At 30.0% G+C, this 288,358-nt stretch overlaps 14 protein-coding genes and 1 long non-coding RNA gene across 21 annotated transcripts in view; 6 read left to right on the forward strand and 9 right to left on the reverse strand.

The window, feature by feature from the left end:
• Positions 1 to 33,882: 33,882 nt before the first annotated feature.
• On the reverse strand, positions 33,883 to 43,517 carry LOC113377678. The gene is made up of 3 exons (XM_026618073.1): positions 42,270 to 43,517; positions 36,864 to 36,945; positions 33,883 to 34,393 (listed from the first exon to the last, which is right to left on the reverse strand). The coding sequence occupies exons 1-3, from the start codon at positions 43,481 to 43,483 to the stop codon at positions 34,247 to 34,249; spliced, it is 1,443 nt and encodes a 480-aa protein (XP_026473858.1). The 5' UTR covers positions 43,484 to 43,517; the 3' UTR covers positions 33,883 to 34,246.
• Positions 43,518 to 64,008: 20,491 nt separating this feature from the next.
• On the reverse strand, positions 64,009 to 68,675 carry LOC113376848 (protein lin-54 homolog). 4 transcript variants are annotated; one of them, XM_026616921.1, is made up of 11 exons: positions 68,477 to 68,675; positions 67,817 to 67,984; positions 67,444 to 67,608; positions 66,774 to 67,375; positions 66,132 to 66,536; positions 65,999 to 66,056; positions 65,643 to 65,852; positions 65,396 to 65,582; positions 64,781 to 64,994; positions 64,419 to 64,489; positions 64,009 to 64,351 (listed from the first exon to the last, which is right to left on the reverse strand). In XM_026616921.1, the coding sequence occupies exons 1-11, from the start codon at positions 68,490 to 68,492 to the stop codon at positions 64,153 to 64,155; spliced, it is 2,295 nt and encodes a 764-aa protein (XP_026472706.1). In that variant the 5' UTR covers positions 68,493 to 68,675; the 3' UTR covers positions 64,009 to 64,152. The 4 variants fall into 4 exon arrangements, with proteins under 4 accessions (XP_026472706.1, XP_026472704.1, XP_026472703.1 ...); XM_026616919.1 differs by having other exon boundaries at positions 64,010 to 64,351; positions 66,132 to 66,587; positions 67,835 to 67,984; XM_026616918.1 differs by having other exon boundaries at positions 64,010 to 64,351; positions 66,132 to 66,587.
• Positions 68,676 to 69,188: 513 nt separating this feature from the next.
• LOC113376912 (COP9 signalosome complex subunit 4) lies at positions 69,189 to 71,294 on the forward strand. Of its 2 annotated transcripts, XM_026617003.1 has the most exons (10): positions 69,197 to 69,208; positions 69,285 to 69,379; positions 69,436 to 69,515; positions 69,576 to 69,727; positions 69,806 to 69,909; positions 70,151 to 70,336; positions 70,393 to 70,549; positions 70,647 to 70,763; positions 70,822 to 71,038; positions 71,131 to 71,294. In XM_026617003.1, exons 2-10 carry the CDS (start codon positions 69,297 to 69,299, stop codon positions 71,262 to 71,264), a joined length of 1,230 nt encoding a protein of 409 aa, XP_026472788.1. In that variant the 5' UTR covers positions 69,197 to 69,208; positions 69,285 to 69,296; the 3' UTR covers positions 71,265 to 71,294. The 2 variants fall into 2 exon arrangements, with proteins under 2 accessions (XP_026472790.1, XP_026472788.1); XM_026617005.1 differs by lacking the exon at positions 69,285 to 69,379 and having other exon boundaries at positions 69,189 to 69,208; positions 71,131 to 71,293.
• Positions 71,295 to 71,533: 239 nt separating this feature from the next.
• On the reverse strand, positions 71,534 to 73,963 carry LOC113376913 (voltage-dependent anion-selective channel-like). Its single transcript, XM_026617006.1, has 6 exons — positions 73,812 to 73,963; positions 73,242 to 73,400; positions 72,614 to 72,777; positions 72,314 to 72,541; positions 71,974 to 72,182; positions 71,534 to 71,695 (listed from the first exon to the last, which is right to left on the reverse strand). Exons 2-6 carry the CDS (start codon positions 73,395 to 73,397, stop codon positions 71,604 to 71,606), a joined length of 849 nt encoding a protein of 282 aa, XP_026472791.1. The 5' UTR covers positions 73,398 to 73,400; positions 73,812 to 73,963; the 3' UTR covers positions 71,534 to 71,603.
• Positions 73,964 to 77,092: 3,129 nt separating this feature from the next.
• LOC113377620 (SET domain-containing protein SmydA-8) lies at positions 77,093 to 88,053 on the forward strand. The gene is made up of 9 exons (XM_026617993.1): positions 77,093 to 77,311; positions 77,773 to 77,992; positions 78,068 to 78,266; positions 78,751 to 78,878; positions 86,417 to 86,643; positions 86,900 to 87,048; positions 87,271 to 87,396; positions 87,476 to 87,542; positions 87,777 to 88,053. The coding sequence occupies exons 1-9, from the start codon at positions 77,188 to 77,190 to the stop codon at positions 88,013 to 88,015; spliced, it is 1,479 nt and encodes a 492-aa protein (XP_026473778.1). The 5' UTR covers positions 77,093 to 77,187; the 3' UTR covers positions 88,016 to 88,053.
• A 189-nt stretch (positions 88,054 to 88,242) lies between these two features.
• LOC113377572 (zinc finger CCHC domain-containing protein 9-like) lies at positions 88,243 to 90,186 on the reverse strand. The gene is made up of 6 exons (XM_026617936.1): positions 90,082 to 90,186; positions 89,823 to 89,986; positions 89,157 to 89,745; positions 88,906 to 89,005; positions 88,657 to 88,834; positions 88,243 to 88,515 (listed from the first exon to the last, which is right to left on the reverse strand). The coding sequence occupies exons 2-6, from the start codon at positions 89,955 to 89,957 to the stop codon at positions 88,279 to 88,281; spliced, it is 1,239 nt and encodes a 412-aa protein (XP_026473721.1). The 5' UTR covers positions 89,958 to 89,986; positions 90,082 to 90,186; the 3' UTR covers positions 88,243 to 88,278.
• A 1,697-nt stretch (positions 90,187 to 91,883) lies between these two features.
• Positions 91,884 to 101,741, reverse strand: LOC113377434 (DNA-directed RNA polymerase, mitochondrial). The gene is made up of 23 exons (XM_026617752.1): positions 101,506 to 101,741; positions 101,280 to 101,408; positions 100,614 to 100,986; positions 100,080 to 100,461; positions 99,840 to 100,004; positions 99,357 to 99,713; positions 99,123 to 99,269; positions 98,938 to 99,056; positions 98,366 to 98,579; positions 98,078 to 98,199; positions 97,923 to 98,009; positions 97,681 to 97,809; positions 97,478 to 97,598; positions 94,130 to 94,351; positions 93,885 to 94,068; positions 93,687 to 93,778; positions 93,449 to 93,542; positions 93,016 to 93,327; positions 92,818 to 92,947; positions 92,607 to 92,750; positions 92,353 to 92,524; positions 92,187 to 92,278; positions 91,884 to 92,117 (listed from the first exon to the last, which is right to left on the reverse strand). The coding sequence occupies exons 1-23, from the start codon at positions 101,651 to 101,653 to the stop codon at positions 91,988 to 91,990; spliced, it is 4,065 nt and encodes a 1,354-aa protein (XP_026473537.1). The 5' UTR covers positions 101,654 to 101,741; the 3' UTR covers positions 91,884 to 91,987.
• Positions 101,742 to 103,648: 1,907 nt separating this feature from the next.
• Positions 103,649 to 114,402, forward strand: LOC113378133 (SET domain-containing protein SmydA-8-like). Its single transcript, XM_026618659.1, has 12 exons — positions 103,649 to 103,782; positions 104,033 to 104,187; positions 104,353 to 104,464; positions 108,434 to 108,715; positions 108,870 to 109,020; positions 109,209 to 109,487; positions 110,385 to 110,513; positions 110,758 to 110,896; positions 111,467 to 111,558; positions 112,901 to 113,039; positions 113,862 to 113,950; positions 114,081 to 114,402. The coding sequence occupies exons 3-12, from the start codon at positions 104,403 to 104,405 to the stop codon at positions 114,279 to 114,281; spliced, it is 1,563 nt and encodes a 520-aa protein (XP_026474444.1). The 5' UTR covers positions 103,649 to 103,782; positions 104,033 to 104,187; positions 104,353 to 104,402; the 3' UTR covers positions 114,282 to 114,402.
• A 2,865-nt stretch (positions 114,403 to 117,267) lies between these two features.
• Positions 117,268 to 207,197, reverse strand: LOC113378748 (putative phosphatidate phosphatase). Of its 2 annotated transcripts, none has more exons than XM_026619327.1 (6): positions 207,071 to 207,197; positions 137,904 to 138,104; positions 131,631 to 131,792; positions 126,835 to 127,011; positions 125,209 to 125,304; positions 117,268 to 117,346 (listed from the first exon to the last, which is right to left on the reverse strand). In XM_026619327.1, exons 1-5 carry the CDS (start codon positions 207,107 to 207,109, stop codon positions 125,209 to 125,211), a joined length of 675 nt encoding a protein of 224 aa, XP_026475112.1. In that variant the 5' UTR covers positions 207,110 to 207,197; the 3' UTR covers positions 117,268 to 117,346. The 2 variants fall into 2 exon arrangements, with proteins under 2 accessions (XP_026475112.1, XP_026475113.1); XM_026619328.1 differs by lacking the exon at positions 117,268 to 117,346 and adding an exon at positions 123,097 to 123,256.
• A 40,071-nt stretch (positions 207,198 to 247,268) lies between these two features.
• LOC113378193 (ragulator complex protein LAMTOR3 homolog) lies at positions 247,269 to 247,894 on the reverse strand. The gene is made up of 3 exons (XM_026618724.1): positions 247,743 to 247,894; positions 247,481 to 247,673; positions 247,269 to 247,406 (listed from the first exon to the last, which is right to left on the reverse strand). Exons 1-3 carry the CDS (start codon positions 247,784 to 247,786, stop codon positions 247,269 to 247,271), a joined length of 375 nt encoding a protein of 124 aa, XP_026474509.1. The 5' UTR covers positions 247,787 to 247,894.
• An 863-nt stretch (positions 247,895 to 248,757) lies between these two features.
• Positions 248,758 to 253,029, forward strand: LOC113377320 (nucleolar complex protein 3 homolog; the record flags this gene model as incomplete). Its single annotated transcript, XM_026617593.1, has 11 exons — positions 248,758 to 248,886; positions 248,968 to 249,239; positions 249,766 to 249,920; positions 250,060 to 250,397; positions 250,533 to 250,955; positions 251,084 to 251,454; positions 251,652 to 251,884; positions 252,177 to 252,361; positions 252,447 to 252,602; positions 252,693 to 252,763; positions 252,831 to 253,029. Coding segments are annotated over exons 1-11 (2,412 nt in total), but the record flags the coding sequence as incomplete, so codon positions are not given.
• A 2,737-nt stretch (positions 253,030 to 255,766) lies between these two features.
• LOC113378473 lies at positions 255,767 to 256,482 on the forward strand. Its single transcript, XR_003367189.1, has 3 exons — positions 255,767 to 255,842; positions 255,934 to 256,169; positions 256,260 to 256,482. It is a non-coding gene; the product is annotated as an uncharacterized LOC113378473 (long non-coding RNA).
• Positions 256,483 to 271,417: 14,935 nt separating this feature from the next.
• On the forward strand, positions 271,418 to 278,549 carry LOC113375853 (LARGE xylosyl- and glucuronyltransferase 2-like). Its single transcript, XM_026615803.1, has 12 exons — positions 271,418 to 271,613; positions 272,079 to 272,293; positions 272,404 to 272,489; positions 272,575 to 272,675; positions 272,744 to 272,892; positions 273,056 to 273,208; positions 273,296 to 273,473; positions 276,733 to 276,857; positions 276,972 to 277,127; positions 277,902 to 278,081; positions 278,143 to 278,366; positions 278,459 to 278,549. The coding sequence occupies exons 1-12, from the start codon at positions 271,418 to 271,420 to the stop codon at positions 278,547 to 278,549; spliced, it is 1,854 nt and encodes a 617-aa protein (XP_026471588.1).
• A 102-nt stretch (positions 278,550 to 278,651) lies between these two features.
• LOC113375854 (DNA-directed RNA polymerase I subunit RPA2-like) lies at positions 278,652 to 287,183 on the reverse strand. Its single transcript, XM_026615805.1, has 16 exons — positions 286,957 to 287,183; positions 286,518 to 286,850; positions 286,148 to 286,387; positions 285,733 to 285,905; positions 285,404 to 285,653; positions 284,809 to 285,134; positions 284,417 to 284,625; positions 282,659 to 282,849; positions 282,160 to 282,404; positions 281,785 to 281,980; positions 281,505 to 281,719; positions 281,288 to 281,426; positions 280,982 to 281,188; positions 280,554 to 280,757; positions 278,988 to 279,152; positions 278,652 to 278,864 (listed from the first exon to the last, which is right to left on the reverse strand). The coding sequence occupies exons 1-16, from the start codon at positions 287,035 to 287,037 to the stop codon at positions 278,652 to 278,654; spliced, it is 3,387 nt and encodes a 1,128-aa protein (XP_026471590.1). The 5' UTR covers positions 287,038 to 287,183.
• A 513-nt stretch (positions 287,184 to 287,696) lies between these two features.
• The window catches only part of LOC113375632 (60S ribosomal protein L19), a 2,060-nt gene continuing 1,398 nt past the window's right edge, over positions 287,697 to 288,358 (reverse strand). For both annotated transcript variants that reach the window (XM_026615564.1, XM_026615563.1), the window contains exons 3-4: positions 288,237 to 288,358; positions 287,697 to 288,067 (exon numbers count right to left, since the gene is read on the reverse strand). The exon at positions 288,237 to 288,358 is cut by the window's right edge and continues 42 nt beyond it. In XM_026615564.1, the coding sequence (XP_026471349.1) occupies positions 287,744 to 288,067; positions 288,237 to 288,358 (446 nt within the window). In that variant the 3' untranslated portion in view covers positions 287,697 to 287,743. The remainder of the gene's footprint in view (positions 288,068 to 288,236) is intronic.

The raw sequence follows: 288,358 nt of genomic DNA on the forward strand, positions 1-288,358 counted from the left end.
TAAAATCAATGCATAAAAATTAGAATAAAATATTGGGCTTAGTAAATAAAGTCATTATTATTTAATTTAACATGTAGTAAACTTACAATTAAAAGTGTGAACAAAATAAAAAGTTAAATAATATTCTTACTATCTAATCATATCAAACTTAAGACAATCTGTTCAAGTCTTTGCAACGATATTACAACTAGTTTGCAACAAAATACAGAATATTTAAATATATTTTACAAATGACTATTATCTAATTAAAACATTCTAGAATAAGGAAAATATTTCAGGTTTATATTATTAGTCTAATGAATCATACCAGGATTTTTTTCAATTTGACTAGCAGTTATTAAATATATTGAAGAACACACACACACACACACACACACACATATATATATATATATATACATACATATATATATATACATATATATATATATATATATATATAATATATATATATATATATATATATAATTATATAAATATATAATATATATATATTTAAAGATACAAACATATATATATATATATATATATATATATATATCAGTGCTAGATTTACAGTAGGGGCAATCGGGGCTACTGCCCAGGGCGGCAAATTTTTGGGGGCGGCAAAATTTGGATAGTGAGAAAAAAATTCTATACAATATAATCAACCTTTTTTAACGACATTTTTTATTTCAAGAAATATAATTAACACAACATAATACGATTGCAATGCAAAATTTGGGTTGAAATAACCGGTTATTAAAATTTATTATATTGCCTTGCCTCTCTCTCCGAACGTAAATTATCAAATTGGTTAATAAGTCATTATCAAATTTGTCAATTTGGCTAATATAAAGATCCGTAAACAAGCTGAAAGTTTAAGAAAAATATTTTCTTCAGTTCTCGAGCCTTCTTAAAATGACGAATTTCTGCACTTCCAAGCTTATAGCGTTGAAAAAATTTTTAAACTAGTGACGCATGGCATTGTGCCTTAAGACAAATTATTGAAACATCCCGTACTGAAAATTACATTTAATAAAGATCTTTAAAATTGAAAAAAATTGAAAATGAAAAAAATTGACTTTTAAAACACATTTTTTGTATCTTGAAATTTTTGCTTTGCTTTGCTTTGAACTTTTTGCAAAGCAATTGCGCTGCGTAGCTGTTTCAGAGAAAAAATATCAAAACTCAATTACCATTTTTCGTGAACACGGATCAACCGATTTAAATGATTCAATTCCTATTGTTAAGGAGACGTGCTGATTAGTTATTGGCCAAAGCAGGTCCAACTGTTTTCAAGATACGGCCCAAAATGCCAAAAATGATAATTTAGTTGTTGAGAAAATAAGCGTCCAATATCATTCAAAAAAATTTATAGAATAAATAACTGCTTAAATTTGTAGGAGGCAAGTTTAGCGGTTTTGATGATGCAATAAAAAAATTTGAAAAAGAAACATTTGGTGGACAAAAGTGATCATAAGACATATTCACATCAAATTATCAGAAATTTTAAAAATATTTTAATAACAAGTATAAATTTTGTTTGCATTTATATAGGTTACGTAACATTGTTTATTTGTTAGACTGTGACGCGGCGCTTACGCGCTTCTATATTTTGTCCCTACACAGCTGAAGCAGCGCGATTGCTTTAAAAAAAGTTTGTAAAATTTCAGGGATGGGGCGGCATTTTTGTCAGTGCCCCGGGGCGCCAAATTTCTAAATCCGGCCCTGTATATATATATATATATATATATATATACACACTCTTCCACACACACACACATATATATATATATATATATATATATATATATATATATACACCTAAAACGCAACGATATTTTACTCTCTATCTTACTAATATGTATTTTATTTTTTGGATTGTGTCTTGAAGCTTATGAAGTAATATAAATATGTGTCATGATACTATTATATATTTTGGCATATGTTGTTGAAAATATGCCTTTTACTAATAAAATACTTTATTCATTATATCTTCAGTTAGTCTACAGATCGTGCACATATTCTTTTGTAAAATGTAGCTGTTATATTCAAATACTAAATTTTGTAAAATGTATGCTTTATTCAAATGGCAAAAAATATTTAAATAAATATAACAGTGTTAATGTTCTTATTATATACTCTAGTACTGTACTATAATAGACTAATGCCACGAATTATTGTTTTGTCTTTTTAACTTTCCGTAGGGTAAGTTATAGTGATCGCAAAAAAATCAAAAATTAAAATTTTTGCATATCTTTACGTTTCAGAGCTTTTCGAACATTTTGCATACTTAAAAATGCATACTTTAGAAAAAATGGACGTATGTGTGTGTATGTATGCTTGGATACAACTTTTGTTCACGATTTCGTGAACACAAAACAACCAATTTGAATGATTCAAAAAACATTAGATTTGTATTGACGGGGAAACGAGCTGATTAGTTTTGGGCAAATGCAAGTCCAGCGGTTTTGAAGATAAGGGTCAAAATGTGCCAAAAATGGTAAGTCAATAATTGAGATAACGGAGCGACCAATTTGAATGATTCAAAAAACATTTTTTTTAAATTGACAAAATAAAGAACAGAACAATTTTTGGGGAGGCAGGTCTAGCGATTTGGGAGATCCAATAATCATTAGACATATGCAAATTATCAGATATTTTATAGAGATTTTAATAATAAGTACAATTTTTGTTTACATTTCTATGGCTTCCGTACCCATGTTTATCCGCTTACGCGCTTAAATATTTCGTCTCTATGCAGCTAACGCAGCGCGATAGCTTCGAAAAAAGTTCCAAATTTTCGAAATATTTCAAAATATAAAAAAAATCAATTTTTTAAAAAAGTCATTTGTTAAAAAAAATTCAACATTTCAAAAATCTAATTTTATCAATGTTTAAAAAAAAGAACCTATTTCAAAAATTTAAATTTTAGGTACGGAAAGTTCCAGCAATTTGTCTTAAGGCACGAAGCCATGCACCATTAGTTTTCTTTTAGTGTCTAAACGTATAGATTTTATTATAATTTTATAATAAATAATAAAGTTTTAAGAAATTATTTTTGTCAAAGGTATACTCGATTAGTGAGCTTTGTTAATAAATATGTCAACATCAAATTCAAAATTATATAGAATATATTTATACATATATTCTTTATGTTTGTTTCGGCGTTGATATATATGAGACATTTTATCGGCCAATATACATAACCAATGCATTTGATATGCGATTATTTCAACAACATGAGCTCATAAGCGAATTGGTAAACATCCGAAAAATTCAAAACAGTTCTTAAACATAACATTTGTTATGATTTCAATGTGTCGTATGTGTCTTATGTGTCGTATGTGTCGTGTGTGTCGTGTGTGTCGTGTGTGTCGCACGCCCACGACACGTCCATGGTCGTCCAGAACACGTCCGCATATCAGTCAATTTTCACTTATAAAGAGCCAGTAGCGGCGGTGATTTCGTATATTGTGGTAATACCTGAAAGTGAGAATAACGATTGAATAATATCTAACTATAATATCATTTTAGACAGACAGAACTACTTCTGTCATTTATCTTTTATCAATTATATATATATATATATATATATATATATATATATATATATATACCAGGTGTATAAATTTCAAACCGCCCGCCATTTACTGATGGCCATATTAATTCATATAGAGATGGCTGTAGTAGTCTGTCAGTTTTTTCTTATTCTTTTGACATCTGTCCATAATAAAAAATACCCACTGTTTCAATATTCGTACCAGAACATAGCATTTCATCATTTTGAAAATGTCGAATTCAGCGCCAGAAAATGTGGTTTTGCGGGGATCTTTAAGAATCTTCTTTCATTTGAAAAAAAGTGCTGCTGAAAGTCATCGTTTGTTGGTGGAAGCAAACAGGTAAACAGATAAACAGTTAGACAGATAGATTTGTAGGCAAATCAACTGGTAGACAAGTAAATTGGTAGACAAGTAAACTAGTAGACAGGTAAATGAGAGGATATGTAGAATAGTAGACGAAACAACTAGACATATATGTAGGCAGATAACCTGGTTAACAGATAAATTTGTAGACTGATAAACAGGTTGACAGGTATACTGGTGACTAGGTAAATTGATGGATAGATAAATTGGTGGACTGCTAAATTGATTGACTGACAAACAGGTTGACAGCTAAACTGAGACAGCTAGATAGTCATAGAGGTAGATAGTCATATAGACAGGTAGACTGGAGGACAAGAAAACTGTTAGACTAGATGTAACAAATATGCATTTTTGTTCAAATTTTTCATTGAAAGTAAAACACGAATCATTAGTAATATTTTATAATTTTTGTTGAATTTTTTTTGTATATATCACACAAATAAATCCAATTAACTTCTAATTATTTATACTAAACGTATATTTGCTCTAAAGATTTTATCATATAACGCAAACTTGTAAGAGAACATTACGGAAATTAAGATGCGTCATTACATGTAATCATGCATCAACAATGAGTAATTCATTTTCCAAGTTATTTGTATATTGTTACAACTTTTTAGAAATTTTTTTAGCTCAAATTTTGATTTGTTTCCGAACTTTTCAAATAATTTGAATATAATTTGATTTTGTATAAGAATTTCATCAACTCAAAAAATCTTTTTTTTGTAAATGCTTTTGGGCATCTCAGACTGGTCTTTTGTGTGGGTATGTCGGACTCAATACCGCCTGGGTATAATACCGACTAAACCTACGCTTTGCTCTTGCCTCTTGTGCCCACGGAAACCGCCGTTAGGCATTACTTCGTGGGGGAAGGATCTAGAACGTTATCATTTTTACTTTGTATTTATACTCATCTTTTAAATGGGCGTAGTCCGATTCGCCCTTTTTCTTTCCATAGAACGCAGGTCAATTAGCACTATTCTTGCAAATCTGTCTATAGCGTTCTAAGCAGCTTTAGTTGTCAGCATTCTCTACAACAGTATCTGGAGTAATTCTTTGGCTCAATATCTCTGTAATAATTAACTTCTCCATGCTTGCGATTTAGCCCGACTTTGATATTTGGAATGAGACGATGCGTCCATCTGCCCTTTACTGCGACATCCCATAGTTGCTGCCATCGATCAATGCTGTTCTACCGTTCTTTTATTCTCAACTTTTCAGGACTCAAATTGTCCGTCTTTCTTCTGCTAAGACTAAGAGAGGCAAAGTTCCTGAAATGACGCACACTGTTTCCTTTGATATTGTGCGATTAGCAACTCTTAAAGCACTCAGACGATATATAGGCCCTGCCATTCTCCGCAAATTTGGAGTTTTGAGAGCATCAGACCATATGGAGATACCATATGTAAACACCGAAGTAACTACTGATGATAGTAATATTCTTCTGGTTTGTTTTGGGCCTCCAACATTAGGCATCAGCCAAGCAAGACTCGTCCTAACTACTGACGCCTTAGCACTAATGTGTTTTACCTGTTGATTGAAATTCAATCGAGCATCAAGCATTACGCCAAGGTAACAAATGTAAGCTTTTGACGTGATCTCTAGATTTTCTATCCTCAGCTTGATGGTCTCTACCGTTTTTCTACTCGTGATAAGAACAGCTTCACTTTTTTGTTGTGATAATTGGAGGTTCATTGTTCCCATTTAGCGATTAACTTTTCTCAAGGTTATGTCAAATAGACTTACGATCTCATCAATTTGTTTGGAAACAACTACTATGGCTGCATCGTCTGCATATGTTACTAGTTTGACACAGGCCGGAATCTCCAGTCTCAAAAGGCCATCATACATAATATTCCACAGCAAAGGGTTTAGAACAGAGCCCTGCGGTACTCCTTCTGTTATATTATATTCTTCTGTATCATCGCGCGAATCGTACATTCGAATTCTGTCAGTGAAGTAGCTTGCGACTATATTGCATAGATTCTATTGACTTTTAGATAGTGCGCAATTCAATCAAAGCTTCGTATTGGTTTAATTGTAATATTAAATTTTTAAATAACTGGGACTATGCGTCATTTAGCCCTAGGGCAAGTTGCACTTCTTGATATTGTAATAATTGACTTAACCAAAAACCAAAAACCTTAACACCCGAAATTGAGATTTAGCTATCAGGATTAAATATTTAAAAGTTTAATTCAAAACCTAAGTATTTGCTTTCACTAAAAAATAATCAATCAAAAACATCGACGAAATTCAAATTTTCACTCATCATATATTTTCAAACTGATAAAATTAGATCACCAGGTGTAGGGCCTTAATATTTTAGTATTTTTTGAATGACCAAGATCTCTCTCGTCATAAAAAATTAATCAAAATTGTTCTATTTTTCTTTACAACATTTAATTACGAAGAAACGCGATTTTTAAAATCGATTCAAGATTGCGAGCTAAAACATGAATGACAAAGTTTTTACTTTTCTGATAATTCCACAGAAACTGCTTGGCCGATCATTATGAAAAACTTATCAATGCTAGTCCTTTTCGAGTTACATCGAATGTCTTTCTTCATGAGAAGACGCGGACAGAACATCGAAAATTGGCTGTCACACGCACATACTTTTTTCAAATTTGGTCCGATTCGATTCGGAATTACTTGAAACGTCAAGTAAATATCACGGATATTGTATCGAAAACAAACTTCTCCTCCGAAAAGTTAATAATATTGTATTTGCTGAACAAAATCAATTTCGTTACGCAAAATATATTCAATATTTTATAATTGAAATCTTCACATTCTACGTAGTACGTTTAAAAGTTTAATGCAAAAGATCGAATTACTAATAAATATCTAAAACTGAATGATAAAAGAATTATTATAATATCTGTAATAGTGATGACTTATTATTAATACAGCAATTTCGGGTGATGGCTATTTTCACTTGGAAACATATTGCTATTTATATTTTCAAGTGAAAGCCGATATCACTACTGCTTGACATCAGGCTGTTCGAAGGGGAATCGAACCCGAAATCCGTGACTCAAGTCCAGTCGTTCAACCTACTTACCTAAGAGCGAGCCATATACAAAAATTAAATTAAATAGAATTATATCATTGCAGTTAAGAGTAAATTAATCGAACGTTATCTGTATTATTGATAAGACGTGCGTTTGTCAATTATGTTTATCATATAGAATTTGTTCTGTCATACCTGTGGATTCGGTATAGGTTTAGAACCAGCGTAAAATGGTCGTTGAGGCTTATATTCCAAACTGATAACTTGTCCTCTGTTGACTGATTGATAAGTGTCTGCAAATTCAGCACTCTGACTTTTTTTCAATATCATTGACAGCAAACAAATTGCAAACGCTAATCGCAGCATCTATAAATAGAAAAAACATTCGTATTGCTTATTATTAGATAGATAATAAACATGTATCAACATACACCGGTACACAAGTAAGGATTTTTTTACTAAATGAGCAATTATTTATTGGCACCATTTTCAACTTTTGATTGATCAGATGCTTAGGGTAGAAAAGGTTTTTAAGGTTTGGTCTATAAGTTTACGAGTTATATGGGTTTAAAGATTTGGCATGACAAAAAAAAATTCACTATTTTTGAAGTTTGCCATTTAGACAGGGTATATAGGACATTGGGACAAAAACTTAAATGAATATTAAACAGCCCAGAAAGTTAAATTTTAATACTCCTATGTTCCGATGAAAGTTCTAATTTTGACAAATTCCAAAAAGACCATACTAATTTTTGCAAACTTTGACGAATTTTTTAATCGTAATATTTTAGTATGATCTAGAAGACTATGGTATCTACCGTCAAAAAAATAATCATAAAAATCGTCGAAATTTTTTCAAAAGTTTTATTACAAGAAAACGGCCCGGCCGATCTTTACTAAAAACTAATCAGCATGATTCCCAACCAATATCTTTCGAACGGTTTTTGAATTTTCATAATCGATTCAGAATTGCGGGCTAAAACATAGACGAAATTTTTTTCATTTTTCTGCAATTTATAAAGAAACGGCTCTGCCGATCGTCGCACAAAACTGACAAACAATAGTTCTCATCGAGGACACACACACGCACACACGATCTCATTCGATTCAGAATGGCTTGAAACGTCGAGAAAACATAAAATTAGCGAATCGGATTTTTTGATGAAAACATAAACTTCTCCTTCGGGAAGTTAAAAACATACTTAAACAATTTCATAGTTTTGCATCAGGGATGACATAAGCTTCGCAGCGGTTAAATTTAATCGTCGACTTTGAAAGCATGTGTTTAATGAACCTCATATTCAACATGTTTATATATAAGGTATTATGGTATTGAATTGCATAACATTTATACTAATATAAGAGCAACACGAGATAAAATTTAAGAACCGCCAGCTGAAGATTAATAAAAATTAACATTAATAAGTATGTGAAAAAGATTAGCATGATTTTAATGAATGCAAATATGAGTCATGTAAAAGAATGTTGCAGTTTCTAGTATGTACAAATATCTATCTAGTTTGTCATTTTTTCAGTAATGAATCAATTGACTTAATTAAGAAAATGACCAAAGTCAATCAACCTAATGAAGAAAAATAAAACATGTCAAAAAAATGCTATTGTTCTTTCCAAGGCTTGATAATTTTTTAAAATTAAACTAAAACTAAAAAATTAAAATTAAAATTTTTTTATTTATTTTTTTCAAAAAAATTTTTTTTTTGCATATCGAAAATAATTCAGATATTATTTGTAATTTTGAATGAAGTTAAAGTATATTACTTTAAAAAAAAATTCAACTTTGGAATTCAGCTTATATAATTCTTATAAATATTAGACAATGTTATAGTATTTATATAATATTATTGAAAACATTCAATATTCCTTGAACATTTCGTTCCGGTACGAGAAATTTTAGCAATTTGCCTTAAGGCACGATGCCATACACCCCACTAGTTATTATTTTCAATAGCAATCATAATACAGTGCAATTCTATGAGCTATTTGGCTTATATCATACACTCACAAACATACACACACACTTTCGAACACACATATAAATTTATGTGATAAATATTATATTGATAGTTAGAAAATCACTTCAATAAGTGATTCTACTATTCTGTTCATATAAAGTTGTGGTAATTCTAAGAGTTCTCCATATTATCTTTGGGCAGCTTCTTCTTCAGTCTTCTTGAAATTGTTGTTTCAAGAAGCTGAGTAACTATAGAGTTTGTATGATGTTCTAGTTAATGAAAATGTTTGACACTGTTGATTTGTATAACTTGTTTGTAACTAGAAGATTGTCGTGTAAGCTCCTATTGCTTACGAACCATGAAACATCAATAATCTGTCTTAATATTTTCGATTAGGCACGTTGGATTTTTTATTTTTTTATAGGAAGGAATTTTCTACACTTTTCTGCTAATGATAAAGAAACGGCTTAGACGATTGTCGTAGATATAATCTTTTCTCTCGGAAAGTTAGAAATGATAATATTATATACAATCGCTTTTCACACAGGTACAAATATAAAATTTTAGTTAAGAAACTTGAATCAAATATGTCAAAATTTATTTTTGGTAATTATCACCGTTATCATTAGTTACATTTAGAAAGTTTGTGAAGATAATTCTGCGGTTAAAAGTCGAAGGGAACGGTACAACGAAAAATAGTATTGTAATATATTTCGACAAAAAAACGTTAGTGTAAATTTATTCGAAATATTTGTCAGTCTTTTCTTAACTCAATATTTTTTTATTTTTAATGAAGAAAATGACCAAAGTCATCAACCTTATGAAAAAATAAACATTTACTTTTTTCAATTCTTTCCTTTTATAAGAAAATGGACAAAATAATAGTTTTGAAAAATTATTATATAAAGTGGTTAAATCTCTATTCCCAGCATAACATTTTTGCGAGAGTCTATGTTTTTGTATACTATATTGTATTTTATATCGCTGTCGATGACTCCAACTTTAACTTATACTAAATTATGAAGTTTGTATGTTTATGTATATTAATGTCTTATTATGATTAATTCTGACCCAATTGTGATGATGTAAGTAATAACTGCGTTAACCTTACTTAAAGCAGCATCAATTTTAGATGTGTGAGTATCAATAACACTTAGACATAGATCTAGTAAACTTTTTGCAAAATGCTGGAACTTTTGCAAAATGCTGGAACTTTTCGTACCAAAAATTTGAATTTTTAAAAAACCTGTCACATCTCCCTATTTTGAAAATTTTGAAAAAAAGGAGATTTTTAAGAATTTTGAAATATTTGAAAAGACTTGACTTTTTGAAAATTTTTAATGTTTTTATATTTCGCCACTCGATGTATTACGACATTGGATTAATTTTGCGCAACGATTGACCTAGCCATTTGTTTGTCTAATTAGCAAAAAAGTGTAAAATTTTTCGTCTACGTTCTAGCCCAGAATATTGGATTAATTTTAAAAATCTAAAAACTGTTCGAAAGATTGGTTGGGAATCGCGTTGATTAGTTTTCGTAATTAAATGTTAAATTTTTTTGACGTTTTGCACAACGATAGATTTCATAGTTTGAAACAGCATACAAAAATATTATAGGCTTACGATAAGCGGTTGAGTTATAAAAAATCATCAAAATTTAGGATTTCGTCGCGCTCTTAAGCGATTCCAATAAGAATCTATGCCGAAGCATATACATTGTTGGTAGCTACTGATTACAGTTTACGTCTACGCTCAAATAAATACATTTTCAAAACACAAAACGGATGAAATAAAATTTGTTAAAAAAATTGATTTAATTTATACAATTACAGATAGAATATGTATTCTTTAAAGAAAATCAATTGAAAATTGTTCATATTTTTTTAATTAGATGACACTCTATAAAAATATAATATTTAAAAAAAATGTTTTTTTCACTTTACGTATTTTCTAAACATAATTTTAGAAATTATGTTTAACGTTGGATCAACGTCTATTATGCTAAAGAGAACATATAATATTATTTGCCTTCATTGTTCAATTGTGTAATTAATAAATGACTAATGAACTTCCTCGTATGATTATGAAAGATAAATTGATGCCATATATTGCATGCATTCATACCGACAAAGCAGTTAAGCAAAATATTTCAACTTAATTTATATTGACCGGTTGTTTAATATTCTATATTTATTGAAAGTACTTATAATAATTTGGAAAGCGCATGTTGCATTATAAGCGCTTTCGAATATTCTTTAAATGCTTTGCATCGTTTTGAATTGAACAATGTAGTGCAATATTAATATTTGTATATGTTGAATTAAGAATTTAAGACCAGAATTTATTCAACAATTATTTTAACTATTTGGATATAATTTTCAACTGTTTATTCCAAAAATAAAATTTTAGTCTCTAAAAATTTAGTATGTTCATTTCTAAGATCATGAACTCTATCGCAAAATTTTATCGTCAGTTATATTAAAATCACTAAAAAATATCAATATTTAATTACGAACAAACGAATCACCTAATTTTTATCAAAAACTAATCAGCATGATTGCCAAATAATATCTTTCGAATAGTTGAAAATTGGTTCAGATTTTTTTACGAAAACGTGAACATAAATTTTTGTACTTTTATGCTAATTCTAAAGAAATGGATTGGCCGAAAATCTCATCAACACCAAGTGCTTATCGATTATCATCTAATGGATATAACATTTTTGTAATCGGTTTAGTCGTTTTTGAGAAAACGTCGACAAAACGTAAACTTTTGTCTAAATTCGATATTCATTTTTTCACACTTTGATATCCATTTAATATAAACGACTTGTCGTATAATAGTAATATTTTAGTATGTTCTCGAGGACCGAAATCTCCATCGTCGGAACAATTCCAGAAAAATTATTATTTTAACAATTAAACATGAATAAACGGATTACCATGAATCCCTACGTTATCCTTCAAAGTGTTTTAGGAGTTTTAAAATCAATTTAGGATTTTTGGCTAAAACGTGGACATTTTTTTTTACTTTCTGTTAATTACAAGAAACGGCTTAGCCGATTGTTGCAAATATAATCTTTTCCTTCAGGAAGTAAAAAATGAAATTATATACAACCATATCTTACATGGATATAAATATAGAATTTTAGTATAAAAACTTTGACTAAATAATTGAAATCAAACTTTGTATTGTTAAATTAAGAATCACAGAATTCGAATAGTCGAGTTGAATTAGGAGGAAGAAGAAAAATATTAAAACACGCGAAGGTAAAAAGAAGAATAAAGAAATAAAGGAAGATAGGCGTTTAATAGAATTAGAAGATACAAGATTAGTGGTGTATGGCATCGTGCCTTAAGGCCAATTGCTGGAATTTCCGGACCAAAAATTAAACTTAATAAACAAGATTAAAGGTGTTTTAAACTTTGAAAAAAAATAGATTTTTGAGATATTTTAAATTTTTGAAAAAAAATTATTTTTTTTGGAAAAAAAAAATTTTTTAGTTTGAAATATTTTGGAAATATTAAACTTTTTTTCAAAGTAATCGCACTGCTTAAGCTTTATAGAGACACAATATCGAAACGCGTAAGCGCCGCGTCGCCGTCTAACGGACAAACAATGTTACGAAATTCATAAAAATGTAAACAAAATTGATATACATTATTAAAATCTTCATGAAATATCTGATAATTTAATGTGCATATGTCTAATGATCACTTTTGACCTCAAAATATCATTTTTTTTTACTTGTATTACTAGATCTCCAAAACCTGCATTAAACTTTATTCAGTTCTTCATCCTTTCATTACAATTAAAATGTTTTTGCATTATTAAAATCGGACGCTCCGTTTTCTTAAAAGCTGAGTTACTGTTTTTGGCACTTTTTGCAACGTATCTTTGAAACGGCTAGATCTGCCTTTGCCAAAAAATAATCAGCACGTCTCCTTAGTGATAGTTTTATGATGAATAATTGAAATCGGTTGAACCGTGTTTCCGAAATGGTCGACGAAAATTTGTATCCGCACACACACACACATATATCCATTTTTTCTAAGGTATGCCAAAATGTTCAGAAACCTCTGAAACGTAAAGATATATAAAAAATTTCATTTTCGATTTTTTTGCGAATACTATAATTTACCCTACGGGAAGTTAATAAATAGGAAGGTTAGAAGAGAGAGAATGAACATAGTCAGTTGAAAAGAAAAATTCTATAATATATATATATATATATATATATATATATATATATATATATGATTTAAAAAGGATAGTACAGAAAGTAAATGAAATGTATGTGGCTAAATGTTTTTATTCAAAACATATTCAAAATATTCGTCAGTCTCTTTTTACCATATATTTCTATCACATGCGTATTCTTTTTTATAATATTTATTCATAACAATAATGCACTTTCACTATATTAATATTACGTTCGCTACCTTTGCGTTATTTTCGGCCCTTTTTCTTATCACTTCGGTAAACAATAATAGAGATTTCGATGGTCGTACACGTACCGACACTGTTTTACCTATTGTTTATAAGTATGAAATTGTTATGCGTGTTATTTGCGATGGCCCAGACGCAGAAAACAATATATAATAAGAAAGAGTCGCCCCACCGTTCTTCGGCCATAAACACGAGATACGTTTCGCGAATGCAAATTAAAAATCAGGGCTGCGGTTTTGAATTTTTGACTTAAGTTATCTTGTTCAATTTTTGGTATAATTTAAATATAGATACCGAGTTGGACATGTATTATTGTTGCGTTTGTTTTGCCTAATAATATATTATCTATGTTGAACAAAAACCGATTTTTTATTAAAATTTCAACAAATTAATGTATAATAATATTAACTATATAATATATAACCGTACCAAAAATTATTATTTTTAAAAACGATTAACATTTTTGAAAAAAATTTACTTCGAAAAAATTAGATTTTTGAGAAACTATAAATTTGACAAAAAATTACTTTTTTTTTGAAAATAAAAAATTTTTTTGAAAAAAAAATGTTTTCTTCATTTTGACATATTTTGGAAATTATGAACTTTTTTTCAAAGCAATCGCTTTCAACTGCTTGAACTGCATAGAGACAAAATGTCAAAGCGCGTAAGTGCCGCGCCGCCGTCTAACGGATAAGCATTGGTACGGAACCCATAGAAATGAAAAATTATACTTATTGTTAAAATCTCTATAAAATATCTGATAATTTGATGTGCATATGTCTAATGATCATTTTTGACCGCCAAATGGCATTTTTTTTTACTTTTTTCATTAGATCTCCGAAATCGCTAGACCTGCCTTCATAAAAATTTGATCAATTATTCATCTTGTCAATACAAGTAGAATAGTTTTTGAATTATCAAAATTGGACGCTCCGTTCTTTTAAAAACTAAGTTACCATTTTTGGAACTTTTCGCCCCGTATGTTTGCGCCAGAATCTGTTAGATGTCGCCAGAGAATATTTTTAGTATTCAGACAACACTTTTTCTCTGGCAATCCTCAAAGGTTGGGACGTAATAGCTGATCTGACGGGTGAAGAGTTTTCTCTCGCGTTGGCTGGTCACGTACACCGTTTTACTTGTACTTTCCATATGTGTTTTTTGTGATATATTTCGATCATTAGTTATTACTTAATGAAATAAATACCTTTTAATCAGTGCAAGTGTTACTTATTTGTGTTTTGAAGTTCATTTCTTCCTCAGAATCCGAATTTAAAGCGAACTGAGATATCCGAACTCGAAGCCGCCATCCGACTGGACCGCCGAGCACGTAGAGAACGTCGAATATTTTACTTAATATATTCAATAATATCAATTCCTCGGAATAGTTATTGAGTCCAATTCAATTAGCTATTCCGAAAGGGTCTAACCAACCCCCATCCGTAACATTGGTCCTTCGAGCCGGATCCTAATTTTGATTAGGATTTATTGAATATATTAAGCAAATAAAATCCAAGATGGCACCTGAACTGGACGTTGGTGCAGAGATCGATCGACTAAAAGCTAAGAGGGAAATGTATTTTTCAAGCATCCAAGAAACTTACGACATTTCTCAGCAGATTAGCTCTTCTTCAAGTAAGATCCAATTTCGTAAAAAATTATGCCTTCTTGAGAATGCGCGTGAGCAATGCATGCACCTTTCCGATGAAATTAATATATTGAGACAGTCAGAAAATCCTAGCTATATTCCGGAATATACCCTCGCGAGAGCGTCAGAAATGCTTTATGCAAAAATAAAACATGCCGAAACAATTTTTGAAAACGATTTATCTCAAATGTCCAGCACTTTGATTATTTCATGCATTGCTTCAAACGCAGATCTGTATGAAGAAAAAGATAAGATGTCACAACTAGAAGACATCCCACAATCTTCACGTTCTTATGACAATGATATGGCCACAAGTATTGATTCTTTGGCAAATACAAAAACCATTTTCCGAGATTTGCAAACTTCAGTTTCGTTTGGAAGTTGTGAACTGAAGAAAAAGGAATCTAAGCATCCTAGTATACTTGAGCTTAATTCAAATCCTGATATTCTATATAAACATGTCCTTAGCGATTTCAAAACCGACAAGTTATCAAAGAATTTAAGATTAAAATGGAATCCGTTATCGGATAATTATCCTTTTGGTATAAATCATATGTGGAGAAAGTGGACCAAACGTCATCTCCTCTCAGCAATTGCCCGTCTTTGGAATTCTTCAAGATTTGTTACTTCTATTGTTGTTAAGATAAAAATCTTAATGAAGAAAATTTCGAAATTAAAGATAGATCGGGATGAAGCGCTACCATCATTTATTATGACTTCTTGGTTAGCCATATATTACGAATCCAAGTTAAGTAACTATAACGTACCACATTATCCCGGAACTTCGGAACACAGAAAATTTTTAGTACTTGGATTCACGATTAGCTCCGAACAAGCATGCGGAGCTGAAATTTACAATGATGTTAATGATTCAATGGTAGTCCGCCAATGGTTGGTAGAACTAATCACTTGTTGGAAAACGTTTGTAGCCAACATGAAATCAAAAATTCACGACCTCTTTCATAATGCACAATGGTTCCATATTCCTACTGATCGAAAGGCAGCCATTGGTGTTTCCCAAGATCTACTTCCTAAACTATATGTAAGATACAAGAATTGGTTGTTTGTGTTGGAGTTTTGGAACAAGTCTATATCTACTTGGTCCTTTCTAAGGATTAATATTTAAGAAACAAAAAAAAAAAAAAAAAAAACTCTTCATTCCTTTTTTTTTTCTTTCAGAAGAGTTTGAAAGACATTTTAATGAATTATTTGTTTCTCGTAATATTATATGGAGCTCAATGATTGTGATCCGATGGAGCTCCAGACTTATATCTTCGCCGAGTGGTAATCCAGGATCCTCAACTTCCTACACCTTTATTGACTTTGTCGGATTTGCCTACTCCATTGGGTGTTCGGGAGAGTAGAAGTATTTCTAGATGCCGACAGAATGGTTGGAGTGGCCAATATCAAAAGAATGCAAGGTTATAAAAGGTATCCCTTTTAGACTGGGGAATATGTTTGCGCCAGAATCTGTTAGATGTCGCCAGAGAATATTTTTAATATTCAGACAACACTTTTTCTCTGGCAATCCTCAAAGGTTGGGACGTAATAGCTGATCTGACGGGTGAAGAGTTTTCTCTCGCGTTGGCTGGTCACGTACACCGTTTTACTTGTACTTTCCATATGTGTTTTTTGTGATATATTTCGATCATTAGTTATTACTTAATGAAATAAATACCTTTTAATCAGTGCAAGTGTTACTTATTTGTGTTTTGAAGTTCATTTCTTTCTCAGAATCCGAATTTAAAGCGAACTGAGATATCCGAACTCGAAGCCGCCATCCGACTGGACCGCCGAGCACGTAGAGAACGTCGAATATTTTACTTAATATATTCAATAATATTAATTCCTCGGAATAGTTATTGAGTCCAATTCAATTAGCTATTCCGAAAGGGTCTAACCAACCCCCATCCGTAACACCGTATCTTCGGAACGGCTAGACCTGCCTTCTCCAAAAACTAATCAGCACGTCTCCTTATCAATACGAATCGAATGTTTTTTGAATTATTCAAATCGGTTGATCGGTGTTCTCGAAATCGTCGACGAAAATTTGTATCCGCACACATATACACACACGCACACACACACATACATCCATTTTTCTGAGGTATGCCAAAATATTCAGAAACCTTTGAAACGTAAAGATATATACAAATTTTCATTTTCGATTTTTTTGCGATTACTATAACTTGCCCTACAGAAATTAAAAATAAGACATTGGACCTGGTGCCTCCTGGCCATCTCATTTTACCCAGACTATGGGGTAAAAAAGATCAGGTGACAAATTTTTGAGAAACATGTACTTACAATGATGAATTAGATGGAAGTTTCACTGAACATAGTAAGATAGATGTTTGCTTGATATATGTGGTAATTGTTGTGATATAGTTGGTTTTGTTTTTACATTTTTTTAATGATACTTTCTCATATTACATAAGTGTATAATAAACTTAATAAAATTTTAATAATTGCTAAAATTAATGTACCGGATTCTGCAAGAATCAATCTTTTTGTTATCGGCTATTTGTTGATCAACGTTTTCATTTTCTTTATTTTTGTCTCTTATCCACACTTCTACCATTTTTTTATAACTTCTCTCATTTTTCTAAATAAAGTTTTTATCAAAAATTATAAAAGATTTTGAAGTATTTTTTTTAAATATTTAAATAATAAAAACCTTCAAAGCCAAATCTATGCAAAAGTAGTAATAATCATAAAATGTATTTTAAAAACGATTCAATAAGCAACTAGAAAAATCATCTTGTATAAAGTCTTTAAGTTTTATTAAAATAAATCTAATGACAATAATCCATTTTTGAAATATCCTATCAGCATATCATATACCATTTTACACACGTCTGGGTCGATCAACAAACTTGCTTGATTTTACAACATTTTATATGAGTCAAGAATAATGAGATTATTAATAAATATGTCACATACCGTTCATTGTCTTTCAAATAAGCGTAAAAAACAAAATGCCATGAAAATGTATTTTTTAATTACGGTACCATCGTAAACGTTATATACATAAAAAATCATGTGCCATTGTTCATTATCTGCTATTAGTCAGTAAGGGGATAATGGTCATTTATTTATATGTATAATTATCAAACGATATCTTATCTTGTTAACTCATTTTTAGAAGCTCATAGAGTTATATTCGAATGCAAATGTTTGATGAAAACGAAAGGTACATATCACTGTAAATTATTTGTCAGACGTTTTCACGACAAAAGACAATACTTCCAATACAAAAGTGTTTTTTATATTTTGGAGTTCAATGATGGAATAGAAAACTCAATACTAAAAGTCAAAATTATAATTCTTACGACAGATTTATAAACAATAGAAAGTGTATAGGTATGAATCAACTGAAAAAAAGTTTTGAATCACGAAAAGTAATAGTCCTGATAAAATATTTGGGTGAAATACTGACATGAAATATTCTAAATGACAGAAACCGTAATGATTCAAAAGCCAAGAAAACTTAATCACAATGTTAATGCTTACATATTCATAAATTCACAGTTTGTGTTATAAAAACTTTCAAAAAAATTCTTTTTAGTACTACTAATCATTATTTATAATCTATGTGACAGAATAACGATGTCTATCCAATAAGGCTTATTGGATAAGCGTTTGATTACAATGAGTAGTTTTCAACTATGTTTATTGTAAAGCATTTAATAAAGTAACTAAAACCTCATTTAACAGAGTAATGCTTTAGAACAAAAGTAGCTAACTCTTTTTCGTTTTACCCAACAATATCTGGAGTGCCGCAGGGAAGCGTGATGGGACAATTGGTGTGCCTATTCTATCTAACGCTAATTCATGGGTATATTTATATCGATAGAGCATGCAATTTCTATCTTTTTAATCTTACAAAATCATCAATTTAATCTGGAGAACAGTCCGATGGAATAAAAATTTAACACAAAATTACCCTAATGTGTCTATGAATGATATCAAAATCCCGATTTATAACAGTGTAACAATCATAAAGAAATGCACTTGCATAGCCTCACGTGCCAACTTCACATGAAGAACAATAAAAGCAAATAATTTAAGTTACAATTAAAGAAAAACTAGTAGATGATTGGGAGATAATCCAAAATGTCGCTTTCAAACAAATTATTAAAATATAAATCAGTTATTATACCGATATACGATGTTTAATTGAGGATGGGGATGTACTATTGTTTTAAACATAAAATCAAGACAAAAAAAATCAAAAACAAAATATTGATATTAATGTTACGTTACACAATTATTTATGAATAAGCATAAACGTTATATCCTACCAGATTAGAAAATCACTCTGCAGCAATGGTTCTTTGCATTCTAAAGAAAAAATACTTTCAAGGCATTAGGATCAACTCAATGATAGCCTTATTTATGAAAAAGATCTTCATCAAACCTTGATAGAATATATAAATGTATTTTCTAATTGACTAAATAAATAAAATATTTTGATTGGTGCATGTACCGGTTATGTAATACGATTATTTAACTTTCCGCAGTAATCACAAATAAATCAAATATATAAATTTTTGCATACCTTTACGTTTCAAGTTAGAATATAGCAATTAACTTTTTGAGGGTAGGGAGTATCCTGCTTGAATGATTTGAAAAACATTTTACTTGTATTGATGTAATGAAGAATTTATTAAATGTTTTCGAAAAAAATCCAACGGTTTCAGAGATCCAGCAAAAACAAAAATGTCATTTGGCGAGCAAAAAAAATCATCAGGCATATGATAAAAATATCAGATATTTTAATAATAAGTACCAATTTTGTTTGCTCAGACAGTTATAATTATAAGATATAAGATGATATCCAACTTTCCTACTTGCTTAAGATAAGATAACACTAATATCCTGAAATAAATGGATCAAGCGACATGGCCTAAATGTAGAGTAGAGCGCGACACAAAGGTCCAAATTGCTCTAAGTTAAGATATTGTGAAAACCAAGCCAATTATATTACAACAAATAACACATATCACACAAACAACCAACTTACTATGTTCAGTAAAACTCCCAGCTACAGTTTATCATCAAATAAATGTGTTTTTCTACTGTATTTAAAAAAATTGTCTCCTGGATCTCTTTACAACATAGACGGGATAAAATGAGACGGCTATGAGGCAAACAGGTTAAATATTTATTTTAGTTTTGAAGAGATTTTCCAAAATAATAGCTACATTTTTCAACCAATGCAAAAATTTCAAAGGTATATTTTTTAGAGATAATACTGTATACAACTTTGATCTGTTATTATTGAATTTCATAAAAAAAATTATCAATAGAGTTAGAATAAATATTTATTTAACATATCTTTTGTAAAATTGCTATTTTAACTTAAATCATTTTTTTATTCAATATTTTTCATTGTTTACAACATATTTCCAGGGTAAAGGTTCAGTCGGTTCAAATACTTTTGTTATGGATTTTCAAAGAATGCTCTTTTTCTCGCGATAGCAACGTCGTAAAAATCAAGGTGATGAGTGGTTATACCTTTTAGTCTCTACTTTCAAATATTATTGCTGAAAAATTCTTAACATTACTTGTTTTTGAGATATTAGTAGTGCACCTTTTTACCCGCGAACTTTTAAGCCCCGCTCTACACTATTCAGTATTGGTATCCAGCTTAGTTCTCATTTTTTACCAAATCTTTTTTTCAATATTGAAAATAGACTGATTTCCTTAAATGCTTATTTAACGGCATTTATTTCTAAATACCTACTTTTTATCATAAATTATATAAAACAAACAAACGTTTTTGTGAACACCTTCAACCAGTTAACGTCATATTTCTTATAACCCTGGTATTTACCGGATTCTCTTCGTATGCATAAAAATTTCTCCTTCAACAATAAGTGCGAAGTATTTTCACTAAAGTTATATTTTATTTTTTAACCACTTTCTTTTGCAATATTAATAAAAAGTAAGTATTTGATTTGAATTCAATGTCCATTATTTGGAAATACGACAATAGGAACTATACATATCCAATAAATAAGAGTTTCTTAAAAATGATTTAAATCGAAATACTTTGAAAGGTATAAATGTTAATCAAGTATTATGCCGAAAGGTATATATTTCTATTTAATTACGTTGTTTCTTAAGATGCAAATTAAGAAATGTATATAGAAAAAAACATTATTTGTGAAATATATATGTAATAATTGTTGTTTTGAAATTCGTTATCAAACATCAATAATTTATTATTATAGTTTTGATTTGGTATTACAGAAATCGTGCGTGACATAGCGGCCTCAGGAATATAAAAACATGTTATTCATAATAAATGTTGTAGGTGAAAAATTTGTTTATTGATCAACATACTTATCACCAATAATATTAAAAACGTATTTTTTTTAAAACAAATTGTATGTTATACCAATTGCCACGTAATTATTACGATATTTAACTGTTTTATAAGATGTATTGTTATTTTTAAGTTAGATTCAACAAAATTTTTTAGATAACCTTTATAAAAGCTGACGCCTGGGTGAGGTAAAAAGGATTAACTAAACCTATACCCTGTCAAAGGTGTAAACTAGTGGGGCGCATGGCATCGTGCCTTAAGGCAAATTGCTAGAACTTCCAGTACCGTGATTAAAAATTAGAGGAATGAAAATAATCAATAATTGTTTTAAATAATTTCAAATAGAATATTATTATAAATATATACTGTAAATTTATATGTGCTTATTGGGCGACGAGCGTATTTTACGAACAACTTATGTGTAATGAATGGTAAATTTGATTTTTTTGATAATTTTGAAATTTAAAAAAAAATCGATTTTTTAAATTTTTTGAGAATTTGGAAATTTTTGAAAATACCCGATTTCGTTTTTTTTAATTTAGATGTTTTTCAAACTTCTCGAAATTTAGATATTTTTTTCAAAATGATGAAAAAGTTTTGAATTTTTTTTAAAAATTTTCAAAACAACGAAATATTTTGTAAAACTATTTGTAAAGCAAAAGGTTTTTTGAATTAATCTAATCGCATGCGTTCTCTCAAAAACTGCATGACTATTTTTACACCCTTTGCGCTCCATACCTGCGGAACCGCGGAATGTGCTTTTTGCAAAAACGCTTCACGATCGAAAACTGAATGTTTTGTTCAATAATACAAATCGATTATTCCATACTGTCGAAAATGCCGAGATCATTTGTTTGAACCATATACATAAACTTCAAAATTAAAAATCTTGGTACGGAACCCAAAAAAATTGACACAAAATGTGTACACATCATTATAATCTCTATAAAATATCTTATAATTTGATGTGCATATGTCTAGTGAACATTTTTACCGCCAAATTACAATTAAAAAAAAAAATAATGAGAGTCCATAACCGCTAGACCTGCCTTCCCCAAAATTTTACCAGTTGTTCATTTCGTCAATACAAGTAAAATGTTTTTGAATTATTAATATCGGACGCTCCGTTCTCCTAAAAACTGAGTTATCGTTCTTGGCACTTTTTGCCCCGTATCTTCGGAACGGCTAGACCTATGTGTATGTGTGTATGTGTGTGTGTGCGTATATGTGTGTGTGTGCGGATACAAATTTTCGTCGACGTTTACGGGAACACGGATTAAGCGATTTGCATAATTCAAAAAACATTCGATTCGTATTGATAAGAAGACGTGCTGATTAGCTTTTTGGCGAAGGCAGATCTAGCTGTTCCGAAGATGAAGAACTGATCAAATTTTCATGAGGGCAGGTCTAGCGGTTTCGGAGATCTAGTAAAAAAAGTAAAAAAAACGCCATTTGGCGGTCAAAAATGATCATTAGACATATGCACATCAAATTATCAGATATTTTATAGAGATTTTAACAATAAGTATAATTTTTGTTTACATTCCTATGGGTTCCGTACCAATGTTCATCCGTTAGACGGCGACGCGTGCGCTTACGCGCTTTGATATTTCATCTCTATGCAGTTAAAGCAGTACAATTGCTTTGAAAAAAAGTTTAGAATTTCCAAAATATTTAAAAATAATTTTTTCTTCAAAAAATCTTTTTTTTTCAAAAAAAGTAAATTTTTGTCAAAAATTTATAGTTTCTCAAAAGTCTAATTTTTTCAGAGTAAATTTTTTTCATAAATGTTAATCTTTTTTATAAAAAATAATTTTTGGTACGGGAAGTTCCAGCGATTTGTCTTAAGACACGATGACATGCGCCCCACTAGTTTCCAAATTGAATGGGATAATATTTTTCTGATTTTTTCATGATATTTACAATCAGTGCCCATTTCGTCGTTAGGATCTGGGTCACCGTATATATATTAGATCGTAAAAGATCCAAAACCTGAAGAAGAAAATTACTAAATGTTGATTATGATTGTTGATCTGGGCTCGCCCGTAGGTGAGCGGTTAAGAGCCACGGGACCTGAATCAGAGGTCCCGGGTTCGATACACACTTCGAGCAGCCTGTTGTCAGGCAGCGATTTTCACTTGGAAATATAGATAGCAATATGTTTCCAAGTGAAAATAGCCCTTGCCGGCATTGCTGCACCAATAAAAAGTCAGCCCTATTAGATTAATTCTAATAACAAAAATCATCAAATATGGATGGATTAACCATTGGGTTACCATCTAAAAAATACGAAGTAAGGAGAAGTTTCAGCCCAACAGCTCATAGGACGTAAGGTTTTGATTGCTGTTAAAAAATATAAAAAAAAAGATTGTTGATCTATGTTCATAATTTGAGTCGCAAAACGAATCTTGAAACGCATTCCAGTTTAATCAAAATAGTAGTAAATATCTTTGGAATAATTATATTCATTAAATGCATTTTAGATTCCAATTAGTTTATATTTGTAATTATGTATTTCTATTTTCCGATAAATAATCTTATAATCTTACTTGAATCTAGTATGAATCAGTTTTGCTATTGTAGTCCGCGCAAATGACTTTGAAACGCGACCAGCATTTCAATCTGCATTTCACTATGAGAACGTCATTTTTTTAACAGTAAGGTGAATCAATAAATTTATAATTTTCAAAAAAAAAATCAAAACTATCAAAATAGTTTTTTCAAGAAATTTTTAAAAAAATTAAAAAACAGTTACAGCCTTAAGGCACGATGCCATGCTCTTCTAGTTTTTTTCAATGCTAAGTGGTAGTCGAACAACTGTGGCACAATTCGAAATATTAATAAAATAGTCATATGCGCATACCTTTTTTGGCCTCGTTTATCTACATTCTATCCAATTTTCTTTTATTGCTCGTCACCAATGATATCTTCATTCTCCTTTTTCCTTCTAAATACTTTCTTCTCCAATTTTTATTTTGCTTCTAATTTTATTCAAATTCAACACAACCATTCAAATTTTATTAGGCGTCCACCTATCACGTGAGGTTTTTAGGGTAAGGGGGAGGAGGGTTTGGCAAAAAATCACAAAATATCGCGTGGGGTAGAGAGGGATATAGTAAGATCTTACGTGTATTTATTCTTTACCTGAACTTTATAAAAAATCTAAACATTTTCAAAAAAAATTCCATAGTTTTACAACTTTTTCTCGTAACCATAAATACACGTGATGTTTGCTGCGAGAGGGTAAGTAATTTTAAATATCACCAAGTAGGAGGGGAGATCCAAAAATCCTTAAAAAATCGATCACGTGATTAATGGACGCCCCCTTACTTCTATTTATATGTCATTGACAAAGATCGATCCGAAGATGGCTGGCGTGTAAGTCGGGCATGCAACTTACTGAGCTATAATATATAAAATATATTATAGCTTATGATATATAAAATTTAATATTAATTGATAATAATAACGAAGACCAAATTTTATTTTACATGTCAAAAATAACTGATCTGCACAGTTTTGTATATTACGTCGACCTGCAAGATAATATTATGCAGGACGGTAAACCTAATGTCTAAACGAGAAAAAAATATATCGTTCAAGATTCTACTCAAAATCGCCTGTTACGAATTTCCTCTATACACTCTGTACTCCATACTGGTCAGGCTTATTCTAGAATATAATTTTATAGTTTGGACACCTTATATGGAACTATCAAGTGCAAAAAAAAATGAAAATACTTAAAATATGTTGCGTAATCAAAAGGAATTAGTGAACATGAAAGCGAAAATTTTTTTACAGAAATGCGAGCAAATAATTTAAGCAAGCGACGGAAAATTACTGATCTTATCTTTTTTCATAAGACAGTAAATGGCTTAATTGATTCTCCTGTAATTCTTTACATAATACATTTATCAATATTGTTAAAAACAATACAACTTATGTGAGCGTTACTAGTGTGTTTGAGTCTACATATAGGTGTATGCATGGGTGTGCGTACGTGTGTATAGCTGCCCGTATGTGTGTTTGTATAAAAACATAGGGTTACATTATTATGTTATATTATATTACTATATGATCAACTGTATATAGCCGATTAGTGTCTAATAAATGATTAAATAAATAAATAAACCCCTAGAATCAGTGATGATGTACTAAATTTTTTTTACCGATATTCGAGTTCCAGTCCGGTAAAAAAAATTTGTTCGGTTCAATTCAAATCCTTGTTTATAATGATACATATAAAAATTCTTCAAATATTTTAAAAATGAATCAGCATTCCTTTTTAATTTATTTTTTAATACGTGAGCCAATGTTCGTTATTAGATATCATCTTCAGTTCCGGAACGCGTTCCTGTCCAGAAAGAAAAATCAAGTATCGAATATTCGGCAATGAACAATAAACATATAACAATAACATACTATTTGATGAATATTCAAGTTCTGTCCGTATTCATTTATAATATAATGTTAAAAAAGTTAAAGTTTAAATTATTATATATACAATTACAAATTTTACCCTTTATACTACTAGTTTAGATATCAGGAAGTCCAGATTTATGAACGCTAAATTATTATTGTTTCTTTGTTTTCTGAAAATGAGTTTTTTTCGGGCTGAACTATAAACTATTTATTTTTAAATAAGTTTGCTTAAAATAAAGGAGTCTATAAAAATGTGTAAAGCTAAATATAATCTAAAATATGCAGCAATATCACGCCAAACAAAATATTGAAGCAAATCGTCCGAAATTCGGGCATGTATAATTTAAGAAATGCACTAATTGATTGAATGCAATTGTTCTCTATACAATAGGCTTAACAAATGCAATATGTGTAAACAATATGCAATAAATGAGTCAAGAAGGTATATTTTACGTTTTATTACAATGGACGCTTGTTGAAAATATTATTATTCGTTTGTTCGGCATTGTCATATTATTTATGGTATCAGCATTGTTATCTTTTCGTGCCTGTACAAACATATTCAATTCTAAAGATTATAACATATATATATATATATATATATATATATATATATATATATATATATATATATATATATATATATATATATATGTAATGGGATATGAATGGTTAATCCTCCTAAACTATTATTCGGATTTTCATGAATCTTCGTTAAGGGAATTTTTTAGGACTATTTGATTCATAAAAATATATAGTTAGATTGTACAAATAAATTGAAAAAATTACAAAAAATCCCTTATCATTGTTTGATCTTGAAAATATTTAAGGCAAAGTTTGACATTAAAAACAAATGTAGACTGTCATTTGCCAAACAATACCATTCACTCATCGGCTAAGACAATATTAAAATATAATAAATTCATGATTATAAATAAGGAAAATGTAAAGCCTACATTATCATTGCCAAAAAGCAGCTGAGATGTGCCAAAAATTAAAATAAAATAATAAAATATAGTCAACATGCGTCTGACAGGTGATGCAGTCTGCGCATGCGGCTCACGGTTGTGAAATGTCAGTTCAATGTAATTACATACCCTATATTAAAATTGAATTAGACAGATTATTATTTTTTATTAATTTTTATTAAAAGAAGAATTAAAAGCGTTGTTTGCTAATATCTTCAGAAATATACATTTTAACGAAAATAATGAAATGTACAAAATTATATAAATTAAAATTTTAATAAATCGCTGTTTTATAGAGTTCTAGGAACAATATTAAGCTAGATATGAAAATGGGGTTTTATAGTCCTCAAAATAAGCTTTAAAATGAGTATTTCTGCGTGTAAAATGAGTGAGCTATCATGCAAATAAACAACGCATACAATGTTTTTTCATTTAAATCAAATAGTTTATGAGTGTAATTTCCACCAAAATTAAAAATAATTATATTTTATCTAGAATTAACTTGGTTTAAGAGATCTTGATGGATTCTTGAAAATACCATAACGATTTTCAAAAAACTCATAATTTCATGAAAAAAATTCATTAAAAAAACAACCAATTTCTCATTATTATATCTCTGAAATTCAAGGTCTTTTTCTGAATAATTATTGCTTTTAATTATTTTTTGTTACACAAATATTGATAGAGTTATAACTGTTTAAAAAGCGCGCGGCTGTAAACCTGAGTGTCTTTTGAGCCCTTTAACCTTTTGCTGTTTCAAAATAAGAGAAGTTACGGTAAAATTTACGATAGAGAAAGTAGTAGGTCATTTAATTACCTTTAAAAAAGTATATTACAAGTTCTGATAAAACCAGAATTAAAAGAGTTAAAATCCAATTAATGCCGGAGGTGGTAAAGGAGTGCAAATTGTTTTCACTTCTGAACCTAAGATTAAGATTAGCCTATTTCCAAAATATCAAGCAAATTGGAGCATAGTAAAAAAATTTGCAAGCCACACGCTTTTTTCCTCTCTATTTACTGCAATAATTTTGTTGATCGTAGGTTGAATAGAGCACATGTAGATTTGACAAATTAATTCATTTCAAATATGAACTTAAATAAAATGTATATTGAATTATTAGCGAGAAAAATGTAATTTAGATATTAAAATTACTAAAAGCCAGTTAAAATATGGTTCAAAATTATAAAAATTATACGCAACATTATTGAAGCAATTATTTTGGGTAGAAAAATTCAAGGTGATATTGTACCTATACCGCGAATGCTATATGTTAATTCTTTCTAAATATGTTATACCTTTCAAAAGACTTCAATTTTCAATACGTAAAAATTATACTATAAATCACAAAAGCAGACGATGATTTTTTGTGTGATACATTTGGAAAATCAATGTTTTAGTCGTGAATCAATTCATTCAAACAAAAAATCATTCATTTATGCATCCACATCTACTGGTATGACTAAAAATATTGGATAACCCTTGGCATTAAAATAAATTGAACTATTAGAAATAAATTTGTTCTATTGCAGGGTATAATTTTTAATATACAATTTTATTAAACATATTTTAATATTTGTTAAAAGAATAATTAAAGTGTTCACTGTGGGAATTGAGAATCATAATTTTATTTCAAGCAGTTCTACATTAAACATCACTCATATTTGTGTAAATAGTAATTCGAAAAACAATAATAATTATTTTTAACTGAACGGTAAATATTAATATAGGATGTGAAAAAAATGTAGATGTGGGTACAGGACAACGTCTGTCGTGTCATCTAGTATATATATATATATATATATATATATATATATATATATATATATATATATATATATATATATATATATATGATAGGGCGGAGCACGAAGGTTCAATTTGACAGTGAGCAGTTATATTGTGAAAACCATACCAATTACATCACAGCAAATACCACATATTTAACAAAGAACTAATTTATAATTGTAGAAATATGTTTATTATTCTTTTTTTTAAATTGGTCATTTGTTCCTTTTTACCAGATATAATATCTCATTTTTAATTTTGAAGGAATTTTACTAAATAATAGTTGCAATGTTCAACCAATGCAAAAGATAAATGTTGTTGATATAATTTTTACAAAGATAACACTGCATGTAATACAAATCTGATATTTCGTCAAAATTATTCATCAGTAGAGTCGGAATAACTATTATAATAATTTTTTTCTTACAAAATGGTTTTTTAACTTCCCGTTGGAGAAGTTTATGTTTTCATGGAAAAATTCGATTCGCTAATTTTATGTTTTCTCGACGTTTCAAGCTATTCTGAATCGAATGAAACCAAATTTGGAAAAAGTATGTATGTGTATGTGTGTGTGTATGTGTATGTGAACAGATTTTTTGCCGTAAATCGACGTTTTCTCAATAACGGCTAGACCGAATTCAAAAATTTAAAAGCCATTCGATATACCTCGTTGAGGATTAGGGTTTATCAATTTTGCGCGTCGATCAGCCAAGCCGTTTCTTTGTAAATCGCAGAAAAGTGAAAAAAATTTCGTCCACGTTTTAAATCGCAATTCTCAATCGATTTTGAATTCAAAAACCGTTCGAAAGATATTGGTTGGGCAGAACGGCCGTGCCGTTTTCTTGTAATAAAGTGTTAAAAAAAAAATTTTCGACGATTTTCCTTATTATTTTTTTGTCAGTAGATACCTTAGTCTTCTAGATCATACTAAAATATTACCGCTTTACGACAACTTGTTTAGCTTTAAAAATTCGCCAAAGTTTGCAAAAATTGGTATCGGTTTTTTGGCATTTGTCAAAATTAGACCTTTCATCGACGTTTGCTCAGAAACGCCAGAACTTATTTCAGAAATTTAAAAGACATTTGATGTATCTTCATGAGGACTATAATTTGTCAGTTTTGTGAGACGATTTGCCGAGCCGTTGCTTTGTAATTTGAAAAAAAGTGTTAAACTTTTCGTCCACATTTAAGCTCAAACTACCGAATCGATTTTAAAAAATTAAAAACTATTCAAAAGATATTAGTTGGTAATGATACTGATTAGTTTTAGGTGAAAATCTACCGAGCCATTTTCTTGTAAATAACTGTTGAAAAAAAAAAATTAAGCCGATTTTTATGGATTTTTTTTATCGATATATATCATGGTCTTATAGAACTTACTGTGATATTACGGCCTTACGACAAGTAGTTGAATTTTAAAAATTCATCAAAGTTTGAGAAAATGAGTAGTTTTTTTGACGTTAGCCAACATTAAAATTAGACGATTTACTTGGTATAACGATAGAGTACTTGATCTTAATGAACATACTAAACCATTAAAGTCCTATGGAAACTGGATCAATTGTAAAAATTGTTGATTTTTGAAAATTTGCTTTTAGAAAATACTACGTGTTAACGTGTTCGTTCGTTTTCAATTGTGTATAATAAATCCACTCGGAATACTTTTAATTATTCATAAATTAATTTATATTTTATTGATTAAGTCGATTATTTACACATATCGGGAAGTTCATGTAACTTGCTTCAAGGCTAAATACCAATACCAACTAGTTTAAACTGAATTTACATCTTTATTAACTTCCCGTAGGGTAAATTATTGTAATCATCCAAAAATCGAAATTGAAAATTTTTACATTTATTCACGTTTTGAAGGTTTCTGAACATTTTGGCATACCTTTGAAAAAATTGATATGTGTGTGTATGTATGGACATAATTTTTCGTCCACGTTTTGGAGCGCACGGATCAACCGATTTGAATAGTTTAAAAAACATTCGACTCCTATTGATAGGGAGATGTGCTGATTAGATTTTGGCAAAGGCAGGTCTAGCCGTTACGGAGATACGAAGCAAAGAGTGCTGCAAATACAATGTTTGCAATACGAAATTGCATCGTAAACTTCTCCTAATTGATATTTTAAGGGACGAATTGTATGTATTTATCTTTCCCATTTGTTGTTTTAAAGTGAAATTTTTAATGAAATTTTAAAAATATTATTTATAGATTAGTAAAAGATGCAAGGAAAGAATATATTTCTTGAATGATATTGAAAGAACTATATTATAAATTTTATATCCAAATCTCGTTTTGGCGCCCCCTAAGACGTGCGCCAGTATTTTTTGCATGCATTCAATCAAGGTAGAACCGGCCCTGCAAAAAATAGTGAAACGCGCTGGTTAGTTTTTGGCAAAAACAGGTTTACCCGTTTGGAAGAAACGGAGCAAAAAGTGCTAAAAATTACAGTTTTAATGAAAACGGAATACTTGGTTCAAATAATTTGCTTTTGTTGACAGCCTGAAGAAACGATTACTTTTTGTTGAAGGCAAATATTTTTTATTATATCGACTGGACTTGAATCAGAGATACCGGCTTAAAGCCTGCTGTCAAGCAATAGTGACAATTTTTTTACTTGGAAATACAGAGAGCAATATGTCCAAGTGAAAATAGCCCTTGTCCGGCATTGCTGAAATATCCCAATTAGAATGGCGACTGTGAAGTTGTCTTCTAATAGCGTTCAGTTTAAAAATAAACTATATCTCAAATAGAGTAAGAACAATCACTGGATTGCCTACTAACACTGTCGTTCTTAGTAATAAGCAGTGCTTAATACAGCTTATAGAACATGTAATAGTTTGATTGCTGTAAATTATAAACATAAAAAGTTTTTTATTTCAATTTTTTAAATTCAAAAAGCACAGATCAAATAATATCAGCAGATATTTAAGAAAAACATTTTGTAAAGATTGTCATAAAGTCCAATATAACTTACTGCAACTAAATCCGAGACGTCAACGCTAACCAACTATTTCAAATCCAAAAATATCACAAATATTATTACACTGCGCTCTAGTTTTACTTAACAAATTTATGGTTCCTAACAAAGAAAGTTTATATTGAATCAAACATTCATTATTATATATACAACATATTTATAATTATCACAATATATACATTGGCATATAATAATTATAATTCATCATATATTAATTATATATAATAACATAAAAAAGATGTTTTTTATTTTTCTAGCGGTACAAAAATTATCAAGACAAGTTACAAGATTCTATATACATGTTATGCTCAATACAACAAAATGAAAAAAGTAAGTTCAATATTTGATTGAACTAATTTGCACATAAATATTCTTGTGAATAATGAAAGTCACAGTCTACTAAAAATAATTAGTTCTCATACATATTGTTATATTTTTTTATCAGTTCGTAACATCAACTTTATTAAATAAATAAAGTATATTAAAAATCAAAGGCCGCCCCAAAAATTTATCAAAAAATTTATCCAGACTGAATAAAAATGAAATTTACCCATTTCAATAAAATCACTTAAAATTTCTAAATTGTGTTTTTAGCATGTATTTGAATTTATTTGAACATTTATTTGAATTAACATGTATTTGAAAAAAAAAAGATAAGAATAAAATACTATATCATAAATATTAGAAGATTTTTTTTATAAAAGTAGCGACAATTTTTCCAATACATATTCAACTTCTGATTGTTACTTTTTTCGAAATTAATGTAAACATTATCCAAAAAAATGACAACAAATTACCAATAAATAAGAAGGAACAGTATTTACTGATAGTTAAAAAACTGATGTGGGACTATTAAATATAGTACAAACTCGTTTAAAACATATTTATTTTATTTAAATTAATGCAAATCTGATAAACGACCTAATAATTACGTGACAGTAAAACATTTATAATAGTTTTTTAGTAAATTGAAGACGCTGATTCCAAAAATGTAACAAAACTTTGCTAACAGCTTTAGTTTTTGGGATATACCAATGTGCTAGTTTTACCTCAAATTAAAATGAAAAATAACACATATTTTATTTTATGTCTTCAAAGGTCTTTTTATGTAATTTTCGAGTGTGGACAAGGTCTGACTGATTTCGTCGCAGACTTCAACATTTGTTAGCCATCATGTGGAAGTCCACCTCTCTTGATATTCCTTTCTCAAAGTCCTGATGGTAGATTCTCTCGCCTGACTCTCTGTTTATTTCTCGACTTTATTCATTGAATTTACGAAAGTTGATCATCTTTATCATCATGTATAGAGGTCGTGTAGCTGATTGTCGTAGACCCCAAAACCATTGGGGTCATGGGGTATGACCATTTGCTTCTATTGCCTGAATTTATTCCATTGATATTTATCACGCAAAAGAAACAGTCGTCGTGGCGATTCTGAGTGTTGTCCAAATTATAGGGGAATTAAAATTATGGCATATATTTTTCTTTCTAGACATTAAAGTAAACACATTACGCAATTTTGGCACATAGTATGCAAAACCCATGCATATCCCATGTGTTAAGTTGCGCAATTCAATTTAAAGTAGTTGAAATACGCTGCCTTTACGCAGTTTGATATAGGTTCTCGGTATTTGTCAAAAACATTTTGACCACAGATTATCAAAAACTATCTGGATCATGGATACAAAATCTTAAGGGGGTATTCTACTGTAGAATTTTGAAAAAATCGAAAAAATTTTTTTTTCATATTTTCAAAGTTTAGTTATTCAAAAATATGTCATTGAAAGGATTTTTCAAAATTATTATTATTTCCTGAGTTATAGCCGTTCTAGTGACGTGGCCTCGGTTCGGGTCCGACTTGTCTCAAAACTTTGAACGCGTTTTTCTCGGAACTACTTTTTTCGAGCTGGCGGTAAGGATATCTCGAGTTCTAATGAACCGATTTACTTCAAATTTGGAGAGGATCTTCTCTAGACATCGCTTTATCGTATGGACCTTGCCCAAAACTATAACTTTTCATTTAGTATTTTTAAAAAATTTGGAATTGTTAAAAAAACATGAAAAAAACTAATTTTTTTTTCAAACTGCCGCCATTCGAACAAAAATTTTTTTTTCAGCTTATCCAAGGTTCATACGATAGCGACATCTATTATAATTAAGAATCCATCTATTTTTTATGTTTCAAATCACCAGGAGGGTTGGAATCATGTACGCCAGGACACCCTCTTTTTTTGGGAACCCCCACTTTGACGGCTCATAACTTTGTGAATTTTAATTATTTTTTTTTAATAATTTTTTTATATAATAATAAAATATCAATAAACAAATGAAAAAAAATCGATAATAAAAATATTATTTGTTTCCTTTATACAGCGCTTCAAAAACCGGGCGAAATTCATGACTCTACAGTAGAATACCCCCTTAAAGGCGGAGCCATACTAAAAACAGCGACAGGAAAAACGAAAGTACATTTGAAATCAGCGTTCTCAGTAGATTTAGTATAGTTTCAGTAAAAAAACAAAAGTGCTATTTTTGTCACACAGTATAATTAACAAATATATAAAACCTTAAACAAGCGCGCCTGTGGATTCAATTGTTGGCTAAATGGCTAAATTTTCTAACAAGTATTTATATATATATATATATATATATATATATATATATATATGTGTGTGTGTGTGTGTGTGTGTGTGTGTGTTCTAATTGTGAAGTAATACAAGTCTGTAATAATTATACAATCTAAATTTGGATGGAATCACGGAAGTATACCAGTGGGTAGCAGTGCCAATTTCGTGTTGGCGCTACTTATCATTGTCCTCATGAGCTCCAAGTCTTCATAGGTGACATTCCATCCGCTCAGTTGACCGAGCACGGTAAGGACGGGGCATCTGTCCATCATTATCTGAACAAATTTAAAATAACAACATCAATACATATTTATCAATTATAATAATATTAAACTACATTTACAAGTTTAGAGGTTTAACACTTTGGGGACAGCTGTCCACCTCAGTGGACAAACATACTCTGTGAGGCACAGGCTATTTTATAAACAATGACTCAGTTTGCATCGAAAAGTTGAATAAATTACATATAGCAGTGATAAACAGTATTGTATCTTGAAAATAATTTTATTTTTTTTAGTAGTATTTTTAGCCCTTTTCTTTGCTATATGTTCTTTTTTTTAATATTTAAAACGACCGAGCGCTTTTAAAAATGGCAAAACGACTTTTAAATATGGCAAAACGACTAGTAAATTTTGTGAATTAAGCAGTAGTGAAGATAGTTTCAAATAGACATTCATACAGACCAATTTTACGAAATTACTATTCGCACCGATGATATTGATGAATGTGATGATGATATTATCCAACCAACAAAAAGAAGAAGTTCGACAAAATAAATGAATAGCGGCAAGACATTAGCGAATGTGCCGATTTTCCTTCAATAATCGAGTTTGACATACATCAACAAACACCCCGACTACAAATACCAAGCAATATAAGACATCCAATAGATTATTTTACATTATATTTTATAAATGAATTATTAGACAATATAATAAAAAAAATAAACCATTATGGCAGCAAAAAAATGACCAAATATACTGACTAATCAGTGGCATATTCTAAATTCTAAAAGAAAAAGGGATTGTATTGTCTGTTCTGACAGAAAAGCACCAGAAGGAAGGCGGCGAACAATATTTTACTGTAAAACATGTCAAAATCAACCAGCTATGCATTTTGGAAATTGTTTTGAACGTCACCATTCTTTATAAAATGATCAAAAATAAATTGATATTAAAAAGGTATGTCCTTTAATGACCACAAATTTTTATCAAACAAATTGCATAACATACACAATGAAATCAAGTTTACAGCCGGTAGATTGTTTTGAAATCGGTGCCGTCCCGAAAGTGTTAAACATCAAATATTTATAGGAGATATTCGCGTGTAATTTCATATACAATATCATTTGATTTTTTCTTCAAAAAATGATTCAATACAAAATCAAATAGTATCTAGAAAAATGAACACAAAAAACAAACATACATAAAATTCTGAGTTCACAGAAATTAATTAATAATTATCTAAATAGAATCTTTATACTTGTGTCACCGAACTAACGAGCAGACTAAAAATTTCTTTAGTTGTAATAAAAATGTTACCTGCCATTGATACGAATCGAATGTTTCTAGAATTATTCAAATCGGTTGACAAAAATTTGTATCCGCACACACACATCCATTTTTTCTTAAGTATGCCAAAATGTTTAGAAATCTTCGGATCCGAAATTAATACAAAAAATTAAATTAGATTTTTTTGCGATTGCTTTAACTTACCCAACGGTAAGCTTATACCCCACGAGAAGTTAATAAAATCATAAACTCCGTACATGATATCGGTAATCGTGCCAGTATTTTCCTATATCAGATACTTAATATTTCACGAAATAATTTTATATCTTAAAAACAATATTTCGACGTCTTTAATGAAATGGCGATAAATAATAAATGTTCATGCACTAAAGAGTCCTATGAAAATTGGTTGAATTATACGAATATTAAAATTTGGAATAATAGGCGCTTTCAGGGCATACAATCTCATATGTGCGCCTTGTAATTATAACTTATATAATTACAGATATTATAAATGTATTTGTGATATATCAATTGGAATTGGTAATTAGTGAAAGCAAAAATTTTATTTTCGAAATAAATTTATTCAAATTGCTAAATCTTAATTTTGCTTGATTAAGTCAATGTGTAAATAACGCATATCGGAAAGTTCATGCAACTTAAGGCAAAATGCCACTTACACCTAATGATAATTTCTCACAGATTTGGAATCATTTAGAAAAAAATCTTTTATTCAAATACATCACTTCTGTACATGTGATCAACAAAAATAGTTAATGTTTGGATCCAAACGAATTTGGATCAGAGCCCAACTGCAAAAGAAGTACTCGACAAAAACGAATAGTGCTTGGAAACATTAAACGGAAAAAAACTTACATTTTATTTCAAAATTAAAAGTTAATTAACATATTGCTATTTCACAATTCAATATTATCATCTTTCGATAATTGATTCATAACTTTTGGTTAAAACATAACTTATTCAGCTTTAGAAAGTATTTAGCTATTGGAAAAGGTAGTTTCTACTAGTTGCGTCTATTTTATTAATATCAATCTATTTTGATAGGATTTATCATAACATATATTTTTATGACAATTACTATCAAATAATTAAAAATATTTTAAGCGATTTAATTTTAATTTTATAACTATACTATGTAAATCAGAAGTCAAAATAAATAAAAAAAACTATACTTCTTTAATTATAAACAAAATAAAATTTTCATAGAACTCACCTCGGCACTGGCTGTTGATAGATATGATGCATTCAGAAACCACAAATCTTCTAAGTAAGGAAATTCGTTGTTATTGAATATCCTAAAATTAGTAAGCATAGATATTAAAATATACATAAATATAAAATCATAAATCATAATTTTATTAAACATATTTTAATTTTAAAAGTTTTATTGTAGTTATACTTATAATTTGACTTGCAAAGGAATGCGTTAAATGTCTAACACTTAAAACGCATTTAGTGAGCAAGTGGACATTTCTTATTGGTAATGGGTTATATTCACCGTTTGACGAATCAGTTAATTCTAATTTTTAGAACACGTAGTAAGAGTAATTTATTTGATGATTTAATGTCGCAAAACCAATAACATCGAAAAAAGAATATCAGGCGCTAGGCGCTAGGCGCTGAATAACAACTAAAAACTGCTGGACCTTCTACTAATTTACAATAAATGACTGCTGAAGCTTCTTTAAAAGTATCAACCGAGAATATATAATGTATAACAGAACTAGAAACAAAGCTCAACAAGATTTTACGAGAGCTGCAAAAACCTACAACGGTTCAATGAAAATTGCTGGTGAAAATACCAGCAATATTGCTGACGCAAATGCAAATAGCTCATAATAACATTTGAAGATTCACCGAAAACAATTTTGGTTTCGCATGCTCAATGGTTTAAACAATATTTGAGAGAACGCTCTACGGAAGTTCTGGGCAGAATTATACCAAATATATTGGCAATGAGAGAAAGTATTAAATTGTGTACAACGTATTTCGAATCAGTGCAACGTAACAATATACTAGCTTATGCAGTTTATAACTGCTTCTTCAGTTATTTTTCTCTCTGTATAATTGTCAATTAGTATAAGCAATGTTTTAAATTCATTATTACCAGTATGTTTTTCTTGATATGAACTCATGGTGAATGATAAAATGGATGTATGTGTGTGTGTGCGCGTGCATGTGTGTGGGTTCGGATACAAATTTTCGTCGACGATTTCTGGAACACGGATGAAGCAATTTGAATAATTCAAAAAACATTCGATTCGTATTGGTAAGAAGACGTGCTGATTAGTTTTTGGCGAAGGCAGGTCTAGCCGTTCCGAAGATATGGGGCAAAAAGTGCTAAAAACGGAAACTCAGTTTTAAGAGGACGGAGCGTCCGATGTGAATAATTTAAAAATCATTTTACTTGTATTAACACGATGAAGAACTGATCAAATTTTCATGAAGGTAATTCTAGCGGTTTCGGAGATCTAGTAAAAAAAAGTAAAAAAAATGCCATTTGGCGGTCAAAAATGATTATTAGACATATGCACATCAAATTATCAGATATTTTATAGAGATTTTAACAATAAGCATAAATTTTGTTTACATTTCCGTACCAATATTTATCCGTTAGACGGCGACGCGGCGCTTACGCGCTTCGATATCTATGCTAAAACAGTACGATTGCTTAGAAAAAATGTTCTGAATTTCCAAAATATATCAAAATAAATTTTTCTTCAAAAATTCTTTTTTTTTTCAAAAAAAAGTAAATTTTTGTTAAAAATTATAGTTTCCAAAAATCTAATTTTTTCACAGTATTTTTTTTTTCAAAATGTTAATCTTTTAAACAATTTGCCTTAAGGCACGATGCCATGCGTCCCACTAGTTGTTAATATATATTTAATTGTCTAATTTAACGAAATGGCTGCTTTCTTAGGGTAGAGCGTAGCGCACTATTATCTCAAAATCAAGGAAATGTGTTATTTTTCAGCAATACCGTGTTAAAGTATAGGGCATAAGACAGTAGTTTCCAACCTTTCCTTTCTTGCGTCCCCCTTTCGAAAGAAAAAAATATTGCGCCTCCCCTAATTTTTCTAACAATTTATTTTAAATATACTTGAAATATACTGAAATTATGCCAAATGATACGCAGTATTATAAAAAATATACGTACAAACGTAACTGTTTATTATAAGAAAAAATAATTTCAAATTTAATGAAAATTTAAATTAGCACAAATTTTCTTAAACCGCGGCACCATTGCAAAAATCGCTGTTCTCAGTCGCTTTTCTATCACTAAGCGAGATCGGCACTTTGTTTTTAATACTGCCTCTCCAGAAAAACCTGTTACACATAAGTAAGATGTCACAAATGGTAATAAAATTTGTAAAGCATTATTTGTCGAAGTAGAAAAATCGTCCTTTACTCGTAACCAATAATCTGTTTGTTTGTTAAGGACTCATAACTACTTATGTATTTCATGAGAAGCAATCCATCAATTAACTATTCTCTTAAGTGTGGGATATTTTTGATATTAGCTCTTACGTCTAATAGTTAACATATGATTGAATGTTGCAGCTACGTCCACGAAGGACGATTTCCTCTTGGAATTATATTGTGATCTATAACCCCAAGTGGAAATTTGACATCAAAGCTACCTGATGTGCTATCACTAGATAAATCAATTATCATTTACTGCTCTGCTGTTGAATGACCAAAATCATCATGTTTCTCAATGACAAATGGATTTCTAATTCTTTCGTATTTGGACATATCTAGATGTTTAAAGTAATGCGAAAATTGCTTCCGTAGACTAGTCATGTGATTGATAATAAGATCTTTACTTACTTCTATTTCATCAGAAACACAAGTAATTTGAAAAGTGGGAAACAAGTTAAAGTTATCAGTTTTGATAGTAGCTTCCACAATTCTAACTTTTTCATATAAAAGCCGTAATCATGTCTTTCTGAACAAAAGCATGAATTTGAGATCCTTGCATTGGTTTATTTAAATCGCTTAGTCGTTGAAAAATACCAACTAAATACGCAAATTTTGCATCGTGTTCTAAAACAAGGCCGCTTCATCTCTTTTGTTATCAGCAAGAAATATATCATTTTTTTGAGCTCAAACACTCTTTGAAGTACTTTATTACGTGAAAGCCAACGTGCTTCACAATAATAAAGTAGTAGATTTGTCCTGACAAAATTGCAGCAAAAATTGTGGATTACTTGCACGTATCTTGCTGATTTGTTTTTGACACTTACCTAGCATTTAAATATAATATTTTTGAAACAGCTTCGGGCCCCCTCTTGGGCGCCAAAGGTTGGAAATCGTTGGCATATAAGATGTGCAACTAGCCATCGTCTCAAATCGGGCGATGTTGATATCATAAAATAAACAAAGGCAAATTGCTAGAACTTTCCGTACGGAAAATTAAATTTTTTAAAACAACCTTTAAAATTTTTTGAAAACTTAAAAAAAAATAGATTTTTGAGAATTTTAAAATTTTTGGAAAAATTTGAAAATTTATTTTTGTATTTCGAATTTTTTAACTTCCCGTAGGGTAAGTTATTGTAATCGTCCAAAAATCGAAATTGAAAATTTTTACATTTCCAGTCACGTTTTCGGGCGCACGGATCAACCGATTTGAATAGTTCAAAAAACATTCGATTCCTATTGAAAGGGAGATGAGCTAGAATAGAGGTAGAAATCGAGTTTTTAAGAGAACGGAGTATTCGATTTGAATGATCTAAAAAACATTCAATTAGTAATGATTGGGCAAAGTGGTTATTAGATTTTGGCAAAGGTAGGCCCAGCCATTTCAAAGATACAAAGCTAAATGTTAAAAAAATGGCAGTTTTTGAGAGAACTAAGCGTCCGATTTAAATAATTCAAAGAACTTTCTGCTTGTTCTAACAAAATAATTGACTTTGGAAAAAAAAATTGTTTCAAAATATTTTTTTTTATCAATTTTTTTTGTATATCGAAAATAAATCAGATTTTATTTTTAATTTTGACTAAAGTTCTAATATACTTTAAACAAATAATTTCAACTTTGCTATTCAATTTATATAATTTTTATAAATATTAGACCAGCAATTTGCCTTAAGGCAGGATGCCACACACCCCACTAGTTTTATACTTTTTTTTTGAAGCAATTGTGCTGCGTGACTGTTTTAGAGAATAATGGGTAAACATTGGTACGGAGCTCATAGAAATGTAAACAAAATTTATGCCTACCTATTATTAAAATTTCTATAAAATATCTGATAATTTGATATGCATATGTCTAATGATCATTTTTGGCTGCATTTTTTTCACTTTTTATAATCAAACTCTGAAATCTCTATACTTGCCTTTGCATTTTTTGTTTGAAAATTCAAAAAAAAATGTAATAAAAAAAATTGTTTCTCCAAAAGCAATCGTCAACGTTATCAACAAAAGCAGAAAGTTTTTTGAATCAATCAAATCGAATGCTTAGTTCTCGCAAAAACTGCAATTTTTTGCACTTTTAGCTTTGTATCTCCGAAACGCCTGGACCTGCCTATGACAAAAATTGTCGACGAAAAATTGTATCCACACACGCAGACATCTTTTTTTTCTAAGGTATTCAAAATGTTCAGAAACGTAAAGATATGCAAAAACTTTTAATTTCGTTTTTTGGAGGATTACAATAACTTACCCTACGAGAAGTTAAAAAATAGAACTTTATGCTAATGGCTTTACCATTTTGCACCGCTTATAAATTAAAAATGAGCCAGGTGTCATATTTTACAAAAATAGCAAAAAAGATATATTTCTACAATAATAAATCAGCTGAAAAATTTTATTAAGCCTAGCTCGTTAGTTTGTTTGATATGTTTTATTTGTTGTTATGTAGTTGGTTTGGTTTATATAAAATTATAAAATTTACAAATATTCAAAATAAGACATTTGTCCACTATCCTGCCCTATATCAAATAGGTATAGTTAAAATATTTTAATAATTTTGATGTTGAAATATGTGAGATTAAATCTTCAGGGCAATATATCAATTAAAAATTGTAAAAATATATAAAATTTTCATTATTTCCATACGTTTCGATATATAATCTTATGTCATATTCAGTTCAATGTAAATTGGAAAGTTTCTAGTTAACTGAAAATAATAATAATAATCACAATAACACTGCGATACTATTTCTTGTCAACACAAACAAAAATATTATTTTCAGATTGAAATTTTTTGTGTTGGGTAAAACTAAGCAAGATTCAAAAACAAGCCGAAATATGTACACCACATATGGGGTTTTTTTAGATAGAGAGAAAAATGTACAACCTACGGTATGGTATATATATCAAGTTTTATTAGACTTATGCAAATGCTACAATTAGTTCGAATAATATTTTTGATACTAAGCATATAACAAATTATAATAGTGCCAAGACGAGATTTGTCAAACTTTTTCAATGCTTAATATGTTTCACAATGGACGTGAAATATCCACAAAAAACTTTCGTGAACGCACGCGAATTGTTCACAATTTTTTAACAATTATTATAATCTAATATAGGTTGAAGAATATAGTTTGTGATATATATAAAAGAACTGTCACAATGACATCTCTAATTATGTTTTCAAAGTTTAAATAATCACCTGAAAATATCATCATCTGTGAAATTGACATCTCCAACTGATAATCGCTTAAGCTTTGGCGCGTGTGTCATCAGATAAGAGAGAATTGAATTTGAAACTTTACTATGCAAAATTTCTAAATTTTGCAAATTAAGAAATTTGATTTCTTCTGATTTCACCAAACTGTCCATCATATATACTTCTAAACCAGTCAAGCTAGGGCAATGGTCAGCCAATTTACTAAAATCTATTGTTCCTCGACCTTGAATCACAGATAAATGTACCAATGTTTCCCCGCAACTTTGAAGTAATAAATGAAGATCCATGCAACGAAAATTGTGAAGCTTCAGTTTTGTTAATTTCAGTTGATCAATTTTTGACACAACTCCCTGCCCTGGGTTGTCCAGGTAGAGGCAATCGATATCTGGGCAGATTTCCAAAATCGCATTCATTGTACGAAGATCTGTTTCTGTGTCATGTATATAGTTCAATTTTGATCGAAAATGTTTCGATTTTCGTGTGTAAATGTGGTAGATCGCTTTACCGACGAAAGAATATGTGACTAAATTAATCAGATTAGGCAGATTATATATCAATTCAGCTATGTCAGTGTGGCAAATGTTCTCTTCTCCTAGAATGCCAATGTCGACCACAGTCAATGTTTCTCTCGTTATTCCCGTATAAAGCGATTGTATACCGATTTCTGTGATATCAGTTTCTCCTGATATATCTAAAAATTTCAAGTTTGCGCAACTTTCCCCTATATGATGAAGTAATTCATCATTTGCTATATAGGGTATGGTTAAGCGATTTAAGTTCTTCAGTTTTCTCACAATATCGAATAAATAGTACATATTTTCTTCTTTAACCCATACACCCTTCATGTTGAGTGTTTTAAGACCGGCACCTTGAACAGAAATTACTTGAAGAATGCGTTCGTAATACGAGACGGGAAACATTCCTGTTGCCAAAAAGGTGACAGTTTCTTTTAGCAGCAATTGCATCGACAAAAAACGACAGGAGGGATTTAAGTAATCGGTACATAGTATTGCTTGTAAAAGGTCCTGATACACATCCGTGGTGGCATTGCATTTCTCGAAATATGAACACAAATCGATCAAACACAATGTAGCTTCTAATTCGTCATTGGCGGAAGCCAACGCGCGCATTAGACCTTCCGCGAGCTCTGTTATCGCACATTCGCCCAAAGTGGCAACCGGACATTTGGGTGACATTTTTTCACTTTAAAAAAAAAAATCACAAGCCCACTGACCGAGAGCCGCGCGCGTGCGAAACTAACCACTAAGATCCTAATAATACTACAATTGTGTATACAAACTACATGCAGCAGAATTGGGCAAATCGCCATGGTATTATACAACGTATCAATATGACGCGGTATTCTATTTTAAGCTTTTACAAATTCTTAAAGACCTGCGCAGAGCTAGAAGTACATTTTTATAAATTCTTAGAATTTGTAAATTCAAAGTTCAGCATGATTGGAATTTCCTGCCTGTTACAAATCATTTTGCGCCACATGTTCGTTTTCAAAACTTTAATTTATAATGTTTATTACTCGTTTTTACGAACATAATTTTTTCCCTTGAGACACTTCAGAATTTATTTCTGTAATATTTGAATCCGTATCGGCGATGTTGACGAAAAAATTTCTATTTTGTAAATATGATTTTATTAATGGAAATATAGTATCTGGTAAACATCTCTTAACTTTATACATTATGCCAGACCTTTTCAAATGCCTGCTTGAGATCAAAAAAAGCCGCAGAACAGTACTTTTTTATGTAGTGCAATATTATTTATGTTTACCTATTATTCAATGAATTTGCTCAATTGTTGAATCTCGAAACCCAAATTGATAATTCGGAATATAATTTTGTTCTTGTAGGGTTATTTTAATCCGTTGAAGGATTAGCTTTTCAAATATTTTGGATATGCAAGACAATAAACTAATAAGCCTGTAAGAAGATAATAGATGAGGAGCCTCTGGTTTGACTATAAGGATTATTTTTGCTCTTTCCCAAGACTGTGGAAAAGTTTTCATTCTCAGTATAGAATTGTAGGGGGAAGTCCCCGAGTGCCGGACACCTAAGGTTATTTATTAATAAATCAAAAAATATTTTACGAAATGTTTATTAAATTATGACTTATGTCATGTAACAAAGTTAGAAATCAAACTAAATTAACAAAAACGCAATATTTGCTAAACCATAATTAATACTCAAACTTTGGTAACAAAAAATGTGATTTTACGAAGTGGCACCTAGTACCGGACCTTTCAAAATAACCCATATGTAGGCACCTCTACACCCTGGAATATCTGCACATTTGTGTTTGACGAATATTCCTAAATATTCCAAAAAAATCACTAATTATCCACCCTTTTGGCTGGGTCACACCGATGCTCTCAGCTGGAGCATTCATCATAAGATTTTCATTATTTGATTAGAAAATACGAAAAATGGGGGTATGTAGTGACCGTTAGCACTCATACAGAAAAAAATTAAATAATTCGAATAAATTACGTCCATTCTCACAAGAAATATCAATATGTTTACTTCCGGCGCTAAGGGACGACTTAGTGTCCGGTGCTAAGGGACAGACAATTTTGTTCATTTGATGGTACCTGCTAAAATTGTTTAAAATATCTAATAATATTCTACCATTTTACGGTATTTTAATTAACAATTAAGTACTACTTTTATTTTTGAATGCCACTAAAAGATAAATGCATAAACACACTAGAATTACTTCCATTGATATTTAGGTGACGCCGTGTTTTTGCGCCTAAAACAACAAAAGGGTTGCTCCCGCCGTGGCCGTGTGCGTCACAGGTGAGTCTTGGCGCGTGATTCTGCACCTGTGTGCCCCCCGCGCTATTTTCACTTGTATTTTTGAATAAAAAGATTTATACTCGCCTAAATAATATAAGGGTTAAATAGAGTGTCCGGCTTTAAAAGCCGTCCGGCGTTACGGGACTTTCCCCTATATTATTGTGAGCATTCTAATAGCTTTTCTTGGAAGTTCTTTTAACATTTTCTAGACTTTTGCAATTTCTTGACTTACTTCAACCACAGCAAAAAGATTAATATTATGAGTTACTAGCGACGGCGGGTCCCGAAGAAAATCATAAATGAATTGTTCATCATTGTAGTTACATTTACCTGAAAATGGCTGAAATGTGAAGCGCAGGTGTTCGGCGAAGGCATCAATTTTTTCTTCTGGACTTCTTGCCCATGATCCGTCTGTTTTTTTAATGGAGGAATTGGTACAATTGTTTTTTTTTTAATTTTTTTATTGCTTTCCAAAGAGAATAATTTGTTTCACTACTTGCAGAAAGATTATGTAAGTAAATTTCAAAAGAATAATTTTTTTAATTAATTATTAAATTTTTCAGGACTCTGCAAGCACTGTTAAATTTTCTTTTATCTACCGGCGATCTAGTTATTTGCCAAATTTTTCTTAATTTTTTCATAAGTAGATATTTTACCTGTTGTAATTAGTGTAAATTGAAACTTTTGTCGATTGTATATAGTCAGTATAAAAAAGTTCTGTCTCGTAATGTTTGATGTTAGACTTGATGATAATAGCAGTGCCACCGTGAGGTCTGTCGTCCGGGTGATTTGTGGTATATGTGTGATAATTTGAAAAACGAATGTTGTGATTTGTCTCGGTAAAATGCGTCTCGGAAATTAGCATAATGTCTACGTCGTTGATAGTTAAAAAATGCTTGAGTTCATGAACATGATTGCTCAAGCCGTTCGAGTTCCATATGCAAATTTTGTTAGTTTAGTTGCATAGACATAATTATTTTTTGTTAGTTAAAATTATTGTTATTAAATTACTAAATTATGCTAAATGTTACTAAATTATGCTCATTTGTTCTGTCAATGTTTTAATCATATTTTTAAGTTCTGTTAAGTCCTAAAGACTTAATTTGTTGTTAGTATTGTTTTCAAAGTTACTATTGTTTATTGAGTTCGTTGTGTCAGTAGGTAAGGTTGTGTTGTTTCTAGTAATATTCGAGTAAGTTACATCTGGTCTTAAAGTAGCATTTGGATTCAAATTTTGAATATTAGTTGTTTTCTGACGTAATGAGTTTTTTTTTTTCAATGTTTTCTTTATAGATGTGACAGCCTTTATAGTTAGCAGGGTGATTTTCATCACAAAGAACACATTTCACTTGGTCGACCTTATTTGCCCACTTGCATTTTTCTATCAAGTGATTTTGAGTGCATTTAACGCATCTGGGGCGCACCCCCAGACTGGGAGTGCGGTGGCAATAATTTTTCGTATGACCATACCATTGGCAGCGAGTGCATTGAACAATTACTCTAGAGAACCTATTTGCCTTTATTTCCAATTTAGTTTCATATAAAAAATCAATTTTATAAAATTGTTTATTATTAGGTTGTTGTTCAAGCTCAATTAAAAACATCACAGGGAACTTTGAGATTCTGCTTTTTATGTTGTCAATACGAGCAACTCCGTGACCTAACTGTTGGGTTTCATCTTTGAGCATAACTGTGTCCGTGCTGAAATGTAGGTTTTTAACCACTATTTTGAACGTTCTTTGACATTTCTCCTGGAAAGAATGCATTTGAATACCTCTTTCTTTAAAATTTTAAGAATTTCATTGTAAAGTTTAGCATTATCAAGATAAACTCTAACTTTAGTTCCGTCTATAACTTTTATATGATAAAGATTTTTTGCTTTGCATTCTAAAAGTTGAGCTAACGGTTTGATATTACGTACCTTCTGTATAAAAATTGGCGGCGGACTGTTAACTGGACTGCATTTATCACTTGAGTCTGCGGTGTTATGATTAGCTAAAACTTCATATATATTGCTGGTGGGAGTTGGGTTCAGCCAGTAATTTGAATTTAAAGATTATCTTGCATGTTACTTCTTCATTTACCTTTTTTTTTGAATTTTTTGTTTCTAACTTCAATCCATTCTGAATCCTTGCTTTATCTTGATTAAAATCGTTTTGAGAAATTGGTCATTATTCTGCTGTAAAGAATCTTGCTCAACAATATCTGTATTAGACCTCTTACACTTGTTAGACCGTTTTCGTTTTGATTGAGGAGCATTCAAAATCCATCTGATCGATATCCGTATTTGACATCTTTAAAAAAGGATTATTAATTTTCCTGTAGAGAAATATTTCACTAGTACGTACTTACACAGGAATGTTTCTAATAAAATTTACAGACCAAAATCATAAAATTCCTAGTTTATTGTCCACCAAGATTCAAAATTTCTTGTGCTCAGTTTTCTTCATTTTTCTCTCAATTAGGTAATAAATTTATCATTGGTGGTGACTTTAATTGTAAACATATTGCCTGGGGTTCTAGACTGACTACAGCCAAAGGTAAGATATTTCATGCAGCCATCGGGCAAAATAACCTCTCCTTTATTTCAACTTGCAGTCCAACATTTTGGCCTTCTGACCCTACTAAAGTTCCAGACCTTTTAGATTTTTTTATTGTAAAAGGTATCGATCATTCAAATCTTAATAATGAATCTAGTTACGATCTCTCTTCAGATCATTCTCCAATACTTGTGACGTTTAGCACATTTCCTACTCCAGTTATCAATAATCATATTCTACACAACAAACTTTCTAACTGGACTCAATTTAAATCCATACTTGATTCAAAATTATTTCCAAAATCTAGGCCTACAAGCGCAATTGATATAGAGAATAAAATAGAATATTTTTCTGAGATTGTACGTGAAACAACCAAGCAGATAACCCCGAATATTATTCCAAGAAATGATAATCTAATAATTCCACAAGAGATTAAGAAGCTAATTGCACAGAAACGAAGAGCAAGACGTACCTGGCAACATTCTCATCTACCTACGGATAAGACATCCCTTAATCATCTCAATAACACGCTGAGGAAAAAAATGAAAGAATGGAAGAATTGTACATTCAGGTCGTATTTATTGCAACTAAATAGGTACGATAATTCCATATGGAAACCAATCAAGAACAAAAGTAAACCCCTACTACAAAACCCTCCTCTGAAAATAACTAACCAAAACGGTTTCATTTGGGCAAAAAGCAACGAAGAAAAAGCGGAGGCATTTGCTGATCATCTAAGTAGCATTTTTAGCGCTCGAAATATTTCCCAAAATAATTTAATTAACAATTTCGTAAAACAACCCATTCATTCTATACCGTTAGGACATTTTTCACCAAATGATGTCTTATGTAAAATTAAAAGGATGAAAAATAGATCTTCGCCGGGTATGGACAAGATTACTCCAAAAATGTTAAAAGAATTGCCTACAAAAGGTATTTTATATATAACGAATATTTTCAACGCCATTCTTCAATATAATTATTGGCCCACAGCGTGGAAGACTGCATAAATTATTATGATCGCTAAACCAAACAAAAACCATCACACTGCTAGTTCATACCGTCCTATCAGTCTTTTATCGATATTATCGAAAATTTTAGAGAGACTTTTGTTGCAGAAATTATCAGAAGATCATCCGAATGATATTTGGATTCCTCACCACCAGTTTGGCTTCAGAAAAAATCACTCTACAATTCAACAATGCAACAGAACGGTGTCTCGTATTCTTGAAGCTATGAATAGAAAGGAACACAGCGTAGCCGTATTCTTAGATGTCAGCCAGGTTTTCGATAAGGTTTCGCACTCAGGACTCCTATATAAAATCAAAACAACTTTTCCAAACTACTTCAATATCTTAAGCCCATATTTGCTTAATAGAAAACTTAGAATCAAAATTAAAGATGTGACTTCGAGCATCAGAAATATAGAATGCGAGGTACCACAGGGCAGTGTGCTAAGCCCTGTACTTTATCTTCTTTTCACAAACGATATGCCCACAGATGATCTTCTAACCATATGCACTTACGCCGATGACATAGCAATTATTTCATGCAATTCCGATTTTAGAACAGCAACTTGTCAGTTACAAAATTATTTATCTAGTCTCGAAAAATGGTTTTTAGATTGGAATATCAAAATCAATATCAAAAAATCTCAGCACATAATTGTTTCTCTAAAACATCACAACAGTCCACCTATCATCATGAACAATTCAATAATTCCACTATGCAATTCTGTTAAATATTTAGGCATGCACATTGATTCGAAATTGACATGGAGAACGCACATTGTATATAAAAAGACACAAATCCAACTGAAAATAAAAGATTTTTACTGGCTTTTTGGAAGAAAATCTGAAATCTCTCTCGATAACAAGGTACTTTTGTACAAAACTATCATAGTGCCCATTTGGACTTATGGAATCGAACTATGGGGTTGCTCATGCAAATCTAACATAAACATCATTCAAAGGTGCCAGAATAAAATTCTGCGTATCCTTACTAATGCGCCTTGGTATATTTCGAATTTTTGCCTACATAAGGATTTGAAAATCTCAACAGTCAACGAAATGATCAAGATTAGAAGTTCATCTTTCAACAATAAATTAATCCAGCATACAAATCCTACAATTCAAGCGATTCACAGACCGATAAGAAGATTGAGCAAGAAATGGCCTTCCGATCTACCAAACACCTAGCCCAATGTCTGCACGCGTCCTGACGTAGTACGCAACATACATCATCACGTCATCGTTCATTTATGTTATTATTTTTGTATTACTGTTTTAATTTAATTTTTATTTTAACATTTTTCATTTTATATTCAATGTATTGCATTTTTTGTTTTTTTTTTGTATTTTTTTTGCTCATATCAATTTTGTAAATAAGACATTAAAGTCTTGATTAACAAAATTAAATAGTAACAAAAAAAAAATAAATAAATAAGTTATTTGAAAATTGAATAAATATAATAATTTTCCAAATTATGAATGTCACAATATTTTGTTTTTTTATGATGCCAAATGCCATGCCAAATTCACTCTAAAAAAAGAACAACGCATTTTTGGCAATATTTTTTATTACTGTTTGTGAATATTTTTTAATGTTTAAAGATTTTAATATTTTAAGTCTCTAAGTTCTATCATAAAATTATATTAAACCGTTTAAATCAGTGGTCGGGGAACCGGGGTAAATTACCCCAAATGGGGTAAAAGTGGAATTTTTGGGGGTAAAAGGTATATATTTCCAAAGCACTAAATCAGCTTCAGTAAAACCTACTACCGAAAAGAAAATCTGCATTAGCAAAAAATGTAAAGTTTTTGCATTAAAACAAACTAAATATTTTGCGTGGTGAAGCTGAGACTTACCTTCTTTATTATACAGAAGTAAGGTAGCTCTCACGCGGAAATATTTTAAATTGAGTATGGACTCTTAAAAATGAAGCTGAAATCTCTATGGTTTCTCAAAAAAATATTCTTGCTGAAAATTTTAAAAACGCTTCCAGGGTTGCATATCTCGCATATTTAGCAGACTTGAAATTTTGAAGAAATTGTGTCAAAGATGAAGCAACACCATTTCTCCAAATCGTAATGTTCTTATATTACATGTATGCGTAGGGTAAGTTATGGGAATGGGCCGAAAATGAAAATTTTTGCATTTCTTCACGTTTCAGAGGTTTTTGAACATTTTGCCATAAGAAGAAATGGATGTGTGTTTGTGTGTGTTTTGTGTCCGCATTTTTTCGTTCACGTTTTCGAGCGCACGGATAAACCGATTTGAATGGTTCATTCAACATTCAGTTCCTATTGATAAGGAGATATTCTGATTAGTATTTGGCAAAGGCAGGTCCAGCCGTAACGGAGATACGGAGTAAAGAGTGCCAAAAATAGAAATCGAGTTTTTAAGAGAACGGGGTATCCCATATGAATGATCCAAAAAACATTCAATTTGTAATGATTGGGAGAAATAGTGATTAGGTTTTGGCAAAGGCATGTCCATCCATTTCGAAGATGCAGAGCTAAATGTACAAAGATGGCAGTTTTTGAGAGAACTAAGCATCCGATTGGAATGATTAAAAAAACTTGCTGTTTATGTTGACAAAACAATTACTTTTGGGAAAGAAAAGTATTTCAAAAAATGTTTCTTTGTATATCGAAAATAATTCAGATTTTTTTTTTTTTTTTTTTTTTTTTTTTTAATTAAATTTATTTATATATATATACATTATTTTCATATCTCAGTCAGGCAGAGTTGCCTGGTATGAGAGATTATGAAAACAGTTTTCATATAATATATACATTTCATTTGACTATAATAATCTATTTCATTAATATAATATCTATATATAACTAAAAATATCTTTATATATCACTCTTCAGTCTTCTTGGTCTTCAATTTCCTTATAGTGTTTTTTTATTTTTCTTTTAAATTTATCGTCATCTTTGGTCATCTTAATATTGTTTGGCAATTCGTTATATGTTTTGCTGGCACTCCATATGACATTTTCTCTGAAATTCTTCTTTCTATTGTGTTCAATGTGAAAATTGTTGTGTTGTCTAGTATAGTGTTCATGTATATCTTGATTTATGTCTATTGTTGTGCTTGTTTTAATTCGGTTAAATTTCATTTTGTGTATTAGTTTGCATTTCTCTATTTTAATTATGTTATTTAGTGAAAGATTATTTGTTTCTCTCTGTAAGTATTTGGTGGGTGTCAGATGTGGAAAATTGTATGCTATTTTGGTGGCTTTATTCATTATTGTCTGTATGTCATTTAAGTTAGCTTTAGTTGTTTGGCTCCATGTTGTTATTCCATATAAAATTATAGGTAGTATTTGTGTTTTAAGAATTAGTATTTTATTTTTTTTGCCGAAAGAGTGGATCCTTTTCAATGCCCCTGTTAATGTTCCAATTTTTCTTTTTATTTTGTTTATATGTTCTGTCCATGTCAGTTTTTCATTTATTATCAGTCCTAAGTATTTTATGCTTTCCACTTCTTCTATTTCTCTATTATTTACTTTAATATTTAGATTAGTGTTCTCAGTATTTTTTTTATGTTTGAAATAAATGTATTTTGTTTTATTGATGTTAATTCTTAGTTTATTTTTAGTTAGCCAGTCAGTGTATGTTTTCATGTCCGTGTTTATTGTATCTTCAAGCCTTTTTTTGTCCTTATCTGCATATACTATGGCAGTATCGTCTGCATATAGTATGTATCTGCCCTTTAATTTTACATCTTTTAGGTTGTTGGTATATAGCAGATATAATAAAGGACCTAAAACAGAACCTTGTGGGACTCCACAAGTTATGCTACGACCCCCACTTGTAAAATTTCCCACCTTCGTCCTTACCACCCTTTCCACGAGAAAATCTTTAATTATGCTGTAATACAAACCTACTACACCCAAATCTATTAATTTATTGAGCAATATGCCATGATCCACAGTGTCAAAAGCTTTTTGTAAGTCAATAAAAATTGCAGCTGTATGCATATTTTCCTCAAGGTGCTGACTGATGGCATTGGTCAAATCTATTAGGGCACCTTGAGTATTTGATGAAGGGAGGAAACCATATTGATGTTTATCTATTTTTTGAATGAGTAAATTTAGTAGTCTTTCTTTAATTATTTTTTCATATATTTTGGAGAATGTATTAGTTATTGTAATTGGTCTGTAATTATTTGGATCTGTTTTGTTTCCTGTTTTAAAAATTGGTTTTATTGTGGCTGTTTTGAGGCACGAAGGAAAAATACCCCTTTTTATGCAGTTATTGATTAAAAAAGTGAGTAGAGGAGCTATTTGATAAATTATTTTTTTTATAATTCTTGCTGTTATTTTATCTTCTCCAGGTGCAGCGTTGTTTTTCAGGTTTTCCACAATTTTTAACTTCCCGTAGGGTAAGTTATAGTAATTGCAAAAAAATCGAAAATGAAAATTTTTATATATCTTTACGTTTCAGAGGTTTCTGAATATTTTGGCATACCTTAGAAAAAATGGATGTATGTGTGTGTGTGTGTGTGTGTGTGTGTATGTATGTATGTATGTATGTATGTATGTATGTACGTGTGTGTATGTATGTGCGGATACAAATTTTCGTCGACGATTTCGGGAACACGGATCAACCGATTTGAATAATTCAAAAAACATTCGATTCGTATTGATAAGGAGACGTGCTGATTAGTTTTTGGCGAAGTCAGGTCTAGCCGTTCCAAAGATACGGGGCAAAAAGTGCCGAAAACGGTAACTCAGTTTTTAAGAGAACGGAGCGTCCGATTTTAATAATTCAAAAAACATTTTACTTGTATTGATAAGGTGAAGAACCGATCAAATTTTCATAAAGGCAGGTCCAGCGGTCTCGGAGATCTAATGAAAAAAGAAAAAAAAAATGCCATTTGGCGGTCAAAAATGATCATTAGACATATGCACATCAAATTATGAGATATTTTATAGAGATTTTAACAATAAGTATAATTTTGGCTTACATTCCTATGGGTTCCGTACCAATGTTTACGCGTTAGACGTCGACGCGGCGCTTACGCGGTTTGATATTTCGTCTTTATGCAGTTAAAGCAGTACGATTGCTTTGAAAAAAAGTTTAGATCTTTCAAAATATGTCAAAATAAAGAAAACATTTTTTTCCAAAAAAAAAAATTAAAAAAAAAAAATTAAAAAAAATTTTTTCTTTTTCAAAAAAAAGTAATTTTTGTCTAATTGTTTGTCAAAAATCTTATTTTTTCGAAGTAAATTTTTTTCAAAAATGTTAATCGTTTTTAAAAAAATAATAATTTTTGGTACGGGAAGTTCCAGCAATTTGCCTTGAGGCACGATGCCTTAATTGCCTTAAGACAGAATTCCACTTACAGCTAGTTATTATTTCTTTTTCATTTGTTAGTTCAAAATTTTGTTTTTTGTTTTCAGGTCTAGATATTGATGATATGTAGTTGCATTGATCTAGTTTTTCTTGTAGTTTTGTTCCTATTTCAGCAAAATGCTTATTGAGATACTCCGCAATGTTTTCCTTTTCCGTAAGAAATATGTTTTTATCTTGATGTTTAATTTTTTTAATACTGTCTTTATATTCATTTTTATTATTTCCCCCCCTTAATGATTTGTTTATTAGCTCCCAGATTTTCCGAGGATCATTTTCACATTTTTGTGTTTCTTCTAGATAGTACTGTCTTTTTGCTTTGTAGATCATATTTTTTATATCTTTTTTTATATTATTATATTTTATTTTTATTATATTATACTTGTTTACTTCATTCGGATTGCATTTCTTCATATCAATGTAAAATTTGTTTCTATATTTCATTAGTTTTGTAATTTCTTCTGTTATCCAAGTATTTTCTCTTGCTCTCAGTGTTTCTTTGATTTTATTTTCGTTTGCTGCTTCTTGTATAATTGAAATTAAGTCCTCTAGTGTGTTAACTGTTTTAGAGTTTAATTTACAAGCTATTGTGTTTTCTAGTCCTTCTAGTCTTATGCTGTATCTGGTTATTCTGTGCATTTTGGGTTTTATTTTTGGTGTATTTTGTACATATATTGATAGCATTTTGTGGTCGGATAGTTCTGTGTCTTTTAATTCTATGTTTATATTTTTTTTGTAGTTGGATATAACATGATCAATTATGGAATGTGTGTTCTGAGTCTCTCGTGTAGCGTGTTGTTTATCTATATTGTTTATTATTCTGTATCCTGATGATTCTATGGTATTTTTATAATTATTTGCTATATTGTTATTGGGTATTAAATCTAAATTCATGTCACCTATTATTATTGTATTTTTATTATTTTCTTCCATCTTTTTCTCTATTAAGTTTACTAGGTCTTGTTTGTTATTATTTGGCGGGTTGTATATAACTATAATTTTTATAACTGGATTCATATTAGTTATTTCTATTTCCAATATGTTGATGTTATTTATATTACTACTTTCTTTGACTGTGCTATTCAAACCGTTTCTTACAAATATAGCTATCCCTCCTCCCCTTTTTTTTTCTCTGCAGTTGTGGATTCCCGTAAAATTTTTTAGTTTATAATATTCTGATTCATCTTTATATAACCATGTTTCTGTTAGTATGAGTATGTGGCAATTCTTATTTTCTGTTGTTAATATTTCTAATTCCTCTATTTTTTTTCTAAGACTTCTAATATTTATATATGTAATTTCTATATCTTTATCATTCTTATTTCTATAGTTATTTGTCTTTTTCAGATTGTCTGATGTATTTGGTTCTTCTAGTTTATTGTTAGTGTTATTTGGGCTTCTAGTATTTATATAATTGGCTTCTATCGATTTGTTTATTTTTTCTTGTAAAGTCATGTTTTTATAATTTATTTTTGTTTTTATTGATTAACTTCTAGTTTTCCATCATAATTAATTGTTTGCCTAATTTGACTTACTTTAAATTTGTAGCACGGGCAGTTATAACTGCTCGTACTATGCTGCGTGTTGTAATTTGTTTTGTAATTTGTTTTGTAATTTTAATTCTGATTCTGGCTAAAGTCCTAAAGGTCACTTATATTCTTCGTATAAATATTTTTTTTTTAATTTTGTGATTCAGCTTATATATATCTTATAAATATTATACAATGTTACAGTATTTATAATAATCTAATTGGAAACATTTAAAATTCCTCGAAAATTTCGTCACGGTGCGTAAAGTTCCAGCAATTTGCCTTAACGCATGATACCATACACCACTAGTTAACTTCCCGAAGGAGAAGTTTATGTTTTCATCAAAAAATCCGATTCGCTAATTTTATGTTTTCTCGACGTTTCAAGCCATTCTGAATCAAATGAGACCAAATTTGGAAAAAGTATGTGTGTGTGTGTGTGTGTAAAATTTAAAAGCCATTCGATGTATCTCGACGAGGGCTATTGTTTGTCAGTTTTGTGCGACGATCGGCCAAGCCGTTTCTTTATAAATCGCACAAACGTGAAAATTTTTTCGTCTACGTTTTAGCCCGCAATTCTGAACCGATTTTGAGAATTCAAAAACCATTCTAAAGATATTGGTTAGAAATCGTGCTGATTAGTTTTTGGTAGAGATCGGCCCGGCCGTTCTCTTGTAATAAAGTTTCAAAAAAAAAAATTCGACGATTTTTATGATTATTTTTTTGACGGTAGATACCATAGTCTTCTAGATCATACTAAAATATTACGGCCCTATGACTAATTGTTTAGCTTTAAAAATTCGTCAAAATTTGCAAAAATTGGTATCGTTTTTTTGACATTTGTCAAAATTAGACCTTTGATCGACGTTTTCTCAAAAACGCCTGAACCGATTTCAGAAATTTAAAAGCCATTTGTTGTATTTCGGCGAGGACTATCGTTTGTCAGTTTTGGGCGACGATCTGCCAAGCCGTTTCTTTGTAATTTGAAAAAAAGTGTTAAACTTTTCGTCCACATTTAAGCTCATCGAACCGATTTAAGCTACCAAACCGATTTTAAAAAATCAAAAACAGTTCGAAAGATATTAGTTGGGAATTATACTGATTAGTTTTAGGTGAAAATCTACCGAGCCGTTTTCTTGTAATTAACTGTTGAAAAAAAAATTTAAGCCGATTTTTATGGATTTTTTTTTTGCGATATATACTATGGTCTTATAGAATTTACTGAAATATTACGGCCTTACGACTAATAGTTTGATTTTAAAAAATCATCAAAGTTTGAGAAAATGAGTAGTTCTTTTGACATTTGTTAAAATTAAAATTAGGCTATTTACTTGGTATAATGATAGAGTACTTGGTCTTGAACATAATAAACCATTAAAGTCCTGGAAACTGGTTCAATTATAAAAATTATTGATTTCTGAAAATTTACTTTTAGAAAATACTCCGAGTTAATCTGTTTGTTTGTTTTCAATTATGTGTAATAAATTCACTCGGAATACTTTTAATCACTCATAAATTAATTTAGTTTTTATTGATTAAGTCGATTATTTACTCATATAGGGAAGTTCATGTAACTTGCCTCAAGGCTAAATAACAAACCAACTAGTTTATTCATGTATTAGTAGGATATTCATGAATAATATATTTATTCATAATGAATATAATTTTTACTTATTGTTTCCTTCAAACCCTTTGTTTCAGCCTTTTTAAAAGTTTAGAAGTAACGACCAATGTAGCAAACCGTTAATCTGCGGGTTATGGCAGGTTATACAAAAATATGTTGCAAACAGATTCCAATTATAGGCTCTTTTAGTTAATTTTTCTTTGTGGGGTAATGAGAGGTTGCACAAAAACATTTTGGGGTAACGGTTCCAAAAGTTCCCCGACCACTGGTTTAAATCGTACCAAACTATTTATCCAGTTATACCAAATTACTATGAATGCACATACGCGTCTTGTGCTTTTTTGTGCCATAATGAGTGCCATACCCATTGGACATTTATATCGGTTCAATACGATAGAGCGTACGTTTGAAATCGAAAGATGTTACTCAAGCCTAGGATGTGTTAGTTGCGGCCCTGAGTGGTATCACAAAATATATCATCCTGTAAACCAGTCTTTCTCAAAGTGGGCGATATCGCCCCCTGGTGGGCGATATTGATCTCCAGGGGGGCGATGAAAGGCCTCGCGAAAAATGTTGGTTGTTGACGTTGAGTTAGGGGGCATTTGTAATTTCATTTACTTTACATTTTAAAGTTCACCAGAATTTGTATCCCAACGATTAATTGGTACTTTATAAGTGTGGTCGTGTTTCCATGGTGTTTAAATGATTTTGATACCATTTTATAGCTTTTTACCAAAAAATTGGCTATCAAAAGGAAATTGCCTGACCCGTTTTTACAATCTGTTTGACTCTGTTGTAGAGTTTTTAGAAAATAAGGACACACAGTTGTGTAAAAACCTGATATTATCAAAAAATTATATAGCAAATCTCACAGACTTTCAGAGATTGTATAAAAAATTTGGTAGGGGGGCGATACAAAAATTTGGATCTTCAAAGGGGGCGATGGAGGAAATAAGTTTGAGAAACGCTGCTGTAAACGAACATCCGCTAGCGAGGCACACGGTCAACACCAAGTTCTTGCTATATAGCCAACTAGAGGGCCCACATGAGGGCTCTAAGGAGAAGCAGCCCATGTTGATCGAAGTGGTGTCGACAGTCGCTTCTACTGTTAACATTTCTGCCTATGTCACCGACATGCCAGTCAGAATGATAATACACGGAAGAGGGTGCTAAACCACCGTATACTCAAGCCATAGGTAATGCTAGACTGGTAGCATTGGAAATTATACATTTTGTGGAAATGCTACACAATCACCATGGACTCAAATAGCCGGTTATGTTGGCGAAGGTTAGGCCAAATATTTTTTCTATAGCACAGAGCGGTACACAAAAGATAGCGGGTAAAAAGGTTTGTTTTAGAATCTAAATTTAGATGAATAACCAGCCATCACCTTAATTCTTAGGAAAGTATTTTCTTTCGTAGTTAGTTTTCTTGATCGTGAGCACTCTTGTTAAGTTAGCGAGACCTTAATATAATTTAAAGTCTACATTATTTAAAAGATTTATAAAATGTATTGTTATTTTTGAGTTATATTCAACCGCTTTTTGTTTAAATAAACTCGCATGTGGGTTGAGTAAAAAGGATCATAAAAAATAGTAAACAAAAAAGTAAATTAAGTTAAAAAACAATTTACAAGAGATAGGTTATATATATCGTTATTCAAACTTTGCTAATAATTATTAAAATTGAAAATAAATTGCTCAAAAACGTATTGGACCTTTGAGCCTTGCCCTCATCCTATATTTATATGATAAATACTTTTCAACTTTTACCTTTTGGGGAAAATTGAAAACTATTATTAGCATATAATTATATGGGCTCAATTTTCACATATTGTGTATGCGTCAACATTAATACTTGGCGAAAACTATGAAATAAAAAATAATATTTAATCTTGAAGTTTATACGAATATAGTATGATAAATAAAAAATAAGGTAGGGCGGGTCACAAAAGTTCAATTTGAATTTGAGAAATCATATTGTGAAGAAAAAAACAATTATATCACAACAAATAAAACATGTTAAACATACAACTACCTGACTATGTTCAGTCAAACTTCCAGCTAATTGATCATTGTAGAAACATGCCCCATAAGCGGCGTAAAATGGGACAGCCAGGAGGCAAACGATTCAATGTCCTATTCTTAATTTTAAAGGGATTTTACGAAATAATAGCTACATTATTCAACCAATGCAACATATAAATTTCATGGGTACATCTTACAGAAATAACACTGTAAATAACTTTGATCTGATATTTCATCAGAAATAGTCATAGTTGGAATAACTATTTAGTTAATTTATCTTAAATTGCATTTTTAACTTGACTTACAATTAGTTTTATATTTACTATCTTTTATTGTTTGACAGAGTAAAGGTTTAATTGGTTCTTTCTACCTCATTCATACATATGTAAGCTCTTATAGAGGTTAAATAAAAAACTGTTAAATCTAACTTGAAAATAACGATGCATCTTATAAAACAATTAAATAACGTTTACCTAAAAGTTATATCAAGGTAACGGAACCACAGTGCTCACAATAAAAAAAAATAACAACGAAATAAAATACTTTTGTTATAGATTTTAAAACATTGCCGTTTATCTCCCGATAGTGACGTTGTAAAAATAAAAGTAACGGCTGGTCATGCATCTTTTTCCCTCTTCTTTCAAATATCGTTGCTAAAAAATTCTCAACTTGACTTGTTTTTTAGATATTGCTGATGGTCCCGCGGATATTCAAGCCCCGCACTTCTCTACAGCATCCAAAATCATAAATTGCGCATATAAAATTGTGGATATATAAAAAATAACAAAAAGTAATATGATTGGCAATTTCAACATGTATACAATTTAAATTTTGGCTTGATAATAAATTAATGCTTAAGTTCTTGAATATATTTTATAATATTCAATTACGTGAATTCAATACGTCATTTAATAATATAATATTAATTTTTACAGCTATTAAATAAAATGAATATAAAGCTATAGAAAAAATCACTGGTTTTGATCCCAGCGGTCCTTATTTCGAAAGAATACCCAAAAAAATAAGATTGGATATAGGTGACGCTACTTATGTAGAAGTTATTCATACAGATGCGGAACCCTATGGCCAAGGTATTATGGAAGCCATCGGCAAAATTTCCACATATCTTGAAACTAACCATTATTATATTGTCTAGGAAACTGACGAGGAATTCTCTAAAAGAAGGACATATATATCCGGGATGTTCTCACAAACGATCAATTAAATATTATATTGAATCTATAGCAAATTCAAATTGTACTTATATAGGATTTTACTGCAAAAACTACACAATGTTTTTAAAAGGTATATGCACGTCTTGTGATATTTACACGTCTCCCTCATGCGCTGAACTTGGATTAAACACTTCTTTTAACGAATCTTTATTTCATTTACCCTGTTCTACAAAGTACTACTTCAGGACGGGCTCATCGGGAACATATTGTTTAGATTCGTATAAATTAAATTTTTTTCTGAAGCCAGAAACCCTACTCAAATTATGGGATATTTTAATGTTAATTTGACGAGTGGCGACCTTGTAATCAATATTATTCTGAATGAATTCAGATTTTATACAGAGATTGATTTATGCGTAGAAAATTATACGTTCGTTGCATGGTCTCAACTACCTCCGTCTATGGATTACATAAATTCTTCTAGATTTAAATGGAACTATGAAGGAAGCTCACTAAGTATTACCAAAAATAGCCAAGTTTATATTAAAAGCGTAACAATTTCACGCATTACAACTGATAAATCAACACTTAATAGATTATGTCCGGAGGAAATACATGGCTATCAACTGAGACCAGGACAAGTGGCACCACGATACCACACGTCCGGGAAACTTTTTCCGCAAGAATAAACACTTCACTTTTTCAATTCGTATTCACTTCAATCAAGAATTCAAAGATGGCCCTTTTCTATTTTCCTATTTTTTTTTTAATTTTTAATTTATAATTCTAAAACCGCACGAATTGCATTATTACACAATATTATCTATGGCTAAACCCGTCTTTGCCAAAAACGAATCAGCACGTCTCTCCCAATCAATAGGAGTCGAATGTTTCTTGAATCGTACAAATCGATTGATACGTGCTCTCGAAATCATGAACAAAACTTTGTATCCATACAAAAACATACCACTTTTTATTAAGGTATGCCAAAATGTGCAGCAGATCTTGAAACGTAAAGATATATGCAAAAATTTCAATTTCGATTTTTTATGATTACTATAACCCACCCTACGGAAAGTTAAAGGCAATAATATACTACAAATGCATGAACATATAATTATTAAATTTGATTCTTTTTAATTCGCGGAAAAGAAGTTCGCGTTTTTTTTTCAGAAAATTCGACGTGTAATTTTATGTCTTGTTCACGTTTCATATCGTTGTGAATCGTTTAAGACCAAAATTGAAAAAGGCATTTGTTTTGTGTGTCTAATTATCGACGTTTTTCTAAAACCCGTGAATCGATTTCAAAACCATTTCACCACATTTAAAAACCATTCAATGATTAGTTTTACGAGACGATCAGCGAAGCCGATTCATTAGAAAAGGTTAATTATGAAAAATTCTTAAAACTTGAAATAATGGACCTCGCTTTCATTACATAAAGACGTGTGTATAGACATTATGTCGATTATTTTTATATAAACACATATTGAGATGTTCATGCAGCTTGCATAGACTTAAGGCATAGTGCCACTTACGCCTAATTTAAATGTGTGAGAATACATTTGACTGAAATTTTTTTTTGCTGCGTGGTAACAGATGAAATGCTAAAGGGTACTCTAAGAGTACTCTAATCTCGTTGCCGCTACCTCTTGCTCGTATACAACATTTAAGCAAATTGTTGGAACTTTTCATTAAAACAAGAAAACTAGCTGTAAGTGGAATTCTGTTAAGGCAATTAGGGCATCGTGCCTTAAGGCAAATTGCTGGAACTTTCCGTACCAAATATTATTATTTTTAACTTCCCGTAGGGCAAGTTATAGTAATCGCAAAAAAATCGAAAATGAAAATTTTTGCATTTCTCGACGTTTCAAAGGTTTCTGAATATTTTGGCATACCTTAGAAAAAATGGATGTATGTGTGTGTGTGTGTGTGTATGTATGTATGTGCGGATACAAATTTTCGTCGACTATTTCGGGAACACCGATCAACCGATTTGAATAATTCAAAGAACATTTGATTCGTATTGATAATGAGACGTGCTGATTAGTTTTTGGCGAAGGCACGTCTAGCCGTTCCAAAGATACGGGGCAAAAAGTGCCAAAAACGGTAACTCAGTTTTCAAGAGAACGGAGCGTCCGATTTTAATAATTCAAAAAACATTTTACTTGTATTGACAAGGTGAAGAACCGAACAAATTTTCATAAAGGCAGGTTGAGCGGTTTCGGAGATCTAATGAAAAAAGTAAAAAATAATGTCATTTGGCGGTCAAAAATGATCATTAGACATATGCATATAAAATTATCAGATATTGTATAGAGATTTTAACAATAAGTATAAATTTGGTTTACATTCCTATGGGTTCCGTACGAATGTTTACGCGTTAGACGGCGACGCGGCGCTTACGCGCTTTGATATTTTATCTTTATGCAGTTAAAGCAGTACGATTGCTTTGAAAAAAAGTTTAGATCTTCCAAAATGTCAAAATAAAGAAAAATTTTTTTTTCAAAAAAAAATTAAAAAAAAAAAAAAAATTTTATTTTTTTTTTTCAAAAGAAAGTAATTGTTGTCCAATATAGTTTTTCAAACATCTTATTTTTTTGAAGTAAAATTTTTTCAAAAATGTTAATTGTTTTTGAACAAATAATAATTTTTGGTACGGGAAGTTCCAGCAATTTGCCTCAAGGCACGATGCCTTAATTGCCTTAAGACAGAATTCCACTTACAGCTAGTTTCAAAAACGATTAACATTTTTGAAAAAAATTTACTTCGAAAATTAGGATTTTTGACAAACTAGGACTTTGACAAAAAATTACTTTTTTGAAAAAAAATAATTTTTTTGACATATTTTGGAAATTCTGAAGTTTTTTTCAAAGCAATCGTACTACTTTAACTGCATAGAGTCAAAATATCGAAGCGCGTAAGCGCCGCGTCGCAGTCTAATGGATAAGCATTGGTACGGGAACCCATAGGAATGCAAACAAAATTTATACTTATTGTTAAAATCTCTATAAAATATCTGATAATTTGATGTGCATATGTCTAATGATCATTTTTGACCGTCAAATGGCTCATTTTTTACTTTTTCCTCCATATCTCCAAAGTCGTTGGACCTGCCTTTCCAAAATTTTGAACAGTTCTTCATTTAGTCAATACAAATAAAATGTTTTTTGAATTATTCAAATCGGACGCTCCGTTCTCTTAAAAACTGAGTTACCGTTTTCGGCATTTTTTGCCCCGTTTCTTCGGAACGGCTAGACCTACCTTTGCCAAAAACTAATCAGAACGTCTCCTCTTTATAAATTCGAATCGAATGTTTTCTGAATTATTCAAATCAGTTGATCCGTGTTACCAAAATCTTATATCGGCACAGATAGTTTATCAATTTACTTTAAAGTGATCATTAATTAACATGAGTGTAACTTTACTGTTGCATATAGTTGTTGTTTGTAAAAATATATCATATTAAATTAAAAAATCAAGCATAAATAATTTACACAATAAATCATTTTATTTAAATTCATGGTACATAAGTGTCAATTAGAATATATAACTTTAAATATATTCACATAATTTCTGTATTTAAATTTTAAACATGATCAATGATAAAATAAATATAATTGTAATACACGGACTACAATGTCTACAAATCATACACTCTGTAATTATTATAAATAATTATTCATCTCTATGTACATGTTCATCATTTATGCACAAAGTAAAAAATTAAATTGAAATTAATTATTCATAAGAAATTTCAAGCAATATTTGATCCACATACTGCAAAATTTTTACGTGGTATCCTCTCGTGTTGCAGTTGTCTTGTTGAAGCATTCAATTATCTGAACAAGACATCGTCCAAATTCTTCTAAAATCTCATCGATGACTTTTTCCTCCTTGGAGTCATTTTTAACTGCTTCATCTGCTTGTGCTAACAAGCATTGGCAGGTGGCTTCAATTACATCAGGAGTTATATAGTTAACTGGCCATCTGCAACAAAATGATTAAAAGAAGTATTTCAGATATAGTTTTCAAACATTAAAACCATTTGTCATACTTATAGTTCTTTGACAAATCTCTTCCTAATACACCCCATCCATCTTCCTCATTAGATGCAAACTTCTTATGCTGTAATAAATTAACAGTTGAGTGTTTTCAAAATATAATTTGAATAATATCATTCCCTTAAACAACATAGCAATAAGAGGGTATCATAAGACCGTAAACAAATATATCAAAAACAAACAATAATAAAATAAATATTTAGAGATGGGTAGGCTTACACCAGTTAAAATTTCATTATTCATCAATCACAGATTTGTTTTTACATTACATAAAATATTCCTTTATTAATATTTAATTACAAATTTAGTACATCCAAACGTATGAAACCAGTGTTTTACTCTCGAAAGTGCTTACCGGTCCATCTAGTTCTTCAGCCCAACTGCGTTTCCTTTCCAAACAGTCTTCAATATTTCTGCATCCAACACATTTGCAGTTATTTGAGCAAGCAATTTTTGCCTCAAAGCATTCACAGTAATTTTTAAGACATCCAGATCTCTTGCAATTACAACCCTTATTATGTCTTCTAATAGTTTCTAAACCTGGGTCCTTAGCTTTCCCAATTTTTGGCCTATTTGATAAAGACATAATTAAAAAAATTTAAGAATTCACATTAATAAACAAATATTAAATTCTATCCAACTCTGTGTCAAAACAATTGTATTTTGTTTGTTTTAAACTTAACCAAAAACAAATGCAAAGTGGTACCTAAAGAATTTTATTTTATTTGTCAAAGTAGGCTTTCAAGGAATAAAATTCAGATATATAACATTAATTACAACAAAATAAATATTGTTCAGTTTCTTATGAAAAAACTAAGAAAACTTGCTTTATATGTAAAATATTAGAATAATGTTAAACAATTCACATATTATAAACAAATTTTGTATCAAATCAGCAAAGACACTAGTACACAAACTATCAAATTCTTATAAAATAAACAAATATATAAATTCATTGTTAATATACTACCTAAATGCACTTGGATTTCTATCCAAACAACTTCTAATAGCTTTCTGCCTTTCGTCTTCATTTTCAATATTATTCATACAATCTTTACAATTGCACATATTACAAAATTCTCCATTGGCAAAACAATCACAGTAAAGTTTCAAGCATTGAGATCTCGTGCAATTACAGGGCTTACGTGGTCTAATGCCTGGGATTAAAGAGATGCAATAAACATATAGAATAATACAAAATTTAAATTTTTCATTACCATTAACTTCAATAATATCCTTTCCTCTTTTATCAATAAGAGTTAAATTCTCTAAACTAAGTTCTCTTTTCACTTCTTGTTTTAAATATTTGAAAATTGGTCGTCCATAGATAGGTAATCGCTCTTCTATCAGATCTTCAGGATCAATTTCCATTGGTGTTTGATATTTGTTATCATCTTCAGAACTTCTCCTTTTTGGTATGAATTGTGCTATTATGGAACAGAATATAACAACATAAATATTTAATATAGTTTTCTACCATAAACTAAAAATACTAGAAATGACAGCTTTTCACTTTTATAAAATGTTAGTAAAAATAAGTTTCAGACATATATAAATAAAAATGTAAACTTACATGTTGCTTTAATTTCTTTACTTGGATTTTCTTTAATCTGTTTCATAATATTTGTTGCCTGAAGTTGATCAAATTTTAATTTAATATTATTATTGATTTATTATTAAAGTGAATTAAAATACAAACTACTCACTGCTGAAGTACTAGTGGAAGTGGCACTACTCATTGTACTTGGTTTCGAAGTCATAATAGTATCATTATATTTGTTAACACTTTTAACCATTGTAGGTTTGGAAGTCACTAAAGTTTTAGTACCAGATAATGCAGGTCTAATACTAACCACAGTACTCTTCATTGATTTTATACCTGGCAGCGCTTGTTTTAGTACAGGTCTTGTAGTAAAAGTAGTAGTTTTTTGTTGCACTTGTGGTTGAACAGAAGTCGATGTAGGAGTTGTATTGCTCACAAGGCGAACATATTGAATTCCACGGCCAGGAACATTTATCTGATGAATTTGACCACTTGAAGTATTTTGCCCAGATTGAATTTTTATTACTTGTGGGACTTGCGATGAAGTAGAAGTTTTAACAGTAGGAACCTGTGTAGTCGTTTTTATTGCTTTTATCAATGATGTTGACATAGTAATAGGCTAAAATCAATTATTATTATTAATTATACTAAAATAAAAACAAATGATATGTTGAACAGTTATTAACACATAGATGTTACAATATAAAATAAGCTGATGAGATATGCAGGAAAATTCTGTATAAAAAATACAGAATCATAGCCAGCTATGTGAATAATATCATAAAAACTATATGAAAATGCTTACCTGTACTGTTGCACCAACAGATTTTGTAGCTAAAATTGTTTGCTTAGCTACTGGTCTAATATTAGTCTGTTTAATTATAATATTTTGTGGATTGATGCCCGTTTTTATTGGAGTTATACCATGTGATGGAGCAGGAAGTATTTTCATAGGTGCCTTAATTCCAACTTTTGCAGTAGAAGATACAACTTGTAATTTATTAGCATTACTGCGTATCAAGCCCATATTTTGTGCTTGTGCTAAAGTAATAGTCTTAGTTGGACTAGTCAGTTTTATACCACCCGCAACAGATGTATTCAGAGGTAATAACTTAATAGCATTTGATTCTGATGCTTGTGATGATCCTAGTAGAACATGATTATTACCCTTCACTATTACTTTTGTCAATAGATTTTTACTTATTGGGGCCGGTGCAATCTTTTTGATAGCCGTTGTAACAACTTTTGGAGGGGCTTGTCTCAACTGCATAACACCATCTGATCTCTTCACAAGCTGAAAGCTCCCTGTTGGAGCTGATGCAGAATTACTACTAACTAATCTCATGGTTGGTCCAGTTTGAGAATTAGGTCCTTGTATAAAAACAATTTGCTGTCCTGATGCTCCACCTGAAATATTGTAATTATAAAATTCATCTTTAATAACTATAACATAATATCAGATAATAATACAATACCAATTAATTTTGAGACTGCAGGTTTGGGAGCTATTGTTCTAGCAGTAGGAGCAGTTTGAACAATAATTGGTTTTTCCTCTATTTCTGGCACTATAACTTCTTCAACTTCAGGTTCCTGCTGTTGCAACTGTTCTTCACTTTGATTTTCTTCACTTTCCATTGTTTCTAAATCAGAAAAAATAATTCAATAATTTAATACTATATCAAGATAATGTTTACTCTGCCTGCTACATTATAATATAATAAAAAACGATATAGCTATTTTGAATGCATTTAATACAAAATATGTAAAAGCGATAAATTTGATTGTTATTCGAAAAATCACTGAAGTAAATTAAACATAAAAATAATCAAAGAATTTTGCAGTACTGACCTCTTTGTACTTCCTCACCTTGATATTGTTCAAGACCTTGTTCCATTGGTTGCAATTCATCTAAGGCAATGTAATCATATTGTTCGATCGGCTGCAAATCATCTTCTAGCATATCAGTGACTTCATTTAGCATAACATGAGCCATGTTTTTATTGTCCTTTTTAGCATCTGTAATATTTATATAATACATTAATTTTAGTACATATTGTTTACTATAAATTAAAGAAAAGTTTCCTCAATAAATAAAATAATATTTCAAATTTAGCTAATATTTTTTGTCCACTATATTATGCAAATTTCACTGTTCATATTTCAAACCTGTTTAACAAAATATAAACAACAATTATAAACATATTTCAAAATATAAACAAATCACAATGTATTCATATCCAAATAATAAGTTTCTTTAACATGAAGTAAATCATCATTTATTATAAATCTTTTAGGTATATTCAGATATTTATTTGAAATTATGCTTAACACAATGGCGCTTATAACCTACAAAATTCAAAAGTGAAATTCATATAAAATCTACCAGGGGGTGCATAGTATGGAATTCAAATTCAAAAAAAAGTTGATATAAATAAAGCTAATTGTAATTCAATATTTGTTTCCAGTACATACATTTCTCTTACATCAGAAACGACTTATTGGCATTACCTGTTTCCATTTCCATCTTGTCAAGAATATTTACAAGAAATTTAGAGTTATTTGTGCAGTATACGTCACTATCAAAAGTTATTTTTCATAGGCTAATAATCTGCAAAGGCCCAAGAATTTTAATTTAATTGATCAAACACATCATTAATTGTAAATTAGTTATACGCATTTTAATCTTTGAATAAACGTCTGTTATTAAGTTTATTCTAAATATTTTGGCGGCTGCAACCAGCCATGTAAACACTATTGTTACCTGTAAATACCAACCTGAGAAGGAAAATTTCAAATATGGTTTTTCAATTAGCAAGGGTCAAAGAATTAGTGAATATCACAATCGGAAAGTGTTTAATTTATATTGTTTGTAATAAATTTATATAACGAATACTTATTAATGACAGAATTATAGCTTTTGAAATTATGTAACTTCTATAGAACTAGCAAATATTTTTAGTAGATAAAGGTAGAAATATATAATTATTTTCTGCTATACAAAGAGCAAATTAAATAATCTTTAACGTGTTTGATTATGATTGAATATGATAATAATGTAATTAATTTTTATATCATAAAAAAACCATATCATAAAAATAAATTGCCGTTTCAGACACATAACCATCAATTTTGCTTTAGACTCTGTTTATTTTTATATTGTTGGTACTATCGAATGATATTGACATATTTGACAGTATTTCCATAAAATAAATAACGTGAAATGAATAATCCAACCTTAAAGTTAATTAAACATAATTTATTTTTGTAAAACTTTCAATAAGTGTTTTAAATTAAAAAAAATAGTTATTTTTTAAAGGGAAGCTTTGTCATGGCTATGTCAGCAAATGTTGTCAGAAATCAACTTAATAGTTTAAGTGGATTTAATGGAACTCATAAAGAACAAGCTGAAAAGTAAATTATAAAAATATTGTTGAATTATTAATTTTTTTTATATTATTGTACTTTAGATATAGGTCCTTGCTGGAAGCTGTGGTTACTAATTCTGGAAATGAAATTGTTGACTGTTTAAAAGTCTTTATTGAAGCGAGTAAGTTGTGAATTTAAACTATATAATTTAACAATCGACATTGATTATTATCCATTTTAGTTGTAAATGAACATGTTAGTTTAGTAATATCTCGACAAATATTAACTGATGTTAGTGTTAGATTAACCCAATTACCCGATGATGTTTCAAAATCTGTTTCACATTATGCCCTGGATAGAGTGCAACCTCGAGTAATATCCTTTGAGGAGCAGGTATAGTGACATTAATGTTCTGAAACAGATAGTGTTCTAATGAATAATGAACATTTAATTAGATAATTTTACTTTAAGGTATCTAGTATTCGCCAACATCTAGCTGATATTTATGAAAGAAACCAAAATTGGAAATGTGCTGCAAATGTTCTTGTGGGAATTCCATTGGAAACTGGTCAAAAGTATTTCCATAGTTTATACATAGTGTGGAACTTGCATTAACTTGCTAAAGAGATAACTGTTTTATTTTTCTATTTATATTTATGAAGTAAAATAAATGTAGAATAAAATAAAAGTTCAAACTTCTGAATTACATGGTTCTAGCTGAAAGATATATTTAATAAATGAGACAAAATCATCTGTGCAGGTTCTACATATGTCTTTATAATTAATTATTTTCTATAAAACCATTTATTTTATTAGGCAATATTCTATCGATTATAAATTAGAAACATATCTGAAAATTGCTCGACTATATTTAGAAGATGACGATTCAGTACAAGCTGAGGCATATGTGAATCGAGCATCTTTATTGCAAGCAGAAACAAAAAATGAGCAACTTCAAATTTATTATAAAGTTTGCTATGCGAGAGTTTTGGATTATAGAAGGTAATGAAAAGATAATTGATTATTGTTTTTATATTTCATACATACCTATCTCTTAGAAAATTCATTGAAGCTGCACAACGTTATAATGAGCTTTCGTACCGTGGAATTATCCATGAAGATGAGCGTATGACTGCTTTAAGAAATGCCCTGATTTGTACAGTATTAGCATCAGCCGGACAACAACGCAGTAGGATGTTAGCAACATTATTCAAGGTAAGTTGTTTTCAAAGGTCTTAGCCAACTTTGTGTTTTATTTTTATTTTGCTATCTACTACTTATTGAACTTAAATGTAATTGACATTGACACTAGGATGAAAGGTGTCAACATCTACCAGCATATTCAATTTTGGAGAAAATGTATTTAGATCAAATAATTCGCAGATCTGACTTGCAGGAGTTTGAAGCGCTTTTACAGCCTCATCAAAAGGTAAATTATTTGCTAATTTAATTTATGTGTTATTTTATTTTTGTGTTTGTTTCATTAGGCATCTACTCTGGATGGTTCATCAATTCTGGATCGTGCTGTGTTTGAACATAATTTGCTTTCTGCCAGCAAATTGTATAATAATATAACTTTTGAAGAGTTAGGATCTTTACTTGAAATATCAGCTGCAAAAGCAGAGAAAATAGCCAGCCAAATGATATCAGAAGGGCGAATGAATGGTGACATAGATCAGATAGATCACATAGTACACTTTGAAAGTAAGTATATGTATGAAGTTAATAAGTAGCAGGTTTTTTTTACTATGAAAAAAAATTTCTTTCTGTAACCAATCACCATTCATATTTTACAGCCAGAGATGTTTTGCCACAATGGGACAAGCAGATACAATCACTTTGTTATCAAGTTAATAGTATTATTGAAAAAATTACAGCAGCTGAACCGGATTGGATAGCCAGAGCATTTGATGAACAAATGGTACATTGATTAATGAAAATTAGTGTTTGAAGTTGAAAATAATCTTGTGGCAGTTTATTGAAGTCTTAATGTATAACATTATTTTCATTTTTCATAATTTTGTGCTGAAATAAATAATATTTCAAAATTACATATTAGGATTTGTTTATTTGTAGTTATGTAACCAGGAACAAGTTCAAATAATTCAACATGATATCTTCACGATTTAATCAATATAAATTATTCTGTTCTAACAAAGTTAAAAGTGTAATGATTAATACTTAAATGAAACAAAGAAGTTGTCTTGTTTTATCTTACTCTTATTTCACATCTAAACGGCTACAAACAGTTGTCCAAAAGAATTATAATTTAAGCCTCTAGTTCCAATGCAGCGCCTACTTTGTGGCCACCGCTGTTGAAGTTTTTACCATCGATTTGAGCAGATAATGTTAAAGTGATACCTATAATAAATTAATACTTATAAAATGACTAAAATACAGTTGAATTAAACACACTTTTTCGATGATGATTTTCAAAATGAATTTGTAAATGCTTTTTCACGATACGTGACATTTTGTTGATTCCATAAGAAACTCAAATTATCAAAATGCATTGAACATAAATTTAAGTTTTAATTTTACTAGATGAGAACAAATTATGTAGTATTTATGCATATAACTAAGATTAAATGTTAAAAAAAATGCTAGATGAGATAAGGTTTTGGTTAAAATAATATTACCTTCTCTAAGCTTTTGTTGATAACCAAGCCCTATTTGTGACACATTGTTTACTTTTGCACGAACACAGGCATCATTGTCCAGATTATATTTACAACCAATACCAAAACGTGTGTTGTTCGCACCAGCAGACCAATTCAATTGAATTCCAGTATCCAACTTTGATGAAACTTTTTGATAAATTGAGCCACCAAATTCCTGGCCATCATCACTAAAATTAACAACAAGAATTAGGACTTATTTGTACTCTTTAGATTAACGAATGTTCAATTGGATTAGCTAATCTGGATCAAATTTAATTAAAGTTACAAAATTTATACTATAAATTAAAACAAAGCTTACACATTGGTGTGCAAAATAAAGTCTCCTGTGGAGAATCCAAGGGCAAAGTTGTTCTTTGTGACCTTGGAATTTTCAGAGTCAAATCCAGTTTGATAACCGGCCAACCATCCTTGATAACCAACTACTGCGCTGGCATTGATCAAAGGTCCTGATAAATTCAAATTTACATCAGCATTTACTGCAACACTATCATGTAAGAAGGCAGTTTTCAAAACACCAGTTTTGCTTCTGTAAATTGAAGAAGAATGAGTACTTTGTGATCTATCATTTTATAGATCTATTAATATTCTACTATCTTACCCCGTTTGTGGTGCGAAAGAGCAGTCGAATGATACTTTCAAACCTTTAGCTATTTGATCTTGTATGGAAACTTCTGTAGCTAAAGTATTGTCTGTGTTCCATTTTTCAGAAAAAGTGAGACCGTAATCACTTACTTTGTATTTTGTCTCCAAAGATCCAAATACCTAAAATTTAAACACAAAATATTTTGAACATTTGATTACTGCAACTATATATTGATTTGAGAGTACATTGAGTACATTATGTGATGTATAATTAAAATATTATTTCTGAACTAAAATTTAATTATGAAAGTAGTATCTCAGTTATATAATAACTGAGACATCAAATGAAAAATTGCAGTTATTGATTAATTAACCAATTAAGTCTAGCCACATTTAAGTTTTCTAAATGTTAAAAAAATGTAACATTTAATAAAGCATTTGAACTAATTTATTCAACATGAGATAAATTGAAATCTTATAAAAAAAATTAAATAACATTTGACTGAAATAGTTACACATTTCTAACTTTGAAGAAAAAATGACATTTAAGACAATACAGTTTGAAATGACAGATATCACTTTTGGGTTATAAATGTATAAAAATCTTGTATTATTTGATTTGTGATAGTTTGTATATATTTCACCTTGCCAGTTTCATGTTCAGAAGTTCCTCCTGAAGTGAATTCAACCCCAGAGGCAGTTTTAGTTTTCAAATTCAATTTGAAAAGACCAAAATGATAGCCACTGTTAAATACCTCCCTAGCTTGTTTTCCCAAGTCTGCGTATGGTGGAGGAGCCATTATCTAAATGGAATAAATTTCCATGCAAATAAATTATGCTAAATTAACACCTTTGATAATTTTGTTGCTAAGCTGGGACTATGATGTGACATGACTGGATGACGTAAGGTTAATCAAAATTTGAATTTAAAAGGTCAAATACCACAAAAATTTAAATGACTTGTCTCGGTTTTTTAACAATTAAAAACATATTTGTCAAAAAATTACGCAATATTCAATCATTAATTGATTGTATCCAAGTCGTTACATTTTTTCCACTATAAAAACCCAATATCCTCACAAGTCATTCACACTAGTTATGTAATTTATTTTTAAAAAGGAAACTCGAAGAAACTAAATTTATTCGACACATTTTTAATGCACTATTTGTGAATTAATACTTCGGGGTAACTTTTCTTTTAAACCGATACTTACATTAAATTGGTTACTACGACCCGGCAAAACGAATTCACGTTTAATATTGTAAGACGGGCAAATTCGCTACTCAATGGAAAAGACGTACAATACGTATAACGAAGGACCTGCGAACTGACTATGGTTCGAGGCTATGGAAAATTTATAAGAGATAATTCAATCGAATAAAAAATAATTTCATTTACATTTAGTTCATTTATGATAGCATCATATGTATATTAATAATTTACGCTTTTATTTATTGTGAAAATGCGTCGATACTCTCGAACCGTATTCCAAAATCAATAATGACGTAGCCGCGTGTCATCAGAAAATTGATCAAAAAAATAACACGTGCATTAATTTGTACCGCTGTAAAGAATAAACCAACCCAAATTATATCCAGCTTTTCATTATCAATATTTTCGTTTATTCTTAAATTGTATTTTTTGTATAATACTGTTCCATCATACAACTTTATAGTTGCCATACTTGTCAGTCTAACGCGGAATTTTTAAATGTCACGAAAAATTTTTTTTTCGAGTTTTTACTTACAAGCCGTTCCTCATCAGGATCAAATGAGAATGGCGAGCTTTTCTTTTTTTTGCCAACACAGGGCCCAATCTCTTCTCGATTGCAGATGTCACATTCCTTATTATAATTCACAAATTGTATTACAGGTTTCTTCAAAAGCCCATTTTCCATGATATGTGAAATTAACAGTGCGTGGGCCATCATAAAATATATTTTTTTTAATCTTAATTTAAAAAAACACTAGAATTTACTTATTACATTTTAAAAGATATATAAATTGAAAAATATTCATAAGCACTTGACGATTTTGATTTGTTTTTTGGAAGAAATTTTGTTTTTATTTGATTAAACTACCTTGTCGAAAAATTTCACTTACAGTTAGACAGATTTTTTTTATTTTATTCGAAATTAATATAAAATTACATAATATTAACATTAAAGCTTTAAAAGTAGTATTTCGAATTTATACGAGTAAAAGTTTATATTTACATTAAAATTTGCCGTACGTCATTATAAAAGTATAATATTTTGTTAACACATCTCTGTTATATAAAAAAATTAAATTCTAAAGATAAAAAAATTAAGGTCTAAAGATTTTCTAATACAATAATTTTTTCTTAAATATTTCAAATTCAAAAAATTGTATTTAGTATAATTTATTTTGGTTCAAATTTATAACTTAATAGTAAAGTCAATATCTCTATATGTTTTATTAACTACCCGAAGAAGTTTGTGCCAGAAAATACGATAAGCTAACACGATGTTTCAAGTCATTCTGATTCGTTTGAGACCAAATTTGAAAAAAAGTATTTGTGTGCACGTGAGCCAAGATTTGACCATTTGTCCACATTTTTTCAAAAACTGATGCACCGATTTAAAAGATTTAGAGGCATTTGATGTTGACTAGTTTTTCGCTACAATCGGCCGAGCCATTTCTTTAGAATTAGCACAATAATGCAAAATGTTTTGTATATATTTTAGCTAAAAAATCTTGATTTTGAACCGATTTTAAACATTCATAAACTATTCGAAAGATCAATTGGGAATATTGATAATTAGTGTTTGGTACATATTGGCTGGGTTACCTTGCCTTAAATGTTAAAAAAATCTGTTTTGACAATTTTGGTGGAACTTTACGATAATGGAGGTTAACAAACCTCCTTAAACATGTTTGGCATAATGTTGCGTGACAAAATTTTTCAATTGTATCATGACAATTTTAAATGTCGTTAATTTGAATTCTTATTAACTTCCCGTAGGGTAAGTTATTGTAATCGTCCAAAAATCGAAATTGAAATTTTTACATTTTCTCACGTTTTGAAGGTTTCTAAACATTTACCTCAGAAAAAATTGATATGTGTGTGTGTATATATATGTATGGATACAATTTTTCGTCCAGGTTTTTGGGCGCCAGTAAGACTTAATGACGAAATTATAGATCAAACAGATACAGTAAAATATCTAGGTTTACACCTGGATAAGAGACTAACCTGGAAAGAACACATTAAGAAAAAGAGAAAGCAGCTAGAAGAAACCAGAAGAAGATATCATTGGCTCCTTGGACGAAAATCAAAACTCGACACTCATAATAAAATTTACCTCTATAAAGCCATCATTAAACCAATTTGGACATACGGCATACAGCTATGGGGATCAACTTCCAACTCAAACGCTTTAATAATTCAAAGATTTCAAAACAAGTTATTAAAAGAAATTTTGAAAGCACCAAAGTATGTTCCAAATTGGTTAATACACAAAGACACAGGCACTAGTACAGTTAAGGATGAAATAATCGCTTACTCAACAAATATAGAAATCGCCTAGCTGAACACCCGAACTTGCTCGCGAGAAAACTTCAGAACAACTCTACCAGGGCCCGATTAAAAAGAAAATTTCTTCTGCATTAATCAACAATAGATAAGACCTTCAACAATTCACTGTCAATGGTCAGATGATTTGTATTTTGCCAACGCCTTCAGTTTCATGTCAAATATTTTACTTGTTGTCCATTTCAGGACAGTTGTAAAAATTATTAAAATAATAATAAAAAAAAAGGTTTTAGGGCGCACGGATCAACCGATTAGAATGGTTCAAAAAACATTCGATTCCTATTGATAGGGAAATGTGCTGATTAGTTTTTGGCGAAGGCTGGTCCATCCATCGGAGATACAGAGCAAAGAGTGCAGAAAATGGAAATCGACTTTTTGAGAGATCGGAGCATCCGATTTGATGAGAAATGGTGATTAGTTTTTGGCAAAGGTAGGTCCAGCAGTTTTGGAGATATAGAGCAAAATGTGCAAAAAATGGGAGTTTTTGAGGGAACTAAGCGTTCGATTAGAATGATTCAAATAATTATAATATAAATTTTAATAAACTGGTGCATAGTAAGTATATGTGTTATGCAATTTATGTTCATTTAACATTCTATTTATATGGCAAATCTTATACATTTGTATTCCTGAAATATAGATTTCATAGTTTAGATGAAATAATAAATTAAAATAAATAATAAATATTTAGTTAAAATTGAATAATAAAAAATAAGAAAAGGCAAAAATGTGATACTATTTAATTATATAAATCTCAACATTTTTATATGCATTTTTCATTCAATGGCCATCATCATATTGGCGCTTAGTCTGAGTTTGGCGTCATTCTAAATTTATACGTTCTATATAAATAAAACAATCTGTGTTTATTTTACAGTGTACGCGAACGCATTCAGAATAGAGTTAGCTTTAATATTGTGACTATGTCCAACATCGCACGTGCTATTTTTTGGATTGAAAAGTGATCAAGTTTACAATGATAAACGGGCCAAACTTGGATTAAAAACATTACAGATTTCGAATTTTGTGCTATAATGTTCGGGCCTTACAAAGTTTTGCATAACAACGAGGTAGGCAGATTTGTCGTAGCCTCGCGAAGTTTAGAAGCCGGAGAGATCGTATTCAGCGAATTACCATTTGTGGTTGGGCCAAAAATAGGTGATGTTTACATTGTTATTTAGTTAATATTCTGCAACGAGCAATTTTGACAAAATTGTTGATAGATATATCTCATAAAATTGTTCAGCATCAATAATTAGCATGCAGTCAAAATTAATTATATAATATGAAATATTCTTTTCATAATCAACATATTTTTAAATAAATTTTGAAAATATTTTATAAAATTTAATTTGCATAAATTGAATTGATGAAATTGCTTAAAATAATAGTATATTATTCTGCTTGCAAAAATTGCTCTTGTTTATTGTCATTCATAATTATTTCATAATCAACGACAACGGTATTGATTTCATATGAGATTAATAAAGTTTTGCCAATAAAAGATGGCCAAGTGTACAATTTGAATTTTTGTATAATAACTTAATATTAATAAACTACCCAATAATAATAATTATTATTAAAATAGTAAAATTGAACTCGATTGTTCCTCTTTGAAGATTGTCCGCCTGTATGCTTGGGGTGTTACGCACCGGTTGACGGCTGTAGTGGAGGACCACGCTGTGCAGCATGTCAGTGGCCGCTATGTGCGACTTGTTCCAAAGTGGAAACGGGGCATCAGGCAGAATGCTCTGTGTTCTCGTCATCGAAAGTGCGATTCCTGGATGTTCAAGATAATACGGCGACTTGTCCGCAATACGACTGCATAACACCACTCAGGTAATTGAAATTGTTAAACAACCTCCAGTTGCATACACTATCATTATTTCTAATATAATATATAATTTTACACAGGACTCTGCTGGGTTCAGAAACTCAAAGCGATCGTTGGGCAAACGAAGTGGCTGAAATGGAAGCACATGCCGAGGAAAGAAAACAGTCGCCAAGCTGGCACGTGGACAAAGTTAATGTGGCAGGATTTTTAAGAGGCCCTTGTAAACTAACTAATAGATTTAGTGAAGATCTTATTATGCACGTATGCGGAATATTGGAGGTAATATTTTTTTAAATTTTTATATCTTTATGTGATATTTTAGACTTCATATAATGAAGAAGATAAGACATGAAGGATATTAGGTTAACTTTAAAAGGCCCATACAAATAGGACCAGACATGATCACTTTTCAGTATCTGATACGATAGAAAACATTCATACTAAATTATTAGATATTCAAATCAGTCTTTATGGAAAACTTACTTAACATTATAATGTCAAGTAAGTTTTCCATAAAGACTGATCTGATGAATATCTGATAATTTAGTATAAATATTTTCTATCTATTCTATATATCAGTATCAGTGTGGAATAGCTTTTATATGTTAATTATAATTGAGCTGGAGAATAATGTATGCAATTTGAATATTTGATATTATTTTCACATGCTTTATTCATAATAATTGACCAGATATTTATGTTTTTTTGTACTTTTGTAGGATTGATTTAATTTAAAATATTTGTGACTTTGTTTTAATTATAGGTGAATGCTTTCGAAGCCCGGACCGTAATGGGATACAGCGTTAGATGTCTTTATCCAAAATTGGCAATTCTATCTCACAGTTGTACACCAAATACTACACATGCTATACTTCCCAGTCAAGACTATCGGTAAGACAAATTCAATATTAATAAATCAGTCAATCAATTATGAGTTTTTATGTGTAACCTAGAGCTTTATTGAAATTATGGCCATTTTTTGGTTATTGTGCTTAATTTTTATTAATTTTATTCATTTATTAAACTTTGGAACTATATATACATCTATATATATATATATACACACACCCACACACATATATATATATATATATACTCCCAGACCCCCGGTCCTGGGGTCTTCAGCGCCCGCATGCAAGATTTGTTCTAGCGCTCCCCCCAATAATTTTAACTGTTTTAACATTTATCATTAAAATTATATAAATATTTATGTAAATTTGTCAAATTGATTTTTAATTATTCTGGATTTAGTATACAAAAAAATAGATATTGGCTAAAAGCGTATAAAATACATTGATTTTAATTTTATTTAGAAAATCGAAGCGATTTGCGGGTTGACCATAATTAAATATTTTACATTTTCTGTAATAGGTACTAACGTTTGGGTATTGAAACATTTTACTTATTTCATTTTTAAACATAACACTCGTCTTTCATGTTGGATTTTTAAAATTTTATTAACTTCCCGTAGGGTGTTATTGTAATGGGCCAAAAATCGGAATTGAAAATTTTTACATTTCTCGACGTTTTGAAGGTTTCTGAACGTTTTGGCATACCTCAGAAAAAATGGATGTGTGTGTGTGTGTGTGTATGTATGTATGTATGGATACAAATTTCCAGTCACGTTTTAGGGCTTAAGAGTGCAGAAAATAGAAATCGAATTTTTGAGAGAACGGAGTATCCGATTTGAATGATCTAAAAAACATTCAATTAGTAATGATTGGGAGAAGTGTTTATTAGTTTTTGGCAAAGGCAGGCCCAGCCATTTTGAAGATACGGAGCTAAATATGTAAAAAATGGCAGTTTTTGAGAGAACTAAGCGTCCGATTTGAATGAATCAAAGAATTTTCTGCTTGTCTTAACAAAATAATTGATTTTGGAAAAAAAATTTGTTCCAAAATTTATTTTCTATCAGATTGTTGTTTTAAAATTAAATTTTTAACGTATTTTAAATGATGCAAAGAAATTGCATATTTCGTGAACTATAATATTAAAAACAAAACAGATTTATATTTGTATATCTGTATTATTTCTGCTTAGTTAATAATTAAATTTAGTATAGACACCATTAGGTATAAAATAAGCTCACGATTTTTTTCTAAGTTCATTTTTCTTCCATTTTTCATATTTGCTTCATTTCCATAAATCTAACCACGCATGTCTTTAACATTCAAAGTTCATCAGATGCGAAACATTTTCAACAAAAACAAAAGTTATAATTCAGTTTCTTTGTCTTAATAAGCCATTTTTAAGCACTTACCATTTTCTATTTTTCTCTATTATAATTTGTATCTATTTTTTTAACAAGTTTCGTTTCAACTAAATCAGTTCCCAATTTTTCGTCAATAATGCCCAATAATTTAAACTTTTTTAGGTTTGCTATTACGGGATTGAACACTACATAATTTCTTTTTTGATTCCACATCAACTTCAAACAAAGTAAAATTTAATAAGTACATTAAACAATAAGCAGAATAATAATTTATTAATTTGCAGAGTTATTAATGAGTTAACTCAGTCTCCGTATCCATACTTAAGTAAGATTGTTTCTCATAATCTATTAAGTATTCTAGATTTTATAATAAAAAAATATAAATAATTTATTAAAAATTTCATTTCCGAATCTCGTTTTGGCGCCCCCTAAAGCGTACGCCTGCATCGCATGCAAGGCAAGACCGGCCCTGTATATATCTATATATAACCGGACTAATTGTTGTCGATGGGCATTCGGATAATCGAACGTATGAAAAATAATGTTGTGTATTTATTAAAAATAACAATACATACATAGATATCAACGAAAATCAATGTTTATTAAGAAATTAATACTTGCTTGTGCATGTACGTACATATTTTCTTCGATTACATTACATACATGTACTAAATTGCAGCGTTAATCGTCCAAAAATTCGAATTGTAGGTATGTACATACATATATGTAGACCGGTCCTACCTTGAATGCAACGCATGCGAAAAATGCGGGCGCACGCCTTAGGGGGCGCCAAAACGAGATTCGGAAATTAAATTTTTAATAAATTATTTATATTTTTTTAATATAAAATCTAGAATACTTAATAGATTATAATAGACTATAATAGACTATCATTATATAATAGATTATATTAGACTATTATTATATTGTCTAGGATAATAGACAATCAAACTTAGCTATGGATACAGAGACACAAAAAAAAAATCAGTTTGAAATGTGATATCAGTAGAAACAATTAACCGATTAATAACTCTGAAATTAGTAATTTATTATTTGGCTTATTGCTTAATCTACTTATTCAATTTCTTTTTCGTTTGATGTTAAGGTGGAATATAAAAAGAAATTATCTCGTGTTCAATCTCGTAAGCGCAAACGTGCGATTGTTATTGGGCATTTTTGACGAAAAAGTACGACCTGATTTAGTTGAAACGGAAAATGGGGAGTCAGTACTTAGAAAATGACTTATTTATCCTGAAAAATTTTTGTTTCTGATTTATTCAGATGAACTCTGATTTGTTTGTTGGTGACATACGTGGTTCTTTAGGTTATGGAAATGAAGCAAATATGAAAAATTGAATCAAAATTTACTTTGGAACAAAAATTGTTGAACTTTTTTTTTACCTAGTGGTGGCCATACTCCAAATTTAATTATGCAGAAATAATGCAGATATAAATGTAATTAGTTTTTTTTTCAATATATTTCAGAAAATATATGATTTCTTTGGATGTTTTACTAATCTTTCGACAATACTTTTAAATTACTACGAAAATTTAACTTTAAAACAACAATCTGATACTCTGTATCTGATGGGAAAGCAAAGATGAATACAATCGGCCCTTACGATGTCAATGAATTTGTAAATAATGAAAAAATAAATTAAAATAAAATTTAAAAAATCTGACATGAAATACAAGTGTTCTGTTAAAAAAATGAAAGGCTAGTTTTTTTGCTCTTTTGGAATAATTTGCTAAATTGATTTAATCGCATAAGATATAAGTAAAATGCAAAACGCCTCGATTTCCAAATAAATTTAAAATCAATACGCTTTTGGATTCTATTTTTTGTGTACTAAATCCAGAATGATTAAAAATTAATTAAAATAATTTACGTAAATATTTATATAATTTTAATGATAAACTGTTAAAACAGTTGAAATTATTGGGGGGGGGGGAGAGGCTCGCTAGAAAAAATCTTGCTTTCGGGCCCCAGGACCCCAGGATTGGCCCTGCATATATGTATAAATTGTTATATATAAATTGGTCGCGGCTGGTGGTCCGGATAATTGCAAATTCGTATAACGGAGGTCCGGATTATCAAGGTTCTACTGGATATATATATATATATATATATATATATGTTTATATATGTGTGTGTGTATATATATATATACATAACTAGTGGTGTATGGCATCGTGCCTTAAAGCAAATTGCTGCAACTTATCGCACTGTAATAAAATATACGAAGAATATTAAATGTTTTCAAATCTTATTATTAATACTGTAACTTTCATTATTCGTATTTTATAGACAAAATATAAAAGCTTTTTAATATATAAATTGGACTATAATTTTCATATACGTTTACATGAAAAGTAAATAAACAAAACTTAATGATCCCCTTCAAAGGGGAGTTAGAATGAAAAATCATGTCTCATAATTCTAAGAATTATATAAACTGAATTGCAAAGTGAAAATTATTTATTTCAAGTATTATTACTTTCGATATTAAAAAAAATAGTTTTTGTAAATATTTTTTTTTTAAATAAAAAAAATTGTTTATTTGCTTTTTCCCAAAACAATCGTTAACACTAGCACAAATTTTTTTGAATCAATCAAATTGGATGCTTTTTTCTCTCAAAAACTGACATTTTTTACACATTTAGCTCCGTATCTTCAAAACGACTAGACTAATCACCACTTCTCCCCATCATTACGAATTGAATGTTTTTTGAATTATTCTAATCGGAGGCCCGATTCTCGCAAAAACCGAGATTCCCATTGTCTACACTTTTTGCTTTGTATCTTGGAAATAGCTGGACCGACGTTTCCCAAAAAGCTAATCAGCACTAATCATTAGTATGAATCAATTGCTTTTTCAATCATTCAAATCGGTCGGTTGAGTGGTACTCCGAAAACGTCGACGAAAAATTTTATCCACACATACACACACACATCCATTTTTTCTAAGGTATGCCAAAATATTTGAAATAAATAACTAGTTGGTTTGGTATTTAGCCTTGAGGCAAGTTACATGAACTTCCCGATATGTTTAAATAATCGACTTAATCAATAAAAAATAAATTAATTTATGAGTGATTAAAAGTATTCCGAGTGGATTTATTACACATAATTGAAAACGAACGAACACTTTGAATCGGAGTATTTTCTAAAAGCAAATGTTCAAAAATCAATAATTTTTATAATTGAACCAGTTTCCAGGACTTTAATGGTTTATTATGTTCAAGACCAAGTACTCTATCATTATACCAAGTAAATAGTCTAATTTTAATTCTAACAAATGTCAAAAGAACTACTCATTTTCTCAAACTCTGATGAATTTTTAAAATCAAACTATTTGTCGTAAGGCCGTAATATTTCAGTAAGTTCTATAAGACCATGGTATATATCACTAAAAAAAATCCATAAAAATCGGCTTAAATTTTTTTTCAACAGTTAATTAGGGCCGTAATATTTTAGTATGATCTAGAAGACTATAGTATCTACCGTCAAAAAAATAATCATAAAAATCGTCGAAATTTTTTTTAAAAACTTTATTACAAGAAAACGGCCCGGCCGATCTCTACCAAACACTAATCAGCATGATTCCCAACCAATATCTTTCGAACGGTATTTGAATTTTCAAAATCGATTCAGAATTGCGGGCTAAAACGTAGACGAAAAAATTTTCACTTTTCTGCGATTTATAAAGAAACGGCTTGGCCGATCGTCGCACAAAACTGACAAACGATAGTCCTCGTCGAGATTCATCGAATGGCTTTTAAATTTTTGAAATCGGCTCAGCCGTTTTCGAGAAAACGTCGATTTACGGCAAAAAATCTGTTTACACACACACACACACATACTTTTTCCAAATTTGGTCCCATTCGATTCAGAATGGCTTGAAATGTCGAGAAAACATAAAATTAGCGAATCGGATTTTTTGATGAAAACATAAACTTCTCCTTCGGGAAGTTAAAAAAGAGTGCGCGTAAGGTTCACACGCGATTGAAGGGAAACTTATTTGCTACTGTACAAGATGGCATTTAAGTAAAAATAAATACATGATGTTAGCAATTTCGAATATGTTTATTAGTAATATGGTAAAACTCGTGATATATATTTATTAGTGTCAACCATTTCACACATTTATATAATTATAATTAAATAAATTATATATTTATAATAGCATTAAAAATATGTATAATATTTAAAAAAAAACTAGTAGGGCGCATGGCATCGTGCCTTAAGGCAAATTGCTAGAACTTCCCGTACCAAATATTATTTTTTTTAAAAAGATTAACATTTTTGAAAAAAATTTACTTTGAAAAAATTAGATTCTTGAGAAACTATAAATTTTTGAAAAAAAAATTTTTTTGGAAAAAAGACTTTTTGAAAAAAAAATGTTTTCTTTATTCAGATTTGTTTTTCATCTTGTCAATACAAGTAACATGTTTTTTGAATTATTAAAATCGGACACTCCGTTCTCTCAAAAACTGAGTTACCGTTTGTGGCACTTTTTGCCTCGTATCTCCAAAACGGCTAGACCTGTCTATGCCAAAAACTAATCAGCACGTCTCCTTATCAACAAGCTTATTAACAGCAATCGAATGTTTTTTGAATAATTGAAATCGGTTGAACCGTGTTCCCGAAATCGTCGACGAAAATTTGTATCTGCACACACACACACATACATCCATTTTTTCTAAGGTATGCCAGAATGTTCAGAAACCTCTGAAACGTAAAGATATATAAAAATTTTTATTTTCGATTTTTTGCGATTACTATAACTTACCCTGCGGGAAGTTAATAATGTAATTAAAGTCATACTTCAAATATGACATGATCGGTTTGTCATCGTAATTATCATTTAGAAATGAACCTTCATTATAGAGATATGAAGTAATTGCTGATTAATAAATTCTATAATATTCGTTCACACAGTGGATTATAACAATAAACAACGCCTGAACAAATATTGTTTTCACAACTTCACTCTCATGTAATTGTGTTTGAAGAATTTTATGTAATTAAAAGTAACATACATTCATTTACTGCTTGTATTTTTTTTACTTTTTCGCTGGCGATATAATCTCATTCTTTGAACAGCTGTAATATCTGATGTCTTGCCTAAAAAATATTTTCCATTTTAATAACTGTAAAGAAACTACGAATATAATAGCAATAATTTCTAATCAATAAACTTATCTTATTAATAACTTATTAATAATCAATAAACAAAATATTATACCATGTTCCTTGAAAATAATAAAACAAATTAAACATTTATACTGAGCGTAATAACATGGTATAATATTCTTCTGATTCAGGCATTTTTAAATCAAGATTTGTACTACGATGTAACTTCAAAATGTTATGCATATTCACATATGCGACGACTAACCACAAACGACTAACCAAATGAATATCATCAAGAGCGAATGACGAATCATTGGCACTCAACTCTTGTCTTATCTTATTTGCCGTAACGCATTTCCGTTGCATTTGTATCCCAGTCGCGCCTAAAGAAGTTTTACTTCAATAAATATTTTCAATGTTGAATTAAGCTTTTCGCTTAGGTCTGGTCTAGAAATAACATAAATTAATTATTTTTGTTTTTCATTTTTATTTTTGCTGATATTTTACAATTAATTTTTTTTTTAAGAATAGCTTTATACTTAATTTACCGAGTTATTTGGCATCGCGGTGATTCGTTTGCATCGTTGCATTTATCTGCAATAACTACGTTGCATTCGCTTGATCAAACTACACATCCAATGCCAAAGCTAATAATTATCATAGGTAATTACAGGGTAAAGCTAATATAATTTACCATAAAAATACGTTTATGTATTATATATAAAAACCGTTATTTTTTAACTATAAGAAAAACGGACGCAAATGTTTGTGCGCTTTCAACTAAAATCCTACTAAATTGTTTAATCAAATGCTATTTAATATGTACTAAATGAATTAAACAAAACTATATAATATAATTATTATAGCTTAAGCTATAAGTTAACAGAACTATGTTTTTCTTTAATATATGGTTTCATATAAATGACTTCATACTGACAAATTTAGTAGTAAATCATTTAATTTAACTATCACGATGAGTAAGATATTATATAATATGCAGATTACATATGTTAAACACTAATAAGAAGACGAAGAATAAATGAATAAATAAAATTGATTAACCGTAAATTATTATTTCAGTGTATATGTGCGGACAACAACAAAAGTTAATAAAGACGACAAACTACATTCGTGTTACACTTACACAATGAATCGCACCATTCAGAGGCAGCGTCACGTCCAGGAGACCAAATACTTCCAATGCAAATGCGAAAGGTGCCGCGATCCCACCGAACTTAATACTAATATGAGCTCCATAAGATGCTCACGTTGCGAGCACGGCTACGTATTATCAGAAAATCCATTAGGTACCTAATATTACCGGTGAATAAATTAATTCATCATTTATTCCAACGGCAGCATCTTAAAACATAGTACACATTTTTTATTCAACACGCACATTTTACCAAAGGTTTTTTTATATAATATGTACCTACAATGAATAGTTTGTCTACATTCCCATAAATTTCCATATTTCACAACCTTATAAAATCGGTAAATAAATCAAATGTCGCGACTGCATTCGGTTTTCTAATTATTTTACAGATGTTCTTCAAATTACAGATTTTACTTCAAATTGGATTTGCAAGTCTTGCAATCAAGCAACAAGTGCCGTTGATATTGAAACAAGAATGCAAAAATTTCAATTTGAGGTGGATAGTCTGGATGAAAGCTTCGGAGGTGTGAAAGTTAGGGAAGAATTATTTAAAAAGGTATTGATTTAATTTCATTTTTAAGTGCTGTATACAATATCTTATTGCTGACTATTGCGAAATTTTAACCCTTAACATTGGTTAATCAAGTATTATATTTATGGAACTTAAACAATTATTAGTTTTCTTAATTAAAAATTAATAAAAAGAAATCAACTAATTTCTAAATTAAACATATATTCTTTTCTTAGTAATATTTCATTACTGTATAGTTAATTACAGTTGCAGATGTTTTTGCATCCACAAAATGCTTTACTCATCTCTCTGTCCCATTCTCTGATACAATTATATGGAAGAGCACCAGGATATCAGTTCAATCAAATGAGCGCAGATCAGTTAAAACGGAAGGCAAGTGTGAAAGCGCAAATGATACTTATAGTAACAATATTTAAATCTGCACAATCAAATCAATGTAAAACATTTCTAGATAGAACTATGCAAAGATGTGTTACAAGTACTTGATATAATTGAGCCAGGTTTATCAAGAGCTAGAGGTAAGTAAACATAAATACAAAATGTAATTAATAAGCTTCGAAAATAAGAATTAACAATAAGTGTTGTAAACTATAAATTCAATATTCGAATATTTTTAAAAATGTGTTTACAATTAGAAACATTGATAATAATGCAATAAATAATCGTAATATTTTATATTCTATTCTGCATTATTAAAAAAAATCTATTGAAATTTATAAACAAACTTATCAATAAAGTGTTTTTTATTCTAGCTCTGACTATGTATGAACTTCATACACCTTTAGTAATATTAGCAAAACTAAACACTAAAAATAATTGCGATAAATCTGCAAAAAATAATCTAGAAAAGGCTTTGAAAGAGGCACGAGATCTCTTAAAAGGTTGTTGTTTAGTATTAAGTTGGGAGGATCCAAATTCACCTGAGGGTATAATTAGCATGGTGGCTAAACAATCGTTAAAGATAATAGAGGAACAGCTTGGAAAAACATAACACAATTTAAAAAATGAAGGTTTCATTGAAAAAAATATTAGATAAATTGTGATAAATATAATATAAATAGAAATAAAATATTTCACTATATTTACAAATTATTAGGGCAAATAAATTGTATAATATATTAGCATATTTCAGAATATATTTCCGAATTATTCTATCAACAAATGTTCTGAATTACAATAATCCTTTGTCAATATTGAATAATTGTAGATTATGTCATAATTAAGATAAATATCAATAAATAAATTTTTATATATTTAAAATTTAATGATATTTTTATTTGTTTTCGATGCATTAGAAATAGGCTTTGCATCATTTTCCAAACCTTCTATACTAGAGGCATTCGTTGAAAGAGTAATAGCTCTTTCTTCATTTTCTTGTTGATTTTGTGGGCAATCTTTCTTCAAATGTGTTACACTGCCACATATTCTGCATCCACCACCCTTAGGATACAGACCTCTAGGATTATCAGGACATTGTCGTGCTATATGACCCTGAAATTTTTCATGAATTCCATAACAAAATTATTATTTCTATACATTGTAACACGTGCACAAAAACAAAAACTTTTCATGAAAGCATTTGTAAACATTATTGTTTGAATCATGAGTTTGACATATATTTATGGAAGTTACCTTTTCTTTACAAATGAAACACTCAGCAAACTTGAACTCTTGTGTATGTACGACTTTGCATTGAAAATATGTATGTTCAGTACTCCCACACTTAAAACATATTCCAGTACCTGCAGTTTCTACGCCAGATGATGTTTGTCCTAGTTCAGGGCACTCCGATAGAACATGACCAGATTTTCTACAAAATAAATCATTTTTGTTATATAACTTATTTATGAAGTCAATATATTAATTAATAAAACTTCATACCTGCATTGAAAACAAACCTTCTTCTTTTCTCGAGCAAATGCCTTTTCTGCTCTACGTCGTTCTTTTAACATTGTTGTTTTTACTTCACTTTTCGGTATACCTTTAAAATATGATAATATGAATTTAATCAACTCTCTAAAGAAAACACCAGTAAAATTTAATTAGATTTTAAAGAGTAAATAAAATTTTGCTAAATCTTGAACTTCAAGTTCCAATGTATTTTATATTAATTTAATATTCAATTTTCTCACCTTTTGAAATAAGAGATTTTCTCAAAGCCACTAGCCTCTCAAAATCCTCTTTCATGACTGGAAAGCCATCATATTTTATAACTTCAATAAATTTTCCATTCGAAAATATCTTTTCAATTTCTCTATTAGGTTTTCTACTTTTATGTTCTTGATTATCACGAACTTTTGCCAGCTTTTTCTTATATGGTAAACCTTTCTTATTATACAATATTTGAGATTTATTTCCATCATTTCCTTTTGCTGGGCTATTATTTTTATTATTGCTTTCACTTTTATTAATATTTCCATTCTTAATTGTTTTCTTTTTAATATTTGAATCATCAGTCTTCTTAATAGATACTTCTTCGGGAGCTTCGTCACTGTCATTTTCTGAACCAGAATTTTGTGGTTTCAATAAAACATAGTTTTTTTTCTGTTTACCAACTTTCTTTTTGGCAATTTTTCCTTTATTCACCTTTGACAATGAACCTTGTTTTTTACTTTTGCTGTTACTTTCATCATCATCATCTGAAAAAGCACACCACTCTGTTTTTTCTTTAGATTCAGAAGTTTTTGAACAATTACTACCATTTTTTTGTCCAGTATGAGCCTATAAAATTAAAATATTAAAATTTATATAAGAAATAGTTGTAATCAACTGAAACTTTTAATAGAAAAAATGTATACATCAAGACTATTTTTTGCAGGAGATTGACTTTTATTATTATTTAATTGTTGCTTCATATCAATCCAAGAAGATGCTTCTTCTGGAACACGTTTATTAGAAGCCTTAGAACCATCAGCTCGAGCAAAACGTGTCATATTTGTATATTTACAAAATGTTTAACAATCTGAAATAAGAGTAATTGTCATTAGAGAATGGTCACATATTTTGGCACAGATCTTATAAAGTAAAAAAATTAATAATGATAAATATGACATTTACATTTCAAATATTATAATAGTTTATCACCAAAAACATTTATTAAATCATCGGTTAACTTAAATAACCTCAAAACGTTTATCGCATGTCTAACAAAACGTGAGCTCGTGAGATCGTGAATCGTGCAAGCGAGAGAGAGCGCTAGAGTAGAGACATCAGTTCTACCAACTTACGATTATGTAACGATTTGATTTTCAAAATGCAAAAAGCAAAAAACTGAAAATTTCACTGAAATCTGCATTAATTTTGATTAGGTATATTATACGTATTATTATTAATGTATTTTATGATACATATTTTCCAATATGTTTATATCTACTGATGGTGACATGAAATTATATGTGATACGTATGGAAAAATAAATAATTTGTTTGAATGTGGAAGCCAGATTGAAAAATTTATTACAAAAAGCTGATTTTTTTCATTTTTAACTTCCCGTAGGGTAAGTTATTGTAATGGGCCGAAAATCTAAATTGAAAATTTTTACATTTCACGACGTTTTGAAGGTTTCTGAACATTTTGGCATACCTCAGAAAAAATGGATGTGTGTGTATGTATGTATGGATACAAATTTTTAATCACGTTTTCGGGCGCACGGATCATCCAATTTGAATGGTTCAAAAAACATTCGATTCTTATTGATAGGGAGATGAGCTGATTAGTTTTTGGCAAAGGCAGGTCCAGCAGTTACGGAGATAAAGAGCAAAGAGTGCAGAAAATAGAAATCGAGTTTTTGAAATAACGGTGCATCCGATTTGAATGTTCTAAAAACATTCAATTAGTAATGATTGGGAGAAGTGTTTATCAGATTTTGGCAAAGGCAGGCCAGCCATTTCGAAGATACGGAGCTAAATGTGCAAAAAATGTAACATTTCGTTACGGTACGGGAAGTTCCAGCAATTTACCTTAAGGCACGATGCCATATACACCCAACTAGTTTTGTTTTGATTTATACGATATAAAAAATTCATTATAGTTCATCATTATAATAATGTAGATGTATTATTTCTAATTTTAATCTGATTATATATATTATACTCATTTAATATACATATATTGCGTCATTTAGTATTTATCAAATATTTACTGCAGTAAAATTCATATATTCAGTTATATATGTTAAAAATACTTTAACCGCTAAAATCGTACTTGCTTTTGATATTAAAATACTTCAAGGTCATTTTTGCAAATGAAATTACAACTATTTTTTAAAAAATTAAATAATACTCAATATTTTCTTCATGCATAAATTAATTTTATAGAAATAGAAGCAAATTAATACATTTTCATTATCAAATCAACATTATTGAAACTATATCAATATTTTATTTACTAGCAGAGTACGCACAATGATGCAATGAACCAAATATAAATTTATATAGTTATGCATTTTATATAATGCATGGAATGCAATATAAATATAATTATTATATGTGTTAATTTAACCTCTTAACTTACGATTTAGATTCGAAAATGTTGGACCAGAGTTATACAAGTTGGCGCAGCGTTCGTGACTATTTCGCACACAGTGTAGTTTATCACAAAAATATAAATAATTTTGTATTTTACAGTTTCTTATAAATAAATATTTTGTAATACTTGCATTTGCCGCATCTGGCCATGCCCGCAATGCGTATTATTTGCTGCTGGCCCAATTACCGCGGCCCTGCTCGTCATTGTAATTTCAGGGGTTAATAATATACACTGAAAACAAGTATCATGAATTGGCCACGCCCATCAAAATTTTTTTTTTTCATTTTCATTTGCATAAATAAAATAGGATGGTATTTGAATTATCAGGCTGTTTATTGGTTTATATTTGATAAATATAATGATCAAATAAGTCAATACTATCACATAAACTATATATTTCATTTACATTTGAACTTTATATGGAACATTTGGAAACTTAACTAAAAAAATAAGTAGATGTCAACACGTTGTTCAAATCAAAATTGCCTCTATGTGGGAGTTTTCTAAGAATCCTGTTCAGTTTCCTTTTTGTTTGCTCAATCACAGATCCATCATTCTTGAATTCTCTAAAAAAATTGAATGATATAGTACTCATTGCAAATTTTTTATGAGATTTCTAAAATCATTTTACATACGTATCTGAATAACTATATTTCTCCATTAAATACTTTGATAAATCTTCTAAAATTGGTTGTGAATGTAATGCAACAAATTGTTCTCGACATATCTGTAAAAACAAATATTCATAACACAAAAGTTTCATGAGATAATTAACAAGTATCTTCCAATATTTCCACTAACCTTATTCATTACAGGAATGGTACAGGGGTGTGTCCAGAAGCAATCATGAACTGACACAAATGTTATACCTGCATGTTCACAATGTAAAGATGTCAGCATCATGTGACTTGAATCTAGCGAATGTATGAAATTTGGAGGAAATGCATTTTTTTGTTTCATTACATTAGGCCGCCTAAAAAATAATACAATCAGATGAAATGCTAGTTCCAGATATCTGATAACTCAAATGTTACTCTAAAATTATTAGTACTCACTCGAAGATGTCCAATGCAGCATTATCTGTTATTTTATTATTTGTAATGTCAACCTTCTTCTGTGATCTGTGATATGGTTGCACTATGGGCAATCCTAATGGTGTAACCCATTCTACATTCTGACCACATACAGCGCTAATGAGTCTGAAAATAAACACATAATGAATATACATAAATTATATTTTACATAATAATTTTCTGACAGAATTACCTCGCACATTCTGTAAACCAATCTTGAATTTCCCTTGTTGAAGTAAACATTTCTCGTAGGCTTTCAAATGTTTTATGTGTTAAATATGAACTTCCTGCCCACACGTAGTCTTTTGGAAAATCATCAATATCTACAAACATTATAAACATCTTAACATGAATTGTTCTTAGAAAGTTACATTTAACCCAATATAACTACCTTTCAACTGCCTTGCAATTTGCAATCTGGCACCAAACCTAGTCACTCCATAAACAGTCGTCATAACAGTTTGTTTAATAACTTTCCTTTTGACAAATCCTTCCAAAATTTGAGCAACTTTTACATCATTTTCTGCATCTTTTGCTCTAGTTTCTTCAACCATTTTAGCAACAGCACTATATACATCCTGAGGTTTAGATTCAGGCATTAGGTTCACACTGTATGCACCAGCGGCATCTCTACCAAGAGCAGCATAGTGTTGAAGACCATTGCAAGACCCATCTTGATGCACAGGAAAATGGCTTATGAATTCTATAAGAATAGTTCTATTTCAGTACATAAATGCCAAACAAAAAAAATTATAGATAATTTCAAGTTCTATTAATATTCAATTATTAATATTCAATTTTCAGTGTTACATATTAAATCATACTTTCATGATCAGGGCTTCTGATTGCTTTCGCTATTTCCATACATGTTGCTAAGGTTTGCCATGGCTCATCAGATGCAACCCACCACTGTTTACCCTGAATAAATAGAACATTTGCCAAGTGTTACCGATTTGATATAAAAATAGCAATGAAGTCACAAATCTATATGTATCTTATACTGTCAATGCTACATTCACTTTGAACAATATATTGGAGTTGTATAACAAACATAATATTCACCGTGAGTGGATGGTCTGCTGAATCAAGAATGTCATCCATAATTTCATTTGCATATGCTAATCTCTTTTCAACAGGATCATGCTTGAATAAACCTGTAATAATTGACAACCATTGCTTAAAACATATAACCAAATAAGAATAAAAAGAGTAGAAAATATATAAGAAATAACAGTTGCATCCAAAGAAATTTAGTCATACCTGTTAAATTTATACAATGAATTTTTAACCAATCCAATCCAGTTGGACCTAGGGGTTTTCCCATACCAAAAATTAAAATTGATCTTGCCAAATCAGACCCTAAATGATTCAGATGTGGTGGACATGGATAAACTCTTCCCCTGAAGTCCATATTGTGTGGTAACCAAAAAATTTTACTTCGAAACTGATGAAAAAATCAATTAATATGGTATATAAAACATGTAAGAATATATATTGAATCTTACATGATTTGCCAGTGATAGTCTATATAGAGCATCACACCATAAACTATACATTTCACCTTGTTTTCTTTTTATAGCCAATTTTTGTCTGTAAGCATTGAATTTTTCTTGTTTTGTCAGAGGTTCAGTACTGACATCAGGTAATTTTAATGATGTATGAGGTCGGGGAACATCCAACTTGTCAGATCCTCCACTATTGAATACTTCTAATATGACATCTAAAATCTAAATTAAATATTTCTATATCTTAACATACAATGTATATATTTATATATATATATATATATATATATATATATATATATATACAGTACAGGCCAAAAGTTTCCGGACACATAAAAAATCTCATTTTCTGAGTTTTTAGCTATATTTTTCATATAAAAATAATTTTATTCAAGTTAGTTTTGTACATTCTACGTAGTATTAATATTTAGTGACTGATTTGTAACCAATTTGTGAGAAATGACGGACTAATTAGCAATGAAAATGTTAAAATGTCACAGTCGATTTTCATGAATATGACCACCCTTTGCTTTGATCGCTGCAGCGCATATTTTTGGTAATCTTTTGACAAGTTTTTGCAATATTTGCGCAGGTATGTTCTTCCAGGACTCGTTAAGGCAATTCCACAGGGCAGCAAGGCTGGTTGGATGCAAATCCTTCACGCGGCATTTAAGCTCGTCCCACAACAGCTCTATTGGATTAAGATCCGGCGATTGTGCAGGCCACTCAAAAAACCACTTCTGCGAGCAGTAAATAAACAAAAGAGATTGCAATTTGCCAAAACCCACTTAATTTGGACCATCAATCAATGGAAATCAGTTTTATGGACGGATGAGTCAAAATTCGAACTTTTCGGAAGTCATCGACGTAGGAAGGGTAATGAAAGACTCAATTCTAAGTGTATTTCGACAAAGGTGCAGCACGGTGGTGGTTCAGTGATGGCTTGGGGTTGTTTTGGATTCAATGGAGTCGGATCGCTTGTCAAAATACATGGAACTTTTAAGAAAGAACAGTATCATAGCATACTTGAGCGCCACGCCATTCCATCTGGTTTCAATTTAATTGGTCCAAAATTTATTTTTCAACAAGATAATGACCCTAAACACACTTCCCGACTCTGTGCCAATTATTTGAAGCGAAAACAAGATGAAAAAATACTTCAAATAATCGATCTTAATCCAATAGAACTGTAGTGCATTTGTCTGACTGATTTGCATCCAAGCAGCCTCCCTGCCCTGTGGAATTGCCTTAACGAGTCCTGGAAGAACATACCCGCGCAAACATTGCAAAAACTCGTCGAAAGATTACCAAAAATATGCGCTGCAGTGATCAAAACAAAGGGTGGTCATATTCAGCAAAATCGACTGCAGTGACATTTTAACATTTTCATTACTAATTAGTCTATTATTTCTCACAAATTGGTTACAAATCAGTCACTAAATATTAATACTACGTAGAATGTACAAAACCAACTTGAATAAAATTATTTTTATATGAAAAATATCGCTAAAAACTCAGAAAATGAGATTTTTTTCAAGTGTCCGGAAACTTTTGGCCTGCACTGTATATATATATAAATATATATATATATATATATATATATATATATATACAAATATATATATATATATATATATATATATATACAGGGTGGCTGATAAGTATTGCAACAAAGTAAAACGCTATATTTTTTTCATTTTTATTCTAAAATTTATTGTTCGAAAGCAAAAATGTCAGAAATAACATCAAATTTTAAAATCAGTTTAGATTTGTTCTAGTTTGCCACCTTTGCACCAATTATGGCCTTCAACCGGCCAAAAAAAACCATAACACGCTGCACGAAAGTGGATCTGGGGTATTTTGACCCATTAGCGGCGAGACGTCTTCGTGAGATGATCGACACTGCGGTATTTTTTAGTGCAGACCTTACTCTCCAAAATGCCGCAGGCACAAAAGTCCTACAGATTTAGATCCAGAGATTTTGGTGTCCATTATGTGATGAAAATGAAGCTAGAAACCTCTTTTTTAAGCCATTTTCGGTTGATGCGTGCTGAGTTTGATGGTGCTGAGTCCTTTTCGAATGTCCATGGTCTGCAGCTGAAATGTTTGTCTACCCAAGGCTTCAATACTGCGTTTAAGACATTTTTCCGATTATTTCGACTATTATTTTGATCCCACGGTTGATAAATACGAGCAAAATATGTCATCATTGGCCGTTGCGGTAGTTTACACTATTACCGTCGGCGGCGCTTGAGTTCTGGTGGCCAATCGAACGTGTAAATTTTTAGCCGACCTCTTTGGCAACTAAACCATATCATTTTGTTTGTTCAAAAACTGCTTAATTTGGATGGACTCCTCATCGAAGAAAACCAAATTCGGTAACTAGCCACTTTCGTGCAAGCAAAGCAACTCCTTGGCTCTTTCCCGCCTAACTTTTTTCTGTGCATTGATGAGCTTTTGCACTTTTCGGACTTTCAATGGCTTTAGTTCAAGCTCCTTTTTCAATATGTGCATCCGTTTTCGTGATATATTCTGCTCATGAGCCATTTTTTCACCACTGTGACATGAATTTCAATCAATTTTTGCCTTCACTTTTCGGATCATTTCTGGTATTGTAAGAGTTTTTTTTTTGTCCATTTTTTGGATGATTTTTACTGAGAGTATCACGGTAACGAGATGTGGTACGAGAAACAAAATATTTGCTCGCATTTAAATACTGAAAGGCTCTAACGATAGCCAATTGTGGTTTTTCAGCCAAATATAAAGCAATCACACTATCACGCTGGACTTCCATCACGAATAACTTTTTTTCTGAATGCGATGGATCAAAATGCTTTTGTACACTTGTAAACAACTAAATGAACAATAACTGGAATAAATTTGCTAGCTGTGTGATGAGCGGTTTAGAAATGATAGCAGTCTGAATTTGGTTGCAATACATATCAGCCACCCTGTATATATATATATATATATATATATATATATAAATTTAAATTTAAATTTAAATTTTTGAAAATTTTTCCGTGCTATTTCCATACAAAACTTTGATTGAATTGCGCTCTATCTAAACGTTAATATTAAGAGCTAAAACTTTCAGAGAATTGTTTTTTATCTATTTGGAACCATTTGAGCCCCTGGGAGCAAGGAAATTCGAAAATGACCATTTTAAGGACCACCCTAATATATATATAAATTACCACCCTGTATATATATTATATTATATATATATATAAATCCTTAAAATCAACAATGTAAAGAAGTAATAAAAATAGCCGCAAATTAAATATTTATGCTGATTTAAAAACTATTGAATTATCTATATTGAAACTATTAAATAGTCAATAAAACCTGTGTATTGATTTTCCATGGAACAGCTGCTAATTGATTCAAACTGTCTATTGCAGGATACAGTTGATGAAGCGGTGCATTTTCCATCCTTTGCCATTGCTGTACAGCATGATGAGGCAATCTAAATATTTATTAATAGGAAAAGAAACTTATTCAAAACATCTTTAAAATTATTTATCTTTACACAATTTATTATTTTATACCTAACTAAATCTGTCCTTGCAACTAAGTAACCACCAGATGTAATTGACGTCCAAGGTACAGGTGGGCACAACATTGGTACAGCATTTGGTTCAAAATATAAATATTCTTGACCGGAACTTCGTAGTAGTCTAATAGGAATAAATCAATCAAATTAAATGTAATTGTGATGAAAATATTTGAAATAATCAGAATTCATTTATCGGTAGTTTTGAACAGATATAATTTGAAAGTAAGTACATACTTTGAGAGTACTGGATGTGGTTTTACTTCTTCTTTAACAAATTTTCCTTGATTTCTAAATAATGTGTAAAATGCCGGAAGCATATTCCTGTGAATATCAATACAAACCATAATATCAATTAATAGTATAATTTTTCATTGTAAATCTAAACTTACTTTTGTTTACTATTCATCTTCATAGAATTTACATCTATTTTTAAATCACGCATCAATATATTGTACAAAAATTTTCCAACAGCTAGCAACACTGAATAAGGCCAATTTACTTCTTCTAAATCCTGCAATTATATTAATATAATTAATTGTTTAATAAATAATATAAGTTATATATTGTTTAATAATAATATAAGTTAAATATTGTTTAATAATAATATAAGTTTAATAAATTTATTGTTTAATGACTTATAATCATTAGATCCCACTTGCAATACCACTAATACTAACTGTGCTTGCTCCATGATTTTCTTGATGAACCAGCAGTTGCCATTTCTGCCTTGTGTTAAAATCACTTAACTTATCTAATGAATCCAGCTCTTCAGATAAATAATTAATATCTTGCAGTTTTTTATAAGTTTCACTTATTTGTAAACAATATTGATCATATATTTCATTTACTTTTTCCAGAACACCATTTGTTTGTTTGACTTCAATATGATACCTAAAAATAACATGAATAAGACTCAATGGCATTTTTGCTATGTAAATGGGACTTTATTTTGAAGTTATGTATACGACATAATTCATGATAATTAAGATGAAACTAAAAAGGAGATATCTTCTATTAACTTTGATCAGTATTTTAATTAACTGGCAAACCCCATTTTATGGAACACATCTTCTTACTGAATTTTAATCAAAAATCGTTCAATACCGTATTTTCAAAAACTTTACCAACTTATTAGTTACTACCTATTTGATAATTCAAACATATATTTTTATTGATATCAATTTTTATGTGTGATATCTACAGAAAGAATACAAAAGTGAAAAGTTTTATCTTTGTCAATATAGGTTACCTGGATTGTACTCTTATGCCTAAATCTCTATATAATTGATTTACTGTTGGACTGTAAGTTTCAGAGCCTTCGGCAATTCTACGAGCTTCTCTTAGAACAATGTCAGCATAATCAGATACCTTTGAAAATCAATATAACAAATTAAATAATATAAAATATAAATAAGATTTCAATGGAATTGGTACCTTCAAAACTCTAAGATATGGATAAATTCCTATTGATCTATGTGATTTCACTGAATTATGTTGTGCCCTGAGGGCTTGTAAATCCCGCTTAAAAGCATCACAAATCTTTTGTTTCCATGTTACTTGCATGTCCTCAAATCGTTTTCTCTAAAATTTATTAGTTGTGTTGATATAAAAAACTGTATAATAAAAAAAATGATCACATACAAATATGATTTAGAAAAATCTTCTTACATAATGAAGAACAAATTCATCAGGCTCGGGTAGTTTTTCTATACTCTTCACAACCACAATACCATTCATTTCCAGATTCAATTGTTGCTTTGAGCACATTTGTAAATTTTTAACATTATAAAACTGGTCACTATATTTTTGTTCTGACATTACACCAGAATTTTCATTGCTTGTAATACTTTTAATGGTGGGTCTATTGGTATTTAAATATTCAACTAATTCTCCTGTATAATGCAATATGGGAGGTGTATACACGGGTTTGAACTCTGGTTCAAGTCTCTGAATAGCAGAAATAACTACTTCACGTTCATCTTGGCAAAATTTGCTCTTATCTACAATACAATTCAAAGAGAAACCCTGGAATATAAAAAAAATATTTTTATGCAAGTATATAATTATAATATAATCCATAATACATTTATTATTTAATTTACTAATTTTAATATATTTATTTTAAATAATATTCCTTAATTCAAAACTCACTTTACTTATTGCTTCTGAACGATACTTTGCTAATAACCTATCATTTTCAGCAGAAGGAGGATTTCTGCCAAGACATTCAAATATATGAGCAAAAGTTTGAGCTGACCATGAAATTTTATCTTCTCTTAAACATGTGAGCAATTCATATACTTTTGCATAATTGCCCTGTTAAAAAATTGAATTTGTATTAGCAATATTAAGAAAAAAGCAAGTGATCAAATTATTGTTATATTAACTAACTCTTTTAGCAAATCCCTTGATCATTATATTATATAAATTCAAATCCATAACTTTGGGGTATGATTTTTTTTTACCACGATTGCGATAATGTAGAAGAGTTGCCAATCCTCTATTTAAGAGGTTGTTTGTGACACACAAATCTAAAAATGCATTCAAACTTCTTTGAAGACCATCTTCCTTGGCCGCTTTCTCCATTAATTCTAACCTTTGCTTCATTATTTTACTCTGTGTCAATTTTTCACCTTTAGCAGGTAGTTTTTTCTTTGATTTGACTTTATCTGTTGCACTTTGCTTTGATAACTGTGTCAAAATTTCCACATCATGCTCTGGTTGGATTTCCATATCTCCCATATAACTTTCAGCCACTAATTTGTCTTCAATGCTAAATACATAATTATATACAGCATTAATGAAGCATTACATAATTTTTATCAACATTAACTTAAAATATTTGATTGCAGAACTAATTTTTTGTAACTAAATTATATACAAATGTGCAACAATGAAAATATAGAGTAATTTTTTTTATATTACCTCAATTCCTCTAATGTGTCTAGCTCATATTCCTCCAACATCCCCGAAGAAGCAAATTCATGATAACTTTCTCTAATTTCATGTAATAAAGAAACACTACTAGTATTAACCGTCATGCTGTCCTGCAAAAAGCAGACTGCTAAATCTTCAAAGGATTCAAAACCTTCTACACTTGTAAAATTCTTTGAAGAAAACGAGTTAAAATGCTTGTCATCTGCATTCCTATTTTTCAAACCCGATCCTTGTAAGAAGTTGCTTTGCAGTTTGTGCAATTCGCCCAGCGATACATCTGGCTGTGATATTATATGTGCTATTTCTTGTGGCTTTAGATTTTTAATTGATGCTTTTTTCGTACTTGTTTTATCTTCACTTACTGAAATAAGTAGAAGAAAAAATTAGTATTTGGATATAATTTAAGTAATATAATTATTATGAATTAACACAATCCAAATTTCTTAAAATACGTAAGTTAAAACAATATTATAAGAATTGATTCTTTGTTTTTCATAGTCAATTACAGTATACAACTTTTAAAATGCGTTTAATCTATAAAACATCCAATCAAAACCAAAACCAAAACCAAAAATGGGTAGGTCAAGGTATTGCTCTCTAATTAATATATTGTGTAATTCTTGTCACTTAACTGAAGTTTAACATGCTTCTTACCTTCTAATAATTCAGAATAGTTCTTTTTCTTGTGCACTCTCCTCTTTCGTTTTATTACAGTCCTAAGTGATTGCGTTGAGGTCGAAGAATTTTTTCGGCATTGAGTTAAATAACTATTTGGAACATAACCTAAAAACGTTAAGGCGATAAATGGTAATTAACAATAGATTTTGTTAACTTCAACTAGTCAAATGTAGAAAGGTATTTATAAATTAACTATTTTTACCTATATCTAAAACTGACAACGACAAATTACAATGATTTTGTTTACAACATAAGCACGTTTCTCTAATCTGCGCATTTATGCAATTTTGCCTCGACAACTTTTGAACATAATTTTGAGACAACAGTTTTACTCTAAATAAACGATACATGGCTTTAATTATTAATTTTGAACATTATTGCACTAAATTATGTAACAAAAAATTAAAAAAATGCAATTTCTGTCTAACAGCTACTCCCACGGGGAAGTGCGCCATTATTATGCTGTGGTTCTATGAATTCTAGCTGAGCAGTGGTGGACAAGTATCTCGTTCAAAAAACATTCGAAAAGAAATTAACAAAAAATGAGCTGTATTGAATATATTGAATAAAGCATGACATTCAATAATAATAATAATTTTGAGAAATATTATTTTTATTATACGTAAATAATGTAACCTTTAATTGGTTTAATGATATTCAATTTATTTAGTTAACAAATTGTATTATATTTTATTTGTTATTCAGACCCGCTAATAATCAATATTTTTAATAGATTTAAAATAATGTAAATATATATATATATATATATATATATACATATATATCGCAATACTCCTCCGAAACGGTGTGACCGATTTTTATGAAATTTGATAATCGCGTTCAGTATGACTAATAATGAGAATCAGACAGCATCTATTTTTCTTACCTCTAACTGACCACTCTTAAGAATTTTATATTGGTTTTAGGACCATTTTTCATTGCTTTTTTATAATTCCACATACAACCCTATATTTTCACCCTCGTACCACAAACCCCTATTTCGTAATAGTCATTTTAGTAATCGAATAATTTTTATCCCGCGATCAGTCAATAAATGTTTTTGACATAATTTTAAATTGTGTAATGTAATTAAAAAATTAACGAATTAATGCAAAAAGCGCGGTAATAATCACAATTTAAAATGTGGCATGCTTTAAAGTGGATAAACTATTCATATAATTTGTGTTAGCTTGTGTTTTTACGTTCACTTATATACTACATACTTGACGTTCACAATCAGTTAGTCATTTTATATACTAAATTTTTTCTAGAAATATTTTTTAGGGCTAAACGTCGTTTGACGGGTCAGCTCGTGTACATGTATTTAAATAAGAGATATTATAAATAATAATAAAAATTATTTGAGGAGCGGTGTCTGCTAAATCTAACTGAATTATTCAGGGCAGTTGGCGATGATGCTTTCAGCTTTGCGAGTTTCCCAGCTTTGTTTAGTTATTTTTTGTTACAATTTTTTTAATTTTTTCTAAACATACTATATCATTAGTGACATGATAGCAAAGACCTTAGGGTAAACAGGGCTTCAAGGTCCACGGGTAAAAAGGTCCACCACCAATAACTCAAAAACAAATTATAAAATCAAGAACAATATTTGAAAGTAGAAGGAAAAAATGTATAACCAGCCATGATTGCCTTGATTCTTACGACGCTTACGACATTGCTATCTGGAGATAAACGGCAATGTTGGAAAATCCGCAAAAAAGTATTTTCCTTCGTTGTGAGCACTGTTGCTTAATTTATGAGACCTCAATATAATTCTTGAGTATACTACTATTGTTTTATGAGACGTATTGTTAATTTTAAGTTAGATTCAAAAGTTTTTTTATATAACCTCTATAAAATTTCAAGTGAACCTTTACCCTGATGGCAAACGCGTAAAAGGATGAAATAATAAATAAAAAAGCAAATAAAGTTAAAAAGCTATGTTACAAGAGATGAATTAAATAAATAGTTATTCCAACTCTGTTGATGAATATTTCTGACAAAATACTATAGATCTAGGTTATTTACATCGTTATCTCTGTATAAAATGTATTGGTTGAATGTAGTTATTATTTTGTAAAATACCTTTAAAATTAAAATAAAACATTGGATCAATTAAAAATGTTTGAAAACCAAGAAAATAGACACATTTTAACAATGATGAATTAGCTGGGAGTTTTACTGAACATAGCCGGAAAGTTGTTTATTTGATATGTGTTATTTGTTATTCAAAGTCAAATTAAACCCGCCCGACCCGCTCTCGCCCTTTCTACCCGCTCTACGTGTATTATAAGGTCTATGCATGATAGATACCATGATTGTTTCATGATTTGTATTATTTTGAACTGTCGTTGCCTTTGGCTAGTGCAATTACCAAAGCTATATTATATATCACTCAAAAAGTTTTATAAGACCGTATTGTAAAACTTAATAGTTTGAATGATTTGTGATTCTGCGGAATATATCTCATTATTTTACGGTAAGTTATCCTCTTCTTCTTCTCTTCTTTTATCTATGAAGTTATCTTTACATATTGACAATATAATTGATTTTGTTTTTGGTCACTATAAGTATCAATAAATATGTATTAGCCTTTATTCCTGGTTCCTAAATCCAATAATATTGAAAAACCAGCTGTAAAAATATCATTATACATACAAATACAATAAGTAATATAATATAATAATAAAACAATAATTAAAATATTTCATTTGATAAATTTTTGACAGGTGCATATAACATGAACATAGGGGGTGAATCACATTAGATAGACCATCACCAGATATAAGGAAAAAAATCGGACTGAAAAATAGAAAAATTGAAGTGCCAGAAGCGATTTGAAGCACACACTAACTAATCGCACACGTTACAGTATAACAAATAGGTGCACGCATTTTTCTAAACTTTATGTGTATAGATATTTGTAATTTTCAAATTTGAAAAATTTCTCATAATTCTTTTCAACATTTAATACGATCGAGAAAGCATCTATTAAAATTAGATGAGCACTAAATTCTATTTTTAACACAAGCCGTTTCGCATTCTACAGTTTACAGATCTGACTTATACGAGACGAGATTTTACAAGTATATAAGAGTTATGGCCGAGGATACGTTTGTCCACAATAAATTAAAAATATTAACGAACGATGCACTTGGCAGGTTAGTAAAAATGACATGGTTTATGTTTTTTCTATTACTACTGTAAATAAGTTAAATATGCGTCAATTATTATTATTATTATTGATCCGCACGCGGACAGATACATGGGGTTAAACACTACAGTGTTTATAGTTTACTTTTTAGTTTCTCAATTTTTTCTGATATGTTTTTTGTGGCTGAACTTTCTATTTCCTGAAATTTTTCATTTCGCGCATGCCGTCCATAATCTGCATTCTTCTAATTAATACTCTTTTTTATTCATGCTTCTATTCATAAATCTTTTAGCCCTTTTTCTTGTCGTACGATGCACAAGAAACCCTTTTTCTACATGCGCTTCAATGTGATACTTGTTTATCTATGGTGGGCTTCCAGTTTCGTTTTCTTTTCAACTTCTGAAAAATTCTTATTTCTCTCTCTCTCTCTTTACATATATTTGAAGTATTTAGAAGGTTATATTTAGGTTTTTATTTATTTTTTATTTATTTTAATTTTATTTGAACAGCGATCAGAACTTATGGGTTCTATGAGCTGTTGTGATTAATATCTTACAATCTACGTTTGTTTTATTACAGATGGCAACCCAAACAGTTGTCACATCTCTGTATGATAAATTTTTATTACAATCTCTGTAATAGGGCAAGTATGGTGCAACAATGCCGGATGAGGGCTATTTTTACTTGGAAACATATTGCTATCTATACTTCCAAGTGAAAATCGTTGTCACTGCTGCCTAACAACAGGCTGCTCGAAGTGGGTATCGAACCCGGGACCTCTGAAACAAGTCCCGTCGCTGTTAACCGCTTACCTACGGGCGAGCCCTATATTTAGGTTAATATAAAAAATATTTTGTATTTTTCCTGGTTTGATTACTGAATGACGACACACATTAAGTGTCAAAACGTTTAATATAATAAAGAAATTTTCTATATTAACCTTCTCATAATTCGACGATTGGGCTCTAAATACTTCAAATATGTATGTAATGTAACATCGACAAAACTATCAACACACACACAGACACACACACACACACACATATATATATACATATATATATATATATATATATATATTTTTTTTTTGAATGTTGATTTTCAGCCAATCGTCGAAATAAAAAAAAAAACAAAAAAATAATAAAATATTTATTTATACGTTTCGACACGCATTGTGTGTGTGTCATCATTCACCAACCCAATTTGAATTTTTTTTACAGTATCTAAAAGAATTTTCACAAAGTTAAAAAAAAATTAAATTGAATATATATTATAGATTAAAAGATAAAATGAGAAGTAAAAAATTTGATACATTCCACACCAGGAAAAACAATAAATTTTTTTTTATTAATTAATATTTAGAAAATTTACAATATAAAGTAAACAATTTTTGGTTTTAAATTTAATTTGATTTTTTTTAAAACTTTGTAAAAATTCTCTTAGATACTGTAAAAAAAATTCAAAAAGGGTTGCTGAATGATGACGTACAATCCGTGTCGAAACGTATAAAAAATATTTTATTTGTTTTCTTTTATTTCGATGATTGGCTAAAATTATCATTCAAAAAAATGTCTCAACGCCGTACAAAAAAATTTAAACCTTATAACCATTTGAGCCCCTGGGAGCAAGGAAATTCGAAAATGACTATTTTAAGGACCATCCTAATATATATATATATATATATATATATATATATATATACTGCAAAATACTTCAAATATATATATATATATATATATATATATATATATATAGGGTGGTCCTTAATATGGACATTTTCGAATTTTCTTGCTCCCAAGGGCTCAAGTGGTTCCAAATTGATAAAAAACAATTCTCTGAAAGTTTTAGCTCTTGATATTAACTTTTAGATAGAGCGCAATTCAATCAAACTTCGTATGGAAATAGCATGGAAAAAATATTTTAGCAAATAAAAAAAATATAGCAATAAAATAATTTTTTTAGGTATAACTTAGCGAAAAATGAATTAAACGTGAAAATTCGTGTCATTTTTTATTGAAAATACGACGTTCTGAATTTATTTTGAAAATTATTCATGTTATTTCCATACAAATCTTTGATTATATATATATATATATATATATATATATATATATATACAGTAGAACCTCGATTATCCGGACCTCGGTTATACGGATTCGCGATTATCCGGACATAATCGCTTCGGAACTTGCATATTCTGATGTGCATATATACATTAATACATTCTCTGTTTTGACGTGCATATATACATTTTTAAAGGGTGGTGTTATCCCTTAAAGATAAAATAAATATTATAGAATCATTAAAAAAGGCGAAACCGGCCGTAAGTTAGCTGATAGGTATGGTGTAGGTACATCCACTATAAGCGATATTAAAAAGAATGCCGATTCAATTTTGTCGTACACTTGCAAGTTAGACAGTGAAGAGGGTAGTGAAAATCAGAAAATGGTGAAGAGACCGAAAAATGAACTCTTAGAAGAAGCTCTATATTGTTGGTTTTTACAAAAACGATCAACAGGACAACCGATATCTAGATCTTTACTCTGTGAAAAGGCATTACAGTTAAATGAAAAATTAGGCGGCGTTGAATCGTTTGTGGCAAGTAGTGGATTGATTTTTGTTGATATCTATGTATGTATTTGTTATTTTTGATAAACAAAACATTATTCTTCATCATTTGGATTATCCGGATTTTCGATTATCCGGATGCCTATCGACAACAATTAGTTCGGATAATCGAGATTTTACTATATATATATGACGAGTGAGCCGCCACAAAGCGGTTTGGGTTCTTCGACATACGAGCAAAATTCGAGATACGAGCTTTTGGCAATTAGAAGTTATCTCGATAAATGTTAATAGCAAAATGAAACTAGTGGTGCAATGAACATTGGTGTAGAACCCACAGAAATGTAAACAAATAGTACTTATAATAATATTATAAAATATCTCATATTTTCATGTCCATATGTCTAAAAATAATCTTTGGCCGCCAAATGCCATTTTTTTACTTTTTTCAGTGGATCTACGAAACCGCTAGACCTTTCTTTCCAACAGTAATTTGTTCTTCATTTTTTTAATACAATAAAAATTTTTCTTTAATTATTGAAATCGGACGGTCCGTTTTCTCAAAAACTGAATTACAATTTTTGGCACTGTTTGCCCCGTATCCCGAAACGGATGATGGATCTGGCTTTGCCAAAAACTAATCAGCACGTCTCCCTATCAATAGGAATCAAAAGCTTTTCGAATCATTCAAATCGGTTGAAACCTATTCTCGAAATCACCGACAAAAATTTGTATTTGCACATACATACACACACATACATCAATTTTTCCTAATGTACGCCAAAATATTCAGAAGGTTTTATATATGTGTAACCTTTGCTCAAGAAACCATATCTCTAAAAGGATTTCTGATGTCCCGCATTGATCCAAAGTTAAGGTTAAATTTTGAAAAATTCCGTCTTGATCCATTTAGAGTGCTCCAACCGTATCCAAATGTATGACCGACACCCATTAACTTTGGAAGACCTGTGGTTCACCACTGGAAAAAATCATTTTTGCTACTTTGCATGACAAAAAATAGCATCTGCTTGCTTGCATGCTTTGCCTCTTTTTATTACAAAAAAATGTTCAACTTATGATTGAAGAACAATTTTGCTCACATCCCGGTATTTCTTTATAACAATCTAATAATTTTTATTTATTACTGAGATAATTATTTATTTATTCGGATAATATATTTATTTGTATTTATAACTTTTTATTTCATTTGGCCATATAGACCAATTATTTACACCTAGAAATATTAATCATTTTTCGAGTAGAAATAATTTTTTATTTTTCGTGTTTCCTTAAAGTTGAAAATACTGAATGCTTCGCTAATAATATTTTACGATAGCAATATTGAACTTGTAGCACATATTATTTTGTAAAATAAATTAATTTGCTTACCTTTGTATTTATTTCTAAGGCACTTAGTGACCGAGGAAGCGATAAAGAAGGGAGAACGATTAATACTCGATCCTGCTCTTGTAATTGGCCCCCATGTAATATCCGGCCCAGTATGTCTCAATTGCTGGACGCCTGTGCCTCCTGCTTCCTTCTGTCGGCGTTGTAGCAGATGCGATATTGCCCCTTTGTGTTCTTCTTGCTTCGAGATGGTTCCCAACGATCAAGTTAAAGATGACAACCAAAATATAAGACATAATCTTCAGGAGTGCAATGCTTTTCAGAAATCTACCCTTAACCACAAGTAAATCTATACTTTAGAATCATCCGTATTTGCAATTTAATTTATTAAAAATATATTTCAATAATTAATAAACAATATTTGTGTATCAATATTATCATTGTAGCCGCCCATAAAATTTAGCTTACTAAAATATTTTTTTTTTTCACGTTACAAGCACTTTGATAAATAATTTGCACGTCGTGATGCCGCTCAGATGCTTGCTGCTGAGTGAGCAGAAGCTACAAGAAGTGATGAAGATGGAAGCGCACCAGGAGAAAAGAAGGAACAAGGCAATTTGGCATTTATATAGAGCAGTAGTAATCAAGGTTACGATACACTAAAATTTATTCTAATGTCTGATTCTTACGCAATTCATTTCATAAATTCTTTGCTAAAATCTTCCAATGATGAAACGGTTCATAAGTATTTGCACAATGTAAATACATACAACTGTACTATAATAATAAATTGCAAAAAATATAAATTTTCAAAGTTAAAACATGATATCCTTAAGGCATTGTACGATTTTGGATTGGTCGACCCGGAGAAATGGAACGAAGAGTCATTGCAGCGGCTTTGTGGAATTCTGGACGTAAACACTTTCGAAATTCGATGTCCAGCTGGGACATCCTCTACCGCCAGAGCCCTATTTCCGTTGGCGTCTCTGATGTCTCACGATTGTACTCCAAATGCCCATATTACGTTAGACAAAAAGCATCACATTCGCTCTTTTGCCTCACGCGATATTGCAGAAGGGACTACAATCTGCTGCACTTATACCAGCATCATGCAGGTGAGAGGCTTAGTTAAGCTTAAACCGTCCAATTCTATGTACACTCAATTTGTTTCTACAAACACTCGGATACGAATCCAATAACCTGATTTTATACCAAATTCTTTCGCGTGCCCTGTGATTTTGATATTTCGATATTAATGCTGATATTCTATTTTAGAGAAGACAATATTAGTATTCTTATTTGAGTTATTTATTGAAATATTATTTGTATCTTTGTCGTCAACTAATTGCACTTTGACAAAACAATTTGAGTTTGTTTTTAAGACTAAAGTAAATAACTATATATCAGCAAAAAAACGTAATTTTCAAGAAAATGGAAAACGTATTAATTAAAATTATTGACCATTTGATTCTATACATAATACATATTTACGATCTTTCTGGCAATTTATGAATAGCATTTCAAGAAAACTGTTTCTTCTTTGAACTAAACCATTCATCGAACCAATTTCTAACTTCTTTGAAATCATCGATGCGAAAAGTTGATAGTCGGATAATTTTCTATCACATTTTTGAAGCAACATTTCAGAGAAGATTTTTCATTTGCCTGCCATTCAATTGATATGACACCCTTCTTTCAAATTTTCGAATCTTTCTGGTCATGAATCGTTTCTTGAGTCATATCTAACGCTTTAGCCTATTGTTTTCGAGTTTGGCTTATTGTTAGGTCTTCGCCCAATAACTCCATTTTCCATATTAAGACTTTTTTACATGTGTATAAGCTTTTAACTTATTTACATTTATAATATTTATAATATAATTATTTAACGTTTATAATTATTATATATTTACAGTCAATTTTAACAGAGCAAAACTTTCTCTTCAATCTTAACAAAAATTTCAACAGAATTTTTATGTGATTTATTAAATTTTTTATTGAATTTAACTGTTTAGCCTACATGGAGAAGAAGAGAGCATTTACGTGAAGGGAAATATTTCGAGTGCATGTGTGAACGCTGCAAAGACGCAACGGAGTTTGGAACACATTTGCAATCCCTCATATGCACCGGTTGTTCCGGGCAGGTATGTTTCAGAACCACAATTCGATCATTCGAACGTGCCATTTCAATGTCATTATAATATTTGATATTTATAGCAATCAGACCGTTTCAAAATGGTCTTCATAATCCACAAACACTCATACACACAAAGCCAGGAATCACCCAACACAGGTTGACACACCCATAAAAGACATTAGTCATGTTATTCAGTAATATTTTAATTGATTTGATGAAATATATTTTGCTTTATATACTGATAATAACAGGTCATTCCAACAAATCCCACTTCACCAGACCCATGGTCTAGTGGCAATTCCTGGTCGTGTTTAAGTTGCAATAAAAGTTATGAAGCAACATCTATCAAAGCCTTGCTCGATGCTTTCGAGGCCAGAATAGCTATTACAGGTAAGAATCAAACAAGTGATTTACTAAATGGAATTTAATCACTGATACAAACGTTAAACTTTTATTGATATTAAATTGTATGAGTACCAAAAGTCATTTGATGCATCTCATGTATAATGTCGCACGACTTATCTATTTATCATATTCAAACATGTTTTAGTTTCATTAAATGATTTATTAAAATAGAATTAATTATTATGTTAATTAAAAATATCACGAATGGCAATTAACTTTTCCATGCAATTAATAGCAGAAACAGAAACCAAAATGATTAGAGCGGTGGTTAGATTTCATTGTTAGACGTATCTAGTTCTATCCCTTATAAAACATTACTTTATTTGTATCGTTGTATTTCATATTATGTACGATATAGCGTATTTTTTCGAGTGCTGGCAGATTTGTAGATTTGTAAACAGGCAAGAATTTAGCAAAAGATTTTAAATTGTGTATGTGTAAAATATTCCGAAAATAATGTAGGTACAGAAACGTCAGAGTAAAATTGTATGAAATCATTTGAGTGCTATTAATTATTTTATAGTAATATTTTAGTAAATTAACATAATTTTATAGACAAAACCAACGAAGAAGCTCTTGAAACTCTTCTCTCGAGTATGTGCCAAACTTTGACACCACACCATTATCTGATGTTAGATGTAAAGCAGGTACGTAACATGCAGTATTCCTTATAAATATAAATAAATTTATATATATATATATATATATATATATATATATATATATGTAACACTTAACAGGGTGTTCCAGACCTTGACATCAAGTCGAAACGGAGTGATAGTATTGACCTTAACTGTCCTGAAACATTACGTGAATTATGAGCTTTTAAGTGCAACCTAGAGCATTGGAGAAATTATGACCAGTTTTCGGTTATTGTGGTTAACTTTTATTAATTTTGTCATTTAAACGTCGGAACCATAACCGTGAAAAACATTTCGAGGGCCACAGTAAAACAAATACCACAATCGCCCCGAGTTTTCAAGAATTAAAGCTTTTTGTAAAATCGGTCGACTTTGAGAGGACCTTCTTTAAAAAAAATGTACCAAAGCGTGTTGGGAAACATAAAAAATTGGCGTCCTTAATCATGACTATAACATGGTACTTAGTAATAAAAATTTAAGGCAAATTGCTGGAACTTCCCGTACCGTAACAAAATGTTCGCGAAATATGAAATTTTTCAAATAGAAATTATTATAAATAAATTAATACTAATTAAAACTAATCACCACTTCTCCCCATCATTAGGAACTAAATGTTTTTTAGATAAATCAAATCGGATGCTCAGTTCTCTCAAATTCTCGATTTTTATTTTTGGCACTCTTTGCTCTGTATCTCCGTAACGGTTGGATCTGCCTTTGCGAAAAACTAATCAGCACATCTCCCTATCAATAGAAACGATTGTTTTTTAAACAAATTGGTTGATCCGTGCGTCCGAAAGCGTGAACAAAAAATGCCGACATACAAAACACACACACACATCCATTTTTTCTGAGGTATGCCAAAATGTTCAGAAACCTTCAAAACGTGAAGATATATAAAATACGGGAAGTTAAAAGTGGTCATAATTTCCGCAGAGGTTGCGCTTAAAAGCTCATAATTTCCAAATAACGTGAGATATTTTTTTCTAAATTTATTTAGGACAGTTAAGATCAAGACTATCATCCCGTTTCGACTTGACGTTAAGTTCTGGGACACAGTGTTTGTATATATATATATATATATATATATATATACGTATACACACACATATATATATATATATATATATATGTGTGTATGTATATCAAGGGTGATCGAATTTCAGAATAAAATCGCACATAAACAAAATCGCATGGTTTCACTGAAAATATACAAACATACAAATACACATACATTCGCATACACATGCACATTCATGAAAACTGTGTTGACATCGGAAAGTTTTAGTATATTATGATCAATTATATTATAAAGATCATAATATCCAAATAGAAAACTCGTATATTTTAGACGCTGGCTGCTTTGTTACGTGACAAATATACTGACGCAGATGATGCCCCCATTGATGCATTACGCCGAAAAACCAGCTTATGCTCAGAGTTGGTGAATGTTTTAGAAACACTGGAACCGGGTTTATCTCGCCTGACAGGTAAGATTTTGATTCGAACTTGCGTTTTCCGCAGGAATGACACACTCCTGTATGAAACAGCATATTACAAAAAGATACAACAGCATATTTTAGGATTTTTTAATAAATATCAATAGAAAGATTAAAAAAAAAAATTAAAAATTGCACTTCTAAAGAACTAAAAATGATAAAAACAAATTAGCATTCGGAATACTTGCCATAGGGTAAGTTACATTAATCTCAAAAAAATCGAAAATAGTTTTTTGATATATATTTACGTTTCAAAGGTTTCTGAACATTTTGGCATACCTTACAATTAGAAAAAATGGATGTGCGTATGTGTATGTGCGGATACACATTGAGAACACGTAACAACCGATTTAAATAATTCAAAAACATTTGATTCGTATTGATCAGGAGACGTGCTGATTAGTTTTTGGGAAAGACAGGGCAAAACGTGCCAAAAATGGAAATTCAATTTTTGAGAGAACGGTGTGTCCAATTTCAATAATTCAAGAAACATTACACTTGTATTGACAAAATGAAGAACTGGTTAAGTTTTTGGAAAGGCAGGTCTAGAGGTTTCGGAGATTCAATAAAAACAAAATGAAAAAATATCATGTGAAGGTCAAAAACGATTATTAGACACATGCACATCACATTACCAGATATTTTATAAAGATATTAATAACAAGTATGAATTTTGTTCACATTTCTATGTGACGTACCAATTTTCATCCGTTTGGCGCCGACGCAATAAACAAACTCATATTACAGACTACTAATGAATAAGATGTATGTTATGATTTAGCTTTCAATTTTTACATTTTTTTACGATTTTAGGAATAGCTTATTACGAATTATTCGTCGCCACAAGTCAGCAGGCCAACTGCGAGCTAGTGACTGAATCCATATCCTCTGAAGAGTTCCTAGTAAGTGTTGTTACGCTTCAAGTTAATCTTTAATTGAAGAATAATGATGAAAACCTTCACATGCAAAATCATAACATAATATCTGCTTTAAATCTATTATTTTAAATGTATTTTTCAAACATACTTCCAGAGTCGTATAAAATCAGCTGAAGGCATGTTAAGATCAGCAATCAATCTTTTAATATACGAACCGGACAATACACCAGAGGGAGCTCTAGTCAAGGCTGCATTCCAGGACTTGCATTTAATAAAGAATGCGCCATATTTGTTTGAAGATGGTCATCCTCCCAAAATCCAAAAACCGAGGTTCTCATCTTTTGGCCGATTCTGAATTCGTATTGTTGAACCCACGAACAAAATTTTATAGAACGCATTTTAAAATAATGTATTCCATGGGTTATTTTAGGTTAACATTTTTTTACGTCGAAAACTATATATGGATCGTTCAACCTGGTTACCAAATTTTATATGAATGTATAAAATTTATATTTAATATTATATGAAAAGACCCTGAATATATCCTGTTATTTAAAAAGGAAAAAAAAGAAAATTTTGCAAAAAAATCGACTAACAATAAGAGAACTAACCATCTAAGAAGAATAATATGGGATACTTCATTAATCATAATATCTTAAAATCCTTTCACTTCATAATTCTTGCACCCTGAAAAGATATATATTTTCGTTCCCTATATTTTAAAATATACAAGTGATTTGTTTATATCATAATAAATTTATTTTAAAAAAATTGTTATTTTATAAATAAACCAGATTAAGTATTTAAACAATTTTTCAGAATAATTTTGTATAACTAGTAGTATCATATTGGTCATAATATTTCTACAAAGTAGGCTGTAATCATTTAATCAATCAAGACTCACAAATATGACTATTTGTGGATAATTACATCTAAACTAGCAATATCACAATTCATACAATTTTTTTTGCTCGTGACAAAAAAATAATTCTACGTGAATAATATGAAGTTACAATTTTAATACTGACAAAATTTTACTTCGCATATGTAATTAGTTGCCGGAATTAGATTAATTTTATGTATATAGATAAAATAAATCTATTTTTGCAAAAAAAAACCTAGATTACCTTCGCTAGTAAAATTTAAATAAATACTTGATTGTCGCAAATAATTTAATATTAAACTAAAATTATCGAACACAATATGCGAAGATTTTTTGTATATTAATTGTAACTTCTTGATACGCCCTACTTATGCCACTTATACTTAAATTTTCATTATATATTTTAATAATTTTAGACATATATAATATTAAAAACTTACGTAAATACAAGTATTCACAAGGTTTCAAAATAAAATATAAATATATAAATAAATGAACGCACATAACCGCATTTGTATAATTTAAATTGAAAATGCTATTATTGCGCCAGCATTTTAAATAATAAATATCATGACATACATGAAAAAAATTAAATAATTTTTATTTTCAAAGTTCAATTTTTGAGTGAAATTTGTGTGACTGAACTATCGTTCAATAAACTATTAGAACTAATTGTTTCCTGACAAAACATAGTATTTAAAATACACATAGTATTTAAAAAAAACTATTTTTTGTTAATTTATTATTTTTTGTTAATTTTGTTATTTTATTACGTAAAAAGATCTAAATTAAGTGAGCTAAATCTAAAAAATAAAAACAAGTACGCCATATTATTTTTTTAACTTTTTGACTTAAATAATCTTTTTAAAATGTAAATCAATAGTGTACTGAACGATGTTAAATTTTTTTTTATAAACATATACACCTATTCCCCGTTTTACACATTTTAGATCTTACATGGTTTTCTAATTTATTGATTTTTCATTTACACAAAATTATAAACATCATAAACAACTATAATTTGCTCAAATCTACAATAATATTTTCATTGTTTTACTGTCAAAACACAATACTACAAAACGAATGTTAGGGTTACGAATTCTTAGTAGTCTATGATGGAAATATGCAGATGGGAACTCTGCGTTTTATGATTAAAACTAAATTGTATGTGTGTATAAGCTTGTTGTTTGAAATACCAAAACAATGAGATCATCTTAAATGAATTTCTAATTTTAATTTTTATATATGAAGAAAATGCAATATTTTTTTTATTATTGAAATAAATTAATTTTTATATTTTAATGAATGTGTTTGTTATTCATCCTCTTAAAAACTGACAAAAATAGACTTTAAATAAGGTTTTTCACAGTGATTTTCGTATAGCACTGTTTTTCCATATAAGAGTGCATTTTTCGAGTTTTTTATGGAACCTATTTTACGTGTAAAGTGGGGGATCGATGTAATTATAATCAAAAATAAAAATTTCGAATGTAATCAATCCACCCATAAAAACAATATAATAATCTTTGAAGGGCCACTGCCATTTCACACCTCTTCCAATCAACAAATACCATTATTGTAATACATTTTTATATAACTAAACTAAAATAACTTTATTGACATTATTTAAGTCATTATTTCTTCAAAATATTATCTTAATATTAATAAAAATATAAAATTTCATCAGTCGCACACACGTTATTTGTAAGCCAAGCGGCACAAACAGATTTCATTGCTCATTATATATTGATTCATTTTAACCACTTAAAAACAATATAATTTTTTATGTAACCAATTCAAATTAAAAAAAAAAACAATATAATATTTGCTTTCGGGATCGATATTAAATAAATACTTATAAACTATAAACATCGCACAATAATCGTTTATTGCCCTATTGTGGTTAGTTGTGGACCGTCACATTTTAAAGCAGAAAAAAAAAGACTAATACATTATTAATTAATAATACTTTAATTGATAATTTAAATCGATGTATATGTACGAAGAAAATAATTAAAACAACATTTGCTAAAAACTCTTGTACAATAAAATGTGACTTGTATTCCGTTGAAAAATATATAAACTAGAAAATTATACCATCCCAGATCACCGTATTATTTCACATACGATCTGACCCTGTCAGACCAGAAATGGTATCAAGATAAAAAAGTATTAAAAAATAAGGACAGCGATTTTATAAATATGCAATATATACTATGCAAAAATTTCTGACAATTTTTATCATTTGTCAAAATCTTCTAAATTGCCGGGTCTGAATGGGCCTAGATTATTAGATAAATAATTATTCTTAAAAATAAATATGAAGTACGGTCGCAAATCTAAGCATGATTATACAATTTCAGTAAACGATAAATAAAGTTAAGAGACACAGTCACTTATCAAACAGAAAGAGTGTTGTTCGTCACGCCATTCTGGCTCCTCATATTGACATCGTACTCGTTGTCATTGTAAGTTCCTTTGGCTAAAGAATTCGTGGAGCACCTTTCGGGGCCGAACAGATCCGAGATGTATCTCACCTGCAATAAAAACAATAGACGATGATATCAACGAACGCTATTTATATTTAACAGAATTGAGTAATATATCGGTAATGAACTTATGGAAATATTCTATTGAAGCGGCAACAAATCATGTTTGTTTCATTAGTTCAAATAGATTTTTTTATTCGAATCAAAACCGAACCAAATATAATTCGATTGTATTCCAACCATGTAATTTATTTGAAGTTGTAGACTTCATCTTTACTTATATTTTTAATTAGGAGAAATACAGACAAAATGGTATATATAGACAAAATGAACCAGTGGTTTCATTTAGAAATTTGCAAGTTTTAGTAACGTTGCCGAAACTGCATAGCGTTAAGAAAGCCATAACAATCCTGTCAGATATTGAGCGTCATTGTCACAGTATTGGCGCAGTAATCAGTACCAATGTGCATCACACCTTCATAAGTTAATTTTGAGGGTATTTTTCACACTTTTTCGAGAACCTATTTATTGATATTTGTAATTATTTCAATTAAAATCAATTAACTTATGTTAGTACTAGTAATTTCGATAAATTTTATTACAATAATCAGGTGTTTGATAAAATTTTGATTAATTATTCTTTTTTTTCAATTACGGACAAAATGACATACAATAAACAAAATAACAATATGAATATTTTATATTCTAATATTGTGTAGGTGAAAAGACATACATTACGCAAGCACTATAGGGCCAAAAAAATAAATTAAAACCTGTCAAAGGTGATTGGCTTTTAACTTCTATTCCAAGTATGTAAAGAATGATTGCTATAGAACAAAAGATTACCGGTAAAAAGTAGAGACTTGCATTTGTTGCAAAACCCCCTTTTTCCGTTCCGAGCCCGGTGAAGATTGATTATGATGTATGACTTGAACCCTTTGGGGGGTTCATGCTTTATGTGGTAATGTCCCAAAGAGGACAAAACGATTTATTTGTGAACTGCTTTCTTGAATATTAGCATCCCAGTATGTCCTAACGTTATATGTCATTTTGTCCGTACAATAGAAACAAAATGGTTTTTGTAATTGGTGGTATTTATTCCTCATTAAAAATGTGAATTCGTAATGTGAAGCCGTAATATTTCAGTAAGTTCTATAAGACCATGGTATACATCGCCAAAGAAAGTTTCATAGAAATCGGCCTAATTTTTTTTTAACAGTTGATTACAAGAAAACGGCTCGATACATTTTCACCTAAAACTAATCAGTAGCATTCCCAACTAATATCTTTCGAACAGTTTTTGATTTTTTAAAATCGATTCGGTAGGATAAGCTTAAATGTGGACAAAAAGTTTAACACTCTTATTTAAATTACAAAGAAACGGCTCGGCAGATCGTCTCACAAAACTGACAAACAATAGTCCTCATTGAGATACCTCGAATGGCTTTTAAATTTCTGAAATCGGTTCAGGCGTTTTTGAGAAAACGTCGATCAAAGGTCTAATTTTGACAAATGCCAAAAAAACGATATCAATTTTTGCAAACTTTGACGAATTTTTTGACGCTAAACGAGTTGTCATACGGCTGTAATATTTTAGTATGATCTAGAAGACTATGATATCTACCGCCAAAAAAAAATCATAAAAATCGTCGATTCTTTTTTAAACTTTATTACAAGAAAACGGCCGATCTTTACCAAAAACTAATCAGCACGATTCCCAACCAATATCTATCGAACGGTTTTTGAATTTTCAAAATCGATTCAGAATTACGAGCTAAAACGTGGACGAAAAATTTTTCACTTTTCTACGATTTACAAAGAAACGGCTTGGATGATCATCGCGCAAAGTTGATACACGCTAGTCCTTAACGAGATACATCGAATGGCTTTTAAATTTTTGAAATCGGTCCAGCCGTTTTTGAGAAAACGTCGATTTACGGCAAAAAATCTGTGCGTGCACACGCACACACACACACACGTACTTTTTCCAAATTTGGTCTCATTCGATTCAGAAAGACTTGAAACGTCGAGAAAACATAAAATTAGCGAATCGGATTTTTTGATGAAAACATAAACTTCTCCTTCGGGAAGTTAATAAATATACATCATTAAATAAATAAATAAAAACAAAATACCATGTCATTTTGTCCGTACTTTCCCTAATAATTATCCTGCTTGTTATTTCTGTGGTTTAAATTAACAATGAATTTGATCTACTTTAGAGATCGATTACCTAATAATGAAATTTTATGTAATTGTATTATTATATTATTATAATAACAAACAAAATGAGTTTCATACATGATATAATAAATTAAATGAACTACAAATAATGTCACTAATTAACTAAATTAAATTAGCATGGATAAAGCAACACTATTAATCATATAAAGCCTTCTACAATTAAATTAAACGTGCATGCTAAACATTGGGTTTAGCACCACCCATGACTAACATTCTTCTAAAATATACATTATAACATTCTTCTAAAATATTGTCAGCACAAATACGAAACAAGAAATGAAGACAATATTAATAAAAAAAAGTTCACAACAACTATTATTTGTTATTAACCCTTTGCATCCTTAATCATTTCAGGCGCTACCTACCAGCAACTTCTGAACGAAAATGTAGGGTGCGGTGGACAGAAGTGGGTCACATTTTTGTTTTTGGTTGTAAAATGGTTAAAAATGAAAATATTATCTTAATTTTTTTTAGTTGTAAGGGTATTCCAAAACGCAACTTTTTATCATAACAGATGTTAGCAATTATGTTTGGAAGTATTTCTATTTTTGAATGGCAAAAAAGTGTATTTACCGTGTTTTCCAAAAATGTAGGGAGAAGTGGGCCACCCACATTTTTATCTGAAAAAATGCTGCTATATGCTTCAAATTCTTACCCTGAGGGTTCTAAAATACGCTGATAAAGAATCCATGCCAAATTTACAAATTTCAAAATCGTTGACACGATATGAAGGGTAGAATTGAAAAAACAATGACTTTAGTAATGTTCATCTAAAGTCTGAAAATGAAGAAGTAATAAAGTTGGAATGATAAAATTATTGAATGAAACATTTTGCAACATTCAAGCACAGATTCTAGGCGTAAATGGTACACGTCAAGTCGGTGCAGTTGGTCATATCACTCATATACATAAATGGAAGGATCTGTTACAGTTATCGCACTCGATGGAGTTTTTTCTTGACAGCTTTGCAGCATCAATTTATTGCAAATCATGCCAAAATCGATGTCTTCATTTGAAGAAACTGAAGAATATCATTTCTTGCCTTTTTCACAGAAGATTGTGAAGTATTGGTCTTCTTGGAAACGTTCGCTGGTAGTTGCGATTTTTGACCCTGTGCTGCTTCTGCCGCGACCTCTCTGTTTTTAGGGGATGTATTGATGCGTTGAAAAGACAATCTGCTAACGTTGATAAAAGCAGAAGCAACAAGCTCCGATATTTTACGTATTTTCACTTCCTTCGTAGCAATAATCAATTTTTCATAATTCACCCCTTTTCTGGGAATTTTGTGTTTTTAACTTCCCGTAGGGCAAGTTATAGTAATCGCAAAAAAATCGAAAATAAAATTTTTTATATATCTTTACGTTTCAGAGGTTTCTGAACATTTTGGCATACCTTAGAAAAAATGGATGTGTGTGTGTGTGTGTGTGTACGTGTGTGTATGTATGTGCGGATACAAATTTTCGTCGACGATTTAGGGAATACGGATCAACCGATTTGAATAATTCAAAAAACATTCGATTCGTATTGATACGGAGACGTGCTCATTAGTTTTTGGCAAAAGCAGGTCTAGCGTTCCGAAGATACGGGGCAAAAAGTGCCAAAAACGGTGCCTCCGTTTTTAAGAGTTCGGAGCGTCCGATTTGAATAATTCAAAAAACATTTTACTTGTATTGACAAGATGTAGAACTGATCAAATTTTCATGAAGGCAGGTCTAGCGGTTTCGGAGATCTAATGAAAAAAGTAAAAAAAAATGCCATTCGGCGGTAAAAAATGATCATTAGACATATGTACATCAAATCATCAGATATTTTATAGAGATTTTAACAATAAGTATAAATTTTTTAACTTCCCGTAGGGCAAGTTATAGTAATCGCAAAAAAATCGAAAATGAAAATTTTTATATATCTTTACGTTTCAAAGGTTTCTGAACATTTTGGCATACCTTAGAAAAAATGGATGTATGTGTGTGTGTGTGTGTGTGTGTGTGTGTGTGTGTATGTATGTATGTATGTATGTGCGTGTGTGTATGTATGTGCGGATACAAATTTTCGTCGACGATTTCGGGAACACGGATCAACCGATTTGAATAATTCAAAAAACATTCGATTCGTATTGATAAGGAGACGTGCTGATTAGTTTTTGGCGAAGGCAGGTCTAGTCGTTCCGAAGATACGGGGCAAAAAGTGCCGAAAACGGTAACTCAGTTTTTAAGAGAACGGAGCGTCCGATTTGAATAATTCAAAAAACATTTCACTTGCATTGACAAGATGAAGAATCGATAAAATTTTCATGAAGGTAGGTCTAGCGGTTTCGGAGATATGGAGGAAAAAGTAAAAAAATGAGCCATTTGGCGGTCAAAAATGATCATTAGACATATGCACATCAAATTATCAGATATTTTATAGAGATTTTAACAATAAGTATATATTTTGTTAACATTTCTATGGGTTCCGTACCAATTCTTATGCGTTAGACAGCGACGCGGCGCTTACGCGCTTTATAGTTTATCCCTATGCAGTTAAAGCAGTACGATTGCTTTGAAAAAAAGTTCAGAGATTCTACAATATGTCAAAATAAAGAAAAAAAAAATTTTCCAAAAAAAAAAAAATTAAAAAAAAAAGTTTTTTTAAAAAAAAATTTTTTTTTTTCAAAAAAAAGTTAATTTTTGTCCAATTTATAGTTTCTCAAAAATCTTATTCTTTTAAAGTAATTTTTTTCAAAAATGTTAATTGCTTTTAAAAAAATAATAATTTTTGGTACGGGAAGTTCCAGCAATTTGCCTTAAGGCACGATGCCTTAATTGCCTTAAGACAGAATTCCACTTACAGCTAGTTTTACATTTCTATGGGTTCCGTACCAATGCTTATGCGTTAAACGGCGGCGCGGCACTTGCGAGCTTTGACATTTCGTCTCTATGCAGTTCAAGCAGTGCGATTGCTTTGAAAAAAAGTTCCGAATTTCCAAAATATGTCAAAATGAAGAAACCATTTTTTTTTCAAAAAATTTTTTTGTTTTCAAAAAAAAAAATTTTTTTTTTTAAATAAATTTTTTTTTTTCAAAAAAAGTAATTTTTTGTCAAATTTATAGTTTCTCAAAAATGTTAATCGTTTTTAAAAAAAATAATAATTTTTGGTACGGAAAGTTCAAGCAATTTGCCTTAAGGCACGATGCCCTAATTGCCTTAAGACAGAATTCCACTTACAGCTAGTTTAGAAGGCATTATGACTGAAGAGATAAAAATAAGTAAATAAGATGTTCGATTAATTGATAAAAACATTTTACTGTGCAAAAAACGGCATTATGCAAGTGGCCCATATCTGTCCACAAATGGTGACCCACTTCTATTTACAAACGCCTTTTTGCATATGCATCCCACAAAAACACAATGTAAACAATCGTCAAAAATCACTTTGCATTTCAAAGATTATATGTTTCTATAATATACAGCATATTTACTTGTCTTTTTCTCGTAAAACTTCGATGACAAATCACGTAAGGGCCTACGACGGTGAAAACTTTTTCGATGAAATTCTTAGCGCGTTCCTCTGTACAGCGCGATAGTAGGTTTATAACCTCCAAATGCTTTTCAAAATTGAGTAAGTATCGAAATATGATGATTATGTGTGCAGTTCGACATAGTACATGTCTCTAGTCTTAAGGTTATTCGGATGACCCACTACAACCTGTGGCCCACGGCTGTCCACCGCACCCTACTAGCAGTAAAAGTGATATTATACGGTATAATTTTAGAATCAAGTAACGAATAAGGAATAAATTGTAATGAAATTTGTTTCTGTGAATGTATACATAATTATAAAAAAATAAAAATTCTTCCCGAAGGATAAGTTTATGTTTGCGCCACAATACCCCACTTGATAATTTCATGTTGTTCTCAAAATTTCAATTATTCTGAATCGTTGGATATCAAAATTGTAAAAAGTATCTACGTGTGCATAAATGTACCAACGTTTTCTCAAAAATATTTTTAAAAGTCCTCCGATGTAACTCGCCACAAAATTGTAAAATTTCTCGTAAAAATTAGTTTTTAGTAAATATCTGAAAAAAAAAGTTTTCATACGTTTTTTTGGCTGATTTATTTATCATGCATCATGTAAAATGGTTGATTTATTTATCATGCACTTGGTTAATTTTTTTCATTACATTCAATTTTTGTACCATTTTAACAGAAAAAAACTTATCTTAATAAATACAGTAGAATTTTCTAAAAAAAAATCTTAAAAACATTTCTTAAAAAATTACAGTGATATAATTTCATTGTCCGTAATCGGTAACAAACTATCATATCTTACGTGGTCCCATCAGAAAAAACAGCCGAGTGCAACGGGTGAATGTACACAAATATGCAAGCCAAGCACATATAATATTATAAAGCAATTCGATATCAATTCTCAAGCTAAAACGAATTTCATCATATATCTGTAAATATATCATTAGTAGTAGCAATAAAGCACGATGCGGTGTTTAAAAATAGTGTAAATAATTACACATGTACCCAACATTTAAAAAGTATCTGAAGTCAAAATTAAGGGTCAATCTGCAAGAAAATAAACAAAAAAAAAACAACGACTCCAATCTAGTAATTCTTCTGCATGATAATTAAAATCTTATAATTTCTGTAGTTTCTCTCTGGCCTTTTGCTCCCTAAATAACGTGTGCAACAGTTTTCGGCAATGCTTTTCTCATCTTTATTGAGTTTGTTTTTGTAGAATCCAGCAGCTATCTTCAAGCATATTTTTAAATTTCTGCAAACATGATTGCAGATTACCCTGAGGCGATGGAAAATAAATATATTGGTATATCGCTACTGAATTCTACAACAAGAAACCTAGTAAAGATGAAAAAAATCCCAGAAATCCGTTTCCTGGGCCATTTGAAAACATGAGGGTCATTTGAATCATCATGCATAAAAATGACTAAATCGGAGATTTTGTTGTTATTTTTCATTTTTCTTCATTTTTTGTAGTTTGACCCCTAATTTTGACTTTAGATTCGCGTTCAGCGTTAAAAAATATATTGGAAAGCATATGTCGCACACCCAACACTGACAACTTTTTTATTTTGTGGGCATGTGTTATTGATTTACTAATATTCTTAAAACTATAATTGTCTATGACATGGTTTAAAATATTTCATTTGGCATTTTATGTGCACAAAAAGCCATGTGATAACAATGTGCTATACATTAATTAAACTCCTCTTCTCATTATACTCACTCTATGGCCAAAAAAAATTGTTTATTTTTATTAATATTTTATTTGTTTTTGTATATTTGTATTAAACGGATATTAAATCATATTTTCAATTTTGCAGGCACTGCTTAAAAGTTAAGTGAAAAGTAAAAAAAAATCACGTGTAAGTTTGGAAAAAGCATTAACAATATTCTTTGACATTCAAACATAATAGTTTACTAAACGTAATAAAAACCATTATGGAGAGTATATAACAACGAAGTATATAATATATATCACTATATTAATGAGAAGGCTAAAATACTAATATAAATAAATTTTGCCACAGGCCACTAACTAGTTAAAATTTTCCTTGAAATATATTTTAGTTAAATCTTGAACGTTCGAAATTTTAAATCGAATTTAGATATTTAGCTATTATCTATTTAGCTAATTGTTTTATATTTTAAACATACTTATGGAATCAGTGGAGACTTTTCATTAGGAGTACAAGACCCATACAATTCTGTATCAAGTAATCCATTGTTAGTAATATTAAATATCCATAATCGCTGTAAAATAAAGACTTATTAGCAATTAGTTGATTATTTGCATAAAATGATATTCGTTAATAAAGGTACGAAAAATTTGTGAAAGGCGAGCTAGCTATCATATTGTATCTTTGTAGTATACTAATTATAAGCAAATCATGCACATGCAGTAGCATAAATATATAATATATGTGGTAAGTATATACAAAAATAAAAGGTATAGAGCAGAGCGAGGCTTAAAGGTCCGAGAGTAGAAAAAGTCCACAACCCATATCTCAGATACAGTTGTTAGGAATTTTCTAACACTACATGATAGTAGAGAGAAAAAAATTATGATCAGCCATCACCTGGATTCTTACGATGTCACTATCAGAAGATAAACGGCAATGTTTGGAAATCATTACCAAAAGGTTTCCTTCCGTTGTTAGTTTTTTTGGTTGTGAGCACTGTTGTTTAGTTTACGAGATCTTAATATAATTTTTAAGTATACGTTTTTTAATTGTTTTATAAGATGTATTGTTATTTTTAACTTAGATTTAGTAGTTTTTTATGTAATCTCTATAAAAGTTTATACGGGAGTAGGAGAAAAAGGAACAATAAAAAATAGTAAATAAACAAGTAAATTAGGTTAAAAAAGCAATTTTACAAGAGGTAAATTAAATAAATATTTATTCCAACTCTGTTGATGAATATTTTTGACAAAACACTAGATCAAGATTATATACAGTGTTATCTTGTAAATAATGTACCTACGAAATTTTAATTTTTCATTGGTAGAATAATGTAGCTATAGTAGGCAAAATAATGTAGTATATTAGTCTATTTAAAATTGAAAATAAGCCATTCAATTTGTTTGCCCTCTGACTGTCTCACCTATGTGGTAAAAAGGGACAGATGACCAATTTTAAAAAAATAATAAAATACACATTTCTATAATTAGAAATAAACTGAAATTTTTAAATTAAACTGAAACAGTATAATTACTTCAAATTGAATTGGACCTTTATGCCCCGCCATACCCTATATAGATATATAGGCGGGCAAGCGTATTCAATTATTAGTTATATCATTCAAAATTTAATATTAACCATTTTACCAAAATACCTAATTGACGAACACGAATCAAATTCATCCATTCTTTATTTTATTAACATTTACGACTACTTTAAGTATCCTTAAAATATAATGGCAATATAAGAAATAATTTATTCGTTTCACCAAAATTTTAGTTCGCACTTGCAAATAATACGAGTATAACGTTTATTTTTACATTTTAACAATAATTTTATATGAAAAGAAAGTAGTGACATACAAAATTAGTAATACTTTGTTCAGTAGTTTGTTTAGAGGTTTGGTTATTTTACAAATTCCAAATTTCTACTTTTCATTATCAAAAAGACAAGTAATAAAAACAGTTGCTATATCATAAATCTAACCCACAAAAATAAAATCAGAATCGAACACAATTTCAAAACTGCAGTTTCCTTCAAAACAAAACAATTAAACAGAAAGTATTGTTGAAAATTGCATCTTCAAAAAAGTAGAAATTACCGTAACGATAGCGACAGTCATGCCTAGCAGTGATCCAGCTAGTACGTCACTCCAATGGTGCTTGTAGTCCGAAATCCTGGACAAAGCAGTGTACCAGAACATCATCAGGAGTAAAAATTGCAAGAAATTTCGGACGAGATAAGCGCCGCGCCGAGACATGCGAGCTTGAAGATACATCTGAAACAAAAATTCATTACTAAACCTCCACTAAACATTTTGTTATAATCAACTAATTATATTTGAGATATCTTATATTTAACTTCCCGTAGGATAAGTTATAGTAATCGCAAAAAAATCGAAAATGAAAATTTTTATATATCTTTACGTTTCAGAGGTTTCTGAATATTTTGGCATACCTTAGAAAAAATGTATGTATGTGTGTGTGTGTGTGGTGTGCGTGTGTGTGTATGTGTGTGTGTGTGCGTGTATGTATGTGTGTGCAGATACAAATTTTCGTCAACGATTTCGGAAACACGGATGAAGCAATTTGAATAATTTAAAAAACATTCGATTCGTATTGATAAGGAGACGCGCTGATTAGTTTTTGGCGGAGGTAGGTTTAGCCGTTCCGAAGATATGGGACAAAAAGTGCCAAAAACGGTACCTCAGTTTTTAAGAGAACGGAGCGTCCGATTTTAATAATTCAAAAAACATTTTACTTGTATTGACAAGATGAAGAATTGATCAAATTTTCATAAGGGCAGGTCTAGCGGTTTCGGAGATCTAACGAAAAAAGTAAAAAAAAAATTGGTGGTCAAAAATGATCATTAGACATATGCACATCAAATTATCAGATATTTTATAGAGATTTTAACAATAAGTATAAATTTTGATTACATTCCTAAGGGTTCCGTACCAATGTTTACCCGTTAGACAGCGACGCGGCGCTTACGCGCTTTATATTTTGTCTCTATGCAGTTAAAGAAGTTTTTTCAAAAAAAAAATTAACTAGTGGGGTGGGTGGCATCGTGCCTTAAGGCAAATTGCTGGAACTTCCCGTACCGTAACGAAATGTTCGAGGATTACTGAATGTTTTCAAATAGATTATTATAAATATTGTAACATTGTCTAATATTTGGACAGGATTGATTCAAGTCTATTTTCTATCAGCAACTGTCCACATTGCACTTATTATTCCGGATCTTCTAACGGTGCCCAAAACGAAGATATTAAATTGTGCATCATATTCTGAAAACATGCATTGATTATCTAAAATGTTTCAGTTGGTCTCAACTGAACATATCTAATTTTTCTTTTCATTCCAGACTTGGGATGAACTCGGATCGCGTCACTTGCGGTTTCATGATCTCCGATATATATATATATATATATATATATATATATATTTAATTTTTTGTTTTGTTTTTTTCATATTTTAGCGTAAATACGCGTTACCCATGTTCAAAGTCACTCAGAAATTGAGTGGTAATGTTCATGATTATGTAACGTACAATAAAGCGTTTAGAGGTGAAATTTCTTTATGCCTGAGACTTTTCACCAAACTATAAACTATAAACTATAAACTATTTATAAATATTATATAAACTGAATTGCAGAGTTGAAATTATTTGTAAAGTATATTAGAACTATAGTCAGAATTAAAAATAAATATTTTCGATATACAAAAAACTAAAAAAAAAAAAAAAAAAAGGGACAAATTTTTTTTTTCCAAAATCGATTATTTTGTTAAGACAAGCAGAAAGTTCTTTGAATCATTTAAATCGGACGCTTAGTTCTCTCAAAAACTGCCACTTTTTACATATTTAGCTCCGTATCTTCAAAACGGCTGGGCCTGCCTTTGTAAAAAACTAATAAACACTTCTCCCAGTCATTACTAATTGAATGTTTTTTAGATCATTCAAATCGGATACTCCGTTCTCTCAAAAATACGATTTCTATTTTCTGCACTCTTTGCTCCGTATCTCCGAAACGGCTGGACCTGCCTTTGCCAAAAACTAATCAGCTCTTTTCCCTATCAATAGGAATCGGATGTTTTTTGAACCATTCAAATCGGTTGATCCGTGCGCCCTAAAACGTGACTGGAAATTTGTATCCACACATACATACACACACACACACACACACACAATCCATTTTTTCTGAGGTATGCCAAAACGTTCAGAAACCTTCAAAACGTCGAGAAATGTAAAAATTTTCAATTCCGATTTTCGGCCCATTACAATAACTTACCCTAAGGGAAGTTAAAAAAAAAATTTTTTTTTTTAATTTTTTTTTTTTAATTTTTTTTTCAAAAAAAATTAATTTTTTGTCCAATTTATAGTTTCTCAAAAATCTTATTTTTTCGAAGTAAATTTTTTTCAAAAATGTTAATCGTTTTTAAAAAAATAATAATTTTTGGTACGGGAAGTTCCAGCAATTTGCCTTAAGGCGCGATGCCCTAATTGCCTCAAGACAGAATTCCACTTACAGCTAGTTATATCTTAAGTTTAATCCCTTTATGCTCCTACGACTGAATAGGATAATTTATTCAAATCCTGAACATCAAAACTATGTATTTTTTGTATCTTCTGATTGATAGTTTGATCTGATTGGGGTGTGTTTGAAGTAAGAATATGTGTACGTCATTTCTAGAGAACGAATCGACTGATTTGAATAGTAGATAGTTCGAACACAATTCAATTCTAAAACGTCTATCTCTCTCGTAATTATCTTATTGTATTAAAATATGCTGATTGTAAGGATAACTTGATAAAAGTAGGAGAATAAACAACTATGTTTGAAAATCCATAACAAAAGTATTTGTTTTTGTTTTTAGTTTTTTGGTTGTGAGCACTGTTCTTTAGTTTACTTGACTTTAATATAATTTTTAGGTATACGTTTTTTAATCATTTTATAAGATGCATTGTTAAATTTAAATTAGATTCAACAGTTTCCCTAATATAACCTATATAAAATTTTACACCTGAGTGGGGTAAAAAGGACTAATTGAATGTTTATCCTGGCAAAGGTGTAAACAATAAAAATAGTTATTCTAACTCTGTTAATCAATATTTATGAAAAAATACAAGATCAAGTTTATATACATTGCTATTTCTGTAAAAAATGTATCCATAAAATTTATATTTTGCATTAGTTGAATAATGTAGCTATTATTTTGTGAAATACCTTTAAAATTAAAATAAGACATTAGATTTGTTAGCCCCCTGGTCGTACCAATTTCCTATATTTTACTTCGTCTATGAGGTGAAAAGGACAAGGTTAGAAATTTTTGAAAAACAGCAAAAAACACACTTCTACAATAATGAGTTTGCTGGAAGTTTTACTGAATATAGTCAGATGTGTTATTTGTTGTGATATAATTGGTTTGGTTTTCACAATATAATTGCTCAATGTCAAATTAGACCTTTGTGCCCCGCCATACGCTACATACCAAATTATTATTTTTTACAGAGATTTTAATTGTATGCATTGAAGAACTCCAGTACTGTTACTGGAGTTCTAATAATCAGCTCAATAGCTTATAAAAATTTATTTTCTGATTGCTATTTAATTATTATAAAAAAAAATAATTTGCATAATTTTGCAATTTGTTCAAACATATTCGTTTGATATACGAGGTAAAATTAAAAGTAAAATGATGATTATATGATGAATGTTTATAATGCGTTTGGATTTTTAACTTCCCGAAGAAGAAGTTTATGTTTTCATAAAAAAATCCGATTAGCTAATTTTATGTTTTCTCGACGTTTCAAGCCATTCTGAATCGAATGAGACCGAATTTGGAAAAAGAATGTGTATGTGTGTGTATGTGAACAGATATTTTTTACCGTAAATCGACATTTTCTTAAAAATGGATAGACCCATTTAAAAAATTTAAGCCATTCGATGTATCTACGATCGGCCGAACCGTTTCTTTGTAAATCGCAGAAAAGTAAAAAATATTTTTGTCCATGTTTTAGGCCGCAATTCTGAATCGATTTTAAAAGATCAAAAACTGTTAGGAAGATATTAGTTGGAAATGATACTGATTAGTTTTAGGTGAAAATCTACCGAGCCGTTTTCTCGTAATTTTAGATTTTTATGAAACTTTTTTTGGCGATATATATCATGGTCTTATAGAACCTACTAAAATATTACGGCCTTACGACAAGTATTTTAATTTTAAAAATTCATCAAAGTTTCAGGAAGTGAGTTAACGTTTGTTAAAATTAAATTAAACGATTTACTTGGTATAACAATAGAGTACTTGGTCTTACTGAACATACTAAACCAGAAAACGAAAACTAGTTCAATTATAAAAATTATTGATTTGTGAAAATTTGCTTTTAGAAAATACTCCGAGTTAACGTGTTCGTTCGTTTTCAAATATGTGTAATAAATCCACTCGGAATACTTTTAATCACTCATAAATTAATTTATTTTTTATTGATTAAGTCGATTATTTACACATTTCGGGAAGTTCATGTAACTTGCCTCAAGGCAAAATACCAATACCAACTAGTTTAATACAATTGCAACTTAAATGTTAAGAACAAATTAGAACTATGATCTTACAAGGCTAATTAACAACGTTTGAATAATAAAATTTGACGAAGATATAAGTGAATATACGCGATTAAGTAATAATTTCTCTAGGAAATTCCATCTAGAATCATGAGCTTCCATACTAAATGTGAAAATAAGCTGACTAATATAACTGAGTTTTATCAACGGAATTCCTATTGAGTAAACTTCTTAGTGGATGAAATTTTCTTTTACACCTTCGGTAATATAATAGTATTGTTATATAGGTTTCAAATAGGGTGAGAAATCGATACGATTTCCACATGACTCACCACGCAATAGAGCATCGTGTAGGCCGAAAACGACGAATGTCCAGAAGGAAATGACAAACGCATTTCCTTTATCAGTCTCTTGTTAGTTGCCAGACATTCGAAATTCTCTATATATCGGTTGAAATTTGAAGGTTGCGTACAATCGACGTCTGGCCGGCATACCTGTAGAAAAATATAGATAAAATATTAATTTTTTATATATTTCTTAAACAAGTATTAAAAATGACAGTATATAAGAACCTTTTTTATAAGGAAAAACTAATTACTTCATTTTACGTGCAGAAAAATTGTATTACAGTTTTTACAACACCCTGTTTACCCCAAACACGGGGTAAATTGTAACACCGCACTTTTGTAGAAAATAAGTGATTGTAAAATAATGATTAATGGTCGTGGTCGTGGTCAGTGGTGCTATTCTTCACTTGATTCGATAGAGAAATAGTAACCTATTAACATTTTACATGATTATTAGAAAACTAAAAAAATTATTAATAAAAATTACCCTGGCAAAGTAGAAAGCACTAAAAATAGTGAGGTAGTGTGGGGCGCAAAGGTCCAATTTCACTTAGAGCAATTATATTGTGAAAATTAAACCAATTATATCATAACAAATAACACATATGAAACAAATGACTATCTGACTATGTTCAGTTAATATTCCAGCCAATTCATTATTATAGAAATGTGTATTTTTTGCTGTATTTCAAAAATTTATAACCTGGTCCTTTTTACCTCATAGGCGGGGTAAATTGGACCGGTCAGATAGCAAACAAATCCGATGTTTCATTTTGATTTTAAAGGGATTTAAAAAATAATACAGTAGAACTCCAATTATCCGAACTCCAATCATCCGAACTCCAATTATCCGAACTCCGACTATTCGAATCGCCGATTATCCGAATCACTTTCAGAAAAAAAATTGTCCAAAAAAAGTCTAAGTGCGCTATTATTCTTCCACCAGCAAAGCCAGGGTAGGCATATTGTTTGTTTTGATTTGACGGAGATGTTTACAAAACAATGATTTTTATTTCTAAACTTGTACATTTTTTTGTTTTTTTTTTAAACTCGTTTAAGTACATTTTATTTATATTTAAAACATGTGAAAATGTCATGTTTCTTTCATTTAATTCAATAAAAAATAGTGCAATATCAAAACGTAACTTTTTTTCTCTCCAATGGCAATTTAAAAAAAAAACTCCGATTATCCGAATGGGTCCCGGTCCCCATTAATTCGGATAATTGGAGTTCTACTGTAGTTACATTATTCAGCCAATGCAAAATATAAATGTCACGGGTGCATTTTTTACAGAGATCACACTGTATATAACCTTGATCAATAAAGCAATTTTACAAGAGTTAAATTAAATAAATACTATTCCAACTCGGCTGATGATTATTTCTGACGAAAACCAGATCAAGGTTATATACAGTATTATCTCTGTAAAAATGTACCCATGAAATTTATATGTTGCACTGGTTGAATAATGTAGCTATTATTTCGTAAAATCTCTTCAAAATTCAAAATAACGCATTGGATCTGTTCGTCCCATGTCTATTCCAATTTATCCCGCCCGTGTGGTGTGAAAGATCACGTGACAAATTTTTGAAAAACAGCAAAAAACACATTTCTACAATGATAAAATTAGCTTTAACTAACATTAACTCCCAGAGTTTATCTGAATTTTATAGTTAGATTAGTTGTTTGTTTCATATGTGTTAATTGTTGTGATATAATTGGTTTGGTTTTTATATAATATAATTGCTCAAAGTCAAATTGGATCTTCGTGCCCCGTCCTATCCTATTGCAATTAAAGCAAATGTAATACTCCTCTATAAATAAGTTTTAATTGAGAATATAAATTCTTGGTTTTATTTTGACAAAAACTTATAGTAAACCTTAATCCTTACTTAATTATAGCAAAATCAATATATAATTTATCATCTCCATCTTGTATAGTGTAATTTAAACTTATAAAAATTTATTAATATCACAATAATTTATATCATTGTCTAACGTATGATATTAAACTGCACCGCAAACAAAAATCTTTTTGAATTCCTTATCTTATCTAAACAATCCAACAAGCATATGGTATTATGTGAAACAATGAAGATAATTAAGATATCAAAATGTAAATTGCGCCGCAAGAAATTAATTTGAAGCAATATCAATTCTGTAATTAAATTGATTGCAAAATGACACATCTTATTAACTTCCCGTAGGGTAAGTTATAGTAATCGCAAAAAAATCGAAAATGAAAATTTTTATGTATCTCTACGTTTCAGAGGTTTCTAAACATTTTGGCATAACTAAGAAAAAATGAATGTATGTATGTGTGTGTTTGTTTGTGTGCGGATTCAAATTTTTGTCGCCGATTTCGGGAACACGGTCAATCGATTTCAATTATTCAAACAAAATTCGATTGCTATTGATAAGGAGACGTGCTGATTAGTTTTTGGCATAGGCAGGTCTAGCCATTTCGAAGATAAGGGGCAAAAAAAGTGCGACAAACGGTAACTCAGTTTTGTTATAGTAATCGCAAAAAAAATCGAAAATGAAAATTTTTATGTATCTCTACGTTTCAGAGGTTTCTAAACATTTTGGCATAACTAAGAAAAAATGAATGTATGTATGTGTGTGTTTGTTTGTGTGCGGATTCAAATTTTTGTCGCCGATTTCGGGAACACGGTCAATCGATTTCAATTATTCAAACAAAATTCGATTGCTATTGATAAGGAGACGTGCTGATTAGTTTTTGGCATAGGCAGGTCTAGCCATTTCGAAGATAAGGGGCAAAAAGTGCGACAAACGGTAACTCAGTTTTTAAGAGAACGGAGCGTCCGATTTTAATAATTCAAAAAAGATTTTACTTGTATTGACAAGGTGAAGAATTGATCAAATTTTCATGAAAGCATCTGCCATTTGGCGGTCAAAAATGATCATTAGACATATGTACATCAAATTATCAGATATTTTATAGAGGTTTTAACAATAAGTATAAATTTTGTTTACATTTCTATGGGTTCCGTACTAATGTTTATCCGTTAGACGGCGACGGGGCGCTTACGCGCTTCGATATCTCGTCTCTATGCACTTAAATCATTACAATTGCTTTAAAAAAAAGTTCAGAATTTCCAAAATATTTAAAAATAAACAAAACATTTTTTTCAAAAAGTCTTTTTGTTTCAAAAAAAAGTAAATTTTTATAAAAATTTATAGTTTCTCAAAAATCTAATTTTTCAAAGTAAAATTTTTTCAAAAATGTTAATCTTTTTAAATAAAAATAATTTTTGTTACGGGAAGTTCCAGCAATTTGCCTTAAGGCACGATGCCATGCGCCCCACTAGTTAACTTTCCAAAGGTCTACGATTTTACGAAACAGTCCGACATGCTAATTTTATGATTTATCGACGTTCAAGTCATTCCGAAACGTTGGAGACCAAATTTGGAAAACCTATGTTTCTGTATGTATGCGCGGGTGTTTGTGAACAGATTTTTGACCTATCGTCAACGTATTCTCAAAGACGGCTGCACGTTTTTTCAAAAGTTTAACCAATTTTACCCGGGACTCGCGCGATAATTAGCAGAAAAGTGCAAAATTTTTCGTTTTAGCCAAAAATCCTAAATCGATTTTAAAAATTTCGCAATATAAAAAACTATTCACAAGATATTAATTGGGTATCGTGCTGATTAGTTTTTGGTATAGATTGGCTAAACTGTTTCTTCGTAATTATTAGCCAAAGCATAAAAAAATTCAACGATTCTTAAAAAACTTTTTTTGACGATGAAGGTCTTGGTCTCCTAGAATATATTAAAATATTACGGTCCTACGACAAGCCGATAATTTTAAAAAATCATCAAAGTATAAAGAAATGTCCTACATGCTGACGTGAGCCAAAATTGACCTTTTCTTTAGAATTAGAAGAAAAGCAAAATTTTTCGTTTTTGTAGAAAAATTCTAAACCGATTTTAAAAATTCAAAAGCTATTCGAAAGATATCATTCGAAATTATGCTGATTTATTTTTGGCAAAGATCGGTTCGCTGGTTTGTTCATTATTGATTGTTCAAAAAGATAGAGTTCCTGGTCCCTTAATGAACATGCTAACATATTAGAGGCCTACTATAAGTGATTTAATTATAAAACATAATTAGAGTTAATAGACCGTGCTTTTGGAAAATGCTCGAAAAAGTATATTTTAGGCACGTGTTCGTTTTTCAATAATGTGTAATTTAAACAAGTAATTTGGAAAAAATTGCTCAAATTGAAAAACCTGTAAGAAATCTCATATGTTAATAGTTGCTATATTGATATATTGATTTCTTACTGATTGAACGATAAGATACTGCGACGTTGTCGTCATAAAATAAAACTCTAGTTTTGAAATAGTTGAAAATTTGAAACTTTAAAGAAATAAAAGTATTAAAATTACTATAATCGTTATTATCACTAAAATTTCATTTTGTAATATTTAAATAAAATAGAAATTTAATAGAAATACGATTTTTTTTATAAACACGTTGTCGTAGGGCCGTAATATTTTATTATGATCATAAGACTATAGTATCTACCGTCAAAAAAATGAATAATGAAAATCGTCGAAAAAAAACACTTTATTAGAAGAAAACAGCCCGGCCGATCTTTACCAAAAACTAATCAGGTCGATTTCCAACCAATATCTTTTGAACGATTTTTGAATTTTCAAAATCGATTCAGAATTGCGGGCTCAAACGTGGACGAATTTTTCACTTTTCTGCTATTTATAAAGAAACGGCTTAGCCGATCGTCGCACAAAACTAACAAACAATACATCGAATGGATTTAAAATTTTTGAAATCGGTCCAGCCGTTTTTGAGAAAAAGTCGATTTACGGCAAAATATCTGTTCACACACACACACATACTTTTTCCAAATTTGGTCTCATTCGATTCAGAATGGGTTGAAACGTCGAGAAAACATAAAATTAGCGAATCGGATTTTTTGACGAAAACAAACTTGTCCTTCGGAAAGTTAAAAATACTGTAAATTATTTAAAAAATACAAAAAAACTTATTTTTATTCAATTAATTAGTTGTATATTATGCTGTTTTTAAAACTAAACTGTATTTACTCGTAAAACTAAAGATTAAATACTTAGCGTTCTACAATATTGTTTGACAAATTTCTAACAAAGGGTATGGGTGTGTTTCCATACATAATCGGTCCCACCCTGGTATATAAATTATTTTCATGCCATTTTATAAATATTTTCGAAAAAATTCTAAATACCGAATTTCAAATCCGTAGCTCATCATTTGACCGAGATATCAGTGAAAACATGTGACACTTTTTCAAACTCATTTTTTGTCAGAAATATGAGAGATATCAAAAAAATGTTAACGTCATTCTATTTATACTGATCTTGTCTATGTTGTGCATAATAAATAATGTGAAAAAAATATTTGTTAGTGCGTGAAAAGGTGAAAATGACTTTCCATTTTGCATTTTCTACCAGTGTGGCTCTTTGGACTACTTTTAAATTAGCATTATTCGAAAGCCTGTACATTTTCTTCTGTTATTCAAAAATTCATTTAAATGTAGCTGGTGACTTCGTGGTGAAAAGTTGGGAAAACTTAAGCTAGTACTAGCGCTGCCGGCACAAGAACACCCATATAAAGTCGCTTTGCAAGAGCGACGAGCAAGCATAATATAAGGCTCGTCGTTATCGCGCGTCTCGACAAATTCTGTATATATGGAAATATTTATTAAAAACCAAAACTCATTTATATCTTGTATATAAGTATATTCATTAGTCATAATAAAAAATCCAACGCGCTGAATAAAAACAATAATTATTATTATTGATTATTTTCATTCGCCGTATAAGCTTGTGACTTATATATTTATGAAAATGTATGAAAAACTTAAGATTTCAATATTTTTTATATATTTACGTCGGCAATAAAAAGTATTTTAATTTTAATTCATTACCTTTTTGATTTTTTGCAATGTTATTCCATTCTATATAGTTATCATTAAATAAAAAATCGATAAAAATATATGTTACATATGTAATACGTCAACACTTTTCCAGTTATTTTCTGTAATGATAGACCAATTGATTTAAAGAAAAAATAATTACAATTTCGTAAGTAATTCGCAGGAAGTGAATTCAATCATGTACTATGGTTGAATCTGAAGATTCGAATCATCAATGTACCATTTTATATAATTTTTATAATTTTTATCAATAATGCAGTAAATACTTTAATTAGTTCAATCTTCGGGACTTACATCGAAAAAGTGTGGTCTCAGCCTCCCGATGCTGTATTTAGCGATATCTGTCGTCAATTGGGAGCAGGCGACTCCGAAGGCAAAAGTTCCAATGGCGCAATAACTGCTCCACAGCCAAGCGGGCAATTGGTGGCCGAGTATCCGTCCAGTCCGCGATGATCTCGAGCATCCTCGCGCCCTGAATATTTCTACGCACACCATCTGAAAAGAAAAACACATTAAAAACCACTATTTAGGGTAGAGGATAGAAGTAGAAAGCGTTATAATGGATGTAGTCATATTCAACATTTTCTACAAAGATTTTTTGGGATTTGTATTTGCGTACTGACTAACTAGGGATACCTCGGGTTTACTCTTCTGAGATTTTGATGAAACTTCACGTGGTGATAGAGCTGATAGCAAAAAAAAAAAAAACATCTTAAAATATTTAGGCCTATGAGAACTGATTTAATTATAAGAATTAATTGAAGTTAGCTAGGTAGCTCAGTTGGTTACTCGACATGCTACTAATATTTACGCTCGCGTTTTTAAATAAGAGAAGTAAAAATGCTCGGGTTCAAATCCCGCCAGCGTATTTTTTTAAAATTTATTTGAATGTATGTATCTATAATTATTATAGTATCGCCTTTATTTTGCAAACATATATATATATATATATATATATATATATGTATATATATATACATATATATATATATATATATATATATATTGTAGTGGTATTCACCCTTTACAATAGTTATAAATAATATTATAAATTCGATATAACAATCAATATGAAAGACGCAATACGTTGTTGGCTTACAGCTCATAGATTGTATCAGAGATAAGAATGACGCATGGCCGTTGCAACATTGTATGCATGTCAGTAACGGTTTTGTAGGGTTTTGCGTCTAAAGTAAACAAGTATGAATCATTTTAACGTATTTTTCTGGAAGGATGATTGCGTCATCATCAGAGATTATAAAAGCCTGAAGACGAGAGAATGAGGGCGCACTTGTTGACTAAAAGCCAAACAGTTCACATCACTCTTATTCAAAATATCAATTGTGTATTAAGTGTAACCAAGTAATGAATTAAATAAATATTAATAAATGTCTTCAGATGTTTAATTAAGTATTTCACAGTGGTAAAGTTTATGACAGCAGCAGAAGAACCTAAATTTTAATTGTTGACATCGTTGGTGTGAGGCAACATAATTGTTGGCAACGGATCCACAACATAAATTGTTGTTAGCCCAGGGGTGCACAACAATATATATAAATATATACATTATATGTAAATGATATTATCTGTAAGTACATACTATATGTATTTCTTAAGCCAATTTATAAATAAGAAAATGATTTATAAATATAAAGTGTTATGAATTACTTTTAATTTTACATTTTATATCAAACTAGCAAACCGGGCGAACTCCGTTTCATCACCAGATGGTTTCACTTTATGTAACATTTCGCTTGATGATTAAAAGATGAAGAAAAAAATTGCCTGCTGTTGAAATTGAATAAAAATTTGCACAATACACGTGATTGATTTGATGGTTTCCAATTGAAATGTAAGGAAACAAATAACTTATTTTTTTACATATTTTGCACAATTTCACAGTGAACACAATGCCGGTTTGTCACATGAAATTAACTGAGCAGAGAATAATGAGTAGCTGTCGGACAAATGAGTAGCAGTCAAACAAAAAATATTAGTTTGTAGCACATGCAAAGTATCAGAGATGACGCTGTATGTGAAAAAAGAAAAAGTGTTTTCCGCTTTTCTGTTGAAATCTTTCTTCAAGTTTCTTTGCTATAAACCTCACGGAGTCCGAGACCTTTCCAACGAATGCAAAATCGTCGAAATCGGATCGTGCGTTCTGGAGCTATATCGTCAGAAAGGAAAACCCGACTTATTTTTATATAATGGATTATATAAAAATATATATCTGTAAAAGGTTCGACTTTGTGCACCTATAGTCGGGGTAAAATGAGGCACGCAGGAGGCAAAGAGGTATAATGTCATATTTTTATTTTAAAGGGATTGTTCAAAATAATAGCTACATTATTCAACCAATGCAAAACATAAATTTCATGGATTCATTTTTTACAAATATAAAACAGCCTATAACCTTGATCTGGTAATTCCTCAGAAAAAACATCAGCAGATTTGGAATAAATATTTTTTATAAGAATAATATTTATTTAATTTATTTTATGTAAAATTGCCTTTTAAACTCATTCTTTTTTATTTAACATTTTTCAATGCTTAAAACTTTGCTAGGGTAAAGACTCAAAAGGTTTTTTTTTATCCCCCGCCTAACAACAAAAGAAAATACTTTTGCTATGGGTTTTTTCATCACCTTAATCATTTTTTCATACCTAAGCAAGTTTAATCTCATTGAATTGTTGGGAACATATTTTGCGAACAAATTTTTAGATGACGATAATATACTCATACATAATTACTACTACAGCTTATCAGATTACTAGCTCATCAATAACTGTACGAGATACTTAAACAATTAAAAGTACTTAAAGAGTACAACCGTTAATTTTGTTAGTATTTTTATTGCATTTTTTTTAAATCTTTTGATTTATTAATAAATACACTATGAACAAACATTCTGGAATGAAAAAATATGAAAAATAAAAACATTGTTATCCTATGATATATTTGAACCACGAGAAACAAACGTTATTCAACTTCTCTTATCCTTCATTAATAAAGTAGCAATAAAAATCGTGTGTTTACTCATCATGAATCTCGGGGCAAATTCTTATAATATTCAAATGAATTTTCGTGATGTCATAAGCGGTTATGCAATGTTTATGCGATGGTCATCATACAATTCCCTTGGAACCTGCTCATAGCCTCGTAGTAACGTTTTTTGTTTGATCATTAATACATCATGCCATTCATGTGCCGCCTAAACGTAAGTTGTAAATTGAATATTCATGTGCATTATCTCTGAAGTTGCATGCGGATTTATTACCTGTACGTGCTGCAAGACAAATCGTGAGAAAAGAGGGAAGTTCAGGAAGTCGTGCAATACTCGCATTCGCAATTGATTTTTAACTCTGTCGTTGCCTCACGCGGGTTATTGTTGATTGTAAGGACGGCAGTTTTATTATTGACGACTATATTCGCCATGCGTATAAATCAGTACCCATTGGCAATTTGAATCAAAATTTTTGAAAAAAAAAACAAGTAGAGGGTAAAGTCCACACCCGATATCTTAAAAACAAATAAAGCTAAGAATTTTTTAACAACAATATTTGAAAGTAGAGGGGAAAAATGTAAAACCACAGCCTTCGCCTTGATTCCTACGATGTCGCTATCGGAAGATAAACGGCAATGTTTGAAAATCCATAACAAAAGTATGTATTTATATTCGCTGTTAGATTTTTTGATTGTAAGCACTATTGCTAAGTTCACGAGACCTTAATATTACTTTTAAGTATACGCTATGTATTGATTTATAAGATGAATTTTTAATTAAGATGAATTTAAGTTTACAGTGGTTGGGGTAGAAAAGACGAACTAAATATTACCCTGACAAAGGCGTAAACAATAAAAAATAATAAATAAAAAAGTAAATTCAATTAAAAATTACAAGAGATAAGTTAACTAAATCGTTATTCCAACTTTGCTAATAATTTTTTTCTGGCAAAATACCAGATCAAGTTTATATACAGTGTTATCTCTGTAAAAAAATGTACGCATGCAATTTATATTTTGCATTGGTTGAATAATGTAAATGTTATTACGTAAAATTCCTTTAAAATTAAAAATAAGACATTGGACCTGCGAGCCCCTGACTGTCCCGTTGTATTCCGCGTGTGGTGTAAAAAGAACCATTTGACGATTTTTTGAAAAACGGCAAAAACATTTCTATATTCATGAATTAGCTGGGCCATACAGTTTCATTGAACATAGTCAAATAGTTTTTTATTTGATATGATATAATTGCAAATAGTTTTCACAATATAATTGCTCAAAGCCAAATTGGACCCTGTACTCCGCCCTACCCTACATAATAGGTTGTCAAATATCTCCCTTCCGCTTTTTTGCTCTTGGTTTATAATACAAAAAGGCGGAAGGGAGATGTTTGACAACCTAATATATAAATATAAATATAAATATAAATATATATATATATATATATATATATATATATAATATATATGTATATATAAACTATCAACTATAAACTTTTTAAACATGCATCCATACAGATCCTAAATATGATGAAAACTAAATTTTGTTTCTTACAGTAAATTTAATGGTCCATACGTTTCGAGTCCCAAAAAGAAAAAAAAAATCATATATATTGAAGAGACGTTAGTAATCAATTTACTAATTAATAATTAAATGTAACCAATTTTTAATTATTCTTGAGTAGATTAGGGTTTTATTTTGAATACTTTTGAATACGAGAATTGGAACATTTGTAGCTCTTCGGGAAGTGTGTGAAATCAAAGAATTTATTTAGATACAAAAATTTATTTATCGCTTTATTATAATATTTCAGTTGTTGCTTGTTCAAGAGTTCAGGACTAACTAACTTATATTTTTACATTTTTAAAATATTTCCAATATTTCTAGTTTTATGATAGCTCGCCGAAGGTACATGAGCTATCATAAACTTTTATTAAGGGTTGTCTGGCAGATGTACAAAATATTCGCAACATTTACCGTTACTTGGGAGTATACATCGTTCAAAGGAATTCATTTATGACTATTATTTATAATTATAAAGAACACAATTCTCAACACCTCCATCGTGAAAATTAAGCCGTCCTCGGCTTATTACATAACATTAGCGAATTTCAGGTTGTAATTTACTGGTACATTAATAACTAAAATCTTTATCTTAATAACTATGAGTTGATGCATAATGGATATAACAACTAAAGACATCAATTTTTATTTATATTTTAGTAAATCAAAACACTTAGCTAAACCTTAACATTAATATTATAAGTTGGACTATTTTTTTTAATTCTAGATTTACATTTACATTACATATTTTAGATTTAATTTATTTGTGAAAAGAAATATTATTTTTATTATTATTATTTAATCAATAAAATTTAATTGATAATTTGATTTATGTGATAATTAACATTATTCTATGAGATTTATCAAATTAATTAAATGCAATTCAATAATAAGATTTTTTTTTTTTTTAGAAAATTTGATAAAGATTATGTTACTTTACTCGTTTGGTATAAACTTTTTCAATTTGTTGTTGTGCACTTGTACATGTTTATTATGGATCAAAATGGTACTATTTATACTATCGGTTTTTAATATTTTAAAGGGACCTTTCCATAGGGGCAAAAGTTTTTTGCATCGCCGCGGATACGGAGTTTCATCTCTCAAAAGCACATACTCATCGATCTCAAAGGTTTCAGGGTTCAAATTTTGATCATAGTTACTTTTAGTTTTTTCTTTATTACTCAGTAAATTCTGTCGAGCGAAACTATTCGCGTGCGATAACCGCGATTTTAACTCATTAACGTAAGTGTCGTAGTTATATTGAAATATAGGTTTTGCTATAGACAGTGGTAATTCTATTTTCCTACCAAAAACTAACTCGAAAGGTGTGTAATTTGTCGCGTTATGTATAGTTGTATTATGGATAAAAACTGCGTATTTTATGCATTTGTCCCAATCTGTTTGGGTTTTGTTAATATAAGATCTCAAGTTTTGAACATAATCCCTATGGATCCTTTCACAAGAGCCATTCGACTCAGGTCTGTACGGGGAAGTTGTTATCTTTTTAATTTTTAGTAATTTGCAAACGTCCTTGAATAAATTGCTAGTAAACGTGGTGCCTTGATCAGATAGAATTTCCTTAGGAAAGCCAAATTTTAAAATAATTTCTGAAACGAATGCATTTGCGACTGTCGAACTTTCTTGATTACAAATGGGGATGGCGCCTGCATATTTCGTTAAGTCGCATATAAATGTCAACAAATATTTATTTCCGGAGTCAGAAACGGGGTAAGGGCCGCAAATATCAATACAAATTTTTTCGAAAGGCTCGCGGGCTGTTGTTGTTATAACTAAAGGTTGCCTTGTTTTCTTACATACTTTATTTTTTTGACAATCAGGACATTTACTTACATATGATTTAATTTGTTTTCGCATTTTTGGCCATTTGTATATGCTACGTATTCTGCTGAACGTTTTTTATGGCCCAGATGACCTCCCGTATATTGTGATCTATGAAATTGGTTTAAAATCTTACTTATCTCATCCGGTGTTAGGTTTTCAATAATTTTGTCATAATAAATTTTTAATTTTATGTCGGTGTCTCTGAAAATGTATCGTAATAAAATTCTAAAATTTTCTATTGGTATGTGGCAAAAACTTTGAAATTGTGCGGGAGCTGGAATAGCAATGGATTTAATATTTTCTTGAATTAAATGAGCTTTTAGATTTAAGAGGCAATGGAAAAAATCTTCAAGTGTTGGCTGGGAATTCATGTTATTTACAATTGAGTAAAAAATTTGTTTTTGAGAGTAGTTTAAGTTGAAAAAATCGTGTGTTCCGTAATTAGCCAAATTGTTATTAATGTTACTATGTTGAAAAAAATCGAAATATTTAGTTAATTTATCATCGGGAGTTTGGTTTTTTATCACGAATATCAATGCGGATTCTTCATGTTTTAGGGATGTGAGAAAAACTTCATTCGATTCCTCGATATTGTTATTAATTATAACCGAGGTTTTAATAGTATTTAAAAAATTTTCAAAATTATTTTCGGAATTAAAATTGCATCTGCATAGAAGAGATAATTTTGGTTTAGAATCGATAGGAATAGATGAAATATTTTCATTAGAAGCTAATTCTTGAATATCAAAAAATGAGCGAGATAAACTATCAGCATTCGTATTAGATGATCCAGATTTATAAATTATATCGAATTCATATTCTTCTAAGGAAAGCATCCAGCGCATTTGTCGTGAATTTGGATCTTTACATTTGTACAGGTAGATAAGGGGCATGTGATCGGTGTACAATTTGAATGATTTACCATAAAGGTAAGGTCGGAAATGTTTTATGCTCCATACGATTGCTAAAAGTTCTTTGTCTATAGTAGAATAATTTTTTTCTGCGGGGTGCAAGGTTCGCGATGCATATGCAATTGGTAAATCTTTTCCTTCGACATTTTGAGATAGAACCGCGCCTAATGCAAAACCGCTTGCGTCCGTGGTTAATGAAAATTCTCGATCGAAATCGGGATACTGGAGTAAAGGTGGATTTATTAGTTTTTGTTTAAGTTCATTAAATGCAAGTTCACACTCTTGGGTCCAATTAAATTTTGCGTTCTTTTTTAATAATTCGGTTAGAGGTAATGCAATTCGGGAGTAATTTTGTATAAATTTGCGGTAGTAACCGGACAATCCTAAAAATATTTTTATTTCTTTTTGATTGGAAGGAGTGGGAAAGTTTTTTACTGAGGAAATTTTATCAGGATCAGGAGACACACCGTGTGCACCGATAATATGGCCTAAATACGTAATTTCGTGTTTCAAAAAATGACACTTATCGGGTTGCAACTTTAGATTGTATTGTCGTAATTTTTCTAGCACTTCTAGTAACTTGGTATTATGTTCTTCAAGTGTTTTCCCGTAAACTATTATGTCGTCCATATAAACTAGAGTTCTAATTCCTTGTATGCCCGACAAAACTGTATTGGTCAGTCTCTGTAAAGTCGCCGGTCCGCCCTTAAGTCCAAACGGTAACCGTTTATACTCAAAATGTCCGAAGTCAGTAGAAAATGCAGTTTTTTCTCGGTCAGTTTTATTTAGTAAAATTTGATGAAAGCCTTGAGCTAAATCTAGAGTCGTGAAAAATCGTGAGTTACCTAGTTGGTCAATAATGTCAGTGATGTTTGGTAATGGGAAAGCGTCCGATTTTGTAATTGCGTTTAATTTTCGGAAATCGACGCAAATCCTCCATTTTTTATTTCCGTCAGCATCAGGTTTTTTGGGGACAATAATTAAAGGAAAATTCCAGGGACTTTGCGAGTTTTGAATAATATCGTCTGCTAACATCTGTGAAACTTGTCGGTGAATTTCTGTTTTATGAGCGTGCGGTAATCTGTAGGGTTTTATGTATATGGGTTTTTCGTCATTTTCGACGGGGATACTATGAGTAATCGTATTTGTATATGTCAGTTTGTCGTTTTCTAAATAAAACAGATCATGAAATTTTGTACAAATATTTAAAATTGAATCTTTTTCGAGATTTGTCATGTGATTAGTTTTTATGCATTGTAAAACTTTTTGTACTCTTTGTTTCTTGTCATTGTCATCAATTGTGTCGTTGTAATTTACGTTATTGAACAAACATTGAAAATCGATTGATTCTTGGTTAGATTTGATAGATTTATTTTGATTAAGATTTATAGAGTCGATTATATCAAAGTTGCTTAATAGCTCGAATTGTACGTCTTTTGAATTAAGGAATTGACGATTTGACGTAGGATTAATAACATTTATAAAAAAACAATTTTTAATAGGTTTTACAATACAGTTAGCTAATATCAATCCATTTTCATATTGCTTTGAAAAACATACTGCTTCGTCGTTTAATGCAGTTTCGATTTTTAATGTTGTTTCGGATCGAGGAGGGATTAAATGTTTTTCGAAATTAACTAAAGGGGTTGTAAACTCCATGTTATTGATTTCTAGTGAAAATAATTTAGAATGATAATTAATTTTTGCTTTAAATTTTAATAAAAAATCTTTACCGATGATTCCTGAATATTTAATTGGAAGATTTGATACAACTTGAAACGGAAATTCTGTATTTTGTTCGGAAAATTTAAAGTTAATATAAGAAACGCCATGGGTTGTTAATGAATTTGATGTTATTCCAATTAGTTCAATTTTTTTATCTGTGTATACAAGAGTCTCTTTATCAATGTTATGAACTTTAATTAATGATATGTCACTACCGCTGTCTATTAAAAAATTATGAAAAGTATTTGGTAGCTGTGTAGTTTCTAAAATGATTGATTCATAACTGTTCGGAAAATTTAAATTTATATTGTTACAATTGCTATTTATGTGAATGCCCGTCCCGGAACGGGCTCTGGCGAGTTTTTTGGACTTGAAGAAGGTGTATTCGATTGGATTTCATTATTTTCAGCTATCGGATTAGGATTATTAATAGATAAATAACTTTCCTGTTTTATTTGCGGAACCATAGAGATTTGAGTTTGTTGGAAAAAGTTTTTACGATTGGGATGTCTACATTGATCAATCGTATGACCGAATTTTTTACAATAATTGCAAATTATCTGTGAATTTTTATGTTCGGCTTTGAAAAAACAATTACCACTGCTATGACCTATTTTATTGCAAAAGTCGCATGTTAAAATTGAGGATGAATCGGTATCTTCGGCAATGGCAAAGTCTATGGCGTCATTTAAATTATCGAATCTACAACATTTTACTAAATTTTTCAACGGCATTTTTAGTCCATTGAGAAAAGTTCTGAGAGCCATTTCATTATAAACATTTTGTAAATTATCCGCGACTGTCTGATCGTGTGTATCATAATCTTTATCATAAATTCTGTACAATAGTTTATTAATTCTTTCACTGAAAGATTTTACCGATTCATTAGGTTTTTGTTTATAATTTAGCAACTCTGCAAGAAGGATTGATACAGGAGTTTTTTCCGTATATTCTTTATACAAAAATGATTTTAATGAGTCCCAGCAAGAAATTTTGTTACGTATTATTTTTATTAGTACATGAGGTGGGAATTTACTTTTTATGGTTAAAAATAGTTTTTGTGATTCACTGGCCTTTAAGTTTTCATTCAGTGAATCACATACATCAATAAAAATACGTACATCAGTTTCGTTTTCAATAAAATTCGGTAATATAGCTAAGGCTAAATTTAAATCTAATAAGTTTTCATTCAAAATTGTAGATTGGTTCTCCATCTTGAATTTGTAATAATATATGAATTTTCTTACTTGAATTCCTTTTGATTATGATAGAGGGTTTTGTTCACCTTGATCGTCGCTCCAGGGTTGTAGATTTAAGTCCTGATTTGGTCCCACGTTTTAAACTTCAAAATCTTCTTCTGAACTTGTTATTATTCTTTTTATTAAATCTTCCAGTTATTATTTTTATTAGAATTATTTTGATGATTTTATATAGATTTTCATCGATTTTAATTGATGCACTTTATTTTTGTATCACTTGATAATTTTAAGAGTTTGCTTATTTTTCACACACTTTTTGTTTTAATTTTTTTAATTTATTTTATTAATTTGCACTCTTATCTCGGAGTTGGATTCGATTAAGCTGCCACCAAATGAAGAGACGTTAGTAATCAATTTACTAATTAATAATTAAATGTAACCAATTTTTAATAATTCTTCAGTAGATTAGGGTTTTATTTTGAATACTTTTGAATACGGAACATTTGTAGCTCTTCGGGAAGTGTGTGAAATCAAAGAATTTATTTAGATACAAAAATTTATTTATCGCTTTATTATAATATTTCAGTTGTTGCTTGTTCAAGAGTTCAGGACTAACTAACTTATATTTTTACATTTTTAAAATATTTCCAATATTTCTAGTTTTATGATAGCTCGCCGAAGGTACATGAGCTATCATAAACTTTTATTAAGGGTTGTCTGGCAGATGTACAAAATATTCGCAACATTTACCGTTACTTGGGAGTATACATCGTTCAAAGGAATTCATTTATGACTATTATTTATAATTATAAAGAACACAATTCTCAACAATATATATATATATACACACATACATCCAGTTTTTCTATGATATGCCACAATGTTTATGAGGTCTTGAAACATAAATATAAGTAAAAATTTCCATTTTCGTTTTTTGCGATTACTATAGCTTTCCCTACGGGAAGTTAATAATATAATAATAAAAATATATTTTAGATTTGATGTCGTTACTTATATTAAAAAAAAATCCGAATTACTTTGCTGCAAAAACACTAATTATTTTCGGTAAACCGAATGATAAAATTAAAATTATCGATTTGTAATTGTGAATAAACAATTACAATATTTGGTTGATTTTTAATATGTGCGGATTTAAGTACTATGACAATCAAGAAATGTCGTTAGACGAAAGCTGTCAGACAGTATTTGACGTTTTAGTTCGCAGCTGCACTTAAGTACATAACACCCATTAGGCCACTTCTTGAGTAACTTTTTAAAACACTCGGCATGTTATCAAACCAACAAAGGCTACAAATATTTTCAGTTAGTAATATAAAAGTTCAAAATACTTTTATATTTTTAACTAGTATTACAAACTGAAAATTTTATGACTGAAACAACTCTCGTCTAAAAATCTTAAAAAATCATTTTTAGAAATACTTATACCGCAACGGAAAATGGTTTCTAATCTTAATAAATCGTGCTTTATCTTGATTGTGTTTTTTACGAAAGATCATTACGTCACACTATTCAAGATTTTGTATGACAGAAATCTCGTCAAACATTTATAGAGCAATGTTGAACGATGCCTCGTAAATGTTCCATGAGAATCTTGTGCGTTGATACAACAGGGCTTGATCGCCTTGGAATTGTAATATGGAAACTATTGTAAGGTAAATTTAACTAAAAATGGTGCATGGCATTGTACCTTGAAGCAAATTGCTGAAACTTCCTGTACCAAAAATTAATTTATTTAAAAAAGCTTTATTTTTTTTGAAAACTTTGGAAAAATAGATTTTTGAGTATTTTCAATTTTTTATAAGAAAATTACTTTTTAATTAAATCTTGAATATTTTTTTAAATTTTGAAACTTTTCGAACTTGTTTCAACGCAATCGCTTCGCGTAGCAAAACGCTTAAGCGCCGTTTTGTCTAAAAAGACTCTATCTAAATTATTATCATTGTTACGGAACCCATAGAAGTGTGAACAAGATGTGTATACTTATCATCTAATCTCTAGAAAATATCTGATAATTTGAAGTGCATATGTCTAATGCTGAACCTGGCTTCCCAAAAATTTAAACAGTTCTTCATTTTGTCAATACAATTAAAACGTTTTCTGAATCATTTGAATCGGACGCTCCGTTATCTTATTACCATTTATGAAACTTTTGCCCTGTATTTTCGAAACTGTTGGACCTACCTTTGTTAAAAACTTATCAGCACGTCTTCCTATCAATACGAATCGAATGTTTTTTTTGAACACGACAAAATTTTTATCCACACGCAAACACCTACATCCATTTTTTCTAAAATATGTCAAAATGTTTGAAACTTTTGAAAAGTGAAGATATGGAAAACGTTTCATTTTTTATTTTATGCGATTACTGTAACTTACCCTACGTAAAGTTGATAAAAAATATAGATGAAAGCATAGAAAAATAGTTGCAAGTGGCATTTTGCCTTAAAGCAATTTGCCTGAACATACCAATGTGTGTAAATAATCATTGCGATATTCAATTAACATCCCAATTTTAAACAAACTTATAATATGTATAATTGGATAATTTTTTAATTAATTTATTTAACACAATTTAATCTATTCGTTTTCTAAAAGTTAAAACGTGGACGTCAACGGTAACAGCAAGTAAAAGCTGACGTTGATGCTCTCTAGCACATGGTTCATTTTTCTAAACTTTGATAGATTTTTATAATTAAAAAAATTATTGCAAGCCCATAATATTTTAATATGTTAGTTCAGATCATGAAATCTATTGTCATACAAATATTCAACCAAATCGTCTACTTTTTTTCAATAATTAATTACCAAGAAACGGTCCAGCCAATTTTTACCAAAAACTAAGCAGCATGATTTTCAACTGATATATTTCGATTACTGATATATTTACATTTTAAAAATCAATTGACATTTTTTTAACGATGACTGAATTATTTGCATTCGTCTTCCGAAACTGATCAACACTAGTCAGAAGGTTTCTGTTATAGTCCATCAAATGGTTTTCAAATTTTTGAAATTGGTTCAGCCGAATCATAAAATGGCTCACATACACACACACTCACTCACGCACATGCGTTTTCTTAATTTAAGTTTAAACGATTCAGAATTACTTGGACTTCGAGAAAACATAAAGATTATAAAATTTTCTAGCATACACATTTTTTCATTCGACAAATTAAGAAAAAAATATAAATGCATGATACTCTAATTATAATTATAAGAATAATAACTGTAAATAGTTTTCTAGATATAAATTAGCTAGACAAGGGGAAAATCTAAAGCGTATATTATAAATAATATACGCTACCTACCTACATTACCTACTCATATTTTTATTTTTATTTTACATATTGGTGCTAATTATATATATTTCAAAGAATTTAGCAAGTGAAAAGAAATAATTAACACCTATATGTAACAAAGACGTGAGATGTAACTCGATAGGACTATCGTTTATAGGTTTTGCGCGACGATCGGCCGAGCCGTTTCTTTGTAAATCCTGAATCAATTTTAAAAATTAAAGAAACCACTGCACTAAACAGTCCTACGAAAATTGGTTGAATTATTAAAATTTGAAATAATAAGCTACAATTTTAGGAAATACAAGCACGTGGTGTGCACTATAATTAATATGCGTAATTACAGATATTTTTTTAAATGCGTTTGTGAGATATCAATTGGAAATTAGAATGAAGTGAAAGCGAAAACTTTATTTTCGACATAAACAGTTGAAAATTTTATCTAAATATCTAAATTTCAATTTCTTTTGATTAAGTCAATTATTACATCTATCGGGAAGTTTTTGCAACTTGCCTTAAGACAAAAAGCCATTTTCAACTATTAATAGTTAGCCAATGTGAATTAAATATATTAATACAATAAAAGCAAGTTATACGGATATTATTAGATTGATTCTAGTGTAATTAACTTCCCGTAGGATAAGTTATAGCAATCGCAAAAAAATCGAAAATGAAAATTTTTATATATCTTTACGTTTCAAAGGTTTCTGAATATTTTGGCATACCTTAGAAAAAATGAAAGTATGTGTGTGTGTGTGTGTGTGTGTGTGTGTGTGTGTATGTATGTGTGTGCGGATACAAATTTTCGTCGACGATTTTGGGAACACGGATGAAGCAATTTGAATCATTCAAAAAACATTCTATTCGTATTGATAAGGAGACGTGCTGATTAGTTTTTGGCGGAGGCAGGTCTAAGGCAAAAAGTGCCAAAAACGGTACCTCAGTTTTTAAGAGAACGGAGCGTCCGATTTTAATAATTTAAAAAACATTTTACTTGTATTGACAAGATGAAGAATTGATCAAATTTTCATAAAGGCAGGTCTAGCGGTTTCGGAGATCTAACAAAAAAAGTAAAAAAAAATTCCATTTGGCGGTCAAAAATGATCATTATTAGACATATGCACATCAAATTATCAGATATTTTATAGAGATCTTAACAATAAGTATAATTTTTGTTTACATTCCTATGAATTCCGTGCCAATGTTTATACGTTAGACAGCGACGCGGCGCTTACGCGCTTTATATTTTGTCTCTATGCAGTTAAAGCAGTACGATTGCTTTGAAAAAAAGTTCAGATCTTCAAAAATATGTCAAAATAAAGAAAACATCATTCAAAAAAAAATATTTTTAATAAAAATCTTTTTTTTTAATTTTTTTTTCAAAAAATAGTTATTTTTTGTCCAATTTATAGTTTCTCAAAAATCTTATTTTTTCGAAGTAAAATTTTTTCAAAAATGTTAATCGCTAATAATTTTTGGTACGGGAAGTTCCAGCAATTTGCCTTAAGGCACGATGCCTTAATTGCCTTAAGACAGAATTCCACTTACAGCTAGTTTTAATCTTATTTGAATCTTCTATATCATGTAGAATTGAAATGTAGTAAATTTTTAAACCAATGCTTAATTGTTTTCCCGTAAACCTATAGCAATGTTCCTGTTTCAGGTGTTAAAATAACGCTAGGATATAAAATCTCAGCCATCGCGGCCGGTCTTCCCTATACATATTATCCAAAGAGCTGAAACTTGTTTCAAAGAATCTAACAATAAAATGTAATGGTCATCATGCCAGCCCTTCTCGTAGGAAATCACGATTTGTGTATAACGTTATTTATTGTCAGTATTTGTGATTATTGTATGGAGGCCGTAAAATTGGCGGTAACGGCTGGAACGTTCCATGTTGAGCAATAACATATAACCGAGCGTTAATAATTTGCACAATCGAAGAGTTGCTTAGCGTAAACACCGAATTGCTGGTTACTGGAATCGAAATATACATATACAATATTCGAAATAGCACATTTGAGATCCTTTTTTAGCAGATTTATGACGACATCGCCGATTATAAACATGTAAATTGCAATTTGGTAGAGTTTACTTGTTTTTAATTCAGTTTGTTACTGCTGCTTAGTAACATCAAATAACAGTAATTGATTGAGTCCAAAATTCAAGTTTTGTACTGTTAAACGTATAATAAAACTAGTAGTGTATGGCATAGTGCTTTAAGGCAAATTGCTGGAACTTTTCGTACCAAAAATTAAGTTTTTTAAAAGATTAAAATTTGTTTTTGAACTTTGAAAAAAAAATTTTTTTTGAGAAATTTTGAATTGTTTAAAAAAAATTGCCTTTTTGAAAGAAGATTTTATATATTGAAATATTTTGGATATTTTGAACTTTTTGTCAAAGCAATCGCGCTACTTAAGCTGCATGGAGACGAAATATCGAAGCGCGTAAGCGCCGTTTCGCAGTCTAACCGACAAATGATGTTACCAAAACCACAGAAATGTTAACAAAATTTATACGTATTATTAAAATCTCCATAGAATATTGTGTATAATTTGAAGTGCATATGTCTAATGATAATTTTTGACCGCCAAATGAAATTCGTTTTTACTTTTTTCATTATATCTGCGAAACCGCTAGACCTGCCTTCCTAAAAATTTAATCAGTTCTTCATCTTGTCAATACAAGTAAAATGTTTTTTGAATTATTAAAATCGGACGCTCCGTTCTCTTGAAAACGGAGTTACCGTTTTTAGCACTTTTTATCCCGTATCTTCGGAACGACTAGACTGCATTTGCCAAAAACTAATCAGTACGTCTCCTTATCAATAGGAATCGAACGTTTTTTGAATCATTGAAATCACTCCCCGAAATGTAATTAAACATTCAAAGAATAAAAATAAACAATAATCAATAAAAATGGATTAGTGATAATGACATTTTTTTACTATTTTCATGTATATTATTTTAAACATCGTAAATCTATAGACTAAATAAGAGCTTATAAATAAGGCGACGTACTAACTAACTAACGGTTTTGTAATTTTAAACATTATATGTAATGGCAATAAAATTCGTACATATTATTAAAATTTCTATAAAAAATCTGATAATTTGATGAGCTTATGTCTAATGAACATTTTTGATCACTAAATATCAGTTTTTGAAGCTTTATTCGTAATCGCTAAACTTGCATTTTCAAAAATGTAATCAAATGTAATTTTGAATCATTCTAATAAAAAACTTAGTTCTCTCAAAAACGGAATTGCCATTTTTGCACCTATTGCCTCGTATCTTGGAAACGGCTAAACGCGTCTTTACCAAAAAACTAACAACAGATGTTTTCGCCAGAAAATCCGGTTTTCTAATATGTTTTTTCGACATTTCATGTCATTCTGAATTGTTTGGCACCAAAAATGTAACAAGTATGTGCGTATGCGTATGTTGGCCAAAATTTACCAACAACGCCTGCAACGATTTTAAACTCATTTGATAAACCCCTATAAGAATTCACATTGATTACTTTCGGCAGATAATTGCCCGAGCTGTTTCTTCAGAATGAACAAAAAAGTATAAAACTTTTCAACAACGTTTTAGCCGATTTTAAAAAATTAAAACCAGCCGAAAGATATCGAGCTGATTAAAATGAAATGAATCATGTTTTTCACTTGGAAATTGATCAGAGCATTTCAAGTCCATAGTCTTAACAAACATCCTAAAATATTATATTATGAGCTTGCAGAAAGTCACTTATAAAAATTCATTGTACTGTTTTGAAAGTGAAACGAAGCGAAAAAAGCAAATCGTATAGCATAAATATAAATGAAAGTCATTCCACACATAAAAATTTAAAATAAAATTAAAACAAATTCTTTTCATCACTATTATCTGGCATGACCAAGCCCGGATTCTCTCTAATTAGAGGTCTAGATAATTATATTTAATAAAGTTAATTGGGCTCAGCCAGAATTTTCGAACGATGCAATATAAATGTTTCTTGGTTAAGAGGCTCGAGTTTTTATATAACTAAAACTACTGTCTTTATAAAGAAAATATGAAACAAAAATTAAGATATTCAAAAATTAATATATGATTAACAATTTAACTTGACCACTTAGATATTTGTTTACGTGACTCTGTAACTGTGACTGATTATTTTCTAATTAGTGTAAATGTTTATTCGTAAACCAGTGTCCTAGATATAATGAACAATATTATCTATACTTGTGCTATTTGTAACACAATGAGTATTACTTATTGTTAGACACTATATATATAACTTAATCGTAAACTAGTGATGCATAGCTTCGTTCCTTCAAAAAAATTGCTGGAACTTCCCGTATCGTAATGAAATATTTGAATAATAATACATATTTCTAAATAGATTATTGTAACTTTCATTATTCGTATTTTATGGACAAAATTAAAGTGCATATAAATTAGACGACAACGTTTATTATATGTCTATATAATAAGTAAAAAAAAACAAAACTTAATCAAGCGAAGTTAGACTGAAAGAATTATCTCATATTTCTAAGAATTGTGTAAACTGAATTTCAAAGTTAAAATTAATAATTTGAAATATATATGTATAGCTATAGGTAAAATTTAACTGAAATTAATATTAAAATTCATATCATTTTTTATATTAAATTTTTTTGATAAAATTGTTTACTTTCTTCAAAAACTAATCGTATCTTCACGAACTAAATGTTTTTTGAAGCATTCGAATCGGATGCTTTATTCTCTCAAAAACTGCTATTGTTACACTTTTAGCCCCTTATCTCTGAAACAGCTGGGTCTATAATTGCCAAAAACTAATAACCACGTATTCTCATCATTACGAATTAAATGTGTTTGAATCATTCAATTTAGATACAGTGTTCTCTCAAAAACTTGATTTTTAAATTCTGCACTCTTTGCTTCGTATTACGAAAACGGCTGGACCTTTCTTTACGAAAAACTAATTAGCACTAATCCCTACAAGTGGGAATCGAATGCTTTTTGAATCATTTAAATCGGTTGAGCAGTGCTTTCGAAAACGTCGACGAAGATTTATATTCACATATACATACACATACACATATACACAAAGACCCACACATATATACATCCATTTTTCCAAAGGTGTGCTAAAATGTTTAGAAACCTTACAAACGTAAACATATGCAAAAACTTTCATTTTCGGTTTTTGACGATTACTATAACTTACCCTACGGAAAGTTAATTTCTTTTAGCGTGTTGTTATTTGGAATGAAAACATATTCTTACCACAAATTTTGTGGATTTTATAGCACGGACATGGTTACACGTTTCATGTTTTAACAGAACACGAGAGACGGCAATTAAAATTTTTAGAGTTTGTTTTTTTGTCGTGTATTATAATTTTTATGGTTTCCTTTTAGTATACGATTTCGCTCAGCGTAATAAAACAACCGGACAACCTGAAGGGTAAAGGATTTTTAAATATAGAGTAAGAACTGGTATAGTTTAGCAAAATATTGTCATTGAAAATTCTCAGTAAGCAGACGGATGTATCAAAATTCATAGTCATACCTAGAAAAGTTTGTATTGAACTTAGAGAAAATTAAGACATCTTTATTTATGTCTTTATACGCCCTGTTTAAATTTATAAAAATACATTGCAAATCGATAATTCTAGTTTATAAAACAATAAATCACTGTTTTTTTAAATAGTAAAATAAATGTTCATAATACGCTTTATTTTGTTAAATTAACAACAGTTTGTCCCCGTTACAAATTGTGTTTTAAAACGTTTTCATATAAGACTTTTTGACACCTATGCATATGTATATAAGTTAAATAATGCTTTCAAAGAATCAATAATCAATATATCGAAAAATTCAATAAAAAAAATCTATGTAATTTTACTCAAATTTATAAGTACACAATTTTTCTAGCCAATTCCATCTCTTATTATAACCATTTTATAATAATAATTAATTAACTTCCCGGTAGGGTAGTTATAGTAATGGGCCGAAAATAGAAAATGAATTTTTTTGCATTTCTCCACGTTTTGAAGGTTTCTGAATATTTTGGCATATTTCAGAAAAAATGGATGTGTGTGTTTTGTGTGTCCGCATTTTTTCGTTCACGTTTTCGGGCGCACGGATCAACCGATTTGAATGGTTCAAAAAACATTCGATTCCTATTGATAAGGAGATGTGCTGATTAGTTTTTGGCAAAAGCAGGTCGTGCCGTTTTGAAGATACGGAGCAAAGAGTACATAAAATAGAAATCGAGTTTTTATAAAAACTGCTTTTTGAATCATTCAATTTGTAATGATTAGGAGAAGTGGTGATTAGTTTTTGGCAAAGGCAGGTCTAGCCATTTAGAGAATACAGAACTAAATGTACAAAATTAGCAGTTTTTTAGAGAGCTTAGCATCCGATTTGAATAGTTCCAAAAACTTTCTGCTTGTGTTAACAGAATAATTGCTTTTGAGAAAAAAAATATTATTTCAAATTTTTTTTTTGAATATCGAAAATAATTCAGATTTCAATTTTAATTCTGATTAAAGTTCAAAAGTTATATACTTTAAGTGAATAATTTTAACTTTGTAATTCAGTTTATATAATTCTTATAAATATTAGACGATATTGCAGAATTTATAATACATAATCTGTCTGAAAACATTCAATATTCCTTCAACATTTCGTTACGGTACGGGACGTTCCAGCAATTTACCTTAAGACACGATGCCATACACCACTAGCTGTGCAATTTTTTATGCGTTATGTAATAATTTTTCTTATTGTTTAATTTAATTTAATTTAATTAGTAATTTTCTTATTTCTTATTTAATATGCAACTCGTCAAATTGAATCTTTGTGGCTCGCCCTAATAAATTCTAATTTATTTTTAAAAATGTATGCAATTTATTTTTATATTTAATGAACTTTTTATTAAATTAATGTATCTGTACATATTTTATAAGGTTTAGAAAGTTTTGAGTAAAGTTTTTATCAGCGTTGAAAGTTCTAACTACACTAATATCAGTTGTTTTTACATATCAAATTAATATTATCTCAAATTATATCCTTCATCTCAACACAAACGTATCACCGACGAGACTAAAGCCTTTTCTTACTAAACGTTAAATATACAATTGGCCATTTCTTGTGTGCTTTTGTTCGCAGACATTAGTTTTATGTTGGCATGCAGCCGTTGGCATCTTCAATATTTTGACATTGTCTGAGAAAGAGTTTGCTTACATTTACTTACACAGAACAAGATAAACTATTGATAACATATTATTGTACTTTAATAGATCGGTTGCAAATGTTGTGATTGAAATGCTTTGACTGCTTTCTAAACTAAAAAGTATTCAATACAATTTTATTTGTCTTAATCTCTTAGTTATCCACGCTTCTTACGCTAAGACATGCAAATACAAACTAGACAACAATTTTAACCCTTTCCACTCGCGAATTCCGAGATCCACATGAATTTTGCCGCCGGAGCGGGGGTTAAATTTGGAACTTTATCTGTATTCTGTTTTCTGAACACTAAAAAGTATTCAATACAATTTTATTTGTCTTAATCTCTTAGTTATCCACGCTTCTTACGCTAAGACATGCAAATACAAACTAGACAACAATTTTAACCCTTTCCACTCGCGAATTCCGAGATCCACATGAATTTTGCCGCCGGAGCGGGGGTTAAATTTGGAACTTTATCTGTATTCTGTTTTCTGAACATTTAGGCATACTTTACAGAAAATGGATGTGTGTGTTTGTATGTGTGGACAATATTTCGTCGACGATTTCGAGAGTACGTATCAATTAATTTGAATGATTCAAAAAACAATTGATTCCTATTGATAAGGCAGGTTCAGCCGTATCGAGGATACGCAAAAGGTGCCAAAATGCAATTTCGATGAACGTCAATGATTCAAAAAATATTTTATTTGTATTGACGAAGTGAAGAAAGACAGGTCCAGCGGTTTCGTAGATTCGATAAAAAAAGTAAAAAAGTGCTATTTGGCAGTCAAAAATGATCATTAGACATATGCCCATCAAATTATCAGATATTTTAATAATAAGAACAAAGTTTGTTTACACTTCAATGGGTTCCTTCTATGGGCGCTTTGATATTTCGTCTTCAAAACAGCTACGCAGAGCAATTGTTTTGAAAAAAAGTTTTAAAGTTTTAAAAAACATTTTTAAAGAAATCAGAACGACGAAAATAATTCTAATTTTTCAACGTCATTTTTCATTTTGCATTTGTAAAATATTCTTCTATGTGTAGCAATTATATTAGATATAAATCTAATAGCTATGTGTGCAGGTTGCTGCAATGCCCCCTACAAGGCAATTTTCAGTTGAGATCATATTTCAGATCTATGATCTCAAGTAAAAATTTGGTATTATACTGCTTGATACCAAGTTGGCGTAAAAGATTTTCGAACACTTCGCATTTTGAGTCAGTTATCCCTGTGGTAACTTTGCGGATATATACTCGTAATAAATTATTACTAAAATTTCGTTTAAAACTTTATGTATGCATATGATCGTATGGTTTTACCTGAAACTAATATAAAAAACTGATTATTAACTAACTTTAAAACAAAGTAGTTTGCGAAAAAAACAGTTATGTTAGGAAATTTGCAACAGTATCACAGTTTTGAAATATTAAGCAAAATATTAGCAAATAATTGTTGTTTCATCTAGACATAAGCAACAAAATTTTTACTACCTACATCAAGAAATCGTGACTAATTTTCTGTGTCATTCGCAAATGCATCACTGCTTTAATGGAAAGTAAATTAGAAGCAACAAAAGCGGACTTTCTCTAATAGCATCTAAACAAATTTTACAAACAAAATGCATTTTCTTCAAGTCTGCGGATATAAATCATATGTATAATATACCATAAAATGATATAAATCTAATCTTAATAAAAGCATTTTTACCGAGTCACTGCGCCACAATTCAAAGCGGCTTTCTCTACATTTATCGAATAAATATATATTTTTTATTCTCCTAACGAAAGTAACGCATTGTCGAGTGAAATTGAATGCATTATTTCCTTAGAAATTCAGTTTCTAGTTAAACGATAAGTAAAAAGCAAGCTTGATTTAAAATTTTTCTTATCTAGCCATTTAGTTTTGTGTATATTTTTATTAATAATTAGGCTCAATATTGTTTTAATGTGGCCATTATCGCAAAATTGAAACCTGCAGCAGTACAAAATTTTGCAAATGTTATACTTTTGCAAACTGATATTACATAAATTAATTATAGCAGATGGAATTTGTGATTAAATAAATATTACAATTATAATCTTTTTAAATATGTAAACCAAATCTACAGGGTAATATGACATATAAGTAATTGAAAGAATAAATGATTACTTTCAACTGCATTTCGACAGACTAATAAAAGTTATGTAGCCACTAATAATATTCAGGATAGCTAGAAAGTGTTAATCTCTTAATTTATTCATTCGCATTTTTTTGGAAAACAGAATGTATCGAATTAATAAAATTTGTCATAATTACTACTAACCACATACAATTAGCGGGGCACAAACGTTCAATTTGACTTTCAACTAGTGGGGCGCATTGCTTATACTTTCCGTACCAAAAATTATATTTTTTTTAAAAAAAATTAACATTTTTGAAAAAAAATTACTTTGAAAAAATAGATTTTTGCGAAACTATAACTTTTTGACAAAAGTATTTTAGAAATGTTGTAATAAAAAAATGTTTTCTTTATTTTGAAATATTTTGGAAATTCTGAACTTTTTTTTAAAGCAATCGTACTGCTTTAACTGCATAGAGACGAAATATCGAAGCGCGTAAGCGCCGCGTCGTCGTCTAACGGATAAACATTGGTACGGAACCCATAAGAATGTAAACAAAATTTATACTTATTGTTAAAATGTCTATAAAATATCTGATAATTTGATGTGCATATGTCTAATGATCATTTTTGACCGCCAAACGGCATTTTTTTACTTCTTTCACTAGTAGATCTCCGAAACCGCTAGATCTGCCTTCATGAAAATGTAATCAGTTGTTGTATGTGAGTGTGTGTGTGTGTGCGGATACAAATTTTCGTCGACGATTTCGGGAACACGGTTCAACCGATTTCAATTATTTGAAAAACATTCGATTGCTGTTGATAAGGAGACGTGCTGATTAGTTTTTGGCATAGGCAGATCTAGCCGTTTCGAAGATACGGGGCAAAAACTGCCACAAACGGTAACTCAGTTTTTAGAAGAACGGAGCGTCCGATTTTATTAATTTAAAAAACGTTTTACTTGTATTGGCAACATGAAGGACTGATTAAAGTTTTGGGAAGGCAGGTATAGCGGTTATGGACTCTCAATAAAAATAAGTTAAAAAAATGGCATTTGTCGGTCAAAAATGTTCATTTGACATATGTACATCAAATTATCAGATATTTTAGAGAATTTGATAATGTTTGCACATTTTGTGTGAATTTTTTGGGTTCCGTACCGAGATTTTTAATTACGGTACAGGAAGCTACAGCAATTTGCCTTAAGGCACGATTCCATGCGCCCCACATGTTATTTACTATATTTTATTATTAACACCTTTGCCAAATTGAAGTTTTAGTTGGTCTTTTTTACCCCACACACGTGTAAACTTTTATATAGTTGAATCTATCTTAAAAATAACAATATTTCTTTTATACCAATTTGACTAACAAGGTCTCAAAACCTAAACAAGAGTGCCTAAACAAGAAAATACTTGCCGAAAAAGAAAATCATTGCCGTTTATCTGCCGATAGCAACGTAGTAAGAATCAAGGTGAGAGCTTGTTATACATACATCTTTTCCCCTCTATGTTCAAAAATTGTTGTTGATAAATAATAAATAAATATCTTTACTTGTATTTAAGATATCGGTGGTGGACCGCTCTACCCTGGTCATTTCGGAGAGTAATAATCAAAAATATTTAAATACAATACGCATCATTTTAAACTTTTATTTTACAAAGCATTTTTAAGATACAGTATCGATTTTAGATCCACATTTTGATAATTTCTAGAGAAATATTTCTCACTCTCGTTATAGGTATACATTAATCAAATTTTTCGAAAAAAATACAATTTAAAATGTAATTATTATAGAATTACATTTTAAATTGTATTCTTTTTCGAAAAATTCGATTAATCAAAACAATAGAATAAGAAAAATCGCGTAAAAGCTAAAAAAAATAATTTTTGATATCATGACGTCTTCTAATATTATAAAAAAGCAAACTGATTGTGCGGTAGTAAATATCTGCGGCAAGCGAACTGCATTTATAAGTTTCCACAAACCCAGAAGCATTTACCGACGATTCGGAGGATGTTTTGAGCACTTGAGATGGTAAATGGTAGGCCGCTGGTAAAAAGCCAAATGCACTCAATCCATTACATCTCGTCCATCATTCACGCCTGATATAAATCCAACAAGCATTTGACGTGGTGCAACTAATAAAATCTCGACACGATCAGATCACAATACAAATCGCCATGTCGTCGACGGTGATTCGAAATTGTCTAGACGGAACGGTCGACAATTTATTTTAGGACTGACAAAATTTTAGCTACCGTTTTCAGATGAAGTTTTTATGGAATTTTGTTTATTAGTGTATTACAAACAAGAATTGTTACTTGACATTGTTAAGGTTATTATAAACGACAACCCGACGCTCCATTTCTAGAAGAAAAGCTGGTATTCGAACTGAAAAAAAACGTGTAAAAGTTTGATGGCTTTTTCTGGGTTTTGTGTGAGAATCGGACAAGCCGTATTTTTGTAAATTGCAAGAAAGTGAAAAATTTTTCGTCCACGTTTTAGCCCGCAATTCTGAATCGATTTTGAAAATTCAAAAACTGTTCGAAAGATATTAGTTGGAAATCAACCTGATTGATTTTTTGATTAGTTTGATTAGAATATTCTATATTTCCAAGCGAAAACCGATGTCACTACTGCTTGCAATCAGGCTGCTTGAAGCGGGTCTCGCACCCGGGACCTCTGATTCAGATTCCGTCTCTCTAGCCGCTTACCTACGAGCGTGCCTCTTAGCAAAAAATAATAATAATTCTATTTAAAAATTCGAAAACAAATTTCATTTACAAGTAATTGTGTGTACAGAAACGCTATCCAGCTGTTCCACTATTTACAAATTGAACATTTGCGTACACGCACGCGCCAGTTTAATTTCTGTAAACAAACATCGAACGGAATGGTAGAAGGATTATTCTATTTTGTTTTCAAGACCGAGATCTTGTATTAAAGAACCCATATAGTTATGGCCAATAAAAAATGTTTATGATCATAAAAAGTTAAATCTTGAGGCAACATCGAGGAGAAAAAAATTGTAAAGAATACAATTTGATTTTTAGAATTTTTATAATGTAATATTTTGAAAATGTACAAAATTGACAACGCCATATATCATCGGTCCAATTTGTAATACTACCCTATTACACAAAGGCGGGACACAAAGGCCTGATGTGACTTTGAGCAATTATATTCTGAAAACCAAACGAATTATATCACAACTAAAAACACATATCTAACAAACAACTATGTGACTATGTTCAGTCAAGGTTACCTACACCTAAAAATCATATTCAACGTCGTGAAATTCAAGCTGATAACAAGTTATCCATCTTTTGCCATCTACTTTCAAATATTGTTATTGAAAAATGCTTAACTTCACTTGTTTTTGAGATATCGGTGGTAATAATGAATGCATAAATCTGCAGTTTCAATCTTATAAAAACAAGATAATATCTGAAATAGATTAGCAGTAACATTATATATAGTTTATTGCATATAAAACCTTGCACGCATAATGCCATGAAATGAGTTTTTCGGGGCGTTTTCGATTCAGCGAATTCTGAGGTATCCAGGAAACGATGAACTTAAATATACCTCCAACATTTTTTTAAGAAACTAGTTGGTATTGGTATTTTGCCTTGAGGCAAGTTACATGAACTTCCTGATATGTGTAGATAATCGACTTAATCAATAAAATATAAATTAATTTATGAGTGATTAAAAGTATTCCGAGTGGATTTATTACACATAATTTAAAACGAACGAACACGTTAACTCAGAGTATTTTCTAAAAGCAAATTTGCAAAAATTAACAATTTTTATATTTGAACCAGTTTCCACAGGACTTTAATGGTTTAGTATCTTCATTAAAATCAAGTACCCTATCGTTATGCCAAGTAAATCGTCTAATTTTAATTTTAACAAACGCCAAACAAACTACCAATTTTCTCAAACTTTGATAATTTTTTAAATTAAATTACTTGTCGTAAGACCGTAATATTTCAGTAAGTTCTATAAGATCATGATATATATCGCCAAAAAAAGTTCCATAAAAATCGGTTTAAATTTTTTTTCAACAGTTAATTAAAAGAAAACGGCTCCGTAGATTTTCACCTAAAACTAATCAGTATCATTCCCAACTAATATCTTTCGAACAGTTTTCGATTCTTTAAAATCGATTCGGTAGTATGAGCTTAAATGTGGACAAAAAGTTTAACACTTTTTTCCAAATTACAAAGAAACGGCTTGGCAGTTCACCGCACAAAACTGACAAACGATAGTCCTCACTGAGATACATCAAATGGCTTTTAAATTTCTGAAATCGGTTCAGATGTTTTTGAGAAAACGTCGATGAAAGGTCTAATTTTGACAAATGCCAAAAAAACGATATTAATTTTTGCAAACTTTGAAGAATTTTTAAAATTAAACGACTTTTTAAATTTAAATACTTTTTCCAAATTTGGTTTCATTCGATTCAGAATGGCTTCAAACGTCGAGAAAACATAAAATTAGAGAATCGGATTTTTCGATGAAAACATAAACTTCTCCTTCGGGAAGTTAATAACTATTGATTTTTTTAGTTATATATATATATATATATATATATATATATGTGTGTGTGTGTGTGCTGGATAATGATTCTACTAATACTTAAAATAATGTAAATTTTATTATATTAATTGATAGCTTTTGAAACATTAGCACGCAGAAGAAATACTTTAAGTTATTTAAATAAACTTATTTAGTTTAAAACTTACCGGCATGATATAATTAAAAACACCGTTTTGATATAATATATATAATCTCCAAAGGTTTCGAAACGAACAATTTAAAAAATAAAAGTTTTGAACAAAAAAAGTTCAGCTCAATAATACCATATATATAGCAGATTTATCCTCAATTAATTTATATTGTATTGATTTAAACTTGATATTAAATAAATATAAACTGATATAGTTTTTCAATATAAATCTAGGAATCCCTGGTTCAAGATTGAATACCCGCCTCGGCCTGCTTGATATCAAGAAATGTGATATTTCTAAAAAATTACTAACTTTACTTGTTATTGAGATAATTTTCATTATAATAATTAAGATATTTTTACCTTTCCTGCTATAAAATTGTTAAATTCTTATACGCCCAACATAAAATCTAGACTTCTATTAGAAATGATCTCGAACAATTTGTAAGAAAAATATTTACATTAGAATTAAACGCAAAAAATTTAACTGCTATTATGCTACTTTTGACAAAAACCATATGATATTACAACGACTACAGATATTTTTTATTATTAACAACATTTTAGACAGGAAAAATGACGTATAACATTGATAAACAATTTGAACATTATAAATTGATTAATGATAAGCATTGATTTAATTAGCACAATTAGTTTAATTGTATGATATTAGTTAAAAAATCATTTCGCAGAATCTATATAAATGATAATTTTAACTTATTGTTAGTTATGTATAATGCTGTTTATAAATACTTTTGTAACCATTTAATGCTGATAATAATATGGAAATACAGCACACGTTTTTTTAAGTTACGCCTGATGATGAATATTCTTAATTTTTTATAGTAGAGATTAAAAATTACTGATTTAAAAGGAAACTGCGTGAAAACTATAGCTTATTTTAACAAACGTTATATCAGAAAAAAAAGTTCTTAAACTGACAATGAAAACTTTTTTGTTGTTTTGATAAAAATATAATACTAGTGGGGAGCATGGCATCGTGCGTTAAGGTAAATTGCTGGAACTTTCCGAACCAAATTTTTTTTTTTTTAAAGATTAACACGTTTGAAAAAAAAATTACTCTGAAAAATTAGATTTTTGAGAAATTATAAATTTTTGACAAAAATTTACTTTTTTTTTGAAAAAAAGACGTTTTGAAGAAAAGTGTATTTTGAAATATTTTGGAAATTCTGAACTTTTTTTTCAAAGCAATCGTACTGTTTTAACTGCATAGAAACGAAATATGGAAAGGCGTAAGCGCCGCGCCGCCGTCTAACGGATAAGCATTGGTACGGAACCCATAGGAATGTAAACAAAATTTATACTTATTGTTAAAATGTCTATAAAATATATGATAATTTGATGTGCATATGTCTAATAATCATTTTTGACCGCCAGATGGCATTTTTTTTACTTTTTTCACTAGATCTCCGAAACCGCTAGACCAGCCTTCATAAAAATTTGATCAGTTCTTTATCTTGTTAATACAAGTAAAATGCTTTTTGAATTATTCAAATCGGACGCTCCGTTCTTTTAAAAACGGAGTTACCGTTTTTGGAACTTTTTGCCCCATATCTTCGACGGATAAACCCGCCTTCGCCAAAAACTAATCAGCACGTCTCCTTATCAATACAAATTGAATGTTTTTTGAATTATTCAAATCGCTTCATCCGTGTTCCCGAAATCGTCGACAAAAATTTGTATCCGCACACACATACACACAAGCACACACACACATACATCCATTTTTTAGGTCATTAAAAAAAATTCAATTACCCATATCTTATCACTTTCCATGGTAAACAATTTTCAATTACATGGTTAAACAGCTTTCTCAGAAATACGATGAAAGCATTTTTTTCCTTTCACAATGTATGTGTGTGTCATACAATCTTATCAAATTGAAAATGTATAATGAAGTAGATTGAATCGCTCAAATAAAAGAATAGAAACTACATTAGAATTATCAGATTGATAAGTGTAACAAAAGCCAACATTCATCAAATATTACTTATTATCAAAGACTGGTGCATTAAATATTAGGAAAGTGATTAATGTAAAGTACAGAATGGTATAATTGTGCTAGTATATTAAATCGTGAGATATTTTTGTAACTTCCGGTAGGGTAAATTATTGTAATCGTCCGAAAATCGAAAATGAAAATTTGTGCATACCTTCACGTTTCAGAGGTTTCTGAACATTTTGGCATACTTCAGACAAAATGTATGAGTGTGTGTGGATACAATTTTTCGTGGACAATTTCGAACGCATCAACCGATTTGAACGATTTCTATTGATAAGGGAACGTGCTGATTGTTTTTGGCAAAGTTGGTCCAGCGATTTTGGAGATATGAAGCAAAGAAATTTTTCAAGACTTGATTGAATATTTCAAAAGTTATTAACAAATACATACTAATTATATCATTTTGAGTTGTTATTCTATCGATCTTTACAATTCTATAATTTTATATATCAAACATCGTATGCCACAAAAATTGTGTTATAATTTTCAAAAAAGATAATATCAGTAGATGCACTATTAATGAAGAATAATAAAGAATATTATAATAATTAAAAATTATCTAATGCATATATCTTTTTATCAAAACGTGCTTGTCAGCAGAGAATGTATAAATTCATAGTACGCCACTGAATAAAATTACTTGTTTACACACGAAAATTGCCTAGTAAACATTAATATAAAAGTAAATTTGCAAAAATATATTAGTGAATTGATACCATAAAAAAAACTCCCCTTAATTGGCTAAGTAATTAATTGAATACATTATTCCAAATATAGTAATAATTTCTCAAAATCCGTATATTAAATTTCTTTATTCTATATTAATTCAAGAATCCATTACCTAAATTATTAAACACTGGGTGTTTAATAAATCATACTTGATCCACTTAAGGTTGGTGTAAATTGATACTGTATTGAGTGTGAAAGCTTTCGAAATTATGAATACCACGTGGCCGGAAACCCTTTTCAATTCATATAGTACAACGGAAATTAGTTGTTAAAACGAAAAGCAACTCAAAGGCACCTAACTTAATTTTCGCGGTTATAGATTTTACATTTACAATCATATATAGAGTAGGGCGGGGCACAAAGGTCTAATTTGACTTTTAGTAATTATACTATCTAAACCAAATGAACTGCAATCACAACACATATTGAACCAACAACTATCGAACTGTGTTCAGTAAAATTTCTAGTTAATTAATTTCTAATTATAGAAACATATTTACATCTTTGCCAGAGTGACACAAAGTAATACATTAAAATAGGAATAAATATAAATATTTTCAGTTGATTTGTGCCTAATTTAAATTAAAACTAGCGGTGCATGGCATCGTGCCTTAAGCCAAATTGCTGGAACTTCCCGTTTCGCAATGAAATATTTGAAGAATATTGAATATTTGCAAATATATTATAAATACTATAACTTTTATTAATCGTATTTTATAGACAAAATAAGAAAGCTTATAAATTAGACGGTGACGTTTATATAAGTTCACATGAAAGTGAATAAACAAAACTGACTTAAGCGGAGTTAAAATGAAGGACCTTATCTCATATTTCTATGAATTATATAAACGGAATTGCATGAACGAAAGCTAAAATTATTTATCTCAAGTATATAAGTGAACTTTAAAAGTTTAGCTAGAAATAAAATTAAAATCTAAATTATTTTCGATATTCAAATAATTTTTTTTTGAATATTAAAAAAAATGGAAGCAAAAATTTTTTTTGCTTTTCCCAAAAATAATCGTTTTGTCCGAACTCTAAAAATTCGATTTCTATTTTCTGCACAATTTGGTTCGAATCTCCGAAACAGCTGGACCGACATTTCCCAAAAACTAATCATTTTGAACCATTCCTATCGGTTGATCCGTACACCCAGCTAGTCGACAAAAAATTGTATCCACACATACACACACACGTAAATACATACATCAATTTTTTCTAAGTAAGGTATGCCAAAATGTTCAGAAACCTTTGAAATGTGAAGATATGCAAAAATTTTTAATTTCAATTTTTGGACGATTACAATGCAGGAAGTTAACAATTAATTTTTTTCTAATATTTATCAAGTTATACTTATTCTATATATACATTTTATAAATATGCTTCTAGAATTTTAAAATTATTAGCTTCTTTTTCTTACACAACATAGTTCATGAGAAAGGCTTTGTTACAATTTGGATCACTAGATTTTTAATAATAAGCAGACTTAAACATGGTCTGTTATATATTTATACATGATTTGTTTTTAAAATTCAAGTCTTTATTAGTAATTGGAAGCATGGATATATAACCAAAAAAAAAAAGCAAATAGACATAAAGTCTGTTTGTCAAACAGAAAACAGACTAACGGACACACAGTGTCAAATATAAGTCGCGGAACCTTTTATGTTGATAAAAAACGTTTCATTTATTTTCCGCAAAGACGAATTGAAAATAAGATTTTCCCAGAATCAAAAATATGAAAAATAGTTCAGAAAAAAAATATTTTCGTTTTGAAGACATTTTTAGATTAATTTAACATTTAAAATTAAAGAAACTGATACTTCCAACATAAATAGATAACATTTTTATCTAAAATTAGTACATAATGCACAAATGTTCAAAAAAGCAAGTTTAGCTTAAGCTTAGCATATTGAAAATATCATAATAAATATTCATGAAATTTGTAGAATAGTATTCATGAAACTTGTAGAAGTATCTAAATCTCCAAATTGATACCAGCTTTATTAACATCCTGTAGGTTTAGTTATAGTAATCGCAATAAAAACAAAAATGAATGAATGATTTTTGCATATCTTAACGTTTCAATTAATTGATACCTGTTTCTGAACATTTTGACAGACCTTAGAAAAAATGGATGTATGTGTGTGTGTGTGCGGATACAAAATTTTGTCGACAATTTCCGGAACACGGAACAACCGATTTGAATGATTCAAAACACATTCGATTCTTATTGATAGGGAGACGTGCTGATTCGTTTTTGGTAGAGGCAGGTCCATCCGCTTCAAAGATATGGAGCATAACGTGAAAAAACGGCAATTCAGTTTGTAAGAGAACGGAGCGTCCAATTTAAATTATTCTATAAATTCATACTACTTGTACTGATAGAATAAAAAATTCATAATTTTTTTGGAAATGCTGGTTCAGCGATATCATATATCTAGAAACAATAGATTTAAAAAAAAATGGTGCTGAAAAATGACCATTGGAAATATTCACAACAAATTATCAGATGTTTTATAGAGATTTTAAAAATTAATATAAATTTTCTCTTATTTTTTCTGTCTCGGAGGTACGGTGCGCAAAGGGTGTAAAAAATGGTCATGTGGTTTTTGAGGAAACGGATTATCCGATTAGAATGATTCAATAAACATTTTGCTTGTGCCGACAGTGTGAAGAAATGCTTTTTGAAAACTTGTGAAAACAACTGCGAAATTTCCAAAATTTTCAAAAAGAAAAAAATCAAACCTTAAAAAATCAAAATCATCACTTAAAAAATGTATTGTTATTATATGCAAGTCTTTGAAATTTTTTAAAATTTTCAAATATCAAAATTTAAAAATAAAATGTTTTTTTCTTTTCAAAAAAATCAAATTAATAAAATTACTTGTAAACATATACGTTTGTTGAATACGCACGTCTACCAATTTAATAAACACTTATAAATTCACAGTATATAATAGTAAATTTGAAACAACTGTTAATATTTATTGAATATTGATTATTTTGATTCCTCGAATGTTTAATTATGGTACGCGAAGTTTCAGCAATTTGCCTAAAGGTACAAAGTCATGAACCACTAGTTTTAGATATATATTAGCAAAAATAATTGATTCCGTTCTGAACGTTCGTTGGCTACGGCAAGGCGCTGAGAATTGCGCATAATTTATATTTACATAATTGCTATCTGCACCAGAACATATTTGAAAATGAAAAGCAAATGTTTACTTATTGTTAGAAATATACCAGCAAGGCTATCGTACTCACTACTTGCGTTACACTGAAAGGACCTTTAAAGTTGAAGTAACATCTTATAGGTGTTAAATATCATTAGTAATTGATAATGTTATTTCAGGAGCGTTCTAGCGTTCAAACGTTAAATGTTATGATGTGATACTGAAAATATCGTATTCTTAAAAAATTAAATGCCAAACAATACACCAACAATAATATTATTTTTATTCGTTTGCGAAGGCCAACATATTATATGATCAAAAGAAAACTAAATTTCATTTAAAAATAGAATGAATATACCTGAACTGAACTATAATTAAATAATATTTTGCCTGCTTTTTACTTGACTTGTGGTCAATAAAATCATCATTAAAGGCTTTTTAAGCCCTGAGCAAAATACTTACCTTATTTTTATAAATTTTCCCACGTCTGTAATATTTAATAAATGTTTGAATATAGTTAATAAAATATTATCAATACGGCAATATCTCAAGATATTAACGAAAACGATTAGAGAAAAAAACTAGTATAGAAGAAAACATTATTAATAAAACTGTTATAAAAGATAACTAGTGGGGCGCATGACATCGTGCCTTAAGGCAAATTGCTGGAACTTCCCGTATCGTAATTAAACATTCGAAGAATAAAAATAATCAGTCAACAAAAATATCTATGAATAAATATTATAAAAATTATAATTTTCATTATTTGTTCCTTGTAGACAAAATCTGAAAACTTATTAGATTAGACGACGTTGTTTAAGAACATATTTTATTTCAAATGCATCAATTTTTCGTTTGCAAAATATATGCAATAAGTTTACAATTTTAAATAGTTTATGTTGTATCAACTATACAAACATAAGAAGTATAAAATTTTAAACAAAAAAATATTACAGACGTGGCATTCGAACCCGATCAGTTTTGACTTTCTGATCTACTAACGCGAACGAAAACTGCATTGACGCGCCAACCAACACAGCTAGTACGACATGATCACTCTAGAATCTAATCGGAATTTCTGCACTTTTTGCTCTGTATCTTAGAAACGGCTGGACCTGCCTTCCTAGTTGTTCATTTCGTCAATACAAGTAAAATGTTTTTTGACTTATTAAAATCGGACGCTCCGTTCTCTTAAAAACTGAGTTACCGTTTTTTGCAGTTTTTGCCCCGTATTTTTGGAACCCCGTATTTTGTGGCAAAGGCTAGACCTGCATTTGCCACAACCTAATCAGCACGTCTCCTTATCAATATGAATCGAATGTTTTTTGAATGATTCAAATCGGTTGATCGGTGTTCCCGAAATCGTCGACGAAAATTACACATACATCACATTACATCTATTTTTTCTAAGATATGCCAAAATATTCAGAAACCTTTGAAACGTAAAGATATATAAAAACTTTCATGTTCGATTCTGTTGCGATTACTATAACTTACTCTACGGAAAGTTAATAACTTAAAAGGGACTTGGTTTGGGTTATAAAATTCAAAAACATAGATTGATAATACTCCACCTGAGTTTTTACAACTGCCATTTAAATAATATAAATAATAAACACTGACAATATTTATTAAAATTCACGAATTAGCTCGTTCTTTATAAAAACGTACGTTCTTTATAAAAATAATTTATCTAATACTATACAGTCTTGCTGAGAGAATGTAACGATAAACAAAGTGAGTCCAAAGTAAAAACTTGTATATAGAATTGTTTAAATTTTTACAGTAGCGAAAATAAACTGTTAACAAAACAAATAGCATATTTGCTAACTCGTAATTGTGAATATACAATATTGGTATTGACTAAACTTTCGAAAACTGCGCGTTTAAAAAATTAGAATACATTCATAATTCCAATTATTCTACATACATATACAACATATACAATTCCAATTAGTCCATGCAAAATTCCTTTTAGAAAAATAATTGATCCCATATAGGATAGGGCAGGGCACTAAGACCCAACTCGACTTTTAGTAATTATATTGTGTAAACTAAAACTATTATATCACAAAAAATAACACATATCAAACAAAGAACTATCTGACTATATTCAGTAAAACTTCCAGCTAATTCATCTTTGTAGAAATGTGTTTTTTGCTGTTTTTCAAAAATTGGTCATATGGTACTTTTTACCTCATAGGCGGGATAAAATGGAATGGTCAAGGAGCAAAGAGGTCCAATAATTTATTTTCAATTCGAAACGGATTTTACGAAATAATAACTTTATTATTCAACCAATGCAAAATATAAATTCCATTACATTTTTTATAGAGATAACGCCGACAAAGTTATGTACCTTGATCTAATATTTCGTCAGAAAAAATCATCAGCAGAGTCGGAATTATTATTTATTTAACTTATCTCTGGTAAAATTCTTTTCATAACTTAATTTACTTTATAATTTACACCTTTTTAATGTGTTTTAATTTTTAATGTTTACACATTTACCAGGATAAAGGCCCAAATGGTCCTTCTTACAGACAATTAATTTACTATCTTCAGTTCATAGAATTGAAAATAGTAAATTAATTTTTACTTCTTTATACGTTTCCTTCTTTATAGCTTCCTGAATATTTTGACAAAACAATGATGTTTAATCGATTATTGAATAAAATAAAATGTAATTTTATATAAGAATTTGCTTTACCTAATGAATTCTATCAGCTTTGAACGGCTTCTGATGAATGCATCGAAATTTTGCAAACCAGATACGTAAATGTAGAATATATAACAAAAATGCCCTTCGTAGTTCAAGGTTAGAATAAAAAAAAATATATAAAATTAATATAACAATTAATAGCTGCTGATAGACAGAGAGATGATAGAGAGATAGAATAAAGAGTGATAATTATCAACTTTAGCGGCTTTAAACATATAATATAAACGATATTATCAGTATAATTATTTATTTTTACGATAAGCAAAGTCGCAAAATAAGCAAATTTCTTAAGAGCATATGGTTTCTATATAAACTCGTAAATTTTATGACAAATATCCATTTACCGCGACGTCGACAAATTGAACACACGTTTACTGCAATGCGGAATATAAATACAAGTGGTTCTAATATATAGAGTGTACACATTAAAATAGAGAATAAGAAAATAAATATATAAATAATAGAATGTTATTGAAAAAAATTAAAAATAAGTAAATTTGAATGTCATTAAAATAAATATTTTATCCTATGTTGATCTAGGTATTTCTACAAATGCCAAAAGTTTTAATGGCAATGAGTAAGCGATATGACTAATTACTTTCAGGCAGCGAATATTTTACGAGAAAGTAATTACTGTAAAAAATTTCGCAATCTTTTATAGTATCTATACTTCGGGATAACAATTATGTTTAAATATTTGGTAATGCATTTTGGCAAGCCCCCAGGTATATCGAAGTTACACATTTCTTTTCTTTTGAAATAATGTGACATGATTGGTCAATTTTTTCAGTTATATTTTTTACGAGCTTAACGAGTAATTGTTTTCACATGCATGCACTGCGAGTAATTGATATACATACTTTATGATTCTACAATAAACATTATACAAAAATATTTTTGTGTAAGAAATATTACAATAATATGAAATAGAAATTTAATAGAAAATGATGATTTATATATTATATTAAATCAAATAAATTTTGATCAATAAAACATATGATATATGAATTATCTTCGATCATGAACATACATATTATTTGAAACTCATCCAGTCTATAAAATCCAGTGGTCAAGTACATAAAATTATGCAATATGCACATCAGAAGCAGCATCTTTCATAAATTCATTTTTATTGGTTTTGAATTATGAACGCAAACTCGATATGAAATTATAAGTGATACCAAGTGTAAATATTAGATAATAATTTTAACATTCCAGAGAAACACTTTCCTTCACAATAATTTAATGTAGGGTAGGGCAGAGCGCAACAGTTCAATTTGATTTTAAGCAATTATTCTGTCTAAACCAAATGAACTACATCACAATACATAACACGTATCAAACAAGCTACTATCGAACTATGTTCTGTAAAATTGCCAGTTGATTCCTAGTAATAGATAACCCTTTTTTACTATTTTTCTAAAATTTGTCATATGTCCCTTTTGCTACATAAGCTGGGTAAAAAGAGACTGCCATCAGACAAACAAATTTAATATCTTATTTTAGCTTAGATTTTTTTTAACTTAATTCACTTTTTTATTTACTATTTCTCATTGTTCACACATTTGCCAGGGTAAAAGTTCAGTGGGTTCTTTTTACCCCACCCACAAGTAATCTTTTATTAAGATAATTTACAAATCTGTTAAACGTACTTAAAAATAACGTTAAATCTTATAAAACTTTAAAATATTGTACCTACATTTGAAAATTATATTAAGGTCTCGTAAACTAAACAAGAGTGCTCACAAGCAAAAAAACTAAAAACGAAAGGAAATACTCTTGTTATAGATTTTCAAACATTGCCGTTCATTTCCTGATAGCGATGACAGGATATACATCTTTTGCCGTTTATTTTAAAATATTGTTGTTAAAAAATTCCTAACTTTACTTATTTTTGAGATATTGATAGATGACCTTCTTACCCGCAGACCGTTAACCCCTTAATGACGAGCAGAGCCCGGGTGCGATGGCTTGGCCAAACGTAAATATTACGGGCATAGCCCGCGTACGAAAATCGGGCCAGAAGCAAATATTACGCGTTACGGGCATGGCCCGGTACGGTAATCGCAAGTATTACAAAATATATATTTATACAAAACTATAGGGTAAGTTATTGTAATGGGCCGAAAATCGAAATTGAAAATTTTTACATTTCTCGACGTTTTGAAGGTTCCTGAACATTTTGGCATACCTCAGAAAAAATGGATGTGTGTGTGTGTGTGTATGTATGTATGTATAGATACAAATTTCCAGTCACGTTTTCGGATCAACCGATTTGAATGGTTCAAAAAACATTCGATTCCTATCGATAGGGAGAAAAGCTGATTAGTTTTTGGCAAAGGCAGGTCCAGCCGTTTCGGGGATACGGAGCAAAGAGTGCAGAAAATAGAAATCGAGTTTTTGAGTGAACGGAGCATCCGATTTGAATGATCTAAAAAACATTCAATTAGTAATGATTGGGAAAAGTGATTCTTAGTTTTTGGCAATGGCATGCCCAGCCATTTCGAAGATACAGAGGTAAATGTGCAAAAAATGGCAGTTTTTGAGAGAAGTAAGCGTTCAATTTAAATGATTCAAAGAACTTTCAGCTTGTTTTAACAAAATAATTGATTTTGGAAAAAAAAATTGTATCATTTTTTTTATATATATCGAAAATAATTCAGATTTTATTTTTAATTCTGACTAAAGTTCTAATATACTTTAAACAAATAATTTTTACTTTGCAATTCAGCTTATATAATTCTTATAAATATTAGACAATGTTACAATATTGATAATAATCTATTAGAAAACATTCAGTATTCCTCGAACATTTCGTTACGGTACGGGAAGTTCCAGCAATTTGCCTTAAGGCACGATGCCATACACCCCACTAGTTATTTTTGTGGTAAACTGTACACTGTGCGAGAAAATATTCACGAACGCTGCGTTAGCTTGAACAATTTTGGCCCAACATTTTCGAATCTAAATCGTAAGTTAAGGTGTTAAGCCCCGCTCAACCCTATATTATATTATATACTATTTGATTTTAAACAATTTAAAATTTATAATTGTACAATTATTTTTTTTAATTACGATCCAAATTACGATGAGGTTTAGTAATTTTTGTTGACATGCAGTGTATGGCTTGTTTTTGGTGGGCAACCTAGTAGTTGTCCTTTTCAGTTGTGACTTAACAGTATTTTTTGAGATGTTATGATTTAAATGCAGCTATGCCCGCGAAAAGCAAATTTTCACTTGAGATTATATTTGAGTTCTAAAACCTCAGGTGGAATTTTGAAATCCGAGGTTGAGGTCAAACATGAAACATGTTTGTGCTAGCCCAAGGCCTTACCGAATAGGCCACTGCTGGCCATAGGCTGTACCAAATAGTAAAAAATTGATTAAGACCAATAAAGAAAATACGAACAAAATGGTGTATGTGGTCAAAATGATACAGTGGCCTTATTTAAACATTGGCTAGTTTCACTAACGTTTTCGCAACGGTATAACGTTAAGAAATCCATGATCACCATCCGTTATTATCACAGTCTTGTCGGAGTAATCAGTTGGAACGTATATCGCGCCTTCAAAACTTTATTTTGAGGGTGGTTTTCTCTTTTTTTCTTCTTTTATTTGTAATTATTTCTATTAATAATCAATGAACTTGTGCTAGTACTAGCGATTTTGATAAATTTTATTGCAGTAATCAGGTGTTTTATGAAATTTTAATTATTTATTCGTTTTCTTCACTTTCGAACAAAGTAACGTACTTATACTATAGACAAAATGGCATAGTACTATTTCGTAAGCTCTACATGACAGTTTCATTCGATGCCCAGAAGAAAAAAATTCAAACCTCTCAAAGGTGATTGAATTTTAACTTATAACTCTATACTTATTAAAACAACTCAAAGGATTGACCGGAAAAAAGAAGAGACTTGAATTTGATTCAAAATCCCCTTATCAGGATCTGAGCCCGGCAAAGGTTGGTGGTGATGTGTGATTTGTTACCTCTGGGGGGTCATGGGTCATTTGCTGATGTCCCAAAAAAGACCAAAAAAATTATTTGCAAACTGTCTTCTTTAAAATAAACATTTCAATATATCCTTATGCTATATGTCAGTCCGTACTACATAGACATAATGGTTTTTAATTGTAATCAGTTGCATTTTTCCTTAATAATTATGTTATTAAAGTCCCTACTCAATTCAAACTCTATTAATGGTACTCAATAAACCATAGATGAGTAAAAACGATTGAGACTGGTTGTAATATCATTAAATAAATATATATTACAAAACACCGTGTCATTTTGTTCGTATTTCCCCTACATAATGAGCCAAAAAACATTAATGATTTGGAATAAAATAATATTTTGTTATCATAAAACTCGTAATTAGCTAATGTTAAGAAATTTACATAATATAGAAGCACAAATCTTGAAGCCAATGGCATATTCAGCATAATTCTCGGCAATCCAATATCTATTACTGATTGTAATACATATGCTAAAATGAGAAACATAGTATGCAAAGTAATATACTTAACAACTCAATAAGAAACCGTCGGCGCTATGCAAATTCATATTAGTCGGTATAAATATTCTGAATAAAATCGGAAGATACCTTGATGTTAGATTATTCCTTGGTGCAATGTCGCATACGAGTTATATTAAGTAGAGTTAAAAAAATGATGGTCAGTGAACCTCAAGTTCAAGGTAAAACTGACAAACAAAACAGAAAAGTTTACGGAGCAGTTAGGAAACAATGTATGTAACCGTACTATTGTGTGCTCTCTATGTCTGCCCATAAATTAATATGCGGTCGACGCTCAATACAGGACGAAAGACTTTTCTACAGGAAAAATATTAAAATATGTACTCATGGAAAACTTTGCATGTGAGCAGAAAAGTAGTAAATAAACATTGGAGGAATCAAACTAGTGGTACATGGTATCGTGCCTTAAGCCAAATTGCTGGCACTTCCCGTACCAAAAATTGAAGGTTTTAAAAAATATTTATAATTTATTTAGAACTTTGAGAAAAAAAAATAGATTTCTGATGTTTACAATTCTTGAAATTTACAAATTATTAAAAGATCTATCAAATATGTGTTAATTTGATATTCATATGTTTAATGATCATTTTTGTCAGCCAAATGGCATATTTTAACTTCTCGCAATCATAGTAATGAACCGAAATTTGAAAATAAAATTTTTAGCATTTCTCCACGTTTTGAAGGTTTCTGAACAATTTGGCATACCTCACAATCAGAAAAAATGGATGTGTGTGTGTTTTGTGTGTCCGCATTTTTTCGTTCACGTTTTCGGGCGCACGGATCAACCGATTTGAATGGTTCAAAAAACATTCGATTCCTATTGATAGGGAGATGTGCTGATTAGTTTCTGGCGAAGGCAGGTCCAGCCGGTTCGGAGATAAAGAGCAAAGAGTGCAGAAAATGGAAAGCGAGTTTTTAAGAGAACGGAGCATCCGATTTGAATGATCTTAAAAACATTCAATTAGCAATGATTGGGAAAAAAGGTTATTGGTAAAGGTTTTTGGCAAACGCAGGCCCAGCCATTTCGAAGATACAAAGCTAAATATACAAAAAATGACAGTTTTTGAGAGAAATAAGCATCCGAATTGAATGATTCAAAAAACTTTTTGCTTGTGTTGACAAAACAATTGATTTTGGAAAAAAAAAATTTTTTTTGTATCTTGAAAATAATTCAAATTAGATTTTAATTCTGGCTGAAGTTTGAAAGCTCACTTATATACTTTAAAAAAATAACTTTAACTTTGTAATTCAGTTTATATAATTCTTATAAATAAATATTAGACAAATATTACAGTATTTATAATAATCTATTCAAAAACATTTAATATTCCTCGAATATTTCGTTATGGTACGGGAAGTTCCAGCTATTTGCCTCAAGGCACAATGCCATGCGCCCCACTAGTTAATTTTAATTCTGGATGAAGTTCTAAAGATTACTTATATACTTTAAATGAATAATTTTAACTTTGTAATTCAGTTGCTCATAAATATTAGGCAATGTTACAAAGTATTTATAATAATTTATTTGAAAACATTTAATATTCCTCGAACATTTCGTTACGGTACGGGAAGTTCAAGCAATTTGCCTTAAGACACGATGCCATACACCACTAGTTACTTTTTTATTAGATCTCCGAAACCGCTAGACCTGACTTTCCAAAAATTTCATCAGTTCTTAATTTCGTCAAATAAATAAAATGTTTTTTGAATCATTGAAATCGGACGCTCCGTTCTTTCATAAATTGTATTACCATTTCTGGCACTTTTGCCCCGCATCTTCGGAACTATCAGCACGTATCCTTTTATCAATAGGAATCAAATGTTTTTCGATTTTTCACATTGGTTGATACGAAATCGTCGACGAAAAATTGTATCTGCACATACATACATACACACTCGCATACACATAAAATATAAAATATAAATTAGACGACGATGTTTATATGTTTACGAAAGAAGTAAACTAATACAATTTAATCAAGCCGATTTAGAATGAAGGGCCTTATCTCATATTTCATCATACATTAAAGGATCTTACCACATATTTCTAAAACTCATATTAACTGAATTGCAAAATTGAGATTACAAGTATATAAGTGAGTTTTAGAATTTGACACTTTGCATATTTTTGAACATTAAAATCCAAATCATTTTCTATATGTTTAAAAAAGGAATGAATTTAAAAAAGTAGTTTATTTAGAAATTTTGAAACTACTTGCCTTCTTAAAAACTAACTAATCATGCTACGGAAAGGAATCGCGCTACGGGAAGTTAATTATTTGGTTATTTAGAGTTCAATAATTTTTGAATAAATAATGGGCATGAAAAAAAAATATTGTAAGTGGTGAATATATAACGTATGTAAATATCACAATCTAAGCAAAAGTAACACTTTTTTTTCAACTACGCAAACCATCGAAATCTCGTGCATAATACCTAATGACTATATACTTGCTTATCTATGCTAATAACCAATAAAGCCAACTAAATAGGAGTGTTTAGCACGACACGGAAATAACTTATTCGTTAAAAATTGTTTTTTAAAAATCAATTATATTTATGAGTGTAAAATTTACGATAACGAAAATATTTTATTAGGTGTAAGAGGTATATCGACTCAAGATAAGCTGCATGAACATACCGATATGTGTAATATTGTTTTTAATTATTTTGAACAGCAATCAGAACTTAAGAGTCCTATAAGCGGTTGTGCTAATTTGACTTAATACTATGCTTAATACTAGTCGGTTCTACAGATGGCAATCCAAACAGTTGTCCTAACTCTGTGTGATGAATTATTGTTACAATTTCTGTAATAGAACGAATGTTTATTGAAGCAGCAATGACGGATCAAAGCTTTTTTCATTTGGAAACATATTGCTATCTATATTTCCAATTTAAAAACGCTCTCACTACTGCTTGATAACAGACTCGCAACTGAAACGCAACCGCTCTAAGAGGAATTGAACCCGAGACCTCTGATTCAGGCTCAGTCGTTCTAGCCCTTTATTAACTACAAGCAAGCCCTATATGTAAATAATCAACATATATTAATATATTAGTTTGTAGCATTATAATATGAAAAACTAATGCAGATTATTCCATTTGATTTTCTTCCGAACTAGTTTGATTATTTTGACAAATGGTTTAAATATTACCCATTTTTTCAGAGTATTTTCAAAAACGGCCGTTTGATCAAAACTTTTAATAATTTTTATAATTAAAACATTTGTCGTGGGCCCCTAAAGCTATTTTGTCCATATAGTACGGACATAATGACATGTAGGTAGGGCTTCCAATACCATACTAAAATCTGAATACCGGTATTCGATATTTGAAATTTGTAATAGCGGGATCCCGGTATTAATACCGGTATTGTCAATCAAAAATTTACTAGTTATATTTCTATTTACCGCAGTTGTTATTTTGACATTAACAAATAATGTATGAAATCGAATAAATATTGTTCTGAAATAAGTACGTATTACTTATTTTCTGGCATGGGGAATGGAGTAGTTAGATGCAAAAAAACGTGCAAGAAAAAAATAGATATTGTCTAAGAGCATATTTTAATAAATAAACATAAGTCATTAATAACTTATGTTTGTTTATTAAGAGATCCTCTTAGAGAATATAAACAATCAATTGTTTCATCTTCAAGCGAGGACCGATTTTTAGTTCAAATATAACAAGCCGCCGAAAAAGCTCTTTCTCATTTTACACTTTTTGGCACAATTGTCATTAAGAAATAATACATTATTACCCGATATGAATTGGTACTAGGTAAAGTGTATTTATATTATATTCAAATCATGCCGAGATCCCGTAATTGGGGATCACAGAATCCCGGTATTGTAAGCCTACATGTAGGGTAAGGGCATACTGTTAAGATTTGCCTTCAGCGAAGGAGGTAATTGAACTATTCAACTGTTATAACAAAAATTTACTTGAGTGTATTTCACCAAGGTTTGAGAGATAATGTCGGCTTCAACCTCATCCTGAAGACTCCGTGCGAGCCGTAAATGTAGAGCCCCATAGATCTCATATATAGAGGAATCTGAACGGGTATCCCATAGAGAGAGGGTCCATAAAGTCATAGAGTAGAAATCATTTAAGGGTGTCGGGACATAACAATACTGAGATACAAATTTTTAAGAAGGCAGTTCATAAATAAATCGTTTGGTCCTCTATGGGATATCGGCACATGAAGCATGAAACAAATGGGCTCAGAATGGGAAAAAAGATCTTTGCATTAAATGCTTTTTACTGGTAGATCTTTTGGTATGTTTTTAAAAGTAGTCACAGTAAACGTTAAAAGCCAATCACGTTTGACAAGTTTTAATTTTCTTTTTTCTTAGTCTCAAATGAACAACCATGTAGTTCTTACAAAATAGTACTATGTCATCTTGTCCATTGTATAAGTATGCCATTTTATACGAAAGTGATAAAAAATGAATAATCAAAATTCCATCAAACGCTTCATTATTGCAATAAAATTAATCGAAATCACTAGTACTGGCACAAGTTAATTGATTTCTGTCTGAATGACTCGAAATAACAATAAAGATCTCCCGAAAAAAAACATGAGAAAACCACTCTCACTCTAAACTTTTGGAGGCGCAATGCACGTTTGAACTGGGAATCCATTTAAGTATCTACTTTTTGCTCATTATATAATGGGTTTAAAATTACAAATTCGAAAAGAAAATTCAGAATTAAAAACAATAAGTCGTGATATTAGATCAGGGTTATTATCATTTAGCGCGCGGCATAGATTTGCGCGTTGCCGTCTATATTCGAGAGCAGCGAACAACCTGTTTTTTTATTTTTACATGTGCGATGACGCAATCTCGTCATTGTTGCATTTTACATAATACTAACTATTATTTACGAATCTATAAAAGTATCAAAACAATGTCAATGAGTTTGCGTATTTATAAAAAACAGCTTGCCGATATAAAATATATACAAATATTTATTATGCATGTTGACCTAGGTTCGACACCCGCCTCGAGCAGCCTGATTTCAAAAAGTAGTGACAAAAGTGAAACTAAAGGTTTTCACTTGGAGTTATAGATAGCAATTTGCAATATGTTTCTAAATAATTTTTTTCTTCTAAATATGCAATTACAATCTATTTCTATAATACAAAAACATTTAGTAATTATGAATGATAATATGTTAATTATGTAAAGTTAAAACCAAAATATAGTTTTTACCTATTTACTTTTTTGTGTTGATTGGAATAACAAAAAATAACAATAATAAATTATAATATATGATAAAACAATTGCAATAACAAAAATTGTGATAATAAAATTTATCCCATATCGATGGGACAACTGTTTGGGTTGCCATCTGTAAAGCCGAATTAATTAATTACGTAATCAAATGAACATCAGGCTACAAGTTCTGAAAGCTCTTCAAATAATATATTGAAAAAAAAAATGTTGCGCATATAATAATCACAAAAACGTTTTCAATATCTGTAAAGGGTTGGTCTTTTTGGTGGTGTATGTATTTGTCTGTACATACCTACTTCAAATTATCATTTTTGGCTTATTTTTTGTGAACGGATTATCCCTACGATTATCGTAGTAATTATTGTAAGCCAATTATACAAAAATATTTTAAGGTTAGAGAATGTACATTGAATATAAATTTTAAAATCACAACCAAAAAATATTCATTAAAAAAACCATAAATAACAAAATCATGAAAAACCATAAGATACAAAATTACTTATTATAATAAATTAAAACTATTTACATTCTATAAATTATGCTGTAATTGCGGCACATACTTACCATAATACATAAGAATTAAAAATTCTTGGTAACCATAACTGCAAACTGATTATTTTCGTATATAAACATAAAAAATAAATGGAAAGTTTTAAAAATTATTTTTAATTATGTAATTTACATAGACACATAATTGGAGACTTGATACTAAACGAATTGTTTATATTCAAAAAGTATTATTGCTTTTTATATGCGTTTTGCACAAATATTTTGTCTAATATTTTGTTTAAATAATTAATACTTTTAAGTTGTAGTATAATTAAACATGGCTTATCTCAGAATAATGTGTGTATATTTGTATGGATACAATTTTTTGTCCACGTTTTCTAGAGAACGGATCAACCGATTTGAATGATTTAAAAAACATTCGATTAGTATTGACGGAAAGACGTACTGATTAGTGTTTGGCAATGTCAGGTCTAGCCGTTTCGGAGATACGAGAAAAAGTGCAGAAAATGAAAAATTCAGTTTTCGACAGACCGGAACACCATTGGATCCGTGTTGTCCGTGAGACTTGTTGATTAGTTTTTGGCAAAGACAGGTCCACCCGTTTGAGAGATTCATAGCAAAAAGTTTTAAAAACAACAGTCCTTGAGAGATCGAAGCATTCGATGAAAATTATTAAAAAAAACATTCGATTCGTATTGATGAGGAGACGTGCTGATTAGTTTTTTTCAAAAGCAATTTTTGACACAAATTTTGACTATAATATTTTGTCAAACTTTGATAATTTTTTTAAATTAAACTGCTTGCCGTAGGGAGGTAAAATATTATTATGTTATTTAGAACCATGATATCTATCAACATAAAAAGTTTCTTCAAAAATTTATTTTCAACAGTTAATCACGAAGAAACGCCACGGTCGATCTTTGTCCAAAACTAATCAGCACGGCTCCCAAATAATATCTTTCGAATAGTTTTTGAATTTTTAAAATCGATTCAGAATTGTTGACTAAAACGTAGACGGAAAATTTTTTGCTTTTCTGCTAATTACAAAAAAAATGGCACGGCCGATCGTCGCGCAAAACTGAAAAACAATAGTCCTCATCGAGATCCATCGAATGGCTTTTAAATTTTTGAAATAGGTCCAGCCGTTTTTGAGAAAACGTCGATTTACGATAAAAAAAATATGTTCACACACACACGTATACACGCAAATGCTATAAACGTAAAAGCACCCCTTCTTTTTATAGTATTTTAGTGAAATATATTTGTTTCGATCTATGGTATATCTTCCGCTAATCTATCGACCTATTTTAGAGTCCCGTATCATTTAACCGCGTGCTACAAATGCTGAAAACCGGTGCGATTCATATTAACAGGCTGGTATAAAATTAAATCACTTAGCAAATTGCGTCAATGTTGTCAAAAACGCAATTATCGTGCCATTGGAACGTGTACTGCTTCAACGAGCTCATACCGACAATTATCATTATATTGAATCACGAAATAAGGCCGATGTCATATAAAACAATCAGTAAAATCATCTGTTTCTGTAGTAATTCCACTTTTGACTAAAGTTACATTGACTATTCTACATATGGGATAGGGCGGAGCACGAAGGTCCAATTTGCCTTAGAGCATTATATTATGAAAACAAACCTATTATGCATATCACAAAAAATAACACATATCAAACAAACGCCTGACTGTGTTGAGTAAAACTCCCAGCTCTGCTTCAAAAATTTGTCACCCTATAAGCGAAAGAAAATGGGACGGCCAGGGGCAAATAGGTCCAATTTCTTATCTTTAATTTTAAAAGGATTTTCGTAATAATACCTGCTTTATTCAACCAATACAAAATATAAATTCCATAAGTGCATTTTTACAGATAACCATGATCTGGTATTTTTACATTTCAGTAGAATTATCAAAACAGTTTGAATAACTATTTATTAACTTAAATTTCAAAATCACCAAAGTGTGACATCAGCATTACATTTGCACGCTTTACGTGGTAGCTACTGATTATACACAGAACATTATTTTCTTTTCCAAGTAACTTTATCACGTCAATTATCACGTTATTCGAAATACACATTCAAATACATTCTGAAATAGCAAGTGGTATAGTGATAAAATATAAAGCGTTTTGTAATTTGTTACAAATTTTGATCAAAAATATATTGGTATGCGTCATCATATTTCACTAGACTGACTGAATATATGTAATTTATAACAATGATATAAGATCCAAATATTTGCAAAATATTTTACAAGTAGTACGTAATAGTACGTAAGTAAATGATTCGTCAGAAAATTTAATTAATAGATGTCATCATGTTTGATATTCGATTAAAGCGTATAATATTTCACGATAATATTATATTAAGTCAATTTAAACATTTTACGTAGGGAACAACGAACTGCTCAAATTTCTCAAATTAAAACGTGAGTAATTAGCAGTTCAAATATTTACATCTATTAATATACCGATATACATCGGCACTCAATACACTTTTCGCTAAAAAACTGTTTTTCTTTTAATGACAAAGGTCCAAAAAAGTAAAGGTTCAATTAGTCCTTTTTACCCCACCCACATGTATGCTATTATAGAGCTTGTATAAAAAAACTGTTGAATTGATAATATATCTTATAAAACAATTAAGGCCTCGTAAACCGTGCTCACAATCAGCCGAATTAAAGTATAAAAAAACGAATTCAAAAAAGTCAATTGTTTTCAAAAATTTCAAAATTTCTCAAAAATCTAATTTTTTCAATGTTTTGCAATTTTTTTTTAATAATTTAGTTATTGGTACGGAAAGTTCCAGCAATCAGCATTAAGACACGATATCACGAACCACTAGTTTTACACAATTTCAAAGAAGTCTTTTTGTCTATGAGCAGGTTAGACAAGCTACGCTGTATTTTATAAAATATAGAGTACTACAGTCAATGTGAATATTTGAACAATATATTATAAATGTACAGAAACAGATAGTGTTCAATGCCAAATCAGTACTACTTCAATGCTGTATCGCGAGTACTTTATATCGTGTCATATAAAATACAGTAACCAATTTCCAAATATCGTATCACTTTCCAGTTTTCACAAAAATAAGTATTGATTAACACGCAATTGTATACTTCGAATACACAAAACTAAATTTTATTATGGAAACTTATGATAAAAGCAACTCTATAATAAACTAGAAGCTAGTGGTGTATAGCATCGTGCCTTAAGACAAAATTGCTTCAGTATCCGGTGCAGTAATTCAACATTTATTAAATTATAAAAGCTTTAGAAAAATTATTAACATTGAACATATTTAAAAAAAAAATGAAATTTAGATTTTTTTCATAGCGATGTGCTGCGTAGCTATCACAGAGCATTTATCCAAGCGCCTAAGCGTCGCGACCCCGTCTAATGGTTAAACATTGAAATCTTGGTGTTTTAAACTGATTAGTTCTTAATCGTGCTCCACCGAGATGCTGCCGAACTCTGTTGAAATGGTACATTTATCGCCATTTGTGTGCCGAAGAACCACATACAATTATTGCCTATATCAGACCATTAAAAGATAATATATTGTTTAAAATATAGTTTATTAAGATAAAATGATACGATTTTAGAGATTGATATGTTACTTGTTCGATTGTCACGGGTTTAATGATTTTTTTTGTCTGAATATTAATCTAATACTAATTTACAATGTTTTGGCAATTTTATATTATTTTTCTGATTGGTTCATTTTTTCGTACAAGTGACTTTAAATTTCATTTATTATCCAATCATATATTGACCTGTGATTTATGTGGGTCGAGTTCCGAATTTCTTAGAAAAGCGGATTAATGATTTTTTTATTGTTATTTTTGGACAGTAATCACAACCTAATAGTCCTATAAGCTGATGTGCTGATTTGTCCTAATACTAGTCTGTTTGACAGATGGCTACCCAATCAGCTGTCACATGTCTGTTTGATATATTATTATTACAATTTCTGTAATAGGGCGAGTATTTTATTGGTGCAGCAATGCCGAGTGACGATGAAAAATCGTTGTCACAGCTTCCTCACAATAGGCTGTCCCAAGAGAGTATCGAACCCGGGACCTCTGAATCAAGTCCCGTCGCTCTTAACCGCTTACCTACGCGCGAGCCCTTGGATTAGTGGTTGAGAGAGAATTTATAGACAGAATCCACTACAATATAAAAGGTAAACATCGTTCTTTTACTTTTACATCAATATCATCAAATACTTGTTATTAGAACATATTGATATTCAAATATAAAATCTGGAAGACACAATCAAATAAATTAAAATACATGTACATTTGTTGATAACCATTGCACGTCTGAACCACAAGAAAACCATACATAAAGAAGTATGTCAATACGTTTTTTTGTTCAAAACCAGACACAAAAAATATTCAAACAACATCAATATGTATATAACGACAATAAATTGTGTATATAAAAACGAGCTCGACATATTTTTTATCAAATGTAATTTTCAATATAACTCACTATCTCAACAAGAATAAGATATTTTCGAACCAATATTAATTATATATCCTATATAAGATCAAATTAATACTGATATAAAATTATAAATCTGTAATTTTAAATCATCTTGGCGAAGCGCTTCATTAAAATATTTCAATATACCTTCCTCACATCATTATAAAATAAAATTGTGCTCGTATTTTTATTAATAAACTGTACACGGTGAAATAACTAGTAATTTGTATAGAAATAAGCAGCTTCTCGATGTTCTTATTGGTTTTCTGTTTTCTGAACATCGCCTGTCTCGATAATATAGTTTATTACAAGCTACCATTTTGTCTGGAAACAAAAGCTTATTACCAGACAGAAAATAATAAAGTTTTATTAAGCAAACATTATAAAAGACAAAAAAAACATCTATGTCTAACTCACTTTTCTTTACATTGTTGTTAATCACTTATGTATTCCAGTCTTCGAGATTTTTTTAAATTTACAGCATATGCCATTCAATGCTATAGTAAATGTAAATAAGCACAAATAATGTTTATAAAACTGTTAAATATTTTTTATTTTCTAAAAAAATATGTAGCCACAAAACTTATTAAGAACTAGTGGGGTGTACGGCATCGCCCTTAAGGCAAATTGCTAGAACTTCCCGTACCGTAACAAAATGTTCGAGAAATATTGAATGTTTTCAAATAGATTATTCTAAATATTGTAACATTGTCTAATATTTATAAAAATTATATAAACTGAATTGCAAAGTTGAAATTATTTGTTTAAAGTATATTAGAACTTTAGTCAGAAACAAAAATAACATGTGAGTTATTTTCGATATACAAAAAAAATTTTTTTGAAAAAAAAGAAAAAATTGAAACATTTTTTTTTCCAAAATCAATTATTTTGTTAAGCAGAAAGTTCTTTGAATCATTTACATCGAACTAATCTCTGAAAAACTACTATTTTTTGCACATTTAGCTCTGTATCTTCGAAATGGCTCGGCCTGCCTTTACCAAAACTAATTACCACTTCTTCCAATCATTACTAATTGAATGTTTTTTAGATCATTCAAATCGGATGCTCCGTTCTTTCAAAAATTCAATTTCTATTTTCTGCACTCTTTGCTCTTTATCTCCGTAACTGCTGGACCTGCCTTTGCCAAAAACTAATCAGCACATCTCCCTATCAATAGGAATCGAATGTTTTTTTAACATTTCAAATCGGTTCACACAAAACACACACACACACACATCCATTTTTTCTGAGGTATGCCAAAATGTTCAGAAAACCTTCAAAACGTCGAGAAATGCAAAAATTTTCAATTTCGATTTTTGGACGATTACAATAACTTACCCTAAATTTCATTTTCAAATTCAGTCATTCCGTCCATACAAGTAAAATGTGTAAAATTTGAATCGAACCCTCCGTTCTCTTTTTTGTCCATTTGTCCGTTTTTCTCCATTTTTGGCACTTTTTGCCCTGTATCTTCAAAGCGGCTAGATCAGCCTTTGCCAAAAATTATTTAGAATGTCGCCGCATTAATAGAAATCGAATGCTTTTTTGAATCATTCAAAACGGTTGATTCGTCCTCCCGAAGCCGTCGTTGAACAATTGTATCCCCACACACACACGCAAACATACATCAATTTTTTCTAAAGTATACCAAAATCTTCAGAAGTGTTGAAACGTAAAGATATATAAAAATTTTCATTTTAGATTTTTTTGCGATTACTATAACTTGCCCTACGGAAATTCAATAACATAAAAAAAAACGTATTATTAAGTTTATAAAAACATACATAACGATAATTATTGTTTGCAGTATTGTTTAGTCGTACATACCTATAAGAATTGCGGCATTAATTTTAAATTACCGGCATAGATTTTGAATTGCAATTTTGTTAGTGCATTTCATATAATAAGTCTTACATAATGATGGTATTATTTCTGCCATGTGAACGTTTAACGCAGTAATTGTTGGCAAGCAACAAGACATGCTTTCCCGCTAAGAACAATGCAATAAAAACACAACCTTAATTTAATAAAATCTATTTCTGAGTACAAGTCCACCTCAGAGTTTTAGATAGAAAGCGAATGACTCGATTGACATTCGATTCAGTGGCAAAATAACCGTGATATGACGTGCCAGTTCTATTTCCAAGAACAACACAATGATCTCAAAGATACTCGTATATGTATTAAATATTACTTGACCTAGTGTATGCCGATCGTCCGCTATAAAAATCCAGGTGAGATGATAAGCTGACTCACATCAACGGCATTGGACGCAACTCACGTGGTTTCATGACGCAATCGAGCCAATTCGTTTACTACAGAATCGAACAAACAAAACGCATATGTAAAGTAAAGGTTTTTCATTATAGATACATCGCTTTAAACTATCCAATTCAGTAGACTGAAAAAGAACTACCCCAACGACTTGTTTCAGGTTTAAAAATAAGTACTAATTTTCTTCTTTTTGACAATCCATATATCATACTGTAAAGAACTGCATCACTGGATGCAAAATTGCATCACTGGATAAAATTATAATGAAAAAAATATTGGTTTAAACTTTAAACTCATACTCAGTTTCCGAAACTAATAGTTAGACAACGAAAACTTTCATATTAATTAACTTTCCGTACGGTGAGCTATAAAGTAATCGCAAAAAAATCGAAAGTGAATTTTTTTTAGATATTTTTACGCTTCAAAGCCTTCTGAACATTTTGGGATACCTTAAAAAAATGTTTGTATGTGTATGTATGTATGTATGTGTGTGCGGATATTATTTTTCGTCGAAGATTTCGAAAACACGGATTAACCGATTTGAATGATTCAAAAAACTTTTGTTTCAAATTCCTATTCATGGGAAGACGTGCTGATTAGTTCTTGGCAGACAGGACCAACCGTTTTAAAGATACGGAGCAAAAAGTGCCATAATAGGCAATTCAGTTTTTGTGAGAACGAAGCTCTCACTTAATTTAAATGATTAAAAAACATTTTACTTGTATTCAAAGAATGTTGAATTGATGAAATTCTTGTGAAGCAAGGTCCGGCGGTTTTGGAGATCAATTTCGGAGAAATTATCAGATATTTTATAGAGACTTTAATAATAATTACAAATTTTGTTTATATTTCTCTGGGTTCCGTACCAATGTTTATCAGTTATACTGCGACGCGGCGCTTACGCGATTCGATGTTTCGTCTCTAAAACAGCTACGCAGCGCGATTGCTTTAAAAAAAAGTTCAAAATGTTCAAAAAATTTCACAATATAAAAAACTAGCTGTAAGTGGAATTCTGTCTTAAGGCAATTAAGGCATCGTACCTTAAGGCAAATTGCTGGAACTTCCCGTACCAAAAATTATTATTTTTTTAAAAATGATTAACATTTTTGAAAAAATTTTACTTAGAAAAAATTAGATTTTTGAGAAACTATAAATTGGACAAAAAATTACTTTTTTTTTGAAAAAAAATGTTTTCTTTATTTTGACATATTTTGGAAGATCTGAACTTTTTTTCAAAGCAATCGTACTGCTTTACGTGCATAGAGACAAAATATAAAGCGCGCAAGCGCCGCGTCGCTGTCTAACGGATAAACATTGGTACGGAACCCATAGGAATGTAAACAAAATTTATACTTATTGTTAAAATCTCTATAAAATATCTGATAATTTGATGTGCATATGTCTAATGATCATTTTTGACCGCCAAATGGCATTTTTTTTTTACTTTTTTCGTTAGATCTTCGAAACCGCTAGACCTAGAAAATTTGATCAATTTCATCTTGTCAACACAAGTAAAATGTATTTTGAATTATTAAAATCGGACGCTCCGTTCTCTTAAAAACGGAGTTACCGTTTTCGTCACTTTTTGCCCCGTATCTTCGGAACGGCTAGACCTGCCTTCGCCAAAAACTAATCAGCACGTCTCCTTATCAATACGAATCGAATGTTTTTTGAATAATTCAAATCGGTTCATCCGTGTTCCCGAAATCGTCGACGAAAATTTGTATCCAAATACACATACATACACGCACATACACACACCCGCACACACATACATCCATTTTTTCTAAGGTATGCCAAAATATTCAGAAACCTTAGAAACGCCGAGAAATGCAAAAATTTTCATTTTCGATTTTTTTGCGATTACTATAACTTGCCCTACGGGAAGTTAAAAATCAAATTTTTCAAAAAAGTCAAGTATTTAAAAACAATGAAAATTCTCAAAAACTAATATTTCAAATTTTGAATTTTTTTCAAAGCTTTTAAAATTTTTAAATCGCAGTACGAAAAGTTTCAGCAATTTACCTTAAGGCACGATGCTTTTATTAGTAGTTATGCTTTTATATGTGTCAATTGGTTTATTTGCGTTTATATTTAAAATATTACCAGAGGTAACAAAACTGCTTACGTTTCATTTAAGAGTATATTGAAGGAATATTCTACGCATTGTATAAATTCATTATAACAACAATTTAAAAAAAAATCAATTCACTCGAACTAAATAGGATCAAGCACAAATCTCGTGAAATTAAACTTCGTTTTGAACTTAATATAAAAATAAATATTTGGTATTTTAGCATAGATTATTTTTATATTTTGGCATAAATAAAATTATAAATTTCAAAATTAATACCATAATAACTCATCTACAATTGATTGCAATATTTAGGTAAAAACATTGAGAATCTAATTGAATTAATGCAGAAGACAAATGATTTATCAACAATGTAATAATCAAAGACAAAGCGGAGCACTATTATTTGAAATGCAGTAAATCAATCCCAGAATAGAATTTCTATCTCGGACGGGGCATCATCGAATTAGATGTCTGCTAATTTTGACGACATAATCGATATGAAGCAGATCCGAATCTTGTTAATTTAATGAAATAGAAAATGCATCCAACTTTTTTGGAAGAAAAATGAATATTGAAATAGTTTTTCATGGTGAATGTGAACATTTATTTTTATTTGAAAAGTGTGCAATGTTGTGCAAATGTGCCGTTTCCGTCATTCATTTTAAATTTAGAGGAAGAAACCAGTGGTGTTGTGCAAATATTTTTTAACGCCAATATTAAAATACCGGCTCAAAACATTGTTTTCGTATTTGTTAGGGTTCGCTTCTAATCCAGTTCGGCAAAAAAACGTTCCGGACTTCAGTTCGGAAAAACAAGCCGGTTCGTTCCTGTTTTTGTTCCGGTTTGGGTTCGGTTCAAACCCTTATTTATAACACATAAAACTTCGTCAAAAATTAGAACAAAAATCGACATTTTTTCTTTGCAATACGTTAGCCAGTTCCTATTGTGAGAAATCATCTTTGGTTCCGGAACGCGTTCCGGTCCAAAAGGAAAGTACCGGGACGACGTTACGGAGCGTTCCGTCTCGACAACACAACTGGATGAAACCTTTATTGAATACAAATTTTAAATAAATTTAATAAATCATTTGTTAGAGATTTTAGTTATAGGTTCAAATCAGAATTTATTCGTTTATGTAATTCTACTATAGTCAGAATGGTTTTAATATATTTGAAAGTCAAAAAGTATACCGTATACTGCAGCTTATTTTATTTTTAGGTGCAACACATGCAGAAAGTCGAACTAATGATATATTTTGACATTTGAGCCATTCGGATGTTAGGTTTTAGAGATTCAGATTATGTAAAACTCTCGAATAAACACCATAGACATAGCTTTTTACAGTTTCGTTATTGCTAACTATATCAACGTAAGACACGGGTAACATAACATAGCTATTTTATCCGATAATTGGCCCTTGAATTGAAGAAACAATGCAATGTCTTTTAAAAGTTTAAATATGGTGTTGATTCTTGTTGTCTAATTTTCGGCTATTGAACGAAAGCATTTATAGTTTGAAAACCTAATGTACATTCAACGTAATTTATTTTTTCTTTTATTTTATTGGCCCCGCTTGCTTGAGCATTTAGCCACCTACATTATTCTATACAATCATATGTCTTATACTAATAATCTTCATACTATCTTCTTCATATTATCCTATTCTTCCTATACTTCTTAACTTATCTTCATTCTTCTTTCTTCTTTTTCTTTTACTATTTTCTCATTTCATCTTCTAAACACTTCTAGCTCCTTCTACTATACTTCTTATTTCATCTTCTAAACTCTTCCTGCTTCAATTCATTTTAATTCTAATTCTCTAATTTTTATACATTCTGATTATTTTTACATACATAATTTTTATTACAATTCATAATTCTATTACAATTCTAAACTAACTACTTCATATTTTGTTCAAATTCTTGCAGAGATTCGAACTCAGAATCTCCAGCGTGTGAATCGGGAACGCTACTCTGTGAGCTAATCCCGCCACTAAATTTAAAAAACACTGTGTCGTAAAATGTTATTTTTGTAACCGTCATATTTGAACATTAAGTAATCATGTCTCAAAACCTCGATGAAAATTTTTACTATATCATTTTATAAGGTTAAAAAAGATTTATAATTTAATTACAATAATGTTTATTGACACTTGGAATCTGTCACAACATATTCATCGTTCGTTTTTAACTTCCCGTAGGGCAAGTTATAGTAATCGCAAAAAAATCGAAAATGAAAATTTTTGCATTTCTCGACGTTTCAAAGGTTTCTGAATATTTTGGCATACCTTAGAAAAAATGGATGTATGTGTGTGTGTGTGTGTGTGTGTGTATGTATGTATGTATGTATGTATGTATGTATGTATGTGTGTGTATGTATGTGCGGATACAAATTTTCGTCGACGATTTCGGGAACACGGATCAACCGATTTGAATAATTAAAAAAACATTCGATTCGTATTGATAAGGAGACGTGCTGATTAGTTTTTGGCGAAGGCAGGTCTAGCCGTTCCGAAGATACGGGGCAAAAAGTGCCGAAAACGGTAACTAAGTTTTTAAGAGAACGGAGCGTCCGATTTGAATAATTCAAAAAACATTTCACTTGTATTGACAAGATGAAGAATCGATAACATTTTCATGAAGGTAGGTCTAGCGGTTTCGGAGATATGGAGGAAAAAGTAAAAAAATAAGCCATTTGGCGGTCAAAAATGATCATTAGACATATGCACATCAAATTATCAGATATTTTATAGAGATAAGTAAACATTTTGTTAACATTTCAATGGGTTCCTTACCAATGCTTATGCGTTAGACATTGACGCGGGACTTACGCGCTTTATATTTTGTCCCTATGCAGTTAAAGCAGTACGATTGCTTTGAAAAGAAAGTTCAGATCTTCCACAATATGTCAAAATAAAGAAAAAAAATTTTTTTTCAAAAAAAAAAAATTAAATTTTTTTCAAAGTAATTTTTTTTTCAAAAATAATCGTTTTTAAAAAAATAATAATTTTTGGTACGGGAAGTTCCAGCAATTTGCCTTAAGGCACGATGCCTTAATTGCCTTAAGACAGAATTCCACTTACAGCTAGTTTATCGTATATCACACACACACCACGCCTATGGAACTTACATTTACATTTCGCGCTACTTGAGATGAATTAACGCCGCTAGCAAAAAGGCCCGATAGCACTCAATCCGTAAGTACAGTTTAAGAACAATGCGTCACCGTCACGAATATGAATTACGCTCGTTATAAAACTAGAAATGAAGTATTCTATGTTGCATTCAGTTCTATTCGTGTGTTTCGATGTCATAAAGTATAAATACAATATATGAGAACACGATAATAAATCTTTCTTCTTTACGCCACTTGAAGTGGTTCAACGACATGAGTATCTGTGCTCATGTCATCGGGCGAGGGCCGGCGGTAATTGAATCATGCAATAAGTAAATTGATAACACTTTGTATCATGATGGAACGGCCAATCGGCCGGAGGAGATTTTCTATTTATATTGTGTAAGAAGAAATATTTGGCTTAAATAAATGATACGACTAATATAAGAATTGTAAACGTAAATACTTTAAATTTACCTCGATATTCAGTTCAAATACTATTGTATGTACTGCGGATTAATCGGACTATACGGTTTCATTTTTTTTTTGTCAATCAAAACTTTATTCAAGTTTTATAATACAAAATTGGTACGGTTTCATATGAATGTTTCTTTGTCATCTTTCCAAAATACGTTGTTAAATTTTTCTGACGATAGCCAAATGACAAATAAATTCAACGTGGGGTGTTAATTTGGCAAAATGGAGGAATGAGTATTTTGGGGGACTTCTAAGAGTAGATTAATTTTAAATTCGCAAAATGATAACAATAAAATAATTTGATAAGAATAAGTAAGTAAATATCTGAAGCTAAGCAATACGGTAGAGAGCGCGGCCTAAAGGTCCGCTGGTAAAAAGTTCCACCAGCATTATCTCAAAATAAATAAGGTTTGGTATTTTTAACAATACTATCACAACAAAACCATCATCGCCTTATTTTTTATCCTTGTTAGATTTTTGGCTTGAAGCTCTGTTATTTAATTCATGATACCCGAATAAAATTTATAGCAATTGTTATTTTTAAGTTTTTTTTATAACCCCTATAAAAGCTTACAATTAGTTGGGGGTAAAAAAAATACCTGAACCATTGTACAGTACAAAAGTGTTAAGAAAATTAAGAAAATTATAAAAAAAATTAAATTAATTTCGTAAATATAATTATACAAGAATTAAATTGAATTAACAATTATTCCATCTTTGCTGATGAATATTTCTGACAAAATATCATACCTAAGGCTAAATAAAGTGTGATCTTTGTAAAAAATGTGTCCATACAGTTTGTGTTTTGCATTGGTTAAAAATTTATCTCTAATTTAGTAAAATCTCTTTAAAATTAAATATAAAATGCTGGATTTATTTGCACTTGGCAAACTATGTTCAATAAAATTCCCAGTTAATTCCTAATGGGACATGCTCGATTTTGAACAAATAGTTATTTGTTTGATATGTGTTACGTGTTGTGATGTAATTTATTTAGTTTAGACAGTATAATTACTGAAACTAAAATTGGACATTTGTACCCGCCCTACATAGTTTTATTTAAACTATTTCTACAACATTATAAATTAAAAAGTATTAAAAGAACAACGTGCAGTGAACGACGTGTAATGAAAAACACAACATGCTAATTTAGATTTCCATATTTTAAAATTTTTTTAATTATAACACACTGATGATGAGACAAACCTAGTCTCGAAACGTTTGTGAAAATTATTATTTAATAAATTAGTGCAAAAAGAGTGTTGTTTGTTCATATTTCCAAATTAATATCTATTATCCACTCAGAATACATTTGTAATAAATTAAAAAGCTATATATACGCGAGATAAAAAGCAATCTTTTTAACTTTACCAATAATTATAAATGAAAATCATACATAAATTATTAAAAGATATACATAATTGTAAATGTTAACAAACTTATATTCAACAAATGATTTTTCAGATATTAGAAAAATAAATTTATTTTTATCAAACAAAAGTACCTACAACATCTACTATAATTAATAAATCCATACTATTAGTTTAATAATTTATAAAAAGCTTGAATTTTATTTTATATAATCGTTACAACATATTGGGAGAGGACAATTGTTCCCAATGTCACGAATGTCATGACAGTCATTAACAAAGGTCATTGTTCAAGAGAATAAGTCAATAATCATTACTCTAGTAGTAAATGCTACACGCATGGAATTTTTATAAGCAGTGAAAAAAATTGTAAAAGAAAATAGAAATGTTGAAGCCCCGAGAAATGTATTACAGATCTGAAACAATTCAAATTTTTAGACTAGCAAAACTCTGTAAAGTTGTATGTATACAGTACTAAGTTTATTTTTCGGACAATTAATCCTAAAAAGTAGAGGTACATGGCATCGTGCCCTAATTTCCCGTACAAAAAATTATTTTTATTGAAAAGATTCAATTTTTTCTTTCAAATTTTGAGAACTTGGAATTTTTGGAAAAATTCGACTTGTTGAAAAATTTGATTTTTTTTATTTTGCAATTTTTTGAAATCAAAAATATATACATACAAATAAAATATACACTTAATATTAAAAGCTCTATAAAATGTCTGATAATTTGATGCGCATATGTCTAATGATTATTTCTGACGCTAACTGGCATCTTTTTATTGGATCTCTGAATGCTTTTCTTTTTTTTAAAAAAAGTACGTAATCCATTCCTTGGTAAGTTTTTAAAATTATGTGATGATCAAATTATCCATCAAATTATTGTTTTTAAAAAAATGAAAGCTAAATATTATTAAACCTATTATGATCAGTTATTATTAATTATATAGATTTACAAAATTTGAAAGAAGTTTCGTTACTCAAAAGTTTACGGCCAATTTGCCAAACGTGTTCTCAATATTCTAAATTCAATCTTCTTAATTTAAATATTTATTGAGCTTCTAGAAATAGCAATGATTGAACTGAGATTGAAAACTCGGATTTTTGTAAATAAACCAACGGCCAAAAATATTTTATAAGAATAAAAGCATTGTTTATCATATTTCCTGGTCAACTAAATAATTTATTTTGAATCACACGCATATTTTTCTTTAAATTACATATCATGTAAAGTCTACGCGCATCTGGTTCGGCCATGTGTTTCGTCGGGTCAGGCCGTGACCATTTAGTCAAAAAAATCACTTAAGATTAAAGAGATTCGAGATAAAAACTCTGAAAGGGCCGACTAACATCTTCGGACATTTGTTTAATGATTCGACTATTTTTCCAATCAAAAATTTGAGTTATCTTTCTGAAAAATCGTACGTGGATAGCTGCTGGAAGCACATTTAGACATGACTAAAATAATTTGATTCAACCCTTTTATAACAACGTTTAAATTTTCAACGTTGTTTTCAAAGTTATTTATTTATTTATTTATTCATAAGCAAGCCGTAATCAATAATAATAGATATTATTTCAGGCTCTTATCAAGCTTATTCATAGTTAATATTAAAAGGATAGTAATTTTATAATAATCATAGTAGCTGCACGAATTTCTCTTCTGAAAAGAAAGAGCTGAAAAAAGCATTCGAACATTAAATACAATGTTCATCATCAAGTTCATCATATTAAAGTCTATTAGACCACCATACCAGTCAAGCTCAAAATTCTTGCACAAGGTTGAAAGTTATACTCATTTAAAACCGTAAAATTGTTAAATAAAATAGCAATAAAAAACATGCATTATCCAATAAAAAAACATGAAAATGTTAATACTGATATTTAAAAAAACTAGTGGTGCATGGCATTGTCCCTTAAAGCAAATCTCTGAAACTTCCCATACCGTAATTTAATATTTTTAAAAACTTTAAAAAGGTTTATAACTTTGAGGAAAATTTAAAAAAAAATGAAATCTTTAAAATGAATTGACAATTTAGATTTTTTTATATTTTGAAAATAATAAATTTTTATTCAATCGCGTAAGCGCAGCGTCGCAGTCTAACAGATTAACATTGGTACGGAACCCATAGAAATATAACAAAATTTATACTTATTATTAAAATATCTGACAATTTGATGCGCATATGTCTATTGATCTTTTAAACCTCCAAATAACATTTTTTTCAATGGATTTCCGAAACCGCTGGACCTGCCTTCCCAAAAATGTAATCAATTTTTCATTTCCTCAATACAAGTAAAAGGGTTTTTGAATCATGCAAATCAGCAAGTCTCCTTATCAATGGGAATCGAATGTTTTTTGAATTAATTAAATCGATTGATCCGTGTTCTTAATTGTATTGAAGAATTGATCGAATTTTCATGAAGGCAGGTCTAGCAGTTTCGGAGAACTAGTGAAAAAAGTAGAAAAAAGGCCATTTAACTGTCAAAAATGATCATTAAACATATGCACATCAAATTATCAGATATTTTATAGAGATTTTAGCAATAAGTATGAATTTTTTTACATTCCTATGGGTTCCGTACCAATGTTTATCCGTTAGATGGAAACGCGGCGCTTACCCGCTTCGATATTTCGTCCCTATGCTGTTAAAGCAGTACGATTGCTTTGAATAAAAATTCAGAATTTCCGAAATATTTCAAAATAAAGTAAACATTTTTTTTCGAAGTCTTTTTTTTTCAAAAAAATTTTTGTCAAAAATTTATAGTTTCTCGAAAATCTCATTTTTTCAAAATAATTTTTTTTCAAAAATGTTAATCTTTTATAAAAAAAATGATTTTTGTACGGGAAGTTCCAGCAATTTGCCTTAAGGCACGATGCCATGCGCCCCACTAGTTTTAGTAGTTAAATTAACGAGTTACTTTTAACGATAACTGATAAATTATCGTCAAATTTTAAACTTTGATATTAATAACACAAACATGTTTTACAATTCTCATTGCTCACAATCAGTGGCAAGTTCTTGAGCTGATTATGAGCAAAACTTCCCAGGGACGTTTAGCGTGAGATATTTTCTATTGCCATTCCATATTAGAGTGAGTATTTTCAATTGGATTCTTTTTATTCATACTATCCATATGAAAATAGATATCAAATGTGTACGATATCACAATGCGGTAGAATGTGAATTATTATTAGAATATCAAATACACCATGCATTATAAAAGTAATGTTATGGATACATTCCAATAATACTCAACTATTATTAATACTCTATTAATTTAATATAGTGCTAATACTACTCGGTACTACTGTAATTAATACTACTTATAAAGTACCTACTGCACTAATAATATTCAACTATTATTAATATTTTATTAATGTAATATGGGGTAGGGCGAGGCTTAAAGGTCCGATGGTAAAAAGGTCCACTACCGATATCTCAAAAACCAGTGAAGTTGAGAATTCTTGAACATTTGAAAGTAGACGGAAAAAGATGTATAACCAGCCATCAACTAGATTCTTACGACACCGCTAGTGGAAAAGTATTTTTTTTATTGTTTTTGGTTGTGAGCACTGTTGCTTAGTTTCTTTATAATTTTAAAGTATACTTTACTGAATTGTTTTATAAAATGTATTGTTAATTTTAAGTTAGATTCAATAGATTTTTAATATCAAAGCTTACATCTGGTTGGGGGTAAAAAGGATTAACTGAGCCCTGGCAAAGATGCGAAACATAAAAAATAGTAAAGAAAAAGAGTCAATTAAGTTAAAAAAAGAGATTTAACAAAATTAAATAATTAGATATTTCAACTCTTTTGATTACCAGATCAAGGTTATTTACAGTGATTTCTCTGTGAAAAAGGCACCCATAAAATTTATTTTTTGCTTTGGTTGAATAATGTAGGTACTATTTTGTACAATCCCTAACATTGCACTTGTTTGCCTAATGACCGTTCCAATTTATCCCGACCAGGTTACAAATTTTTGACAAACAGCAAAAAAACACACATTTCTACAATGATGAATTATTAGATGGGAGTTTTACTGATCATAGTCAGATAGTCTGGGCGAATTTTTATTATTATTTATAATATGATACAAAAATGTAGAGATAGCACAATAACTTGCTTTTTTCAATTGCTTCTATTCAATTAAAGAAATGCATAGCTCGAAAACTGATGGTTAACAATCATTAAGGTTTGTTAAAATTAGAAAAAACTATTCGCGTGACTTTTATTTATTTTTGCTAACTGTGAATGTATATTATATAAGAATTTTGGAACTCACAATCAAACAAAATTATGACGATAAATCTTTACAATTTTTTGTAAAAAGTATAAGTCTACTATTCAAACATTTGTTTATTATAGACCAACCACCTGAAGCAAAAACTTTCTCATGAGTTGTGTTTTTGGTGATGGTTTATTTAGATCAGTCAGTCAGTTTGATGGCGACAAATTTGCTAGTCAGCTTGTCTCTCGGAGAGTAGCGAAATAGCAGAAACGCGACCAAGCAAAACGAAAACCAGACTCCGAATAGAAGATTCTCCGGAGGTTTGCAAATTATTCACGTCTTCCGATTCGGTCGGGGAAAAGTTTGTTATCAAAATAAATGGTCTCTTTTCAACTGATGCCGGATGCGTGACACTCGGATTATGGAATAAAGAACCCTGACTGTATTCATACATACTCCCGAAAAAATACATATATTAAATTAAATGAGAACATAATAATTATGCTCATATTATGCTTATATATATATATATATAACTTGTAGATGATATACTAAAGAAATCATAATCAAATAGATTGTTTTTTTTTAATTCTAAAATTATCAAAACTATAATTACTAATGTAACTTACATCAGTAAATTACAAATTATCAGTAAAGTTAACAAATATTCAAATTGAAAAATGATATAGGGTAGGGCGCTGTACTAAGTTTCAATTTGACTTCAAGTAATTATACTGCATAAAGCAAATGAACTACATCACAATAACATGTGGTAAACAAATAACTTTGTTCAAATATATATGGTGGTGGTCCCATATAAATGGAACCACCAGCGGTAAAATTTAACAGCCAGGGGGCAAACAGTTCCAATGTCTTATTTTTAATTTTGAAGAGATTTTACAAAATAATTTAACCAATCCAAAATATAAATTTCTTGTAAAATTACTTCTTTCAACTAAATTCACATTTAATTTACTACTTTTCATTGTTTCCGCCTTTGCCAGGGTAAGGGTTCAGATGGTCCTTTTTACTCCACCCACGTGTAAGTTCTTATAGAGGTTATATAAAAAAAATTAATCTAACCTAAAATTAACAATACATCTTATAAAACAATTAAATAACGTATTTTCAAATATTATATTCAGGTTAAGTCTCGTAATCTAAACAACAATGCTCACAACAAAAAAAAAAACAAAAAACGAAAGAAAATACTTCTGTTATAGATTTTCAAACATTATCCTTTATCTTCTGATTTAAGGCGATTGTCTGGTTAAACATCTGTTTCCCTCTATCTTCAAATATTATTGTTAAAAAAATCCTAACTTTACTTGTTTGTGAGGTATTGGTGGTGGACCTTTTATCCATGAACCTTTAAGCCCCGCTTTACCCTATGTTACTTGTTACATTCAAGATATCCAGAAATATATTGTTGCAATGTTAACAACTTTAGTTGCTAATAATAATGTTAAATAAAAGCTCCGTTAGAGTATTAAAGTAGGTACAAATTCTTATCAAGATATTTAAATATTAGAGTGAAATGAATTAAAATGCAGATGTAGTTTTCAGTTGGTACAAATTGAAACATAAAAATTTATAAACTTTGATCTTTGATGATTCTATAATAAGAAAAGGCAATACTGCAGCAATACATCTTTAAACATTTACCACTTAATATTTAATATTCAATTTGAACAGCATCCCGGAACTAATCTATTGAATTCTACGATGTATCGTTTAGTCTTTAGCACCAATATCGGTTATTTGCAACGATATTGAGAAATGAAAATCACAACCGGTCGACGTAAATGATTGGCTCTAGCCTCTCGTGACTTGCAATTTTTTATTTCTGTTTTTCCACTCTAAAATGAAACTGCATTATGTATTGTTAAGTCGAACATCTGAAAATTAGTCGTTAAACCTTAACGCAAAGTTGAAATAAGACATTTGACAAGTAATTCATCAAATACTAAAAACGATGAATGATGTAACTTTGACTAAACAATGCATTTGACCTCTGAGGTCTCCTAGTAGATTAGTTCTTTGAAAACCACTATACAGAAAATATTATGGCTGTAATGCAAAAAGAAGTCTGGCGATCCTGTATAGGAAAGGTGCTACAAGGCATCAGCAAAATGATTAAATTACACATATGCATCATAAACCAAACATACAATAACTTTATATATATACAGGGTGCCCCAGACCTTGACGTCAAGCCAAAACGGGATGATAGTATTGACCTCAAATGTCCTGAAAAAAGTTATCTCACGTTGTTTCAAAATTATGAGATTTTAAGTGCAATCTAGAACTATGGTAAAATTATGACTATTTTTCGGTTATTGTGGTTAACTTTTTTTTCATTTGGAATCATACCGTGAATAACATTTCTTAGACCACAGTCAAAAAAATAACATAATTGCCCTAATAATAAGTTTTAAAGAATAAAGACTTTTTGTTGAGCTATGAATTTAGAATGTGTCATTTTTTGAGGTTTTTATTTTTTAGTCAAAAATTCTCAATAATAAAATTATAAAGTATTTCACCATTTTACAGTCCTGATTAAATATACACCAAATTTTGACAAAACTTTCCAACACACTTTAGTACTTTGAGGGCCTCACAAAGTCGACCAATTTTTAAAAAATGAAATTCGTAGTTTAACAAAGAAACCTAATTCTTGAAAAATTGGGGCAATTGTGTTACTATTTTTTACTGTGGTCCTACCAATATTCTTCACGGTTACAGTTCCAAAGTTTAAATGAATAAAATTAATAAAATTAACCACACAACCGTAAAATGGTCATGATTGCACCAAAGCTCTAGATTGCACTTAAAAGCTCAAAATTTCCAAACAACGAGAGATCATTTTCTTTCTAAATTTTCTCAAGACAGTTAAGGTCAGTACTATTATCCCATTTCGGCTTGACGCCAAGGTCTGGGACACCCGTATAATATAATAAAGACATGATAAATGAGAACATACCCCTGCCTTTGTCCCCCTAAAATAAAACTCGTTTCTGATTTTTTAGAATTCAAATTACATTATCTCATTTCAGAGGCTTGATCTCATTCTTGAAAATCACAAAACCAAAAATAAAACGTTTGTAAAATATATAAGAAACTTTTAGTATCTGATATGAAAAAATTCAAAGCATGTAATATAGTCCTTGTATTCCCAATTTCAATTTCAGCCCCTTCTGTTTTAAGGTTGAATACGAAATGCCGTACTATGTATATTGTAATAATATAGAACCTGACATTTTGCTGCCGACCCTAAAGAAAGCAACTGATGCAATAAAAATCTTATTAGCCTTTATTATATTCTAAAATAAAATATAAAAGCATGTATGAAAATAAAATTATAATAATAATTGAATTTATACATGCCCGAGAAATAAATTATAACCCCGTGCAATAAATCAGTAATGGAATTTCTCATGCTGTGATATTTATAAAGTTTATTTTTAAAGCACTGCTGATATTTTTTTGACATTCAAAATATATCGCACATAAAAATTGAAAACGGTTTTAAATAAAATAATAAAAGCCAGAAAAATATAAGTTTTATTCAATTAGCAATGAGTTTATTATAGATGTTCGTAAGTTGAATATTAATTCTCTATTTATAAATTATAACAAAAAATAATAAAATCAAATTATGTGTTCTCATCACATAACATGCCGTACAACCGTATTAAGATTATTAAAAAATTCACTCATATATTTAGCAATAAGTTGTATTTTAACCGATTATGTTAAAATTTACAGATAAGATCTAAATATAAAAACTGGAAAGCAAATATAGATATATATTTTTCTATTTTTTAGTAATATAAATGTTTTAATGCAATTAACAAAATGGTTTTAACACTTTAATACAATATGGTTCTCATACAACAACGTTGTAACATACCATTTATAAATAAATATATAAAACAACAAATACAAATGTTAATCAGGTGTATGTGACATTCGTAGCAACTTTTCGATATCGAAACCAATTTAATTAATTAACAAAAATTGAGATCTGACGAATATGAAAATGTCATAAAAAACAAGTTTCCTGTGTTAAATAATGAAGAATTGAATACTGAATAATTCTGTTGAACAATTTCCATTCTAATGCTGGAACTTTCTGTATCGGAAATGCAATTTTTAATAGCTTTAAATTTACAACTATTTTGAAAATATTGAAATTTTTGAAAAAAAAAAAGATTTTTTTGAAAATTTTGAGATGTGTATTTGAAAATTTTGAAACTCATTGAAGTTGGTTGATTCATAATGTCGAAAATGTGGAAGAAATTTGTTTGAACTATAGTGAACTCAAAACATTATAAATCTTGGTACGGAACACAAAGAATTGTAAACAAAATCTTTACTTATTATTGAACTCTCTATAAAATATATGATAATTAGCTCATAGAGTAGGTTCCTGACTCACACGCTGGAGGTTCTGAGCTCGAATCCCAGACAAAAAATTTGAAATAATATTAAGTAGTTAATTTGAAAAAATATTTCTTTTATCTGATTGAAATTTAATCATATGAATATATTATTTTAGTTTTATGTATACACTATTTTGTTAGACTTAATTCTTATACATCACGCTGATTTAGCACAGATCTAACTTTATTAAAAATTAACGGAAGCATGAAAAACACGGAACTGCAATTATTATACATATTGCTTCGAAAGTAATTATTTTTCATTTGACAAAATTGTAAATTAAAAAAAAAAAACAGTACTGTGTTGGTAGATGATGTAAGAGTAAAGATATAATTTTCTAATCGCTTCGTCCTGTTTAGATGATATTATAATATAATTATGCAACTCACCATTGATACTGGAAACAATAGTCCGACCAGGTAGAGCATGACATTGGTTACAGTAGAATCATGGTATGGATGTTTTAGTGATTCGTCGTCACAAAAAAATCCTCTTTTGTACGGCTCACCCCATAGGTAGAAGAACAGGATTGGCAAAGCAACTGCAAACAAAGAAAAAATATATTAATAAACATAGATTATATCAGATGATGAATATAAAACATACATAACTACTATTATAAAACCTATGACAATGTTATCGGCATAAACAAATTGAACAAATATTCTTGCAGTTTTTATACTCAGTTAACGCATATTGATTGGGTGTTTTTTCCTTTGTAATTTTTTTCTTTATTTTTATTCAGTTTTTTTTTTATTTTTATTATTACAATTGTAATACCAAAGTTCTATCAAAATCCCAGAAGAGTAAACACGAGGTTCTCCTTGTATGTAAAAACCGATGTCACTACAGCTTGACATTAGGCTTTTTATTTTTATTTTGTTTGAACAGCGATCAGAACCAAAACAGTTGTTGTATCTCTATGTGATTAATTTTATTATTACAATTGTAATACTAGTGAATTTTTATTGATGCAGCAATGGCAAGTAAGGACTCTTTACTATTGGAAACATACTGCTCTGCTACCTATATCTCTAAACTAATTTCTAAACTCTATTGCTATGCAAAGTTTCATCAAAATCTCAGAAGAGTAAACATGAGGTTCTCCCTGTAAGTAAAAACCGATGTCACTACAGCTTGACATCAGGCTGCTCAAAGCGAGAATTGAACGCGGTATTAAATCCATGACTTCAAATCATGTCGCTCTAGCCCCTTACATACGAGCAAGCCTTTTTTAATCAACATTAACAAATATACTTTCAATTCATTTTAAAAACATATGGGCATTTTCAATTATGTTATTTAAAACCGTTCCTCTACTAATGCTTTTTTTCAATCTAAACTACAAAATATAAGAAAATATTAAAATTTTGACGTTTTTTATGTTTATATTTATTTCAATAACAATTAGAACGCAAAGCTCTTGTAATAAATAACTTAATAACTACGTAGTTTGTATTATAGATGATAACCCAAACAGTTGCCTATTCTATATGTGATTAAGTTGATTATTACAATAACTGTAATAGTGTTGTAGTACAATAACTATAATGTAGCAATACAGGGAGAAGACTATTTTTACTAGGTAACATATTGCTATATATATTTCCAAGAGAAAACCGATGTCACTACTACTTGACAAGCGGGATCGAACCGGGACCTACGAACAAGCGCAACATTTTGGCATAAATCCTTAAATATTATACAAACAATCAGGGTTATTGACAGAATTCTACAATTTTTAAGTTATAAATCTTAATAAGCAAACGCTAGAAATTGCTACAATGAGCTTCAGTTAACTATGGAATACATTTTTTTACATAAAGTTTACAACAATTTCTTGTGAAGTCTTCTTTTAGACAGAATATAGAAAGAATGTGCCATTGTAAAAAGTCAGTGTATGATTTTGTTTCTAGCCTTTTATGGGGCACTAATCGTCCTTAAAGTTTCGGATTAGTCAAATATGTGATGTACTACTTCATCCCCGCAGTCGGGGGATGTTATCTCATAAGTCCATATAGGCTTAATTATGGTCTTATATATTAGCAGCTCAATATATAGACAATTTTGATTCACGACCAATAAGCCATTTTAAGTTTGAAAGTATAAGATGAGTTTACTTTAGACCAAAGCCTTCATACAATTTTAATAACTGCTCTAATATTGTAGACAGTTGACATTAATCAAAATATGTTCTCCGCAACTAAAAATATGTACCGCAGCATTAAGAATGTTAAATTGAAAGTAAGTGACAAACTATTTTTAAATACCGGCAACATTAAATATATAGCCAATCCAAACCATTTATACTACTAAAGCTTACGTAAAGCCTCATATTAATTATAGCTTATGCGAAAATTTATACATAAATATAAATTAATGCGACGATAAAACTGTCGCCCTGAGAAAACAAGTTTAATTTCTGAATAAGAAATCGTCTAACGAGGCAATTCCTTACATGTATAATTGAGACTGCATACTGCTTTCGGCAAATTAACAACTCTTTTGATTAATTTGTAAATATTTATTTTCGATAATTGATCCAACCTGCGCCGTGCGAGTTCGATAATGACTATAATTACTAAATAAGTGCATATAAACATTGAGGATAATGGAAGGGCTGGTAGGCATAAAGAATAATAAATTTTTGCAGTTCACGATTTAGAATTTAGACTACCAATGTGATGAATTTCATGGAAAGCTTGATATATGGCATATATTTAATAAAATTTTATTTTAGTATTTAGCAGGACTGAGAATCAAAACATAATTTTCATACCTCTAACAACAAGTTGTAAGAATTGAAAAAAATATGCGCATAATTGGCGCTCTGTTACGATAAACAACTTCGTGTTTAGAAATAAGTATGCTTAAGAAAACAGTTTTCGAAATTCAGTAAAATGTTGATGAGTAAAAGACTTAAGTCATACTATAAAAAGACTAAAAACTGCGGTAACAAATCACAATTCTCAATAATTTAACTTACAATGACTTGACTAACTAATAGTCAGTCTGACAAACGTAATGTAATCAAACAACCGCATTGCTTAAAAATAGAAAACAAAAATAATATTGATTAATGATTTATAGATTAATTTGATATTCAATTATCAAAGAATATTGATATTCAACAATTAGTAAATAATTATTTATTATTAGATATTAAATATATGAATAATAAAGTTCAAACTAGTTAACGCTAATAAAAAAAAGGTACTATTTCTCTAAATCGCACTTTAAGGGCATGGGCGCATTGCCGTACAAATTTGTGCCACCCTGGTATTTAAATCTAAATATTATACGCTATTTAAAAGTGTTTTCGTTGAAATCTAATGTATGTAATGTATTAACATACAATCACGTATTTTTAAGTTAATTTTATGGATACGTAAGTTGAGAAAAGGTGCAACTGTGACACATTTTCAATGATATCTCGACTAAATAGATGAGGTAACATGTTGAAAATTGATAAATTGGATTTTATCGAGAAGACCTTCAATTGGCGTATATTCTTCAGGTTTAAATACCAGGGAGGAACAAAATTGTATGGCAATGTGCCTATACCTCAAAGTACGATTTAAATAAATTCTTCTTATTCTTCTCCCTCAGCTGAACGGCTAACAGACCCTGATCGGCCGTGTAGACGCCGCGCTTTACAATTTGCATACATAATTGACGCGCTCTGTTACGATAAACAGCTTCGTGTTTAGAAATATGTGTGCTTAAAAAAACAGTTTGCAAAATTCAGCAAAATGTTGATGAGTAAAAGATTTAAGTCATACCACAAAAGACACCTCATTTTCAAAAAATTCAACTGAATAGAAACGAGACAAAGTTGTAGATCATAGTATAATACAAATAATCAATCGTCATTTTTTTTCTTTCTATTTTATTATTTGCACTTAATTCATCTTCACTTCAACATCAGCATATTTTTGGTCGTATTTATAAACGTCTATATCGATTGTCAATTCACTGATTGTTCTGATTTGTATGATGGTATCCTGTTTAGCTGTTAAATTGTTAAACCTGTTAATTCTTAAAGGGGTCGTTCTCACTTCAATTTTTCATTCCTGTGGGCCCTAGAAGATATTTAACGTATGGATTAGGATGGTTTATGATTCTCTATTTATAATTATTACTACGAATCTGGAATTCTTCATATACTGTATTGATATTTAGGTCCTTCATGTGTGAACCAGTTTGGTACATATTTAGGGGCATTTAATAGTCAAATTGGTCGCGTAAAATCATCGTGTGCAAATTTTTTTTAATCCACAAGTTTCAACATGCACCCCGCATCCACAAATTTTCAAAAGTGCAATATATAATTGTATTCACAATATTATCCAAAATTTAAAATCTAAAGATCTGGTTACACTTAGTTATATATCCTCTGATGAATTGGCAAATCTATGCAGATATTGTGTAAATTGCCCTAATTTGTCGTACAATATATAGTTATACCATCTTACAATTAGCCAATCTAAAAAGTGATTCTTAAAACTAGGATTTAAACTATTATTTAGCCTATGGCATAATACAGCGTCAGAAACATTTATCTTCTAACATATGACAAATTACTTTATTACAACTTTCTGTCAAATTGATTCCGTAATATCTCATAATAATTCATAACAAGAGAAGTACCTCCGAACAAGACGACGCGTGCGGTCAATTTCGACGCGAATCATTTCGCGCGGTCTTATTGAAACACAAATGGAATCGAGTAATTAATATACGAGTACTGCAATCTGAAAATTAATTAGACGAACGCTGATTTAATCACTTTATTTCAATCCACACGTTATTTAATATGTCGAAAATATTTCACTCGAGCAAAAGCAATTGGTGTAATAAATTAATGGCAACGCGAATGTATTTTATCTGAAGCACATGCATCAAAACAAATCGAAAAATAAAAATTCAACACATGCCACTTTTGAAATTTATTAATTCTCATAACAACCGATTTATTTCGCTGATAAATTTCTGACAATTATTCAACAGTATTAGATTGGATTTATAGATTTATTAAACCGCATTATAGTCAGAAGATAGAACTAATGTTACTGTTGTGCTTTTGGCTGTTGAATAGAATAGGCCAGAACGCTACTTTGGGGAATGCCTATCTCGATCAAACAATTATGAACTCCTGAACTGTCTATTTCTAAGATAAGACCCTAGTAGCTCATAATATTCAATTTTAGCCTAAGAATTTAATCTCGTGCTTAATAATTTCCTTTAAGGTTGATAAGTCTTGATCGCGGAAATCTGCACCAAGAAATAAACTTAGTTGAAAAGAAATAAACAAATTGCATAGAACTTATCGCAACACATAGAACGGTAATAACAGCAATTTATTTATAAATTGAAATATTTGGTTTCACTAACCAAATAATGTCGATTTTACTCTCGTTGAGATATAGAATTAGTTCATGTTTGCATGAGTTGGTTTGTGTCCCATAGTATTATTCTCAGAAATATAAATACGGAACAAATCTGGGCAAAAACGTATTTATTATTATTGTATATTATGTTGCATTAATTGTTGCTTTTGATTTCTGGAATTTTTTTCCAAGATTAGAGTTTCAGTTCTCTTTGATTAGAACTGATTAGGACTTACGCGCATAACACGTATTTGTAAATTGCTGACTTGTGATCGGCGGCAATCTTGGTGCCGTTTAGAGAGTTGATCTTATATATTTCATTTGACTCATTGCCTAGATATATGGTGCACGTATAAAATATCAGCAAAGGAACAAAAAGAAATTTCCCTAAAAAAATTGAAAAGAAAGTGGCCACAAGATTGAATAAATTGACAAAGAATAGATAAAGATAAACAAAGAAACTCATCAATGGAGGAATTGGTTATGACGAATAAATGAAAAAAATTCACAAACTATTTAATACAAGAAAATGAAAGATTTCAATACGTATTGGTATATCAATATAGTTGGTTTCTAAAACACAGTGATATATAACAATTGCGATTTGGTCGTTTTTAACTTCTCTTAGGGTAAGTTATAGTAATCGCAAAACAATTGAAAATAAAAATATATATATATCTTTACGTTTCAGACGTTTCTGAATATTTTAACATGCCTTAGGAAAAATGGATGTATGTGTGTGTGCGGATACAAATTTTCGATTTGTATTGATAAGAAGACGTGCTGATTAGTTTTTGACAAAGGCAGGTCTAGCCGTTTCGAAGATACAGGGCAAAAATGGTAATTTAGTGTTTGAGAGAAAGGAGCGTCCGATTTGAGTCATTCAAAAAACGTTTTATTTAAATTGACTAAAAAAAGTATCGTTTAAACTTTTGCGAAGGCAGGTCTAGCGGTTCCAGAGATCGAGTAAACAGGTAAAAAAATGCCATTTGGCGGTCAAAATGATCATTAAGTCTATGCACATCAAATTATCATATATTTTATAGAGATTTTAATAATAAGTATGAATTTTGTTTACACTTCTACGGGGTCAATACCAATGTTTATTTGTAAGACTGCAATGCGGCGCTTACACGCTTTGATATATCTTCTCTAAAATAGTAACGCAGCACGATTGCTTTGAATAAAAGCTCAAAATTATCAAAAAAATTGAAAGTATAAAAAATTTAGAAATATAAAAAAAATTTCAAATTTTTCATAATTTTTAAAATTCTCAAAAATCTCATTGTTTTTAAGTTTTCAAAAAATTTGAAGGCTTTTTGAAAATTTTAATTTTCGGCTCGGGAAGTTCCAGCAATTTGCTTTGAGGCACGATGCCATGCACCACTAGTCTTTTTATGTATTTCAGTAGCAGCTTGCCACGGGGTAGATATTCCAAAAAGTTGAGACAGTTTGAGATTTCGTATTTTCCACACTCATATGTTCATTGGTTGTTGGAATTATTTGATTCTTCAAAAATAAATTTGAAGATTGTAAATTACTTGCCGTTGGTGTTGCAAATTGTTGTTGAAAGGACCGCATATTAAATGAGTTGGCATCTCAGTTGTTATGTATTGAGGATAGAATTCGAAGTTAGAAGAACAAAGAAGTCAGTTCAAAATTAGATGGTATAAGATATATAAAGATAGTATATGATATAATAGAGATAGTATAAAATGTAAAAGGAGATGTAGATATGGCTAAATGCTCTAAGTCAGAGAAGTCAATAAAAAAAAGATATATAACACAATTATTTTGAGATCGTATTTCCATATCACGTGTTTAATAGATTCTGAAAAGTGAAGATCATGGAATCGGAACGAGCATACAAAAGTTATAATTCTTTTGCCTGAATATGAATTCATAAAATGATATTAACCGTGCTCTACTTGTTATATTTGAATCAATCACAATGCACAAACATAAATTCTCTAGAAACAAAACAGCATTATATCAACATTATCTATCTGGCTCGTTGGATAATATCATATAAATATTTATAGAATGATTTAAAACTAAATAGTTATTGACATCTTATATATGCAAATACATAGGATACCTCTGTGAACATTTGTATAAACAACTATATCGTGACATTGGCAGTTACGGTCTTGAATCATCAACAAATGTCATGCGATCTTATTGTTTTAATCTGATGCTAATTATTTAAACAAGATATGTTTATAATAATGAGCAATATCAGTGATATTACGATATGTTTATAATTATGAGCAATATAGGTGTGTTAGCAATATTTATAAACATAAACATTTCTATTCGAATATTTCATTAGAATATTTTCTACATATGAGAATTTCTTACACGAACGTGATAACACATAGATTCATTTTATTAAAAACGAATATTACATCTTCGTCTTCGTCTTTTCAATACGTCGGAGTTAATGCAGTAATTATACTCACTCTAACAGATTTTTTTAAATAATAACTGTTATTTAATTAAAAAGACAATGATATTTGTGAAAATATGAAATGCCCTCACATTAACAATCAATTTCTAATTTAATAATTACTAAAGTAACATTTATACTTAATTACCTTTATAAAATTTTGAAATTTTAATTGATTTCTTTGATACCTTCGCAATAAAATGACAACCAAAAAACTAGTAAAATCAATCCTAATTAGTTAATTTTCAGATAACATTTTCTATTCTAAGACTTACATTTGCGAACTATCGCAACTGGGTGCAAACTTCCCGTTTTTTATATTTTCAAATTTTTAAAAATTTTGAACTTTTTTTAAAAGTAATCGCGCTACTTAGCTGTCTAATGGAAAAACATTAGTACCCAAAAAATATAAACAATATTTTTGATAATATATATATATATATATATATATATATTATATAAAATCTATAATATAATATATAACTAGTTGGTTTGGTATTTAGCCTTGAGGCAAGTTACATGAACTACCCGATATGTGTAAATAATCGACTTAATCAAAAAAAATGTGAAAATAATATACTTCATCAATCCTACTTTGGGGGCGTCCATTAATCACGTGAGGTTTTTAGGGGGAGGGGGGGTTTGACAAAAAATCACGAAATATCGCGTGGGGGAGGGAGGGGTATAGTAAGATATCACGTGTATTTATTCTTTACCTAAATTTAAAAAAAAATCCAAATATTTATACTTCACGTGTATTTATTTATAAAAAAAAATTCAAAAAAAATCAAAAATTTTACAGTTTTATCACGTAACTAAAAATACACGTGATGTTCGTTGGGGGAGGGGGGGTTATTTTGAATATCACCAAACATCACCAAGGGGGAGGGGGGGTCCAAAAATCCTTAAAAACTCGCTCACGTGATTAATGGACGCCCCCTTTACAAAAAAACGATAATAATTTTAGCAAAGTTTGACGAATTTTTGAAATTAAACTACTTGTCGTAAGGCCCTAATATTACAGTAAGTTCTATAAGACCATTATGTATATCGCCAAAATAAGTTCCATGAAAATCGGCTTAAATTTTTTTTTCAACAGTTAATTACAAGAAAACGGCTCGGTAGATTTTCACCTAAAATTAATCAGTACCATTCCCAACTAATATCTTTCGAACAGTTTTTGATTTTTTAAAATCGGTTCGGTAGGATGAGCTTAAATGTGGACGAAAATTTAACACTTTTTTTCAACAATTAATTACAAGAAAACGGCTCGGTAGATTTTCACCTAAAACTAATCAGTATTATTCCCAACTAATATCTTTCGAACAGTTTTTGATTTTTTAAAATCGGTTCGGTAGGATGAGCTTAAATGTGGACGAAAATTTAACACTTTTTTTCAACAATTAATTACAAGAAAACGGCTCGGTAGATTTTCACCTAAAACTAATCAGTATTATTCCCAACTAATATCTTTCGAACAGTTTTTGATTTTTCAAAATCGGTTCGGTAGGATGAGCTTAAATGTGGACAAAAATTTAACACTTTTTTTCAACAATTAATTACAAGAAAACGGCTCGGTAGATTTTCACCTAGAACTAATCAGTACCAGTCCCAACTAATATCTTTCGAACAGTTTTTGATTTTTTAAAATCGCTTCGGTAGGATGAGCTTAAATGTGGACGAAAATTTAACTCTTTTTTTCAACAATTAATTACAAGAAAACGGCTCCGTAGATTTTCACCTAAAACTAATCAGTACCAGTCCCAACTAATATCTTTCGAACAGTTTTTGATTTTTTAAAATCGGTTCGGTAGGATGAGCTTAAATGTGGACGAAAAGTTTAACACTTTTTTTCAAATTGCAAAGAAACGGCTTGGCAGATCGTCACACAAAACTGACAAACGATAGTCCTCACCGAAATATATCAAATAGCTTTTAAATTTCTAAAATCGGCTCAGGCGTTTTTGAGAAAACGTCGATCAAAGGTCTAACTTTGACAAATGCCAAAAAAACGATACCAATTTTTGCAAACTTTAACGAATTTTTAAAGCTGAACCAGTTGTCGTAGGGCCGTAATATTTTAGTATGACATAGAAGACTATGGTATCTACCGTCAAAAAAATAATCATAAAAATTGTCGAAATTTTTTTTTTTTAAACTTTATTACAAGGAAACGGCCCGGCCGATCTCTACCAAAAACTAATCAGCACGATTCCCAACCAATATCTTTCGAACGATTTTTGAATTTTCAAAATCGATTCATAACTGCGGGCTAAAACGTGGACGAAAGACTTTTCACTTCTCTGCTATTTACGAAGAAACGGTTTGGTCGATCGTTGCACAAAACTGACAAACAATAGTCCTCATCGAGATACATCGAATGGCTTTTAAATTTTTGAAATCGGTCCAGCCGTTTTTGAGAAAACGGCGATTTACGGCAAAAAATCTGTTGGTGCACACGCACACACACACACACACACATACTTTTTTCAAATTTGGTCTCATTCGATTCAGAATGGCTTGAAACGTCGAGAAAACATAAAATTAGCGAATCGGATTTTTTGATGAAAACATAAACTTCTCCTTCGGGAAGTTAATAAATATATATAAAATATCTGATAATTTGAAGTGCATATATGTGATCATAATTTCGACCGCCAAATGGCATGCTTTTTACTTTTTTTTATTGGACCTCCGAAACCGCTAAACCTGCCTCCTTAGAAATTTAATCATATCTTCATTTCGTCGATACAAATGAAATGTTATTTAACTTCCCGTAGGGCAAGTTATAGTAATCGCAAAAAAATCGAAAATGAAAATCTTTATATATCTTTACGTTTCAAAACCTTCTAAACATTTTGGCATACCTTAGAAAAAATGGATGTATGTGTGTGTGTGTATGCGTGTGTGTATGTGCGTGTATGTGTGTGTGTGCGGATACAAATTTTCGTCGACGATTTCGGGAACACCGATCAACCGATTTGAATAATTCAAAAAACATTTGATTCGTATTGATAAGGAGACATGCTGATTAGTTGGTGAAGGCAGGTCTAGCCGTTCCGAAGATACGGAGCAAAAAGTGCCAAAAATGGTAACTCAGTTTTTAAGAGAACGGAGCGTCAGATTTTAATAATTCAAAAAACATTTTACTTGTATTGACAAGATGAATTGATCAAATTTTCATGAAGGTCTAGCGGTTTCGGAGATCTAATGAAAAAAGTAAAAAAAATTGCCATTTGGCGGTCAAAAATGATCATTAGACATATGCACATCAAATTATCAGATATTTTATAGAGATTTTAACAATAATTATAAATTTTGTTTACATTCCTATGGGTTCAGTACCAATGCTTATCCGTTAGACGGCGACGCGGCACTTACGCGCTTTGACATTTCGTCTCTATGCAGTTAAAGCAGTACGATTGCTTTGAAAACTAGCTGTAAGTGGAATTCTGTCTTAAGGCAATTAGGGCATCGTGCCTTAAGGCAAATTGCTGGAACTTCCCGTACCAAAAATTATTATTTTTTTCAAAACGATCAACATTTTTTAAAAAAATTTACTTTGAAAAAATAAGATTTTTGAGAAACTATAAATTGGACAAAAAATTAGTTTATTTTGAAAAAAAAAAATTTTTTTTAAAAAATTTTAAAAAAAAAAAAAATTTTTTTTTGAAAAAAAAATTTTTTTTCTTTATTTTGACATATTGTGGAAGATCTGAACTTTTTTTCAAAGCAATCGTACTGCTTTAACTGCATAAGGACAAAATATAAAGCGCGTAAGCGCCGCGTCGCTGTCTAACGCATAAGCATTGGTACGGAACCCATAGGAATGTTAACAAAATGTATACTTATTGTTAAAATCTCTATAAAGTATCTGATAATTTGATGTGCATATGTCTAATGATCATTTTTGACCGCCAAATGGCTCATTTTTTTACTTTTTCCTCTATATCTCCGAAACCGCTGGACCTACCTTTATGAAAATTGTATCGATTCTTCATCTTGTCAATACAAATAAAATGTTTTTTGAATTATTCAAATCGGACGCTCCGTTCTCTTAAAAACGGAGGTACCGTTTTTGGCACTTTTTGCCCCGTATCTTCGGAACGGCTATACCTGCCTTCGCCAAAATCTAATCAGCACGTCTCCTTATCAATACAAATCGAATTTTTTTTGAATTATTGAAATCGGTTGATCCGTGTTCCCGAAATCGTCGACGAAAATTTGTATCCGCACATACATACACACACGTACATACATACATACATACATACATACATACATACATACACACACACACACACACATACATCCATTTTTTCTAAGGTATGCCAAAATGTTCAGAAACCTTTGAAACGTAAAGATATATAAAAATTTTCATTTTCGATTTTTTTGCGATTACTATAACTTGCCCTACGGGAAGTTAAAAAGTTCAGAATTTCCAAAATATGTCAAAATAAGGAAAACGCGGCGCTTACGCGCTTTGACATTTCGTCTCTATGCAGTTAAAGCAGTACGATTGCTTTGAAAAAAAGTTCAGAATTTCCAAAATATGTCAAAATAAGGAAAACATTTTTTTTTTCAATAATTTTTTTTTTCAAAAGAGTGTAATTTTGTGTCAAATTTGTAGTTTCTCAAAAATCTAACTTTTTTTAAGTAAAACTTTTTCAAAAATGTTTTTAAAAAAAATAATAATTTTTGGTACGGGAAGTTCCAGCAATTTGCCTTAAGGCACGATGCCATGCGCCCCACTAGTTGATTTCTTCAATTCGAACGCTCGGTTATCTCGGCTTAAAATTTGTATCCGTACACACACATACATTAATTTTTTCTAAAGTATGCCAAAATTTTCAGAAACTTTTAAAACGTGAAGATATATAAACAATTTCATTTTCGATTTTTTTGCGATTACTATAACTTACCCTACGGAAAGTTAAACACTGTTAGGAAGATACTGGTTGAGAATGATACTGATTAGTTTTAGGTAAAGATCGACCGAACCGTTTTCTTGTAATTAACTGTTGACAATTTTTTTTTTGCAATTTTTATGAAACTTTTTCACGATAGACATCATGGTCTTATAAAACATACTGAAATATCACGGCCCTGCTGCAAGTAGCTTAATTTTAAAAACTCATCAAAGTTTGAAAAAATATCATAACCAAAACTTGTGTCATAAGTTGCTTTTGAGATGTGATGAGTCAAACATTGTCAATTCATTGAAATGTGAAACTAGTTGGTTTGGTATTTAGCCTTGAGGCAAGTTACATGAACTTCCCGATATGTGTAAATAATCGACTTATTCAAAAAAAAAGTGTAAATAATATACTTTATCAATCCTACTTTAAGAAAAACGATAATAATTTTAGCAAAGTTTGACAATTTTTTAAAATTAAACTACTTGTCGTAAGGCCGTAATATTACAGCAAGTTCTATAAGACCATGATGTATATCGCCAAAAAAAATTTCATGAAAATCGGCTTAAATCTTTTTTTCAACAGTTAATTACAAGAAAACGGCTCGGTAAATTTTCACCTAAAATTAATCAGTACCATTCCCAACTAATATCTTTCGAACAGTTTTTGATTTTTTAAAATCGGTTCGGTAGGATGAGCTTAAATGTGGACGAAAAGTTTAACACTTTTTTTCAACAGTTAATTACAAGAAAATGGCTCGGTAGATTTTCACCTAAAATTAATCAGTACCATTCCCAACTAATATCTTTCGAACAGTTTTTGATTTTTTAAAATCGGTTTGGTAGTATAAGCTTAAATGTGGACGAAAGGTTTAACACTTTTTTTCCAAATTACAAAGAAACGGCTCGGCCGATCGTCGCACAAAACTGAGAAACGATAATACTCATCTAGATACATCAAATGCTTTTTAAATATCTGAAATCGGTCCGGCCGTTTTTGAGCAAACGTCGATGAAAGTTCTAATTTTGACAAATGCCAAAAAGATCATACTAATTTTTGCAAACTTTGACAAATTTTTAAAGCTAAACCATTTGTCGTAGGGCCGTAATATTTTAGTATGATCTAGAAGACTATGGTATCTACCGTCAAAAAAATAATCATAAAAATCGTCAAAAATTTTTTTTTGAAAACTTAATTACAAGAAAACGGCCCGGCCGATCTCTACCAAAAACTAATCAGCACGATTCCCAACCAATATCTTTCGAACGGTTTTTGAATTTTCGAAATCGATTCAGAATTGCGGGCTAAAACGTAGACGAAAAATTTTTCACTTTTCTGCGATTTATAAAGAAACGGCTTGGCCGATCGTCGCACAAAATTAACAAACAATAGTCCTCATGGAGATACATCGAGTGGCTTTTAAATTTTTGAAATCGGTCCAGCCGTTTTCGAGAAAACGTCGATTTACGGCAAAAAATCTGTTCACATACACGCACACACACACATACACACACACACACACACACACATACTTTTTCCAAAGTTGGTCTCATTCGATTCAGAATGGCTTGAAACGTCGAGAAAACATAAAATTAGCAATTCGGATTTTTTGATGAAAACATAAACTTCTCCTTCGGGAAGTTAATAATAAACTACAATTTTAGGACAATGTATGTGCAATATAATTAATTTAATTACAGATAATTTAAATATGTTTGAGAAAATTCAATTGGATATTGCATTGTTAAGATTTAATTGAAAGCATAAACTTGATTTTCAAAATAAACAGTTAAAAATTTTATCTTAATATCTAAATCCCAATTTCGATTGATTATGTCAATTATTGCACCTATCGGGAAGTTTTTGCAACTTACCTTAAAGTAAAATGCCACTTTCAACTAGTATAATTATTGAATGCTAAGAAGCTATTCAAAGCTTCATCAAGATTTCATCGAGTACACAAACTGATAAAATATATCGTAACGCTTTCGCGTTAAAATGATAACAATTAGGAAGATAGTAATATCAGTTTATATTTAATTAACATTCTGATAAAATATCCTTCAATAAGTGCTGCACGTCAGGATGCCGATCTACGGTTAAAACGAAAAGGCAATTTATAAATCACGATAAAATAAGAACACGTTCAAGGTGTTCTATCGATTTGATCTTGGGCGTTAACACGGAACGCCCCGAGGATCAAAGAACGCCTGGCGGCCCATCAGATTATTAAGTTCCTTATTTTTAGGTTCATTTTTATTGCTCTGCTCTCCGAATTAATTTACGACGAGGATGTGGTAATCAATAAATGAAGTTTTATTCCTTACTCAAAAATATAAGGGGAATCGGAAAAGAAAAATGTATTTTTTATTAAGCAATTACCACTTTTATAATTTGGATGTTTTCAAGCTGCAGAAAGTAAAGAATTTTTTGAATATCGAGTAGCAACGTAGTAAAATGTATAAAAAGTCCATAAACAATAAAAAAACGCTCGTAATTCTTTCAAGTAAAAATTAAATTTGACCACACTGTGAACCGAACGAAACGTGTAACAATTCTTGTTGATTATTCTTGTATAAAACTTTTACGACACCGCATCAAGTTTTTTAAATGGTTAAAACAAATATAATTAAAATATCATTAATAAGATCGAAAAGATCATATTTATCATAAAATCCCAATTTGAAAATATTATTTCATGTTTGCACCATTTTTTCACGATCTAAGAAAAAACTTGCTTCCTAGTAATTGTGTAATTGTGTAAGTGGCATTATGCCTTTAAGCATGTTGCATGAACTTCCAAATAAATGTAAATTATAATATTTTATAATATTTTATAATTAACCTAATCAGCAAGATTCCGAACTGATATCTTTCAATTTTTAGCGAAAAGATGTACGAACATTTTTGTACATATCTGCTCATTATAAAGAAAGGGCTGTTTCGATTATTGCGCAAAACTGATCAACACAAACCCTTATCCAGTTTCATCATAAGTATTTAAAAATTTTGAAATGAGTGCAGCCATTTCCGATAAAACGACAACGTTTCACAAACTCATGCACTCGTAGATAAGTGCTAAAGCGTCAGCAATTAGTTGGGTTAGTCTTGTATGACTAATGCCTAATGTTGGAGCAGAAACCAGAAGGATATTACTGTCACAGTAATATTCTATATTATGTCTGAGTATCTTAAAAGTTCCAAAGCAACCATCTCGTGCCTTCCGCACATTATGAGCTTGAGCGTCCTAAACCATATCTCCCAGAGTTTTAGCAGAGGTAGGCGGATTCTTTACTAATGTAGAGTCATGTTGGATGTCACAGTAAAGGGTAGATGGATGCACTATGGTATACCAAAAATCAAAGATGGGCTGAATCCGAACCACAGAGAGGTCAACTATTATTTTGCATGGATGTTGTGTGGGTCCAGTATTTGTAAACATCAAAGGTGCGGAGCACATTTACTTCGCGTGTCCACGTTTTAGTGCGCAACGTGTTGCTATAGCTATTTCCTATTATAATAGAATCACTGGTGAAAATGGTATTGACATCGGAAGCTGGTTGGAACGCCACCAACACATTTGCTAAAGTCCTCATAGACCTGCTCTCCAATAAAAGAAGGAGAGCGAAAGAAACCAATACGAAGAAATAATACCTTAGTTCCTGGATCCTCCTCCCACGAAGCAGTGCCCAACGGCAGTTCTATGGGGACAAGAGATTTTTGAGCCAGACGGGTATGTCTGGCAAAGCATCTACGTCTAGTATCGATATAAAAAAACACTCATACACATATAAACATTTTCCAATTTTTCAAAGGAGCCGTGCTGATTAGATTTTGACAAAGCCAGGTCTCGCCATTTCGAAGATACGGGGCAAAAACAGCCAAAAATCGTAATTCAGTTTTTGAGAGAATAAAACGTCCGATTTGAATAATTCAAATTACATTTTATTTGTATTGACTAAACGAAAAACTGAGAATTTTTTTTTTGAAAGGCAGTTCTACCGGTTATGGACTCTCAATAATTTTCTTTTAAAATAATGCCATTTGGCGGTCAAAAATGTACATTAGACATATGCACATCAAATTATCAGATATTTTATAGAGATTTTAATAATATGTACATAGTTTGTGTCATTTTTTTTTGGGTTCCGTACCAAGACTTTTAATTTCGAAGTTCATTTATATGGTTCAAACAAATGTCCTCGACTATTTCGACAGTATGAAAAAACGATTTGTATGATTGAAAAAACATTCGGTTCGTACTCGATTGCAAGACGTTTTTTGCAAAAGGCAAGTCTAGCCGTTTCGGAGGTATGGAGCGCAAAGGGTAAAAAAATGGTCATGCAGTTTTTGAGAGAACGGATCATTTAATTAGATTAATTCAAAAAACCTTTTGTTTGTGTGGACAGTGTGCAAAAAATAATTTTACAAAAAATTTCGTAATTTTGAACATTTTCAAAAATTCACAATTTTCGAAAAAAAATTTAAAGTTTCAAAAAATTCATCATTTTCAAATAAAATCTAATTTTCGAAAAATTTCAAAAAATATCAAAATTTAAAACAAAATCAATTTCATACAAAAATTTGAGAATATTTCAAAATTTTCAAATTCTCGAAAAATTAAAAAAATATTTTTCAAAATTATTAAAAACTAGCTGTAAGTGAAATTCTGTCTTAAGGCAATTAGGGCATCGTGCCTTAAGGCAAATTGCTGGAACTTCCCGTACCAAAAATTATTATTTTTTTAAAAACGATTAACATTTTTGAAAAAAAATTACTTCGAAAAAATAAGATTTTTGAGAAACTATAAATTTGACAAAAAATTACTTTTTTTTGAAAAAGAAAATTGAAAAAAAAAATTTAAAATTTTTAAAAATTTAAAATTAAGACAGTTTTTAACCTAACTTAATTGTTCGTAAAAAACGTAGCATAGCATAAATGCGTAATTAATAATACAAAAAACACTGTACTTGTATATTCTCAATCAGCAGTTTGAAAGTTGTTTATTCAGCCGTTTGGTTATTACTTTTAATTATATTTTTATAGGTATACAAACTTATGTTATTATTCTAAATCTAATTAGAGTTTTGCCTCTTATCCTAACCTGCCCGATTTCTTCTATACCTACTACATGAGAAAAAAACAAGTGCGTTATTTATAATTAGTTTTATGCTAGAACGTCTGTAAGTACAAGATGACAGGTGTATAGAATAGAACAGCAATTCGACTTTAGATGCAGTTTTACGAGTTTGTTTATACATCACTTGATAAGAAATATATGTTATATGTGCTGACAAAACTATAAAATTTGTTTCTCTGTAAAAGTTGTTAATAGTATATTGTCAGCAGCTCATAAATCGGTAGAAATAAAAAAATATTTTTATAGTCTCGTCTATTTTTCATCAACGTTGAACTCTTCAAGGCTCGTCTATTTTTATAGGCTCATCTATTCTTCATCAACTTTCCTTGCTTCAAGTATTCAAATCATATTCTTTACTTGTTAGTACATCTTTTCATCTTAGTATTGGTATTATTGTAATAAATACAAAATTGGAGTTATTATTGAAAAACATATTTTTTTTTGTAGTTGAAGGGAAACCCTCTACAAAAAATAATTTTATTTAAACTCATGAAAATTGGTTATCAATTCATAAACAAATTAAATATTTTCTGCAAACGTATGCTATCAAATTGTTACATTAAAATTTTTATAAAATTAGAGTCTGTTGCAATGTTAATCATTAAGCCTTAATAAATAAATGAACTAGTGATGTATCGCATTGTGCCTTAAAGCCAATTGCTGGAACTTTCCGTACAGTAATTTAAACATTTTGAGTTTTTTTTTTAAATGATGACAAAATTAGATTTTTGAAAAATTTTATTTTTTTTCATTTTTTAAAAAAATATCGACATTTTTGAAAATTTAGAAATACATTAAAGGCGATTGAACCATACTGTTAAAAATGTCGATGACATTTCTTTGATTTATATAAGTGAACTTTAAACATTATAAATGTTGGTACGAAACCCAAAAATAAAAACAAAATTTTTACTTATTATCTAAATTTGTATAAAATAGCTAATAATTTGAAGTGCATATGCATAAGTCTATATCATTTCAAAGTTTCAAAATTTTTGCAAAACCATTTCTTCACACCGTCAATGCAAACAAAATGTTTTTCGAATCATTCAAATCGGATGATCTGTACTCTTAAAAACTGTCATTTTTTTAGGCTTTTTGCTCCGTATCTTCGAAACAAGCGGACCTGCCATAAACTAATCGGCACATATTCGCATCAATACGAATCGAATGTTTGTGCCTGTAATTTATAACTTCATGTCAAAACGTTTGTACAAAAAATAAAAAGTGTAATGTGTTCATGCGTGTAAAAACTAACAATGATGTAGAGCATTCAATTGAATGAAATATAAATATGAATAAGCATGTGAAAGATCAATATGACGTAGAGAACATTCAATAGAATAGGATATAAAATAAACATAATGTAAATGGTTATATAGCAAACGTAAAAATTATATATCAATTTTCATCGCTCATGGTTTTGACAAATTTAATAAAAAATTGTTTTCGAGATCAACTTAAATTTTAAAATGACAGAAACCCCAGCGCGTATTATTTACATGTCGTCGTCGAAGCAAGATGCATCGGCACACCAAACAAAAATCGCGCAATACTTATGGCGAGAAATATAAAAAACTCGAAGTCCTTTCGAATTCCGTACTATTGTATTACATTGTAAAAGATACAAGCAATACAGAAATCTCGATTACATTGTTGTCCATTGAATTTCAGGCTTTGAACTGTATTAAAATATATTACGTCGAGGCTTAAAATTCCCTGCATCTATGAAATCAGGGCACAAAAACTCAACAATAGCCGTAAGAAGCTTACTTTCGGTGATAAAAAATCATAAGTGAAATACTCCTATTTTAAATCCTCTAATAATAAACTTGTTGCGCAAGTGGGAAGAAAATAGAAACGTTAAATTTTCATTTTATGCTGGTGATTAAATTATATCTAATATACATGAAATGTTTCTTTTATTAAATTAATAGTTCAGATTATTACTTTTATATTTAATTCATGTAATTTTTCTACAGATTTTTGCCAATAATTAACTTACTGAAGTCAAGTTTACGTTTTCTCGAAAACGTACAATTTGCTGAATCGACAACCAATTTGGAGAAAGTATTTGTAGGTGAGTAGGTGTATGTTTGTAATCTTATTTATGACCTTTTGTCGACGTTTTCTCAAAAACGGCTGGATCTGATTCAAAAACTAGTCAAGGCATGTCATCGTGCCTTGAGGCAAATTGCTGGAACTTCCCGTACCAAAAAGTTTTTCAAAAATATTGATTTTATTTGAGATTTTAATTTTTTTTGAAAAACTTAACCTTTATGAAAAATGATTTTTTTATATTTTGAAATATTTTGTAAATTTTGAACTTTTTTTTCAAAGCAATCGCGATACGTTAGCTGCGTAGAAACGAAATATCGAAGCGCGTGAACGCCGCGTCGCAGTATAAAGGATAAACATTGATACGCAACCCATAGAAAAGTAAACAAAAATTGTTCTTATTATTAAAATATCTATAAAATATGTTATAATTTGATGTGCATATGTCTAATGATCATTTTAGTCCACCGAATGGCATTTTTTTACTTTTTTCATCAGATCTCCTGCATTTCCAAATATTTCATCAGCACTTCATTTCGTCAATACAAATAAAATGTTTTCTGAATCCATCAAATCGGACGCTCAGTTCTCTCAAAAATTTAATTATCATTTTTGGCACTTTTTGCCCCAGCTTCGGAACGGCTGAACCTGCCTTTGTCAAAAACTAATCAACACGTTTCCTTATTAGTAGAAATAGAATATTTTTTGAATAATTGAAATTGATTGATCTGTGTTTTCGAAATCGTCGACGAAAAATTGTATCCGCACATACATAAGGACTAGCGCTTGCACGATTATCGGCCAAGACATTTCTTTGTGAATAGCAGAAAAGTGTAAAAATTTTGTCCATGTTTTAGCCCACAATCTTGAACCGATTTTAAAAATTCAAAAACTATTCGAAAGATATTGGTTGGCTATCGCGTTGATTAGTTTTAATGAATGTTGAAAAATTTTTTTTTGCGATTTTAATCTAACTTTGTATAACGATTCATACTCTCAAATAACATACTAAAATATTATGGGCCTACGAAAAGCGGTTGAATTTTAAAAATTCACCAAAGGTTGATTTCACACCCCGCGCTTAAGCGATTTTAATCAGAATCTATATACCTTTCGTGCATATATAGTTACCATGTTTTTTAGGTAGCAGCTGATTGCAGTTGAAAGTTGTTTACAACTGTTTTGTTTTTATTTTAGAGACTGAAAATCACGCAAAAATTAAAAGACTTGGTAAGTGCAAATTACAATATGTCATTCGCTAATGTTCCTTGGAAATATCACTTAATTTGATAATGCATTATTAATATTATTTTTGTCACTATTTATATAATATTGTCATTTGCATCTGTTCTCGGCTAATCACAAAGTTAATGTAACGAACTAAACGAGACAAAATGAAAGCTTGTGTAACGAATTATCTTAAAGCACACTCTACGCAATTAGTCTGAAATTTGCAGTTTCCTTTTTATCTTAATTCGTCCTATGAAAATACTTGTTAATTTCCGTATTGTTGCTCTATTTTAAACTGTAGACAATCTTGTTTTTTAACTATATTTCAAATGTTACATATCTGTATTAATAAATAACCAAAACGTTACATATCTATATATTTGTCGGATGAAATAATTTATATTCATTATATATTTACAACTTTGTGGGAAATTCAATTTAAGAATTTTTTGAATTGTATATGGGGTATTTTGTATTCGAAATTTTGTATTTTATATGGGGTATTCTACTCTCAAATTAAAAAAAAAAAACATTTTTATTTTTGAATATTTTCAAAGTTCAACTATTCAAGAATATGTGTACAATGATTTTTTTTCTAAATTGAATATATTTAAAAAATATAGGTTTGATCACAATAATCTTCTGTTTCCTTCATTTTCAAAACTTACCCATTTACCCAAAACGATGTTTTCTAAACGATTTGGCATACTTTGGAAAGTGAATGAATGCGTGTTTGTGTATGGGTTCATGTAGTATATGTGAATCAATGTGAATGCATGGATTAAATTTTTTGTCGACGTTTCAATCGGTTTTCGGACAACCGATTTGAATTATTCAAAAAATATTCGATTCCTATTAATGAGAAGACGTGCTGATTAGTTTCTGGCAAAGACGGTCCCAACCGTTTCGGAGATATGAGGCAAAAAGTGCAAAACAATGGAAATTCAGTTTCTGCGAGATAGAGGCACCCGATTATATTGATTCAAAAGACATTAGATTCGTATAGAATATATTAGGGTCAAAAAACATAATATGGAAAAGTTGTATCACGTTTGTGTGTAATTGTAAAAATTTTGGCATACCTCAGAAAAAATGGATGCGTGTATGTGTGTGTGTATGTGTGGGCGCAAGAATCAACCGATTTGAATGGTTCAAAAAACATTCCATTTGTATTGATAGGGAGATGTGCTGATTAGTTATTGGCAAATGCCAGTCCAGCCGTTACAGAGATACGAAGCAAAGAATGCAGAAAATAGAAATCGAGTTTTTGAGAGAACGGAGTGTCCGATTTGAATGATCCGAAAAACATTCAATTTGTAATGATTGGGAGAAGATGTGATTAGTTTTTGGCAGAGACAGGTCCAGCCATTTCGAAGATACAAGGCTAAATGTACAAAAATTGCAGTTTTTGAGAGAACTAAGCATCCATTTTGAATTCAAAAAACTTTCTGCTTGTTTTGACAAAATAATTGCTTTTGGAAAAAAATTTTTGCATATCGAAAATAATTTAAATTTTAAATTTAATTCTAGCTAAAGTTTTAAAGCTCACTTACATACTTCAAATAAATAACTAACTTTGTAATTCAGTTTATATAATTGTTATAAATAAATAATAAACAATGTAACATAATTCATAATAATCTATTTGAAAACATATAATATTCCTCAAACATTTTGTTATGCTGCCGGAAGTTCCAGCAATTTGCCGTAAGGCACGATGCCATACACCACTATCTTGTAATGATTGTTTAGTGCACAATTTTCTTTGTAGTTGTTAGTTTAAGCTTAATTTTAGCATGCAGAGCAAAACCGAACATTTTCAGCATAATTTCCTTTTTGGTTTTTGGAAACAAAATAAGCTGAGATGGTTCATAGATATGTGAAGTTAATGGTGTTGAATGCATAAGAAAACGCTCATATCAGAAATAATTTAATAATTTCACTCTAAAAATTGTTGTTATAGTTGTTAAAGATGACCAAAACAAAAGGACATTGAAGAGGAACATCCTTGAAGAGAAACGTCCTATTACATGATATAGCGGGAAAATGATGTTACGCACACAATTGAAATTCACTTAACATTTCTTCTCCTTAGTTAAATATTTATAACTATAAATAAATAACTTCAGTGTTCAAAATTTAAGGCATTTCTTCAAAACCAATGTTCTTTTGACTATTGTTTTAAAAATATTACAAGGACAATCGTTTACGAATAGTTTGAACTTGAATAGTACAACGGCGTGCAGAGAAAGTGAGGTTGTTATTTTTAAATTTTCCAAAATAGATTTAGCGCTGCACGATCGAACTTAACAAAGGTGAAGTTTCATGCATCAAACGAATAGTGCATTTGTTAGACGCCCGCAATAATAATAATACATTTCTTAGAGAAATGAACATGAAACATCATGTGCATTGATGTTTTATTTCCCTTGATATATTTCTCTCAAATGGATTAATCAGAAGTTGTTACAACAAGTTTTATATAAAGAAATGAGAATTCACGATATGGGAAAATGTAAACGTATCTATTCATTAATCAAGCAATTAATATTTCAATGATTTATCAATATTTAATTAGTATGTTGAATACGTATAAATCAATTCGAAAGCAATTAATATGTAAATTTCAGTGAAGCTAGTGAACCGTATTCAGTTTATAATGAAACACAAGCGCACCTAAAATTATCTGGGAATTTTAAACATTTAAAAATATAATAATAATGTTTTTCATACGTAAACAACATTTTTCAAACTTGAACAAAATATCATTTTTGCATTCCAATGTTTGCATGTTACATTGTAAAGATTGTATATTTTGGATCAAAATACATTGTTTTAATATCAAGAAATTAAAGAAATGTCATAAAATAAATATAATGATACGTAAACAAATAAAACTTTAAATCAATTTATTACAATTATTAAATAATTAATTTGATATGTTTAATATATTTTTGATCATTTATTTATTTATGTAGGTATTTATATATAGGGTAAAGCGGAGCACAAAGGTTGAATTTGACTTTAGATAGATTTTATTATCTAAGCCAAAATGATGTGCATCACTGCAAGAATTCCCAAAAATTCTCAATTTTAGAAATGTGTATTTTAACTATGTTTCCCAATAGGCGGATTTGTCATCTCTATAAGCGGGGTAAAATGGGACAACCAAGGGCTAAACATTAGTAAAGATACATTTATAATTTTTAGAGATTTTACGAAACAATAGCTACTATGCTCAACGAATGCAAACTACTAATTGCATGGGTACATTTTTTACAAAAAATAACCTTGATTTGATATTTTCTCAGAAATATTCATCAGAAAATTTGAAAAACTATTGATTTATTTTATTTTTTGAAAAATTGCTTGTTTTTAATGTTTACGCCTTTGCCATGTAAAGATTAAGTTGGTCCTTTTTACTCTATCTACGTCTAAGCTATTGTGGTGTAGGTTATATAATAACATCTGTTGAATCTAACATAAAAATTAACAAGACATCTTATAAAACAATTAAATAAAGTTTATTTTTTAAATTATATTAAGGCTTCGTAAACTAAACAACCGTGCCCACAACCAAAAAAACTAACAAACGATAGAAAATACTTTTGTTATTGATTTTCAAACCTTGCCGTTTTTTCCCGATAGCGACGTTGTAAGAATCGAAAGTCGAAAATTATGGCTGGATATACATATTTTTCCCTTTACTTTCAAATATTGTTCGTACAAAATTCTTAGCTTTACTTATATTTGAGATATTGGAGGTGGAGTTTTATATTTATAACTAAAATCTTAAACTAGTGGGGTGCATGGCATCGTGCCTTAAGGCAAATTGCTGGAACTTTCCGTACCGTAACAAAATGTTCGAGGAATATTGAATATTTTCAAATAGATTATTATAAATACTCTAACATTGTTAAATATTGATAAGAATTATATAAACTGAATTCCAAAGTTGAAATTATTTGTTTAAAGTACATTAGAACTTCAGTCAGAATTAAAATTAAAATCTGAATTATTTTCAATATACAAAATAACTATAAATAAATATACAAAATAAATAGAAAATTGTTGAAACAAAAGTTTTTTTTCCAAAAGCAATTATTTTGTTAAAACAAGCAGAAAGTTCTTTGAATCATTCAAATCGGGCGCTTAGTTCTCTCAAAAATTGCCATTTTTGCACATTTAACTCTGTCTTCTCCCAATCATTACAAATTGAATGTTTTTTAGATCATACAAATCGGATATTCCGTTCTCTCAAAAACTCGATTTGTATTTTCTGCACTCTTTGCTCCGTATCTCCGTAACGGCTGGACCTGCCTTTGCCAAAAACTAATCAGCATGAAAACGTGAACGAAAAATGCGGACACACAAAACACACACACATCCATTTTTTCTGAGGTGTGCCAAAATGTTCAGAAACCTTCAAAACGTCGAGAAATGAAAAATTTTTCATTTTCGATTTTTGGTCCATTACCATAACTACCCTACGGGAAGTTAATAATATAATTAAATAGATATCTAGTTAAATAATTAATAAAATAATATAAATAAAAATTATAATCCGAATAAAAGTGATTTATATTGTTTTTTTTTTTGAAAATAAATGTTTTCACTCGGAATATATATATATATATATATATATATATATATATATTTCCATATATATATATATATATATATATATATATATATATATATATATATATATATATATATATATATAATAATTGAATAGTGTCTACACTAAACCATTGAAACAAATACATTTTACTCTTTCACAGGTACCATAAATCCTAAGCAAATTGTAACGTTTGCAGAAATATGTTTGATTTGAGAAAAAGGTTTAACTGTGATAGCATAAAACAAATATAAAGAAATATTATATTTACTATATTATATATATATATATATATATATATATATATATATATATACATATATACAAAATCAGCTTGGCAAATATAGCAATATCGTCGATGAACTCTAAGCACTTGAATTATGTTTAATGCTTTTGAAAAGTTTATGGATAGATTTATATATATATATATATATATATATATATATATATACAAAATATTTGAAAATAAATTTGATATCAAATATTTGTTAGTTATCAGAATTTAAATAACAATTCGATTTGAATATATAATTTAAACAATATTTTATTAAAGTCGTCATTTCACATTGCGGTGGTACTGCCTGATATATATAATTATATATATATATATATATATATATATATATATATATATACTACATAACACGTTGTTTTATTTATGATTTTCGATGTTCGTATGCAGTTCAATGTGATAAATGCAGTGATATATGTATAAGTTTGTCAGGCTCCCGCTGGTCTGGACATTATGCGTTTTTGGCATCGATGCTTTAATCGATTTTAAGTGTAACTTACTTCAACGTTCGGATTGCATTTGGTACCAGTGATATATTACAATACTCAATTTTATACAGATGCACATTTACACCAATACATATTTACATTCACCTATAGTTGAATATGAAAAACCCATCGATCTTTTTTAACTTCCCGTAGGGTAAGTTATAGTAATCGCAAAAAAATCGAAAATGAAAATTTTTATATATCTTTACGTTTTAGAGGTTTCTGAACATTTTGGCATACGTTAGAAAAAATGGATGTATGTGTGTGTGTGTGCGTAGTATGTATGTGTGTGCGGATACAAATTTTCGTCGACGATTTCGGGAACACGGATGAAGCAATTTGAATAATTTAAAAAACATTCGATCCGTATTGATAAGTAGACGTGCTGATTAGTTTTTGGAGAAGGCAGGACTAGCCGTTCCGGAAATACGGGGCAAAAAGTGCCAAAAACGGTAACTCGGTTTTTAAGAGAACGGAGCGTCCGATTTGAATAATTCAAAAAACATTTTATTTGTATTGACTAAATAAAAAACTGTTCAAATTTTTGGAAAGGCAGGTCCAACGACTTTGGAGATATGGGGGAAAAAGTAAAAAAATGAGCCATTTGGCGGTCAAAATTAAACATTAGACATATGCACATCAAATTATCAGATATTTTATAGAGATTTTAACAATAAGTATAAATTTTGTTTACATTCCTATGGGTTCCGTACCAATGTTTATCCGTTAGACGGCGACGCGGCGCTTACGCGCTTTATATTTTGTCTCCATATGCAGTTAAAGCCGTACGATTGCTTTGCAAAAAAAGGTCAGATCTTTCAAAATATGTCAAAATAAAGAAAACATTTTTTTTTCAAAAAAAAAAATTAAAAAAAAAATTTTTTTTTTAAATTTTTTTTTTCAAAAAAAGTAATTATTTGTCCAATTTATAGTTTCTCAAAAATCTTATTTTTTCGAAGTAAAATTTTTTCAAGAATGTTAATCGTTTTTAAAAAAATAATAATATTTGGTACGGGAAGTTCCAGCAATTTGCCTTAAGGCACAATGCCTTAATTGCCTTAAGACAGAATTCCACTTACAGCTAGTTTTCTGTAATATTCGCTTCAACAGAAGCTACGATTTTAGAAACTGCAAGATTTTTAATAACACTTCTCTATGTTCAATCATTTGAAAAATGTGCAATAATTCAAATTAATACCTAACCGATCTGCATATTAGATTGGAAAATTATACCATTTTCTGAAATGAAATAAATGATGAAACCAACTTCCTTGCGCAGTAGTTTTTACTAAAGATGCATTATAATACACCTCAGAATGTTTTAAAATATGCTCCAACGATTGCAAAATTTAGGTACGGAAATTTTGATAAGAACTTCGAAGGACAATTGAAGATGTTAAAGATTTTGTTCGGGCGTATTTTCGTTTTATTATATTGGCAACGAAGGTGACAATCTTCATGGCATTGAGCTACCCCTGGTACAGAAGGTAACGGATGGTTTTAATTGGACTCATTGTTCACTTCTAAAAGTCCGCGAAACAACATGTATAGTAAATAATAAATAAATATATCTTCTTTCATTATAACTTAATGACGAATCAGTGATTGTAATAAGAACTGCAACAAATACATAATATACAAACAAATCAGTGATTAATACATTCCACAGCTAGAAGGGTTAAATTGTAACCCAACAACATAGTCGAACAAGAGTTTTAATAAATTTTATAACGACGTAACGCAAATACAGTTTTAATGATGCTAAAAACAAGTCATATCGATAACAGGTTAAGTTAGTGAATAAAACCAATGTCGACAATGCTTGACATCAGGCTGCCTGAGACGGAACTGGAACTTCTAATTGAAATCCCATATCTCTAACAACTAAGCTTCGATATTTAACTTCCAGAAGGAGAAGTTTATGTTTTCATCAAAAAATCCGAATTGCTAATTTTATGTTTTCTCGACGTTTCAAGCCATTCTGAATCGAATGAGACCAAATTTGGAAAAGTATGTGTGTGTGTGTGTGTGTGAACACATTTTTTGCCGTAAATCGACGTTTTCTCAAAAACGGTTAGACCGATTTCAAAAATTTAAAAGCCATTAGATGTATCTCGATGAGGACTAGCGTTTCTAAGTTTTGTGCGACAATCGGCCGAGCCGTTTCTTTGTAAATCGCAGAAAAGTGAAAAATTTTTCGTCCACGTTTTAGCCTGCAATTCTGAATCGATTTTGAAAATTCAAAAGCTGTTCGAAACAAATTGGTTGGGAATCGATCTGATTAGTGTTTGGTAAAGATCGGCCGGGCCGTTTTCTTGTAATAAGGTGCTAAAAAAAATTTTTTCGACGATTTTCACGATTTTTTTTGACGGTAGATACCATAGTCTTATAGATCATACTAAAATATTACAGTCCTACGACAAGTCGTTTAATTTTAAAAAATCGTCAAAGTTTGCAAAAATTAGTGTCATTTTTTGGCGTTTGTCAAAATTACAACTTTCATCGACGTTTGCTCAAAAACGCCTGAACCGATTTCATTTCATCGATGTATTTTGATGTGGATTATTTTTTGTCAGTTTTGTGCAGCGATCGGCCAAGCCATTTCTTTGTAAATTGGAAAAAGGTGTGTGGTCTTTTCGTCCACATTTAGGTTCATACCACCGAATCGATTTTCAAAAATGAAAAACTGTTCGAAAGATATCATTTGGGAATGATACTGATTAGTTTTAGTTGAAAATCTATCGAGCCGTTTTCTTATAATTCACTGTTGAAAAAAAAAAGATTAAGCCGATTTTTATGGAACTTTTTTTGGCGATATACCACGGTCTTATAGAACTTACTGAATTATTACGGCCTTACGACGTAATAATAAGTAGTTTAATTCTAAAAATTCATCAAACTTTGGGAAAATGAGCAGTTTTTTTTATGTTTGTTAAAATTAAAATTAGACGATTTACTTGGTATAACGATAGAGTGTTCGTTCGTTTTCAATTATGTGTAATAAATTCACTCGGAATACTTTTAATCACTCATAAATTAATTTTTATTGATTTAATCGATTATTTATACATATCGGGAAGTTCATGTAACTTGCCTCAAGGCAAAATACCAATACCAACTAGTTTCCTATATGTTAATCCAAAATCAGTAGCAGAAAAAGACGTGAAAATATATAGAATATATTTAGAAATAAAACTGAGTTGAAAATCGTATATAAAATTATTGAAAATGACATTTTGACATAAGACAAGTTGCAAAAACTTTCCGATTGGTATAATAATCAATCGATATTGAGATTTGTTTTCATAAAACGATAGATATCATGGACTTATAGAACATACTAAAATATTACGACCCTACAACAAGTGATTTAATTTTATAAATTCATCAAAGTTTGAAAAACTATGACAGATAAAATTTGTGTCAAAAATCGATTTTGTTATATAATATTATTAAAATCAAACTTCGAAGTTCGTCAAAATTTTCTCAGAAATTGAACCTATTTCACTTTAAAAGCCATTAAAATAAGCTGGACAAGAAGGAGCCGCGATTCGTTTGAGAGACGATCGTTCAAGCCATTTCTTGGGCAAAAATCTTGTTATTTCAAGTTTATGGATTTGTGAATTGTTCACATAAATTTATTAATAATTATCTAAATAGATTATTTATATCTTTGTCATCTAAAGAGCAATCTACAAAATTTCTCTAGTCGTGTCAAGAATGTTCAGATTGATTTAAATGATTAGATATCAAGAACAACGTACATAATATATGCAATCGTGCCAGTATTTTCTTATAGCAGAGGTTTAATATTTCACAAAATATTGTGTTTTTTTCTAAATGTTTCGACATTTTTAATGAAATGAGTTGAAAATTAATCTTAAGGCAAAATGCCACTTTCAACTAGTTAACTTCCCATAGGGTAAGTTATAGTAATCGCGAAAAAATCGAAAATGAACATTTTTGTATATTTTAACGTTTCAAAAGTTTCTGAATATTTTGGCATACCATAGAAAAAATTGATGTATGTATGTGTGTGTGCGGATACAAATTTTCGTCGACGATTTCGGGAACACGGTTCAACCGATTTCAATTATTCAAAAACCTGTTTAAAAAAATAAGAAAAATTGCCATTTGGCGGTCAAAAATAATCATTAGACATATGCACATCAAATTATCAGATATTTTATAGACATTTTAACAATAAGTATAAATTTTGTTTACATTTCTAAGGGTTCCGTAACATCGTTTGTGCGTTAGACGGCGACGCGGCGCTTACGCGTTTCGATATTTCGTCACTATGCTGCTAAAGCAGTACGGTCTCTTTGAAAAAAGTCAAAATTTCTAAATTATTTCAAAATAAAGAAAATATTTTTTGTTCAAAAAGTCTTTTATTCCAAAAATTTCTCAAAATTTTTTTTTTCAAAGTTAAAAAAAATTAATCTTTTTTAACTTCCCATAGAGCAAGTTATATATAGTAATCGCAAAAAAATCGAAAATTTTTATATATCTTTACGTTTCAAAGGTTTCTGAACATTTTGGCATACCTTAGAAAAAGGTGTGTGTGTATGTGTGTGTGTGTGTGTGTGTGTATGTGTGTGTGTATGTATGTACGTGTGTGTATGTATGTGCGGATACAAATTTTCGTCGACGATTTCGGAAACACGGATCAACCGATTTGAATAATTCAAAAAACATTCGATTCGTATTGATAAGGAGACGTCCTGATTAGTTTTTGGCGCAGGGAGGTCTAGCCGTTCCGAAGATACGGGGCAAAAAGTGCCGAAAACGGTAACTCAGTTTTTAAGAGAACGGAGCGTCCGATTTTAATAATTCAAAAAACATTTTACTTATATTGACAAGGTGAAGAACCGATCAAATTTTCATAAAGGCAGGTCTAGCGGTTTCGGAGATCTAATAAAAAAAGTAAAAAAAATGCCATTTGGCGGTCAAAAATGATCATTAGACTTATCAAATTATCAGATATTTTATAGAAATTTTAACAATAAGTATGAATTTGGTTTACAGTCCTATGGGTTCCGTACCAATGTTTACGTGTTAGACGGCGACGCGGCGCTTACGCGCTTTGATATTTCGTCTTTATGCAGTTAAAGCAGTACGATTGCTTTGAAAAAAAGTTTAGATCTTCCAAAATATGTCAAAATAAAGAAAAAAAATTTTTTAAAAAAAAAAAATTTTTTTTTTAATTTTTGTTTTTCAAAAAAAAGTAATTTTTGGTCAAATTTATAGTTTCTCAAAAATCTTATTTTTTTGAAGTAAATTTTTTTCAAAAATGTTAATCGTTTAAAAAAAAAAATTGGTACGGGAAGTTCCAGCAATTTGCCTTGAGGCACGATGCCTTAATTGCCTTAAGACAGAATTCCACTTACAGCTAGTTTAAAATTAAAACGATGCCATGCACCACTAGTTTAATTTGAAATGAGCGCTAACTTAAAATATTTTCAAGAATTTGTTAAGAAGAAAATTGATTAGGTAGTTAATGAAAATAATTTTGCAAAGAAAATATTATTGTAATATACTATTATTATATTCTAAATCTTGGTGTATTCTTTTAAATCTAATAATATTTGCATTGTGAGAAAATGATTATACCACACAAAATTAATAAACAAATTCGAATATTAATTTGTAAACAATAAGGAATTTTAGTTAAAATCGTAAATATAGAACAAAATTAAAATTAGATTATTATTTTTAAACGCTATTTAATGTAGAAGACATGTATAAAATTTTAATTTCACGTTCTTATACCGTCTAATTAATTACGACTATTTAATTAATTACGAATAATTAATAACGATAGTTAGAACTGTTCCAAATTATGGTAGAAAAACTCAAAAAATATTTCTTATTATTAGTATTTTTTTAAAAACAAAATCAGTTTATTAATAAAATTTATAAAAAATAAATGCACACATAAAACATAACACCTGTCAATAATTATTATTTACAATGCTACAAAATATTCATTAGAAAAATTTCCTATATCACACTAAAACTTACCGCATAAGAATATAAAAAAATCAATAACCACTTTTCTGAGAATGTGCTTAGTATCATGGTCCATTGTTAGAATGTTTTTTCTTCGTAATAATATTTAAAAATTAGACACAATAATTTAAAATCAATTGCACAACAACACAACACTAGCACGTATACTGACGAGCGAACAAAACCTCTCGCCACCACGATTTTGACAAGACTGAGCTGTCATATTCAACGTTAGACACTCACCGACTCACGTCCCCGCCGATCGCCGAATGAGACAGATAGCGAACGCGACGACGTAACGCGCTGGCGCTAGGCAAGTGGATTCGACACAGTGTGAGAAGGGCTTTAGGTCGAAGGATTCCCCGTGTTGCACGGTTGCACCGTGCGCTCATTCGCACCTGATCATCACCTGATCTAGGACAATGACGATTGCAACTGCTGTTACGTTAATTTCAATTACGAGGTTATAGATATTGTTTTGCTTCATTTCTGAATCAACGGTTTATTGAATTTAATGTTTAACTGGATTTCACTTTCCCACAAACCTTATAATACACAATGTGTATAAGGTCTATGCTATAACCCCGTAGTTTCCAACTCGTGGGGACCGGTTATTGCAATGGGGGCGTACAGCTGTTTCCAAAATACTACTTTCGAAAATAAACAAAAACTAGTGGGGCGCATAACAGTGTGCCTGAAGGCAAATTGCTGGAACTTCCCGTACCAAACATTATTATTTTTTTAAAAACGATTAACATTTTTGAAAAAAAAATTACTTCGAAGAAATTAGATTTTTGAGAAACTATAGATTTGACAAAAAATTATTTTTTTTAAAAAAAAAATTATTGAAAAAAAATGTTTTCATGATTATGGAAAATCTGAACTTTTTTTCAAAGCAATGGTACTGCTTCAACTGCATAGAGACGAAATGTCAAAGCGCGTAAGCGTCGCGTCGTCGTCTAACGAAGGAACATTGGTACGGAACCCATAGGAATGTAAACAAAATTTATACTTATTGTTAAAATCTCTATAAAATATCTGATAATTTGATGTGCATATGTTTAATGATCATTTTTGACCGCCAAATGGCATTTTTTTACTTTTTTCATTAGATCTCCGAAACCACTAGCCCTGCCATAATGAAAATTTGATCAATTCTTCATCTTGTCAATACAAGTAAAATGTTTTTTAAATGATTAAAATCGGACGCTCCGTTCTCTTAAAAACTGAGTTACCGTTTTTGGCACTTTTTGCCCATATCTTCGAAACGGCGAGACCTGCTTTCGCCAAAAACTAATCAGCATGTCTCCTTATCAATACAAATCGAATGTTTTTTGAATTATTCAAATTGCTTCATCCGTGTTCCCGAAATCGTCGACGAAAATTTGTATCCGCACACACATACATACACGCACACACACACACACACATACATCCATTTTTCCTAAGGTATGCCAAAATGTTCAGAAGGTTTTGAAACGTAAAGATATATAAAAATTTTCATTTTCGATTTTTTTGCGATTACTATAACTTGCCCTACGGGAAGTTAAAAATTAAAATTATATATAAAATGAACGAAACTAGTGGTGCATGGCGTTGTCCCGTACCGAAAATTAAAATTTTTGAAGAGCTTTTAAAAATTGAAAATAAGATTTTTGAGAATTTTGAAATTTTTGAAAAAAATTGTTTTTTTTGAATTTTTTTTCAATATTTGAAATTTTCAGAAAATTTCAAGTTTTAAACTTTTTATCAAAATAATCGCGTTGCGTAGCTATTTTAGAAACAAAATAACAAAGCGCGTAAGCGCCGCGTCTCAATCTAACGAATAAACATTTGTACGGAACCTGTATAAATATAAACAAATATTGCACTCATTATCGAAATCCCTATAAAATATCTGATAATTTGAGGTGCATATGTCTAATGATCATTTTTGACCTCCAAATTGCATTTTTCTAACTTCCCGTAGGGTAAGTTATAGTAATGGGCCGAAAATCGAAAATGAAAATTTTTGCATATCTTCACGTTTCAGAGGTTTCTGAACATATTTGCATACCTCAGAAGAAATGGATGTCTGTGTGTGTTTTGTGTTCGCAATATTTTGTCCACGTTTTCAGGCGCACGGATCAACCGATTTGATTCCTATCGATAGCGAGATGTGCTGATTAGTGTTTGGCAAAGGCAGTTCCAGTCGTTACGGAGATACGAAACAAAGAATGCAAAAAATAGAAATTGAGTTTTTGAGACAACAGAGTATCAGATTTGAATGATCTAAAAAATATTCAATTTGTAATGATTAGGAGAAGTGGTGATTAGTTTTTGGCAAAGGCAAGTCCAGCCATTTTGGAGATACAGAGCAAAATGTTTAAAAATAGCAGTTTTTAGAGAACTAAGCATTCGATTTGGATGATTCATAAAACTTTCTGCTTGTGTTGACAAAATAATTGCTGTTGGAAAAAAAAATGTCAAAATGTTTTTTTTGAGGAATTTTTTTTTAGATATCGAAAATAATTCAGATTTTAATTTTAATTCTGGTCAAAGTTTTATATACATAAAGCTTACTTATATACTTTAAATGAATAATTTTAACAATAGCAATATTTTATATTGCATATTAATTTGTAGTTTAAAAATATCTCTTGAGTATTATGAAATGAAATCGTTGAAATTTACGTTTAGAAATGCAAAGTTCTTAAAAAAATATTTAGAGGCTATGATTGTATGAAATAATAATACGTAAGTGCCATTTAACTTTAGGAATTAGGGCAAGTTTTATAAACTTCTATCAATAATTATCTAACTATGTTCAGTAAAAGTCCCAGCTAATTCATCAACATTTTTTACAGAGATAACACTGTATATAATGTTGACCAGGTATTTTGTCCAGAAATATTGATCAGCAGAGTTGAAATAATTATCTATTTAATTCATGTCCTTTAAAATTGCTTTTTTTAACTTATTGTACTTTGTTATTTACTATTTTATATTGTTAACATCCTAGCTAGGATAAAGGTTTAGTAAAACTTTTTACCCTACTCACGTTCAAGCTTTTATAAAGGGTATATAAAAAAACTGTTGAATCTAACTTAAAAGTAACAAAACATCTTATGAAACAATTACTTAAAAATTATATTAAGGTTTTGCAAACCAAACAACAGTGCTCACATCCAAAAAAACTAGCAACAAAAAAAATACTTTCGTTATGAATTTTCAAATATTGCTGTTTTTCTCCCGATAGCAACGTCTTAAGAATCAATTATACATTTTTTCCTTCTACTTTCAAATAATTTTTAATTTACTTGTTTCTGAGATATCGGTGGTAGAATAAAAGAAGAGGGAAGGTGAATTGCAAAATTAAAATTATTCACTTGAAGTATATAAATGACCTTTAGAATTTCAGCTAGATTTAAAATTTAAAACCAAAACATTTTCGATATTCAAATAAAAACATTTTTTGTAAAGTGAATTTTTTTTAAATTTTGAAATCAAAAAAATATTCTTTCCCTAATAACAATCGTTTCGTCAACATAAGCAGGAAGTTCTTTGAATCATTCAAATCAGATGCTGCGTTTTCTCCAATCCGTATCTCCAAAACAGCTGAACCTGTATTTGCCAAAATCTAATCAGCACATCTTACTATAATTAGGAATCGAATGTTTATTGAATCATTCAAATCAGTTGATCCGTGCGCCCGAAAACGTCGACGAAAAATTGCATCCATACGTAATACACATACGCAATTTTTTCTGAAAGGTATGCCAAAATGTTCAGAAACCATCTGGTAAAAAAGACCAGATTACAAATTTTTGAAAAGCCCCAAAAACACATTTCTGCAATCATGAATTAACTGGGAGTTTTACTGAACATAGTCAGATAGTTGTTTGATTGATACGTGTTATTTTTCGTGATATAATTAGTTTGGCTTTCACTATACAATTGCTCAAATTCAAACAGGTCCTTTGTGCCCCGCTCTATCCTATGCATAATTTTATCTATGAGGTAGGTATCAATTTTTCGGGGTCAATATATTTAACTGTTATTACTTGTCTTCACATTTATTTAGTAATCACACATAATTTTGTGTCTAAATTAGAGACCAATTAAGTAATTTATATGAAGTATACATGCAGTCGATATCTCCAGAATAAGGGATAGGCGCCCTGGGGTTCGATGACATCCTAAGCGTCCTGATAGCCATCTAGATAATGACTGGTTTATTTTATTTTATAGTTTTAAACACACTTATGCATGTAATAAAACGCATTATTTTTAAAATATCATTTGATAGTGTAGAAATTAATGTTCATTATAAGTTATAAGAGTAAGATATTCTGTAGCGAGGTTTATAAAAGTTCTGCATAGTATCAATTAACTAGTGGTGTATGGCATCATGTCTCAAGGAATATTAAATGTTTTCTAATAGATTTTTACAAGTACTGTAACTTCGTTCATTACTCGTAATTTATAGACAAAATATAAGAGCTTATAAATTGATCGACGACGTTTGAAACTTGATCAATCGGATTTAAAATAAAGGACATTGGATAATATTTATAAGAATTATATAAACTGAACTGCAAAGTTAAAATTATTTATTTGAAGTATATAAGTGAGCTTTAGAGCTTTAGCTAGAATTTAAATCCGAATTATATTCAATATTCAAAGAAAAATATGGAAATTAAAAAAAAATCCCCAAAAGCAATCGTTTTGTCAACACAAGCGGAAAGATATTTAAATCATTCAAATCGGATGCTTAATTATCTCAAAAACTGCCAAAACTTGTATATTTCGTCTTTGTCAAAAACTAATATCTCTATCAATAGGAATCGATTGCTTTTTGAGTTTTCAAATTGTTTCATCCATCCGAAATCGTCGACGAAAAATTGTCTCCATGCATACACACACACATCCATTTTTTCTTAGGTATGTCAAAATGTTCAGAAACTTTTAAAACGTGAAGATATGTAAAAGTTTTTATTTTCAATTTACTAAACGTATCAATTAACCTTTTTAAATAAATTTATTCTATATTGCTTATATTCGTTTTTATTGTTTGCTTATATTATTAATAATACTCCACACACATTTATACATACATATATTAAATTCTCGTGTCATGTTGTTCGTCGCAATACTCCATTAAAAGAGTTTGACTAATTTTTATAAAATTTTATAACAATGCTCAGTAATACTGAATCAGTATAGCTGAGAATCGGACAACATCTATTTTTCATACCTAAGTGATAACGGTTGGTCACTTAAGGGGGGCGATACATGTAACAAGAAAAAAAAAATCGATTTTTTTTTCTTTCATAAATCGTTACAATAACATCTCAAAAATATGCCTGTAAATATTCAAAACAAAATTATCATTATTTATACAATAAAAACTCATTTAAGTGCCACGCCTCAACTCTTATCTGTTCTATGTGTCAAAACTTTAAACGCGTTTTTCTCAAAACGACGAAACTCACGAAAGTGAGAACGCCCGCAAATTGATGGCGTTTTCCGAGGGGGTCTTGGCAGATTTATTTTTACGGCAGCCATTTAAAAAAAAAAAATAAAAAAATAATTTTTTTCGTGTATTTTAATATATAATAAATAACCCTAAAAAAGTTCAAAAAGATTCAATCATTCCTTCCCAGTTTAAAAAGTCCTCAAAAAATGGTAAAAATTAAGGCGATTACATGTATCGCCCCCCTTAAGTTTTTTTTTTAGTTTCTGGGTATTTTTATAATTTTTTATAATTCGCAATTATATAAGTCTTAAATTTTCATCCTTCTATCACAAACCCCTTATTTTGTATATATATAAGTAATCGTATTATTTTTCACCCTGCTTTCAGTCAGTTAATGTTTTTCACTGATTTTTAATTCTTATTTTCTTAAATTTATAGAAAAGCCTAAGTTTATTTATTTTTATACGATTGGCCAACCATAATACTTTTTTTTTAAATTTTGGAATCAATTTTCTTTATTTTAATTCTTTTAATGCGGAATTGAACAATACATACAACCCCAAATGTTTGCCTTCCTACCACAAATCTCTATTTCATAGTAGTCATGTGAGTAGTCCAATTCTTTTTGTTCAGCTTGATAACTAGTTGATCAAGTAATTTCTAAGCTTATGGAAAAACTTACATTTTTCCTGACCTGTCCACTGAAACATTTTCAAAACAATTCTTAGATATTAGCGACGATAAAATTAGATGCGACAAATTTTTAAAATAGATCAATTTTTGCATAATCATTAATTCGTATTTCCCAATGTACACACGCACGTTCATTAATGACTTGCAGAAATATTATCAAAAAAATGTAGAAATTGAAATTTTAAATATGAAGATAAACAGAGTGTTTGAAAGGGAAATAGGTACAATATAAACCTATGGCAAAGCTGTAATTTTGCCACAGAATTTTAGAAGTCCTATTCAATTCGCTAGCCATGCCACGACATAATTCAAGAATGAATATTCGTAATTTTTAACTTCCCGTAGGGTAAGTTATTGTAATGGGCCGAAAATCGGAATTGAAAATTTTTACATTTCTCGGCGTTTTGAAGGTTTCTGAACGTTTTGGCATACCCCAGAAAAAATGGATGTGTGTGTGTATGTGTGTGTGTGTGTATGTATGTATGGATACAAATTTCCTGATACAAAAAGAGCTGATTAGTTTTTGGCAAAGGCAGGTCCAGCCGTTTCGGAGATACGGAGCAAAGAGTGCAGAAAATAGAAATCGAATTTTTGAGAGAACGGAGTATCCGATTTGAATGATCTAAAAAACATTCAATTAGTAATGATTGGGAGAAGTGTTTATTAGTTTTTGGCAAAGGCAGGCCCAGCCATTTTGAAGATACGGAGCTAAATATGTAAGAAATGGCAGTTTTCGAGAGAACTAAGCGTCCGATTTAAATGATTCAAAGAACTTTCTGCTTGCCTTAACAAAATAATTGATATTGTTTTTTTTTTTTAGTTTATTTTGTATATCGAAAATAATTCAGATTTTATTTTTATTCTGACTAAAGTTCTAATATAACTTAAACAAATAATTTTAAATTTGCAATTCAGTTTAGATAATTATTATAAATATTACATAATGTTACAATATTTATAATAATCTATTTGAAAACATTCAGTATTCCTCGAACATTTCGTAACGGTACGGGAAGTTCCAGCAATTTGCCTTAAGGCACGATGCCATACACCCCACTAGTTTATTTTTAGTTTTAACTAAAAAGCTAGATTGTAAATTACATTTTACATAAATAAATAATTTTAAAATTGCATTAAAATAACTATTAGATAGTTTTCAAAACGATTTAGTAAAATTATAATTTTATATTTATACATCGCGTTAAATGTGACCCTTATGTTTGCCATTGATACTTGTCGCATGACCAAAATTCAATTGAGACAGGTATTCAGATTAAATTCGAATTTACAATTTAAACAATATGGTAAAAATGTATTGCACTATGCAGAAATTATGCTTATCGAAATTTGTAAAATTGTAGAGAAAGCAACATTAGCTAAAAGTGCAATGTTTATATGAAATCTAATTTACCCCTGACTAGTGGACCGCCGTAACATTTTAATTGTATTATTTTAAAATTCAAGATCCTAATTCAGATTTGTATTTACTTTTTTCTCCCAACTTATTTTTATCAATATAAAAAATTTCATCAATTTAAAACTATAATAATAACTATAATGCTACTAATAACATTTTTGATAAATTGAAATTAAATATTTTTGAAAAAACAAATCAAGAAAACATAAAAATTTAAATATAAAGCTCATTAAATTGTTTATTCTAATTGCTGTTGGAAATAATATAATGAAAATTAAAAAAGTTTAAGCACCAATGATATGAAACCATAAGTCACTTAAATTTAAAATAACCCTCAAAGTCAAATAAATATTTTATAATTTATTTCTTTATCATTATAAATGTATTAGTATTGAATATATAAATATTTAAAAATATACTTAATTAAGAATCCTTAACCACAAATCTTAAGTCTTCCAGAAATGGTTCAATTTGAGATTCGAGGGATAAAACGTGACCTGTGTTGCAACTTTCTGTTCCTACAAAACTCAAAACTAATGGTTGCTTATTCATTTGTATCACCTAAGAAATAATGTAGTTAAAATAATCGGCCAAGTATATATAAAACAGAGTATCATGATATAACTTATTATTACCTGATAATTTGAGTACATACAAATAACTGTTTTATTACGACCTAGACCTAATTTACTAGCTTGGTCTGTAGCCATGCCAAAAGTTGATAGAAAACCTGGCCTCATAGACAGCTCAGGGGCTCTTTCGGAAGCAACCCTTAATAATGGTACGCCATCCCTATCTGTTATGAGAATACATAACAAACCATTAACCCTGTAAGAAAAGTATTATGATAATGAAGATTCTGATTGTGTATTTAAAGAATACATTATATTGAACAACCTCTGGAGCAGCTGATTAAGGTATTTTTTTAATTCTTCCGCCATTTTTTAATAATATAAACGTGGTTAAACAATTATATTAACATCATTTTGAAGATTTGTTGATAATATTGGTCTTGATTATTTGACAGTTCTATTCGTGGTAATACGTCAAAAGCATGTTGGTCGCCAGATGTGAATAACCTAACCCAATTGCTTCACGTCTATGTTTATTCTTCTATTATGGGCGACACGATTATTTTTGTAAATTCTCGAAAATCGTAAACGTGTGTAGGATGTTGCGATGTTTAAGGGTAGGTATTTACGCAATACGCAAAAATATTATTTCACAAATAATTATTTAATATTCTATAGTATTTTATTTATATGCCTTTGTATATGTTTTGTATGTGTTTTTTTTTATCTCTGTTCTATAATAGTAGTACTGAGGCTGCATACATATCTATTACTAATTTATTGAATCTATTAATTTATGAAATATTCTATTCTTTTAAATAACATTATTTAAATTTATTTTCTGGATTAAATCGTATGAATTTAATTAATTTGTAATTATTAATTACTTTTGCATTTTAAAAAGAATGTAGCGCGCATAGGGACCATTCAAGTATTACGTAAGCAGATTTATTACAATTATTTACCCCCCCCCCTCTCCCCTTATGTCAGCAAAAGTAAGCAAAAGTTCTTACCCAAATTAAGCAAAATAAGCAAATCAATACCCCCATTCCCCGTGCTTACGTAATACTTGAACGGCCCCATACTTGTTTATCTATTTTATCGCGTTTATTGGTATTAAACGCGTTATATGCAATGCCATAGATAAAAGAAGAGTATATACAATACAATATCAATAATTGTAGCAATCGTAGATGGTATTAGTATATTGTCTAGGGTATTTGAATGATAGTTATTTTTATGCTTTTTATGCAAATCGGTTGACTAACCCTGTCTCATCTATCTTTTCAGTTTGCATGTTGGATGCAATGACCGTCATCACCTGGTTGTTTACGCACGTTTTCAGAATTTGGTTATGTCTTTTCTAACCTTAACTTATTAGCCTAGACAATATAATAATAGCTTATTAGTTTTGTTTCATTTAATAATAAAATATAAATAATTTATGATTGTAACTAATCATGGCAGTGGTATATAATTTAATATATTTAATTAAATATATCAGTTAAAAATTTAAATGTTCTTATTTTTCATATATATTATCATTCCAGAAAAAGCAAAATAAAATTAGTAAGGTCAAGCGAAATAATCAGAAAAAAAATAAACTTACTAAACAAGGAAAGATAAAAAACAAGCGAAATAAAGTCGCATTAAAAACAAATAATCAGGTTCCTCCGCCAAAAAATGATGTTGTATATAGTGACTCAGAGGAGAGTGATCATGGACAAGGAATGCTCGAGATGGTGGAAAAAGATGATTTGTCTTTTTTGCAAAAAGCTGTTGCTGAGAAATCTACTTCTTATTCATTGCTTAATAAAATTCGGTAATGACTGTCATTGTATTGTAATTATATGTATTTAGATTTGATCCGTTTCTTAGCGAAGAATATTGCATTAAAATTATATTTGTAATACTTCTTTTAAAGATTTTTTTAATGAGAAAATAATATCAATAATTCTCAATAAAGATTCACTTTGGGATGTTTATTCATTTTTGTAATACGGATAAACATGTCTCATTTTTAAAACACTGCTATAGTGTAATACATATTGCAGTTGTTCATTTTGTTTTATCAAGTAGTAACGCTTTCTTCTCCATTGTTTGTTTAGACTCATTGACACATATGACGAGTCAACAAATCTAGAAGAATTTTAATCCTAAAAACTTATATTATAAAGATAAGCGCAGAACTTCTAAAAAGCAAAGTAGTTCTCATATATGGTTAAAATAATTTTGGAGTTGTTGAGAAGTCCTGTGTGTCAGCAATCTAGATTGCAAAATATTAACGGATGATGTATTTTATAATCTAGTTGAATTCTATTATTCTTTAATATTAATTCGACATTCAGGTTTAAAGATAAATGTGAGCCAATAAAACAGCGTAAGAGGAAACCAAATTTAGATGGAGAAGATAATGAGATTGAATCTCGGTATGAAGAAGAAAATGTTGATGAGAAGAACTCAAAGAGAACTAAGTTATTGCTTCCAATAAAAACAAAATCAGGTGGGTGTTAATCAAAAAGTATGAAAGGACTAGTTTATTTTTCTGAAGGTTGCAAATAAAGTGTAACCTAGCCAATACATAGGTAGTGAAAGCATTAAACTTTTATCTATCGCAAATTGTAATAGAATATTTATTTCAGGTTTGATTATGCGTAGCGTTGATGAAGAAATACCAGATGATGAAGATGAAGAAGTAAAAGAAAATATTGATCATAACATGCAAACTCGCAAAGATGATGACGATTCAGACGATGATGATATTTTTGTACTGGAAGATGACAATGAAATAGATCCTACAAAACCAGTCTCTGTTGCAGAATTATTTGCAAAACGACAAGCAGAACTACAAAAACAGAAATTTCGAATAGGAGTCTTTTGTTCAGGATTATTAGAAAGTCCTGAAAAAAAAGTGAAACATTTTAATGAACTTTTGTATTTGTTGGATGACTCAAAGAATGGGACTACTAATCTGTTCACTGTAAGTTTTTGAAAATATTTAGTAGACATATATTAATTAAATTGAAGGATTTTATTATAATTTATAAATAATGATGATGAAAAATTATTATTATTTGAATTATTAAACTTATTGTTAATAAATATTATGTTTTAGATAAGAAAATTGGCAGCAGTTTCCATATTTGAGGTGTTCCGGGACATATTGCCAGAATACCAAATAAAACATCAAGAAAATACTGGTATCAAGTTAAAAAAGGATACATTGCAATTACAAAGTTATGAAACAACTCTGCTAAATTACTATAAAAAATACTTGCAAAAACTTGAAAAAATGACTGCTCCATTAAAAAAAAAGCTAGGAAAAAAACTAACCGATTCTGATAAAAAGTTGGCTGAAATTGCTATTCGCTGCATGTGTTCATTATTAGAGTCACATCCCTATTTTAACTTTTCACAAAACATTGCAAAGATGTTAGTACCTTTTTTGAATCATAATCTGGAAAATATTAGAGCTATGATATGTAATTGTTGCAAAACAATATTTAAGAATGATAAACGAGGAGATATTTCTTTAGTAGTAAGTTTGATAACATTAAAACACCATTGTCATGAGTCACATATGATCTCATTATGGTGGTGTTTTATTTCAAAATACTTCTATATATATATTCTTTGTTTTATGTATATTATTTTCTCAATATTTAGATAGTTCGTGCAATTAACCATCTTTTGAAAGCACAGTCTCATGATGTATACACAGATGCTTTAGCTTGTTTATTAGCATTACGAATTCAAGATGTCAATTTAGATGCTGAAAAAGAAGAAGAAATACGCCAAAAGAAATTTATGACTAGAAAACAAAAGTTATTAAAACTCTCCAAGCGTGAAAGAAAACGTAATAAGAAGTTAGAAGAGCTGGAGAAGGAAATGTTAGAAACAAAAGCTGAAGAGAATAAGCAAGCAAAGCAAAAACAAATGACGGAAATAACCAAAGTGTTATTTACTATATACTTTAGAATTTTGAAGAGGGCCCCAAATTCAAAAGTTTTGAGTGTGGCATTAGAAGGATTATCAAAGTAAGTTTATTCATTTACATTTTTTAAATTTTGGAAATATCTGTTTTAAAAAAATATTTTAATTTTTTGTCTTTATTATTAATACAGTTTTTTTTCTGGTTTGAACTGTTGAATGACAGTATCTATACTTAATGTCTTGAATGTGAATAATAAATGTTTTTTATGCAAGTGTATTAATTATCAATTAATATTTTCAGATTTTCCCATGTAATAAATCTGGAATTATACTCAGATTTAGTTGATGTATTGAATTCATTAATGCAACCAGGTGATGATGATGATGATGAAAAAAGAGTGTTGAATCACAGAGATCAACTGATGTGTGTGCAAACTGTATTTTCTGTATTGTCAGGGCAAGGAGAGTGTTTGAATATAGATCCTTTGAGATTTTATACACATTTGTACAGAAACTTAATGCACATTAATGCAGGTTGGTATTTATTGAAGAACGATAAACAAGTAGATATTGCTTTAGTGCTAATTTTGATAATATTTAAAACATAACTGCAATTAGTCAAACATCTTTTTACTATAGTTGTTTCATCTGAAAATATTCTTATTTAAATATGTCTATCATTTTGCAGTAATTCCAATCATTATTTGTTTTGTTTAAATTCTAAGTGTTTTATTAATGAGAATTATCAAATATATTATTTACAGTTTAGTATTATAGATAATGCAATATTTTAAAATAAGTTAATATTATTGAATTTATATTTTAGGTCGAACAAATATTGATTTAGAAACTGCTGTTAAGACATTATGTCATGTTTTGATTAGAAGACGAAAACAACTATCCCAACAAAGACTCCTTGCATTTTTGAAGAGATGTATGCAACTTTCATTACATCAATTACATAATGGAACCATATCATTACTTGGTGTTATAAGAACTGTGATGCAACAGGTAAAGTAATTATCTGTTTTGGGATTTGGAATTCTAGCATGTATATAGAAGCTGAAAATTTTATATTATTATATTTATTTTTCAGGGCAAAAATTCAGATTTGCTATTGGACACAGATAATACGTTAGGTACTGGAAAGTATGATCCGTATCTAGATGAACCTGAATTTTGTAATGCAAGTAGCACGGCATTATATGAACTATCTATTGCTAGTAGACATTTTCACCCAATAGTTAGGAAGGTATATTTAGATATATTTCAATAATATTTTATGCACATATTAAAAAAATTTTTTTGTTGTATAATGTACATTATTTTATCTTTTTTTCAGATGGCCGTTAATATTGCTTCTAATGTTCCAGCAACTGGTGAAGGCAGTCTTGCACCAGATCTAGGAAAACTGTAAGGCTTCTAAGAAATGTTTTCATTTAATGAATGTACAAAAAAATATATTTTTTTTTGCTTTCAGGTCCCCAGAACAATTGTTAAAGGAATTTGATGGCAGCCAAATGTGTTTTAATCCACCTGTTCCACCACCAAAAAAGAATGCAAAACCTAGTAAATATATTGGCCAGCATATCTTTGTGGATAGTGAATTTGGAGATTATTGTGAAAAAATAATGAATGAACCAATTGAAAAAAAAATCAATTGTGTTGCAAATTTAAAGAAACACAATAAAAAAATGTTGTAGTTTGAGAAAATTAACAATAAATGTAAATAAAAATATATTTTACAATTTGCTTATATTTACAGTTATTTGCAATAATTTGCTTTATTTTAGTTAATTTATTTTTAATGTTCTAGGTTTTGGTCACCTTAAAAGTTTTATTAACAGACATAATATATATAATTTTTTTTTTCAAACATTCATAAATTTTTTTTTTAAAAAAAAAGGGCCGTAAAATTTTATGTTCTTTAGGATGTTGGGTGTCTATCAACATAAAAAAATTTCAACGACAATAAAAATAATATGAGAGGTTTTAGAAATTTATTTAAAATCCATATGTTTCGGCTAGCATTTTAGCCTTCATTCAGTGGCAATCAATTTAACTATAAAAATTAAAGCTATAGTTTAGTTTCAATTTTTATAGTTAAGTTTAAGTTTTAGTTTTAATTTGTATAGTTAAATTGCCACTGAATGAAGGCTAAGATGTCTTGATGTAACGCCCAAATTTTTAACTCAAATATATATATATATATATATATATATATATATTTATATTATTTATATATAGTGTGTATATGATATTATTATTAATAATAATCTAGATCTAGAATTATGTCGCTATTGCGTGAACTACGGGCAAGTCCAAAAAAATTTTTTTTGCAATTTTCGAATTTTTAAAAAATATTAAATATCAGAATTTTTTGGTGATCGTAGTCCATACTGAAGAGAGGTAAGACTGCACAAGTTCCAAGTAAATCGATCAGTAGAAGTTGAGAAATAGACAGTTTCGAGGAAAAAAACAAAAGAGGTTTATCACAGTCAAACATCTCAGAAAATAATTAAAATTTTTAAAATCTCTTGCACACATATTTTTGAATAGTTGAACCAATGAAAATATGAAATAAACTTTTTTTTTTAATTCTTACGACCTTAATCTAAACTTCAAAAAGTATTTTAGTTATTGGCTAACAAAGTTTATTTGAAGCATATTTTTGTCTCGAAGCCTTATCTATATTAATACATAATCAATATTAATACATAATCAATATGAAATCAAAATTCATGTGACAATTTATATATATATATATATATATATATATATTATATATATATATATATATCTTCTATATATATATATATATAAAAATAAGTCGGGTTTTCCTTCCTGACGAAATAACTCCAGAACGCACGAACCGATTTCGACAATTTTGCATTCGTTGGAAAGGTCTCGGGCTCCGCAAGGTTTATAGCTTAGAAAATTAGTTGTGCATGGCATCGTGCCTTAATGCAAGCTGCTGCAACTTAACGCACCGTAATTAAAAATTCGAGTAATGACATTAGTGAGAATTATGCTTGGTTAGGTCAACGAGCAATTCTTGCCGCAAAGAATAATGATGTACACGCACTGAATTTCACCATTCAATCAAAAATTGCTGGCGATTTGGTGACATACCAATGATTCCGACTGGTCTTCCGTTTATAACGTATAACTGCAGTTATACGTTGCCTGTTCACGAGTTGGAAAACCATCCGCTTTGTTTGTGTTAACGTCAGACCAAAAAACAAAAAATGTGGTTTACCAAAGTGCACTTCAATGAAACGGATAATTTGCGGATTCACTTTCATTTACTTTTCAAATGGTGATCGTTAAAAATTGCTCCGAACAACCTCACTACCAGAAAATACAAAACTACAATAATAATTTGAAGTTTCTAATTTCTTTAAAATTTGTTATAAATAATTAATCCCGAACACCATGAATTGATTCGGCGCCCATAATTTGCCATAAATTAACCCTTTTTTCTACGAGAGTATTTTCCACGGGGTAACGCAGATATAGGAGTCAGTAAACTGCCCAAGTATTTGTTACATAAAATATTTTCAGATTTTCCAATTATTGCGATAAAAATATATTTAAAATTAAAAAACTTCCCAGTAAGCACGTGATGTTGCAGCAATATTCTATATAAATCCCTGCCAACATCCCCGCTGTGACAATAAACCAATGTGGTGTAGATGTTCGTTTAAAATTGCAATTGTGACATACCGATCGGTCGTTTTTTATGAAGGCTATCAAAAGCTATATTTATATTGAGAGAGAACCGTTACATCAAATTATCTTATATTTTAGAAATTTTAATAATAATTATACATTTTGTTAACATTTTTAAAGTTTATCCGTTATACTGCGGCGCGGCGCTTACGCGCTTCGGTATTTTTTCTCTGAAATAACCGCGTAGCATTATTGCTTTGAAAAAAATTCAAAATTTTCAAAAAATTTCGGGACAAAAAAAATCAAATTTTCCAAAAAAGTCATATTTTTTTAAAAAATCTCAAAAGTCTTATTTTTTCAAAATTTTTATTTAAAAATAAAATCAAATAAAAATCGAAATTACGTACTAATTATTTTGATCTCTGTTAAAATTATTTCAATTTAATAAATGTTCAAGTATAAATAAATAAAAAAAAAACAAGTATTGCCCGAAATGCTTCTACTGATGGCGCGAGGTTTGAATAGAAATGCTCAAAAATAATTTTTTATCCGCAAATATATATTTTTAATAATCTAATCATAAACAAAATATTTAGCAAAAGATGCTTAGTTCTAATTCTATTTGTTGTTTGGAATAAATATCAAATATTAAAAGAATAACTTGTGAATTTTGTGAATTTGTTATGTGGTAACACTACTGTGGTACAGGAACAGTAGAATCTATGAGTAGGATTATCTAGGATTAAAGATGGCCGGTTGTCAACAAAGAGTGTTTTGCTTTATCTTGTTAGTAAACTTAGCATTGAAATAAAATGGAAAAGTAAGTACATCATATATATAACTGTATTAATTAAACTATATTAATTTATTTAACGTTTACTTAACTTGATATTCGTATGGTATTATGAAAGATACATGAACGATACATCAAATGAAGAGGTTAGAAAAAGCACGCCGCTGTATTGTCATAGAAAAATGATACTGAAGATAGAAATCCAGTCAATTTTACAAGATCAAACACATGATGATATTTGGGATCGTTTCGTGAAGATTGATGGTTCAAAATAATGCATTCGGAGTTAATCCCGCTTGTTAAATTTGTGGATGAATTACAGTCAGTGAAGATGGGGAGTTGTCTTTTGAATTTGTAAGTCTCTTGTACTATATATATATATATATATATATATATATATATATAACATTTCCTAATAGATACATATTATGTTCATTCTTTTAGAAAATCTTCACGTATAATGAAGTGCGATGAAACGGTAGTGAGATGAGACAAGTCATATACTTTTTCGCCCTAGGAGTAGATGGCAGACCTAAGAAGTTATTTTAGTCAAGACAATATTTGAGGAGCACAATTGTAAATAGGTCAAGACTAGAGAATGATATAGGTTCAGAAATTATATCTGTTCCATGTACAGTAGAAACTCGTTTATCTGGATTTCGATTATGCAAACTACAAACCTCGAGCAATTTATATATACATGCAAATATTCAACTTGTACATACCTACAAGTTGAATTTTTGCATGATTAATGCTGCAGTTTAGTATATGTATGTAATGTAATCTAAGAAAATATATATGTACATTCGTAAGAAAGTGTTTCTTAATAAACACTGTCTATGTATGTACTTGTTATTTTTAATAAATACACAACATAATTCTTAATACATTCGATTATCTGGATTTTTGGTTAGCCAAATGCCTATTGACAACAATTAGTCCTGTAAATCGAGTTTTTACTGTATAAGTAATTCCTCAAATATGTACAAAAATTTGTTATACATAAGATTACACATCACTGTTCTTTATATATATATATATATATATATATATATATATATATATATATATATATATTGATTGTTTCTTTTCCGAACAGTAAATCCAATAATAAAAAATGTTTTGAAGATGTTTAATACGACGTTTTGGAACTAGGTACGTTCCATCATCAGGTTTGTGTGTTTAAGTCAAATATCTTCCAAAAAAATCGAGTGTTTTTAACAAAAAAATATTAGTGATATGGATATATAAATTATTACAGAATAAACCTGATGATGGAACGTACCTAGTTCCGAAACGTCGTATTAAACATCTTCAAAAAACAAATTGTTTTTTATTATTGGATTTACTGTTCGGAAAAGAAACAATCAATAAATTGAAAAAATCCAGGACTTATCTATTGAATATATTTATTTTTATTTTATAGTTATTTATATATATATATATATATATATATATATATATATATATATATATATATATATATATATATATATATTAAGATTGAGTAATGTGGATCATTATATAAATATAAATTATTATTTTATTTATAATTGTAAATTAGGATTTATGTTATTTATGATTGTTTTAAAGTAGAATTATCCGTAAACGTTTGTCATACCAATTTGTAATCTTTCAATAATATGTAATTATTATAAATAAATAAATGCTTTTCTAATAAATTGTCTATTAATTCTGTAAAAAAAATATGCTTGCATTTATACTAAAATTGGATATTGCTAAGATGTCGTACGGTGGTCGCGAGAGAGACATCGCGATGCGATGTTGATTCAAGTGTAGAATCCATCTCAATAACACATTCGTGACTACGACGCGGCGATGTCTCATGTCGCCGGCGCGACATCAGTGCGACTATTGCACTGATGTCGCGTGCTTACTGGGTTACTTCTCTAAAAGTAAAACCACTATATAGCAAAGCAGAATTTTCAATAATTTGGACTAATTCTGAGCCAAGATATTAAATATTTCAGCAAAATTCGTCACACTAGATGTCATCTATAGGCGTCATTCATACACACAGGTCGTCACGCGAATGTCGTCTATAGATGAAGGTCGTAGCGATAGGTTCAATTCATCTTTTTATATTATTATATAACTAGTATTGCATGGCATTGTGCTTTAAGGCAAATTGCTGGAACTTTTCGTACACTAATTTAAAATTATTCTTGGAATTTCTTGAAAGTTTCTGATACCCATTCAAGTTGGTTGATTCATATTGTCGAATATATCGAGAACATTTGTTTGAACTACACTTGCACCGAATATTCGGTTACTATTCGGTATTCGGCATATTTGGCACCTTTTTTAATATTCGGCCGAATATCGAATGGTAACTTACTATCCGGCCGAATACCGAATAGTAACTTACTATTCGGCCGAATATCGAACAGTTAAAGTCAAAAGCGCCGCGGCCGCTCAGCGACAGCATCATGGTGTTTTATCTTTTATGCGATAAAGAGCTCGCGATTGATCTGTATTTGGTTTACATAATTTCGTTATTGTCAAAAGTTGATAAAGTTTAAATTATTATATATATATATAATATAATAACTTTTGACATTATATAAACACGTGAAAAACTTTTTTCTGAATATTCACAATATACTTTATTATTACATGTTTTTATTATTTAATGTGAATCGTTCAATAGTTACACGCATGTGTTGTATCAATATAATAAAATCATTAGATCATTATATGAAATCTAAGCATTTCCAAATAAAGAGCTATTATTGATACTCAAAATATACAAACAATATTCTTGATCATTTTTTATTTATTGTGTTATGATTAGCATTCCTAAGAAATATATAAGAAATAATATTGAGTTTATAAAAGAAAATAGAAATAATTAGTAATACATGTACATGTATAAAAAAAATCGCTTTTTATAATTTTATCGTTTATTTCTCCATCACATGTAGTATTCAAATATTCGGAATTCGGCCGAATTGTATAAAGGTGCAAATACTATTCGTTGAAGCCTATTTGAACTATATAAGTCAACTTTAAATATTATAATTTTTGATACGGAACCCATAGAAATGAAAACAAAATTTGTACTTATTATCAAAATTTCTATAAAATATATGATAATTCTATGTGCATGTGCATAATAATGATCATTTTTTACCGTCAAATGGCGTTTTTTTAACTTTTATTTTATCTCCGGAACCGTTGGACCTGACTTCGCACAAATAAATCAATTCTACATTATGTCAATTCAAGAAAAATGTTTTTTGTTTAATTCGGATGATCCATGCTTCCGCAAACGTGGACAAAAGTTGTATCCGCACATACCTTGAAACGTAGAACATAGAAGACCTTGAAACGTAGAACATATAAAAAAAATATTTTCGATTTTTTTGTGATTGCTGATAACATATCCAGGGCCGGATTTAGAAATTTGGCGCCCCGGGGCACTGACAAAAATGCCGCCCCATCCCTGAAATTTTACGAACTTTCGAACTTTTTTTAAAGCAATCGCGCTGCTTCAGCTGCGAGGGGTAAAATATAGAAGCGCGTAAGGGCCGCGTCGCAGTCTAACGGATAAACAATGTTACACAACTTATATAATGTAAACAAAATTTATACTTATTATTCTAATATCTTTAAAATATCTGATAATTTAATGTGTCTATGTCTTATGATAAACTTTTGTCCGCCAAATGTTTCTTTTTCAATTTTTTTTATTAAACCATCGAAACCATCGAAACCATCGAACCGCTAGACCTGCCCCCCATAAATTTAAGCAGTTATTTATTCTGTAATTTTTTTTGAATGTTATTGGTCGCTTTTTTCTCAAAAACTGAATTATTATTTTTGGCATTTTGGCCCGTATCTTCAAAACAGTTGGACCTGCCTTGACCAATAACTAATCGCACGTCTCCATATCAATAGGAATGAAATCATTTAAATCGGTTGATCCGTGTTCTCGAAATCGACTTGAATAATTAAAAAATATTAGATTTGTATTGATGGGGAGACGTGCTGATTAGCTTTTGGTACAGGCAATTACGAAAAATGGTAATTGAGTTTCGATATTTCTTCTCTGAAACAGCTACGTAGCGCGATTGCTTAGTAAAAAGTTCGTAATTTTCGAAAAATTTCAAAATACAAAAAATGTGTTTTAGAAGTCTTTTTTTTATTTTTCAATAAAATTTAAAGCTCTTTATAAAATGTAATTTTCAGTAAGGGATGGTTCAGTAATTTGTCTTAAAGTAAAATGCCATGAGTCACTAGTTTAAATTTTTTTTTCGACGCTATAAAGCTTGGAAGTGCACAAATACGTCATTTTAAGAGATCTCGAGAACTGAAGAACATATTCTTCTTAAACTTTCACCTTGTTTACGGATCTTTATATTAGCCAAATTGCCAAATTCGATAACTTAATAACCAATTTGATAATTTACGTTCGGAGAGGGAGGCTAGGCAAAATAATAAATTTTAGTTAACATTTATTTGAACCCAAATTTTGCATTGCAATCGTATTATGTTTTGTTAATTATATTTCTTGAAATAAAAAATGTTGTCAAAAAAGTTGATTATATTGTATAGAATTTTTTTCTCACTATCCAAATTTTGCCGCCCCCCAAAATTTGCCGCCCTGGGCAGTAGCCCCGATTGCCCCTACTGTAAATCCAGCACTGAACATATCGTACGGCAAATTAAAAACGAGCTAGGCATAGATAAACAAGTATGGAGCTAGGGTTCCATGTGAACTCTACGTTAAGCCTATTATGCATATAGATATTCCTAAACCTGAAAAAAAAATATTTACTTTATACCAGATTATGTTTTCTCGACGTTTCAAGCCATTCTGAATCGAATGAGACCAAATTTGGAAAAAATATGTACGAGTATGTGTGTGTATGTGTATGTGAAGAGATTTTTTTGCCGTAAATCGACGTTTTCTCATAAACAGCTGGACCGATTTCAAAAATTTAAAAGCTGTTCGATGTATCTCGATGAGGACTATCGTTTGTCAGTTTGCGCTACGATCGGCCGAACCTTTTATTTGTAAATCGAAAAATTTTTCGTCTACGTTTCAGCCCGCAATTCTGAATCGACTTTGTAAATTCAAAAACTGTTCGAAAAATATTGGTTGGGAACCGTGCTGATTAGTTTTTGGTAAAGATCGGCCGGACCGTTTTCTTGTAATAATGTGTTAAAAAAATTTTTCGACGATTTTTATTATTATTTATTTGACGGTAGATACCATAGTCTTATAGATCATACTAAAATATTACGGCCCTACAACAACTCGTTTAACTTTAAAAATTCGTGTAGTATCGTTTTTTTGGCATTTGTCAAAATTAGACGTTTGCTTAAAAACGCCTGAACCGATTTCAGAAATTTAAAAGCCATTTGATGTATCTCGATGAGGATTATCGTTTCTCGGTGTTGTGCGACGATCGGCCGAAAATAAGCCGATTTTTATGGAACTTTTTTGGCGATATATATCAGAACTTACTGAAATATTGCGGCCTTACGTGTTACGACAAGTAGTTTAATTTTAAAAATTCATCAAAGTTTGAGAAAATGAGTAGTTTTTTTGACATTTGTTAAAATTAAAATTAGACGATTTACTTGGTATTGCAATAAAGCACCTGGTCTTAAAATAACATACTAAACCAATAAAGACCTACGGAAACTGGTTCAATTATAAAAATTGTTGATTTTTGAAAATTTGCTTTTAGTAAACACTTCCAGTTAACGTGTTCGTTCGTTTTCAATTATGTGTAATAAATCCACTCGGAATACTTTTAGTCACTCATAAATTAATTTATTTCTTATTGATTAAGTCGATTATTTACACATATCGGGAAGTTCATGAAACTTGCCTCACGCCAAATACCAATTCCAACTAGTTTTGTACTTTATGAAAATACAAAAAGTTATAAATGAGCAATGTAATAAAAGCAGTAAATTTTGTTTCGGTATATCGAAAGTGATAAGTGTGCGAATGCTTTTTGAATCATATAACAAAAGCCATTAAGAACGAATCATCGCACTATGGGTTATTGTCTCAATGAGATCTGATTGTTTTCATTATCTACAGTGGTGTTCATAAATACCGAAATTCGATATCGACAACGGATAAACTATTACCAATTATAAACTAGTGGCGCAAAGCATCGTGCCTTAAAGCATATTGCAGGAAGTTCGCGTACCCGTAATTTTTTTTTTAAATTTTTAATTAAGATCGCGATGCGTAGCTGTTTTAATGCAGCCTAATGGTTAAACATTACTCTTAACTTTTTTATAGAATCTGCGAAACAACTGGACCTGCCTTCACAAAAATTTAATCAATTCTTCATTCCGTCAATACAAGTGAAATGTTTTAAGAATCATTCAAATCAGACGCTCCGTTTTATCAAAAATTAAATTGACATTTTGCCCCGTATCTTCAAAACGGCTAGACCTGCCTCTGCCAAAAACTAATTAGGAAACGTTTTCCAGGCAATACGAATCGAATGTTTTTTAAATCAATCAAATTGGGTAATCTGTGCTCGGGATATCGTCGACGAAAATTTGCATCCGCACAAAAAAAAAAATACATACATACTACACACACTCATACATCAATTTTTTCTGAGGAATGCCAAAATGTTCAAAAGGGATTGAAACGTAGAAATATGAAAAAAATAATTTTCGTTTTGCGATTACTATAAGTTACCCTACAGGAAATTACAAATTGTTTCAATTGTACCATTTTATAAAATAGAAGAAGTAATTGTCTGCCTGCAGTACACATTAATTTTTTTTAATTACAATTTTTGTTACAACTGCTAAATAATTTAACATCTAGTAACAATAATGAACAATAACATAAACTTAAATAAAAAAAGTACAAAATAAAGTATAGTATTTTCATTAAAATGATATCCGTAGTATGATGATTTAATATAAAATAAAAGCAAATAATAATAATAATAAAATTAATAAACAAAATTTCTCAATATTATAAAAATAAATAAAATTCAATAATTATAAATAATCCATTTAAATGTCGTTTAAATTATTATAGTGCTGAAATGTAGCGAATAAGATTCATATTATATAAAATATTTTTCTTTAATTTTATATAAATTATAAAATTTAAATTTAAAACGTATATTTCAATTTTGAAAATCAATTTGCTACTCTAGTACAAGGTATAATACTTCAACATTGTCTTACAAGTCTCAATCATATTAAATCAAAGTCATTTGTGCTCAGCAAACAAAGAGTGACGACGTACTTGATAATGCTTTCGGCACAATACCATGAAAATGAAGCAATCTAATTTTACTAAAACGAATTTTAGTTCATTGAAAACATTATTAAACAATTATCTTAATTACGGTCAATAATATCAATATTGTATTTTAGATAACGCAACTAACTAGATAATTTTGGGTCTATTTGAGAACTAATAAAATATATTCCAGTATGATAATTAATACAGTTAATTTATTTAAAAATCGTTATATAAAAATATGTTATATTTCAATGTTTTTATTTACTATGGTGTGTGTTTTTACATATGGAAGATTATACGAAAGACGGTTTTTAAATTTGGCTATTAGACAATATGTTCATCCATCTGCACAAGAAACTTTACACAGACATTCCGAGAGAATAGGACTGGTAATTATATTTCCATAAAAATTTAGTTATTTATATTAAAAACTAGAAAATAGTATTTACAATTAGTTACGTGTGTTAGTATTTCTATATGTTAATAAAAACGATCTTTTTAAAATCTCTGTAGCTCCCTATTGTATTTAAAATTAAAAAAGATGTTTCTAAAATTCCTATTGTAGCAGTATTTAATTTATGTCGATTAAATTTTGATTTTTTTGTTATTGTATGTGTTGTAATTTTGTGACCTATTTTACGATATTTTACGAAAACCAATCAAAGCTCTTAATATATAAATTATAATAAATTCAAATTAGGACATAACATATTATTATATGACTTGCGATCTTTGTTCTGAATAAAACGATCTATTTTAAGATTTCTTTAAACTTGTGTTCCCTTTTTAATGTGCACTTAAAACCGTAATTCAATTTTTTTTAAAGTTTTCAAATTTTTATTTTTTAAACATTTAAAAAATTTGATATATCTTGATTTTTTAACTTCCCGTAGGATGTGCATAAAAATGTGTGTGTGTGTGTTTTGTATGTCCGCATTTTTTCGCCCTCGTTTTTGGGCGCACGGATCAACCGATTTGAATGGTTCAAAAAACATTACATTCCTATTGATAGGGATATGTGCTGATTAGTTTTTTGCAAAGGCCGGTCCCTCCGTTACGGACATACGAACCAAAGAGTGCAGAAATTAGAAATCGGGGTTTTAAGAGAACGGAACATCCGATTTGAATGATTCAAAAAACTTTCTGCTTGTTATGACAAAATAATTGCTTTTGGAAAAAACATTTTGTTTCAAAATTTTTTTTTCAATTTTTTTTTACAAAAGAATTTTTTTTTTGTTTATGTAAATAATTCAGATTTTATTTTAATTCTGGCTAAAGTTCTAAAGCTCACTTATATACTTTAAATAAATAATTTTAACTTTCAAATTCAGTTTATATAATTATATAATTATTCTACGAATTAATTCGAAAATATTACAGTATTTATATTAATCTAATTAATTTGAAAACATTTAATTATTCTCAAATATTTCGTTACGGTACGGGAAGTTCCAGCAGTTTGCCTTAAGGCACAATGCCATACACGACTAGTTTTTTGAAAATTTGAAAACAATGGATCCGGCCTTCCCCAAAAACCAATAACAAGCGCGATAGCGCCGCGTTGCAGTTTGAAGATAAATATTATAAATCTCGACACAGAACGCAAAAAGTAGAAACAAAATGCAATATGTCTGGGGATCAATGTGCAATATTGTGACGATAATCATAATTATCGTCGTATTGATAATTATTGTCGCCTGATAGTCGTCAACCCCAGGGTACGGGACCATCCCTACCACTACCCCTAACTATCCATTGGTTCTTGGGGTCCATCAGAGAGACGCTCCGGAGATCCTGGCAATTAAGAAGTTAGAGCCAACGAAGACGTATCCCATAGGCGAACGCCTTGGGATACGTTAGTGTTAGTTGTGTGTGTGTTGTGCAACAAGACAGGTCCAGCTTAAAGGTCAGATAATGTAAATTATAAGCTGTAGCTATTCTCCCCTCATAGTCCATATAAGCACATATACAATGATATAAGAATAAGTGGTACTAGTTAGGGAACATGACCGTATGCAAGCACGGTCATGTTCCACAAATACATGCGCAATGAATTATTAATTATTTAAATAGAGTTAGTTATGAAAGTAATCTTGGTTTCATTCGTATAGTAGCTACTAACCCCCACAGGTAATTACAGGTACTTTAGCGGGCGATTGGAGTGTTGAAGTAACCCCTTCGTAACGGGGTTGCAAGGCTAAAATATAATATTTGGCAGCCATTGCATATCCCAAGAAGGGGGCTTCAACCCAATTCTCGTCACAATGGTGAAAACGCATTCGATCCCCAACTTACAAATTTTTATTTTATATTTAATAATACTTAATAAAAAACCAAGCGAGTAGCTCCCACTGTTTACGTGTTTCGGTTGTATTTTTAATGCGTTCGTAATTTTTATAGAAGTTGATAGAAATAAATCAAATTTTAAACGTCGCGCAATTTCTTTATGTGTGTGTATTTTCGTATGTGTATTGCTACATGTGTTTATCTGTAGTTTTGTTCCTTAAAAGCGCGCGTATCCTAATATTTTGAAATTATAAATCATTGATTTGATTTTAAATAAGGCGTGAGTGTGAAACTTTATTAGTTGTTGTATTTTAATGGATTTGTTAAACTTTATTATAATTTTTGCGTTTTTTTGGTGCGTTGCAAATAGTTTTGAATATTCAATAGAATAAAATTTATAAAATAACAAAATTGTATTTTTTTTCTAATCGAATTCAATTTTAATTCTTGCTCTATTAATTTAATTCTATTTTTTTTTCTCCCCATTTTTGTTTTACAGTATTACAAATTATTACATTATTATGTTTGAATAGTAAGCAATAAAAAAAATAAATAAATAAAAAATTATATTTTCACATAATCGTAGATGTAGTAAGTGCAATTTTTTTACTTCATTTTATTTTTTTTATTATAAAAATCGCGATAATATATCCACAAAAATATTTTTAATTTTCTAAAATAATATTCCAATAGTCGAATATATTTTTTCTAGTAAGCTCAAATATTGTACACTCTAGCGCACATACGCGCGGTCACGCAAAACACATGGCCATTTTTCGGAGAAATTTAACTTTCAAGTATCCTTTTTTCAGTGATTTTGACCTGACCTGTGCGCGACACAGGCATGGCGTACAAGTGCAAAATTTCATACTCACACCCAGTGATTGTTAAACGGTTTGAAAATGTTCGCGCGCATAATGCATTTTGTTGTCATTTTTAACAATATTTTTAAACATAAGTACGGATATAAGTACAGATAAACACAAATAATTATAGCGGTTTTCATATATTTTTGATTTAGTTTTTTTTTATTCGCGGTTGTTAACAAACCCTGTAATTACCAAATTTTTCGATTTTAAAGACGAATGAGGCAAGATTACTTTTTACTTTTACACGCTATGAATAAAATAGTTAGGATAATTTAATTAAATTAAGGTCTACCATGATTTTTTTTTTAAAAAAAAAGTCTGTTTATTTGTGATTTTTTTTTTTAATTATTAGTTCAGAATATTATGTAGACCAAGAAAGTTGTAAAAATATTAAGTTTTTCCTTACTTATATAAATTAAATAGTTAAGATTTGCTAAATAAGTAACGGTTTACTACAAAGAAATTTATGTTTTTCTTTTTCTGTTAGCTGATAAATTTGTTAACTTTTTTCAACTAGATTCATAGGATAAAAATGTTTACTTTTTATTTTATATAGGAAAATTTAATTTAAGTTGAAAATTAGATTATAATAATATTAATCAGTTTAAAAGTTTTTGAAAGTTATCTGAATAAGTCAAGTTTTTGTCACTTTTGTTAGTCAAGTGAAAGATTAGCAATTTAACAAGTTTTAACAAATTGCTATTATCGTTGGTTTTATTTTTAAGTAATTTTACGGGGGAGAATTAGCATAAAGACTAGCGTGCCTATGTGTAAAAGTGTAAGAATTTTGAGAAACTCACGGGGTGAGATGGTTGGCGCGTACGAAACGCGTGCAGAGAGTCAAAGTTTTTTGAGCCAGGCAGACAGTGCCGATTCGGATTTGTTAGTTTAACAAGGACTTTTTTTTTTTTTCAAATAGTTGGAACATAGGCATGCTATTCATATCTGACCAGCTGGATTGTTGTATTATAAGTAGGTATAGAGTAATTGGTTTGTAGTATTAGTATAGTTTTTTTTTATATTTTATATTTTAACGTCGTGTATTTTCGTGTTTTCTTTTGTAAGATGATGCAATAATGAATTAGTTTTAATAATTTTGATTATGATTATGAGTTTTATTAATTTGATTTTTGATAATGTTTTTCTTTTCTTTTTTAAATATTTTTTCTCTTTTTTTTATTATTACGCGTACTAATGTTGGCCTCAGTTCTGCCGGGTCACCATTGTCTGGTGCTCTATTCGCGGCTTTATCCAGCCGATTCTACTAATAATAGGATTGGGATATGATTTCTTTGCATAACGATCACAACGGCTATCGCGACCAGTCAAGTTATACATCGTATGCGGCACGGTAACGAAAGGACTAGCCAACCTTCGTTAATTAGAGCAGATTGCAGGCACAAAGTGTCTTTTAGAAGTCATATCTCTGCGGGTGCAGGAACACTGGTAAGGGTTTCACTCGGTCTTGCCAAGTACGGACCTGTACCCGACGGTTGGATAAACGCTCTAGTTGTGTGCGTCATACAACTAGAACGGCCAGTGACACTCTTTCGCAGTTTTTTTTATCAAGTAGCTCTTTTTCTTCGCATTTGTCTAATTCTTATTAATTTTAATGTTTTATTATTCTATTATAAATTAGTTTTATATCATACGCGTAACTTCGTCACTTTTACGGTTTTTATCCTATTTATCATTATTGCATTATCCGATTTGTTCGCCATTTTAATATATTTGAATAATGTTTTGTGTTATATATGTATATATCGTTGTGTCGTTTTTTTTAGCCGTACGTCGCGAAAGGTTTGGTTTGGTTTACGGATAGAGTTTATAGCCTTTGCTACAAGGTAATGAGAGTATAGAGGGCAAATTTAAAAAGTTAATTATGTTATGGTGCCCGATTGTATACGTATCAAGTATAATAGTTTTATGTTAAGTATGAGAATGATTCGAGGTAAACTATTATTTTCGTCGTGTTTGTTTTTTGTTTATTGATAATGTCACCGTAAATCAAACCAAACGAACGTTTGTAGTGTATTATCGCGTTAGTTTATACCGTCGGCGTGTTGTTTAATTTTCGTGACGCCCTTTTATATGGACAAAATACGATTTTATTTTTATTGAAAATACTTTAATTCCGTCTCGTCAATAGTTATTGGCTTGTGTTTTTGACCGCCCAATCCTGATTAAGGGGTCCGATATGGCAAATAGAGTTGATGAAATGAGGAAATTAATAAAGGAAACAAGTATGTACGGAGTATTAGAGATAGGGCGAAGTTGATTTTCAGAATCAAGATTAAGGATGTTTAGTTTATATAAAGGAATATATAGACTGATGGATCGTGTCGTAGCCTTCACCACCTTTGTTAATTATTTATTTTAAATATTACGTTTTTTCTTTTTCTTTTATGAATATACCTTAGACAGCTCGACCGTCGGTTGACGTAGCTTTAGTCCGAGGGTCGGGGGCAAGCGGCCCCAGCATAGATTTATACGACGCGATTCATTTCGAGTAAAATTTGCAGTAAAAGATTTTTTTTTTTTGGCGTAGAAGTATATGATTGAGAAAAAAAAATCATTTACTTTTTTTAAAAAAAAAATAATAATAATATAAGGTTTAGTCTTAAGAATCCCCACCCCCTCCCTTAGATAAGTTATAGAATTAAGTTTTAGAATAGGATGGGATATATCAGAAGTTATAGCTGAGTTTTAGAGTTTTCGTTTGTCGAGGAAAGGTTTGTTTGTTGCAACGAGGGTAGTATAAATATAAGTCTGCAGGCTTATATCGGGACGCCATATCGGATGTACGTTTTTGTTATGTGTATATGAGAATTTTATTGTTTAAAGCTGGGCCCAGTTGTCCACGAGCGAGGACCATTGAGGTGTCCGAATCGATGGACGCGTACGGTTTCAATCGGGGAAACCGCCCTTAATCAAACCCGCAGCCGTCGAATTATTATGAGTATTATATTGAGTGATTTTGGGAATATTTTAAGAAGGTACCTTCAGTGAGACTGGAATGGCGCCATAGGTCGCACGTCGCCATTTCCCCGCGAAGGGGGCAACCTTCGAGGGCCCTTGTGCCGAGCTGGGGAACTCTGGGTGTGTCCCGCTTACACAGGTGATTGTAAGTGCCATTGTTTTTGGGTGGGCATAAGCGGTCGGTCTAGTGTTATTATGGTTGGGGCGCTGCGGGGGGAGCAAGAAGGATAACTAGATCTTAGCCCCCATCTGTGGTCTTGTATTTGGGGGGCAATCACACCAGTAGAGGCTGAATTACTGTAAATGTCGCGCTCGCTAGTCATCTAGTGATTTAAGTAATCGAGTTTAGTTTAAAGCAAATGTAAATAAATTTTTTTCTTATTGTTCATCGTCACATTAGTTATTTGTTTATGTTTTTTTCACGCGTTACTTTATATTGTCCATATCATCGGGCTAATCGATTCTGGCGAACTAATTTAGATTTCGGGTTACGTTTATTTCATAATAACTAATACTACAACCAAGACAGTAGGGAACAGCACACACACATAGGTTAGGTTTGTTTTCAAGATAGCGTGCTCCGAAAAAAAAAAACTGTACAAGAAAACGTTCTCTTTTTGTTAACATCTTAATTTTTCAACGTTAATTCCTTTTTTTTTGTATTGTAACATTATGCATAAATGCTAGTTTTTCTTTTGTGTTAAATTTTAATAACGTCGCGGTTTGAAGTTCATATAAGTACAGTTTTTTCTTTCTCAAACACGAGCTCTTGGAAAACAAAATTAATTAAGTTCAGTTGAAGGTCAAATTGACCTATATAAATTTAGTTTGATATTTGTTTTAAAGATTATGGTTGTCGATTAATATTTTTTTTTATAGATTACTTGTTATGTTTTTAATCGATTTTTTTTGTTTGTTTGTGGTCTAACAATCTTATTTATTAATAAATGGGAGAATAGCTAATTAAGAACACAAGACGACATATATCTGACCAAAAGCACAATTACTGAAGGTTTATTGGCACACACCCACAACTACAGTCTACGTTCAAATTCACATTTAGTAAACCAGGCTCTGGACGTACACCCAACAATTATGGATACCGCTACGGGGACCTCAAACATCGTTGGAAAGTAGCAACAATTTTTAGAGCCGAGGGCGGCTCTGGTGTGACAGGGGGGCGTGTGACGATAATCATAATTATCGTCGTATTGATAATTATTGTCGCCTGATAGTCGTCAACCCCAGGGTACGGGACCATCCCTACCACTACCCCTAACTATCCATTGGTTCTTGGGGTCCATCAGAGAGACGCTCCGGAGATCCTGGCAATTAAGAAGTTAGAGCCAACGAAGACGTATCCCATAGGCGAACGCCTTGGGATACGTTAGTGTTAGTTGTGTGTGTGTTGTGCAACAAGACAGGTCCAGCTTAAAGGTCAGATAATGTAAATTATAAGCTGTAGCTATTCTCCCCTCATAGTCCATATAAGCACATATACAATGATATAAGAATAAGTGGTACTAGTTAGGGAACATGACCGTATGCAAGCACGGTCATGTTCCACAAATACATGCGCAATGAATTATTAATTATTTAAATAGAGTTAGTTATGAAAGTAATCTTGGTTTCATTCGTATAGTAGCTACTAACCCCCACAGGTAATTACAGGTACTTTAGCGGGCGATTGGAGTGTTGAAGTAACCCCTTCGTAACGGGGTTGCAAGGCTAAAATATAATATTTGGCAGCCATTGCATATCCCAAGAAGGGGGCTTCAACCCTCCTCGTCACAATATGTCTGATGATCATTTTTGACCGTCAAATGACATTATTTTCATGATCTCCAAAATCGCTAGACCTGCCTTCCCAAAAATTTAATCAACTGTTTATACCGTCAATACAAGTAGAATGTTTTTTAAATCTTTCAAATCGGACGCTCCGCTTTCTCAAAAATTGAATTGACATTTTTGGCTTTTTTCTTCGTATCTTCGAAACGGCTAGGCCTGCTTTTGCCAAAAACGAATCAGCACGTTTCTCCATCAATCGGAATAGAATGCTATTTGAATCATCCAAATCGTTTGAGCGGTTTCTCGAAATCGTCGAAAATTTGTATCTTCACATATGCACGCACACAAACATTCATATTTAGCTTACCCTACGAGAAGTTAATCATATATTTAATCACTCACTTTTACAGAGTACAATGGCAGGGGGCTGGAATTGTGAACCAATCCATATATGCATTGTCTGTGCAGGTTTAAATAATAGTCGCGAAGTTGTTCCGATGCTAAAGTCAATTTTATTTTATCGCAAAAGACCATTACACTTTCATTTTTTAACTGACGCAATATCCGAAAATATTCTTGGCACACTTTTTAAAACCTGGAGATTACAACAAGGTATTAAAATACATTAATTATTATATTTATATTTATATATTAATTCTTATTTGTTTATTTGTACTTCTCATAAAATTGTTTTATTTCTCTAGTAAGAATGTACATAAAATGCAATAATAATATAGGTCTACGAAGTTGTCTATATTCAGTGTTCGGCTTATGTTATTTAAAGTACTTTTTATCCGCTGAAGACAAATCTAAAATCAAAATCAACCTGCAAAAAATTGAGAAAAATAAAAAACGGCAAAATCTCCGATCCTTGTTTATTCCTGTTGAGTATCTTTTTGCAGCTTCCAGACTAATTTTCAGATTCCAGACAGAAATAATAAGATTTTAATTATCATGCAGAAAAAATTGTAGATCGGAGATTTTGTGTTTTTTTTTTATTTTTCTCCGTTTTTGCAATTTGACCCCCAACTTTTGTGGAATTGTGTAATTATTATTCAAATGACCTTATAATTGCAGTCAATGTTAGTTTTTATCCGAGTGCAGAAGCCCTAAGTTCAGTGGCTTGGATACCTGGCCAACATTATTCGGGCCCATACGGGCATCTAAAATTAACTCTCCCATATATTTTACCAAAGTCGTTATCAGACGTGATATTGCTTGATACGGATTTAACATTTGCCGCTAATATAGAAGAACTATGGAAATTATTTAAAAGCATGAGCGATGTTCAGGTAGGGCAATATATTGGTGCTAATCTTGAAAAAAAAAGATTATTCCAGCTTTACGTTTATCAATATTTCAATATGTGCGATTCCTGTAACTCTAGTTTGGTATTTTTCAGGCTATCGGCCTAGTAGAAAATCAAAGCGATTGGTATTTAGGAACGTTATGGAAAAAGCACAAACCGTGGCCAGCTTTAGGAAAAGGGTAAGAAAGATCATAAAAGCGATACGAAAAAATTTAATAACAAGATGAGTTTTTATATGAGGTTTGAAATAAATGTTTCAAATAGATTTAACACTGGGGTGGCTTTATTACGATTATCCGAATTGCGAAAACTAAATTGGACGTCGATCTGGGAGCCGGTGGCTCGACATTATGTTAACTCCTTGGGTATACAATGAATTACTGATAACTGAATTTATACATAAAATTTTCTTTACGTTAAATATATGTTTAAGGCGGTACATCGTTAGCTGATCAAGATATAATTAATACGGTTCTATTTACCCGGCCAGAACTCGTGATGCATTTGCCGTGTGTTTGGAATGTTCAGCTCTCTGACCACAGCACCAGCAAATCTTGTTTCGCGAATACTACCGATTTCAAGGTAACGTAGTTTAGGTGAGTATATAATAATGAAAACCGGCCAAGATTTTTATTTTTTTTTTATTTCAATTAATATTACATTTATAGAGATTTAAAATTGTAATCATTTTTAGTGCGTAAGAAATATAATGGTTTGAATAACAATTTCACGACCATGTTTTCAGATAATTCATTGGAATTCTCCGAAAAAAATAAATGTACAAATAGAACATGCCAGTTTTTTTAGGAATTTATATTTAACATTTTTAAATTATGATGGAAATCTCCTGCGACATCAACTTGCAGAGTGCCAAATAGAAGTTCTCGATTATAATGAGGTGAGTATAAATAAGTAAAAAAAACTTATATTAAACATCTAATCTGGCCTTAAATGACAACGATCTTTTTTCTGGTCATAATTTTAGATAGATCCGAACGATGATTGCTATGAATTTCGTAAAGCAGGACTTAACCAGTGGCGAACACACTTATTCTATTTGGATTTTCACTATGAGCCCCTAGATGATTATGATGTGACCCTAGCCGTTCAGATGTCAATGGACAGAATACAGTTTCTCGAAGAATTATGCAATCATTGGAAAGGTATTCATCGATTTGAAAATCGATATTATTTCTTAACTAGCTGTAAGTGGAATTCTGTCTTAAGGCAATTAGGGCATCGTGCCTTAAGGCAAATTGGTGGAGCTTCCCGTACCGCAATTCAAAATTCGAGTAATTAAAAATAATCAATAATAATAATAATCAATAAAAGTTGATCAATGATTTGAAACTTTTAATAGAATTTCGAACCATATTAAATCATTCTATCTTAAATCATTTTGAAATATTTTAGAAATTCTGAACTTTTTTCAAAGCAATCATACTGCTTTAACTGCATAAGGACGAAATATCAAATCGCGTAAGCGCCGCGTCGCCGTCTAACGCGTAAACATTGGTACGGAACCCATAGGAGTGTAAACAAAATTTATACTTATTGTTAAAATCTCTATAAAATGTCTGATAATTTGATGTGCATATGTCTAATGTTCATTTTTGACCGCCAAATGGCTCATTTTTTTACTTTTTTCTCCATACCTCCAAAGTCGTTGGACTTGCCTTTCCAACGAAATTTGAACAGTTTTTTATTTAGTCAATACAAATAAAATGTTTTTTGAATTAATCAAAAATGAGTTACCGTTTTCGGCACTTTTTGCCCCGTATCTTCGGAACGGCTAGACCTGTCTTCGCCAAAAACTAATCAGCACGTCTCCTTATTAATACGAATCGAATGTTTCTTGAATTATTCAAGTCGGTTGATCCGTGTTCCCGGATACATACATACATACACGCACACACACAGACTCACACATGCATACATCCATTTTTTCTAAGGTATGCCAAAATGTTCAGAAGGTTTTGAAACGTAAATATCTATAAAAAAATTCATTTTCGATTTTTTTGCGATTACTATAACTTGCTCTACGGGAAGTTAATATATCTTTTTAAATAACTTAATATATATTAAAAAAATATATTTTTGAGAATTTTGAAAGGCAAATTTTCAAATATCGATAATTTTTATAATTGAACCAGTTTCCGTAGGACTTTAATGGTTCAGTATGTTCATTAATACCAAGTGCTTTATCGTTATACCAAGTAAATCGTGTAATTTTAATTTTAACAAACGTCAAAAAACTACTCGAAGCTTTGATGAATTGTCAAAATTAAACTACTTGATCATAATATATATCGCCAAAAAAAGTTCTATAAAAATCGGCTTAAATTTATTTTATAACAGTTAATTACAAGAAAACGGCTCGGTAGATTTTTACCTAAAACTAATCAGTATCATTCCCAACTAATATCTTTTGAACAGTTTTTGATATTTTTTGAAATTTTGAAATCGATTCGGTAGAATGAGCTTAAATGTGGACAAAGGGTTTAACACTTTTTCCACATTACAAAGAAACGGCTCGGCAGATCGCGGCACAAAACTGACAAACAATAGTCCGCATTGAGTTACATCAAATGGTTTTTAAATTTCTGAAATCGATTCAGGCGTTTTTGAGCAAACGTCGATGAAAGGTCTAATTTTGACAAATGCAAAATAATGTTGACAAACTTTGACGAATATTTAAAATTAAACGACTTGTCATAGGGCCGTAATATTTTAGTGTGAGCTATAAGACAATGGTATCTACCGCCAAAAAAGATCATAAAAATCGTCGAAAAAAAATTTATAACACCTCAATACAAGTAAACCGATTTTTACCAAAAACTAATTAGCTTTATTTCCAACCAATATCTTTCGAACGGTTTTGAATTTTCAAAATCGATTCGGAGTTGCAGGTTAAAACGTGGACGAAAATTTTTTTACTTTGCTGCGATTTACAAAGAAACGGCTTAGATGATCGTCGCGCACTCGCGCAAAGTTGATAAACGCTAGTCCTCATCCAGATGCATCGAATGGCTTTCAAATTTTTGAAATCGGTTCAGCCGTTTTTAAGAAAACATCGATTTACGGTAAAAAATCTGTTCACGCACACACATACTTTTTCCAAATTTGGTCTCATTTGATTCAGAATGGTTTCAAACGTCGAGGAAACATAACTTTAGTGAATCGGATTTTTTTATGAAAACATGAACTTCTCCTTCGGGAAGTTAATAATCATTTATGATTCAAGAAAGTTCAATGAAATAAATAAGTTGCCGCTCATGCATACACACACGCACACAAACACACACATCCATATTTTCTAAGGTATGCCAAAATGTTCCGAAACCTCTGAAACGTAAAGATATATTAAAATTTTCATTTTCGATTTTTTTGCAATTGCTATAAATTACCCTGCGAGGAATTAAAAAGTAAAGTTATTTGTCCACGTTTTAGCTCACAATCCAGAATCAATTTTGAAAATTCAAAAACCGTTCGAAGAATATTGGTTGGGAATCATGCCGATTAGTTCGTCTTCGAAAAGATCGTCCATACCGTTTCTTCGTAATAACATGTTTTTTCGACGATTTTTATGATTTTTTTTAATAATAGATATCATGTTTTTATGGAACATACTAAATCATTACGGCCCTACGACAAGTCGATTAATTTTAAAAATTTATCAAATTTTGAAAAAATGAGTAGCGTTTTTTGGCGTTTGTTAAAATTAGACCTTTCATCAAAAACGTTAAATGACTGAATTTGGTAAGTACCCTCGCGTTGGTTAGTTTTTTGATATGATCAGCTTCTTTAAAATTCGCATAAAAGTGCTTATTTGTTTTGGATAATAATGGCCATTTCTTCGTAATAGATTATTCAAAAAATTCTCGATAATTTTAATGATACTTGGTATGGCGATAGAAAACCTGCTCTTATAATATACTAAAATAGGTGATACAGAAAATTGTTCAATTATAAAGATTTATTAGAAGTTTAATTATTTATCGCGCTTTTAGTAAATACTCCGAGTTGTATTAGGTACGTGTTAAATTTTCAATAATGTGTAATAAAAATAAAATTACAGAAATGAATAATCTGCAATAGTTTCTCCCATTATGATCTATACAGCAACTCGGCATACTTTTAAATCACTGATAAATTAATGTATTTTTTATTTATTATGTCGATTGTTTATATATGTCCGCAAGTGCATGAATCTTGCCTTAAGGCAAAATACCACTTACAACTAGTTAAATTACAGATTACTTTACAAAATATGTGATATTCCATATCACTCAAAATACCATGAAAATAAGTGAATATCAAACTTATAATTAATTTCACTTTTATATTTTAAATTATATCAGATAATTTTTTTATACAAAAATTTTTCGGATACTTTCTCATAACAATATTTTACAACTTTAGGACCTATCAGCTTAGCAATATATATGACCGATACGGAAGTACAGCAATTTTTGAATTATATACAATCATCAGAGTCACTGAATACACGAAAAAATATTGCATACCACATCGTTTATAAAGAAGGGGTAAGTTTTTCTTTACTAATATGCTAAATAATCTAGTGGTAATTTCATTCCTTTATCCACTTTACGATTGGAAATCAAATGTCAAAATCGAATTTCATATGCTTTATGTTTTAGGACTTTTATCCGGTGAATTATTTGCGAAACATCTGTTTGAAAGAAGTAACTACAGAATACGTCTTTCTAACTGATATCGACTTTTTACCAATGGTTACTTTATATGAATATATTCGCAAATATACGCAGCAGGTGAAAAATAATCAATTTAAAACGGTAAATAAACTTCAATTTTTTAAGTAGTATTATAAGCATTTCTAACGGTCAACGAATGACTTAAGTACTTACTACCAGATTTATCGAATTGATACGCATGTAAATCAAATATATATTTCAACAAATCTATAGAAACTTTAATAACATTCAATATAATTAACTTTTCAAGGAGAATTTGTTTTCGCGAAAAAATCAGGTTTGCTAATTTTATGTATTTTAGATGTTTAATGTCATTCTGAATGTGTATGGGGTGTGTGTGTGAGCCGATTTTTGACCGTTCGTCGACCTTTACACAAAAAAATTTCGATTTCAAAAATTCTATGTAACTCGATAACGACCAGCGTTGAGCAGTTTTGGGCTACTGATTATAGTAAACTTGTTCGCACTTAAATAAAATACATTTTTAAAACTTGATAAAATAGAATAAATGAAATGTGTTCAACAATTGCAAATCGAATTGATTAATTTTTAGTAAAAGCAATAATTTTATTTACGAAATAAACAGTTGACTTATTTCTGACCTTAATAGCTAAATCTTAAGTTTTATTGTTCAAGTTGATTATGTATACGTATTGAAAAGTTTATGCAAATTGAATGAAATTTTTATTTTGATTTCCTGTAACTCATTATATAATTTATTTAAAAAAAAATGGTTGTCAAAAACAATTATTATTCCTATTTTTTACTAAATATTTTTGATATTGTTAAAAATTTGTAAAATATGTTCAATCTCTCTTGATTTAACATATCGCATTTCACTTATTTTTACACAAGGCGTTTGTTGTACCCGCTTTTGAATCACAGAGATATCGCATATCTTTTCCACGCACAAAAAAGGAGCTTATGAATATGTGGGATGAAGGTGTTTTGTTCACGTTTCGATATCATATTTGGGCAACTGGACATGCTGGTACTAAATATGACAAATGGAGAAAGGCTTTATTACCATATAGGGTAACTATATATTTATATAAATAAAACAAAGAAAAATAAAAAATAATAATTTAAATATCAGGTAAAATGGCAGCCAGATTTCGAGCCATATATTGTGGTAAAAAGGAGTGTTGTACCATATGATACACGATTTGTTGGATTTGGGTGGAATAAAGTGTCTCACATAATGGAGCTTGAATCACAAGGATACAGATTTTTAGTGTTGCCTGGAGCATTTATGATACATATGCCCCATGCTCCAAGTCTAGACATTGTAAAATTTAGAAAATTATCCCAATATCGAATGTGAGTACTTTATAAAGTAGTATTATTAGAAACATAATAATGTTATAAATACAGTAGTAATCTGAAAAGAATAATAAACAATATTCTTTTAGATGCCTGAAACAATTAAAAAATGAGTTCGTGGAGTATATAAATAGAAAGTATTTAAAAACATGGAACATTTTTCTAGACAATAATAAATGAACAGTAATAAATAAATTTAAGTGAAGAAAATTATATAAACAATAATATAATACTCTTTTGTAAATTATCAAATATTTTATTAACCTTATTTTCAAAAATAAATTATGTTTCTTTACATTTAACTTTAACATTGATATTAACAGAACTGAATTGTGTAACAAGATATTTAAATATGTAAGGAATTTGTATAGAATGAACCTTTCCTTTATCTCCGCACATCCTACATTTATCACAACTACTTCTAGCCCCTGCAACATCAAGAGATACTTCAGTCATAGGCCCTAGGAGTGTACAGCAGTTCTGACAAATTAAAACCTGAAATAAAAAATAATTTAATGTGTTTCTTTGAAAAAAGCATTAATCAATGATAAACATGATCCATAAAAACTTACAATTTAACTATCATTATTAGACAGTAACTATAGGAAGTTTACTTACTGTGGTTTTATCTGAACAATGAAACAATCTATCTTGAAGTAAAAATGAAGCTCCATGTGAAAGAAGTGAATCACGTTCCATTTCACCAAAACGAACACCACCTCCACGTTTTCTTCCTTTTATAGGTTGTCTTGTCATTCCGTCGATGGGACCAGTTGATCTCACCTAAATATTCACAAATATATTATTTAATAGCATTTTTTTAGTGAAATGCAAGTATGAAAAGAAAAATTATAACCATTTTATGTGAATGAAAATATATAAAAATATCTCAATACAGTAGAATCCGCTTAGTATGACATTGAAGGGACGCCGAAATCTCGTCATACTAACCGGTCGTCATACAAAGCATACTGAAGAAAAACATTATAATATGTAAATATATTACATGTTTCAGTAATTTAAAAGAAAATCCTATACATACATTTTAATTAAAAATAAAAATTACACATATTAAAATTTAATATAAAAAAAAATTGATATAGAGTAGGACGGGGCACAAAGGTCCAATTTGACTTTCAGTAATTAAACTCTCTAAACCCAATGAATCTTGCAACACTAACACACATCAAACAAGCATCTATCGAACTATGTACAGAAAAAATTTCACATAATTCCTAATTATATAAATATTATTTTTTTTACTCTTTTTTTTAATTTGGTATCTGACCCATCTTACCCCACATACGGGGTAAAGTGGGCCAACCAGGGGGCAAACAGATGCAATTTCTTGTATTAAATTTTAAAGGGATTTTACGCTACATTATTGAAACAATGCGAAATATTAATTCTGTGGGTACATTTGTTACAAAGATAACACAGTATATTACATTGATCTGATTGGTCAGAAATATTCATCAGACGAGAAATAACAATTTATTTAATTAATCTCTTGTAAAATTGCCTTTTTTAAACTTTACTATTTTATTGCTTACACCTTTGCCAAAGTAAAGGTTCTGCTGGTCCTTTTTATCCCACTCATGTGCTGCTTATCTTCTGATAGCAAAGTCATAAAAATAAAGATGATGGCTGGTTATGAATTTATACATTTTTTGCCCTCTACTATCAAATCGCTACTATCAAATATTTTTGTTAAAAAAAAATCTAATTTTATTTGTTTACGAGATATCCGTGGTGGACCATTAATAATTGGTCTACCCTGTCCATAAACATACAAATGTGATTTTTTAATGTAAGTAATCAAAAATTTTTGATTGATTTCTTTTCTAGTGCTATTGTGCACAAAAGACATAGCAATTGCTTTCGTAGATTTGGCCACATCATGTAAAATCATGTCGGTCATTATAATTGGACATAATTTTTTGCAAAAATGGGTCATTATAAGAAACATATCAATGTAAGCAATGTCAATATATCCGACTAGACAGCTGTTTTTTTAAGGAATTTTATATGGAAACCAAACTTCCTAGTGCGATTACGTCATAATAAGCGGTTGTCAATATATCCGGCGTCATACTAATCGGATTCTACTGTATTTCAATTAATACTTTAAAAATTTTCTAGATTATTATTGTATTATTATGAAATGCATTTTAAACAGCTTACCTGCCACTTATCTGACACCATGTGCCTGAGCCTTTGATAGTGTACTATTCCAAAAAATATATCAGCATTTAATTCTCGGCCATCTATCCCTGAGTACAGACGCTCAGTTCCATAATAATTATATCCACCAGCTTCGAGAAGTCTTCCAAAGTAATCAATAGCCGTATCATCTTCATTAAACCGAAACGGCGTTGCATCATGTACCTGATTATAAATAAAATGTTATGCAAAAATTCAATAAATGATTATAGATATGCTATAATTCAATGCCACTTTAAAACAGGTGGATTAATAATAATAATAAACAATAATTTTATTTATTGTTTTTTTATATTAAAAAAGGAAAGAAATAGGATCAAACAAATAATTTTTGATTAGCAATTATTCAACCAAATTTATTATTTCTACCATATTAACAAAAATTATACCAGGCCATGTAAGGCTGCAGATTTTCCAGCCATACATTCAATCATCATAGCAATTGTCATGCGAGAGGGAAATCCATGAGGGTTGAATACAATATCAGGAACTAAACCAGTTTCTGTCCAAGGTAGATCCTGAGCTGACCATTTTTGAGAGCAAATACCCTTTTGACCAGCTCTCGAAGCAAATTTGTCACCAACTGACGGGTTTCGCTAAAATAATAAATATTAAATAACTTATTAAATTTGGACTTCTCGTTGTTAAAACATATCAATTGTATTATAAATAATGAACATTCATCTTAGACTCACTGATATCCTTATAGTAATGCAAGCTGTTTTTGGAGCAATAGTAGAAAATGTACCACACAATCTTATATTGTCTACGTAAGCATCTTCTGTTGATTCATACCTTTTCACTATATATCTAGACTCCTCGACATTGTAAAAACTGTTTTAAAAAAAATTACTTCTAGTACTTCTTATTAATTCAAATTTATACATGCACTTGATATTAGTATAAATTTACCAATAATATGGAACTTTATAACTCAATTTTGATCCCGGATGAGGTAGCCCATCTGTATCCAAGTGATCTACTAATTGCTTATTATTTGGATCTCGGCAAAAATAACTAGATGAATCTTCAAGCGTGATAAACTCAGATTTGTATACAGATCCATGTGCAAATCCTCTTTCATATGATTCCTTATTAATTATCATAGCATCTTCCATATCATAACCCTAAATGAAAATTTCTCAATCAATTTTACTCATAAATCTATTGTATATGTATCTTGCAAACTTACAGTATAAGAAATAACTGCTATAATAGCATTTGTTCCCATTGGAAAATCATCTAAATCAATATTATCATAATGAACAGGCCGAAACAAAGGTGTAGCTGGTGTTTGAAGTCGATATAATTTTGTTTCTGCTTGTTGTGGCCAGTAATGTAAAGGTGTACCCATGGTCTGTTTACCCATCTGACATTGATACATATTTCTAAAAATAATAAAATTGAAACATTTTGTATATAACATATCTTATGATGAGTACAATCGATGATAATTATTAAGTTATAAATCTTATGATACAAAAGACCTGTTCCATTTGTATAAAATGCATAACAAATTGATCAAAATTACAAATGAAAAAATATTTTCTTATAATAATATAGCTACCTGGGAGATTGATTACAATCAGGCATGGGAATTAAATTAGCAAGATTGCTCAAGAAAGCTGTTTTGGAAAGCTCTAAATGCGTAGTAACACCTGGGTAGATCTCATTGGCAACAACCGCAATATCGAGATAAACTTGCTCCCATGTACCAATAAGTTCAATTTGTTTCAGAGATAAATTTATCACAGGACGCATCATTCTAGCAGGACCAGTAAATAAAAATAACCCAGGGTACTGAGCAACAACCTATCAGAAAAAGAAATGTAAAAGATGTATATAATTTTACTAAAATTTACAATCAATTTTCTCTAAAGATTTTTTTCAATTGGAATGTAATTTGTAATATTAAAGGTATTTTTTCAGATTTTTTTTTGAATAAATTATATATTTTTTGTTATGTCTTCAATATTTTCATTACCAATCAAAAATAAATAAAAGTATTTACTGTATTATTCAGATTTTTTACTTACAAATTTGCATAAAATTATATAATATATTACCTTCTTTTTAGGTACCAATACAATTTCTAATGTATGCGGTATGTCATTTCCTAAAATTTTATTCTCCCGTAGCATGGACACCAATGCATGCGCTCTATCATCAACAACATGACCAATTACAAGACCATCAAGAATTACTTTGTAACTATTTTTGTAATCAACATGGATTACAGAATCAATTGGAACCATTCCTAAAGCAAAATATAATTTATTATTTGTATGGCTTGATATATTTATACCTCATAATATACAGATTATTAATAAACATCTACCCCATACAATTGTAAAAATGTATAACATTTTTTGTTAAGAAAATGTAAAACTAGTAGCAGTTTAATTTATGGTAGTATTTAGAACTAAAATCCTATATACTAAACCTTATATATAGGACTAAAAAAATTGGGAAAAAAAAGAATGCAGATGGTTGATGACATATGCGAGAAGAGAAAATACAGGAAACTGAAAGCCGCAGCACAGGATAAAATAATATGGAAGCAGAAGTTTCAATAGAAAAAAACATAGTAGCGGATAAAAAAGTGCAAAATGCTAATAAAATCATAATAGGAATAATAAACAAGGGAGGTAAAGGGTATCATTGATTTGTGGTGCTCTCACACCATAGATCTGCTCTATTACCATAGATACTATTATTATTATTTACCTAAAAAGAGCAGTAAAATGTAAGGAATAAACATCAAGTCTCTAAAAATATAAAATCATCTGACCATTGACAGTGATAAAACAACGGTCTTATATATTATTTAATGTAGAATGAATTTTTTAATAATGGCCCAAGTAGTGTTGTGGCAAGTGAGTTTGGTTGATACTCGTGGACCCTTTTGTACTTGCCTGAACAGGTTGATATTTCATTGTTTACTGTGTTAATATTGTTATCTTAATGAATCAACCGATTTGGAATAGACTTTGTGGCATTTCTTTAAATAATATATTTTGACACCTTTAGAATTATTAAGGAGTTTAGTTTAAAAAAACGGCATAGCTGTATGCCGTTTCATAATGATTAAATAATTTATTTTGTATAAGTAAATTTTGTATTCATGTTAAGTTTTAATTTCCACCCTTGGAGTGATATCTCCTTCTCATGTCTAATAATAATAATATACCATTTGTTAGCAGCCAAGCCAAAAAGTCAAAAACAAAATAATAATGAACAATAGTTCAAAAATAATTCATAATAATTACATATACAAAAATTACATATTTCAATTTTCAATTACAAAAGAAATACATACCACATCTGTATGTGTAATTACTTTAGAACTGCTGTATTATAGCATAATTATAGAAAATAAAGAACAGAATAAAAAGAGTGTTTTGCAATAAACATAAGTGGATTCCTTGGGTTGTTTTTAAAAGTATTTTGAATAGATGTTAAAAGCCAATCAACTTTGATAGGTTTGAATTTTCTTTTTCTTAGCCACAAATAAACAATAAAATTGAAAAAATACTAGAACTAGCATATGCACATCGATTTTAATGTAAATAATTACAGATAACAATTAATAAGTCCTCTAAATCATGACAAAACCACCCACAATACAAAATTTTGAGAGCACGATACATGTTTGAACTGATTATTGCTACAAGACTGTAACAATGACGCGCAACATCTGACATAACTGTTTTATGGAGTTCTTCATGTTATACAATCGTGCAAAAGTTACTAAAACTACATAATTTTTAAATAAGGCCACTGTGCCATTTTGCCCATATTTCCCTATAACTTTATCAACCAACCTCCATCAATTAGCATGATTTCAATATTTGCTAGTTTTTCTGGGTCTGGTATATTGGTAACCTGACAATCCATGGTAAGATGATTAAGTAACCCACAAGGTGTGCCATCAGGTGTGTGCACAGGACAAATAAAACCCCAAGCATCAGGCAGCAGTTGTCGAGCTTCTGTGGTTCTCATTTCCGTGAAGAAAGCTCCCCTATGCACAGCCCTGCCATTGAATAAAAAATACATTCGAAAATTAAATATAATTTTTTACAATAAATACAATTTATGATACAGAATAGTTCATCAAAATTTTTAATGTAATAGTGATAAAATAGCTGTGCAAAATTGTAAGATGTATTACATTTAATCAATATATAATAAATTTTCAATTATGAATCTATTATACCTAAAATGAGACATATAACGCATCCGATTAATATTTTCAGCAACTATTGTAAGACCTGTATTCTGCGTCAAACCTAATCCAGATCTGCTGGACAAATTTCCTGTAGACAAAAATGATTCTAAAATATTTTCTAAGCCTCCAGCAAATTTAGCACATTGAGTGATCTCCTTCTGATTCAATTCAAATCCGATTTTTGCTCGAGCTCGTTTTAATATATTCAAACGCACATTATAAAGCCATGTTTGTAATTTATCTTTTAAAATTTGAAGATACAGGTGGCCACCAAGCATCAATTCTTGCATCATAACAGCATCTGCTCCTTCTATCTACAATTAAGTAATTTTTAAAGTAATGTCATTGAATGTCATTGTATGAAATCAAACAAGTTTAAACAGTTCATGTGATGCAGGATAGTATGAGCAACGAACTGACAATGCAACCAAATTATCCTGTATGCTTAAAATTATTGAGCTCTTACAAAATCAGAAAAATAGTAGAAGCTATATATATATTTGCTAAACAAATAATTGCTGCATAACATGATTGTTCAACTAGGCCTAAAGTAAAGTAAGTAAAATATGAATGAATTACGTACTTTGCATTTATTTTCAGATAATTTGAATAGCTTTTGTGTCATAAATGCCAACATATTGAATTTATGTCTATTTGATTTTAGATGAATCAAAACACATTCATTGATTATATACTGTGCAACTTCTATATTTGTATACCAAGGAGGTAATTCATCAAAACGTTCCCTGAACATTTTACCAATATAATCCAAACACTGATTTTGAGTATGTAAACCTTCCTCATGAACTGCGCGCAGCATATTTTGCACACAACTTTAAATAAACAAAATAATGAGTTTTAAATAAATAGCTCAAAATAAAATGTATAACTTTGAATATTCCTTAATATTACCTAGAATAGTATAGATCATCTTCTAGTCCTCTCATCAAAATACAATAAATTTGCTGATCCGTATGTCCCAAAAGACATTTAAACATTAACATCACGGGCACATAGTACATAACTTTATTGTGTGAAAACATAAGTTTGGCAGTACCATCAGTCACAAAATGTAATGTGTTATTCTAAAAGTTGAAGAACAATAATACTTTAATTGTTTTTAATATAAGTTATATATATATATATATATATATATATATATATATATATATATATATATATATGTGTTAATTTGAGTTAAAAAGCCGGACGTTACATCAATAAAAATAGTATGAGAGTTTTTAGAAATATATATATATATATATATATAATTATTTTTTTGTATGCTGTTTTACTTGGAAACAAATTATATAATGAAATAACTTACTGTGGATGTTTGATCGTCCGTAACACACCTAATCAATAGACCTAAGTCACTAAATAATGCTCCTCTAGACTTCCAACCAGATCTCTTAACGGCAATAGGATAATTTCTTCTAGTTAATAATAACATACGCACAAGTCTTTCATGGCCTTTAACAACAAAATAACCACCCCATTCATCGGCATGTTCTTTATGTTTTATCATTTCAGCCGGAGATAAATTACTAAGATGACACATTGACGACTAAAACAGTATTTTAAAATATTATACAAATAAGTTTGATAATTGTAATAATATATAACAACTTATTTGTTAAGTAAATGATAAGAGTTACATTTTAATAAAACAGTTTATATTTAAGAGTTTCTTATACCTTTAACATTATAGGTATTTCTCCCATATCCTTTTCAAATGAAGCCATTTTGGCACCATTCAACCACCAATTCACATTAATTAAAAACTTTCCTTTATATGTAGCTGCCCTCTGTCTACATTCTGTTGGATAGATTTTTGAATTTTTAACTCCGACTGTTCCTGCAGGAACATTTGGAGAAAATATAGTAGCATCTTCAATTTGTATTGCAACTTTATCGTCATTTGGTAAAACAAATTCAAGTTTCAATAAATTCGAAACAGCAGTTTTCAAACCTTCATAGAGCATATAGTTGAAAGAATCAATGTGTGGAGTTCCTAATGTTCGTAAAATCTAAAATAAATTTATAAAAAATATTTACAAAAAAATCATCTATTGACTGAATATAAATATTGTTTATATGCTAGAATGCATAAAACATGTAACAAATTTTGTATACCTCATTTTGTGATTCTTTAGGTTGTCCATAATTTGACACTGTTAAATTTTTTAAAATCGGCGTTGTAATGCTAGGGCTCATTGTACAGAATTTGCTATAATTTTTTTACTAAAATCATTAATAAACCATAAACACTGACATAACCTTATAAACATATAATTTTCTATAGTGAAAACAACACACTGATTGATTTTATAGGTAAATATAAAGCAAAATTTGATATTATTCACGAGTTAATGCGCATTTTGGCATAATTCCATTAACAAAACAGAGCCGAATATAAAATAATCAAACATAACCTATAAAATATCCCCATGTGGCATGTCTAGGTATTACATCTACGAGTATGTATGACGGGTATGAATATACATATTTGAATACATTGTATTTGATTTACTGTATATGATTATAAGCACTATTTCTGAAACGTTAGGCTATAAATTACACATAACAGCAAATCTCATTTGCACTATTTAATTATTAAAATCTAATTCAGAATGATTTAGCAAGGAATGCTTTTTTTAAATTTAGCTTTATACTTTATTATTTTTCATAAGAGAGCTAACTAAGCTCATAATTGTTAAAATTAAGACCACATTAATTTAAGTCACATGGTTCTGTGCACAAAATTGATGATTGATTATTGATATGTTTAATATTATATTTGCATTTTCACAAAATAAAAAATATTTATGTATAAAAAAATTATATTAAGTAAACAAGTATAGAAAACAAATACATTTTAAATTTATTATAAATTTATTTTATTTATCAAGGAAGGGTACATTTATTTTTTGGTGGCTGCTGCTTCATCTTCCTTAGCGTAAGTTTGTAAGAGCTCTTGCTTTTTAGTAGCAATTCTTTCTTCACGTCGTTTACGTGCTTCACGTACTTTTGTTCTCCTAGCTTCAGCTTGGTCATTCAACATTTTAGTACGTGCCTTTTCAGCCTTTTTCTTATGGATGTATTCCATAAGAACTCTCTTGTTCTTGAATACATTACCCTTTGCTTTCATGTAAAGTGCATGATACAAATGGCGATCAATCTTTTTTGCTTCACGGTATTTTTTCAACAAACGCCTCAGGACTCTCATACGTTGTACCCATAGATCCTGAAAATATTGCTTATTTATAAAACTGTTCCAAGAATTTGGAAATAAAAAAATACTTTGATAAACTTCAGTTTTATAATGTAAGAATCATATATTATTCATAAGAGGTGTCAGAAATATTGAATCATCATTTGATCAATGAATGAAACAAAAATACTAAATGAGTTACCTTTTGTGGTGTACGGGCATTAGCTGTACCTTTTCTTTTACCAAAACCGCTGTGGCGACCTTTCCTTCTGGCTTCAGTATTTTTACGTACACGAGAGCGTGAGTGTACAGCCACAGGCTTCT

This window comes from Ctenocephalides felis, unplaced genomic scaffold (genome assembly GCF_003426905.1).
Source record: "Ctenocephalides felis isolate EL2017-DRISC unplaced genomic scaffold, ASM342690v1 CF-g0.4_SCAFFOLD_01886, whole genome shotgun sequence".
NCBI lineage: Eukaryota > Metazoa > Arthropoda > Insecta > Siphonaptera > Pulicidae > Ctenocephalides > Ctenocephalides felis.

Bases quoted from the DNA above. Each gene is read 5' to 3' on its own strand.
- LOC113377678 (XM_026618073.1), bottom strand. From the start codon at position 43,483: ATGTCACCCAAATGTCCGGTTGCCACTTTGGGCGAATGTGCGATAACA. The intron at 36,946-42,269 runs GTGATTATTTAA...TACTAATTTTAG, and splicing joins ACAGATGATGATATTTTCAG to GATATTCAATAACAACGAAT. The intron at 34,394-36,863 runs GTGAGTTCTATG...AAATTTGTTCAG, and splicing joins TATCAACAGCCAGTGCCGAG to ATAATGATGGACAGATGCCC.
- LOC113376848 (XM_026616918.1), bottom strand. The intron at 66,588-66,773 runs GTAAGCATTTTC...AATTGATTTTAG, and splicing joins CTGTTGGTGCAACAGTACAG to CCTATTACTATGTCAACATC. The intron at 64,352-64,418 runs GTATGACAAATG...ATTTTGTTGCAG, and splicing joins GATTTGTCAAAGAACTATAA to ATGGCCAGTTAACTATATAA.
- LOC113376912 (XM_026617003.1), top strand. From the start codon at position 69,297: ATGGCTATGTCAGCAAATGTTGTCAGAAATCAACTTAATAGTTTAAGT. The intron at 69,516-69,575 runs GTAAGTTGTGAA...TATCCATTTTAG, and splicing joins AAAAGTCTTTATTGAAGCGA to TTGTAAATGAACATGTTAGT. The intron at 70,550-70,646 runs GTAAGTTGTTTT...CATTGACACTAG, and splicing joins TGTTAGCAACATTATTCAAG to GATGAAAGGTGTCAACATCT.
- LOC113376913 (XM_026617006.1), bottom strand. From the start codon at position 73,397: ATGGCTCCTCCACCATACGCAGACTTGGGAAAACAAGCTAGGGAGGTA. The intron at 72,542-72,613 runs GTAAGATAGTAG...TTCAATTTACAG, and splicing joins TCTTTCGCACCACAAACGGG to AAGCAAAACTGGTGTTTTGA. The intron at 72,183-72,313 runs GTAAGCTTTGTT...TGTTAATTTTAG, and splicing joins TTTATTTTGCACACCAATGT to TGATGATGGCCAGGAATTTG.
- LOC113377620 (XM_026617993.1), top strand. From the start codon at position 77,188: ATGTTCGGGCCTTACAAAGTTTTGCATAACAACGAGGTAGGCAGATTT. The intron at 78,879-86,416 runs GTAAGACAAATT...TTATTATTTCAG, and splicing joins CTTCCCAGTCAAGACTATCG to TGTATATGTGCGGACAACAA. The intron at 86,644-86,899 runs GTACCTAATATT...TTCAAATTACAG, and splicing joins ATTATCAGAAAATCCATTAG to ATTTTACTTCAAATTGGATT.
- LOC113377572 (XM_026617936.1), bottom strand. From the start codon at position 89,957: ATGACACGTTTTGCTCGAGCTGATGGTTCTAAGGCTTCTAATAAACGT. The intron at 89,746-89,822 runs GTATACATTTTT...TTAATTTTATAG, and splicing joins CTGCAAAAAATAGTCTTGAT to GCTCATACTGGACAAAAAAA. The intron at 88,516-88,656 runs GTAACTTCCATA...GAAAAATTTCAG, and splicing joins GTTTCATTTGTAAAGAAAAG to GGTCATATAGCACGACAATG.
- LOC113377434 (XM_026617752.1), bottom strand. From the start codon at position 101,653: ATGTATCGTTTATTTAGAGTAAAACTGTTGTCTCAAAATTATGTTCAA. The intron at 93,779-93,884 runs GTATGACTAAAT...CAATTATTACAG, and splicing joins TCATTGTATAAATTTAACAG to GTTTATTCAAGCATGATCCT. The intron at 92,751-92,817 runs GTAATTCTGTCA...GTTTATTTTCAG, and splicing joins TGGTTTACAGAATGTGCGAG to ACTCATTAGCGCTGTATGTG.
- LOC113378133 (XM_026618659.1), top strand. From the start codon at position 104,403: ATGGCCGAGGATACGTTTGTCCACAATAAATTAAAAATATTAACGAAC. The intron at 108,716-108,869 runs GTAAATCTATAC...TCACGTTACAAG, and splicing joins AAATCTACCCTTAACCACAA to CACTTTGATAAATAATTTGC. The intron at 113,951-114,080 runs GTAAGTGTTGTT...ACATACTTCCAG, and splicing joins TATCCTCTGAAGAGTTCCTA to AGTCGTATAAAATCAGCTGA.
- LOC113378748 (XM_026619327.1), bottom strand. From the start codon at position 207,109: ATGCTCTACCTGGTCGGACTATTGTTTCCAGTATCAATG. The intron at 131,793-137,903 runs GTAAGTCCCGAA...ATTTTTCTACAG, and splicing joins TGAGACCACACTTTTTCGAT to GTATGCCGGCCAGACGTCGA. The intron at 127,012-131,630 runs GTGAGTCATGTG...TTTTTGTTTCAG, and splicing joins ACACGATGCTCTATTGCGTG to ATGTATCTTCAAGCTCGCAT.
- LOC113378193 (XM_026618724.1), bottom strand. From the start codon at position 247,786: ATGGCGGAAGAATTAAAAAAATACCTTAATCAGCTGCTCCAGAG. The intron at 247,674-247,742 runs GTTGTTCAATAT...CTTTTCTTACAG, and splicing joins CTTAATCAGCTGCTCCAGAG to GGTTAATGGTTTGTTATGTA. The intron at 247,407-247,480 runs GTAATAATAAGT...ATTATTTCTTAG, and splicing joins GTATGTACTCAAATTATCAG to GTGATACAAATGAATAAGCA.
- LOC113375853 (XM_026615803.1), top strand. From the start codon at position 271,418: ATGGCAGGGGGCTGGAATTGTGAACCAATCCATATATGCATTGTCTGT. The intron at 272,676-272,743 runs GTATACAATGAA...TATATGTTTAAG, and splicing joins ACATTATGTTAACTCCTTGG to GCGGTACATCGTTAGCTGAT. The intron at 273,474-276,732 runs GTATTCATCGAT...TTACAACTTTAG, and splicing joins ATTATGCAATCATTGGAAAG to GACCTATCAGCTTAGCAATA.
- LOC113375854 (XM_026615805.1), bottom strand. From the start codon at position 287,037: ATGAGCCCTAGCATTACAACGCCGATTTTAAAAAATTTAACAGTGTCA. The intron at 286,851-286,956 runs GTATACAAAATT...AATTTATTTTAG, and splicing joins CTAAAGAATCACAAAATGAG to ATTTTACGAACATTAGGAAC. The intron at 281,981-282,159 runs GTAGCTATATTA...TATTATTTTTAG, and splicing joins GATTGTAATCAATCTCCCAG to AAATATGTATCAATGTCAGA.